General features: G+C 48.1%; 2 protein-coding genes and 3 long non-coding RNA genes across 16 annotated transcripts, besides 11 other annotated features; 3 read left to right on the forward strand and 2 right to left on the reverse strand.

The window, feature by feature from the left end:
* Window positions 1–719: 719 nt before the first annotated feature.
* Window positions 720–125,206, forward strand: SLC6A11 (solute carrier family 6 member 11). 4 transcript variants are annotated; one of them, NM_014229.3, is made up of 14 exons: window positions 720–1,013; window positions 3,957–4,091; window positions 4,204–4,344; window positions 7,794–7,884; window positions 28,706–28,838; window positions 59,453–59,587; window positions 96,582–96,685; window positions 102,821–102,945; window positions 110,496–110,608; window positions 113,694–113,831; window positions 117,643–117,745; window positions 118,558–118,658; window positions 119,521–119,691; window positions 122,742–125,206. In NM_014229.3, exons 1-14 carry the CDS (start codon window positions 758–760, stop codon window positions 122,892–122,894), a joined length of 1,899 nt encoding a protein of 632 aa, NP_055044.1. In that variant the 5' UTR covers window positions 720–757; the 3' UTR covers window positions 122,895–125,206. The 4 variants fall into 4 exon arrangements, with proteins under 4 accessions (NP_055044.1, XP_011532335.1, NP_001304335.1 ...); XM_047448764.1 differs by lacking the exons at window positions 720–1,013; window positions 3,957–4,091; window positions 4,204–4,344 and adding an exon at window positions 25,431–25,485 and having other exon boundaries at window positions 7,804–7,884; XM_011534033.3 differs by lacking the exons at window positions 110,496–110,608; window positions 113,694–113,831; window positions 117,643–117,745; ... (1 more) ...; window positions 119,521–119,691; window positions 122,742–125,206 and adding an exon at window positions 108,411–110,473.
* Window positions 19,465–19,599: a silencer, noted in NCBI's record as "fragment chr3:10876658-10876792 (GRCh37/hg19 assembly coordinates)". NCBI's record gives its function as "represses an EF-1alpha promoter that drives an FKBP-Casp9 reporter gene in an ReSE screen in HepG2 liver carcinoma cells {active_cell/tissue: HepG2}" and the evidence as "EXISTENCE:reporter gene assay evidence [ECO:0000049][PMID:32094911]".
* Window positions 51,983–52,183: a silencer, noted in NCBI's record as "peak4541 fragment used in MPRA reporter construct". NCBI's record gives its function as "represses an SCP1 promoter by STARR-seq MPRAs in K562 erythroleukemia cells {active_cell/tissue: K562}" and the evidence as "EXISTENCE:reporter gene assay evidence [ECO:0000049][PMID:32103011]".
* Window positions 99,558–113,217, reverse strand: LOC105376950 (uncharacterized). The gene is made up of 3 exons (XR_940587.3): window positions 111,349–113,217; window positions 103,244–103,313; window positions 99,558–99,864 (listed from the first exon to the last, which is right to left on the reverse strand). It is a non-coding gene; the product is annotated as an uncharacterized LOC105376950 (long non-coding RNA).
* Window positions 119,276–120,230: an enhancer, noted in NCBI's record as "H3K4me1 hESC enhancer chr3:10976470-10977424 (GRCh37/hg19 assembly coordinates)". NCBI's record gives its function as "activates a minimal SCP1, AML or CMV promoter by ChIP-STARR-seq in naive H9 embryonic stem cells {active_cell/tissue: H9 hESC(naive)}" and the evidence as "EXISTENCE:reporter gene assay evidence [ECO:0000049][PMID:30033119]".
* Window positions 120,470–120,976: an enhancer, noted in NCBI's record as "H3K4me1 hESC enhancer chr3:10977664-10978170 (GRCh37/hg19 assembly coordinates)". NCBI's record gives its function as "activates a minimal SCP1, AML or CMV promoter by ChIP-STARR-seq in naive H9 embryonic stem cells {active_cell/tissue: H9 hESC(naive)}" and the evidence as "EXISTENCE:reporter gene assay evidence [ECO:0000049][PMID:30033119]".
* Window positions 120,977–121,482: an enhancer, noted in NCBI's record as "H3K4me1 hESC enhancer chr3:10978171-10978676 (GRCh37/hg19 assembly coordinates)". NCBI's record gives its function as "activates a minimal SCP1, AML or CMV promoter by ChIP-STARR-seq in naive H9 embryonic stem cells {active_cell/tissue: H9 hESC(naive)}" and the evidence as "EXISTENCE:reporter gene assay evidence [ECO:0000049][PMID:30033119]".
* Window positions 152,558–153,058: an enhancer, noted in NCBI's record as "NANOG-H3K4me1 hESC enhancer chr3:11009752-11010252 (GRCh37/hg19 assembly coordinates)". NCBI's record gives its function as "activates a minimal SCP1, AML or CMV promoter by ChIP-STARR-seq in naive H9 embryonic stem cells {active_cell/tissue: H9 hESC(naive)}" and the evidence as "EXISTENCE:reporter gene assay evidence [ECO:0000049][PMID:30033119]".
* Window positions 153,059–153,559: an enhancer, noted in NCBI's record as "NANOG-H3K4me1 hESC enhancer chr3:11010253-11010753 (GRCh37/hg19 assembly coordinates)". NCBI's record gives its function as "activates a minimal SCP1, AML or CMV promoter by ChIP-STARR-seq in naive H9 embryonic stem cells {active_cell/tissue: H9 hESC(naive)}" and the evidence as "EXISTENCE:reporter gene assay evidence [ECO:0000049][PMID:30033119]".
* Window positions 167,608–168,386: an enhancer, noted in NCBI's record as "OCT4-NANOG hESC enhancer chr3:11024802-11025580 (GRCh37/hg19 assembly coordinates)". NCBI's record gives its function as "activates a minimal SCP1, AML or CMV promoter by ChIP-STARR-seq in naive H9 embryonic stem cells {active_cell/tissue: H9 hESC(naive)}" and the evidence as "EXISTENCE:reporter gene assay evidence [ECO:0000049][PMID:30033119]".
* Window positions 177,240–223,739, forward strand: SLC6A1 (solute carrier family 6 member 1). Of its 9 annotated transcripts, none has more exons than XM_017007071.3 (17): window positions 196,133–197,254; window positions 198,524–199,366; window positions 200,164–200,225; window positions 201,551–201,941; window positions 202,335–202,466; window positions 203,090–203,190; window positions 204,705–204,814; window positions 206,828–206,960; window positions 209,941–210,075; window positions 210,265–210,368; window positions 210,727–210,851; window positions 213,227–213,339; window positions 213,713–213,844; window positions 215,669–215,771; window positions 218,131–218,231; window positions 219,023–219,190; window positions 221,354–223,739. In XM_017007071.3, exons 4-17 carry the CDS (start codon window positions 201,704–201,706, stop codon window positions 221,456–221,458), a joined length of 1,800 nt encoding a protein of 599 aa, XP_016862560.1. In that variant the 5' UTR covers window positions 196,133–197,254; window positions 198,524–199,366; window positions 200,164–200,225; window positions 201,551–201,703; the 3' UTR covers window positions 221,459–223,739. The 9 variants fall into 9 exon arrangements, with proteins under 9 accessions (NP_003033.3, NP_001335179.1, NP_001335180.1 ...); XM_017007072.3 differs by having other exon boundaries at window positions 198,524–198,676; NM_003042.4 differs by lacking the exons at window positions 196,133–197,254; window positions 198,524–199,366 and adding an exon at window positions 177,240–177,421.
* Window positions 177,560–178,084: an enhancer, noted in NCBI's record as "H3K4me1 hESC enhancer chr3:11034754-11035278 (GRCh37/hg19 assembly coordinates)". NCBI's record gives its function as "activates a minimal SCP1, AML or CMV promoter by ChIP-STARR-seq in naive H9 embryonic stem cells {active_cell/tissue: H9 hESC(naive)}" and the evidence as "EXISTENCE:reporter gene assay evidence [ECO:0000049][PMID:30033119]".
* Window positions 181,923–182,092: an enhancer, noted in NCBI's record as "experimental_64297 CRE fragment used in MPRA reporter constructs". NCBI's record gives its function as "activates a minimal promoter by MPRAs in K562 erythroleukemia cells, with activity observed for the non-introgressed 3:11039202 variant allele {active_cell/tissue: K562}" and the evidence as "EXISTENCE:reporter gene assay evidence [ECO:0000049][PMID:34662402]".
* On the reverse strand, window positions 190,590–203,716 carry SLC6A1-AS1 (SLC6A1 antisense RNA 1). Its single transcript, NR_046647.1, has 3 exons — window positions 203,612–203,716; window positions 191,684–191,871; window positions 190,590–190,880 (listed from the first exon to the last, which is right to left on the reverse strand). It is a non-coding gene; the product is annotated as an SLC6A1 antisense RNA 1 (long non-coding RNA).
* Window positions 230,095–230,389: a silencer, noted in NCBI's record as "tiled region #1670; K562 Repressive non-DNase unmatched - State 13:Ctcf". NCBI's record gives its function as "represses a minimal TATA promoter and a strong SV40 promoter by Sharpr-MPRA in K562 cells {active_cell/tissue: K562}" and the evidence as "EXISTENCE:reporter gene assay evidence [ECO:0000049][PMID:27701403]".
* On the forward strand, window positions 246,757–270,719 carry LOC101927467 (uncharacterized). The gene is made up of 3 exons (NR_188517.1): window positions 246,757–247,036; window positions 256,332–256,430; window positions 268,985–270,719. It is a non-coding gene; the product is annotated as an uncharacterized LOC101927467 (long non-coding RNA).
* The last annotated feature ends 14,521 nt before the right edge of the window (window positions 270,720–285,240 follow it).

The following is a 285,240-nucleotide window of genomic DNA, read 5'->3' on the forward strand; positions in this document are numbered from 1 at the left end:
CTGAGGCACAGAGGGATCAGATGACTGGCCAAAATCACACAACTTAGATTCACCTGTTTCCAGACGCAAGCACTTAACTGCCACACGGTCCTGACTATGTTGAGAGCTGCGGACACCAGTATGAACAAGACCTGCAGAGTGTCTAGGGCTGGGAAGAAGCCACGAATTCATTTACTGCCTTTTCCTCAAGGTGTGGTCCCTGGACCAGACATATCAGCGTCCCTGGGGAGGTAGTCAGACACGCAGGCTCTTCAGCCTACTGCGACCTACTAGACCGTGATGTGTAGTTTAAACAAGACCCGCAGGTGTCTGGTGTGTAGTTCAAGTTGGAGAAGTCTGGTCTAGAGCCCATTCCTCTTATTAGAAACAGGAAACCGAGGCCCAAGCATTTGAAGGTTATGGACGGTGGTAGAACTTTGGGGTTTGGTGAGTGGAGCCGGCCTAGGCCGGAATGGGCGCTTCCACTCTTGGCCCAGCAGGCCAGTGGGCAGGGCCGCGGGAAGGACGGGCGCTGCAGGGGCTCCGCGCGCTCAAGGTGCTCGCGGGCTCCCGGGCCCAGCCGGGCTGAGGTGGCGTGGGCGCCCTGCGGGCCGGGCCTCCGCGGCGCGTCCCAGTCCCAGTCTCCGCGCTGGTCTGGCCCGGTCCCTCAGCTCCACCCCCTGCCTCCCCCTCCCGCCCGCTCGCGCCTCCTGAAAAGCCAGCTCGCCCGGGGCGGCGGCGCAGAGCCGGGCCGGCGCACGAGGCAGCCAGCGCGGCCATGACGGCGGAGAAGGCGCTGCCCCTGGGCAATGGGAAGGCTGCTGAGGAGGCGCGGGAGTCCGAGGCGCCGGGTGGCGGCTGCAGCAGCGGGGGCGCGGCGCCCGCGCGCCACCCGCGCGTCAAGCGCGACAAGGCGGTCCACGAGCGCGGCCACTGGAACAACAAGGTGGAGTTCGTGCTGAGCGTGGCCGGGGAGATCATTGGGCTGGGCAACGTGTGGCGCTTCCCCTACCTGTGCTACAAGAACGGAGGAGGTGAGGTGATAGTGAGGAGAAGGGGAGGGGGCGCCAACCGCCCGGTGGGGGCGGGGAGCCAGGGGCGAGCGCGAGACCCCCTCCCGCGCCTGCGTGGAGCGGAACCCGAGCGGAGAACCTCGACTCCAGGCACCTCGCGTGTGAGCTCGCCCCGGAGCGCGGCCCACCTGTGCCAGTGCGCACGCGCACGTGCCAATTCGCACCTGAGGGTTCCACCTGCCAGCGCGGGGACTTGCCCGCGTTCTGTCCCCAGCATGAGATGCAGACCGAGGCCAGGGAGCCCTTGCTTTGGGTAGGCGCCCTGGTGTTTCGGGCACTTGGCCCCTTGGAGCCTCAGCTTTCCTAACTGGGAAAACGGCCTGTGGGGAAGGGACTCCTGATGATCAAAGTGGTCTCAGTTTTTGCGCGCTTACTGAAGTGCCGAGCACCTTTGACCATATCATCTCATCTCATCCTCTCAGTCACTTTCGTAGGCAGGGGTCTACCCATTTTGCAGGTGAGGACACTGAGGGTCAGAGAAGTCTCACTCGACCAAAAATAAAGATGAGATTCTGATGTCAAAGGCCCTATTTTAAACTGGGACTGGACTCACAACAGGGAGAACTTTTAGGCGAGGCATTGCTCTATGGTTTCCTGCCTAGTCTTTCGTCTGCTCTTAAGCCCATTTCTAGGGCCAATATTTGGGGCCCCTCTGGTGGAAGAATTGACAACGAACAGTTTATTTTACGGGTCTGAGAGTCACCCACGACAAACAGCAATACTGGTTTAATGTTGATGCTCTGCATAGAGATGTAGAAGGGGAGAGGGAAAGGACAGTGATGAGAGAGTCCTTTCTGGTGACAGCCTCTCAAAGTCAGTTTGGCAAAAGATGCAGCAGCGAATCCGTAACTCTCCCAGCTCAGGGAAGGGGCTCCAGCCTTCAGGACCCCCTCCTGTCATATCGGCAGGACAGCTGGGCGGGTCCATGGCAAGGGATCTTATAAAACCTCCTTCGGTGGCACAATTTCTCGAAGGAAGAGCCTGTATCTGTATATTCTCTCTTCTCTTTGCTGTGCCCCTGCCCCTCCAGCAAATTCCCAAACCCCAGCGAAGGTGGCTCAGAAGTTGGCTGGCAGGGACCGGGCTATGAGTCTGTGCAGAGCAGGACTTCCTGTGCGAGCAGCTGCCGGGAGAGGGAGAAGGGTACTGCTTGGCCCAGGCCCTTTCTTTGGGGACATTCATCCTGAAGGCACAGGCTGCTCCAAGCCTGCTCTGCACTGGTAATGAAGTGGCCGCTGGTGTTGGCGGCTTGGCAAGGGAGAGAGAGGGAGTGGACTTGGAGACCCCCAACGTGCCCTGTGCTCTCGGCTGTGAATCCTGCCTCTCTGCAGATACAGCGTTTGTAAGCTGCGTCCACTTGGAAACCTGTGCACACCTAGGGTAGTCCCCAGGCACAAATTGTTTTAACATCTTTTTTTTCCATACAGGAAATTGTTGTGCCAAAACAAAAAGCATTCATAAAAGCAGAAAACACGGTAAATTGGGTTAATTACAAATTCTGTCACAGATTTTTTTTTTTTTTTTTAAAAAAAAAGGTTGTAGTGAGTAAAGTTTTTTAAATGAGTCATTTTTTTTTTCTGACTAGCCAAGAGTTTTCTTGAGATTCATAGATCTCCTGGTTTGGTAGAGTTTATTGTCCTAAGGGTTAGTAGCTTTGTGAATACACAGGTCAAAAGGCTTTCTGAAAGTGTCATACGTTAGATTCTAGAGGTTTCACAGGTAAATAACAGCATGTTAGGGGACCTGCTGCAGCTGATTTTAATCACTTAGATTTCGATTCAGTAAACAGATCCTCTTATCTCCTTTTCCACACTTTTTGCTTTCTAATGTAGTTGGGATATCTGCTTCTCAACTGTTTACCTTTTTAAAAACATCCTTACTGCCCTCCTTTGAGATCCCAACAATAAAGTATTTCTTTCCCAATATGAAACTTTAAATTAGCTGCTTGCCCAGAAAAGCTAAGACCCTTTCAAACCCTGATAGATATGATCCTGCTATCAGGATTCATCAAAATTGTTGCTATTAATCCTTACGGTTAAGGAGACTTCATTTGGCAAAAAGCACTTTCAGTTAAAGCCGTCATTTGTGAGATCAGATGGTGGCAAATAGCATGTGTTTTCATGCTTCGTTATTAGACAGGAGGGACAGAATGAGGGATTTGGAAAAATCCCCATTCTGGGTGTAATAGTTCATGCTCACCTCAGTTATTTAATTTTTTTCACAGAAAGGCCCAGGAAATGGGTATTGTGTTTCAAGACAGGAACACTAATGCTTAGTGGTGGTCTTTTCCTGGACCAATTCAAAGCCAGCCTTTGCTAGATAGATTCTTGTTGCAAACTCCTTGCAAGTTGACACCACACCTGGGCCTCATGTGTAGGGGTACTTAATTCTTTGAGGCTTAATATTGTTCATTGTATAATTCCCTGAGAATGCTCTTCTTTATGACAAAGATTGTTTGCAAGTCACTTCCAAAGTAAAAGGAAGGGGTGCCCCTCACCTGGTCTGTTGAGGTCACTTTAAAATGAAAAAGGGTGCAACATTCAGGGAGGGAATGAATTTGACCCACGCTGGAGGATGAAATGTAAAAAATTTTTTTTAAATGAGCCAATGAAACAATTTCTTTTACATTATCATCTTAGCTGCATTACAGTTCTATGAGGGAAGCAGTGCAGATATTAAAAACTAAAGCTCCATTTTACAGATGGAGAAGTTGAGACTTGGAGATGTGAGGTAGACTTACAGAAACCTAGCGCTGTTTTCTGACTCTGGTCTTCATAATGGGAACTTGAACTCAAGTTCAAAGAACATCATGTCTGGCCTGTAGTAGATGTTTATTAAAGAGTTCTTGAGCCAAGTATGAATCGGCAGGGACAGTTTTCATTTCATTCCTTTGCATCCTTACAGGGGCATTCCTGATTCCCTACGTGGTGTTTTTTATTTGCTGTGGAATTCCTGTTTTTTTCCTGGAGACAGCTCTGGGGCAGTTCACAAGTGAAGGTGGCATTACGTGTTGGAGGAAAGTTTGCCCTTTATTTGAAGGTATGTGTTGAGTTAATGAGAAAATAAAATTTTGCCCAGGGAATGTCAACTGCAAAGGCAGATTGTTTTGAAAAGATAGACTCAAATTCCTTCCTTTCTTTTGTCCTTTCAGGCATTGGCTATGCAACACAGGTGATTGAGGCCCATCTGAATGTGTACTACATCATCATCCTGGCATGGGCCATTTTTTACCTGAGCAACTGCTTCACTACTGAGCTACCCTGGGCTACCTGTGGGCATGAGTGGAACACAGGTATGGCCCCACGGAGGTCTCTCTGCTGGTCCTGCTGGGTGACCTGGGATTGGGGTTTGTTCATGCCCTTCAGGCCAGTCCTGGTCCCTGGCCTCTCGTCATGAGTCCAGTTTTCTAGGGTAGTCTTGCTGAAACTGGGGTCAGCTCTGCACCTGTTCTGGTACGTTCTGTGAGTTGCAGCCCTAAAGCCTGAGCTGAGCATTGGCCCAGAGACTGGCATGGTTAGGAGAATGGAGATGTTCTGTCCTCTGTTTGTCAAATGCAGAGACTGAGCCCTTTGGGGGCAGGATGGGGGTGTGAGGAAGAGCACTAGACTTAGACTCAGGGGACTAGAGCTCCAATACTAGTCTTGCTTCTAGTGTCAAGTTTTCCCCTGTAAAACTGAGGTTAGACCAGATCAAGGGCTGCAGACAGAGGACCTACAGGCCAACCAGGCTTTAGATCAGTGAATGGCAGACTTAAAAAATAGATTTGGTTGCCAAAATTAAAAAATTGGAAGACTTCACGTGAAAAATTCAGGTTTCCAGCCTATCTTAAAAACTTAAACGATCTGGTGACACCAGACCCACCTTCCTGCTTGACAGCAGTGGCTGTAGCCAAGAGGTGGCTATTGCCTTCAATGACACATCCGTCCTGGAGTTAGCACAAACCCCACCCAGCTCACTTTCTTCATTTACTCTATCAATCCAACCCAGCTGACATTTGAATTTAGCCCCCAACCCCACTCCTGCTGGAATGGATAATCTTTTAGATTATTTTTGATACTGATATATTGTTTGTTTTTCCATATATCCTCCTATTAGCATTGAGTTTTATAATCCAAGAAAGGCATATCCCTGCCCAATCCCTGTCTAAGCTGGCCATGCTCACAGAAGACATCGCTAATCAATTGTAGCACTCTTTCCTTCTCAGTCTAGTCTTGGCCTTAGAACCCTTCTCCAATAGTGCTCCAGAGAGCTGCTGCCTTTTGACTGGAATTGGCGCACACACTTTGACCTATTCACCATCTGTATGATAACCTGTGTTTAGATTGTGTCTGGAAGTGGCCTGCCATCGTGAGGGCTGAGATCCAGTAAGATCGGGTAGGATGTTGGTGACCAGTAGAAGGAACAGCAGGTGGTAGACCTAGGAGATGCTGCAGTCTGGCTTCTAGCCCTATGTGATGCCTGACTCTGCCCTACTCCCCTACTCTGCCAACCCCTGGCTGTTGCATTTTGTGGAGCTTTTGCTGTTTCTCTCTTTAGGGCCCTAGTTTTTAACCTCCCTTTGGCCAGGGAACTCATAGAAATGTTTATCAAACTAAAATTCAAGGACAATTTCTTGGAGGCCTGTGAGTCCTCTAGGGTAATTTAATTGTGGGTACTTATTTTGAGGATACTCTAAAAATATGCACATGCTCTGGATGGTCTGAGCAAACACCTTATAACTGAGGATAGTCAGGAGATTCCAGTGGCTGACTTTATGCATGTTTATAATTTAAGATGCATTCATGGCAAATAGAATGATGATGGCCAAGGGAAAAAGACCAGAAAGGTTTAATTCATAGATAGAGCATTAGTACTAAGTGAAGTCCAGTTGAGAATGCAACACACCATAGGAATGAAGGTTTTGCAGAAGTGTAACCAGAGGAAAATGGGTAATCAAATCTCAAATAGTCCATGGAGGAATAAACCACCTGAACTCAACAGATTCTGCTTCTTACATGTCAGTTTCATTTTTCTGTTGGGAAAGCAATATAATTTTACCAAATAGCATTATCCTATGCATCCATTTTCTGTTATCACTTTAAATTGTGCTGGTTCTGTAGTATAGTTGGTATTTAATTTATAAATTTAATTTGACGTTTATAATTGTATGAATACTGTAATCACAAAGACTTTATAACTTGTTGTTTATTTGTACATGGTTAAATATTTTAATAAAAATAACTGGTCAACTTGGGTGTCCAGTAATTTTTTTTTTTAACTCTAGGAAGAAAAAATAATTGAGAAATCCTATTTTAGGGAATTCGATAAAAGTCAAGGTCTCCTCTCTCCAGAAAAAGGCACAGGACACATTCAGAAATCTTGCTGACAATTTCAGGTTTCCAGGCTCCTCTCAAGCCTGACTGAGGACCCCCAGACCACCTCCTTTCAGAACATAGTTAGCACTTGCCAAGAGGAGCAAGAAGCAGGCAGACAATCTGGATTTTCCCCAGTGGACTGCAAACCTCTTTCTTCAACTGGTTTGCAATCCCCTTTCTCTAAAGGTGTGTGAACACTTGCAATGTGTGAAACATCACACATAGGAGGTGATTCCTGCCTGCAGAGATTACAGATGTGGTTTGGAGCATTCATACATATGTGAGATGGAAGACATGCAAGAGTGAAGCCAGCCGGGCTCCTGCTCCGTGCTGGCCATGGTGCGGGGTGCAGGGGCCTCTGAGGTGAATGGATACAGGAGGCCTTGCCCTTGGGGAGCTCATGGTCTGGTGCCCCAGGTGTCTCTAAACAGAGGGACATGGGTCCCATGGTAGTGGGCTTTTCTGGGCAATACCCGTGGCAAAGTAGATGGAGCCCTGGCTGGAGTTTATTACAGTTCTATCCACGCTGGCCAGTGACTTTATAGAGGAGGAAGAGGGTATAGGTGGGGGTCCCTTGACTGTTTCTGAACCTTAGATTCTTCTTCCTCAAAATAAAGGGAGTTGGAAAAGTTGGTTGCTTGGAGGGCCTTTGAATTCTTGCTTTCTTAGATTTCAGGGGAGGGAGGTTGGGGAAGGCCTCCTGGAGATGGGGTTAAGGCCCAGGGGCACTGGGCCTTGAAGGATGAACACTAGGTTGCTTTTACTTGAGATTAAATCTCCCTGGGACATCAAATTTCGTGAAATGAGAAGAGGCATTCAGTAAGTCCTTTCTGATTGACTGGATCTAGTGAGGGAATGATGAAGAAACCAGGGATTCTTGGCATATGTTGATTCACACCATTTCCTCCAATCATCACGTCTTGATGAGACAGCTGTGGCATTAGCCCCTTTACACATAAAGTAAAACTGAGTCTCAGCTGCATTACTGCCCCAAGGTCACCATGGACGATCTATTCCTTTAGTCCCCCTATTCCACTACAGCCCTTCAGCCAGACAGATAAATGCTACTGGTGGGACTTAGGCAGGGAAGTGGAAAAAATAAAAGAAGATTTGGGAACAAGGGTAGAGGAGACAGTTTGATAGGGAGTGTTGGTTAGGAATGGGAGAGAGAAGGCCCCCTGCCCCATAAACCTTTCCTCCTGTTCTAATCAGTCCAAGCCTCTTAACTGTTTGTAAAGTATTGATTTTCCCCACTGCCCTTTGACGCATGTTTACCTGGAGTGGGTAGATGAAAATGCCTAGTTGCGCATCAGCTCTGAATGTTTTTCAGGATTCAGCTTTCATGGAGATTAATTTTCTTCTATTTCTTGTCTTGTTTCCACTGTAGAGAATTGTGTGGAGTTCCAGAAACTGAATGTGAGCAACTACAGCCATGTGTCTCTGCAGAATGCCACCTCCCCTGTCATGGAGTTTTGGGAGTAAGTGGAGAAGAACTTGTCTCCCTTGGCCTGTGGGGGCTCTGTCCTGGTTCTGCTCAGTTGGTCTTGCCCCTATTCCTGGAAAAAGCCTGATCCTTCTTGCAGCCTGGCACTTCCTGGCTTCTGTGAGCATTCGACAGCTTCGGAAGCAAGAGTGCAGATCTTCAGAGGTTTCCCAAAGGGGCAGCTGAGAGAAATGTTTTCTTGTTCTTTGATAACATGTCAGCATGCATAGTGGGTTATTAGGGCAGGAAGTACTTGGTGAAAGGATAGACAGTTTAAAAATTCATTTTGAGCAAAAGAGGAGATGCAGCCTGTTTGCAATAAGCTAAGTCAAGAGTGTATTTAGCCTGGAAAGCATAAGTCTCTAGAGGGGATAGGTTAGCTTTCTTTCAGTAGCTGAAGTGTCATATGGAAAAGAAGGAGATCAAATTTAATGGATAGAGATTATAAAGAGGCAGGTTTCAAATGTGCGTAGGGAAGAACTTGGTCTCATAGCATAGCATTATCTGGAAGCACTTCAGAAGGTTGTGAGCACCCATCCCTGGAAGTTGACCAGTATAGGGTTGCCAATCATTGTTGGGGGTGTGTCTGAATCCACTGAAATTATAAGTAGTACTTGTGTGGTTGGGCATTTTCCCAGAAATTGGCATAGTTTTATCAGAGTTCCAAAGGATCTGTGACCCTTACAGGGCTGCTATGTGTGGTTGTGTACATTGCACACTGAACAACCCAAGGGGCCATAATTTACATTATGAAATATACATTCCAGAATTGTGTGGTGCACGACCTGTATAACCATACACAGTGGCCCTGACTTGCAAGTTTGTTTTAAAGGTAGAAGGATCCCTTGCCCCAGGTATTGGAAAGAAGTTTCCTGTATGGGTCAAAGGCTGGACTAAATGCTTTCTGAAGCTTTTCAATCTAAAAAGTCCTGGCTTCATTGAAGAAGCCTCCCTTACTCTGATGGTGATTAATAGTAGTATATGTGTGTGTGGTGGGGCAGTGGTTTATGAGTGATTTTTATTTTTTTCCCAGATACCATTCGTCTCCTGCCTTCTCTAGAGGTCATTATGCTGAATTTAGATTTACCACTCTCATATAAATCTTCATACTTTTCATATATATATGCCCCAAATAGCACCTAGGTCTTTCTTGCATATTTTTCAAATTTGTGATACTGGCATCCATTATTTACATTTTTTATAACAACTTTATTTCTTTGCTCAATATTGGTTCTTAGATGTATCCATATTGGTACATGTAGCTTTGGTTCTTTCATTTTTCTATCAGAGTATTTCATTGTATGAATGGCCTGTGTTGTATTTATCCAGGTCCTCTTGGTCCTCTTGATGGGCATTTAGGCTGTTGCCCATTTCTCACTATTATTAAGCACACTGAGTGAATGTCTAGTCTGTGCTTCCTTGAGTGGAATTGCTGGGTTGTAGCATACATGCGTTGTCAGTTTTATCATATAACGTAAAATTACTTTAGAAAGAAATTAATCTAGGCCAGGCATGGTGGCTCACACCTGTAATTCCAGCACTTTGGGAAGCCGAGGTGGGCGGATCACCTGAGGTCAGGAGTTTGAGACCAGCCTGGCCAACATGGTGAAACCCTGTCTTTACTAAAAATACAAAAATTAGCTGGGTAGTGGTTCATGCCTGCAATCTCATCTACTCAGGAGGTTGAAGCAGGAGAATCACTTGAACCTGGAAGGCGAAAGTTGCAGTGAGCCGAGATCGGCGCCACTGCACTCCAGCCTGGGTGACAGAGCGAGACTGTCTCAAAAAAAAAAAAAAAAATTAATTTACACTCCAAACAAGAGTTTGTGAGAATTTCTGCAGCTTCACATTTTGGACAGCACTTGGTCTGTTCAGTTTTTGTTTTGCCAGTGTAATGGGCATTAAATGATAACTTACTATTTTAAATTCACATTTCTCTAATTACTTGTGAGGTTAAGCACCTTTTCATGTTTTGTTTTGTCTGTTTTTTGCTATTTGATTTCTGTACCTGTGAACTTCAGGTTTACATTCGTTTCTATTTGGATAGTTTGTCTTTTCTTACAGATAGAAATTGTTAATACATTCTAGATATTATCTTTTCCCAATGTGTGGCTTTTCTTTCTTATTTATGGTGTACAGAAGTTTCCATTTTATTGAAGTCGAATTCGTCGATTTTTCTTTTGGGTTTGCACAGTTGGTGTCTTATTTAAGATATATTTCCCTACCCCAAAGTTGAAAAAATTTTCCATATTTTCTTCTAAGAGTTTTACAGTTTTTTTTCATATTTAGGAATATAATCCATCTGGAATTTTATGTTTTTAATGTTGTATTAGGTAGAAATCCAGGTTTTAATATATAAATAACCTATTTTCCCAGTAGGACTTACTGATCATTCATTCTTTTCTGATTTATAATGCCATCTTCTGTACATAATTTCCTTTAAGCACAAGTCTGTGTTTGGGCTCTCTGTTCTGTTCCACTGGTCTCTTTGTCTATCTCTGTGCCCATACCACACCTATAGTTTTACTGTAAGCCTTGAGCCTGTAAGGCAAGTCTCCCACTTTGTTCTTTTCCAAAATTGTTTTAGTCTTCTAAATGAATTTCAGAATCAGTTTGTTGAATTAAACAAGAATAGCAATAAAAAAACAAAATAACTGTGTGGGAATTTTGATTAAAAGTCTATTGAACTCATAGGTTAGTTTGAGAGAATTTGACATCTTTATGATTGAACCTGTCTATGGACATGGTATAGCTAGTTCTCCATTTGTTTATGTCTTTTAAATTGCCTTATAGAGTAGTGCTACTTAAATGTGGTCTACAGAGTAGCAGCATTTTAATCACCTGGTTACCTACCCCAGGCCTACTGAATCATAGTCTCAAACAGAGCATCTGTTAGATATGTGCTTGAAAGGAGACTTCTGGGCTGGGTGGGCCTGTGTGGTCTTTCCCAGTCCCATTGGGTTGAGGTTTCCTGGAAGAATGTCAGAGACTTGTATTGGACCTGCACATTTGGGGGTCTGCAGAACAGTTTCTTTCACCTTTAGAGAATTCACTCTGAAACTCCAGACTGGACAAGGTCTCTGTGTTAGTTACTGTTGTTTTTGCACCACTCATTTCCTTTGTAACATATATGGAAAACCTTAATTAAATCATTATTTGTATAATGTATTTGTTCATTGTCTGTATTCCCCAATAGACAGTCATGAAGCAGAACCTTGTCTGGTTTTACTTATCATTGCCAGGCTATGGAAGGCCCTCAGTTAATATTTATAAACTAGATGGATGGATGAAGAAGGCAGACAGGCAGGCAATATGTCCTAGAAAATATTATATGAGAAGAGTCAAAGTGGGCTCTGGCAAGAACACCTGCTGTCATTAAGCCTCTCACCCAACAGCATTGATTAATTCCAGGATCCCTTTGCAATATCCATATTATCCATTCATTTGAACACCAAGGGCAGGCAAGGGCAGTTTGTGTGCATCCTCATCGGTATAGACCATCCTGCCAGCTACTTGGTTACTCAAGATGAAAGTTCATGGGCAAATGAACCCATGGTTCTAGTTTTCTATTCAGATTGCATCTCTGTCTGTATCATCCATGTGGTGTTGAATCCTGTATCCTAAAAGTACTCAAATACTAGTGGGACACGCACCCCTTCATACAGTTATACTTTTGTCAGACACCTCTAATTCCTCTTTGCCCCTGAGCTGAGATTAGAATATAGAGATTGTGTGAGATGTTCATATCATCCTATGAAAAGCTTTTGAGCCACATAAGTTTGAGAATGGATGAAAGCTATGTCCTTCAGTGAGAATATCCATTTACCTTTGCTGAACCCAAATTTCCAAACTTATTTTCCTATGGAATAAATTAGAATCCCTTCCCTCTCTCTGCCCCTGCCCCAGTGTACTCCACCCCCTGAATGCTAGCATTCCACTAAATGCAGTCTGGGAAACATTTTGCTAGGAATAAGTTCTTCCTTAAATTCAGCCAAAAGTTGATTTCTGGGGCTTTGACAGAGCATACCTAATTCCATTTCTGTGTGACAGTACTCTTCAAGTATTGGATCAAGCTTCCTCAAAAACATTCCTTCACCTCTCTTTGTTGTTTCCTTGTGTGGCTGGTTTGGTGGGCTCCAGTTGTCCTTTTCACACTGCCTCCAACTCCAGGGACTTCAGTCAGGGCCACATTGCTCAGTCAAAGTAGACTGCCTAGGCTGTCTGCTATTATAGTTCAATCATTTGACAAACATCTGAGCTCCTGGTACACATAAGAAAAGCACGGTGTCTTATTTAGGGGAAGTAAAGATGGAAGATGAGGTTCTAGTCTCTAGAAGCAGAGTTGAGACAAGCCCACAGATTACCTTAAAATCATCCACAAGGCACTACTTCTCTGCCTGCATCTGGCCATGGCTTTGCCTTGACCATGGGCACCTGGCCTGCCCACTCCCCATCTTGAAGTGTCAATTCCCTTTTCAGATGTAATTAAAATTGCTGGCTTAGCCCACGAGAGAAGTTCAGGCCCTACATCAGTCCTGGATTCTGACTCTTATGGGGGTCCTACAGGGCCAGGGATGCTTGTCTTCCTAATGTCAGACTTCAAAATTAGGCCATCCTCGTTTCCCTTAGTAACCCATTATGCATCTGGCATCCGTGCATTTATCTAAATGTGTCTGCAGTTCTAAATTTTGAGCCTGTACCCTCTGGTGGGATTGAATGCTATTAAGTGCATAACCAATATTGTGGCATCAGATGGACATTGATTCATCTTCACTTCCCTTTCTCAAGCCCACAAATCCCATTAGTCCAGGGTTTGGGGAGCAACTCCATTCTTGCTGTGTATACAATCAAAACTGTTTTTGCACGGTGTCCATTCAAAAAACACATGTTGAGCACATATTGTGTGCCGGGCCCAAATTAAGCTCTAAGGGTATTCAGTTCTATTTATTCAGAAGGATGAGGCCTTGTTTTTCTGGTTTATCTTCACTGGAGGAGTTTTGTTTTTAGTGTTTATTTTTGAGTCACGTGAATGTTTTAATTGATTTTCTTTGGACATGAGATTTGGGATCAGAGGAACTAGAGTGAAGGTTGGTTCTTTCTGTGGGACTGGGGTGACTCCCTGCCTCTCTCCCAGGCCTATCTTCCCCTCTGCACATTACCCTCCTCCACACTGGCCTTCTTTCTGTTCTTTAGATGTACGGGCCTTGTCCCAGGGTCAGTCTCTTGGCTTTTGCTTTTCCTTTTGCTAGAAGATTTCTCACCAGATCCTGTGTGTCTGGCTCCTTCTTATCATTGAGTCTTAATTCAAATGTCAGTGTCATATGGGGAGCCCTCCTTGACCATGCCCATGGAATCCACACCCCAGTCCCTCTCAACCCCATCACTCTTTCTTAATGCCCCATCACTCTTTCTTAATAGTTCTTATCTGAAATCCTTGTATATTTATTTGATTATTCTCTCTTTCTCCATCAGAATTTAAGTTCCATGCTGGCAAGGACGATGTCTGTTTTGTTCATTATTGTCTTGCCAGCACATTCTAGGTGCTCAATAAATATTTGTTGAAATGAGTGAATGGAAGACTGAATGAATGAATGAATATTTCTTACCCCCTTGGAGCTCAGTGTCCACATCTGTAAATTGGAAATGATAACACCCACCTGAACACCCACCTGCAAGGCTGAGAAGAGAATTGAATAAGACTTCTCCTGTAGGAAGCCCAGCCCATCTTAAGCTCTTTGGAAAGGTTTTAATGTGTAAGAAGATTTTTTGCAATTGGTTCTCCCATATGTGAAATGGGGTTAACCCTGTTCCTTGCCTTACCAACCTCTCCAGGCTGCTGTGAGGATTAAATGAAATAACACATTCTGAGAACTTTGATGGGTCATAAGTGGGGTGCCTGTGTTAGTTCTGGCTACTGGAGGCACAGGGTCCCTTCCAGCCTCATCTCTACAGGTACAGAGTCATGGTTGGGCCCAAGCTGCCAAGGCCTGTGCACAGTTGCTCTGTTTGCCTACAGTAGCCTTCATGCCTCCTGATTCAGCATCAGAAGTGCCCTTGGGACCCTTTCCTAGGTCAGCACTGCATGCTGTGTAGCAACATCCAGTTCTGCTAGTTTGGATTACCTGGCCCCACCATACCCCCAACACATTACCCCGTGGCTAAAGTGTAGATGTTAGCGGCAAGTTCTAGAGCCCAGTTTAAGCAGCTGCCCCTTCCTCCTGTCAAGTGTGTGACCCTGGGCAACCTGAAGAGCCTCTGCCTGCTCCTCTGAATATGGGATGATGTATGGTAAACGTACCCACCCCTTAGGCTTGTCAAGAGCATGGAATGAGATGATGCTTACAAAGCTCCTAGCATGTGGTGAGTGCTAATAAATAGTAGCTGTTTTTACACAGGAGACTTTATCCAGATCTCTGCAAGTCTATGTGGATTCTTTTTAAGATTCTTTAGAGAAGGCTCATCAAGCAAGGCCTTGTTTCCCACTCACAGTAGGCATGGTGAGCTTTCTTAGTGCATTTTTTTCTTCACTTAATTGTTCTTTTGACATTTTTCTTAGTAAATACTGGGTGCTGGGCATCTTATAAGTAGCCAGAAAGATGAGTGGTGGGACACTGGCTCTCCATGAAGAAGCACACAGCCCAGCAGGGGAAGCTGGGAAGTAGGAAAAAAAAAACAAAAAGAGTTTTTGAATTACGAGGTAACAGATATATCTGTAGGATGCTTGCAGAGTGAGGCTGGGGAACCCTGGATACCTGGACTTTGGGGAAGGCTACATGGAGTTGGTGATACTTTAGCTGGGTTTTGAAGGATAAATAGAAGTTCATGCGGTTGGCCATGGAGTGAGTAAATGACATACCAGGTGGAGAGAATAAAAAAAGCAAGAGCACAGAGACCTGAAGTTGTGTGTTGCAGCTTATAGATTTTACCCACAATGCTACTGCATTTAGATCCTAGGGGCTAAGGGGAGACTTTACTGAAGAGCAGGCAGGGGCCAGAGCATCTATGCACTCACAGGTCTTTATTGAGCACCTACTATATGGCAGGTCTCATTGTAGGTTCTGGAATGCAACATGAACAAAACAAAGACTCACCCTTATGGAGCTGAGAGCACCAACAACCAAATAAGCAGAAAATATTGGATTAAGTTGAGATCAGTTTCCTGAAGAAAAAGTCAGCAGGTTTAGGGGGCAGAAAGTGTTCAAGGGTCAGGGAGGGCCTCTCTGAGGAGGTGGCATGTCAGCAAGGGAACTGAGAGAAGTGAGGGAGCAAGCCATGTGGAGGTCCCAGGAGCTACAGGGCCGAGGGAGCAGCAGGGGTGGTGACCCCATAGTGGGAGGCTGTTTGGGGAATGGCAAGGCAGTCAAAGAGCCTGGAGAAGAGCATGAAGGGCCTCTGTACCTTTCTAAAGGGTTTGCAGTGATTCTGTGGGATGCCTGCAAATGTTCTATTCCTAGAGTTGTGTGATCAGGCCTGGGGATAAGGCAGCCTCCCCAGGCTGCAGGTGGAGGCCCTGGATGTGGTCCAGGTGCAGTAACCTAAGGCTCCTTCCTCCGGAGGTGGAAGCTGGGTGGTGGTGCCCTGCACTGTTGGGAAAGACAGGGTGGAAGCACTCTTGCCATGCTTGGCCATAGAATACACTGAAGGGAATAAGAGAATGGTCTCTCTGATGTATTAATTCCTCCACAGCCTCCCACTTGCTGTGAGGTCTTCTAATCTCACATGTCCTCAGTGAACTTGTTCTGATGCAGGCAGATGAGCAGCTCTTAATCTGCCTGAACTCTCAAGTCCCCATTTTTTTTTCTAAACAACAGCAACAGAAGCCAATTTAGCAATAACCCGCGGCACTGGGGCTGCACATAAGTTTTGTCCCCAAATCCTACTTCTGAAAGTTTATTTTGCGATATGACCTCACTAGTTACACAGAACCTGAACATGTCCTCAGCAGCACTGCATGTGATAGTTAGAAAGGACATGTAAAATATTCTTAAATATGATATGTATTAGATAAATTATACAACTGCTAAAAAAGAATGAGGCAGAAAATGTGTTGACACAGAAAAGCTAACAGTAAGTGAAAAAGGTGAGCTGTAGCATGTTGTATATGATATCGTATGTAATATATGTGTTGTATATGCCTTTATAACCATAAACCATGTCTGGCAGAATACACAGAAACTATTAACAGATTACCCAGGAGTGGGACTCGGGGGTAAGTGAGGTTATAGAGAGAGAGGCTTACTTTTTGCTTTGTACTTTTTTGTATTATTTAAATTAGAAACAATTAAAACTAGGAACATGATTATTTCATAATTTAAAAAATAGGAGCCACGGGGTTAGTGAATAAGCTGTTACGTGTCATAATGAACCCTCCTGTTTGTGTAACGAATCCCATTTACAGTAGTCTGTAGGCAGACATTGTGAAGAAACTAGTAGTTCTTTCTTTCTCCTATATGCACCTATAGGCCGGCAGAAATATCTAGCCCTGAAAAGTGAAATGAAGCATGCTTTCTGAATGGTTCATCATTTACTGTTTCCTTCCAGTGAATGGAAGATTTTAACACAAAGGAGAGTTTGCAGGCAGATGTTGAGAAGAAGCTAGTAGAAGCTTCCACCTTGTTAATCTTTATGTATTTATTTAGTTATCAAGTCATTTGTCTTGATATTAGTTCATTTAATTATTTAAATGAATTAATGCCTGTAATGTAGGCAGAAGAAAAAAATTCAATTTTACCATTAACTAAACATAATTTTGGAAACGCTGAGGGATTTCCCAGAACCCAAAGCCAGCCTCTTGGCTCCTAGTGGCCCCGAGCAGCCCTGGTGCCCTGCAAACCCACCCACCAGCTGCCCCACAGAGGATCTCTTCTCTCAAGGAGAGGGCCATTGTTACTCCTCCCCACCAGGGAGGCACTGGGGATCCTTGATTAGGGTTTGGGGGAGCAGGAGGAGGTCCCATTGAGGACACACACCAGACTTGTGCTGAGTAGGGGCTTGGGCCACATGCAGCACTCTCATGAGATTTGCCAATTCACCAAAGCAAACCCAGATCAACACTTTGTTGCTCTAATAGGGTGTTGTGACCTTCTTCTTCTAATTGTTGAATATTTAACTGATGTTAAAAATGGTGATTATTGTTGTAAGCAATGAAAACACAATAGGCATATAAATGGGATATGTTTGTATGTCAGATTAAATATAACCTATAAATATGTCTCCCCAGCCCTGCTCTCTAAGAGAGAACTCTGTTCACAATTGAGTCTCCTCCTGCTAGTATTTCCCCGTACTCTTAGTACCACTCCTATTACTCTCCTTTTTGTCCTGTCTGTCAAAGCATACAAGTTCCCAGGTTCAGAAATTTAATTCTCCTCTTCCGTCAGTTCCCTTTCATAGAAGCAGGTTTTCCAGTGAACACTCGATTTCTTTAGTGCAAAAGTGATCTGTGTCCTTTTTTGTAGAAAATGTAGGAAGTAGGTTTAAGTAAAAGAAGAAAATACAGCACACAACAGGATTTGGGTTTCCAAGCTGCTGAAGTAGGAAGGGGCATGCCAAAGTCTGCAGTTCCACTCCCTTGTCCCCAGCCAGACCCACCCTGGTGGCCATCCCTGAAGCAAGAGCCAGGACCCCCATCTGCCAGGCACCAAGAAGCACTTCTCCATTGCCAATTAATTTTTTTTTCTTTTTGAGACAGAGTTTCGCTCTTGTCGCCCAGGCTGGAGTGCAATGGTACAATCTCAGCTCACTGCAGCCTCCACCTCCTGGGTTCAACCAATTCTCCCACCTCAACCTCCCAAGTAGCTAGGATTACAGGTGCTCGCCACCACACCCAGCTAATTTTTGTATTTTTAGTAGAGATGGGGTTTCACCATGTTGGCCAGGCTGGTCTCAAACTCCTGACGTCAGGTAATCCACCCACCTTGGCCTCCCAAAGTGCTGGGATTACAGGCATGAGCCACCATGCCTGGCCCACTGCCAATTAAGTGTAAGGGGTGGAGGCCCGAGGGAGAACCCAAGGTCTATTTGCCCTAAGCCATCAATGCCAGGGATGGCTCCTTGCCCAGAACACCTTCCCAGATGGACCAGTTAATGCTTCTGGTGATGATGCCATCCGAATGCTATACTGAAAGCCCTTCAGCCGAGGATCAAGGTTCTGCTTGTATGCACGGTTGTTGAAATGCTATTTAAAAGTGCCGTGCCGTGGTGTGGTGTGGGGACCTAGAGACCTGGGCTTTGGGGCCAACAGTAAGAATTTGAATCCTGCTGCTTCCACTTGTTAGTCTTGGGCTTGTTGCTTAAATCTCTCTGCAATTCACTGTCCTTGTCTGCAAAATGGGAATAATTGTTGTTACAGCACTACTAGTAGTAACTGGGCTTAATAAATACTGAATAGCTGTGGTCTCCTGTTATTATGAGTTCTTGATCATTACAGTAAACATATTTGTGTATAAAATTAGCCAGACGGGTATTTGTATTTTTCACATTGGATGTCTTACAGTATAGAACAGGAAGCAGCAACTTACTGAACTGCAAGAGTTTTGTCTGAGGTTCTTTCTACATCCTGATGGGTGCAGTAGAGAAAAGGAAGTCACATTTGGTTACTAAGCACCTACTGTATACCCTGGCCCTGCACAGGGCCCTCTAAGCACATGACCTCATTTAACCCATCCACCCAGGGGATAGATGATGTGGTATCAGTATATGAGTTCTCATCTCACACGGGGGATTCTGAGGGCATGAGAGATTAAGGGACCTGACCAAAGTGCCTCTCATGGTGGGCCAGAGCCTGAGCTGGTCTGAAACCCAGCCATCTGCATCTCTCTGCCGTTCCAGGCTTCTTCCTGTGTGTGAAATGTGGTCAGCTGCCTGCTTTATCCCAGGTGCAGAGTCGGACTGCTGTGTGCTGCCTCTCTGCAGCCCTGTGGACTCAGGCTCTGGAAGTAAGTTTGTTTTTTTTTTTGTTTTTTTTTTCAGCAGATGGGGAATATATTTCATAGGAAAAGGGAGGAAGGGATGAAGGAAGAAACTCATGAGAAATGGCTTCACAGAAGCCTTCAGCATCCAGCAACAACAATGTAAGCCCTGTGGGTTGGGTCCTTCCTGGGTTTCAGAAGGTTTCTTTAGGAAGTGGCTTTAGAGTCAGGACCCGTCAGGAGCAGAATAACTCGACCAGGTTGTTTTTAATAAAACAATGAGGAAGTATATAAAACTCTCCAGGGTCGCACATGCACACCCAAACACACACATCCCTTGCTTGTGCTTTGCGCTCTTCTCACTAAGGGGCAGATGGAAGACATGCAGGATGGGGGAGAAGCGCCAGAGCTGGGGCAACCTGACCTTTTCACTTAGGAATTGGGACCCTGAGCAGGTAATGCCGAAGCTCGAGTTTCCTCCTCTGTAGAATGGGTGTAAATAGACAGCACTTAAAGGTGCAGTTGGCATGAAGTGAGCTGTGGACAGTGTGACATTGCTGGTCAGCAGTAGCTCCTCACAATCCATTCCCCTTCCACAGACCTCCCAACCTCACTTCCATTTTAGAGCTGAGGTGGATGAAATGACATTCCAAAAACAGGTGACCACCTGCAGTCTCCCAGTGGGATGCACCCAGGCTGGGACCAGACCCCGACTCCCCACTCCAAACTCCTTGTGCAGGGCTGCTCCTGATGCTCTCGCGCCTATCCTGGCCACCACCCATCCGCGACACACAGTGGCTTCTTGCAATCCTTAATGCAGACCACCTCGGAGGGGCCAGGGCACAGGTGGGCCAGCTTTGCCTGAGCTTTCGGCTGCTCCTTGATGCAGATTTGCTTCCCCTCGGGCACATGTGGGAAACCTGTAGGGCAGCCGTGACCTGGGCAGCATTTTTAAGCTGCTTGAGTCCTGGGAGGAGGAGTAATGGGCAGGAATCTGAGGGCCTGGACCCCAGCCATGGGGTGGGGGAGGCCCTTCCCACCACGTGGGATCCACGTTCTGCGAGAGAGAATGGCTGCGTTATGAACCCGTGATGGATTCTTCACAGCTGCGGCAGTTCCTCCGTCTCTCACCTTCCCCTTATGCACTTTGCCTCCTGACCTGCAGGACCTCTGTTCACTTCTCCCGGTGAGGCCTAAGTTTTGAGGCATTTCCCTGAGTGCCTGCTCCTCTGGAAAGTCCCCACTTTTAGATTCACTCTCCTCCCCACACTCCCTCCTGCTGCCCTCAGTCTCACCCTCCAGCCACAGAGGGGCAGCGCAGGCATTAAACTTGGGATCAAGAGACAGGTTCAAGACCAGGCTTTGCCACCTACCGGTTTTGTGATCTCGGACAAGGTAGCTATTTCTGTGGAGCCTGAGTTTCCTCTGAACAATGGTGTACAAGATAACTACACAAAAGCGCCTGACACGTCTTCCCAAGTGTGTGTTCTGCAGGATGTTAGGAAGTATTGCCTTGGAAAAGCAGAAACAGGGTTGGGAGGGGGGAGCCCTTCCTTCTTAACTTTTTAGAAAGTTTATTGTAGTTTACATGCCATAAAATGCACTCCTTTTAAGTGTACAGCTTTGAGTAAATTTACCAAGTGTGAAGCCATCACCACAATATAAGTTTAGAACATTTATATCCTCTAAATAAGAGCTCTCTGCCCATTCACCATTAATCTCCATTCCCACCTCCAAGCAACACTCAGCTATTTTTTTTATCTCTGTGAATTTGCCTTGTTTAGACATTGCATATAAATGGAACCATACAACTTATGGTCTTTCGTGATTGGCTTCTTTCATGTAGCATAACACTTTTAAGCTTTATCTATGTTGTAGCATGAATCAGTACTTCATTGCTTTTGTAGCTGTATAAAATACTGTTGCATGGGTAGACCATATTTTGTGAATCCGTTCATCAGTTGATGGACATTTGGGTTGTTTCTACCTTGGGCTATTACGAATAATGCTGCTATGAACATTTGTGCACACATTTTTGTTTGAACATATGTTTATTCTCTTGGGCTTATATTCAGGAGAGAAATTGCTGGGTTTTGTGTTTAACTTTTTAAGAAAGTGCCAAATTGCTTTCCAAAGTGGCTGAACTATTTTGCATTCCCACCAGTAATATACGAGGGTTCCATTTCTCCACATCTTCACCAACATTTGTTATTGTCTGACTTTTTGATTATAGCTATCCTAGTAGGTGTGAAGTGGTATTTCTTGTGGTTTTAATTTCCATTTCAATGCGGAACACTTCTCAATAAATTTGAGAAACATTCAGTTAGATAAAGCTGTACAAATGTATTTGTTTCAGGACTTCTCAGACCCTTTCGTATTCTACTAAGCATTGAACATCTCTAAGGAAGTCTAGGGTTCAGTATTTTCTCAAATGAGAGCCCAGTGTGACCTGGGAACTCAGGACATTGGAGGATTAGTGTTCTTTGGGAAGCATTAGCCTAGGACAAGGGTCAGCAAACTACTGGCCAAATCCCAGCTGCTGCCTGTTTTTGTAAATAAAGTTTTATTGGAAGAAAGCCACACCCATTCATTTACAAATGACCTGTGGTTGCTTTCACCCTGCAGGAATAGAGAATAGTTGGGACAGAGACAGTATGCCTTGCGAGACTGAAGGAATTTACTCCCTTGCCCTTTACAGAAAAAGCTTGCTGAGCTCTGGCCTGGGAGTCCCTGGTACACAGTGAGGTGCTCACTTGCTTAGCCTGGGTGGCAGGAGGGGCTGGCCCTGGGGTTGGGGTGGGGACCAAGGAAGCACTTGTGAGGCTTAGTGTTATTTGAGCTGGTGCTTGAAGGATGGTTAGAATATAGATAACTGGGGAGAATTGGGAAGGATGTTCCCAGCCGAGGGAATCACAGGAGTGAATTCTGCAATGTGAGGAAGTGCAGGATGTTTGGGGACTGATGGAGACTGGTGTGTGGCCAAAGAGTAGGATTTTGCAGGGACAGAGGGAATTGGAGAGGTAGCTCCAGACCCCTTAGGCCTATGTCGGTCCCTGATTGCACTCCCTGGCTCCCCAGGGTACTGGCTCCACTGACACTCATAATCACACAATTCCCCATCTTTCCCAAGACAGGGCAGTGGTTCTGAGCTCTGCCTCTGACATTGAACAGATATGGCTTCAAGATCTGTCCCCACTTTCTGGGCATGTCACCTGCCTGAGCCACAGTTTCCTTATCTGTAGAGTGGAAATAATAGCTGTCCTCACCTGAGAAGATGCAGAGAAGGTCAGATCAGATTTTACATGTGGCGTGGTGAGCAGGTGAGAAATGCAAGCTGTAACGGTCCTTGTTGACACCCTTATACCCCTAGACCGTAAGTTCCCTGAGGGTGGAACAGCCTGCTTATTCATCACTGTAGCGTGGACTGAATGAGTGTGTGATGTAGAGGCCTGAAATTCCTGCAGAGGAGGCCTGGCTGAGTCCCTGGCTTGGTTTAGGGGCCCCTGCCGTGGACTCTGTCGGAGTCCCCCCATAAATGTGGAGAGTGCAGGGGACTGTACTTCTTTCTTCCTGGAGAAGTGAGAGCAGACTCCCCAAGGCAGCGGCCAGCTCCCTTGGCGGGGGCCAGGAAAGCACATTTGTTTTGGTGATGGGCCTTTTTTGGTTTGTGTGCTTGTTGCTTTGGGAGACCAGCAGGGCTATTTATAGCTCAGCCCCTCAGCGCCAGCTTTTAGGGCGGTCTCCAGGGCCCTGGCAGCACTTTCCTCAGTGGCAGGTTAAAGAAAGGTGATCTGTTTGCCGGCTCCGTGCACGACATGAAGATGAGGCCACCCCAGGCTGGGCTGGGACCTATTCCCACATGGCCCTCCTGGGTGCCAGGCTGGAGGGAGTTCTGCTCCAGCTCTGCTCTCTGGGCAAACCAGCCCTTGTGCTGGGAGCCGGAAGCTTCAGGTGGGAGACTGTTTCCTTCTCTCCAGACTCAGCAGCTGTGTGTGAGCTGCCCAGAGGGAACATGTGTGGGATTCCAGCCACTGTCCTTCGACCATCAGGCACAGGAGAAGGCCTGAGTGAGAGACACCCTCCCAACCTTGGGCTCACTTTCTGGTGTAGCAGTGGGGAGTGTCAGCATCAGAAGAACTTGGTTTCAACTCTCAATCTGGGGGCAGGGCATGGTTGGCTCACACTTGTAATCTCAGCACTTTGGGAAGCCAGGATAGGAGGATCACTTGAGGTCAGGAGTTCAAGACCAGCCTGGCCAATATGGTGAAACCCTGTCTTTATTAAAAATACAAAAATTAGCCAGGCTTGGTGGCAGGCACCTGTAGTCCTAGCTACTCAGGAGGCTGAGGCAGGAGAATCACTTGAACCCAGGAGGTGGAGGTTGCAGCGAGCTGAGATTGTACCACTGCACCCCAGCCTGGGCTATAGAGTGAGACTCTGTCTCAAAATATGTATATATATCAATTTGGGCAAGTTGCTTCACCTCCCTGAGCTTCCTCATCCATGAAATGGGTATAATCATGCCCTGGCAGTGGTGTTGCCATGAGGACTGAATGAAGCGAGATGGGGGAGGGTGTCAGGTGGTGCCGAGCACAGTTCTCATCACTGCCATCTCCTCCCAGTTCCGCTCCTTCCTCCAAGTCTCTTAATAAGGAAGGATGTAGTTTCCTTTTGAGCTACCCTCTTGGTTCCCCCACTCCTTCCCTCCTGTCAAGTAGAAAGGACATCTCCATGCCTGGATGGCCTAACACCTCCACCTGTGGATTCTGTCCCTGCCACCATCGTAAGGGCCTTCACTTCTTTTCCTCCTCTCTTATCCCCCATTCCCTCCTGTTTCTGAAATTTCTCCCTCTTTCCATCTCTTTCGGGTGAACTAGCCCAGTTACACCAACCTGAAAACAAAACAAATGTGGATCAAACAACCCTTGTACCCTGTGGCCCCTTTAGTTGCCACCACCTCTCCATAACTCATCAGAGCCAAACTTCCTGAAGGAGCCACGTGACTCATGGTCTCACCTCTCATCTGCCCCTGACCCAGTCTACTCTAAGACCAAACAGTGGCTCCTGACCTCCCCACTCCTGGTCCCAAGTCCTGCAGGCATTGCCCTGTCTCACTAGGCTGGCCTGCAGCGTTTGCAGGTCGGCTACTTGCCTGCTGGAGATGCCCCTCCCTCTGCCTTGAGGATACCCCTCCTTGGGTTGCTCCCCTGACTTTCTGCCCACTCCTTCCCTGCTTCTCCAAGGGCTACTCCCTTCCTTTTGCTGCCTTGAGATGTTGGGGTTGTGGGGGCTTGGTCGCAGGCCCCATCTTTCCCCCTTCTTCAGGTCTCCCAGGATACCCCAAAGGCTGAGGGCTCAAGTATGAATCCTCTGTCTGCACGTCTTTTCTGGGTGGCATTCGGAGACCCAGTAGCCTCTGGGCATTGCAGCAACCTGAGTGTCTTGCCAACACCTCCAAATCATCTTATCTGAAAGAATGATTGGCCATGATCTCTTCCTCTATTCCAAGCACCACTTCACTCTTGCTCAGCGAAAGACCCACCCTACCCATCCAAGGATCCATGCCGTGAGCCTGGTGTCAGCCTAGCCCTGGCTCTTCCTGCTGCTGGCTGCCCCAGGCAGTCCTCTTGTGCCTCTGCTGCTCTCCAGTCACCCATTCCTCTCCAGGACTATTGCCTTCCCTATTGCTTGCTCAAATGGAGGCAGACTCCTCTGCCCCACCCTGACCGTTCATTCCTCCCATGGCAGCTAGAGTGTTCTAAAACACACATCTGATGGGGACTCACCACTGTTGACCACTTCCCTAGGCTTCTGTCATCCACAGAAAGCAGCCACGGCCCCTCAGCAAGGCTCACAGTCTAGCCCCTGCTCCCCATGTGGCCGCCTCCTCACCCTACTTCTCACCCAGCCCTAGCTGCACTCACCTAGCCCACCATGCCCTTCTTTGGCCTCGTGGTGTTCTCCCCAGCCTCCTGGCTTTTGCCCTTGGGGGCCTTTCTCCTGCATATGCCCCCCACTTCTTTGCTAACTTTCCTTCTACCCTTCAGGACCCCCAACCCCACACTCTGATACTGATCTGCACAAGGGTCTCCTGCTATGCCTGGGAGCTTCCCCCACCTTTCTCTGTGCCCACCCTCTCCACATGCTGCTATTTCCTTATCTGTCTTCTCCACTAGACCACGGGCTCTTTAAAGACCCCCAGGCTTAGCTCTGTGTCTGGCACACTGATGACGCTTTCGTAAGTATTGTTTAAATAAATTACTAAATGCGTGAATGCCATGTTCCGTACAATCCTCTCTCCTAGTACACAAAGACATGTAAGGCAGCTTTGGGGTATGCATTTACCGTAGCTTTAATTTGTTAAGAAGGGAAAGTGGCAGGTGACGTTAGGGTTATGGAGGAATCAAGGCTGAAAGTGTGGGCTCTGGAGCCAGGATCCCTGGGCTCAAATCCAAGCTCTGTTTCTTGCTGAGGATGTGAGTTTGGGCAAGTTACTTCGCCTCTGTGCACCTCAGGTTCACTGTCGTTGAAATGGTGATGATAATTGTGCTCATCTCAAGGACTGTGGGGAGGGTTAGATGCATTCATACTTGAAAAGCCATTGAAGGTAGGTATCATTATTCCCATTTTACAGATGAGGAAGCTGAGACTCAGAGAGGTGATGCCGCTTCCCCGAGGTGGAGCAGCTGGTAAGGAGCAGGGCTGGGATTTGAGCAGCTTCTGGGTGGAAAGCTCCAGAAATACTCTACTATGGCCTGAAAAGGGTGCTTCATGAAGAATCTGCTTTAGGGCCTGGCACATAGTAGGTACACACTAAATATTACTTATGTAAATGGATCCCTCTGCAGAGCCCCATCTAGGCTTCAGCATTTCCCGCTCCCTGAACAGTGTCGGGGGAGGTCTGTCTCTGGGTCTTTTTTGGCCAGGGTGTTGGCAGCAAACTCTTCCTTATTCAGACCTTTCTTCTGTCCCAGCATTTCATGGGGGAGGCTCATTAAGAAAGCTTTTTCCCAGGAAGAGCTGTGCCTTCTCCAAGTCTCCGGAGTTGAGTGCCCCAGCCCCCATCCTCTCAAAGGCTGCCCTTGTGGGTTTCAAAACAACCCCACTGCCCTGCAGGCTGAGAATCTGGCCCCTGAGCCCCCTTTCCTTTGGAAACCAAAGGTCTGTTCCTAGTTAAAGTCAGCGTTGGTAAAACCTAAGGAAAATAATTTGAGGATGTTTTCAAATAGTGTCTGGTAGAACAAAAGAGCAATTCATCCTCCGTAGCTTTTAGTAATCTGCTTCCCATTCTGGGAATTAGATTGTTCAATTAAGCGAGAGGGTGCCGGAGCAGGCTGCATGACTCAAAAATTTGCAGCATCCACATTGTAGAAGAGAGGGGATCTGAGCCAGTTTGTACCTGGCGGGCCTGTCCCGCTTTCTCCCTCTGTCCCTAAGTGGGTTCCAGTTTTCAGGTCCCAGGTTCAGAAAACAACTACTTCAACAAGAAGGCACATGTCTGTGTGTGTGTGTGCGTGTGTGTGTGTATGTGCATGTGTGCATGTGCATACGCGTGCATACACCCTGGCTCAGTAGGGACCTCGTGTGTTCCTCCAGTGACAAGCTAAGCATCTGGAGTGGGCTGGTGCAGAGTACACCTGGGCTGTTTCCGTCAGCAGCAGCCCAGATTCCTTCCAGCTCTGGGTTGTCCCTTATAGTTCACCAGCTGATGGGCATTGGGGATGCTTTTGGTGGCCGTGTGTAAGGCAGGGTAAGCCCACAGGGCTCTTAATCTGGGCAAAGGAGAGCCAGTAGGTACCCTAAAATTCCTGCAGCATTTTGGGAGCCGGTGTATTTCTCTGGGGAGAAAGTCCATCCCTTCGGTAACTTCTCAAGGGATCCATGACTTCCTCCCTCAAACCCCTCTCCTCCCTCCCTCCAAAACACAAGTTTAAAAATGATTCAGGTGGCATTTGTAGATCACTCCTTCATTACCAAGAAACTCTACTTCTGTGGTGCTCAAGCCTTACTGTGTATGAGAACTCCTTGGGGAAATCACAAAGTGCAGCTCCTTGGGAGCCACTTTGCAAAGGTTGGGACCCAGTGGGTCTGGTGGGGGTGCAGAAAGTTTTGTGTTTCTGGCAGGTGCCCAGGGATCATGCTCTGGGACATGCTATTCTATTATACTCATAGATTCTCTTAAAGGCCTCATTTAATAAGGCCTGTAGTTTTAAAATGAATTAAAGCCAAAGACTGCTAAGACATAGGAAGCAAATAAAATGACAGTTGTTACTATAATTAAATGGCTGCCTCCTTTCTTTCATAAATAACTTGGACCTTTTTTTGGTCCACCTTATCCTAGTAGAGAGCAAGGGCCATATGATGCTTACCTTTTTTTATCCTAGGCTCTAACATAGTGCCTGGTGCCTAGTAGGTGCTCAGTAAATGTGTATTGTATTTAAGTGGATGTTCCCACTTCTCCTGGCTATGGGTGTGAGAGCTGATTTCCTTTTGAGTAAATCTATGGCTGCACACAGTCTGATTTTGTTTGGGGACCTGCCTGATTTCTCTGGCGGGGCTGGGGCTGGAGGGAGCCTGTAGATGAGTGCTAATTGGTGTCATTGAGTAATTAATGCAGAATCAGGCCCCAAGCGGATTCCCAGGGAGACAGACACTGAGGGTGGCTTTCATGCTTGGTGGGATGGGAGCTCCTTTCTCAAAGGACGTTCACAGAGTGCCGAAGCGACTGGCATGGTCTGATGGGGGTTGGTTTGGCAGCCAGAATGGGGTTCGTGGAACAAGCTTGGAGAGGGGGTTTGTGTTGGTGCCATAGTTCTGCACAATATGGAGCGTGGCGAGTTTGACTTTAAAGGAACACAAACCCCAAGCGTGGGTTCTGAGAGCCAGGCCTGCGTCAACTCTGAAGAATTGGTGGGTTCTGAGGGAAGTGAGCCTAGTGGCATTAGCTTAGCTCACCCGGAGTCCTCCCTGTCCTGTGGCCTGGGCCCTCTGGGAAGCCTCTACACTTTGGCATGATAGTCAAGGCTCCCTGTGTTACTGCCTCTGCTTACCTTTCCTGCTTTTTCCTTCTGATCCCTGCCTCCCAGCTTGCTGTTCCCAAAGCACACCATCCTCTACTTCTGGCCATGCCGTTCCTTCCACCTAAAACCGTCTCCACTTCCTTCTTCTTCTGACCAAATTCCACTTATCTTTCACAATTTGACTCACATATCACTTCTTCCAGGAAGCTCTCCCTGACCCCCTGTAGCAGTCAGGATAGGTTGGGTTATGCTGCAGTAATAAATGTCCCCAAAGAGCTCAGCAGCTTCAAGCAACAAAGTTTATTTCCTGCTCAGACTGTGTCTCTGACACAGTGGCAGGTGGTCACTCAGGAACTCAGGCTTTTCAAGGCTCTGTCTTGACACAGGCTTCCATAATGACAGGAGAGTTAGGGAGAAGAGACGATGGAGAACCATGCCACCAGTTTCTGGAAGCTTCTATCTGAAATGACACCTGTTGGCCAAACAATGTTCAAAGCAAGTCCAATGGCCCCCCTCAAGTTTGGCAGGGCAGGATGTATGGGCTCCCTTCAGGGAGGAACATAGGATGTTTATGACTGGTAATATGATCTCCTGGGAACTCCAAGGTAGGCTGGGTGCATCCTCCATCGGAGCCCTTTCCACGCTGTTCTTGTACTACATCTGCAGACTTGCCTATCTTTTCCCCCAGAGAGTGAATTCATGATCCAAGGTCCAGAGGGCTGGGTCTTGTTCCTCTTGGAGGCCCCAAGTCCTCCCCAGAGGAGACATTTGGCCCACGGTGGACGTGGGTGAATGAGCACATGGGCCCATCCCTGCTCCTCTGCAGTACTAGCTTTGCTGAAAATGGGCCAGCCCCAGCCCCAGTGACTCTCCACCCTCCCTTCTGCAGGCACCGGGTCCTGGCCATCTCTGACGGGATCGAGCACATCGGGAACCTTCGCTGGGAGCTGGCCTTGTGTCTCTTGGCAGCCTGGACCATCTGTTACTTCTGTATCTGGAAGGGGACCAAGTCTACAGGAAAGGTAAGAGGTCGATCTTCAAGCAGCTAACCGTGGCAGGGGAAGGCACGAGCTCACAGATGACCTAGAGAGTAACAGGGAGTTCATGTTGCAGAGGCCAGCACTTAAGTTGGGAGCGGGGAGGAACACTGGACCAGAGTGAGCTCTACCCACCCTCACCACTTATTGGCCGCCCACCTCAGGACAGTTCAGTTTTATCTTCTGAGCCTCAGTGTACGTGACTATGAGATAATAAAGCCTTGCCCTGTCTGTCTTATTGAGTTGAGAGTTATACAAGGTAAGGGGGTTAAAGTGCTTTGAAAACTGGGAAATGCTGAACTACTACAAGGGTTCTTTGGTAATGAAGACAGGGTTCTAGGTGTGTGTGAGGGCAGGTGATGCTGGCTGCCTCCACTGACAGACCCCAAGATCTCAGGGGTGTATTTCTCCCTCACCTGGAGTCTGGAGGGAAGAGCAGCTGCTTCATCTTGCAGCCTTGCTGTGCCACCTGTACCATGCAGCCTCCAGGGTTGCTGCCTCACCAGGGAAGAGAAACTGGAGGAGGCTAGCTTTTAACTGCCATGGCCTGGGAGTTACACATGGCTCTTCCACTCACAGGCTGTTGGCCAGAACCTGAGACACGGTGTCACCTACTGCACAGGGGCTGGGAAGTAGAGGGGACCATGGGGACATCTGGGGAGTGAGCATGCTGTGCACTGCAAGGATCAGTACAGAGGTTAGAAACATGCAGCTTGTGGCCAAGTCCAACTCACTTCTGTGTTTACTTTCAAAAGGCGGAGAGGGGAAGAATTCGTTGACAACATTTAGAAATCAGGAGATTTCATGTGGTAAAAAGAAATCTGATTCTGGCATCCCTTGGAAAGTAAGATTTGGCAACCCTGGACTTGCCTGCCCACACAGTGGCATGTGTTTGAACTGAGCAGCTGCCATCTCCTTCCAGGGGGCTCTGGTTGGCCACAGTCCCCACCATTCCATATCACCCCCAATCCTGTGGCTGAGTATCAATGCCAATGGTTTCCTCATTTTGCTGTTCATCTTTTTCTTACGAAAAAGAGGGAAATGAAGCGTCTCTCATGCCTGGGTTGCACTGACCACATCCCTCCTTGCCAGCCTCCTTCCCATAGGCAGTTGCTCATAAACTCTAAGTTCTTGGCTGGGGCAGCTGCTGGAGATAAAACCTCCAAGGAAACAGGAACTTAACAACTCTGGGCCCTTTTCCAAAAGATGTTCCCCTCAGCTCCCACAATGGTGGGTAGGATGAAGAAGAAACTGCTAGAAAGTTTGAGGTGGGCGGATCTGCAGGAAGGAAGCCAAGGTGCTCCATGCTACGGGCTATCTGGAAGCTGAGGGTGCACTTAAAACAGCCACACAGATGCAGAGGGACCACAGAAAGTAGAGCAGAGACTCTCATGTTCCTTCAGCCAAGGTGATTTTGCTTATATTTGCTTTTTGTAGTTTGTATCATGAAGACAATAGGATTTTTCTTTTTCCAACTATAAAATTGTGTCATTATTGATCTACTTCTTCAGACTCCACTCACAGTCTCCCATCCTCCTCCTTGCTGCCTCTTCCAGGAAAAAAGCTGGAGGTAATAAGAGCAAGGATTCAAACCCCAGGTCTGTCACTCTCTAGTCATGACCTTGGGCATGTTGCTCAACTTCTCTGAGCCTCACTTTCCTCTTCTGTAAGACAGGATTGATAAGTGAGCTTACCACCACATGGGGTGGTTGTGAGGATGAAATGCAAGGAGAGTTGAGTATGGTCCATGCTCAGCAGAGTGAGTAAGTAATAGTGAATGCTGAGTAAGTGGCAATTTTTAAAAATCTCATTATAAAGATAATTCAAGTCATTGTTTCTGAGTATTTACTATATACTTAGCATTATTCAATGGGTTTCTAAAGATGAGTAAAACACAGCCTCTTCCCTACCCAGACAATACATGAAAGTGCTTTGTGAACTGTGAAGAGAAGGGAGGAAGTTTCATGGTTGGTATTATTACTACTTTTGCTGTGGTTACCACCTCATGGGAGTTGACACAGAGGCCTGTGGGGCTTGGCGGGGTGGTGGCTGTGCATGGGTGCAGGAGAGGTTGCCTGCACAAGGTTTGTGTATGGACATGCTTAGGCTATTCCGGGACCTCATATGGCCTTGAGCTGCAGGCTCCAGGCTGTGGGCTACAGCAGTGCGGTTTCACTTTAGCCATAAGGAGAAGACTCAGTCCCTTAGTGAGGCCCTTTGCTGCTGACTGGGCGATTAAGTCTGAGCGTTGGAGAATTCTAATGCAGGAACTGAGTTTGAGGAAGGGCAGACAGCTATGATCTTGGAGATTTCACAAGAGGCTTATGGGGAAGGCAAGGGAGTGAACACTTATCCACTGCCTTCCACTCCCCGGCAACTTGCAAGTGCTGCAGATCCTTACAATCTGGGGAGCCGCTGCCTCTACCTTACCAGTGGAGAACCTGGGGCTAAGGGAGGGCGGGCAGCCTGGCCATAGTTGCATAGTGACCCTGCCTCAACACTGACCCCAGGCTACTCCCTCCTTGCCTCTCCCTGGACTCTCGATTAAGATGTAGAACATTGTGTTGTTTTGAGTGGTGTCCTTTCACACATCTTCCCTGAACCTCCTTTTTCTCGTCTCTGGTAGAAGTGGTAGTGATGGCAGTATGATAATTATCAGTAGTAATGGTTAATATTTATGAGTGGTTCCTTTGTGCTTCACATGCCTGCTCCATTTAGGCTTTGAACAGCCCCATGAGATGGGGGCTATCATTATCTCCATTTTAGAGATGAGGAAACTGAGGCATGGAGGGATACAATAATTTGCTCAAGGACCCTCCGGTGGGAAGCAGAAGATTGGGATTAACTTCCAGCATTGGGGACCATACAGTCTATGTCCTGGATAGGCTACTGTCATACCTGTCATCTGCGATGTGGGGACTATGGCGATTTTCTTATGGACTGGTTATAAAGAGGTATTTAATGAGATAGCACATAGTAGGTGCTCAATGATTATTGGTTGCAGCTCTTTCTAAACAGTACTTTTAAGGGAAATGCTGAAACCAGATGAGCCAATTAAGTATTTTCCTGAAGACTGGGTTTCTCCTCCATGTGTCCTGTGCCTAAGGCCAGCATTAGTGTCTTGGATGGGATGCGGTTTGCTGGAGCTGTAAAAATCCTTAGAAATGGTTTGGTCTGCCTCTGCCCTTATTTTATGGATGAAGAAACTGAGGCTCAGAGAGTGGAAGAGCCTTGCCCGAGGTCACATAATGAATAAATGTCAGGCCAGGAGTGAGAGCCTGGTCCCCAGTTTCCCAGCTCGTTATTAATGATGAGGTTCTGTGGGGGCACATCCGGCAGTTTAGAGAAACCCGAAGTCCGTGGATTGATAGGTAAGCTTTTCAGGGGAGGATCTGGCACTTTTGTTCCTGGTTATGACTTGCTTCACTTTGGAGACGAGCCCAGCATCCAAAGGTTTTTTGGAGTTCTGTACAAAAACAGCAAAAAATAAAACATCAGGTCATTTGAAACTTCCCACGTGGGCAGAGGTCACCCCTGCCCCTGGCCTGTGGGACCCTAGCCAGATCCTTTTTCACAAGGCTGTTCGAGTAGGAAGAAACCCATCTCCCAGCTATTGTCCAGCTGCAACTGGCTTTGTGTTCCCTCTTCATCTCTTCCCTGAAGTTCCAGCTTGCTGCCCATACTCAAGCCTCAGCACAAATTTCCATTTATAATAAATGTTCGTTAATTCAAGAAAAAGTCCCCAGACCCTTCCTATCTCCAAGGAATATTAAAACAATATCCCCAACTTTAAGTCAATTTAGTGAGCATTTCACCTGTTCAGGGAGGCAGACACTGTAGACCTGGCCTTTCATCAGTAGACCTGGCCTGCATCTGCCATGTGGGGACTATGGCGATTTTCTAAGTGAGGATTTGAGATCAGGTCACGAATAAGTTGATCCCAAATGGGGCTATAAGAACACCAGAGGTGAAGTCCAGGAAGCGCTGGCATTAGCATCTCCTTGCTGGGACAACATTCATACATGTTCTTCTCCACAAACCCCCTTGGGCACCTCCCAGTATGCCTCACAACCTTTTGATGCTAGGCATGTGGGATTTTCCCCAACCCCAGGGTCTGATGAGCAATCTGTATGCTCAGAAGCAGCTATTCTGAGCTGGAGGGAGATTCCCTACACCCCAGCTTCAGTAGGTAGCAAGATGCCTGCCACTAACTGTTGCTTAATAGACATTTGTGAAATCAGTGAATTCCCCCTGTGCTTTGGGCTCCTTGGGAGGTGCCGGGGATACACCAGAGAGACACTGGACAGCCTTGTCTCCGCAGAGCATGCGACCTGCTAAGGTGAGGTTCAGACAAGTAAGCAGTTTAACTCTGAGTATTAGCTCCAGCATTAAAAAATACAACTTGGGGATTCTCATGGCTGAGAATATTAGAATGGCTCCAGAATATTAGAATGTAGCCTGTCAGAGTTGGGAGGCATCTTGGTTTTGAGGACCAAATTTATTTTACAAATAAGGCCCAGAGAGGTTGCAAGATTTGTCCAAAGCTACCCACTTGGAAGGAGCCAAGCTGGAATTCAGACCCAGGCTGCCTTCCTTCAGCCCAGTCTTCATCTGTTCTGTATCTCCAGCTTGGAGTTACTGTGCAGATTGAACACAAATGCATTGATCATAGTTCTGAGCTCACAGTAGGTGCTCATTAAGCAGTTTATCTCCCCGTTCCAATAAAATAGCTGCAGTTTTAGTTCTTCATAGATATTTTCCCTCACTCTAGACACTATTGGAAATTTCAGAAATCTCCTATGGAAAAAAAAGCCTTTCTCAATTGTATATTAAGTCCTGAGAAAACACAGGATTCTAAAGTGCTTGCTTTCTTCAGGAGATAACTTCCAGACAGTATCTTCTGGATGATACAAAGTTTCACTTTGGATAATTGGAATGGGGATAATTGAAATTAAGTGACCAGAAAGTAGAGACGTCTTTGTGATTTTCCTATGTCATTGTTTTTTTTCATCAACTGAATCCATCTTGCCCATCCCTGTCACCAGCTCCTTCTCCTGGTCTCCTGGGCCTGAAACCACTCAGCCATGTTGGATACCTCTCATCCAATTATTGACCAAGTCTGTTTTTGTTTAAAAAGAAAAATACCAAAAACATCCTGTCCTCTCCATTTTTGTTTCCCACGCACATATTCAAGAAACATTGAACCTTCATTAGCTCCCTAGCACCTCCAGAATGAAAATTGCCCTTAGAATTTCCCATTTGTACAAACATTGCAGACATGCAGAATGATACAACTGAAATGCTTTATATTCTATGAAACAACAATTTCACATAAATTCAAAATTGTAAATTCTATCTTAGGCCAAAGCATGTACAGCAATATTAGGGTTTTGTGATATTTTTCTAGTATCTCTGTGCATACTTGTTGAAGCCAAAAAAAAAAAAAAAAAAAAAAAAAAAACGAAAAAAAACCCTTTTCGTTACTGTGTGTCCTTCTCTTGTGGTTTTGGTAGGCCTTAATCCAATCCAGGGATTGGCCAACTGTGGTTTTAGGGCCAAATCCAGTCTGCTGCTTGCTTTTGTAAATAAAGTTTTAATGGAACACAGCCACATCCATTCACCCATATATTATCCCTGGATGTTTTTGTGCTTCTACGGAAGCAATGTGGAGTCATTGCAGTAGAGACTATGTGACCCATAAAACCTAATATATCCGTGACCTGGTCCTTTATAGACAAAATTTGTGGACTGATGGTCTAATTTATTAAAATAATTTATGCAAACAAATTCTCACTTGACAAGAAGCTAATATGTAAATTGCTATCACCCAAAGTATGAGCTATTTCAAATATTAAAAAGCAACATGATGGTTTTCAGTAGAGAGCTTTTCTAAAGGATCCTTAAAAATTTCACTCCAGCCTTCCAGTCCCAAATGGGATATTTCCCATGTCCACATGTTCACTTGCTAGAGAGGTTGCTCATTTGCTCGCTCATTCATTCACTCACCCAGCAAGTGTTTACTGTGTACCTGCTATGCCAGGCACCAGGCTGGGGATTCTTTTCAATGGCGAGTGAACCAGACCATGGGGCTTACCATGGGGTAGAAAGATGGAAAATAAACAAGCAACATAAGTATAGTGAGAGGGAGCACAGGGCTGGGAGAGGGAAGCATTGAGGGCAGGTAACCTCCTCAGAGAGGTCAGGGATGGCCTCTGTGATGGGAAGGATGGGATGGGGCCAGCGAGTGGCACATGTGAAGTCTCAAGTGGGAAGGACTTGGTGAACTTGTGCGGCAAAGTAAAGGCAGTGATTGAGAAAGATGGTGGCATGAGATCAGAAGGGAAGCGGCGGGGGTCAGGCGTCATCGAATTTTTTCTAAGAGTGTTGGAGAACCACTACAGGTTTTCCAGCAGGGATAGCACGGTCTATTTTCATCCCTGCAAGCTGGCTGTGGCTGCTTGTTGTGAATGGACTGGTGGGGAGTGGTGGGGCTGTGGCAGGGAGCCCTGTTAGCATAGGACCAGGGAGGAGGTGGCAGGAGAATGGAGAGAGCTGGTCAGATCAGAGACACCTCTCAGGGTTTCATCCTTGTTCTGCAGGGCCTGGTTCCATATAAGATTTTGAGACCTTGCTGTCCTTTGCCTTTTGAACAGGGGTGGTTGACCCGGCCTTTGGCCTGGACACTGCCCTCTGCAGACAGCCACCCCTGCCCAGCGGACAGTCAGAGTGTCCCCCCACGCTGCCCCTACACCCTCCCCAGCTGGCTCCTGTTCCTTGCTCTCCCTACTGCCTGGTTCCTTCTTCTGTCCTTCTCTTGGTGGATGATTTATGGATTTTTCCCCCTCATTTCCTGGTCTCCAGGAGCAGTGACTGGGAGGGGAGGGTGCTGCAGCAACAATTCTGGTCCCTTCCCCGCCTCCTCCTATTGCCACTTTAAAGGAAGCTGCAGGATTAGCTGGGATTTTAAGAAGAATCATGCCTTTTCACTGCTTTGGGGCTCTGTTTTTATTCTTTTCAAAGCTCTAGGACACCGAGGCAAGGAAAAAAAAAAAAACCACACACACAGACAGACAGACACACTCACACAGAAACAGCTGCAAAGAGCCTTGAATTGATTTTTTTCTTTCCCTTCCTTCATTCACCCACAAGTAGAGGAATTGGAGGTGGCACAGGACTCTTAAGCAGATCGTGTTGTCTGGAGGATGGTCATTGCAAGGCCAAGGCCTGAGTGGCACCTTCTTCCCTCCAGGCCCTGCTCCAAGGCCTTAACTCATTCAGTGCTCACAACAACCCTATGCAGAAGGTGCGAATATCGTCCCCATTTCACAGATGAGAAAACAAATGTGCATGGTGCGTAAGCCTTAAGATCATGGGGGGATGCTGTCAGAGCCCATCAGGGTCAGGGAGGAGCTGGGAGGGGCCCTTGGCCACTGGGCAGGGGGCAGTTTTTGCAGGTGAGGGCACCTGCTGCTTACCATGGGGTAAGCCAGCAGGTCTTGGATCTACAGATGGAGGCATTTCTCAGAGGGGCTGCAGGAGGCTCCTCCCCTCCCCCACTGCCACCAAGGTGGGCTGGAGCACCAGCGGGGAGAGCCATCAGGAGCCCCACACAGAAAACTTATTCTACAGGAGCACCCTATAAAGTGTTTAATGGCTCAATGAGGCATAAAGCAGGAGTAGAGGGGGACTGGGGAAATAAAAGGAAGGGATGTGTGAAAGAGCAGAGGACAGGCCCAGGAAAGGAACTGAGAGCGCTGTCTCTGGGCCCTCAAGTGGCCTTTGTTGCAGTCTCAAGCAAGAGGAGAGCTGCCTTGGTGGCAGGACTCTCCCAGCGGCCAGGGCCGATGTCTGCATTCAGAGAGGAAACTAGAACGTTCATGAGATGCATGCAGAATGCCTGGGCGGCCAAACAGGAGAGCCCCTGCCCCGGGGCCCTGAACCCAAGTACACCGAAGCCGCCATGCCGTTGGGAGCACTTCTCACACCACTGTGGTTTGGGGAGAGCAGTAGATTGTGACTTTAAGTCAAAGGAGTTCAGCATCTTGATTCAGCCCTTTCTCTGGCCTTGAATGACAGGGCTTCACCTTTAGCGGGAACCCTGGCAGCAAGGAAGCTTGGAAAGGAGGGAAGTTTTGCGACTTGGTAATACCGTCTTTATTAAAGCACAAAGGCCCCCCAAAGTCCCAGTGATTGCTGGGTGGGAGGGGGTTCTGTGGCTGGTGGCCTGGAGAAGGCCAGGAGTCCCAGTGGCGGGGGCTGGCAGTGGTGCTGCAGTTAACCCTTACCAAGCCCCTCCTGGCACTTGGCGCCTGTGCAGCGCTGTCCCCGTGCACATGGGTCTCCCTGGGAAACGGGAAGCCACCCTCCTGTTTGGCAGGCACCAAATAATCAAAGTGGTTTTGCTCTCAGTGCAGGATGAGGCACAGTGCTTTGGAAAACTAAGCCAGAAACGAGTGGGGAATTTATTTTGTATCTACTGAATATTAGCTCTGTGCTAGGTGCTATGGGGAACGGTAAAAGAATGATTAGCTCTCAGGAACTGGGGAAATAAGATAAGATGAGGCACAGATGGTGGCCAAGGGGAGTGGAATGAGCAGGAGCTGGGAGTCAGGAGCCCTGCCCCGCCACTTGCCAACTGTGTGAGTTAGCGTGGGCCATCCAGGGCTGCTTCACCTCTCTGGGCCGTAGTTTCCCCTTCTGTCAGGGTTAAAGCATGACACGTGCAGTGGCAGTGGAGTGTCGTTACTTGTGAAAGAACGAGCCCAGGCTGGGATGATTGAGTCGGGTGAGCCTGGCAGCCAGGGTGGGCTGCAGTGGAGAAAGGTACCCCGAGGCCAGCAAGTCTGGGCAGCTCCAGGCAGGGGGACCTGTGAGCTGCCTTGGACAGATGTGGCAGGAACAGTGATGAGCAAAAGCTCAAAGGGGCATTTGAGGTAGCAGAGAGAGATGACATGAGCCTGGGACTGGATGGCTAAGCCGCAGCTGGCATGCTGCAGGGGCACCCCCGCTTGCTGTCACCTGCGGGCAATGGCCCACTCACCCCAGTGCAGTCGGGATTGATGTGGAGCTGGGTCCCCTTCCAGAGAACCTGCCAAGGCCACCCCTCCCCTCCATCCCTGTTGCCACCCATGTCAGTTGGCATCCAAGCAGCGGCGCAAAACCAGTAGGAGATATAGAGGAAGAGCTCGAGTGGAGGAATTGGTGACTGTGGGGACAGGCCATCAGAAGGGGCAGGCTGGGACTCTCTACACAGCTGAAGCTGCTATTCACAGGCAGAACTTCTTCGTCACTGGGGAAGTCTCAGCTCTGCTCTATAGGCCTTTCATCTGAGTGACTGAGGCCCACCCCGGTTATCCCACATAATCTCCTGGACATAAAGTCACCTGACCATGGATGTGAATCACATCTATGAAATACCTTCACGGCAACACCTTGATTCATGTTTGATGGATGACTGAGGACCATAGCCTTAGCCACCTTGCACGTGACAGAGCCAGCACAGCACCTTCATGCAGGCATGCCCTGCCTCACACCTGGATGGTAGCACCAGTGGGCCACCCTACTGTGCACCCTGCCAGGGCCCTGGCTTTCTTGTGTACCGTGGCCAGACTCAGCTTCCTTCTGTACGGCTTTCATTGTGTAGCTCTCCCCTCAGAACCCACCAGTAACTCCCCATCACCTGTGGCACTGACACTGATTTTTAAAAATTGTCCAAACAATATTTTTAACAAGCTATTTCTAAGCAAAAGAATAGTCTTGCTCACGTCTGTAATCCCAACACTTTGGGAGGCTGAGGCAGGCGGATCACCTGAGGTTAGGAGTTCAGGACCAGCCTAGCCAACATGGCGAAACCCCGTCTCTACTAAAAATACAAAAAATTAGCCAGGCATGGTGGTGCATGCCTGTAGTCCCAGCTACTTGGGAGGCTGAGGCAGGAGAACCACTTGAACCTAGGAGGCAGAGGTTGCAGTGAGCCGAGATCGCACCACTGCACTCCAGCCTGGGCAACAAGAGTGAAACTCCATCTCAAAAAATAAATAAATAAATAAATAAAAAGACAGAATTGTCTCCTCCAATCCCACCACCATACATTCTCTCATTGTTTATGTGTTGCCCTCTAATCCTTAACATGTGTAATCAGAGCTAACACTGCTGGAGGCTTGGCCACAGGCAGGCGTTGTGCTAAGCACCATGCAGCATCCTTTCTGTTAATTTTCCCAGCAGCCTTCCAGGGTCTCATGCTGTTATCCCCCTCCCGCCTTTTATAAGGCAGAGAGAGACTAAGGAAGCCATTCGAGGTCTCAGAGACAGTAAGTAATAGAGCCAAGACGCGGATGCAGATCTGTCTGGTTCCAGAGTCCTTGCCTTAATATCACTCCTGAGTCCAGCATTCAAGGTCCTTCTCTGTTTCAGTCCAGTCTTCCTACCTCCTCTAGTGTAGACTTAGTATATTTATAACTTTACTGTATGTTTATACACATGTTTGTCCCATTGTAAAATAAGCTCCCGAAGGACAGAGTGCCTGGTGCTGAACCAGGTGCCTAAATAAAAAATGGTGAATAGGTGAATAGATGGATGGGTGCGTGAGTAGATGTATGGATGGGTGAATGGGTGGGTAAGTCGATGGATGGGTGGGTGAGTAGATGGATGGGTGGATGGGTGGGTGAGTAGGTGGGTAGGTAGATAGGTAGGGAATTGGGAGATGGGTAGGGGGGCAGTGAATAGCTATGTGGATGGATAGACAGAGGGCTAATCAGCAAATTCAGTCCTCTAACTTTACTAATGAGGCTGTGATATGCTTCAGAACACACAGGTGACAATTAGCTAAGTAAAATATCTCCTGCTGATACAAGCATCCTGTGGAGTAGATACTAATCACCCCATTTTACAGATGTGAAAAACTGAGGCTCTAAAGGTTTAAGTAATGGGCTTGAGATCAATTTTTAGTGGCAGAACTATGATAATGAATCCAGAGCAACTTTCTGCCTCTAGAATACTGTACAGACCCAGATTCTCCATCCCTTACTTCTTCATCCCTTTTGTTTCTGCCACACCCTGCTGTCTTCTACTCCTGCAGGAAGCCTTCCCTGACTTCTCCCACCCTCATCCTTCTTGGCTGTCTCCTCACTCCTGCCATAGCTCTTATCAGCAGCAGCATCCAGCTGAGCATCCCTGTTTGCCTCTTGTGTCTCTGTCAAGCTTGTGGGTCCAGGGAGATTTCTTACTCCATGAGACAAATATTAAGCCTGTCCTGTGTACCATGTCCTGTGCCAGGCACTGCAGGTATCAACTCTAAACAAGATTACAGGCTGGAGTGTGAGTCAGACTAGTAAACAGACAGTTACAAAATCTCCCTGTGGTAAAGATAAACGTGACCCTGGGGAGCCAGTGGCATTAAGCTGAGGGGTGAAATGTGGATAGTTGTTAATTTCCCGGAAGCAGGAGAAATAGGGGATTCCAGGGAAAAGAAACCATGTGTACAATGACCAGAAAGCTAACCTCCTTCCCTTTTCCCTCTTTCCTCTCTTCGGTTTTCCTTCCTCTTTGCCTATGTTGATTGGGAACCCATTGCATGCCAGGGACTCTTAGAGCATGTATTTTTTTATTCTTAGTGTGAGCCACATGGGATGTGCTATGAGTGGTCACTTGTTGATTGATTCCATCAGCCAGCAAGTCTGTGATGCCTGTCATGTGCTAGGACCCATTTGATTGATTGGGGTGAAAATGCTAGCATTTCGTGGCAGTCACTCAACCAATTGCTCTTCTCCCTCACCCCTGGCGGTGGCTAAGGGAAGAGCAGAGGGAAAACTTCTCTTGGGGAAGAGGAGTGACAATCGAGAAAGGATTGATAGAAATTGTGTGTGATTCTGAGTGTGCAGCTCTAGGTGTGAAACCCTTGTCTGATAACCAGGAGCAAATGGAGGGAGACTGCGGGTTGAGAGGGAAGCAGGGAAATGATGGGAAGAGCAAGTCCCAAAAGCAGTGGAGTCAGACAGACCCAGGTCCTTCCTGCTGAGCTGAGGCACATCGTTTGCAGAGCACCTGCCACATGCTGGACTTTGGCCTGGGCCCTCCACTTTCATGATTTAACTTAACCTTCACAACAGACTGTCAGGCGAGTGTTGGCAAATCCACTTTACAAATGAAGATATTGAGGCCCAGAGAGGTAAGTGATGTGCACAGGGTCACACAGTTGGTGGAGGAGTCAGGATTTAAACCCAGGTCTACCAAGGTAGAACCCAAAACTGGTGCGTTTCCCCCTGGTACCCACAGAGTCCTCAACAAGCATTGGCCCTCCCTCCTTGCCTTGGCAAACATTCACCCACCCACCAGACCAAGTGCTTATGATGTGCCGGGTACCCGTGGTGGGCTGGGTAATTTGAAAATGGATGGGTGGAAGAGAGCAGAGTCCATGGGCTCCACCACCTCTGGAACCAGGCAGGCCCCGGTCTGAATGGTTGCTCTGTTTCCACGGTGACCTTGGGCACAGGCCTTCTTTTCCTCTGAGCTGTTTCCTCAGCTTTACCTGGGGGCACTGAGAAACCCCCACCTCACGGGTTGTTATAAGGCTCAAGTGAGGCGATGTGTGGAAATACTCCCCCATGCTTGCATACAGGGAACACCCCAATGTTAGTCTCATCATTATTGCTTGCAGTTTTTACAAATCCATGCTCCAACTTCAAAGTGCTCTCTATTTAATGGGGAATTAAGATTGGATTCATTCACCTGAAGATAATCAACATGATTCTGGAGTAAGTGTTGTCAAATCCTGGCACAGTCTGTGTTGGTACCGAGTTTGGATAAGGAGGTTATAGTGGCCCGGGGTGGTCTGGAAAGGCCTCTTGGAAGAGGTGTGATTTCAGCATCACTTTGAGCAAGGGGAGGGGCTAGAACTGGACCTCACATTGGAGGAGTGGTGTGGAAAGGGAGAGCCAAGGATGGCTATAGGGGTTGGGAAGCCATAGGCTGGGCCAGACTTCAGAGTAGGGGAAGCATAATTATCAGAGGAAGGTCCCATGGGCAGTGGGGAGCCATTGATGTTCCTGAGTAGGGGGTGTGTTTTGGGAAAGTGGAGGTGGCACCAACAGGCCTCACATTGTGCTCTGTGCTGGGTAGCAGCTGTCTTCTTTCCTGTTTGACAACCCCTGATGTGTAATGAACTAGAACCCCCAGTGAGAACACTGGAGCAGACGATAATTCACTCGGCTGAAGCCAGAGAAGAGCCTTATCCTGAATCACAATTAAGTTGTGTCATAATTGTGATTGGCTCAGTATATTGATAATAATAGTACCAACACCCAGGAAACAAATGCTTACTCTATGCCAGCCTTGGTGCCAGGGCTTTTACAAGCCACTCACAGACCCTGCACCCCTTGTTTGTGACAAGGATTTTGTAACATGGCTTTTGTCACCCTGAAACGCAACTCATAAATAATCTGCCTGCACAGATAAGTTCAAGAAAATTGATATGATGCCCTAGCTATATTATAAAGGAAAAGCAAAAAGAGAGCAAATTATAAATAAAACAGCATGTATTTCAATATGTAAATGCTCGAGCACACAAGAAAACATAATGAAGTAGTCAGGTGCTGGCACCAGCTTGTAAGAAATACATATGGATGTGAGACAGGAGAGCCGATGCACCACTGAATATTGTCTATACTTTTTCTCCATGTTTTACATTTTTAAATAAGAACTAGCCACATATGTTATTATAGAATCACCACGAATGCAATAGCTGGAATAGTGACTAATAAAAGGGTGGTTGTGTCAATCACTCACATTCCACGGACAGTACAGCCATTAGTGACATGATTTTCTGAAATGATGAACAATGCTTGGTAAAGTACTGAATTAAAGAGACAGCCTTTCCTCAATTTACATGGTAATTGCATTTCTGGAAAATTCAGTCTATATTAAAATGAGGTTAAAAAAATCTTCGAGGATATATGTAAAACAGAGTTAGCTTCTCACTCGAATAATTATAAACAGCTCCTCCCCACCCCACAGGAAGTGGAACATGCAGAAATCTTGAGAAGCAGGAGAGTTTTTTTGCTGTGTGAGGATGGTCCCCCACACTGTAGGATTCCCAGCATCTCTAGTTATTTGCCATCAAATGCATCACCTCCATCTTTATGATGACTCGAAATGCCTCTACATGTCTCCAGGTTGCCCCTTAGAGGATGTACTGCTCTTGTTGCAATCACTAACTTATGTTATGTCATTTAATCTTCACAATAATTCTTTGAAGTAGGTATTTTTGTTTCCACTTTATAGGTGGGCACACTGAGGCTTAGCGAGGTACAGTAACCTGCTCAAGGTCACAGAGCTGGGACTGGAAGCCCCTCTGTTTTTCTGTCTCACTATGGCATTTAATACTGAGTTATTGTTTTACGGAGCTATGTGCCTTCAAATTAATTCAACATGCACTTATTAAACACCTACTGGGTTTTAGGTATTCTGGTAAGTCAAGGAGACATAAAGGCAAATATCTAAGACTTGGTCCTGTGCAGCATATGGGATTGTCCAGAGAGAGAGAGAGAACATGGCTCTGGAAAGGAATGGAACAAGTTCTTTATGCCCAGAATGGGCAGCCCTCGAGGGTATATGAAGAGAAACAGGCTGGATTGGTAGGTAGAGATCAGCTTATGAAGGGATTGTAGACAAGCCTAGTAAGAAATTGAGAGCAATGGAGAGGCACCAAAAGGCTTAAAGCCAGGGGATTCTATGACCAAGCTTTATAAAAAGGCCACCATAAAATGTGGCATGTGGAATGAATAGGAGGGGGCTGAGACCAGAACACATGCCATTAAGTAGTTTGGGTAGGAGATAGTGACAACTTTGAGGTGGAGAGAGAGGAAGAATTTGTGAAATAAGCAAGAGTATGAGTCAGCCCTCTGTGACCCAATGTAGAGGGTAAAGGAGACACAGCAGCCCAAGATGAAGCCCAGCTTTCTGGCTTGAGTGCCCAGTGCTCAGTGGTGCTGGTAGGCGAAATGGAGAAATATGGTAGGAGGCAGTGTTTTGGCTGGAGTTGAGGGAGACCATTCTTTGAGGACCCATTAATGTCTGTGACTCTGCAAGTAGACCCATTAATGTCTGTGACTCTGCAATGTCTGTGACTCTGCAAGTAGAGATATTTGGGTAGCAGACAGGTATGTCTGAGCTCAGGTGAGAGATGTGTGCAGTGGAATCGTTAGCATGTATGTTAGGATTTCTTTTCCTGGAGCCTGTGGATGTTTCAAGGTATCCATGAGCTCCTTGGAATTGTATAAAAATTCTGAGATTGTGTGATATGTACTTTTTTCTAGGGTGAGGGTCTGTAGATATCGTCTTATTTTTAAGGGACCTGTGTCTTCCCAAAATGAGAAACCTCTAATATGCCATATTTTGTCTAATCTAAGTTACATCATTATTTTATGTACCAGAAGGTACATAATGCTTTCAATTAAGAACATTTACCAGAAGTATAAACACTTCCAATTAATCTACTATCCACTGCTTTAACATTATTCCTGTGTGACACGTGGAATAGTCACACCAGACTCTACTGTTGCTTTGAAGTTTCTTCCAAAGGAATTGGCAGATTCTTCTGACCTCAGGTGTGTTTTCTGGGGTATTTTTTGGCAACCAGTTTGTGGTAACAGAATGTAACATAGCTTCATTTACTTGGGGTTCTTGGATCCATAAAGTAATTGGCTGTTTCTTTGCAAGAAAATATGGAAGTGTGATCATCTCACCAATGATTTCTATTTTCTTTACAGTATCAAAATTTATCCCTATTTCTGTGCCTTTCTACAGAGACATAGTGTAATCTTTTTAAAAGACATTCTAAATCTCACACAGCAATTGACTAAATTAATTTAAAATATTTTATCTAACAAAACCCTTAGCTCAGCTATAGTGATGAAACAGGAACAGCTATGCCCTTGGTCCCTTCCATTCCGGCAGTGGAAACTACATTGCAGCTGCCATGTGGGAGCCATCCTGATTTCAGAGATAATAAGGTGAACCATTTTTAAAACATGTTTCTTAGAACTGATGGAATTGAAGCTCTGGGAACAAGTGGGACAGCCAGGATGAGAATGCAAGAGAGAAGAGCACAAGAGTGAAGATGGGACTTGGGGGACACCAACATGTAAGGGGCTGAGAGGAAGAGGAAGCTGAAGGGTTCCCTGAGAAGAAGGGAAAATCCAGGCTAATGAGGCTTCAAGGCGGGAGAAGGAGGGCAAGGGTTGTAAGATGTGTGCTGGGCTGGGCATGCCCATTGGAACTGGCCATACTGGGTAACAGCAGCTTCCATGGCGTGCTGGAACTTCCGGGAAGTGGAGCCAGCTTATGCATTCCTCCCTGTCAAAAGGTTTATCCTTGAAGAGGGGGAAGCAGGGAGGCTGAAATCAAAGAAGACACATGGAGGTTGTAGCTTGGATGACACCATTATCTAAAAGGGGGACACAGAAGGAGGAACAGATTTGGAGGAGACAGTAATAATTTTGGTGTTGAGTATGTAGAATTGTAGGTCTTCATAGGAAATCCAGGTAGACATATACATAAGAGGTTGAAAATATGGGTCTTAAATTCAAGAGATACCACTGCATGAGGAGGATTAAAGAGCATCAGTACATTGGTGGCTCCTAAACCCATAGGAATAGGAAAGAAAACCCAGGAGAGTGTTTAGAGAATAGGATCCGGGTGAGGCCCCACTTCTGGGAAGCAGTTTGGAAATCTGTAGAGAGCAGCTTCCTTTGAGAGCTACCTGTGAGGCAGGACTTGTTCCTATGCCTAACACAGTAGCTGGCAGATAACAGATGCTAAGTGAAGGTGATTGATTGATTGGTTATTTGATTAATTGATTGAAAGAATGCATGAAGAGGCCGGGCATGGTGGCTTAAGCCTGTAATCTCAACATTTTGGGAGGCCAAGGTGGGAGGCTTGCTTGAGCCCAAGAGTTCAAGACCAGTCTGAGCAACATAGCAAGACCCCATGTCTACAAATAATTTAAAAAATTAGCTGGGCATGGTGGTGGACACCTGTAGTCCTAGCTACTTTGGAGGCTGAGGTGGGAGGATCACTTGAGCCCAGGAAGTCAAGACTGCAGCAAGCAGTGATTTCACCACTGCACTCTAGCCTGGGCAATAGAGTGAGACCCTGTGTCAAAAACAAAAACAAACAAAAAAAAGCAGGAAGTAATGAATCTGTGAAAGAGACTTAAAAAAATCATGGAGAAAGGAGGCAGAAAACTAGAAAAGTCCAATGAAGGAAAGTTTTAAAGCTGCAAAGATAGGAGATGAGCAAGCATGAAGAAGCCATTAGGTTGGACTATTTTAATAGTCCCTGGGGGACCCTGGTGTCCTGTGGGATGGCTGCCAAGTAGAGAAATGAAAGAAAGAGGATAGACAGCTTTCAAGTGAGGTGAGAACAAGAGGTGAGCATTGATTCTTCTTCCAAGAAATGAAGCAGTTTTGAAAGGAGCATGTTGCAACCATCATGGGTTAGCTGGGAGGGATCCATGTTGCTCAGGATCCCTGAGGAAGAGCCCAGGAGAGCCCAGAGTCCTTGGCCAATTGGATGGATGGGAGGAGAGTCTGCCTTTCAGAACAGGGGATGCTTGCAGGAACAAGGCAGCACCTTGCTCTTTCTGGCTCCAAATGCGGCCCCTGAGTATGGGATCCCTCCTCTCCACAACTCCATCCCAAGTGTGTTTAAGGGAGTAAGAGGACATGGGGTGGTGCTTCTCATCTGGCAGTGTCCCCCCACTGGCACATCCTTGCCTGGGGAACTTGTGGTTTAATGGTGCCCTTGGTCACCATGGTGACACCAGCCTTCTAGTCTAAGAGAGATGGATGGGGTTTAAATCATTATTAGCCAAGGTTCCGAGTATGTTTTCCAGGCAGTAAATAATAACTCCTAATACCAGTGTAAGCTTGGCTGGGCACTGTTGGAATGTTTATGTTGCTTGGGCTTGTTTTCATTTTGGGTTTGTTTTCTTTTCATGGTCTTTATGGTAGAGCTACGTAAAAATCAGTAGCATTGACTCCCTAGCTAACCTTAATTCACCATGAAATAGGCTTAAACACTAGACTCCCTCATCGAGTGAATTTTGGATATCCTGTGGACAGGGATTTAAATTGGGCTCAGCCTTCTTAATGAGCATGGTTGCTATTTAAGTATCTTGTCACCGTTGCACACAGTGCTTGTGTCTTTCCTTGGAGGTGATTTTTCCCAACCTGGAGAACTCTGCCTGCTTTGTGTCCTGGGTTCTTCTTGCTTTAAGGACTTTCTTCATGTAGCACATTCTAGATCAGGACTCTGGAGCAATGGGAACATGCTGTGCCTCCTTCAAAGTTTAGCTCCAGGAGGTGCTCTCTGGCACACCACTGCCAGCCAAGCTGCTCACACCACTGTGCATATGCCTGAGGCCCTCTGCTGCCATCCTGTGAACTGTCAGTCATATACATCTGTTCTAGGGTTAGCTCACACACCCTTGAGGGCAGGGACCCAGGTCATTCATCAGCATGCTCTCAGAATCCAGCATAGGGCCTGGCACACTGTAGGCTCAGTGGATGGATATGAATGGAATTCAACTGCGAGTATTTTACTCTCAGATGGAGAGACTGAAATGAGAACATGGACTGTTCACACCAGGGCCTATTGCAGACATATGGGGTTATGTCCTGTTATGTTCTGTTTGTTCTTACCGTGTTATTGAGGTCTGAATTTATTCATGCACCAACTATTTGCAGTCCATGTAGGTCTTCCCAGGAAGTGTTTCAGAGCCTGTAGAGATGAATAAAGCCCTTGCCTTTGAGTAGATACCAAGTAAAGAGAAAGCCAGGTCTGTGAACAGCTGACTGTATTACAAGGCAGAATGAAATAAGGGCTAAGTAGAAGGAGGAAGGGAAGCTACTGTCTCCTGAGGGCTAATGTGTCAGGTCACTGTACCTGGTGCTGTGTAGACATGGGCTCATTTAATCCTTACATCTACCAAGAGAGGTGGGAACTATGGTCTATGATTCACAGATTAAGAGCCTGAGGCTTAAAGGGATTGAGTTCATCTGCTGCATTGCTATCCCCATTTTATAGAAGAGAATATCAAGACCTAGAAAGATAATAGCTTGCCAAAAGTCAGCCACATGCACACAGAGTGCCAGAGGCTGGATGTGAACTTTGATTTTCTGAAGCCAAGATGGCTCCCCGTATCTGCATGCCACATTGCTCAGTGTGTTGCAGGCTGTGACAGGAGTGTTTTGTTCTGCCTGGATGGCCTCTTACTGAGTCCTAGAAGACATGGTCATTGAACTGGTCTTGAAGGTCAGCAAGATTTTCATAGGTAGAGAAGAGGAAAGGACCTTCCTTTCCTCATCTCCACTGTCCCACTCAGGTGAAGGGTGACATGAAAGCAAAGGTTTGCAGGCAGGGAAGTGAAGGGTTTGTTCAGGGGACACAGGAGGACATGGTGTGAGATGAATGTAGTTGGCTCATAGGGGAACTCAAACTCCCGAGGGGTCCGTTCGGGGCTTCGGAGTTGAATGGCTCTGAGCTTGAATCCTGCCTTTATCTAGCTTTGGAATCATAGGTCAAATGCACAACTTCTGGGTGCTTCAGTGTCCATCTCTGTGAAATGGGAATAATATTTTCTGTCTTCTAGAATTGGATAATGTAAGAATAAGGCACATCAAGGAAATGATAAATGTCAGTCCTATTATTATTAGCTATCTTCTGATCTTCCATTTCTCCCAAGTGAAGCATTTTTCCCTCTTGAGCCCTCTGTGTCCAACTAGGATGTCTCTCATTACCAAATAATAGAGTCTTGGACTCTCAGGACTGGAATGAGCCATGGGTGTAGGTGATCTTTATGTTCTCAGCCATCAGTGAGAAGAAAGAGTGACACTATTCCCTAAGCTCTTAGATGTTAGATTTCTTACCCCAGCCCCGATGATGCCTGACAGGAAAACACCCCTCCCTTGTGACCTCTCAGGGTTGGGAGGGGCGTTTTCCTGTCAGTATCTGAGAAGTCTCAGCAACTTTCCCCCCAGTAACTGCGCGTGAGCCCCTAGCAACCATGTACCCCTCAATGGAGAGCCCCCAAGCTCCTTCCTCACCAGGTTCCTGGCACATCCGAAAGGTTGGAGATATTCGTTGACCTTGGCTACTCTTGAAAGCCTGGCATCCCTCTTTACAGGGCAGGCTTCCTCCCTGTTGGGTGTGTCTGTGATGGTGCACTTGGGTCCCCGGCTTCCCTTCAACTCAGCTTTGATTTCCTTCTATCCTTTTAAATTGGAGTAGATCTTATTTGGTTTCATCCAGATATAATTTTTTCCCTTCCTTCTAGGCACTGTCTGCACCCTGGCCCATCAGCCGCCACAGTTAGGACTTCAGAGAGGATTCTCATCCATAGTGGCCGCTCTGGCTGATTCCCTCTGTCCTTCATTTGAGTCTGGCTGCTGCAGCTCCTCCAAACAGCTGTGTGTGCTTCTTCTCTGTCCAGAGGTCTTTCTTATCTCTGGGTTCTATTCACTCAGATTTTCCCAGCCAATGGATTATCACCTCTTAACACCAGCCTTCCACTGCTGCCCCCATCTATCAGGGAGAAGATCCATAAGGATTGTCAAGAGCCATTTCCCAGTGTCCCTCACAGCTGAGACAGAGCTGATTCCTGCCTCTTTGTCTGTGGTCTTGAACCCTCAGATATGTTGTTCTCTGCCAGCCAAGGCCACTCACTCACTGGGTTGGAGAGGCATTGCTTATTGCACAGTGATGGTGAGTAAAGACAGTCACAATCTTTCTAATTATTGAGCTGTCTTCATGTCAGATGCTTTGCAGAGTGATCTCTAACCAATCCTCACGACATCATTTGAAATAGGCATTATCCTCATTTCACACAGAAGATGGAAGCTTAGGAAGGTCTCATGGACCGCCAAGCCCATGCATGCGCCTTGTGCTTGGTGATGGGGCCCATGCCAAATTTGGCCATCCTGTCAGGCCCATTTTAAACTGGCAGAGAAGGCTAAACCTGTGGTGGCCAGGCACAGTGGCTCACACCTGTAATCCCAGCACTTTGGGAGGCCGAGGTGGGTGGATCACGAGGTCAGGAGATCGAGACCATCCTGGCTAACACGGTGAAACCCCGTCTCTACTAAAAATACAAAAAATTAGCTGGGTGTGGTAGCATGCACCTGTAGTCCCAGCTACTTGGGAGGCTGAGGCAGGAGAATCGCTTGAATCCAGGAGGTGGAGGCTGCAGTGAGCCAAGATCACACCACTGCACTCCAGCCTGGCTACAGAGTGAGATTCTATCTCAAAAACAAAAACAAAAAACCCTGTGGCTTCCCAAGACATGGTGATATCTTTGGTAAAGCTGTTCTAACTGCTCTTTACACAGACAAAACTTTCTGAAGACTTCCTGATTCCTTTTATTGCTGTTCCTGGTTGACTACAGGTGTAGAAGGATGGTCACTCTTAAGGGTCCACCTTCAGCTCCTGGGTTGTCCTCAGAATCTTCTCTTCCTGTCTGAGTAGAAGGAAACAGTGTGGATCATTTGGGCTAGTGCCTCCATTTGGTGAGAAACAACAAAACAGCAACAGGACCCACCCAAGATCACAGAGGCAATTGGTGGTTAGATATTTAGCTTCCATGTTTGACTCCTTATAATGGAGACCTCAGAGAACAGAAGCATAAACAGGATAGTTTATTTCTCTCTCCCATAACAGCATGGGTGTGAGCTGCCCAGTTTCAGGGACCCAGACTCCTTCTGTTCTGTTGCTTTGCTTTCCTTAGGGTGTTGCCCTCATTTACATGGCCTAAGATGGCCCAAGACTGTTTTCATTTCAGCCCATGGGAAGGGCAAGAAAGGAAGGATGGGTTACAGCCCTTCCCTTTAAGGACTTGACCTGGAAGCTGTACCTGGCACCTTCATTTCTATCTTGTTGGCCAGAACATAGATGGCCACGCCCACCTACAGAGGAAGCTGGGAAATGTCTTTATTTGGGGCAGCCATGGGTCCTTTTGAAAATGAGGGGTTTTGTTACTGCAGAAGAGGGAGAATAGAGTCATGGTCTCTGTGCTGTGGTGGGATGGAGACCACCTGCTGGGCTGTTCCCAGCTCCAGTCCTGCCCCTCAACACCTTTCTTCTCTTCCTTCTCAACCCAGCCCAGGGATAGTGCCCTGAAACGTGGATCCCACATGGGTCAGTGTTTAGTTAGATTATTTTAGGCCCCACACACGGGCTAATTTTCACAGCTAATGATACACCACTTGCACTTGTACAAAAATTATAACTTTAGCTCTTCATGGAAATACCACTGCATTGTTAAAATACCATTACCCCCTTGAAGAAATGCCACTGTTTTCTTGTGAAAACATGACTCTACCTATTTAGAATTTGGTTGCTTAAAACAGAAAGTTTTCCCCTACATTTACTATTTCTGTTAGAATGTTCTAGAACAACACCTCCAACAGTGGCAAAAATTGTGAGGAGGCCACATGTGTCCAGGGTGGCCTTTCTTCTTTAGATATGCATTCTCTTGCATTTTATTCCCAAAGATAAATAGTATCTTTGTGGGAGTTATGCCAGACTGTTAGTTGACTGCTTTAGTGTTCTTTCCTGGGAATGCAGGTAGTAGTCTCTAAAAAACCAAAGGGGAGAAAAATCAGTTAATATTTAAAAGAGTGATTGTCTAGGGATTGGATGTTCAGTGCCATGCTTTCTGGCCGTATGGGATGGGCAGATGCACCTGAGAGATAGAAGCGAGACTGGCTGGAAGGGGATGCAGGGGAGAGGCGGGACTGCACAGTGTCCTCTGGCTGGGAGAGTGGGCGATGGATTATGAGTTGCTGCCAAATGTCAGGCAAGCTGAACACTTGAGGTTAAAAACAGCCAGAGGAGAAGACAAGATGGCAGCACCTGGCCACACGTGTGGCAGAGTGCAGCATGTGTGCTGGAGAGAGCAGACTTCCGAGCACTTCCAGCATTGTGACCTAGAATTCCCTAGGCTTGGAGAGATTTTTGTCTGCCTAGGCTCGGAGGAATTTTTGTCTGCAAAGTGGGGAAAGAACCTACTCAAGTGGTGTGAAAATTAGTTAGAGATACTGTATGAGATATTTCTGGCACCCAGTAGGTGTTCAGTTAATAGCAGCATTTTCCAAGGCTCTGGGTATCAGGTTCACAGAAGGTTCAACCCAAATCCGTGTCAGGACCCTGGATAGCTCCAAGGAGTCCTGGTCCTTTGGCTGACTGAGAGAGCAAGGAAGGACCTCAGAAACCATCCATCTGGTCCTTTCCCACAAATCCAGAAAGAGTTCTTTCCACTCGTGGTCCACGGGATGATTTCAGTGATAATCCATGAACCCAGACTGCAGAGCATCCAATTACGAAGTGAGACAGCTCTTCCCTTTTCATGTCCCTTAAGGTGAAAGGTATGCTGAGGTGCTGGTTTATCTTTAGCACCTCTCTAGAACTTGCTTCTCCTGCTTTTGAACAAAGACAGAACACAGCTCAGACTCAGAGTCTTTGGCTAGAATTTAATCACATTTTATTTTCGTCACATTTATTTTTGTAGTTACTTTCCATTTGCAGTAAGAGATCATAGTTTTCTGTTTATGGTGGTAATTCACAGTTTTCTCATTATGTATATTTGTTTAATATAAAAGAGTGTACTAATATATAGATAATATTAAGTAAATAATACAAAGGTGCTATGTGTATATGGCCAAAAAATACTGGGAAGATGCTATGAATGATTGAAGTTTGGATTAGTCTATCCTTGCCTCTTCGTAGATGGTAAATGCCAGCCCAGAGAGGGTATGGAACTGGCCCCAGCTGCCCAGCACATTGGATCTTCTGATTTTGTGGTCCTAGGTTCTTGCCCCACACTGCCCTGCTTTTTTGGATGCCTTTTGAACAAGACTTGGCTTTCCAATTGACTCCATTATCCTGGAAATCTTAGGGTGGGGTGGCCCTTCTACAATGTTTGTGGCATTCCAAATGATCAGACAATCTCCTTGCTCTGAAATAAATGGCCGTGTCCTGGGCGTAGGGGGAAAACCACCCCACAATCCCAGTATTGGGATGTAAATGAGCAATTAGCGTCAATTAAAACAGGATACAGTATAATTACCACCAATTGTGCTAACCTTTATATTCAGAAAGCCTTGACCTGTGAAAAGGGAATTAAACAATAGTGAAAACTCTTAACCAAGGGGTGTGTTTTGGGCAGTGATGCCTCCTTTCATGGACTGAGGGTTCTGACAGATTAGACCCTCCTTTCTCCACGCCCACCCTTCTGGGTCTGGGCCACTACTGGCAGTGGCCAGGAACAGCCAGGCTTGATGGTACCTTGTCAGAGACCTTATTAGGCCCATCACCAAATGCTGCATAGTTCAGCATAATGCCTGAACCCTGCTGTGGCCTCTTGCCTCTTCCAGACAAATTCTAGGGCCTCAGACATCTTGAAAGGGACACTTTGTTAGGAAGCACCTTGCACCTGAACTGTCCTGCCCTCTGTATATGACCTGGTCTGTCTTTTAAAGCCAAATCCTTTGTGATGTCCTTGTTTATAAATATGCCTCTGAAAATCTGATTCAATTTTCTGAATCCCCTTTTATGTGGACCCAGCATCACATATGGATGCAGCACAAAGCAGTGTTCCTAATGACCTGCATTGTAACCTCAGAGTTCCAGATCTCAGCCTGCTTCTTTATTCCTCTGTCCAACAAATATGTATTGAGCACACCTTATGTGCTATATACACTGTCCTGGGTGCTGTGGATGCAGCAGGGAAAATAAAAGACCAAACCCTTATATTGTAAAAATCTTAAACTTACAAGGCAAGAAAATTGCTGATGGAGAGCAGCTTTAGGTGCTGGGAGGATGCGGGAATGACAGGGGTGATGAATGTGGGATGGGGCTCAGGGAGGACGGGGCAATTCATCCTCTCAGCAACATCTGGGCAGACAGTGTGGTTTATGAGGCTAAGAGGGTGGCTTCTGTAGCGAGACAGACATTTTAAATGGACCACTCTGAGCCTCGTCTTCCAGACCTTTAAGATAGAAAGGACAATGAGTTCTCAACTGGAGGGCAGGGCCCTGACTTGGAGGAATCCTCTGCCTGTGGGGACTCAGACACACACAGGACAAACGTCTTGGGTGGCCGAGGAGCTGGGGATGGACTCTGTGGACAAAGAGAGACTGAGAAAAGGCAAGGAGGCCTAAGAGGCCTGGCACGTTCCCCAATAGCAGGGAACCTGGTAGTCTGGGGAAGGGTGGAGACTGGCCAAGTCACACGGCAAGCCCAGGCAGAGCCAGGACTGGACCAGCGTTATCCGACTCTAAGCCCAACCCTTTCATCATATCCCACAACCTTGAATGCGAGGCTGAGGAGGTTAGACTCAGGAACAGGGAAGAGACATGCAGGATTATTATTTTTGTAACTGCAGCTGCAGTATGGACAGTATAGGCTGTCAGTGACCAAGAAGAAAGGTGATGAATGGCACCAGCAATGGCGGTAAAAAGGGGGTGTAACTTCAGAAGGTAGTTGGAGATCTAGTTGGCAAGACTTGATCACTGATTGAATGTGGGGGAAGCTGAGAAGAGAGGTGAACCTAACTCTGAGCATACCTGAGTGACAACCTGGAGGTTCCTGAATATATGAGGGGGCAGACAATACCCTCTGCCTATTTCTGCGTCCTTGGCTAGTTCCACATCTTCCCTGCCTGATCCAACCTCTCCTATTCCTGCTTATCTTTGGGGACCAAGCTCCAGCCCATGTTCACAGACAGGAGAAGGCTGGATCCCTTCCCGGAGACCCTGGAAGCACCTTCCCAACCTGTCTCCATAGCCTCCTTTTCTTGTGTGACCCTCATTGTGTGGTGTCATGATCCCAGGAGTTTCATTCCTAGATGCTCATGTGCATAAATTCCTTCCTCAAGGACTAGACCTAGGTCTTACCATTCTGTTGACCTGCAGGAGAGTCTGAGAAAGCATAAATGAAACATGGACTAGACCAAGGGTAGCAGATAGAGGGGTTTCATCCCAGCTGATTATGGCTGGCTGCCTGGAGTGCTGTGCGGAGGGTTCTGAGGCTGCATCCAAGCTTAGCTGCAAAGAATGCTGTGATCTATTAGTGATGTCTGGCAAGGCACAAGAGGGAAGAGTGGCAGTATGTGTGTCACTTATGTGCAGTCTCTTGATGACAAGAATCTGTATGGTTTTGACAATGCACAGCTGTTCTCAGGAAAAGTGAAAGATGATGTCCAAGTGTCTGGCATGGCCAAGGGTAGAAACAGATTAGAAGTAGCTTTTACAGAGCCACTTTTTAAAGTGGCTTTAAAAGAGCTATAGACACAGGCTATCCTCAGCATTGAATTTCAACCTTCATACCAATCTCCACTTGTGTGCCTTACATAATGATGCCTCTAAGCCACCTTTTGTACCCTGACTCAAGGCTCTCAAACCTCAGCTTACAAATGATTTTTTCTGGGCTAATGCCTGCCAGCCAGTGGTTTCATTTTGGCAGCCTAACTCTTTGTCTGCACTGTGGTCTTTGGGCAATTCATTTGAATATTTTATTTCCCTTGATTTCTTTTCCCTTGGTTTATGGTTTTATAAAAGAAGTATAAAAATGAAGGTGTGAATAGCAGTGGAGGGAATGTAGTTCTCCTAAATATAATGTAGAAGTAGAGCATCGATTCAGAACTCTAAACAATGGAATTGCTTCAAAATTATCATCAGCCACATAATAAACCATGTCACTGTAGTAACTGAGGAGCAGTCTTCTGTACATGGTGCCTGGGAACTGTGAGGCTACATTTGGCCAGGTTTTAAGTGACCCTCTTAATGACACCCCACTGGCTCAGTCTACCCAGTGGAAACTGGACATAGCATAACCAGCAAGCATAATCACATCAAAGTGGCCCCACAGGTGAAGGACAAATTTTTATGATTTTTGAGTTGTTCTTATGTTTTACATGGTAAGGTTCTTTTCCTTAAATTTTGCAAGCATTGGGAATTAAGATAGCTGAGTTCCAAATATTATGTATCTGGAACACTTCAGCTCCTGGACATTCTGGATAATTAATCTTCTGCCACACAACAGAGACAAAAGTGGAAATTACTAAATGAAAGCAATGGGTTATTAGCCTCAACCTGATGTTTTATAGACTTAAGCTGATTGGCTTTGGTTGGGGGGGAGGGGGTGATTTTGAAGGAAATGAATCAAGAATGTATATGAAATGCCGAAGATCTATCATAGATGCTGTGTATAAAGCTAAGTGAAACTGGAGATTTTATAGCACTTTTAGCTCTCTGCAGAAACCATCAAGCCTTATTGATTACTGGCCTCTTATTTTTATTAATATTAATATTGATTTCTGCTCTTTTATATTTGATCTGCACCTTTTCTGGATTACATTGCATATGATAGCAAGAGATTGTGTTGATTACTTGACATGTCGATTGAGCTGATGGTTGATTTGGAAACAGGGATGCAGAAATTGGTGGTGCAGGGGCCATGAGTGGGCTGGGGAGGTTACCATCATTGCAGAACAGAGACATTGTCTGAATAAAATAGTCCAGCCTTTCAGGTTATGTCCACAGGACCCACTATCACCAACCTTTGCTGGTTCTAATTTCCTATTTTTGAGGACTGGGTTTAAAATCTCTGCTTTGTCATTTACAAATGGAATGACTTGACTCTTCTGAAAATCTCATCTCTAAAATGGAAAAATAACACAGAGTCTGCATGGCTGTCGTGAGGGTTGCAGATTGCATACATAGGTAGCCTGGTGGTTGAATGTGTGACCCTGGAGTCAGGCAGGACTTGCTATGACCCCCATGTCTGGTTGTCGTTCATTCACTGGGCAATCCTGGGCAAGTTATGAGTAACTTCTCTGGCCTTTGTCATGTGTAAAAAGAAGATAATCATGCCTACTCATTCTTGTTGAATGTTTCATGTGTGGAAGTGCTAAGTAAATGCAGCCATTGTTATTATCATGTGTAAAGGGCTGGGCATGGAGTGAGGATGTCTTTTTCCCGTCTTCCTTCCATCCCCATTTTCCAAGTAATGAATTCCTTATCATCCTTTATGGGCTGACACTTCTTTGGAGAAGCCCTTCTGGACTGCTCTTGCAGTGAGGGACTCACTCTGTCTGTGCTCTTCCATTCTTTTTGCTCCCCTGATGACATGAGGCATGACCTCCTGTCTATAAGTCTTTCTTTACTACCAACTGGAAGTCGCTTGAAGCAGAAATTTCCCTCCTGTGATTCAGTCTTATTTTTACCTTCCAGGACCTAGCTCAGTTCTTAGTACATGAGAGTGTTTGAGTGAGTGAGTGAGTAGGTGAATGAACTGAGTCAATAAAGGAATACATGAATGAACAAATGGGTGGAGGACTGAAGCACTGGTCAAAGAAACCCTGGGTTGAACAGGAGCGAGAGGCTAACTTAGAAAGCTGGAAGTCTCAGGGCATAGACTCTTTATCTGGGAAATTGGAGTCTCTGAACCAAAGCTTGCATGCGTATCTGCATCTGAGCACATTTGGAGGGAAGGTCCTCAGATTCTCAGAAGTGTCCCTGGACCCCAAATGTTGACAAGTTGCTGATCTGAACAGACGGAGGAGGCAGGCCCCACTGAGAGGACAGAACCAAGTGATTGGAGGAGTGAGTGTGACAAAAGAGAAAAGTCAGAACTTGCAGGACACTGACTCCTGCAGGGACCTCAGTTAAGGGGTGTGGCCGGTGCCACAAGCAGCCCCTGGGACGGGAACTCCTACAGTCCCTGCGGGCCTTGATGCCTCCTTCTAGGCCGCTCTTGTGCGAGGAAGCTCAGAGGAGGTTTGTGTCTTTCACTGTCTTGATTCTTATCCAGAATCTGCTAGCTAAAAGGGTCTCTCGGGTTCATTGGGTCCAATCGCCTGCCTCCAAATGGACCAAGCCCAAATGGTTCCAGGCAGGCACTGAGTTTTTTCTGCCCCCAAAGATTTCTGCCCTTTTCTTCCTTTCCCTCCCCTATGCTCACCTTCATTATTGTATCCTATCCTATGCTATCCTATCCTATCCTATCCTATCCTATCCTATCCTATCCTATCCTATCCTATGGCATGCTATCCTACCCTACCCTACCATACCCTACCCTATGCTATCCTATCCTATCCTATGCCATGCCATCCTATCCTGTCCTATCCTATCCTATCCTACCCTACCCTACCCTACCCTACCCTACCCTACGCTATCCTATCCTATCCTATCCTATGCCATGCTATCCTATCCTATCCTGTCCTGTCCTGTCCTGTCCATCTATCCCGTCCTATCCTATCCTATCCTATCCCGTCCCATCCTATCCTATCCTATCCTATCCTATCCTATCCTATCCTATCCCGTCCCGTCCCATGCTATCCTGTCCTGTCCTGTCCTGTCCTGTCCTGTCCTATCCTATCCTATCCTATCCTATGCTATCCTATCCTATCCTATCCTATAGTATGCTCTGCTCTGCTATGCTATGCTACCCTATCCTATGCTATGTTATCCTATGCTACTCTATGCTATCCTATGCTATGCTATGCTACACTATCCTATGTTATGCTATGCTATCCTATGCTATGCTACGCTATGCTATGCTACGCTACGCTACGCTACGCTATGCTATGCTATGCTATGCTATACCATCCTATCCTATCCTACGTTAGTCTAGCCTATACTATCCTGTGCTATCCTAGTCTCTCTTTAACTATGCATACTTAACTTTCAGTAAGAGCTGTGGCTTTAAAAATGTGGGTATTGACCCAACAGTGAATTCTAAAGTGGATTTAGAAGATCATGGCCAGCTTATTTAAAAAAAGAATACAATAGAAAATATTAGCATGTATCACACATGTGTTATGTTGTGAAACTTCTTTTTCAGCTCTATGTGTGCTGGATTGTGATGTATATTTCTTTCTGTGTTGTGGTCAAAAAAATTCAACAAGCACCACTCTCAAGCACATCACGGGCACTCAGTAGACAGCACTGAGAGACCTAGCCTGTGATGAGGTATGAGGCAGGAGGACAGGCCGTGTTAGGGGTTACTTCTTGTTGCTGCACCAGGAAGCCCTTCTTTCCTTTACCCCCTCTGTGGCCCACTCCTATCACCCCTGCTTCCTTTTCCTTTTTAATTTTATTTATTGTGGTAAGAACACTTAACATGAGATCTGCCCTCTTAACATATTTGTAAGTATCCAATGCATTGTTGTTGACTGTAGGTGCAATACTGTCCAGCAGGTCTCTAGAGCTGATACATCTCACTACTGAAACTGTATACCTCCTGATTAGTGATGCCCCATTTCCCCCCTCCCAGTTCCCCACAACTGCCATCCCACTCTTTGATTCTATGAATTTGACTCTTTTAGGTACCTCACATGAGTGGAGTCATGCAGTATTTGTCCTTCTGTGATTGGCTTGTACAGATGAATGGATCAAGCAAATGTGGTCTATACACGCGGGGGAATGCTGGTCAGCCTTGGGAGAGAGGGTCCTGGTGCAACATGCACCCAAAGGACATTGTGCTGAGTGAAGTAACCCCATTGCTCTCACCCCCTTCTTGATTCTGTCCTCTCCTCTTGTGCACAGGTTGTATACGTGACTGCGACATTCCCCTACATCATGCTGCTGATCCTCCTGATACGAGGGGTCACGTTGCCCGGGGCCTCAGAGGGCATCAAGTTCTACTTGTACCCTGACCTCTCCCGGCTCTCCGACCCCCAGGTAAGAGTCGCTTGCTCAATGTGCAGCATCACCCACCACCACTGGGAAGCCTTCTGCAGAGCCCCTGCCACTGGCCACTGAGATTCAACAGCTGGTTGAACAGTGGAAAGCCTGTGGACTCTTTCCCAGAATAATTTTAAATGCATAAATTTAATACGTAGGAAATCAAATATTTTGAAATACCGTTACCAAAACATTTTAAAAAGGCAAATTTGTGACATGGTAATAGATGCACATTTTAAAACGAGGACATTACATAGCCAGATCCAGCAGCAAGTCTGATGACTACTGTGATTTTAAAGCAGCAATGAGCATAAGTGACATTTCAAGATAGCTACACCATGATATGAAAATATCTTCTATTGCTAACAGGACTGCAGTTCATTGCCTGCATCTAAAATTGAAACAAATACTAAATTTCAGTTAGAAGTTAATTAAAAATTAAAAAAAAATTACTGCCCCAAATCACAGATCTCTGCAGTAGTGCATCTTGGTGAGAGAAACTGGGTCTTTGTTCATGATTGATTTTCTTTGTGGGAGTAGCTCGTAGTAAAAAAAGAGTTGGAGAAACTGGCTAAGCTATCAGTTGTCTTTGGTAAGGCATTGGTTGTTCTGAATGGTGGGCAGTAATTGTGCCTAAGGTTCTCTTAGTGGGTACATGGTGGTGTGCCCTGGAATACGTTAAACAGATAAAAACAGAACATCTCACAAGCCTGGTGGTTCTCAACCTCAGCTACACGTCAGAAACTCTTGGGGAGCTTTTGAAAACCCTAATTCCCAGAGCATAACCCAGACCAATTAAAATGAACTCTCTGGGTGTGGGTTGCAGGTGTCAGTATCTTTTAAAGGACTCTAGGTCATTCTAGTGTGTGAAATAACTTAATCAAAGACATTTGAGCAGGCAAGCAGGCACTCATTTTTCTGTTAAAACACAGAACACATGGAATCAGTACAGTTTCCAAATAGGAAATGAGGCTTGCAAGAAGTTTCAAGTCTGCGATCTGTGGCTTCCAGCCACCTCCTGTTAGGGGAGCTTGTGGGGGAAGCGTTTGTTGGGGGATGGTTAGTGCAGCTCAGAGGCCCCTCATCACGGTGGGCAGAGTGGGAAGTTAGCTCATTTTTGTCTCAGTTTGCCATGCCTTGCAGGGCCTTGAGGCTGAGGATACCACTAGGCACCTGCATGGCATTCTGAATTGCAGGCAGAATCCCTGGGAAGAAGGAAATTAGCTTCAACTGTTGGCTTTGCCAGTTCCTGATCTCTGATGGCAAAGGCTCAGTTGAAGGAGCAGTTTTGGAGAACATATTCTACAAACCACTGATCGGTGTGTTTTTATGAGGTCCATGCATTCTGCCTTGATCCAAGACAGATTTCCCCTTCTCTCCTCTGCTTATGGGCTTCTTTCTTCCTGGTAGTCATTCAAGAGCCACTGAGTGTCACCCAGAGTTTCCAAATCTGGCTGATCATCCGAATACCTTGGAGCTGGTTAAAAATGCTGATTCTAGGCCCTACTCCCGGTGATCCAGTTGCAGTGGGTCTGTGATGGCACCTGGGCATCCATATTATTAAGAACCCCCAGAGGTGATTCTTATAATCAAAAAAGTTTGGGAAAATCCAGGTGGCACCTACACCTTAAACGCCCCGCCCCCCCCCCCCCGCCCCACCTCCCACACAGAGAGAGAGAGAGAGAGAAAAAAAAAAAACAAACGAGAACTAACACAGAGGTGAGGCAGGCCAGGCCATTTTCTACCATCTGCTTCCTTTTAGGCCCTGGCCACCAGCCAGTATTAAGTAGTGGAGAGCACATTGGTCTGAGAGTTGGGACTTGGGTTCTCCTGGTTCTGCCATGGAACCTGAGTACCTGTGGACAAGTTCCTTCTCCCTTCCCTCTTTCTGGTCCTCAGTTTCTTCACTGGTGACATGAAAGGGTTTTCAAAGTGGATTTGGAGAGCCCCCACTTTTCCATGAGCATAGGCTGGCAAACTATGGCCTTCAGGTCACATCCAGCCCTCTGCCCATTTTTATAAATAATGTTTTATTGGAACACAGCCTGTTATTTGTTTACATATTGTTATCCATGGCTGTTCTAGCACTCAAAGGCAGAGTTGAGTAGTTGAGACAGAAACCCTATGGACCCCTGTGTCGGGGGGTGGTCCCAAGATTACCTACATATTTGGTAATTTAGGATTCACAGGACACAGAAGCAGTTATACTCATGGATGTGGTTTGTTTCCATCATCAGCAAGACAAAGACACTCACCAGGCAGAATGTGGAGGAATCCATGCACAGGCTTCTCACTTTCCCTCCCTCCTGCCTGGAGCGGGTATGCAGACTGTGTTCCTTCCTCCAGCAAGGAAATGCAGCAGCATGTGTGCAGGGTTTCTGCCCAGAGAAGCCTTCCTGCGATGCAGAGTCCAGGTTTTTAGTGAGGGTGTTTTATTGACTGCACAGGTACTTCCTGCCTCCATGATCAGCCACAACCCTCTGACTTCCAGACTCTCAGAGGAAACACAGGTGTTCACCAGAAATCACATTGCTATACAAATGGTCTAGGCAGGCAGCCTTTATGGGATTCAGTGTTCCAGGCATACAAAACAACCGTGTCAATTAGTACCACAGGGAGCATCCTAAAAGCCCAATTCCCAGACACCAGGCAAGAGCCAACACTACAAATGGGCCCGACTTTGGAGCAACATTGGGCCTGCTCTGTTGACTCTTTCCTACAGGCCTGCAAAATCTCAAGTGTTTACCACTTGGCTCTTTCTAGAAAAAGTTTGCTGACAGTGCACTGGGGTACCCTCAGGGGCATGTGAGCAGGGGTTGATGGGCCCCACTCCACCTGACCCCCGACTCCGTCCTTGTTGCTCTCCACCCCTGCTGCCACCAGCCTAGTCCAGGCCACCACCATCTCCCACTGGAAAACTGTAGTAGCCCCCTAACTGGTCATCCAGAAATGGCTCCTTGACCATCTAGGCCACTCCCCACCCAGCAACAGAGGGATCTTTTTGAAATGTAAATCCAATGGGCACCTCTTTTGCTTAAATTCTCCTGGGATTCCCTGTGGTCTTTGGAATAAGATCCAAATGGTGGGGTCCCTACTGTCCTCTGTGAGCTGCCTCCTGGCTGCGTCCCCTACTACTCTCCCCCTCTTTCAGCTCATTCCAGGTATTGACCTCCTCTCTGGGCATCCAGTAGACATGGCCTTTCTACCCCAGGGCCTTCACATATGCTGTTTCTCTGCTGGAAACACTCCTTCTTTCTTCCCCAGACTGTCCTTCCCCAACTTGACTGACCAACCATCCACTCATCCTTTTTTTTTTTTTTTTTTGAGATGGGGTCTTGTTCTGTCATCCAGGCTGGAGTGCAGTGGTGTGATCTCGGCTCAATGCAACCTCCGCTTCCCAGGTTCAAGCAATTCTCCTGCCTCAGCCTCCTGAGTAGCTGGGATTACAGGAGTGCTCCACCACACCTGGCTAATGTTTGTATTTTTTTTTTTTTTTAGTAGAGATGGGGTTTTGCCATGTTGGCCAGGCTGGTCTCAAACTCCTGACCTCGTGATCCACCCACCTTGGCCTCCCAAAGTGCTGGGATTACAGGCGTGATCCACCGTGCCTGGCCCACTCATCCTTTAGGACTGAGTTTAAACATCACTTTCTCAGGCAAGTCTTTTCTGATTGCCCACCATGCACCACCCCCAGCACCCCATACTTATTTTCCAAAGCACCTACATATCCTATATATTTACAGTAAGATATTTATGTGTGTATATAATTGTGTGTGATCTTTATTTGTTCAATGTCCATTTACTTGTTGAACAGGTATTTTCTGAGTGCCTACTCTGTGTCAGAGATTATTGTAGGCATTGACAGTTTTCCACAGGGTGGCCACTGGCTGAGAAGGCAGCTTGGGAGCAAGGTCTGTATCTGCCTTTCCTACCATTGTATCCTCAGTCCCTGATGAGCTCAATGCCTGGTACACAGTAGGTGTTCCTTAAATGTTTGTTGAATGATAGGAGTAAGGGCTATTTTCATTTTTCACAAGAAGGTTCTCTTTAACAAAAAGTCTAATAACCTCCAGATCACCAAATCCGTGAGCTGTAATGTTTTTTGATTCTCTGTCAGCGATGGCTAGGAAGTGTGTATGTGTGTTTGTGTGTGTCCCAAAAGCAACTATGTCCCCAAAAAGTAACTGCTGATTTTCTGTGGCATAAATAAGGATCGCGACCCCAAGAGGGAAAGGAAAACAAAACCCCATGTATGTTGGTGTGTTTTGGCAGCTGGGGTATGCTGCAGGAAGAAGCCCAGTGTGGCCTAATTCCAACTGTCCCCATTTGTGAATACCCAGCCCATGAAGAAGCAAGAAGCACTGGTTTCCATTCCTGCTCTCTGCCAGTGGTGATATGACCTTGAGGAAGGCTCCTAGCCTCTAGGGGGCCATGTCCCCTCCTCCCTCAATCACAGGTTGCACCCGCCTGCCCCAGCCAATGGCCTTGAAGGTTAAGTTTGATGGCCCAGTCATGGAGGAATATTTTTTCTTTTGAATTATGTATGTATGTTTATAGGCATTAGGAATAAAACCGGGACATAAACCATATCAAAATCATGGCTTTATTGCTATTATTGCTAGAATGAGACTATATATATGATATGTATGATCTCATACATACACATATATACATACATACATATATATACAGGTTGAGTATCCCTAAGTGCTCCAAAGTTTGAAACCTTCTGTGTACCGACATGGCTCTCAAAGGAAATGCTTCAATGAGCATTGGAGCTCTTTGGAGCATTTCAGATTTTCAGATTAGACATACTCAACCTGTACATACATACATACACATATATGTCATATATGTGATTAAAAGTGAGGCTAATTTAAAGGCAAATGTTCAAAAAATATTTAAAAAAAGCATGGACATGACAAATGTAGTGCAGGTGGAAGGTGGCTGGCCAACATCTGAGGCACAGTGCTGTGGCGGTAGAGAAACATCCTAAGCTAGTCTTAGGACTTCCATAGCCACATGGTCACCCTACAGACAACTGAGGCACAGCTCCCAAAGTTAGGAAGAGTAGATTAGGAAGAGGGGTCGACTGGAAGTATTTTATCAGGAAGTCAGTGAAAGTTTCCATCTTGTATCTCTTTGTAGTGTTGTCCTCTTAGCAAGTCCACATTATTTGTTTGTTTTCTGAAAATGATCCTTAGTTTTCCTGTACTTCTGGAAATGATCCTGCAGTTCAAATTGCACCACGAAGAAAAGTTCCCAGATAGTGTCCCTAGGCCTGGCTGTTGGGCTAGTCTGGGAGCATGGGCACCTTTGTGTCTTTGGGATAATCCAGCAGTTGCAGTATTCAGGCCTCTTGCAGCTATGAGAAATTTAAGTGGGTGACTCTATAGCCAGTAAAATCTCTCCCACAAGTGGAGAAATAGGAAATAGGAAGGAGAGGTGATTAGGGGAGGAAGAGAAGCCTGCGGGGAGTCAGAGGGCTGAGCCTCAGGCTGAGCTCCAGGATACTTTCAGGTCTCCAGCCTCTGAGCCCCGTTGGTCCCCAGGGCTGCTCCATCTAGTCCCTTGGAGGATGAGGGTGAGCTCAGGTGGACTGAGGGCCAGGAGGGGGTGAAATGAGCACTTGGTGGGGAGTCCTTCCTAGTCTATGGACTCCAGGATGGCAGGGATTACAACAAACATGTGTCCCATTCATCTATCACCAGAGCCCAGCAACCCTTCCTTAATTTGTTCTACTGGTAGTTATTGCAGCCCCACCTGTGCCAGCTACTCAGCATGTAGAATGAGTAAGAGCCTCCTTGTCCCCAGGGAGCATGCAGTCTGATGGGAAAGGGTGGAGTCTCACCTCTTCTGGGGTTCCCTCCCTAGAAGAAGAAGGAAGTGTGGTTGGATGAGACCAGAAGTTCTCCTCCATTCTTAGTCTGTTGAGAAGGAGTAGCAAATTGTTGTTGGTAATCATCTGAGTACCAGAGCCTGTGAACGACTTGTGCCTTTTATACATTAGAGTGGGCTTAAAGTGACTGCATTTAGGCTGGACACAGTGGTTCACCCCTGTAATCCCAGCACTTTGGGAGGCTGAGGCAGGCAGATCACTTGAAGTTGGGAGTTTGAGACCAGCCTGGCCAACATGGTGAAACTCCGTCTCTACTAAAAATATAAAAATTAGCCAGATATGGTGGCACACACCTGTAATCCCAGCTACTCTGGAGGCTGAGGCAGGAGGATTGCTTGAACCTGGGAGGTGGAGGTTGCAGGGAGCCAAGATAACGCCACTACACTCCAGCCTGAGGGACAAAGCGAGACTCCGTCTCAAAAATAAATAAGTAAGTAAAGTAGAGTGGCTGCATTTATACCATCACTTTCCCTCTCTTGCCTTTCTAGGAACTTCCTGGAAAGGTCCACTGGGAAAGTCAGGAGGGCTGTTAGCTTGTGTACCTTGCGTTAGAACCCCAAAATTGCCTTGTCTCTTGTGGCTCTGTGAAGGGCCAGCCTGCCATCGTGCTCCAGTAATAACCGTGGGGATGGCATGTTATCAGCAGAGTTCACTTCTCTGCAAACATGTGTGGGGTTCATGAAGCCTGGGCCTGGGCCAGGACAAGTGGGCACGTGCAGGTCAGCAGGTAGAGGAGAGTCCGTTGGCACCTTCCCACCCCAGAGGATACTCTTCTGCCCACATCCCCACCAGAGCGATGAGGAGCCCCAGTTTAGCCCTGTGGCCCGTCCATGATCCAGGATCTCCATTAATTCCAGACTGATTCCCAGCTCCCCTTCCCTCAGGATTACAAGGGGCTCAGACATGCCTATTTGCTGTGTCATTTACATTTCTAAAGGGGACACAGGGCGTCTGACTGGTACAAAGCTCTGGACTCCAGCTTCCAGCCTTATACAAGGACGTTCCCTGGGAGGGTGCTCCTGCCCCTCCACATGTGGGCAGCAGGGATTCTGCATGAAGGCTGATAAAGTGTTGAGCTGGGTGGCTGTGGCTGCCTTCATGGTGGCCCCATTCGTCCTCCCTCCCGGCCAGTAAAGCCAGAAAGGGTGAAAAGAGCTCAGCCAGGAAACCTGAGGGCTGAGACGGCACAGCAAGTCATTTCTACTCCTTCTTTGGAGCCTTGGGAGCCATTTTACTTTCCTGCTCTTTATGCAGAAGTGGGGAGAATAGCTTCTCCACTGATCAAGAGAGAGAAGTGTGAAAATTGTTTGAAAGTCTAACGGGGTGCCCGCCCGACCGGTGCAGTCACAATGAAGGTCCCAACCACCTTATTTAAAATCTTACCACCACCCCACGTGCTCCTGGTGCATCTCATCTGTCTTCCCAGCTTGCACTCATCACCATCGCAGATGCCATTCAGTTTGCATCACCGTTCTCCACCCACTAGGATGTACGCCCCATGCAGGTGGAGAATTTATCTGTTACTTGCCCTGTTCAATCTCCAGACCTGGAACAGTCCCTGCAACACAGGAAGGGCTCAGGAGATATTTTTTGAATGAATCGAAGGAAGGACCAAACAAGTGAACAAAGGAAGGAAGGAAAGACAGAAGGAAGAACAATTTCTAGTACAGCCTGTGTTCTTTTGCGTTACGGTTGCAGTTGTGAGTGTGCTCTTCAGAAAGCGGTATTCTTGGTGTAGTGGGATCTGGTGTGGAGGCGAGGAAATGGGAGTCACTCTGCTGCCACTGGCCAGATGGTGACCAACAGCCTGCCCCTTGACCTCTCTGGGCTCCAGGTTCTCACCTGTGCATTGTGGGTAAGAATATCGGCCGCACAGGGAGGCAGTGGGGCAAGTGTGCACATGAGGCCCAGAGCACCTCCACGTTTCCCTTCTGGCACCCAGCCTAGGGCCTGGGAGCCAGAAGAGCTCTGGAACACCGGTGGCAGTCCTCATTTTTGCCTCCACCTTGCCAGCTCTGGGCAGGACGAGTCAGGGCCCCACAGCCCAAGGGGGCGGGGGGCGGGGAGGTGGGGGGGCGCTTTGAACTTGGAACCGAGGACCTTTATTGTGGATCCAGTAAATTAAGTTTCTCGTCAAGAACTTGAAGCGACACAGCAGCTTGCCGCTTTTGTCCCCCAGCAATTTGCATTCCGTGGTCTGTTATAATTTTCTAAACATTTGTTGGTCTTCACTGTCAGCCCCGTGTTCTCTCTGAAGTGTGAAGTGCTTCCACTCCATTTTTTGCCCTCAAAATTTTACTTTCTGTCTTTTCAGTCTTTGGGGAGCTGAGGGGATCTTGCAAGAAATCACATTGTTCCTGCCCCAGATTCCCGCTCCTCTCACTCATCATTGTGTTTCAAGTGTGTGTTTTCAGGGCAAGAACAGAAAGGCCTGTCACAGATCCAAATGGTGGGGTCTGCTTTCTCCGGGCACTGGTGCACCAGTTCCCCAGATCCACCTCCTCTGTGCAGGGAACTGGAGCCTGAGACTAAGGCGTCCAAACTCTGGAGCTGGGATGAAAGATGCCCACACTGTGAGAGCACCTCAGAACACCAAATCTTCCCTGCCTCCCCAACCCACAAAAAGATGAATCAGGGAAAACAAGACCCCAGTTCAAGACCCTACCTGCTGAACCTCACAGATGTTACCATGGAATTGCTGCCACCTGGTGGCAGTGTACTCTGATTCTAAGCAAGGACCCAAAGAAGATTGGGCCTTCTGGCTGTTGGACTTTCAAACAAAAATGTCCATATCGACATCAACACAGAGACATTATATACGGTTTTGAAAATATTGCAAAGTAGTGGCCCTCACTGAGGTGGGGGCCACTACTTGAGACTGAAAATCCCCCAAGGTTTCCTTTCAATGTATTTGTTCCTGAGTTAGTTTCATTGTTCCTAATACCAAGCACTGGAATGTAAAATCAGATCATCACACATGGCGCTTATCTTCAAGGAAATGACAGTCTCTTGACACAGACACATGATTAAGCCAATGACAACAGTGGTGCCGGGCGGTGCTGAGGTTGGAACTGACCTGACAGGTGTACTCCTTCCAGTCAGAGGGTAAATTCCTCTGTAATTAGAGATGCATCACTGATCTAACATCATGCACGCTTAAAGGTAGTGGATGTTTATTCTTTTCTTGTTTCATTCCTGGCTGTTTCAGCAGTGTCTTATGATCCACAGTCCTGGAGGTTGAAACGCTGCTTGGGTACTCATAAAACTACTGATGCTGGTTATCATTGATTGATTGCTGACTTTATGCCAGGTACTGTGCTTTAGAAACTTGTCTTTTAATTTATCCAATCAGCAAATAGTTGAAAATTATTATATTTTAGACATAGGAGCTAAATGCTATATATAGGTAAAATTCTTATGACCTATAAGATAGGACCTGAGGTCTTTTTACATCATCTTATAAGTCATGAGAATTTTAAAGCCTGTGTCTTAAAGGCTCTACCAATGAGAGGACTGAGGCTCTGAGGGGCTGAAGCTTGCACAGCCAGCAGCTGAACCCAGGTGAGTCTGACTTGGCTGTGTGAGGGATACGGTACTGAAACTGTGTCGTGTCTGATTTTCCTGACCTCTCTCTATCCCTGCCCAGTCCTGGGCTGGCATTCCGGCTCTGGAATCTCTGAGCATCCCAAACCTATGTGACAACTTTGCAAGAATCCTAGAATCTTAGCCTTGGGCAGCTTTAATCTCCATTCAGCGCAGGAATCTTCTCTGTGGTAACCTTGTCAGCCTCCAGTTGGCCCCTCTGAGAGGGAGGCCTGTTACCTCTACTTTGGGACAACGTTCTACTCACCTGGTTCCCAATGTTGAGACATTCATTCATTCTATAATTTGATTATTCTTTCTTCACTTATCTGCTTTAGTTTGTCAGTCCCCCACTTTGAGAGTATCTACCAAGGTTGAGCATACTAAGTTAAGTGCAGCCTGAACAACTGAGGCACAAGTCGGCCTCCTCCGAGTGAATAGAATAGAATCAAATCACCTCCAAGGTGGGCTTCTATCTCCTCTTGATCACCGCTGCTCCCTTTCTCACATGGCAGACCAAGGGAGCTTGTTAAAAGGGATCCTGGATCGTACAACCTTCTGGCATTGTTCTTTGAATGCATTTTCCTTTAATTATTTGAATGCATTTATATTATATATTTATAGTAGCTTCTTTAAAATCTTTTATACTACGTAGTTGAATTACTAGATGACCACCTTAACCTTGTGTAGGCTCAACTTTGTTTTCTTAGTGCAGGTCTGTAGAAATCTGGACTGTTCCCAAGCCCCTCTAACTCAATAGGACTTGATAGGATTCCAAGCTCTGCCTCCCCTATAAATCTCATCAGGGCTTGGCTTTAGACTTAATTAGGATGAGTGTAAAGTCGTTCTGACTCTAGAGCATGGGTCTCAACTGAGGAAGCTTTACCTCCCAGGAGACATTTGGTAATGTCTAGAAACATTTTTTGATGGTTACAATTAGGGGATGTTACCAGCATGTAGTGGGTAGAGCCCGGGGTACTGCTAAACATCTTACAATGCACAGGACAGCCCCCATGATAAAAAAAAAAAAAAAAAATCAGGTCCCAGATGTCTGTAGTGCTGAGGTTGAGATACCCTGCCCTAGGACATGGTTCTTGCTCCTATGGTGAGGTCTTTCTGTGTCTCAGCTGAGTGCCAAGCATGAAAACTTGGGGTTGACCAGATCTCTCCACTGTGGCAGGGTTGGGAGCCCCCATCCCCTTGCCTCCCTCCCCCTGCCATCAGCATCCAGACTCCAGGGTCTCTATTCTACTCATCTCTGTAGCAATGCTCTCTGGTGAGCCTTGAGCGGTCCCACCTAGCCAGCCCAGCCTCACAGAGAGCCTCCACATGGACTTCTGGGTCCCCTCTGTGCACAGCTCCCTTTCCAGCACTCCCACTGTGGATTCCAGCTGTTCCCACTGTCCTCACTCTGGCACTGCCTCCTCTGCCCAGGGAGACTGCATGCTATGCTCAGACTCAGCTCTCTGCATGGTGGTCAGGAAGTAGTGACCAAGCAGCAGGATGGGCAAACCCTCTCAGGGGTTCCCATCTCTCAGGATTGCAGTCTAGCCCTGCACATTGTCTACTACCTGAAAATAGTGGTTTCCGTTATTTTGTCTGCTTTAATAGTTGCTATGGCAGGAGGGCTGGGCTGATCCCTGTTACTCTGGTGTGACCAGAAGCAGAGATCGACTCCCTTGCTCACCACCCCATGGCTGCATCCTCTTGCTTCAGGATTCAAATCAAGACTGCTCCCCGTGGCCATGGTCAAGGAGCCCTCTGTGGCCTGGTCCCTGTCCCATACAGCCTTGGGCATTCCAGGATCAATTCTGTTGCAGGGCTCTGACTTCTGCCTGGATCACTCTCCCCTGAGATATTCCTGTGGCTGGCTCCCTGTCATCCTGCAGATCTCAGCTCCAAAGTCAGGTCACCTCTGACCACATGAGCTCAAACGTCCCTCACTAGGCTGGGTATGGTGGCTCATGCCTGTAATTCCAACACTTTGGGAGGCCAAGACATGTGGATCACTGAGGTCAGGAATTCCGGACCAGCCTGACCAATATGATGAAGCCCCATCTCTACTAAAAATACAAAAATTAGCCAGGCATGATGGCATGTGCCTGTAGTCCTAGCTACTGGGGAGGATGAAACCGGAGAATTGCTTAAACCAGGGAGGTGGAGGTTGCAGTGAGCCAAGATCATGCCACTGCATTCCAGCCTGGGCAACAAGAGCGAGACTCCATCTCAAAAAAAAAAAAAAAAAATCTCTCCCTAGACCCTATGACCTAACAAAGCCCTTGTTTTATTTTATTCACAGGGCTGATGGCTGTCTGAAGTAATCTCATGCTTATTTGTTGATGTGTTCATTGTTAATATCCCCATTAAGAAAGTGATCTCCATGTGAGCAAAGAATTTGTCTGTCTTATCCGCTGTGAACTTCTCAGCACCTGACACAGAGCCTGGTGCATGAGAGGCTCCCAGTCAGCACTGGATGAATGTATGGACAGATGGATGGATGGATGGGCAGACAGACGGATGGATGGATGGATGGATGGATGGAAGGAAGGATGCACAGATAGATGATAGATGGATGCATGAATGGGTAGATGGATGATAGGTGGACAGATGGATAGATGAATGATAAATGGATAATGAATGGGCAGATGGATAGATAGATGCATGGATGGATGATGAATGGATGGATGGTTAATGAATGGATGATGGATGATAAATGGATGATGGATGGATGGATGGATGGATGGATGGATGGATGGATGGTGGATGCCATATAGTGATTCAGATAAAGGAACATAGACAATCAGAGAAGAACAACATTATTTTCAGTCACATGTCCTGGAAAAGACTTTATGAAACACACAGTCTTTTCTTTTTTTTCTTTTTTGAGATGGAGTCTCACTCTGTCACCCAGGCTGGAGTACAATGGCCTGATCTCGGCTCACTGCAACCTCTGTCTCCCGGGTTCAAGTGATTCTCCTGCCTCAGCCTCCTGAGCAACTGGGATTACAGCTGTGCGCCTCCACATCTGGCTAATTTTTGTATTTTTAGTACAGACAGGGTTTCACCATGTTGGCCAGGCTTGTCTCAAACTCCTGACCTCAAGTGATCTGCCCGTCTCAGCCTAAAGTGCTGGGATTACAGGTGTGAGCTACCGTGCCCTGCTGAAACAGACAGTCTTTGATTTGATCTCTGCAGGATTAGGAAGAAAAGTCTTTTCAGAAAGAAGCAAAGATCAGAGGTGGAAAGTCTGCAGATATGCAGGAAATGGTCTGTAGTTCAGTGTAGCTACAGGATAGACTTTGTGATAGGGAATCATAAGAAATAAGATGAAGTCAGTAGACTGAAGCCTCTTCATTAAGAACCTTGACTGCAAAGCCAGAGAGTTCAGATTTCATTCATTGGTCTGGAGAGAGCTATTGAATGTTTTTGAACAAGAGATGACTGGCATGAAAAGAGCTGTAATTTCAGAAGATTACTCAGATAAGAGAGAGGCTCAGCAAAGCTCATCAATGAAGAGTATGAGTTTTCAGAGCAGCATGTGAATGCCTGCTCTTCATTCTCCACTGTGTGACGTTAGGCGGAAGGCTCACCCTCTCTGAGCCTCAGTTTCATCTCTCGTAAGCTTCTAGAGGAGAGAGCCTTATCCTTTACTCATCTCCTTCCTCCTTGCAGATTTGTTAAGGTTAGGTGAAAAAGCACATTATAGCTGTTTAGAAAGGGCAAGCGAATAGAATGAATTTGGAGAATACAGCCAGATTGGGGGAAAATGAGGCTGCTATCAAATGACCTTGAGTTTCGAGGAGTATGGCAAGGAAGAATCTGACTGAGGATGGAGAAGGCTTTGCAATGTCATGGGGGTCTGGCAGCTGTGATGTTACAGCCTATGGGCAGTTGTGGCTGGAGCTAGTGCCATCGTGTGAGTTTGTCTGGCTACCTCCAGAAGTTCAAGAGGATCAACACAGTAAGGAGACAGTGGAGTCACTTCAAAGAGATGTCAGCAAACATTCAAGGTGCACGTACTGTGTGCAAGGCCCAGCCACGCAGTGAGAGTACAGGGATGAAATGGTGGTGTTTTCACCCTTGAGAATTTTGCTGTCTCATAGAGGAGAGATGTTGCCACGGCAGGGGCTGGTGAGAACCTTGGAGAGTCATGAGCTGAGCTGTGCCAGCACAAAAGAGGAACAACCAAGTGCCTGTCTTCAGGTATTCTCAGGCTGTTTTGTTAGAATGCCCACCTTATGTTTATTCATCCACCAAATATTTGTTGAGTACCTACTGTATGCCAGGCATGATGCCAGGCTTTGCTTTTTAAATTAATCAGGAGAAATTTACCAAGTATCCATTCTTGCTAGATATTTCCTGGGCACTGTGGGAGTGGGGTGGAGGTTGGGTGGGGAGGATGAGTAAGACACATTTCCTGTTTTCTCAGACAGGAGTTTTTAAGTGGGGGAGGATCTTTAACCCCCCTCTCCAAAATTGCACATTAAATTTTGCAGATTAAGTATAGTTTTTTTAGATTAATAGATTTTTATTAATTTTAGCTGTTTTAAGTTTACAGAAAAATGGAGCAGAAGGTACAGAAAGCTCCCATATACACCCCACACCTCCTCCCAACACCCATTTCCCATATTAGGAACATCTTGCATTTGGGTGATACATTTGCTATAATCAAGGGGCCAATATTGATTTATTATTATTAATTAAATCCATAGTTGACATTGGAGTTCTCTCTTGGTGTTGTACCTCCTATGGGTTTGGAGGTACCTCCAAATGTGCAATGTTGTAGCTCCAGTGAATGTGTAATGTCACGCACCCACCACTGCAGTATCACACAGAGTAGTTTTCCTGCCCTAGATATCCCCTGTGCTCTGCCTGTTCAGCCCTCCCTTCCCCTGAACTGATCTTTTCCCAACCTCCATAGTGTTGACTTTTCCAGATTGTCACATAGTTGGAATCATACAGTTTGTAGCCTTTTCAGAGGAGCTTCTGTCTCTAAAACCTTATTACTACTGAAAGTGTCTCCAGGCCTAGCACCAGCCTTATTTGGGAGCTTGTCAGACATGCTGACTCCCTCAGGCCCCATCCCAAGCCTGCTCAATCAGATCCTGCATTTTAGCAACACCCCTGGTGGTTTTTATACACATGAAAATTTGAGGAGCACTGGTCTAAGAGAGCACTGAAGGCAGGCTGAGGCCTGTCAGACAAACCAGTGAGGGCTTGTGGTCAGAGGAAGCAGAAGTTCTGGGGCTAAGTAGTCTAGGCAAGAAGGAATTCCTGGGTGTTGGGGCCACCCACCTGCCCTCGCTCCCATGCCAGGGGGGAGAGAGAGAGAGAGGATCACTTCAGAGCTTCCTGCAAAGGGAATGGAATGGATCCCTTCAACAATTTCCACTTTCTAGAACTACATTGTCCCATACAGTAGCCATAAACCACATATGTCTATTTAAATTGAAATTAAATAAAATTTACAACTCAGTTCCTCTGTTTCATTAGTCAGATTTCCCATGCTCGATGCCCATCTGTGGCTAGTGGCCACCATATCAGAGAGCACATACATAGAACATGTCTATCATCATAGAACATTCTATTGGACATTAGTGCTTTATAGGAAAAAAGGCCCAAGAAGCAGGAGGATGTGTAGAAACTGGAGCTTCAATTGTGCCAGGTACTGGAAATGGAGCAGTCACTCCTGGTGCCCTGAAGGCACGCTGACAGCCCTTGTGGGTTTCGTTCCTAAGAATGAAACAGCAGAGTTCTAAGAATGCCCACTGAAGAGTCAAGACCTGAACCATGGCCACAGTTGTCTTTGGAAGAAAAGACTGCAACTAAAGTCCATCTGTGAAGTGCTGTGGGAGGCTGTGATAGCTGTACATGCAGCACCACTGGGTTGGGAGGAAAGGGTCTATCCCTGAGTGCAGTGCAGAGATAGGCGGTGTGGTGCTGACTCAGTCAGTGTGGCTGTTAACTATCTTTGTCCTCTTTCTGAATAAGAAAAAATACTCTAGCACACAAATTCCGCTCTAAATCCCACGCTGTCATCATCCCTGTGATATTTACTTTTTGATTCTGCCTTATTACTTCTTAAGAGTTGACACTTGTATTTCACAACATGCTGTACTGATTTCTTTGCTCCCCATTGTTTTCATTCCTTTCTACAGGATTACATTTTCTTCTTGTTGGAGTTAATCCTTTAGCAGTTCTTTGAGCAAGGGCCTGGAGTAACTAAGCTCTCTTAGTCTGTGTATTTCTGGAAAGACATTTATTTCACTTGAGTGGTAGTTTAGCTGGGTATGGAATTGTAGGATGGTAATTTTTAAGTTACATTTTGAACTTGGATGCCCATATTGCAAGAGCAGTGTGTAATCATACCCATATCTGGCGCTTTCATGGTGAGCTGAGGGGTAGAGTTTCTAACTTCTGGCTCACTATGGGACAATCCTTTCTAGCTCCCAGCTCTTTTCAGTAAGCCTAATTAGCTTTTGGTCATACCCACAGCATGCAATCTTAACTCTACCATTGGGAAGGAATGAAACCTCAGCCTCTCAGACTTCTATTTGCTCAGATGTCCCTATGGGTTGCTAGGTCTATTCCTCCTCCTCCTCAACTTCAGTTTTGACTTCTCATTTCTAGCATCTGGGAGAATTTTCTATCTTCCTTAAAATGGATTTAAAATGTTACAGATTTAAAAGGCTGTGATTTAAAATATTTCATAATTATCTGTTTTCTGTAACTGTCATAAAAATATTAACCCTCAGCATTTACTTTTCTTTATCTGCTAGTCTTGAACATGATATATTGAATATTCAAGTAGCCAATTAATATTAAGGGAGATACCCTTATTCATGCTTAATTCAACAGCTCAATTTTATTCATAAAATCATGTGTCAGTGGTGGTGATTTCATATTTCATAATTTCCATAGTTTTATATTCTGACACTAAATTTGTTTCTTACACATAGAGTAAAATTATACTCATGAAGGTATTTGGCAAAGAACTCCATAAAGCTCATTTATTTGCTATTTTAATAAATTTAAGAGCCAGTATGTAGGTCCAACTTCTTCTTTTGTTGATGAGTACCTGAGTGCCAGAGAGAGGATATGGCTCACCCAAGGCCACAGCTGGTGGAGAACTAGACCAGGACCGAGAACCTCCAGTTGAAACATTTGCCACTTTTCCACCCCTTTGAGTCTATTTGCTCATCTATGAAATGAAGAGGTTAGACCAGACATGGAATCAGGTCCTGTCTCACTAATTTTGTGTCCTTGGGCAGGTCACATAACTTCTCTGGGCTTCCATGTTAATAAACCCTACTCTGTCCACCTCAAATGGCTGTGGAAAGCATCAAATAGGCAGATGTGTGTGAAAGAGCTCTGAGCAACACAAGGGCTACAGAGCAGCTCTTGTTATTAAGTTGCTATGACTGGTTCCTGCAGCTCCTCCATAGTTGGGAAGAAGTGTGCTTTGCAGATGCAGTGTGTTCTGATGATTTCTGATATAGCACAGCTTTGTAAGAGAGCAGGAATTTCTTTTGTGAGCAGCAAGATGACGGGTCTTTGATACCTCTTAGTTGGCTGGGATTGTGACACTTGATGTCCTTCTCTGAAAACTCACTGGTGTGTGAATCTCATGTTCCATTTCTCTCACTTCTCATATGCAAGCCAAGCGCTGGAAAGCCCTACAGGGCGAGTGCTGAGTCCTGCATAATGTTCACACAGAGGCCAAACATAGCTCTGCCTCCTTGCTTAGGGTCTCAGTGACGTTCCAAACAGTAGAGGCAAGTGGGTGCTGCTCAGCCTCCTATGCTGTACCCATCTCGGTCCTTCATGCCCCACTGCTCATCCCAGGAGGCACTGTTGCATGGTACGAAACTCCCAGGCTAAGAATCAGGAAACCCAGCTCCACCACCGACCTTGAACTGTCACTGTACCTCCTTGTGCCAGAGTTCCATCAGCTGTAAAATGAGAGTGTCTAGTAAAATCACTGTCTTCCTTTTTTTTTTTTTTTTGCTATCAGTAATCCCTTTTATTTTCCCCCTTATGATCCACCAGCATGGACCATGTGTTGCTGACAGGAAGTTCCTATTAGCAGTTGTATGTGTCTGATTAATAAAAGCTGGCAAAGCCCAGGAATTAGTCTTTAAAATGTCCTTTGGAGGAGACAAAGCCCAGAGAGAAGAGATGATTTACCTGTGGTCATGAGAAGATTTTTATATCATAAATCACCTGGAAGGGAGAAACTGCACGTCTCCAAGGTTATAGATGACAGTGCATTAGGATTTCCCAAGGCTGTGGAAGTGCGTGGGGGAAACGGGTTGGGTGAATGTCATTCTAAGCAAGCGTATGATTAACATTCCTGGGTGTTAATCCAAGCTACAGTTGACTGACCCTTCCAGAACGTGAACATTTTATCCAACTCTACCTCTCCTATGATGGCTTGCAAACTGCCTAGCACATAGTAGGTGCTCATTAAGTGCATATTGTAGCCTGTGGTTGTCATCTCAGAGTTAAGCTCCTGCCTGGGATGGTGAGTACCATGATAATTGTCCTTCTTCTCCAGCCCTGTCACCTGTTTGGAGCTTTAAAGAAAATATTCCCTAAGAAAGACAGATGAGGAAAATAAATAACAGATACAGACCTCTTTAGTGAATACCTCAGAGACAGAATATAAAATTAATCCATAGGTTTGTGCAAGGTGAGGTTGGAGGAATGCAAACTTCTATCTTATACTTGCTCCCCTTTCTCTCTTGACTCGTGGAAGACTTCTACCTCGCCCAGAAGGGAAACAGCTGAAAATGAGGCTTAACAACTGCTCAGATGAATCTGTGAATCACAGATGGATAATATCAGGAGTTCAGAGGTGTTTTTAATCTTTGAGGGGACGTCAAGGAGGAGACAACTGATCCCAGAAAACTCAGTTTTTCTGATCTGAGACTGAACGTTGGTTTTGGTTTCGGTTTCTGACATCACCTGGCAGGGTAGGAGTTTCCTCAGTTTCCCCCCACTGATGCAAGCATGAGTTACTGGGCACAAAGCATAGTCTTCTCACCAAAGGATTCCTGAGAAGTGTCGTGAACGCGTCTCTTCCAGTGAGGCCTCCAGTTCCCACTGTGGGACGAGAGTATTCCTTCTGCTGTCTTGTGGGTTGGTTCTACCTGCACATGCCCACCCCCTGGACTCTACTATGGGTGTTTCACTATGTCAGCTTCACCACAGACCTTTCTAGCCCCCATCCATGCATTCTATTTTATTTTTTGATACACTTCAAAGTAAGTTGTAGACATCAGTACACTTCAGCCTTAAGTACGTTGGCATTGATGTCTGTAACTTACTTTATTTTTACCTGATCATTCTTAGTTTTACAGCTCAACCCAAAGCCCTGAAAAATCGCTGAGGGAAGCATGAGGAATGAAGACAGCCCCTCCCTCACAGTGGCTTTGCCCCGAAGCCAAGGCCACTGTGTCCCACACATTATCCAGGAGGGCGTGTTGTGGTGGCCTGCCATCTCCCATTAGTCCACCAGGTTAGCCACCCCTCCTGGTTTCCTGCCTGACACAGCCCTGCATGTTTACCCATTCCCCCAGGCCCCTGGGTCCTGCTGCTCCCACTGGCTTATGTGAACCAGGATGCTCCGTTAGTCAGATTCCCAGGGAACTGGCGCCGTTTAAAGCTGTCACCGGTTCCATTCAGATGAGCATAGGAGAGGCAATGTGAGCAGGTGGCAATGTGACCCTGAAGGCTGGCAGGACCTGAGAGGTGGAAGGAGAATGGTATGTAAGCAGGGCAGGCAGGTCAGTGAGTGTCAAGCAGTGAAATCCGTCTGGACATTGGGCCTGCAGAGAGCAGAGAGATAGGTAAGATAAGAGCGTTTGGCTCCAGGCTCATTTACACCACCTCTCCTCTTGGTGAAGATGATGGCAGTCCACTGGGAAGACGAAAGTGAGCAGCAGCCAGGCAATGCACAGAAAGACAAATACCATGTGATCTCACTTATCCTGTATGTAGAATCTAGAAAAGTCAAACTCACAGAAGCAGAGAGTAGAATGGTGGTTCCCAGGGACTGGGTGGGCAGGGTTGGAGAGATTGGGTCAAAGGATATAAGATGTCAGTGCCACAGGTGGAATGAGTTCACGTCTATCGTACAGCATGGTGACATAGGCAATAACATGCAATACAATCAATCATGTGTACTTGAAAATCGCTAAGAGAATAATTTTAAGTGTTCTTGCCACAAAAAAACCAAGGCAATGCATATGTTATTTAGCCTGATTTAGCCATTCCATAGTGTTTATGGATTTCAAAACATCATGTCTAAACCACAAATATATAGAATTTTTGTCAATTAAAAGTTAAAAAATAAAATAATTTGGAGCATATTTTTTAAAAAGTGAGGGCTTTGGGATCATACAGATCTGGGATTGAGTCTTTCAGGTATCAGCTGAGTGATCCCCCAGGGCCTTGTCTTCTTCCTCTGTGAAGTGGAGATGATAATAGTACCAGCCTATGGTGTTGTTGTGAGAACTCAGGGAGATGAACAGCCTGGAAGTGCCCAGTAAAGAGAGGGAGGCCCATGAGGATTCCAAGGGCTGGGTTTCTGCTGCTGAGATAATGCAAGAGAATCCACTCACCTTTTTTAAAACTTAATTTTTTTAATTTGAGAGAGTGCATTTTATTGATTAAAAAAGAGAGTTGGTAATGCTACTTTTTGTAGAAATACGAAGACAACATGAAGTTAGGACTAATGAGTCTTGGGAACTTGGTACTTTTTTTTTCTAATCTTATTTTATTTAAGTTACAGGATATATGTGCAGGACATATGCACCATGGAATACTATGCAACCATAAGAAGGACTGAGATCATGTCCTTTGCAGGGACATGGATGGAGCTGGAAGCCATTATCCTCAGCAAACTAACACAGGGACAGAAAACCAAACACCTCATGTTCTTGCTTATAAGTGGGAACTGAGCAATGAGAACACATGGACACAGGGAGGAAAACAACACACACTGGGGCCTGTTGGGGGGATAGCGGGAGGGAGAGCATCAGGATAAATAGCTAATGCATATGGGGCTTACTACCTAGGTGATGGGTTGGTAGGTGCAGCAAACTGTCATGGCACACATTTATCTATGTAAACTTTTTTAGGAGCAAGGGTCGTCTTTGCATGTGCAGGTAATGCTCACATGGGCAGCTTGCGTGGCTTCTCAAAGGTCGAGAGAGCATCAGGATAAATAGCTAATGCATGTGGGGCTTACTACCTAGGTGATGGGTTAGTAGGTGCAGCAAACCGCCACGGCACACATTTATTTTTTTAGGAGCAAGCGTCGTCTTTGCATGTGCAGGTGATGCTCATGTGGGCAGCTTTTGTGGCTTCTCGAAGGCCCATGATGAGAGGATGTCTCCTCCTTTCTCCTAATGCTGCCCAAGGTAAATGCCTGCAGAGAGACTGAGAGGCCCCAAGGCCCGGTTCCTTAAGGTCTGTCCACTGGGCCTGGCAAAGGAGGCATTGACCCTGCAGTGAAGGCTGGGCAGGGCCAGCTGTTGCAGCATTTCTGGGACAGAATGAGTGGGCCTGGCCTCCTGCCCTTTGTAGAACATCCACACCAGGGTGGGGAGGAGACAGTCAGGGCCTCTGAGGCCAGCTCCTCCCAGGGCTAGAAAAGCTGGCTTTTCTTCTCTTACCCCAAGTGGGACCTGCCTAGTCAGCCCCACACACCCTTCAAAGATGCTTTTTCAGGCCCAAAGGAATGACCCCTCTCTAGCCACTTAGCATTTACTGTGAGCCAGGTGCTCTGTGCACACTCTACAAACCTAGTCTCATTTTGTCTTCAGAACAACTCTGGCAGCTTGGAATGATGATTTTCCCCATTGTACCCATAAAGAAACTGAGGCTCAAAGAGGTGACCTCCTCAAGGTGGCCCAGCAGAGCTGGAACTCAACCAGATCTGTCTGATTTTGTGAGATTTTATACTTGCTCTTCTTTCTCTCTTGACCCGTGGAAAACTTCTACCTTACCCAGAAGGGAAATGGCTGAAAATGAGATTTAAGAACTGCTCAGATGAATCTGTCAGTCACAGATGGATGATATCAGGGGCTTGCTCGACTTTCTTTTTCCTCATATGCTTTCTAGATTGCAAGGCCCTGAGCACAGGATGGGGAGCTTCATTCTTTCTATAGTCTCCATGTGCTCTACAGGGTGCTCAGGAAATGGTGAGGGGGCATAGACCCACTAACATTAAGCTTCTTAGCAGCAGAAAGCCCCAAACACCTTTTGCCCTAACTTCCAATGCAATACATGTATTAGTCCATATTCACGTTGCTGATAAACACATACCCGAGACTGGACAATTTATAAAAGAAAGAGGTTTATTGGTCTTACAGTTCCACGTGGCTGGGGAGGCTTCACAATCATAGCAGAAGGTGAGAGGCACATCTCCCATGGTGGTGGCAAGAGAGAATGAGAGCCAAGTGAAAGGGGTTTCCCCTTATCAAACCATCAGATTTTGTGAGACTTATTCACTACCATGAGAACAGTATGGGGGAACTGCCCCCATGATTCAATTACCTCCCACCAGATCCCTCCTATAACACGTAGGAATTATGGGAATATAATTCAAGATGAGAGTTGAGTGGGACACAGAGAAAAACCATATCATTCTGCCCCTGGCCCCTCCTAAACCTCATGTCTTCACATTTCAAAACCAATCATGCCTTCCCAACAGTCCCCCAAAGTCTTATTTCAGCATTAACTCAAAAGTCCACAGTCCAAAGTCTCATCTGAAACAAGGCAAGTCCCTTCTGCCTATGAGTCTGTAAAATCAAAAGCAAGTTAGTTAGTTCCCAGACACAATGGAGGTACAGGCATTGGGTAAATACAACCCTTCCAAATGAAAGGAATCGGCCAAAACAAAGGGGCTACAGGCCTCATGCAAGTCTGAAATCCAGCAGGGCAGTCAAATCTTAAAGCTCCAAAATGATCTCCTTTGAATCCATGTCTCCTATCCAGGTCATGCTAATCCAAGAGGTGAATTCCCATGGTCGTGGGCAGCTCCACCCCTGTGGCTTTGCAGGGTACAGCCTCCCTCCTGGCTGCTTTCATGGGCTGGTGTTGAGTGTCAGCAACTTTTCCAGGCACATGGTGCAAACTGTCAGTGTATCTACCATTCTGGGATCTGGAGGACAGTGGTCCTCTTCTCACAGCTCCACTAGGTGGTGTCCCAGTAGGGACTCTGTGTAGGGGTTCTGACCCCACATTTCCTGTCTGCACTGCCTTAGCAGAGGTTCTCCATAAGCACCCTGCCCCTGTAGCAAACTTCTGTCTGGACATCCAGGCATTTCCATACATCTTCTGAAATCTAGGCAGAGGTTCCCAAACCCCAATTCTTGATTTATGTGCACTCCCAGGCTCAACACCACGTGGAAGCTGCCAAGGCTTGGGGCTTGCACCCTCTGAAGCCATGGCCGGAGCTCTACATTGGCCCCTTTAGCCATGACTGGAGTGGCTGGGACACAAGGCACCATGTCCCCAAGCTGCAGACAGCATGGAACAGGAACTCTGAGACCAGCCCAGGACACCATTTTCTCCTAGGCCTCTGGGCCTGTGATGGGAGGGGCTGCTGTGAAGACTTCTGACATGCCCTCGAGACATTTTCCCTATTGTTTTGGGGATTAACATTCGGCTCCTGGTTACTTATGCAAATTTCTGCAGTCAGCTTGAATTTCTTCTCAGAAAATGGGTTTTTCTTTTCTATCACATTACTACAAATTTATCACATATCACAGGCTACAGATTTTCCAAACTTTTATGCTCTGCTTCCCTTACAAAACTGAATGCCTTTAACAGCACCCAAGTCACCTCTTGAATGCTTTGCTGCTTAGAAATTTCTTCCACCAGATACCCTAAATCATCTCTCTTAAGTTCAAAGTTCCACAAATATCTAGGACAGTGGCAAAATGCCACCAGTCTCTTTGCTAAAACACAACAAGAGTCACGTTTGCTCCAGTTTCCAGCAAGTTCCTCATCTCCATCTGAGACCACCTCAGCCTGGATTTCATTGTCCATGTCATTATCCGCATTTTTGTCAAAGCCATTCAACAAATCCTGAGGGAGTTCCACACTTTCCCACATTGTTCTATCTTCTTCTGAGCCCTCTGAACTATTCCAGCCTCTGCCTGTTACCTATTTCCAAAGTCACTTCCACATTTTTGGGTATCTTTTCAGCAGCACCCCACTACCAATACCAATTTACTGTATTAGTCCATTTTCACGTTGCTGATAAAGACATACCTGAGACTGGGCAATTTACAAAAGAAAGAGGTTTATTGGACTTAACAGTTCCATGTAGCTGGGGAAGCCTCACAATCATGGCAGAAAATGAAAGGCATGTCTCACATGGTGGCGGCAAGAGAGAGAATGAGAGCCAAGCAAAACAGGTTTCCCCTTATCAAACCATCAGATCTCATGAGATTTATTCACTACCATGAGAACAGTATGAGGGAAACCACCCCCATGATTCAATTATCTCCCACTGGTCCCTCCCACAACATGTGGGAATTGTGGGAGTACAATTCAAGATGAGATTTGGGTGGGGACACAGAGCCAAACCATATCAATGCAGAAATTTCCTCTCTGCATCTCCGACTGTGCTTGGTTCCTTCTAGCCACATGAGCTCATCCCAGGACTGGAGTTCTCAGCCAGGGAGGAGACTCTTCCACTGTTGACTGTGCCTGTTCCCACTCCCCAGCCACCACAGATATCCCCTGGGAGGCTCCTTGGGGCATAAATTTGAATGTGTTCCCATTCACTATCAGAATTCTGTTTCATATGGAATTGAGTAATATCTTCCTGCATCCTTGGTATGACTACCATAAGCATTTTCCTACTTGGGAACTTTGAGTGGTTTCTGCCCAAAGATATAGTGATGAATGAAACACTAGCTCTGAATTCCATGAGATTCTGGAAGATCTATTCCATTTCCCCTCTCAGCCTCTTGCTTAGAAGCATTTCTGCTGGGCAGCTTCTGAAAGATTTCTCCTTTCCTGCCCTCTAGGCCTTTGCTTGTAGCATTTGTTCCACTGGAATAGCCTGCCACTTTCTGCCAGCCTTCCAGGCCAGCATAAGTGCCAGAAATCCACTAAAAACACTTATCTCCATCAGTATGGTGTCATTTTCCTCCTTCCTTTCTGTGTCCCTTGTGTTTGATGTGAAGTTTGTCCTTAGTATGGAGCAGGAGCTTAAACACAGGTGTTCCAGTGTCTTCCTGGGCTTTTAAAACTGCAAGGTTGAAATGCCCCATGGAAAATGGGCTCAGCTGACCCAAAACCATAACCCTGTTATAAAGCCTGGGATGGCTGGGCTGGATGATTCTCTCTTGCAGGTTTCTGCTCGCTCACTATGTCTGACAGGTGGTGGATGTCTTTCCCCATAGCTACACTGAAGGCAGAAGAGTGCTGTGATTGATGAGTAATGTCTGCCCTGGGCAGAAATGGGGGTTGGATGTGCATGTCACATATTTGCCATCTCCATTGCAATGTAGTTCCCTTATTTTACAAGTTGGAAAACTGGGGCTAGGAGAAAATAATGAACTTTAGAGAGAACACACAGGAACTTTAAGGGTAAGCTGCAATCGGAGCCAGGTGTCCTGTCCCTCTCAGTCCAGTAAGTTCTCCACTTGGCCTGGTAGTTAGGACTCGGTGTGAGCTTTGAGCACTCCTTTCCTGTGTGCTGGAGACCCTAAGCAGCTGTGGGCACCCTACAGACATTTCTTGAGTGCTTATCATGTGTCAGCAATGCGCAAAGGGTTGGGGATTCAAAAGTGAGAAAGCAGAGCACCCTGCTCTCAGGAAGCTTCCATTCCAGTTGGGGGAGACAGACAATAAACAATGAATGCCACGATATGATCTCAGATACTTATTTCTCTATCTGCAGCCAGACACAGAAGTGGCTACCTTCACCATTGTGGCTGTTTTCTTTTCCGTTCTCCTCCCAAGGATGTCTTTTCTATTGCTTGAAGTTTAGCTCCCTTTTGGCTTCTCCAGGGCATGGAGCACCCAGGCTTGCCATTTCATTTCCTGGCTTTGAACAAGTTCCATGGTTATTAGCAAAGAAATGTGGTTCTGGGGGGAGATGATGAGGCTTCATCCTAACTGCTTGCTCAGCTGACACAAAAGAACCTGCCTGATCAGGCTGGGATTGGAAGCTGAAGTCTGGCTTGGTCTGGGAGCCCCTAGCCCAGTGCTGCCCATGGGATGTGGGTTCTGCAGCCCCACCATCATTGCCCACTCTGACTCCCCCTGCCTCAGTGGCTCCTAGCCAGGACTAGGTAGGACTGCTGGCCCAGGGTCATTTAGAAACAAGTGGGGGCATAGTTTTGGCTGCTAGAATGAATGGGAAACTTCTAGCATTTAGAGAGTGGGGGCTGGTGGGTAGACATCCTACAGGGAGTAGGACAGTCCTGCACAATGAATTATCCAAAATGTCAAGAGCCTCCCCTTTAAGGAACACTCCTCAGGGGACAGCTTGGCCTAAACTGTCTTTCCCTGAGTCTGCATGGACATCTTGGGAAGAGCTTGGGGCTAGGAATTGCCGTCTTCAGGCCTTGCTCAGGCTTATCCTTCTCTGAGCCTCCCGTATTTAGCGCTTTGGTAAAATGGGGCTCAAGCAACTGACGTGATGGATTAAGGGGAGGCCAACTGCCCATCTGCCCTATGCACTCTCCATGCCTGGACATGGCTGTCCAGCCTCCTGGGCAAAAGCCCAGCCACAGTGACCCTCGTTCCCTGCTCCACACAAAGGGGCCACCGGGGTCGGCCTACACACCCAAACTCCCCCTGCACAGGATTGAACGGCTCCTCACCGCCCGCAGCGCAACCCTTTAGCCCAGTGACACTTTACTGGCAGGGCCCTGGTTGGCCCCAGGGCCGGCTGCCCAGGGAAGGGTTTGGCACCAGAGCGAGAGGCTGCAGAACATATTTCCAGTTGGGCTTACAGGCCAAGAGCCTCAGCCCCTTCCCACCACTGTTCCCACTGGCCCTGCCTGCCTGCCCAGCACATTAGCATTTAAATATCTCCAAAGTCGTCTCCACCAAAGCCCTCTCCCACCATGGAATCCACCAGGGAGGGAGCATTTGAATCCCTCTCCCAGACTCCCCTTTCCTCATAATGGCCATACTGTATTCATCAGCTTCTGTATGTGGCATTAGCCGAAAGAAGGAGCAAGGGCGCCTAGCAACCCAGAGGAGGCTGAGAAAGAGGTGGGAAGGAAGTGATTTTCATGTAATCATTCACTTCTACAAAAGCCGTTGTCAGGTACACACTGGAAACACAGCTGTTTTATTATTCTCCTAACCTACTTTTAATCTTTTGAGAATCCTTACCAATATAAAAGGCAAAAAGAAAGAGCTTAATTCAGCCATTTTCTGCCAGGCCATATAAGTTGTATTTTTGCCTCAAGCCAAGGCTCTGCTTACAAAAGTTGTGTGTGCGTGTGTCTGTGTGTGTGTGGGTCTGTGTGTGTGTGTGTGTGTGGTAGCTGTCTGTTTGAAAGAAAATGTAGAAGAAAGAAAAGGCTGTGGGTTGGAAGCCCCAGGAGGGCCCCAAGCTCTGATCTGGCTTCTTGGATCCAAAAGCCCATACCCCATGTACTGTTGGGTCTGACGGTTTTCACACATCTTCTTGGCCAGGCGCTGGAACAGCAAGGAGCCTAGGAGGGATGAAGTGTTGGTTCTTCCCATCCATCTCTGTTGGACCCAAGCTGGTAGCCCTAAGAGGCATGTGTATCTGCTTTAGTGATGGGCAGTTCAGCATTTGGTGCTTCTCAGAAATCTGATTTAGTTCACCTGATGGGAAGGGAAGCTGGGATGTTGGAAATGACGTGGGTGCTTGTTTGCATAGTATAGTTGAGAATCGTCAGCCACCAAAAGAAACCAGATTAAAGGGATGGTACCAGGTACTCCACTACACACTTTACATTCATTATGTCTTTCTTTCACAGGCAAGGAAGTTGAGGTTCAAAGAGGTGAAGTAATTTGCCCAGGGTTGCATAGCAGTAAGCGAAAGAGCAGAGCTCCAAGCTGGGTCTGCTGACCCCAAAGTTTTTGCCCTTTTCATTAAGCTCCTGCAAGGCTCAAAGCATGGAGCCTGGCTAGAGCTATCTTGTTTAACTTAGGCCCCTTTTGCTTGGTGTTTCAGTGCCTTCTTCCAAGTGGGCCAGATTCCTGGGGCAATTAGGAGATTCATTTGTTCGTAAGCCCAAAGTGACTCCTCACGCTGGCCAGTGTGTACATTTCTCTAAAGTAAATGGACAAGTGACTTCCTCTCCCTGGGTGTTAGTTTATTCATCTATAAAAGGGAGATAATAAATAACAATGGCACCCACCTTAACCGTGTGGACGAGGTGAGTTTAATACCTGTAAAGCACTTTCCATCTGGTATGTCATAGGTACTAATAAAAGTTAGTTGGTGTCATTGTGATCATCAGCATGACTATCATCATACACCCTCTTACTGGTGCTTTCGTGGCAGGATGGGTTAATGCTGCATTTGTCAAAGACCTAAGGCATTACCACAGCAAACACAAGCCAATTCGAGGACATAGAGATGGATTTAATTGGTCGGTCAGCTGATGCTGGCTTTGGTGACAAGCAGAGGCATGCCCTTCTGTTCTGATTGGAGGCTCTCTTTGCAGATTTGAAAGCACATTTCTAGGGTAGCTTTTTTCTGTAAGCTGTGTTGCCATAAATGCTGTATAAAATCCCAGAGCAGCATCTGTACCTTCATGGGTAGGCGGGACCCTGGCCCCTACTGCCACTGAACTCACTGCCACACTGAACTCATCTCCCATACCCCTCCCCACAAGTTGCTCCTCTCTGCCAGATGTTGTATGAGAGCTTATCTGCCTTTGCTTGTTGTCTGTGTCTCCCGCTAAAGTGTAAGCTCCTTAAGGGTAGGAGCTCTGTAACATTTAGTGACAGCTTCAGCCTCCATTCCTGGGACTTGTGCCTGGCACATGGTAGACACTAAATGCATGCTTATGGTGCGGGGAAGAGGGAATAGGCTTTTTTGTTTCCTCCAGGTTTTTGAGTACTGGAATATCCTGGGAGGGAATGAACGTTGACTAAGCACCTGCTGCTCATGAGGGCTTCTGGCTGGGTTTCTGAATACTCTCCAGAGTATTTCTCAATGCTCTCCAAGAGCCAGGACGGTACTGAAGGTTTGTTTCACAAATGTTATTTCAACTTCTGTGTGTGAGAGAGACATGCTGCCCACATATGCACAATGACCATCTCCCCAGTCTCCCCAATTGGATAAGTCACTCCAAGAGGTAGGAAAAAGAAGTAAAGCTTTCTCCCCCAAACATCTAAGAAATTAGACATTCTACTTGCATGATCAAGGTAGGAATGTGGAGAAAAGGTGAGCATGTTTCCAGCAACCTACCTGTGTCTAACCTGGGGATGATGATGCTCACCTCAGGGCAGTGTGTGGAACACACAGGTCATAGGACATACAGTATTGTAAACTGTAAAGTGCTATCCATGTGGACTGGGACAGCGTGTGCTGAGTATCCATCATGATGACTGTAGCTAAAGTGTGGGTGGGGAAAATTTGTCCTTGTCCATCCATCCTTTCTTGCTTCTCCCAGCAAATGTCATCAAGGAGCTACTCTGTGCAGCCCTGTGGTCATAGCTGGGAAGGTGGGCTATGCCATTATTCATTGTTCTCTGTACCTACTGTGCACCAGGGCTCACTGGAACCAGTGGCCTTGAAAGAGGTGAGGTTGCCCCAGAGCTGGAGGTGGGACCACCTCTCTTCTAAAGGGGCCCCACTCCCCTGTTCCCATGCAAATCTGTCCTCCAAACCTCTGAATGTGGACCGCCCACAGCTGCACTGCCAGAACGCCCCCCATTCATTGCTGCAGAACATGGGGAGTGATCCCTTTCTCAGCTACTGACCCAGCTTCCTTAGGGTTTGTTTTGTTGAGACTGTTTTCCCTTCAAATTGTGTCGAGAAATAGGAAGCCCTTTCTCTGCTGAGCTGCTCCCTTTGTAGCGTCCTGGGAGATGCTGGTCAGTAGGGCTCAGTTGCCTGGTCTTCCTTTCATTGAGGTGGGGTTGCCTTTGTTCTGTTTGACTTGACAGCTGCAGAGCTGTTTAAATCCCAGCTGAGACTACAGGCCTACTCAGCAGACCAGGAGGTCCTAGCTTTTCTCTGTAAAGTATAGAGCCAGAACGCTCTAGGTTCAAACCCGACTCTCTCCCGTATAAGCTGTTTGACTTTTCAGGAGCCTATTTCCACTTCTGAAAAAATGGAGACAATAATACTTACCTAGTAAGATCATTAGCAAATTATGAGATTGTGTACATGAGAGCCTGTAGTACGCACTAGGTTTCAGCAAACATTAACTCAAGGTTTTCACTTCTTAAGGCATTACCAAACCCACGGAAGGGCTGGTTCATGAATGTTCTGTTAGCTTATTTTACTAGACTTTCTTTCCCCTTTCGTCAAATCATTCTAATGCCCACCATGATTTTGTTTGTCTGTGCTTGTGGAATTTTTAGTTGAAGAAAGTAGCTGTAGGTGAAATAGACTTGGGATAATGCTTTGGCAGAGATAATGCTGTGTTCATGTCATTTATTTTTTCTCTTCTTGAGTAAATGGGAAGATGACATTCCCCAGAGTTCCTTGTCTTTAGTTTGCAACCAAGTCACTTGGGTGTGGCCAATGATATGTATTTGGGAGTGAAGGCAACCCTCAGGCCTAATCCTTAAAACCTTCCCAAGCAAACCTCCAGTTTCTCTGCCTCAGAGGCTGTGCTGGAAGCTTGTGTTGAGAGGTGGTGGTGTCATAAAGGAAAAACACTTAATATCACAAATCATTGGGTGCAAGAGAGCCCCTTCACAGGGGCTATGCTTTAATCTTTGTGTGGGTGAGAAATAAACTTTTATTGTGCTAAAATACTGAAATTTGTGGGTTTATTGTTTAATACAGAGTAACCTAGCAGTAATTATCTTAACAAATACACCACCTCACTGATGAGTTCATTAGTTCCTTTCTAGACTGAGAGGCAAGGATGACATTTGGAGCCATGTTGCATTTTCACAACCACAGGCATCTGTTTAAGAAACAAACATATATCAGTTATGCTTTCTGTAAAGAGCCTAATGTTGCAGACTCCATGTAAAGACATCCCATGGTTCTTCATGGGATGTTTTCAAGAAATCTAATCCTGTACATTCTCAGGCTCTGCTATGCCCAAATGAGCATGTGTCTCAGCAGAAAAGCTGATCTCAACATTGGTTTTTCAATTGTGAAAAATAGAAGAGGCCAGGGAAGAAAATTTTAGATCTGGAGTCAGGGAGATGTTAAGTTACTGCTAAAATCCTGATGATGATCAAATATATGTCTCTAGCCCAGACATCGATATGTAGCCCTAGACTTTCCATGTATCTCTTGAACATCTCACTTGATGTCTCAAACTTCCCTTCTCCAAATTAATACCCATTTCCCCACTTTATACCTTCAACCACCCTTAGAAAACCTGGATCATCTAGTGTTGCACCCTCACCCACCATATTGCTCAGATCTGGGTATTCGTCTCTCACCTCCAGCCAAGATCAATCTTGTATAACTTGCCCTTTAAAGATTTCTTGAGAATCAAGAAGATAAGGTGGCAACAGAAAAAAAAATTATTTTAACTTCCTGGAATCTTCTCACCCAAACGAGAAACAAGGGTAGTAAAACAAAAACCCTATGGACAGCACCTTCAGCACAATTAGGTATCACCATGAACCACAAAATGTGAATAGATGGGGCCAGATGCCAACAGCAGTGACATCTGCATGATGTCAGTTCTGTAGGATAAGATGAAGATGAACATAAAGGCAAAGGGAATTCTGAAGATCCAGCACCAGGAAACCCATAAAGCTCTAACATGTACTGGGAGAGGACTCTCTTTGGGGGTAGAAGCTTAGTGGACCTATCTGAGAACATCACCTCAAATGAGGAGGGGGTCTATGCAGTCTCTAACCCCTAGGTAAGTGGGGGAGGACTGCAGCAAATTTGGGCAGAGGTCTGGGCCCTGTGAACACTACGCACTAACCAGTTGAGGCTTCATGGATATTAAGGAGAAATTACGGGAAGCAGACTCCAAATTGAGCAGGACAGAGACACTAGAGGAAATGAAAGGAGAAATTTTGGATAAGAGTGGGAGAAAAGAATAGAGAACAATAATTTCAGAAAGTACTATCTGTATGGCCATAGTTTTAAAGAGTTTTTGGCAATAAAAGAATAAGGAAAGTTCAGACTGCAAGTCTAGAAAAATCTATCCTGGACCACTCTCATTCCTCTACGCAAGAAAATCCTCTCCTAAGAGTACAGGAAAATCTATCTCACCTAAACGTGAGCAACAGAAGAGGACTGTGATCAAAACTTATGCAAAGCTGTGATAAGGAAAATAATTATGGGGAGAATATTGTCCCAAGGCATTGCACAAAGACAGAACCACAAAACAGTGCAGCACTGAAAGTTAATATTTCAAAACAAGCTAAAGGAAAATAATAAACCAATAGACACTATGAGGCAAATAGCATACATGAAATTGTCAGACAAAAATACTATTTAAAAAGAGAGCTGACAGGAAGGACAACTTACAAAAGAAAAACTATTTCAGAAAAAGTAACTAAAATGAAGGAATAACAGTGAATACAGACCATGGATGATATGACAAAGCAAACAGAAGATGGAAAGGAGGAAAAATGTAAAAATAAAGTCAGAAAAGAACAAAGACTTTTTAAAGAATGAAAGAAAAAGTGATAGGTATAGAAGGTGAGCAAAGAAGGTCCAACATACATACGAGTCCCCAAAGAAGAGACCCAAAGCAATGGAAGAGAATAAATACAGCAATAATTTTGGGATCTTTTTTCTCCTGAAAGAGAAGAATTGCACTTGCATCCTGAAAAAATATACCATGAGCCTGAGAAAATCAACACAGATTAGTCACTGTTGGACTTTAATAAAGTGTAGAACAAAACCTGTTGGACATCCAAACCAAAAGAATAAGTGCTTTATAAGGGGAAGCAAGTTATATTGGCACCAGACCTTTCTACCACAGCACTTTGTGCCAGAAGGCAACTAAGCAATATATTCCAGATACTCAGGAAAAGAAAAAGAGAGCCAAGGATTTTATATACAGCCAAATTGCCTTTCGAGTATGAAAGTCACGGATCAACTATTCTAAACATGCAAGAACTCAGCTAATATTATTTCCTATGAGACTTTCCAGAGGAATTTACTGGAAAACATTCTACAGATAACAAAATTGACTGGAAAGGTATTAACATAAGGGCTGGGGGTGATTGTTAAATTCATAGTTACCTATCAAATTCACATTAAGTAATGACTATAAGGAGCCTGGCATGCTGGTGCATGCCTGTAGTCACAGCTACTCAGGAGGCTGAGGCAGAAGGATCATGTGAACTCTAGATTTCAAGGCTGCAGTGAGCCATGATCACACCACTGCACTCCAGCCTTGGCAACATAGCAAGATCCCATCTCATTCAGTCAATCAGTAAAGGCTATTATGTGATGGTTGTATGTTCTGATAATCTATACAGTGTACTAAAAATTTGAATATAATAACATATATATGAAAAGTATAAAAAGTTTACAGATTGACTTGTAAGTATTAACTGGAAGCAAATGGATATTTCTTCAAATTGGATGCTAGTGGGTAGGGAGGGAAGACAAATGGAGGCTGTAGCTAATTTCAGTATTCCTCACAGCAGAGAACCAACAGACTGTCAGAAAAGGGGAGGATTAAGCGTATTGTGTAAAGGTGCTGGTTTAATGGTGAACATCAGAATAAAAATGACAGACTTTTCCCCATAGAGGTAGGAGAGCAAGATGGAAAAATCATTTGAGAACATACCCTTAAAGATTCATGTGAATCTTTAAGCCCAACATGCCCTCTTTCATCTCTTCTCCAATCTCAAAAGGTGTGCCTCCTCCAGGCAGCCTTCTCTGATTGCCTTAGCACAAGTTTCTCTTTCCCCCCATCTGTCTCTCCCAGCTACTGGGCACCTTGTTTTGTGAATGTTTTATCTCACCTGAGGACAGAGATGGAGTGCTATGTAAAATTGAGTGGTACTCTTTCAGAGTGTGACACAGGGTTCTGCACAGTATACAGGTGAAGGCACTCAGTGAATGCTGGTCCATCAGTAATTTGGGATTGATTAAAGGATTTGGGCTCATACCCTCTGGGTTTTTCTAAGAGCTAAATGTTGCTATTAGCTTGAGTTTGAAGTGAAAACAATTCAATCCAATGTGACTTAAATAAAAGAGGAATTTATAGGCCTCTGAAATGAAATGTTCTAGGATAGGTCTGATTTCAGGTCTGATCCAGGGAGTCATGTGCTAATATTGGTCTGCCTTTGCTCTAGACTCTGCTTTCCTGTGTGTTGGCCTTAATTCTCAGGTAGACTCTTCCTTCATGGCCAGTGATGCCCCCAGCAGTTACAAGCTTAACATCCCCAGCAAAAAAAAAAAAAAAAAAAGTGTCCCATTGACTTGCCTTGCATCATATGCTCATCCATGAACCAGTCACTGTAGCCAAGAAAAATCCTTGGATTGGCCAGGTCTGGGTCATGTGGCCAGCCCTGAATCTACCTCTGAGCAGAGAAGAGGTAGCTTTCCAAAGTAAAATTGAGGTGCTGTTACCGAAAAAGGAAAGATGGATGCTAAGTAGGCAAAAACAGCAGATGTCCATTTCAGCGTTGATGTGCCCAAAGAGCAAATTGGAAAAAAAAAATACCTGCAAGTGAAAATCATTGGTTTGGGGGACGTATCTGGGGCTTGTGGGTCGAAAGCTTTCTTTGGTGTTTTCTAACTCATAGAGCGTTTATTCACCATGTTAGGGGGAGGGTCCACTCCACTGAGTGACGGGGTTCAGTCAGGATTGGGGAGCCAGCTCTCCCACAACTCTGAGGGCTTTGCTCACTCTGGCCTGCACACTCTGGCCCAGAACAGTGAAAGAGGGACACCTGGTTTGTGGCACCATTAACAAGTGTGACTGGAGGCCCAGTGTCTGGTCAGGCACTGAGTAGCTCTAAGTTGCCACTGGGATTTGGCCTCCCATTTCCTGGGTCAGCAGCTGCACTGCTTTTTGCTTCGCCATGTGGCTCACTGGCCTTACTAAGCAGAACAGGCAATCCACTGAGGTAGCAAATGGGGAAACTGAGACAAAGCGGGAGGAATTAAAAATACAACCACTTCTTCTCAAGTCTTTAACACTTTTTTCTCCACTGGACCTTTCCTACCAACATTTAAGCATCCTTAAGCTTCTACCATTTCCAAAAACCTCCCCCAAATTGTATTTACCCTTTTACTACCAGCCTATCTCATACCCCCCACACATCGAAATGTCTGGAGTTTGTTCTTGTCTTTCCTCTTTCCAGTTTCTCCTACCCCATCTCAGTGCACTCTGGTCTACTGGCATTACCTGCCTCTCCCTGCCCCTGCACTTCATGAAAAAGCTCTCCTTAAGTTCCTCACAGAGCTCCAAGACCCTAAACCCAGTGATACTATTGTTAGAGGAGAAAAAAATACACTTATTTCTCAGGTTCAGAGGCGGCATTATGATCTTCCATTTTAATAGGCAATTTGTTGAATGACTTAACACAGTTGGGCAGACCCACGATAGAATGACTTGTACCATGTAATCCAGTTCTGAAGAGGGAGGAGATACAGATACTTTGCCTGGAAAGGAAAGAGTTCTGGGGTCCAGTGGGCATGAGTATTTTCTTTTAATCTTTAAAATGCTACCACATGGAGGAGAGGGATGTGGCCTGCGTGCCCCCAGAACGAGGAAAACAGGAAGAGAGAGTTCATCTCATCTTTAAAAATGTTCTAATAGTCAGAGCTCTCTGAAGAAGAAAGGGTCTGGGTCAGAAGATAGTGAGCTTCCGGTCACTGGTGGTAAGCAAGCAGAGACTATTCTGTCAGAAGTACTCAGAAGAGAGTCCTGTGTTGAGTGAGAGGTTACACCACAGGCCTTCTGAGGCTGATTCCACATTGGAAATTCTGGGACTGAGTGGGCATACATCTCTAGAGGCAGTCCTCCATGGACTTGCATCTGCCACTTTCCAGCTGTGTGGTTTGGGCACATTACTCAACCTCTCTGTTCCTCAGTCTCCTCAGCTGTAAGAGGGGGCCAATAATAGCACCTACCACATAGGGTTGCTGTGAATTTTTTTTTTTTTTTTTTTTTGAGACAGAGTCTTGCTCCATCACAAAGGCTGGAGTGAAGTGGTGTGATCTGGGCTCACTGTAACCTTCACCTCCCAGTTCAAGCAATTCTCGTGCCTCAGCCTCCCACGTAGCTGGGATTACAGGCCCCCGCCACCACACCTGGCTAATTTTTGTATTTTTAGTACAGACAGGGTTTCGCCATGTTGGCCAGGCTGCTCTCACCCCCTCCTGACCTCAGGTGATCCACCCACCTCAGCTTCCCAAAGTGCTGGGATTACAGGCATGAGCCACCCACCATGCCCGGCCGGGTTGCCGTGAATATTCAGTAATGCATGAAGGGCAGTAATGCGTGCTGCCTGTACATTGAGAGGTCAGTAAGTGTTTCCTGTTTTATATATTTAGTGCCAGCCCTGTTCTCCAGATGGCATTTGATACCTAAGCATGAGTCTCATCAGCTGCATTTTGATTTGAGCTCTGGATTTTCCTTGGCAACTTCTAGGGGCTGGGCTCAAAGGGAGCCCGGGGAAAGTGTTCGAGAAGCCACTGTCATTTCTGTTGTGCATGTCATGCTGTCCACAGCAGTTTTTATCAAAAGGGAGCTTGGGGACTAGGAAAGTAGTTATCTTGTGTACCACATAGGAAGCCTAGAGGGGGGGAGTCTGTTCTGAAAGGGAGAAGGACATGGTGGGCCTCCCTCACTCCTCCCCTCCCTGCCACCTTTTATGCTGAGGTCAGCTATGCAAATGTATCACCCTGGACAGAATCTTATGACACTTTTCTCATGGTGGCCTTAATCACAAGGAAAAGGAAGCATTCATTTTACCTTAAACATGACTTACCTTGCAAGCAGGCACTAGATCCCAGGGGCTCATGGTCCTTGTTGCATGAATCCTTGCAACAGTCCTGGTAGGGAAGTTTCTTCCCTACTTTGCTGATAAGGAAACAGCCTCAGAGAGGTTAAGTAACTTGTCCAGGGTCACACAGCTGAGGCCGGGGTCCTAAGCATTCAAATTCTTGCTATTCACTGAGCTATTATTCATAAACTCTGGCAAATTCTGGAATTAATTGAGGACATTTACACTTGATCATGTGGTCCCCAAGAATAGAACTCTTTTAAAGGGGGTCCTGGGTAGGTTAGGAAGTTTAATTATCCCTTATGGAGTTTTTCTGAAGGGTAGAGTGTGGGTGGGGGATTTCAGAGACCAGGGCTACCCTCTCACCACACATCTGACTTCTGTTTATGCCAACATCTTTGTGCCTTCCTACAGGTCTGGGTAGATGCTGGAACGCAGATCTTTTTCTCCTATGCCATTTGCCTGGGCTGTCTGACCGCTCTGGGAAGTTATAACAATTATAACAACAACTGCTACAGGTGAGCATTTCCCTGGGCCCTGCCAGCTCTCCACCAAACCCTGAGAGCCCTCTAACCTGCCAGGCTAGTTTATGTTTGTCTGCCCACCTTGCAGGGCCCCAGGAGGAGATAGATAGGCTGTTTGTTGGCCTCCCACTACCGAAGGGTCAAAGAGTGGGCCACCAAGAAGCTAGGAGAATAGCAAATGTAGTCAGAGTCTCTCTCAGGCTGCAAAGCCAATCCCCCACCACTACCGGCATCTCATTCAGGTCTCAGTGCCACCTCGTATGGTAAAGACGTATTCCAGGATGGATAAGTGACTTGCCCCAGTCACAGAGCTAGTATATACACCAAGGGCCTTGTTCTCTCGCCTACTATTTAGAAATCTGCTTCCTGCCCTTCGTACTTGACTGTAGGGTCATCTTCTGCCCCACCTGGGGCCAGTGCCCCACTTTGCCCCTCAGCCTAACATGTCTCTCTGGCCTCCTGTAGCTGGCTGCACCAGGGCTGGGAGGGGGTTCAGGTGAGGAGGCGAGCCCCAGTGTCTGACCCTTGGCTGCCTGGCCTCTCACACGTGCAGCTTGAGTTCTACAGCAAGGCTGAGTCGTGGAGGGCAGGGGACCTGCCCAAGGTCACCCAGCTCTGTGTGGTGGAAGTGCTGATCTAGGATGATGGTCAGTCTGTTGAGGTTTCGGTCCACTGGGGTCTCTGCACCCCTGAACTCAGTGCCTGGTACGCAATAGGTTAATATTTCATGGTAGATGGACAGCGCATCTCTTCCTTAGAGTCTGAGAGCTCCTTAAGCAGAGATAAGACCATGGAATCATGACAGTGCAACAATCCCTTACCACAGAGTAGTGGAGAAAGGAAGGAAGGTTGCCTTTTTTTTTTTTTTTTTTAACAAATGGTTCTGAGATAGGATAAGTATTTTGGGGAAATCATCAAATTAGATTCTCATATATCATCCCATCTTTCCACCATAGTTAAGTGTCAGATTGATTAAAGAGTTAAATATTTTTTAAAAGAAAACCACCCTATAAGTAGGAATGAAATACTGATTTCAGAATGGGAAAAGATGTAGAAAACATCAAAAATAATTAAAGAAATCACAAAAGAACTAAGTGGCAGATTGGTCCACATAAATATGGAGAACATCTAAATTTCTGGAAAGAAACACAAAAACTATTCAAAATAACCACCTCCATAAAGTGAGACTGGGAAGTCAGAGGTGGGGAGGTGGGCTTTTCCCACTTCCACCTTCTATACAGCTTAAATGGGTGTGTTTTGTTTAGTTTCTTTTGTTTAACTTTGAGTACGTATTGCTTTTATAATTTTTAAAAAATTGTTAATACAAATATCATCTACATTATTTTATTTACAAATATGAGAATTTTCTATAAGATTAACGAGCATCCCAACAACGTATGATACACAGGGGGTTTATATCCACAATATATAAAGAATACAAACAAGTCTATGGGAAAACACTAAAACACCAGTAAAAAAACAAGCAACACACTCTTTTTTTTCTTTTTCTTTGAGACGGAGTCTCGCTCAGTCACCCAGGCTGGACTGCAGTGGCACGATCTCGGCTCACTACAAGCTCTGCCTCCCAGGTTCACGCCATTCTCCTGCCTCAGCCTCCCGAGTTGCTGGGACTACAGGCGCCCGCCACCACGCCCGGCTAATTTTTTGTATTTTTAGTAGAGACGGGGTTTCACCGTGTTAGCCAGGATGGTCTTGATCTCCTGACCTCGTGATCTGCCTGCCTCAGCCTCCCAAAGTGCTGGGATTACAGGCTTGAGCCACGGTGCCCGGCCAACACACTCTTAAAATATTGAGTGTTTTTCCCAAGTCCTGTTCAGCATAGGTGAGGGTAGGTGAGCAGATCATGCCATACCCCTGCTGGTGGGACAGGAACTTGGAATTAACCACCACATCACTGGGTCATCATGTGGCTCGAGTGGCACCATGCATTTGAAAGAACTTTCACCGGTGATAGCGTCCCTCCCACATTACCCCATCTTTGAGACAGGGAAAGTGAAGCTGGTGGAGGTGGTACCTTGCTAGATGTGGCAGGGCCTTGACTCTGACTGGGGTCTCTCAGTGTCCATTCTGGCCTCCCCACTACATCCTTTCCGAGAGCTAGCTTAGCGGTCACATTATGAACTCACTTGTTAAGTCGGCAGTGTTTACTGTGTGTCTACTAAGTGCGAGGCCCTGGAATCGGTGCCATGGGAGCTGCAGACAGCAGTGGCACAGCCTATAGAGTTTGTAACTTGGGGAAATCAAGACAATGGGGAAGTTAATGTGGGCAGGTCCAACATGCTGAAAAGAGAAGCTATTGTAGAATCCAGTGTGCCATCAGGCCGCCGTGAGTTCTGCTTCTGGGGTTCTTTGGGTGAGAGGTATTTGGGTGACCGGATGACAATGAGATGCTAAAGACAGACAGAGCAGGCTGTCCAGAAGAAGGCATCTAGTTTTGTGGAGGATGTGGGCATGGGGGATGAGAAGTAAAGCTCTTTGTCAGCCATAATGAAAATGTTAACCATGGACAGGAAGAGAGAGAGAGGCACCCAGATAGGAAGAACAGCACATGCAGGCTTCCGGGCTGGGCCAAGTCTGACCCCCTTGGGAGTTCTTTCAAATGTACACTGTCTGTGTACAGTATCACCCCATCGGTGGCTTACGGTCAGCATGGGGACCTCTGTGCTGGGCCCTTCAGAGATCACTTGGTCACTGTCCCCTCCAGCTAGGCTGTCAGCACCATGAGGACGTGGGCTGGATGTTCTTGTTGTCTGCTGCATCTCTTGTACTTAGTTTAGTGCTGGCTTCCATGCAGGGCAGTCAGAAAGAAACCACCCCATTACATAAGCAAGGAGATGGTGGCCCGTGGAGCTCGAGTCCCTTACTCCTGTTCACATTGCCACAGATGGAGCGTGGCTTTTCACCTGAGTCTTCCTGGCTCTTGCACCCCATTCCTCACTACCAGGGGTGGCCAGCTCTTTCCCAGCTACTGGAGTTGAAGAGGGTTTGGCCAAAACTGCCTTGTCTCCAGCCTGTGTCTTGGGGCAGTGGCAGCTTCATTCCCCACTGAGTGCGTGGAGGATGTATGCTGTCAGCCATGGGTCCCTTCTGCTTCCCCCTCCAGCAGGCAGGTTTTATTCCATCTCTCCCATCAGCAGAAGAAAGCAAATCCCCTGGGTGGCAATGCAAAAATTAGAAAATTCATTTTATTTCCTTTTCCAAATTGTTCTGCAAGTGGGTCTTCTCAACTCCAGTGGAGTAAATTAGTACCCTCTCTCCTGACAGCATAATAGCTTCTGGAGGTCTTAAAAGCCCAGCTCAGTGCCTGCCGACTTCAAAGCACTGTTACATAAGCGTTTTACCTAGACGTGGGAGCTGGGGAAGGAATTAGAGGGATGGAAATGGGAGCGAGCCAGGCAGGGAAAATCCTCACTTCCGAAGACACCACTAAGCCCTGTCTGCTTGAAGGGGTGGGTGTTCTGAGGACTGGAGGGGAGGAGGGACTGGTCATGCATGGGGCTGGAAGGGACCTCAGGTCCCTAAAGAGCTTCTCTGTCTCTCCTTCTGTCTCTCCATAATGTGAGGAAGTCACTCAACAGACCTGTGCAGGAAGATGGGAATTTTTTAACAAGGGACAATTTGTTTTTCAACACCTGTGTGGATGCCCAGAGACAATTTTTTAAAGTGAGGATTTGTTCATCTTAATTTTTAGGGTGCATCATTTTTGTTTAGCTCCTAGCAAAAGCATGGGCTTTGATCTATGTGACTCATCTCCCTCAGCCTCAGGATTCAGTGAAACCTAGTCCACGGCTGGCATACTGCAGGTCCTGAAAGCATCACGTGGGAGAATTCCAGAATGGAGAGGCTGTAGACAAAGGCTTTCCTCCCTGGTATCATCCAATGTCCACTATTTGATAAGTCAGGGCCATTTTGCCTCAGACTTCAGGAAACAGGCACAAGGAGCAGATGTATCCCAACCTTAGGAATAACTAACTCTGCCCTTGCCTGGGCATAGCTGAATTTCTTTTTGAGCAGAGGTAAATCAGACTTGCAGATAAAGTCCCCACTTATACCAGCCCAGCCAGCATTCACAGTACCAGAAGAGTTATTTGAAGGGACCTGTATCAGTCATCCATGGCCACAATACTGCTATGTAACAAACAACCCCAGCACACAGGGGTTGACCACAGCAAGTGATTGCTTGTATTGCTCACAAGTCTGCTGGTCAGCTGAGGAGACTCTCCTGCAGGCTGTAGACTGAAAGACCCTGGGTTTGGCTCCAAGGTCCAAGCCAGGCTCAAGTCAGCTCCACGTGTGTACATTCTGGGGTCCAGGCCGAAGGGGTAGCAGCTCCCCTGGGGAAGTTCTCATAGAAAATCACAGAAATGATATAGGACAAATCCAATCATGCAAGCCCATCTCAAGCCTCTGTTTATGTCACATCTGCTAACATCCTGTTGTCCAAAGCAAGTCATGTGGCTAAGCCCAAAGTCAGTGAGGGCAGGGAAATATACTTCACTCCAAGGAAGAAGGTTGTGAGAGTGATTCCTTGCTGAAAAATGATTTGATCTAGCGCAAGGTCAAGAAATTCTGTTATCCAAGCACCTTGTATAGCCAGTGAGATCAGGTTCGAAGAAAAAATATTGCAGGGAGAATTGGAACCCAAGGCTCTCGACCACCAGTTCAATGCTCTCTCTACTTTACCCTTGATTCCTAGGGTCATTGCAAGGCAACAGGGTGTTAACAACCAAGAACAACATTAATGTAACCTTTGGTTGCTTTATAAAAACTATGATGTCAGAAGAAGAGGAGGTGAGAGTCCTGGTGTGTTGTTGAGAATAGTTCTGGATGTGACAATTGAGGAGGGACTGGATAAGCTGGAGTGTATTACAGATTTCAAGCACAATAAGGAATTGGTAAGGGAACTGGAATGTGTAACACAGAACAAAAAACTCAAGGGGCTATAGGGCCATTATCTTCAGATCTCCCAAGCCTGAAGGAACTCCAGGCTGTTTTGGAGGGTAAAGCTAACTTTATCAGAGAGAACAAGCATGGGTGAATACAATATGAGAAAGTTCTTAGCACGCTAAGCAGTAAGAGCTGTCCAACAAGGGGAAAGTACCACTGGAAAAAATGGCTGGCTCCTCATGCCTGGGTGTGCAAGCAGAGGTCAGCCGGCCACCCGCAGGGATGCCATGGAGGCTAGTCATGCCTCTGGCAGGAGGTTGAACAAGGTCACCTGGCAGCTCCTCCCCTATAAAATGGGGTATTAACATGGATTGTATGCCTAAGTCTCAGTCCAGGCACTACAGTGGTTGAAATTCTAACAGGCTAACTTCCTGACTTGGTGATTTTAGGATGCTGGGCCTGAGGCAGGACAGGCCGGGACTCGAGGGTACCGTCTTCATCTTGACAAAGTTCCATTGTTTCTAGTCTGATTTCTCCTGGGCCATGGCTTTATGCTGGTGCTTCTTAGCTGGTGAGTCCCCCCGCTCCCAAGAGCAGGGGACAGTCACTGCTCTGATAAACCTCTCCATGCAAGGGTTCAACCTGGAAGGGGCTGCTCGCTCACAGCAGCAGAGCAGAGCCAGACTGCGGTCTGGCAGATGCTGCTCCAGTAAACAGCTTGGCCAGGAAGAATGTCACCATAAAGCCTCTCCCCCGGAGGCTGCCGGAGCTTCAGGTGCAAGGCCCATGGTTTCTCCCCTGGCTGAGAAGCCCCCATTTCTCCCATGGAGGCTTCTCCTGCCCTCCTTGCTTTGAGCTCCCAGGAATACTTTCCCAGCCTTTCTCTCCTACCAGGGACTTGGAGGAGCGTCGGTGTGTTTCAGAGTATTTTCTCATTAGTTCTGCATTTTCCCATATGCCAGCCTCCCTTCCCATGCTGGCTCTATGCTTCTGATTCGTGACCTACCTTACCTTCTAGAAATTCAGGAGAAGCTGTGTGACCATGGGCCAGCCACCTAACCTCTCTGAACCATGAGTGCTCCATCAGAAAAACAGAGCTCCCTGTGCCTGCACTTCCCTGCCTGCCTCACAGGACAGCCATGGTGCTCGGGTGGAGAACGTTTGAGCCGTGCACCGGTTCTGCCCGCTCTGACCCTAGTGCCTCTCGCTGCTTCCCCACAGGGACTGCATCATGCTCTGTTGCCTGAACAGCGGCACCAGCTTCGTGGCTGGGTTTGCCATCTTCTCAGTCCTGGGTTTTATGGCGTACGAGCAGGGGGTACCCATTGCTGAGGTGGCAGAGTCAGGTAAGTTCGCCAAAGGTGGGGATGGAAAAGGCGGCAAGGGAGGCCAGGAGTGATGGTCATCATGGAAATGCGATCTTCCTCCTCGGCTCACACATCTCCTGGATTCAGGCCTCAGAAAGGGGCCCCACCATTCATCCACAATCCAGGATCCTGGGAATTACCTAGGAGGAAAGTCTCGACACCTCCTCCCTCCCAAATCCAAGGCATCCCCGAGTTTTGTAGATGCTGTTGCCCACTTCATTCATTTCTCCCAAGCTTCACCGTCTCCCCACTAGCCCGGACCACCATCACTGCTCACCTGGATGGCTCAGAAACCTTTCCCTGGACTCTGTGCCTCTGCTGTTGTCACTTCCACTCCATGCTCTACCCTGCAGAGGGATTTTTTTTTTTCAAAATGCAAATTTGAACATGTCTTCTCTGATGAAAAGCCTTTCTTGGCTTCTCATAGTGCTGGACTCAGCGTGGCCACAAAGCCCTGTGTTGCCCGGCTCCTGTGGCCCCACCAGCCTCACCACCTACGATTCCCCCACACTCACTCGGTCCCACCACAGCGGTCTGCTTCACTTCTGCAAGTTAACTCTCTCCTCCTCCCTCAGGGCCTTTGCACATGCTTCCCCTTTGCTTGGAGAGCACCTCTCCCTCCCTCCCTTTCCCTGTTCTAGACATAGAATCACCATGAGTGTGACAGCCTTAAGTATAGATTGACATGTGTTTGTAGCAAACCCACCAAGAGCAGGGTTATCATTGTTTGAGTGATTGTGCAAAATGGTGAAAAACTCTTTCCGTGATTTCCATGGTATTTGAATTTCCAGAAAATTAAGTGCATATGAAAAAGTACATAGTTTGTGTTTACATGACAAATGGAGTCTAACCTCAGATAAGTATAAATAGGTTTTTCACCTACAAGCATGTCCAGTGGGACATATTTTTTAAGACCAGCACAGGGCATCTGGCCTCCCTGGCCTCCGTCTACTCAAGGCCAGTCCTGCCCCAACTCATTGTGACAACTGACCCACCTCCCTCTCAAGCCCCAGTCCAGGGTGTGGCTATTTAGGTTTGGCATGTGCAGTCAGGGAAGCACCCCTCTGACCCACCAAAATAGGCAGGCCAAGGGGTGTGGATGTCAAAGGAGGCAGCTGATCAGCAAGCTCTGCTCCATGACTGTTCAGAGTCCACCTTGCTCTTGGTCATGTTTATCAGAGATGCAAGGGCCCCTGAGGAAATCAGGCGTACAAGCTAGACCAGAGGATACGAGTATGATCAAAGCTCTCAATCGCTGGGCACCTATTCACTGGACAGGAACTGTTACACACATCATCTCACATGATGCTCAGCTCAGCCCTCTGAAGTGGCATTTTTGCTACCCCCATTTTACAGATGGGAAAACTGAGGCTCAGGGACGTGAGGTCACTTAACTAAGGACACACAGGCTGGAAGCAAGAGAGCTGGAACTTAATCCAGGCCATCTGGCTATCAAACTCATGTACTTCCCACTCCATCCCACTGTGGCTGGGGCACCTAGCCCTTCACAAAACACCTCTGCATCTTCCTCATATTCAACCACAGGCAGCCCTGCGAGGAGGGATCATTGCCTTCTCAGTAGTAGCATTGCTTCTGTGAGAATCCATGTCCTCCTCTGTAAAGTGCGCACCCTGAAACTCCCTCGCAGTGTTGCATGAGACAGAGTATCCACAGCACTGCTGTTGCTCATTTTATCATTGCTTCTGTTTTGGAGGGGAGTCCCAGAGAGGAGTAATAGGAAGAAAAAAATCCAACTAAAATTAAATTTTGGACTTTTTCTTATTCAAATTGAAAGAATACTCATTGTGGAAAAACAGAGAAACATTAACAGAAGAAAAAAAAATTCAAATCCAACGCAACACCTTGGGGTTATCCCGCTAGGATTTTTCATACATATGTAGCTATAAGCGTGGTGATCAAAACTGGATCATATTATCCTTGGCATTATGTAGGCTGAGTTCTTCCATTTATAATAAAGCATGAGGAGCTTACCCCTCAGTAAAAATAGATTGCTATCATTGAGTTGTGTGGTATTCCATTGAATTGATACACTGGAATTGACTTTCTCTGTCCCACTTGTCAGGCCGTAAGATAGTTGTTTTTTCATATACTACCTCATGAAATGCTCCTGGCACCTCTGCAACATAGGTTTTACCAGGGCCTCCACTCGTGGCTGTGCAGACTATGCCCTGCACAACTCCAGCAGGCACTATTCACACAGCAGTCCTAGCTTTTACAGTGCCTATCACAGACGAGGACCTTGTAGCTGAGAAAGATGAAGTGGTTCATCCAAGAGCATGTAGTCCATAAGCAGTGCAGCCTGGATCCGGTCTCTTCTGCCTTGCTTTTTTGTGTTGCTGTTGGCATCAAGCAGGAAAACCTGCTCTGTGCCTCTGGTTGGGGGTGTGGATCACACCAAGACCCTCTTTAGGAGTCTGCCAATTGGAGAAAATGCAAGTTACAGCTGAATATGTAGTCACCTCACCTTTCTCAGAAGGACCTGGGCTCACTTTCTGAGGCATGATTTTTGGAAAATACTTAATTAGATGCCAGAACACTCAGTGGGATGTCCCAGAACACTTCGGAGACTGAGCCAGGGAGACAGAATGTACTATTTGCAGGGTTCAGATTTTGTTCTGTTCTAAGCCTAGTGCCTGAGATTTGCTGACCTTCCCTGCATGCCCTGCATCTGTCTCTCTGATGCTGTTACACTCAGGATGCTCTCTTCTAGGGGAATGATTTTACACAGCTTATAGTTGGGTCTTGCTTCTTTATCCAGCCTAATAATCTCTTAACTGGAGTATGTGGTCCACTTGTATTTTGTAATGATTGATGTGGTTAGGTCCTGAGGTCTGTTTTAGGGCAGAAAATGTCAGAATAATAATCAGAAGTGGGAAGTGTCAGATGTGTGGTGGAAGTGCAAAGTGATATGTTATTAACTCGAATAAGTTATGACATATAGTCTTGGTCCAATTGTTTAGAGAAAAATAATAAGAGGTAGAGCTAAAAAGCTAGTAGATGAAACAAAATTGAAAATTAAAAATATTTATTAACCCAAAAGAATGCGGGAAAGTGCCACAGAGTAAAACTAAACAAAATAAGCAAAGAAAAACAGAAAACCAAAAGAAAACAAATGCAAAATAGTAGACTTAAATCCAACCATATTCTTATATTAAATTTAAATGGACCAGATACACTAATTAAAAGGCAGAGATTATCAGACCAGATTTTTTTTAAAAAAAGACCCAACTATAACATGTCTAAAAGAGACACACTTTGAAGACACAGATAAAGTATAAAAGAATGGGAAAAGATATACCATTCAAACAATAAACATAAGAAAACTGGCTTGACTATTAGTGTGGACAAAGTAAACTTCAAGTCAAAAAATATTAGCAGAGATAAAGAGGAACACCTCATATTGATAAAAGGGGCAATTCATTGAGAAGACATAACAATCCTAATGAGTTTGTACCTGAAAGCAGAGATTTGTTATATAGGGAGCTAAAACTGATAGAACTGGAGGGGAAAACAGACAAATCCACAAGCATAGTTGGAGATTTTAACACCCCTCTTTAACTAATGATAGAACAATTATATGAAATGTCAATAAAGACATAGAGATCTGAACAATACTATCAACCACAATGACTTCATTGATATTTATCAAACAGTGCACTCAGTGCCTGCAGAGCACAATTCTTTTCCAGTGGACATGGAACATTCACCAAGATAGACCATATACTATGCCATAAAACAAGCATCAATGTATTTCATGAAATTGAGACCCATTAATATAATGCACCATGTTAATAGATCTAACAAAAAAACATAAGATTAGCTTCATCAATGCTTAAAAAGCCTTTAACAAGATTTGACACCCATTTACAATATAAAATAATCAAGAAAATAGAAATTGAGGAGTACTTTTTGAAATGGTGTGTGTGTGTAAAAGTTTTTAAAAAGCAGATATCTATAGTATCCTACCCATTATGTGAAAAAAGAAGGGGAGAAGAGAAAATATGTCTACTCATTTGTGCAAAAGAAATACAGAAAGGATTAACTAGAAACAAACAAGGATGGTTACCTTCAGGGGTGGTCGGAAAAGGGGTGGAAAGAAGGGAGGAATGGGAATGAGGGAGGAAGAATGAGAAGGAAGCAGTGCTTCCCTGAATATATCATTTTTTTTATTAGCTCTGAGTCTTGGTAATGTTTCACATACCACTCAAACAATGATTTTTTTGTGGTGGAACCCTAAATGGAATACAAACAGTAACAAATGAACCTAACTGTACTACAAATGAAAACTGTCACCATGCTAAAGGGAATGGGGAAGGAAAAACTAACCTATGTAACTTTGAGAAACAGCATCTTGACTGGATATTTTAAGGCTAAAGACAAAAATAACGATACTGTGCTCCAGTTAGTACAGGGGTAGCAATTCCACAACTGTTGTAAGTGTGTATATTAGGATTGAACAAATAGGTAAATATTTTATAGATAATTAGTCAGATTTTTCACTGAGAAAGAAGTTATAAATAAGGAAAGGAGAGATGCTAGAATGTCTTTTATTGGAATTGGAAGTATCAATATATTAAAATTCATGGTTTTCATCTATGTACAGATAGATATAGAAATATTCATGTGTATATGCATGGATAAATATACATATATTTCCTATCTTTGTGTGCTGAGAGGGCCTAAAAGCAATAATACTCCACAGTTATGAGCACACCTAGGGCTCAGATCTTGGTTTCTAAACACTATTCTTCAATTAAAAAAAAAAAAAACACAGGGCTCCTTGGCAAAACAGTTGATTTCCGGGCTAGGGCAAGACAAGGTGAAGCTAGAACATTTTTGTGATGCCAAAAAATAAGGAAGTGCTCAGAAAGAAAGGTTTGAGGCTTGTCAAAAAGCCATGGAAATCAACCTGAAGGAACTCCCAATGGTTAAAACTGAAATAACTTGAACAGCAAAATAAATGATAGTATTGGATTTTAACCCATAGAATAAACTACTCAGGAGTCCACATTCACATATATAAATAATTGAATAAATAAATGGTGTGAAAGGACAGCTATTCCTTGGAGAAGAATTATAATTAATAAATATAGAAGGAATGAGGGAAATATCAAATCACCATTAGGCAAACACCATTGTAATCATGGTTGCAGGCAAGACCCACCAATGGATACTAAAATCAGTAGGTAAAAGTTGGAGTAGAAACAGGATTTTTTCATAATCTCAAAATATTTCCTCCTGCAGGAGCGTTAACAATTACAAAGAGAAAAAGAGTAATGTTATAGTGGAGAAACCTAGCAGACAACAGTTTAACCTTAACCTTAAGTGATCAAGGTAAACATCACCAGTAATAATATTGATTGACATGTACCCCCGATATAATACACCAGAAAGGATATAACATCACTGCTGTGGTTTTCTAGCCAAAAGATGCACAACCTCACCATAAGTCATGAGGAAACATCAGACCAACCCACATCAAGAGACATTCTGCAAAACAACAACCAGAACTCATCAAAAATGTTGAGTTTAGCAAAGACCAAAAAAAGACTAAGGGACTGCCACAGACTGGAGAAGACTAAAGAGATACAACCAATAAACGCAATGTGGAGTTCTGAATTAAATGTTGGAACAGAAAAAAAGGGGGCAAAAGGAGAAAAACTGGCAGAATATGAATAAGCTCTGTGGCGTAATTAATGGTATTATACCAATATTAATTTACCAGTTATTAAATATTGAAAGTGTTCCCCTAAAATCAGAAACAAAGCAAGGATGTATGCTGTCTCTGCCTCTATACCATATGGCAATGAAGTTCCTAGAGAGTGCAATAAGGCAAGAACAAGAAAAATAATTAGAGGGAAGAATAAAAATTTTCTTGATAAACATACTGACCGAGTCAAAAATCCTAAGGAACCTACAAAAAAAGTAATAAGTGAACTTAGAGAGGTCAAAGGACAAAATAGATAAAATATATTATACTTCTTTACATGCTAGCAGGAGACAATTGGAAAGTTTTTAACTTCTGCTCTTCACAAGACGCCATTAAGAAAATGGAAAGGCAAGCCACAGACTGGGAGAAAATATTTGTAATAACTCCTCTGACAAAGGATTTACATCCTAAACATATAAAGAACGCTCACAATCAAATAAAAAGAAAACAACCTAATGAAAAAAAAAGGACCAAAAAATCAAGCCATCACTTCACAAAAGAAGACATATGAATAGACAATAAACATGTGAAGATACTCGATGTCATTAACTATCAGGGAAATGCAAATGAAAACTATGATATAACATCTCACTCCCACTGTAATGACACATCTTAAAAGACTGACAATATCAAGTGTTGACAAGGATGTGGAGCCACTGGAAATTGGAAACATTGCTGGTAGGACTGTAAAATGGCAAAGCTACTTTGAAAATCAGTTTGGAATTTCTTAGAACGTTAAACATATGATTGCCATATGACCCAGCAATTCCACTTCTAGGTAGAATAGGCAAAACTAGTCCGAGGACGAAAAAAAATTGAATTGATGGTTGCCCAACGTGAAGAGGAGGAACGGAGGCGAAGAGACAGCAAGGGGCCTCAAGGGGCCAATGGCAGTGTTCTATAGCTTGATTGCCATGGCTTGATTGTCGTGGTGGTTATCTGGGTGTATACACTTTTTAAAACTTCATCAAACTATGTATGTAAATTATACCTTAATGAAGCTGCTCTTTAAAGTAAAAAATCATCAGATTTCATGTCTATTAAGCATTTACCTGCTTCAGTGCTTTCCATTTATTGTGTCATCTCACTGAATTCTCAAAACCACTTTTTTTAGATAGGACTTTATTATCCCCATATTTCAGCTAAGAAAACAGATTTGAGCCCAGGCCACCTGGCTACAGAGCCTGTGCTGTTGACCACTGTGCCACAGGGCTAGCCTCTCAGGTATCTGTCTGCTGACATTGATAAAGTTCATCCCGAGGACACGTTAACCCAGCCTTCTATGTGCAGCAACTAAAACAAGGGAGTGTAGACCTGGAAATGAGAGTGGAAACCAGAGGAAGAGGCTGCCAGGGTGGAAGAGCATTTCTCCAGCCTGGACCCGACCTACGTACACCACAACCACTGGGTACCTGGTCCTTGCCTCCCCCTGGGCAGACAGAGTCAGAATCGCTGGGTAGGCCTGAGAATCTGCATTTTAACAAGAAACTGCACCTTCCCCCTTGAGAACAGTAGAGACATGTCCAGAGGAAGGTCCATGGATCAGCTGAACCTAGGCTTGAATCCTGACCCTTCCAAGGCCCTTGTTTACCTCTTTCTGCCTCAACTTGCTCATCTGCAAAATGGGCATCAGAATAGCACCAAACGCATGGGGTGGCTGGGAAACAGAAGTGATTTGAGTGAGAGGCAGGCACAGTGCCTGGCGCAGAGGAGGCACTCAGTAAATGCTGGATTAAAATAGCAATGATATGAGGGATGGGACTCCACCCAGTGGCTTTCTCTCTCTCCCTCGCTCCAGGCCCCGGCCTGGCCTTTATTGCGTACCCCAAGGCGGTCACCATGATGCCTCTCTCCCCGCTGTGGGCCACCTTGTTCTTCATGATGCTCATCTTCCTGGGCCTGGACAGCCAGGTAAGGGGCCATGGGGATGGGGAGCCCAGGAGGGAGGGGAGCCTGGGCCAGGAGGCCAGACGCCACCCTTAGGAGTGGCTCCCCAGGCCCAGCCACTCCCACCTGGCCCTGGCATCAGGGCCCTGCCCACCGTCCCCCATTCCACCCTCCACTTCCCTCCCAGCAACTCTTGCACCCCCGCCATCCACCAGGTGGGCTCTACACTTACCCACAAATGTCTGTTCCGGCCCCTCTAAGCCTTCCCAAACACTGTTTTCCTTACCGGAATTCCCAACTCTCAATTCACATTTAGAAAAATTTGCTAAATACTTCCCTTCTGCTCAACCACTCCTGCCAACAGCACTGCCTGGCACAGCAGAAGAGAGTCTCAGAGAGTGAGTTCCACAGCATGCATGTCCCCATCCCAACCCAATCATTGAGGACACGGACACATAGAAAAGCACCTCCTCTTCCTCCATCTCTGTCCTGGATGCCACCACCAGCTCTGCCCCGCCACCGCCTGCCTGTCTCTGTGCTCGGCCCTCCCTAGAGGCCCCTTGCCAACCTCCCCCTGCTTGGCAGCCTCCTTCCCTGGCGAAGGGGGTAGACCTGGAGCTAGTAACTCACCCATGCACTCGGTTTCCCTTTGTTGCCACACAGCACGCAGGCGCTCGCTTCCCGCACTGAGCACACTCCAGACTCCCATCCCAGGTCCCCGGCCTCTTTCCCAGACCATTCCCCCAACAGTCCCTGAAACCCACCCTTTGCCTGCTGGTCCTCACAGCTGTTTTCCCTAGGAGCCCTGGAGAACTTCCCCCAGCCACAGCCTCCCCGCCTCGGAGACTGGGGTCTCTTGGCCAACCAGTGCTGTGCTGTGCAGGGGCCTCTGCAGGCAAAGCAGTCAGACCCCCAGGGAGACACACCCAGCCCAGCCTGTGGGAGTGCCGCCCTCACCCATGACCTTCTGCCAGTTGAGTCACTTGGCACCCAAGCCCCACAGCCAGTATATCTGTCAAGCCAGCCAAGTCCAATTCAATTTCTTCCTCTGATCGGTTTCCCAGAAGCTGCTAAGCCAAATCACCGGGTGTTTCTGCTGATAATCTTCCCTTATTGTTGCTGTTGCGGGCAGAGGTCTCGGAGGGATTGGCAGCTTATGCGTGACAGGCCAGGCCTGCCTGGCAGAGGGAGGCAGGGGCTGGGGCCCCGGCTCGGCGAGTCCCTGGGCTGAGCTAAACCAGCAGTTGGGCCTGGGGGCCCGAGGTCTGGCACAAAAAGTGGCGGCCACTCTGCCTATCCCCATGCGTGCTGCCCTTGCTGTGTGCCTTGGATATATTCTCAGTTCATTGTCACAATAACCACACGGGCTGGGGGCTCCTTTCATTGTCTGCATTTTATAGAAGAAGAAACTGAGGTTCAGAGATACTGAGTGACTTGCTCGGTCGTGTACCCGGGCCCGTCTGCCTCTTGGCCTACACACTGCAGTGTCTCATCAGTTTCAATCCTGGATAAACAACCTCCTTTGCATCCCATCCTCTTCCCTAGGACCTGGAGAAAGGATAGACAGAGCCAGCCCTTGCTGCTGAGGCGGAGCAGCTGCGAGGCCATAGCCTGGGCTTGAGTCCCAGCCCCATGACTTGCCAGCTGTGTGCCTTGGGCTAGTCACCTCGCCTCTCTGTGCCTCATTCCCTTTGTCTGCACAAGGAGTATTGAAACACCTTTTCTGGGGAGGCAGAGGTGAATCAGAAAGGATTTGGAGCCGACAAATAGCTCCAGGGAAGGGGTGCTTCCCAAAAAGGTGGCTGGCAAAATAACCCTTAACTCCTCCTCCCTCCCTCAAGGCAGGGCAGTGGGGTGGGTAAAGCCCAGCTCTGGAGCAAGATCACCTCGTTCAAATCCAGGCTTTGCCACTTATCGCCTGGGTGACCTTGGGTAAATTGCTTACTCCCTCCTCTGTGCTTCTGTGTCTTCATTTACAAAATGGGAATAATAATAGTACAGACCATGTAGAGACTACATAAGTTAATGTATGCCAACTGCCTAAAACAGCCTGGCACATCGCAGGTATGATATGTTTGCTATTATTCGTGTTATTATTATTAATTTAGCAAACATTTCCTGAGCCTCTCCCTCCTCTGTGCCAGGGGCCCTGAGCTAGACACAGGAAATAGACAGATGACAATGATGTGGCCCCTTCCCTCCAGGATCCCACCTGCTTGTAAGGAGACAGATATAAGCAGGAAAGGGCCCCCAGGGTGAGGGGTGTGCTCAGGGCGCAGAGGAGAGGGATGGGCTGTCCTGAGTGGGGGACAAGAGTGATCAGGAAAAGGTTCATGCAGATCTGCCCCCAGTGCCATAAGAACCAGGTGAGGGGGTGGTCGGTATCTTAGGATATTCAGGCTGGCTGTTAATGGGTGGGTAGGAACTGGGCAGATACCTTGTACCTGGCCCTGTGCTTAGCACACGGGATACAGATGCTTAGTGGCTCAGACTCAGCCACTGATGCCTGCATCGTTTGGCTGGGGCCCAAAGACACCCAGCAGAGACAAAGAGCTGGAAGTTGGCTCACCTCTGATTGCCCTCCACCAGCAGAGGGGCCTCATCTGCCAGAAAGAAAGGGCAGGGAAGCGTCCCAACCCCGGAGACCACAGAGACAGACCAGAGCCTGCCATCAGCAGAGCACGTAACTCCCACTACAGGCACAGAAATCCCAGCCTTGCCTCAAGGGCAGGGGCTGGTCTCATTTAAGTTGTCGACCCCAGCACAGAGCCCAGCATGTAGGCATGTGACAGGCAGCATGCGGGAGAAGGAGGAGTACTAGATTTGGAGTCTGGAGACACCAGCTCAAGTCCTGACTGCCACGTCCTTGCTGAATAATCCTGGGCAGGTCACTCCCCACCTCTGAGCCTCAGCGTCGTCATCTGTTAAATGGGCATGACTGGAGCTCCGCTAGTGCTGGGATGACTGTTATCCTCAGGCCCCTCGTCTGCATTAATGGGTGTGGGAATGAAGGAAGCCCAGGGTTCAGGCCTGCTGCGCTTGCCCAGAGCCTGGGCCACCAGGAGCAGCCTTGTCCTTGAGTTTCACACCATCATATCTCCCCATCCAGTTTGTGTGTGTGGAAAGCCTGGTGACCGCCGTGGTGGACATGTACCCCAAGGTTTTCCGGAGGGGTTACCGGCGGGAGCTGCTCATCCTAGCCTTGTCTGTTATCTCCTATTTTCTGGGCCTCGTGATGTTAACAGAGGTGAGTGGCATGGTTCGGGCCGCACGGGGTGAAGTGGGTGTGTGACGTCAACTCCCAGCTCTAAAAGTGACCAGCTGTGTGACCCGGGTCAGGTCTAGTGCCCTCTGCCACTCGGTTTATGCTTCCTCCTAGCGGGTCATGGTGAGGATCTAATGGAAGTTCTCATCAGGCCCTCAGCACAGTGTCTTCATGTGCAAGTGCTCAGCTAAAGGCCGCGGCTGTTATTCACAGAGGGGAGTCACACTCACCAGGGGAACGCTGGGTTGATCTGTCATGGTGAGCACATGGACTCCTGGGCCATCCCTAAGAATAACTTCTGGGTGAAGCAACAACGTCAGCTACTGGCCCCTACAGCATTTACCTATGAGTGGTCTCACGTTCAAAGCAGGCTTTTCTGGGCATCTCTGAGAAGAGGCTCCCATGATGATATTGGCACCTTTGGGCACCATGTGCACCAGCCTGGGACTTCTATGCGTGCCCCTCTTCTCATTGTCCCTGCTGGGCTTGCAGGTTAGGAGAGGTTCTCCATGACCTCCAAATTAAGACCATCTGATAAAACCATATTTTTCTCCCCCACCTCCCATAGCCATCCTGTCAAATAAATACCTTCTTATGTATCTTGGGAAGGTAACATTAGGTATTTTTCTCCCCATATACACAAAATTAATTAATTTAAAAACAAAAAAAAGAACTGTTGCCTAGAAACAAGAATAGGTTTTGTAAGAAACATGGAAAGAAATGAGGGAACTCAGAATCACTAAAAGCAACTGATGTAATATTGAAGTCAGGCTAGAAAGCATTTGGGTTCATGCCACCTTGTTGCATCTACTCATCCCCCCACTTTCCAACTCATATGCTGCCTCCTCCTGGAAGCCTTCTTAGCTTGCCTTCCCTCATTCATGCCCCCAGCTCCTAGCACTTTGTTTGTAGCTCAGTTCAGTCTCTTCTTCCCCATTACCACGATCTATGGTCCACCTGTTCACCTGTCTCCCCCACCAGACCTCAGGGGCCGTGAGAACAGGAGCCAGCCCTTGCTTGGCTTCATGCCCTCAGAGCCAATTCAGCACCTGGCATGGGGTGGGTGCTCGGTGCACAGTGGCTGGCATCATTACCTCGCCCAGTCATTGTCACATTAATGAGAGTGATAATCAGTGTTGGAGCAAATAAATGGTACGGTGCTTCCCAGTTTCCACCTCACTTCTCCCCACTCGGAGAAACCAGGCGCTGCAGTAAGCAGGGCCTCATTAAGCACTGATTAATTAGAGTCTCTCGTCACAGTCTTGTCACATACAAATTTGGGGGTTAGCCTGATGCGTTAAAGAGGCTAACGGACAGAATTCCAAGAGGAGCAGATGTTGGCACGGGCATCAGCTGCTTGGAGAAGGCAGGTGGTGGAGGGTGCTTCTTGAACTGCCTGCCCCAGGTGCCCCCAGCTCACCGAGTCTCTGATACCCAACCTCTGACTGAGGCCTCACATCTGCCCAAGGGGTGTTTCATGGCCCCCAGAGGCCATCAGGGAGCCAGCGCCACAGTCACCCAAGACTGTTAATCAGCAGGCGCTGGGGCTTCACATGCCAACCTTCCGCCTTCTCGGAGGACTATCTGTCATCAGTTGCAGTGGAGAAGTTCAAATTGCCAAATGGGCCGTGCCACCTTGGCCTTCATGGTAATTACTGGAAGGAACTTTCCCTCCTTATACACATTTAAACTCAGCTCTAAGAAAAATAGGCCACAAACTTCTTTTCTTCCACCAAGGCAGTGTGATGAGTGGTTGAGAGCATGGGCTTTGCAGACAGATGACCTGGGTTCAATCCTCAGCCCTTGACTAGCTGGCTAGATGACCTGCAGAAGGTGTTGTCGCTGCTCCGTGCCTCAGTTTCCCCATGTGAACAGTGGAGATAACACTAGTGCCTGCCTTGTAATTGTACCATGAAGGACCAACTGGATTAAGACACAGGAAGCGGTTTAACACAGCCTGCTACTTGCTGAATGCTGCATTAAGGTTTCTTTGTTCCTTTGTAGAGTATGATGTTCATGGGAGGAGAGCAACGGGAGGTGGGGGCGGGTCTTAGGTATTAACTCAGAAATACAAGCCCCGTACTCCACAGAGAGGTGCCTCAGACCTGCTCCTGACCCCCACAGACCTGAATATTCACTGTAGTTGTCACAGATGGGAGAACCCAGGCCAGGCATGGCCCGCTGAGAGATCCATTTTGTTTCACCCTCACTGTGTTTTTTAAAAACACGAAGTTGCCAACAATTATAACAGAAAAATTTCCCATACAAATCTGCGTTTCTGGTGTCTTCCAGAAAATCTGCAGATCTGGCCTCACAGCTGCATTCCCCAGCAACTGCCCTCCAGAGGTGTGTAGCTAGATGGGGCCCATACTCCCCAGTTAGCCATGGTCCCCACCACTCCCTGGTACCACACCCACCTCCCTTTTCTCATTCGTATCATCTGTCTGGCCTTGTGGGCATTGAGATGTTTCTCCCTGTCTAGATGAAGACATGAACGAGTCCCATGGTGTGTGGTCTGTGAGTGACAGGAGGAGGCCCAGGGCACTCTGGGAGCACAGAGGGGAAGCAGAACTCCAAGGAAGTCCCCATGGCAGGCGCACAGGAGGCTCTCCAGGTTTCATTCCAGCCCCCTAATGCACTGTCCTGGTATTCAGGCTACCCCACCCCACCTGATCCTTCCTAGCTCTTTGACACTTTTATTTCCCCTGCGTTTGATTGCATCCTCTAAGGACCCTCATTGTATTGTAAAGATTTTCTTTAGAGACCCCCGCTCTCCCTATATCTGCAGCTGGTGTCCTCTCTCCTCCCCTCCCTCCTAGAAAACCTTCCCAGATTACCTTGGTCAGCTGAGCTCACACATTCTAGGACATCACTAAACTCAATCATCATGGATTTGTATGCTACAGAGCTGGTCTGTGGTCATTTCTTCATCCCATGAAGATGGACCACATACCTCCTGCGTGCCAAGCCCTGGGCCAGAAACTGGGACCCAGCACTGGACAAAGCCAGTTGGACTCCCTACCCTATGGAGATCACACTCCACAGGATTTAACTTACGTTTATCACCACCTACTGTGCACCAGCCCCACTCCCCTCTTTTTTTAATTGTGAGCCCACAAAACATGCTATGAAGGCCCAAAGAAAGAATGAGACCATTAGAAAGGGCTTCCTGAAGGAGGTGGCATTTGATCTGAGCTTTGAAGGAGCTTACCAGGTGAAAGGGAATAGCATGTGTAGAGGCACAGAGGTGAGGCTGTCCCTTGGTCTGTCCAGGAGGGACTGTGGGAAGGGAGATGAGGCCAATGAGGAGGGCAGCAGCCGTGACTAGCAGGCTGAAAGGAGCCAGAGGGTCACTTTAAACTACCACGTGTTTGGTTGGATTTGCACGTTTCAGAGGAAGGTTCCTCTGAAAGCTGGCGTGCAGACGGATTGGAGAGGGTGAGGCTGGAGGCAGGGAGGCCAGTCAGGAGGCTGTTATACCCATCCAGGGAGAGGTGCTGAGTCTCCCCCATCTCGATTTTCTATGTAGTCTCTGGCCCTTGGGGTGCTGGAAAGTGAGGGGCTGAGACAAGACAAACCATCTGCGGTCCCAGCAGCCCCCAAAGGACAGGGAATTAGGGGGCTCCCAGATGGGAGGGTGCAATTTTCAAACTGGGAAGACTAGGGAGAAACAGATTCCTGGCAGTGGTAGCCACAGAGCAGAGAGAGGGACCTTCCTGAGGCCAGATGGCTGACCCTGCTCTCCCGTGTGTCCGTTCACCTCCCATCCGTGTGTCTGTTCCCCGACCTGCAGGGTGGCATGTACATCTTCCAGCTCTTTGACTCCTATGCCGCCAGTGGGATGTGCCTTCTCTTCGTGGCCATCTTTGAGTGCATCTGCATCGGCTGGGTGTATGGTGAGTAGCAGCCAAGCCCGTCCACACCCCAGCTGCCCACCAGGTACCCAGGATCCTGGTGCTTGGACTCTGGTTGGCTCTGGTTCTCTGTGGCTTATCTTGGTCTATACTGGCCTCTTCTTACTCTTCAGGGATTCCTTGGCCTTTTCCCACTGTTGGTAGACCTTCTGCTTTCACACCATGCAGCACAGGAAGGGGTTCAGGGCTCAGGCACTATGATCTTGGGCCAGTTCTGCCCCTGAGGCTCAGTTTTCCCCTTTGTAAAATAACAGTAGTCATCAACATGTCTCCAAGTGGGAGGAAGTGTAATCAAGCAGCAGCCTGCATGGTGCCTGGCCTTCCATAGACAACCACCTCAGGTCCTCCTGCTCCCCAAGCCCAACAGGTGGGTGAGGGTTGCTGGGCTCAGTGATGGTCACTCCTGCCATGAGTGTGGCTTGGGAATGGATGCCTCTGCAGGCCCCTGCTCTGTAGCAGCCCTGCCAGGCCCCTGCCTTCAAAATCCTCATCCCCACCCCTGATTGCCTTGCCTCCAAAGGGATCACCTTCCGCCTTTCTCCCAGAAATTCATCATTTCCTGGGCCTGAGGCCAGGAGAGCTCTCTCCAGTAGTGGGCCAGCATCCCTCCTGCTGCTCTTTATTCTGAAACCTCACACATGTAACATCTCGGTCGTTGTTTAAGCAGTACAAAGATTCCTGCAGCAGTTTTTCTGTCTCAGGCTGGAGAAAGCAAACACTCCTAGCCATTCCTCTGACTCATGTACAAAACTTCTCTGGGGTGTGTATGTTCCCCTCTGATTTATTCCGGACAGGAAGCAACCGGTTCTATGATAACATTGAAGACATGATTGGCTACCGGCCACCGTCGCTCATTAAGTGGTGCTGGATGATCATGACCCCTGGGATCTGCGCGGTAAGGGCCCCACCAGGAGCCACCTCCAGCCATCTACCCACCCATCTACCCTCCAACCCACGTTTCCACTCCGTAGCCCCCACCCTGGCCGAGGCTGGACCTGAGGAGGCTGATGTCCCCTGGTTCAGGCCACCTTACAAAGCTGCACCCATGGGCACAGGCTCTGGGCTTGGCCAAGGAGTGGCCTCATTGGGATCCCAGTGTTGCTGTGTGACTAGGAGCACAGCGCCTCCCTTCTCAGGACGTCAGGTGCTGCATACGCAAATCGGGCGCTGGATCCGCCTCAGAGGGCCGAGGACTATGTGGGGAACAAAGGCCTGTCCCCATCTTGTTGTTAACCATGAAGGCAGCAGAGCCAAGGGTGACACTGGGGTTCATGCTCTGCCTGAGACCGGACCACAGCGGGGCCTTTGTGAGCAGACATTTAATTAAAAAACATCCTATCACTCCTTATCCGTTTCTTGGCACTGGAAGTAACTCAGCATCTTCACAGACTGTTGTAGTTCTGAGAAGCAACTTTGAAACCAGTCCCGAGGAGTAACTAGAAAAAATAAAAATTCCTAACTGGGCAGAGGCCGGGGAAGAGGCTCCTGGGGGTGGGGAGAGGTCCTCACAGCCCAGCGAGGTCCCAGAACCCAGGGCCACGTTCCCTGAGCATCTGTTGCCTGTGGAATGGGGCTCTAGCCTGCTGTGCCTCAAGCTCACTGTGGTCCTGGCAGGGCCTCACTTTTCATGGCTGTGAAACAGGGCCAGCTTCCTCCCCTGCCAGCCTCTGGCTAGTCTGTTCCTGGGCCTCAGACCCCTCATGGCCTAGCAGGGCTGAGGGCCCATCCCCCAGGCACCTGCCCCCATCTCTCTGCAGGGGATCTTCATCTTCTTCTTGATCAAGTACAAGCCACTCAAGTACAACAACATCTACACCTACCCAGCCTGGGGCTATGGCATTGGCTGGCTCATGGCCCTGTCCTCCATGCTCTGCATCCCGCTCTGGATCTGCATCACAGTGTGGAAGACGGAGGGGACACTGCCCGAGGTGAGACCGCCCCAGGAGGGCTGGTGCGTTTGGGCAGGGTTCGCGCCTTGGGTCCCAGTTTCCTCATCTGCATGGTGCGCGATGACGGCCTGCGCCCACCTGCCTCAAGGGGACGCTGTGGCAAACTCCTCTCTGGCCAATGTTCAGTATCATGGTTGTGCCCAAGGTGTCTCTGTGAAGTCTTTTGGCTGAGCCAGTTTCTAGGAGTCCAGCCTCTGTCTTCCTGTCTGTAAAATGGGATAACCACAGTACCTAACTTACAGAGGCTGTGAGAACTCAGTGAGTTCATATAGGAAAAGCCCTGGGACCCAGACCTGGACCAGAGGGTAACAAGTGTTAGCGCTGACTGTTTTGTGAATCCCAATCATTCTGACCTGTCACTGTGCCAGGCCGTCTACCTGCTGTATCTCCTGCCATCCTCAGAGCAAACTGGGCGATAGGCATCATTTTCTGCAGTTAGCAGGCAGAGGAAACAGGTTCAGAGAAATCAGGTCACTTGCCTGAGGTCACACAGCCAACAGTTAGCAGATCACATGGTTAAAGACAATTTCATCAAAGTAGATTTTAGATATCCTAAAATTAACCCATTTCAGCCATACAGTTACACAATTTTTAGTAATGTTCCACATTGTGCAGTCATTGTCATGAATCTGCTTTAGGATACTTTCATTGTCCTAATAAGAGTCCTCATGCCCATTCATTGTTAACCCCTGTTCCACCCCCAGACAACCACAGATCTGCTCTGTCTCTGTGGATTTGCCTACCCTGGATGTTTCCTGTCACTGGAGTCCTACAGTGTGTGGTCCTTTGTCAGCAACTGAATCGTTACTGAGCCCATCTTACTCCAGAGCGGCACTCCCTATTCACTCTCCTTCCCTACCGCTGGCAGCCCGATGGTTTGAGTGGGTTTCTGCTTATTTAGTAAACAGCACAGGGTGTTTGTTGTGTGCCAGAAGCTGTTCTAAGCAGTTTACAAATACTAAGTCATTTAATCCGCATAGCAATCCTAGGGGGGTGGAGATTCTTTTTGTCTCCATGGATGAAGAAACTGAAGTACTGAGAAGTGAAGCAACTTGCCCAAGGGCACACAGCTTCTGAAGGATACAGCAGAGACTCCGGCTTGTGTGGTCCTGTCCCCTGAATTTCGCTGCCTCACCTTCCTCTGCTGAACCAGTTGCACTCCACTGTGTGGCCCTGTTTCTGCCCCAGGGCCACACCCCAGGGACTGCAGGAGTTGAACTTGGCCACCCAGGAGGCGATGGGGAGTGGGGGTATGCAGAGCCAGAATGCAAGCTCCAGCTCAGAGTCAGCTGCACCCAACCCACCTGCCTGCCCACCGAGGGGCCTGGGCTCCAGAAATAGTCATGCATCCAGCCAGAAGGGGCCAGCCACAAAGGAAAGTCTCTTTCTCAAGCCTGCTCATGCCCCAGAGCAAGTCAGGCTCCTTGGAGCCTGCAGGGAATGTAGGTCAAGGGCAGTTGGTTAATTCTGATCTCAGGCCAAACATGTCCAGAGGGAAGCTGACCTGGGGCCTTAAAACCTTGACCACTGGAAGACCCCTGCCCAAACTTCCAGATGGCCTTTTGGTGTTCAGAAATGCCTGGTGTTGCCTGCTAAATCCTCCAGAGATCATCTCCGGCCTGGTGTGGGCGGGAAAGCAGGGGAGGGAGCCTTCTTTCCTAAGCCCCCTCCATCTCCCTGAGCTCACATGTCTGCCGACGTGGACAGCAGGGTTTATTAAAGAGGGACTTCTTTGGAGGTGTCAGACCCAGTTTCCAGGCCCTCCTTACCGAGAGTCCTTGTGCCAGGTAGTCCACAACCCGAGCCTCAGTTCCCACAAAGCTGCTGCTGGGGGACGGGAAGGATCTAGAGGGAAAAATGAGGACAGAGGTGCGTCAGTGATGCGCTCTGAGGATGCATCCTACTGAATGATAGAAGGTAACATGGTGGCCGCTCAACTAATCTGATCCTTATACTAACCCCGGAAGGCAGGTACCGTTATTATCCCCCTTTACAGATGAGGAAACTGAGGCACGGGGGGTTAAGCTTCTTGCCCTTGTTAAATTGTAGAGCCTGGACACAAACCCAGGCACCTGGCTTTGGAACGCGTGCTCTAGCCCCAGATCCATGCCAGAGCCTGGCACGGTGCCTGGCACAGAGGAGGCACCTATTAATCGCACAGGTGAGTCTGCCTGTTAATCCTACCTGGACAGTGTGCCACAGCAGGCACAGCAGGATCTGAAAGAGAACATGGAACCTCGATCCTGAGAAACCAGCCACCCAAAAGACTTTGCAACCTTCCTCGGGAAATGGTTTATGCCCAGAAAGGGCCCCCCAGATCCCAGCCTGGAGTCTTCTCCCAGGAAACTTGGGGAGTGCAGATGAAGCTGAGGGATAGGGGCCTGAGGCAGGGCCACATCTGGCCTGAGGGGCAGGGCTGTGGGGCAGAAGTCTGCATCCATCAGAGCCAGCCAGCTGGTGCGGGCTGCTTTGCAAGGCAGGCTGAGGCTGTGAGCCTTGGGCTTTGTGATAATGCTTCTACCTTTGAGCACAGCTGGAGGAACACCCAACACACACTACACCTTCCCCGACATGATGGCACCCCTTCCAAGGGGAATGCACCCAGGTATCCAGCAATTGTCCTGTAAACAGCCCTGGAGATGCATTACCACCCAGCAATTCACACCCCAGCTTCTCAGTGTCCCTTGAGGGCAGGCACCAGGCAGTGGACCCTGATGACCGCTCTGAGTCCCAGCAACCTTTCCTAGCCAGGTGCGAGGCTAAGCACTTTCCATAGCCTCTCCTTACTCTTGACCTAATGCCAGGAGTAGGGACCTCTACGGTCCCCATTTTTCATAGGAGGAAACTGAGACCCAGGGAGGTTGTTCATCATCCAGGACAGAGCTGTAAGGGGCCAAGCTGGGGCCCGGACCTTGGTCTGAGAATTCTCCAGCACCCAGATGTCCGCCGTGTGCTTGGGAGAGGCCACGGCAGACCCTGGACCCTGGCAGCTAATCACTCAGATCTTCCCCTCCTCTCCAACCATCCAGAAACTCCAGAAGTTGACGACCCCCAGCACAGATCTGAAAATGCGGGGCAAGCTTGGGGTGAGCCCACGGATGGTGACAGTTAATGACTGTGATGCCAAACTCAAGAGTGACGGGACCATCGCAGCCATCACAGAGAAGGAGACGCACTTCTGAGCGGCCACCAGCCATCTGGGGCTCTTCTTCCTTTCTTCCCCCCGTGTATGTAAATGAATTCCTGAACCCCATACTTCACCTAATGGTAGGGGCTTGCTTGTTTTGCACAGGATTAATTAACAAGTTAATTTTAAGGTGGCCACTGTACACTGCTCTAAAGTCATATCCCCTCCCCGCCCCCAGTCATCATGGAAGTAACCACTACAAAGAGATAACACTGTACGGGGACTGCCAGATCTTCTGTCCTAGGGCAGTTTTAATCAATGTTTTCTAGGGATTAGGAAGAAGTGTATAATATTGTAAAACTTTTTTTACTGGGGTTGTGGGCCAGGTGGGGTGGGGAGTGATGGCTGTCCTCCTCTGTCGGCCTTTTAATGACCGTTCTGTGTCCCATGTATGTCTCTGACCATCCACAGCCGCCCCTCCTCCATACCCCAGGGATAATTTTTCCTTCAAACCTTCCCTTTCCAAGGGACACTGGGTTTGCAGACAGCAAGGCTATGTGGCAGAGAAGAAAAAGTCCAGCAGACTCAGGACTCCTGGGCTGCAGGCCCCCCTCTGCCCTGATCCCATGAAGTGACCTTGGGCACTCCCTTTCCCTCCCTGGGCCTCAGTTTCCCCATCTCCCAAATGGGAGGAGGAGCCGGATTGGGTTATTTCTTAGGGATTCTCTTTGTGTGCCTTGCTGGCTTCCAGACCTGCCGTGGACCTTGGCTTCCTCTGAAGACTTGCAGGCAATAATCTCCGCCCTCCCAGTTGTACCTCCTCCCCACCTGCTTATTTAAAATCAAGTTTATTGTAGAAATGGTGTGGTGTTGATGTGTGTTTTCCCTAAAACTCTAATTTCATCTCATCTGTGGGCAGCCCTGCTCTCTGGACACCAGTGGGTCCTCAGCCCCCATGGCAGGGGCTCCTCTGTCTGGCCTGCCTTTTTTTCCTGGTCAGCTGCTCTTAGCGCCGGCTCTGCCTCTCCACCCTTGGCAGGGCTGGCTGGAGTTGCTGTGGGGACTGATTTTCTGGGTGGGGAAGCAGCCATCTATTCTTGCAGCCATCTCAGCCAGGGTCTATGTCTTAGGACCTTCCTCCGGCCTTCCATGAGAAGCAGCCACAGGGGGCCTGGTTTCCTCCTAAGGCCCTTCTCTGTCCCAGGCCACCTCTTCTCCCTCCTCCTGTCCCCTAACCTCCACCTACCACCATCCTCCCTCTCAGTTCTCTCCCATCCTTGCCCCTGGTTCAGGAGCCATTCTACCTGCCTCAGTGGCCAGGCGCAAGGCTACAGGTGCAGTCACCTGTTCCCGGCCACCTTCCCTCCCATCTTTGGCAGACAGAAGTCTCAGCTCTCACTAGAGGGAAGACCTGGGCATCCTGCTGGCTCCTCTCTCCGTGGGGCCTGGAGTCTGGTGCTGTTCCCCAGCCAGCCTGGCTGCAGACCTCTCTGGCTGATACCGCTCTTCTTCTTTAATTGGACTTCATATCAAGCCTCTGCCTTGGTTTCTGAGCTATATGAGGGTGGGGAAGGCACACTCTTTTTTCCTTTTTCCTTAGGTTCCCAATATTATTTGGTGGAAACGTGGGCTTTCTCCAAACCAAGGCCTGAGTTTCCTGTAAGGGTCCTCTGTTTTTGATTCACCCAAAAGTCTGCAAACCCCCAGCATCTCTGCTCTGGCCAGCCCTGATCTGAAGCCTGTGTCTACTAAGAGGGATGCCCAGTGCCCCACTGGGCAGGACGGGAAGCCTAGCCTGGGCCCCCTCTGTGCACACAGTTCAGGCCTGCCCAGCTTCTTATGGGCAAGCCACCATCCCACTCTCGTCTCCCTGAGCTGTCTGGTTCTGCGGACCCAGGAAGGGCCAGGCTGGGGCCCTGCTTGTGTTTATCCTCGGCTGCTGTCTTCCCAGCAGGCCCCAGGCAAGGAGGCTTCCCATTGCTGCTGCTACCGGTTCTCCACAGATCCCTGTGGTCCGCCATCGCCGACACACACACACGTCGTAATGTGGCTAACGCTTGACTCACTTAACACTACTCATGGGGCAGGGCGGAGGGTGGATTGTTGCTTTTTGTTTTTTGTAATTTCCTACTAGTATTTGGGTAACTTTGGGGGTGGGGAGGGCAATGTGGGGGCAGGGGAACATGTCATTGTGATGACTTTTTTGATATTCATTAGAAACAATACATCCTTTCTGAGATATTTACAGTATTATTAAAAAATGAAAAAGGTTGTACTGTTTTGCATAATGAACATTTTTATTGGGCATTCAAAGGGTGCAAGATTGTCTGCTTACTCATTTTTAAAAATTAAAGAAATGAACAATCAGTGTGGCTATTCCTAGCAAGGTGGTATTCGTTGGGTTTTTTGTCCTGGTTTTATTCCCTCCATGATATGCCTGCAAAACCATCTTGGGTCCCTGTGTGGAAGCTGCAGTCTCAACTCAGCACTACAAATTAGAAACAAAAGCAGTGGTGTTTTAGGAGCCCAGACTTCTTTAGGTTCATGTATTTACCATTTGCCTAGTATGTGCTAGATGCTTTACAGAAGTTGTCTTTTTAATCCTTACAACAACTCTGTAAAGTAGGTACTTCTCCACTTTATTTATGTATTGCTTTATTTCTTTATTACTTCCCCTGTTTTACAGATAGCCATCTATTCTTGCAGCCACCCCAGCCAGGATCTATGTTCTAAGACCTTCCTCCAGCCTCCCATGAGAAGGAGCCACAGTGGGGCCTGGTTTTCTTCTAAGGCCCTTCTCTGTCCCCAGCCGCCTCTTCTCCGTCCTCCTTACAGATAGGGGATTTTGCGGCACAGAAAAGTCAAGCAATTTGCCCACGGTAACACAGCTAGTAAACATCAGGACCAGAAAGAGAACTCAGGTGTGTCTGACCCAAAAGCCCTGTCTCCTGACCACAATGCCTTATTGTTTCTCGTGCTATGAGGCCTAAATAAAGCAACAGCCCCCTCACAGTGGTGAAAATAGCTGCCACAAAACTTATGCTTGTGTCCTAGTAGGCAGACACTCATGTTTGAGGCAGGCAAGGCAGAGCACAGAGAGATGAGGATTTGGAGTATGCAGCCCTGAGTTAGGCTCCAGGATCTGCCCTTGCCAGCCTCAGTTTTCTCATCTCCAAAATGGGGATAATAGCTCCTGTTTCAAATACAGGGTCTAACTCTGATGAGGTAATGCAGGCATCACGGGATCATGAAGATCCCGTGAGCTCTGTGTGTGAATGGTAAGGTTCTGAATTCACACTAGTTATTATCCTGAATAAATAATGCCTAAGCTCAAAAAGTGTTTGTAGTATTGCCTAGAACTTAGACTAAAGCCTCTAAATTTGTGTCTGATATTTCTAAATGGCTACTCTAGACCACAGGCATGTTTTGTCCTGCCAGCTCATGACAGTAAGATCATCTTATGCAGTGTCTACTCATTCCTGTCTGGTCAACTTTTTGCTTGAAATCCCTGATCTCAAGTCTACCTGACCCTGTCTTGGCCTTTGATCCTCTCTGAGGTGGTAATATCTGCTCGTAGGAAAGCATCCCACAGACTTCTGGAATTCAGAAAGTCTCTGTGATCCACAGCCAGGGTCCCTGAGTAATTCCTACCCTCACAGAGCCACAGGGATTGCTGCAGTCACCTGTTCCCTGCCATCTTCCCTCCTCATGTCTGAAAGTGTCTTGCATTAAGCAGCTGTCATATGCAAGAGGAGGCTGAGTCACAGAAATATGAGTTTCACTCATTCCCAGGAAACTTCATTTGCAGACTCTTGAGCCTATAGAATTAATAGCATGAGGAATTAATTGACGCACTAGACCCCTCCAGGCTGCAGTGTGTGCTAGTGACCCCTGCTGGCCAAGTGGGACACTGCAGGCTGCCTCTACTAGACACTGCCAATAACCAGAGAAGGGGAAAGGAGCTTTGGCAGTGAAGTCAAGGCTACCTCAGGCCTAACAGCATTTCCCATGGGGGAGGGGATCAGGCACCAAAGAGCAGGCATATTCTGCTGAAAGTGGCCAACTTTGGAAAATTGAGTTCTTTCATGCATTCAGCAGCCCTTTACTGAGCAGCCACCATATTCTTTGTGTGGACTCAGGACTAACAGCCCCTTCCCTGGAGTGTTCCTACTCTTAGGAGGAGAGGTGTCCATACGCTTCTGGACAGGAGTAAGTTCACAGGGAGATGCTGTTCTGATTCTGACCTCCTGTTCCTAGCCGTCTTCCAGCCAGTTAGAGTTCTTCAGTGTGGCAGTGAGCAAGTCTGCCCACTCCTTGGGCCTCGGTTAGCCACTGGTAGAATGGCAAAGAAATGAGACCCAGAGAGGGAATGTGATTTGCCCAAGATTCCCCTAGAACTCTGTATTCCCATCTCATAATCAGTCCCCTGCACCATCTCAAGCCGTTAAAAAGCAAATGAGCTTGGGCCCCTCATTACCCATTAGGGAGAAAAGTCAGCCTTTGTTGCCAACTCTGGCCACTTCTCTCTCATTTTTAAATAATGCCCACTTTGTGAGGGATACTGGAAAGAGTAACACATGCAGCACTCTCTGAGCATCCAGCGTGGCTCAAGTGTCAGAGCCACTTCACAGGAAACCATATGGCAGGATGTGCCATGGACTGAGTGCTGGGGAAGTACTGCAGGCAGGAATAAGAACTGTTTATGGAGCACCTGCTGCGTTCCAGGGTCGTGCCTGCATTACCTCATCAGAGCCTCACAACAAATCTAAGAGGTAATTGTCATTAATCCCATTTTTCATAGGAGAAAACTAGAGTTCAGAACTGTAAATAATGTGCTCTAAGAGATACAAATTACACCTCCTGGCAAGTGGAGGAGCTGGGTTTGGATCCAGGTTTGCTGGATCTAAATAAGGCCCATGTGCCCAGCCACTTAACCAAGGATGTGGGACTTGAGTTGCACCTTGGGGGATGGGAAGACTTAGGCAGAGAAGGACATTTGAGATGAGGGAACATCCCGAGTGATGACAGAGGCTTTGGGAGAGCAGGGAACCAGGGTACTCCCCATTCACTGCAGCCTCCACTTTCTGGGCTCAGGTGATCCTCCCACCTCAGCCTCCTGAGTAGCTGGGACAACAGGTGTGTGCCACCCTGCCCAGTTTTGTTTTTTTTTTTTGTAGAGACAGGGTTTCACCCCAGTCTACTTTCTATAACCCCTCATGTATCTTCACCAATCTCTCTGGCAGAGCAAGATCAGGTAACACCATGCTTATCATGGAATGGCATCTGATGCTGGTCCCCCCACAGGACAGGAGCTTGGATGAACAAGTGCCCAGCTTGCCCCAGAGTGGGGAGCCATGGGAAAAGGAATACATAGGCATTGAAGACCTACTCAGTGCTGGAGACCATACCAGACACTTTCCTATGCATTACCTTGCCCTCAACTGCCTTGTAAGTTGGCATGGTGTTCACATTCTACCAGGAATGAGGAAACAGGCTCAGAGAGGTAGATTCAGCTACCCAAGGTCACAGAGCTGGAAAGTGGTAGAGCCGGGGTAACAGCCCAGGTGTGTCTGGCGCCAAGGCCCATGCACTTTCCACCGACCACCTGTAGTAGTCAGGCTTCTCTAGAGAAACTTCTCTAAACATTGGATAAAAATATATAGAAAGAGACTTATTATAAAGCATTGGCTCATGCAATTATGGAGGCTGAGAAGTCCCATGATTTACTATCAGCAACATGGAGACCCGGGAAAGTCAACAGTGTAGTTCCAGTCCAAACCCAAAGGTTTGAGAGCCAAGAGCACTGACGTGCAATGGCAGGAGAAGATGGATGTCCCAGTTCAAGCAGAGAAAAATTTTCCCTTCACCTTTTTGTTGTACTTGGGTCCTCAAAGGATTGGATGACGCCTGTCTGCCTTGGTGAGGGCAGGTCTTGTTTACTAGGTCTACTGATTCAACTGCTAATTTCTTCCGGAAACACCCTCACAGAGACGCGAGGAACAATGTGTACCAGCTATCTGCACATTCCTTAGCTCAGTCAAGGTGACACATGAAATTGACCATCACAGCACTGTTGGGAGCCACTGAGTGTCACCACAGCCATCAGCATTGAGAGGTTACTCAAGGCCATAGAGAAGCTATGGATGGTGGTGGAGGCCATGTGGGGAAGGTCTGAGGGTCTTCAGGGGCCTTGGAATGCCTTTGGTGACACTAGGGACCTCTGGAAACCTTCACAATTTCCCAGAAAACGATAGAAGGCCATGAGAGTTCACTGATAAAGACAAGGGGATGTTAAAGCCAGTGAGAGGCATTGGAAGTACCTGGGAACCCCCAGAGACCTGAAAGAGATGTTGCAAGGGGAGAGGGCCTGGAGACCCAGTAGAATTATGTGGAGCCATTTGGGAGTTACGAGAGACTGGGAGTGACAGGAGTATATGAGAGTCATAACGGCTACTGAAAAAAAAAAGGAGGCTCATTGGGGAGCATTAAGAGGTGCTGAGAGCCATCAAGAGTTATAAAAAATATCAGGGCTCTTGGTCATGACTGGGGGGTATTTTAGTCATCCAGAGTCCTAGGGAGTACTTGGGGTCACCTTGGGGGGCCCTGCCTGGGGGAGCAATATGCAGGATGTAGCCTTGAGGAAAGGGGAGGAGGGTAGCTCAGAAATGCTCTTACAGCGGGGCGCAGAGATGGGGGAGCTGGAGCCAACACGAATAAAGGGGCCGGATGCCCAGCTGCCATAGATGGAAAAGCCAGGCCAGAACTCCGCAGACCACGATAGGCGGCCGGCAGGTACATGATGGGACAAGGACTTTTTGACCTTGATCTTCCTAGGCTTGTACAGGCCTGAGTTTTCTTGAGATTCCCAACCTGGGTGTGCCAGATCCCCCATCTGGGTCTAGCCAACACTTGGCTTTTCTTATTCTCCTGGGAATTTTCTCTGCCGTTCTTTTCAAAGCCAACCATTCCTGAAGTGAGGAGGCTCTTGTAGCCCAGGCTGAGCCAGGAACTCAGCCCCCCACCAAAGGCAAAGGATTTAGGGGAAACCTAACAGAGGAATCTGGGCCTGAGCTCTGGGAGCCCCTGGTCAGATGATGGAGAGAGGGGCAGAGGACCGTGTAGAGTGAAGGCAAGTGTTATTTATTGAGCACCTACCATGCACCTCGGATGAGGTGGGTGTTTTCCATAATCCTCAAACCAACCACTGGAACTGTGATTTGTTCTCATTTTACAGATGTGCACACAGGCTCGGAGAGCTAAAAGGAGGAACTTGCCCAACATCACACAGGCTGTGCCGGAATTCAAAGCCAGGTGGATCAAACCCAGAATTCTTGGCTTTTTCCCTCTATACCAGGCAACTATTGGCTTGGCCCAGGTCTCTAGCAGGGAAGAATGAGCCCTGAGCCTTCCTGCCCTTATCCACTCTCCCCCACCCCCACCCCTCCATCCCAGTCCTGGGCTCAGAGGGGCCTGTGGCTGGCAGATCCAGGCTCTGTTAGCAGCAAGTCAGCCACCAGGTGGCGCTGCTGCTAAACCCAAGCCCCCTCCCTGTGGTCCTGGCTCAGGCCAGTGAGGTCAGGACTAGAGCTGGGACCCCACAGTTGAGACTAGAGGATCCAGAGGTCTCACTCTGGGTGCCCAGATGGGGGACAGAAAGGCTGCCCTTGTCAAACGCGCACAATTCATCCTTCTCACCCTGCCCCATCCCTAGCTCACGTTTGCAGCACTACCCTAACAGCCAGAAGTGAGGGTTCTTAACTCTCTCACTCCTTTGCTGTGTGACCTTGGGCAAGTGACTTTGCCTCTCTGACTTCAACGTCCTCTTCTGTACAAGTGGACAGAATAAGCCACTCAGGGGTGCCGAGAGGATGAGATGAGATGATGGTGTGTGTCAAGCGTCCGGCACACAGGGAGAACATGGCTCTCCCAGTGAGCCTCCTTCCTCGGGTCCATGGTCAGAAGGGCCCCAGCCGGTGTCAGGAGACCTGCACCCTAGCTCTGAATTCGCTGTGTGCCTTCAAAAAAGACATGCTGCCTCTCCAAGTCTCGGTTTCCTCATCTGTAAAGTGGCACTAATCACAGGAACTTTCTTTTTGGTTATTCTGAGGATGAAATGAGAACATGGCTATATGGCATTTGTTTTATAAAGCCCCACATGATCAGGAAAGGTGATTATTGAAAGCATTTCTGCAGCAGCTTTCAGGGGGTGGGATTGGGTGAATGTGTAAATAGTGGTGAGGTGGGAGAGGTGACCGGGCACATGGGACAGGCTGCGGGTTTTGCTCTGTGTACCTACAATGACACAGGCCCCTTGTGCCACACCCTACTTGGCATCTTCCCGGCCATGCCCCAAGCCCCTATCTTGCTCCATCTATCCTGGAGTCTTGCCCCAACCCGTTTAAACACAAAAATGTCTGAGTGCCTGCACGGAACAAAGACGAGAGGCAGAACACGGAAATGTCGATTGTGATTATCTCTGAATGATAAGGTTTGGGCTGATTTTTATTTTCTCCTTTTTCTTTTATTTTTTCTGTACCATCTAATTTTTTTTTAACAAAGAACATCTATTGCTTTTATATTCCAAAAACCAGAATCAATAAAGCTATTTTTAAAAATCCTTTCCTTGCCATCAAGAGGTTGGTTATAAATGAAGGCTCCAGAGAAAGAAACAATGATTCTCCTGTGGCTGGAAGATGTGGCCAGAGGGAGATGGGAGGGGAGAGGAGGCGTCACCACGTAAGCTGCCTTCAGTCCTGTCTCCAGCCTCCCCTGGGAAGCCAAGGAAGAGGCAGATGCAGCAGGACCCCTCCTCCGGGCCACAGAGCTCCCCGTAACATTTATGGGCCAGCATTCCAGGGGCCTTGAGCTTGCCGCTTGTCTCTGGGAGCTCGTCATGGTTGTTGAAGGAAGAAGGGAGCAAACAAGCCAGGAAGCCATGCTTGGTGAGGGCTGACTATGAACTAAGTGCTGCCACCTCTATTAACTCATCAGACCTCCCTCCCCACACTCCCCTGTTGAGGGAGCTGGGATTATCAGCCCAGGTTACAGATGAGAAAACTGAGATATGAACTTACATATCTGACTGCCTTCTGGATCTCTCCTCTTGAACATCCATTCAGCATCTCAAACCCAATTTTCCCAACTGAATTCACCTCCTCCAATCCTTACCCCCGCCCAGCCTATTCCTTCCTATCTCAGTAAGTGACACCGCTGTCCAACCACTTCCTTTATTCGGCAAATATTGATGGAGCATCATCTATGGCCCTGCCCTCGGGGAGCTCGCACTCTCGCCAGAGGAGACAAGAACACGGACATTTTGGAAAGTAAAATTATGCAGTGTGACAGAAGATGATAAATTATCTGGCTAAAAATAAGGTAGGGAAGAGGTATAGGAAGGGTCAGAATGGGGAGGTTGGAATTTTAAACAGGCTGGTCAGGGAAGGCCTCATGGGGAAGGTGAAGGAGGGCGGCGGTGGCTGTCCCAAGAGGAGCATCCAGGCACAGAGATCGGTGTGTGCAAAGGCCCTTGGGTGGGCGCTTATCTGCAGTGTTCCCAGGCAGCTAGGAGGCCAGGGTTGCTGATGCAAAGTGAGCAAAGGGCACTGGTGGAAGGGGAGGCCAGAGAAGTGGTGGGCAGATCACAGAGAGCCCCGAGGCCAGTGCAGATGTGCAATGAGGATGAGTGAGGGTTCTCAGCAGGAAAGGGACCTGCTCTGATTCCTGTTTTAATAAGGCCCCTCGGGCTGCTGGCAGGGGCTTGGGTGGAAGCATGGAGACCAGGGAGGAGGCTGTTGTCCTCCAGGAAAGAGATGATGGTGGCTGTACCAGAGAGAAGGGGATTCGGGATCTGATTCTGGGTATATTTTGAAGGTAAACCAGCAGGGTTTCCTGGTGGATTGACAGAGAGAGGAGTTGAGGATGACTGAGGTTTGGGGCCAACTTGTCAAGCGAGAAAACCTCCTCATTCCCCGCATTCAATCCACCGGTGAGTCTCATTGGCTCTTCCTCCTTTAAACCTCTCAAGTCCACTCACTCCCTCCACCCCAGCCACTGCTTTGACCTCCCATCATCCCCTGGACTGCTGTTGCCTCCTCCTGGCCAGCTTTCCCTGCCTTCTCCGCCAACGTGCCTTCCCCTCAACCCCTGTGGTGGGGCGGTTCATGCCTGTTAGCACTCATGGCAGACCTGAGCCAGAGCCCACCACTGTCAGGGAACTTCCCTTCTGCCTGAGAGTTACCACCCCAAAAGGAAATCAGGGGGCCAACAGATGGGGGATGATGCTGGCTCACCAAAAACCCACCATGTCCACCACCAGGGCCAGCTGCATGACAACCAGGCATCGTTCAGCAGGGAGAGGAAGGAGGCCCCAGGGTCGGCAAAGGCTGGGCCTTTGAAGAAGTTCATAGCTCAGCGTGGTCTCTGGCATCTCAAAGGTGTGGATCTGAATCATGGCTCTATCTCTTACACCATCTGGGTGACCTTGAGCAAGTCTCTTCACCTCTCTGAGCCTCCCTTTGCTCATCTGCAAATTGGAACCAATAATCTCTGAGCCTCAAGATTTTTGCAAGACCTGGGAGTTCCATTAGGGTGTTGGCTTACGTTAACCTAAAACAGTGCCTCCCAGGGCCTGATGGGCCCCCATGAAAGGAATGGACACAGCTTTGGAGCCAGACAGACTGGATTCCCATCCCAGCTCAGCTGAGTGACCTTGGGCAAACCTCTTCCTCTCTGAGCCTCCATCTCCTCCCCTGCAAAACAGAGCCCCCGTCTCACAAAAGAAGCAGGTGTACATGCACCCAGCACACAGTAGGTACTCAGCCACCATGCTAGAGAGTTTGGACTTCACCCTGGAGGCAGCTGGACCCATTGCTCCCACGCCCCACTTCCTGGGCCAGGGCAGCTGCAGGCCTGATGGGGTGTTTTTATCTCCAAGCCGCAGTGGGCTCCGCAGAGCTCGGCAGAGTCCCTGGGCGCATGGACAAAGAGCTGTTGTTCCCTCGAATCTAAAATTGCCTCCCTCTGATTGCCGCTATACAAACCCAGGCGGCTGCTCGCTTCCCCCATCCAGTTGGGTCTATTTCAAGAACACGCTGATTAGCGCTGATTGCGCCTTGATTGTGGCGGGCGCCTTGCCCAGCCCCCTCCCCGTGTGCGGAGTACATGCTCCTGCTCCCCCACCACGGCTCCTGCTGTCACCCAGGGGCCACCAGACCAGAAGACCGGGCGAGTGGTGCAGCACACATGAGCTAGGGTCCTCATTCTTCCTTTGGGCAGATGACCTTCCCTCTCTCAGATCTCTACTTCGTCCTCTGTAAAATCCTTCTGGGCTCAGAAGGGTATGGAATAAAATAGCATGTGGAGGAATGTGGCTTTCATGGTGGGCATTTAGACACTGTGACGGGTCGGTGGCCAGGGGAAGTGGCTCTTCAAAACACCCCATCACACACACACTTGGACACACATATGCACACACATGCAGACACACACACAAACTCACAGATGCCATTCATGCCTCTGGCTGCACTTGAGGCCACCCTTGGTAGGGGCGGGATGGAGCTTTAATAATTAGACTTCGCTGCACTGGGCATCTGACACTTGCCTTGGGCACGTCATCCACGCAAACCCCACAACCATCTTTTCAGCACATATTTTGTGCCCATTTTGCAGATGAGGACCCTGAGGTTAACGGAGGTAATGTGACTTGCCTCGCGTCTCGCAAAGAGGGAATGGTGATGTCAGGATTTGACCCAAGCTCCGTGTGAGGCAGAAGCCAGTGTTCCCACCACCCCATAGCCTGCTCGGGGTTTGCGCCCGTTTGAATGGAAACTATGAGTGGGAACAGCTTATGAGACATCTTATGCTGGTTATTTTTACTGCATTCATCCTGTGTGATCCTGGAAAAGTCTCTTCTCCTGGTGGGGCCTGTTTCTTCCTCTGTAAAATAGGGTGCCCCTGGTCATGGACTGATTCTTGGACTTTCCTGGAAGCACATTTCAAAAATGCAGATTCTCAACTATGTCCTTAGAGGTCTGGAATCAGTAGGCCTGGGACGGGCCCAGGAATCAGTATTTTAAGACACTCTCCCGGTAACAGTGGGCACCAGAGGGACAGTGGTTTGGGAAAAGTCTCCTCCCTGGCGAGTTAAGCCTCCTCCCTGGCAAGATGGTGAGTTAAGCCATCTTGTCGCCCAAGCCAGAAACCCAAACATCAATCAATCCTGTCCCAGACTCCCTCGTGCAACTGCAATCATTGTAAGATCTACCTGTTTACTCTCAAAGGGGCCTCTCTGCACCCCTGCTGCCTCCTCACTCACCCAGCCCAAGCCCCATCACCCCCACACCTGGACCACTTCCGGGGTCTCCTTCCGGGACTCCCTGTGGCCGCAGTGCACACCCCCACCCTCCACTTTGGTCCATTTTCTACACAGCAGATAGAATGATCTTGAAATGCAAATCTGGGCACCAGCCCTGACCATTCCCAGCTTAAACCATCAATGGCTCCCTATTGCTGCAGGTATTAAGATTAAACCCTACATAGTGGCCTACAAGGCTCTGCAGAGACTGGCCCCTCTCCCTCTCCAGCCTCATTTTACACCACTAACTCCCTGGTCTTCTCTCAGACTTAAGATTTTAATCCACTCTGCGCCTGTCCACCAGAGGGCCTCTGCCTTGCCGTGTTTCCTTCCTGGATAGAGGATCTTGTCTCCCTTCTTCTAGTTAACTCTGGCCCATTCATTAGACTGAGCTCAGCCCTCACTTCCTGGAACTATCCTGAGACGAACTCTGCTGTTCCGGGGGTACTGAGCTCCCCGCATAGGGAAAATGCAATCTAATTCTGCATATCTGCCTGACAGGAGATCATGGAGAAGATGGCTGCTTTGGGTCTGAGCCCTGGATCCTTCTCCCTCCTTAGGAGAGCCTGTGGTTCTCTAGGACTAGGGAGCCGTGCCCTCCTGTGATGGGGGGAGTCAGGGGGGCAGCGGAGACCTGGCCTGGGTCCTTGGAATCCCAGGCAGCCTAAGCCAAGGCCTGTTGGCAACAGCAGGAGCTCCAGAGCTCTGGCTCAGGGACTGGAGTTCTCATTGGATTTTCCACTTGGCCCCCAGGTCCTGGGCAGCGCTAGGAGGTGGCATAATCTGAAGACCTCTGACTCCTGGTTGGTAGGTCCTTGCAGCCTCAGGGGCTTCTGAGGGGCACGCATCAGTTCCCTCCCCTCCGCTGTCTACTCCTGGGAGAGCCCTTCTCTCTCAGGCATCTCCCACCCCTTTCCCACTCCCTTCCTCTGTCTCACTGCCTCTTTTTCTCTTCAACACCTCTGCTCCTCTCCCACCTCTCCCTCTCCCCTCCTCTCCCTCCTCCCCATCCCTACTCCCCCAGGCTCCTTTCCTCTCCACACTCCTGCTGCCTCAACTTCCTCCTCCCCTCTTTAGGCGCCTCTCCCTGTCTGCTACCTCCATGCTGCTTATCTCCCCACCTCAAACTCTCTCTTTCTCTCTCTCTCACACTCCACTCTGTGCACCATACTGAGGAGGCCTGCAAGCGCCCTGCAGCCCTTGGGGATGTGGCTCCGACATTCCATCCTGAGGAAGAAGAGGAGGAGGGAGACGTGGCTTTCAGAAGTCCCTCCTTGCTGTCCTGGAGCAGAGCAGAGCACCTGGGGAGTGGGGAGGAGGCCTGGGCTGTGGTGAAAGGAGGCTCAGAACAAAACAGGGACTTAGGGGGGTCCAGAGCACAGGCTCTGGAGTCACACAGGCCTGGGTTCAAATCCTGGCTCTGCCACTTCCTGGCTGTGTGACTCAGGGCAAGTCACTTGAACTCTCTGGGCCTCAATTTCCCCATCTGTAAAATGAGGATGAAGCTAGTTCCTGCCTCCTGGGGTTGTTGTGAAAATCCAGGGAACTCATGCAAAGTGCTTGACACCAGGCCAAAAATACAGGGGGCGATCAGTATCATGAATAGGGAGTCAGGGACTGGCCTTGGCCCCAGACTTCACATCTGGGAACTGGGCTGGGCATCTGAGCCATGCATTTCTAAATGAACCCTCAGAGGAAGGAGGGGGGTCCAGGGTTAAGACTCCACACCTGCCATCACGGTGAGGACTGGAATGACTTGCTGCCATATTGTTCCAGTGCCGAGAAAGGTGAGGCCACTGGCCCCAAATCTCACAGCACGCTTAGCAAGGCCAGCACTTGGACTCAGTGGCGTGGCTCCTCCAAACCTGTCTCCCTCCATCACCTGGAATTGGGTCCCAACTCTGGGGATCCTCCTGAGGTTGGCACAGATGGGCTCTTCAGGGCCCATGTGTGGGATGTGGGAGACAGACAGGATGTTTGCCCAGACTCCGGGATTCTGCAGACCCCCGCCCCCTACCCCCTGTTGCTAGGCAACAGCTGCTCATTGCTGAGGGTACCTGCAGAGGTGGAGCAGAGGGAGGTGGAAGCAGCTGGCTCTGTCCTTCACAAAGAGTCCTGTGGATGCTGCTCCCAAGTCAGGTGCAGTGAGGATCAGAACCTCCAAGATGAGCAGGGACTTGCCCAAGGTCACTAGAGATGTGGGCTAACACATCCTACTGCCAAATGCCAGAGCTGGCAGGACCTATAGAAAGCTGGCTAACACGGGGCACATGTATTACCCTTAAGTCCTGAGCCCAGGGCAGACGTCACTAAGCACCGACCATTCTCCTTCCCACCCAGCCCAGCCCTGGCCTCAGAATTCTCAGCACAGCAGTCAAGTAGCTGCTGCAGCAATGGATCAGCGCTGGCATGCAAGACAGACCTATTTATCATTTCTTATCTACCCCAACCCTGTTATTTTACAGATGGAGAAACTGAGGCCCAGAGAGACGATGCAGTAGAATGAAGTGCACATGGGGCCTGGGAGTCCGATGACCTCCAGGTCTTAGCTCTCTGCTGTCTTGCTGTGTGACTGCGGGCAAGCCCCTCTACCTCTCTGAACCTCAGACTTTATGTGTATAGAATGGGTCTGAGGAGAGCAAGCCCTTCCTGCTAAAATTAAATTGGGGAGTGGGTGCAAGCCCTCCCTGGGTGCAAGGCACAGAGTGGCACTCGGGCGTCTTTCCACCCTTCACTCCTTTTTTGTCTCTCATCCAGGGCCTGGCAGCAGCAGGCTAACACGCAGGCCTTCTCCGCCCCCAACACACCTCCCTCAGTTCCAACTTCGCTAGCTGCTCCATTCCTGGGCAGATGTTTGCCCCACAAATGGTTTTAACTGTCGGGGGTGAGGGAAGGGGTCAGATTTGGAGCTTATGGGCTCTGAGTGTAGTGGGAGGAAGATGGAAAAGGTGGTCACCCATGGGGCTGAGACAGGTATCTGCTGGAGGGGGGATGGTTGCCTGGAAACCACCACAGTGTATACGAGTGTCTTGCTGGCTGTGGGGAGGTTTGGAGTCAGCAGTCCTCTCTTCCTCTCTTCTCTTTCTCTCCCATTCCCCTGGCTCAGCCCCCACAGCCAGCTCTGCTTCCATCGTGGCTGCTAGGGGAGAACTCAGCAAGACTCCCCCAACACACACTCTTAAGTGAGCTCATTCACCCCCACGACATGGGGACAGTCACTGGCCCCCAAGCCAGGCACTTACCATGGGATCTCACAGGATCTCCTGGTCTCGGCTTCTCTAACCCTGTGCAGGACATGCCAGGCACTGGCCCACGACGAACCCCACTCACCCCAGGCCCTGCAAGCTCCCCTTCCCCAGCTGCTCTCAGCACAGCATGGAAGGTCTGAGCCCCCCACTCAGGGCTCACCCAGTCTCCACATCCAGACAGGGTCTCCGCTTAGGTGTCTCCGTTCAACCTGACACACAGTAGATGCTTTTAGCAAGTGTGGGTAGCTGGTGCTCAGGGAGCATTGCTGTGTGAATGCATCAGTGAATGAATGAAAATGAATGAATGAACACTGCTCTGGGCCATGGATTGTAACCTGTGTTGTTCCCCTGCAGGGAGTGTAGTAGTTCAAGCTTTAAATTGAGAGTCAGGAGACAGGATTCTGCCCCTAGGTCAGCCCCTAACTGACTGTCCAAGCTTGAGCAGTCCCTCCCCTCCCCAGGCCTTGGTTTCCTCATCTGTCAAGTAAGAAGGTTAGCATAAATGCTCGGGTTCTGCCATTAGGAGTATCTGTGGATTTGGTTTTTATTCCCCAGGGTCTTCCCACCCCACCATGGATGCAGCTGGTTTAGGAGCAGTTGACGTGGGTGAGAGGAGAGAGGAAGTCTTCCCTCCCCAGTGAGTCTACACTTGGGACATCCTTTGCTAGGGACAGTCCCTCTACCTGGATCAGGAAGGACATTGTGGTGTTTACTGTCCAGTGGACTGGGAGGTGAGTGTTGAGGGGGCTGTGCAGAGAATGGTGTTGGGGGAGCTTCCTGTAAAGATCCTCTAAACGAGGAGGTGACATTTGAAATGAGACGCTCCAGGGGAAATGTGCACACATGTACAGACACACCATGCACACACTGCATGCATGCACACATGTAAACATGCATGCACACACCACACACAAGAATGTGCATGCATACTTGTGCACATGCTACATGCATGCACATATAAACACACATGCACACTACACACATGCATTGCATGCACATACACATGCTGCATGCATGCAGACATATAGACACACCACACACATGCACACATAAACACACATGCACCCACATGCACGGACCACACTGCATACACACACACTTGCTGATATTCCCTGTAGAGCTGTTTAGTTTTTTCTCCCCCTGAGATGTTTCCATTGTCTTCTTGATCTTTTCATCTCAAATATGATCATTCCAGACCCAGCCAAGGAGCACAGACAGTTTCAATGTTGAGCACTAACCACCAGGGCTCCAGGAGGGGTGGGTGACAGTGGAGGGGCCCTGGCAGCTGAAGGCATGGGAGCAGGCACCAACTGCCCACCAGTGGTCAGCTCCACGTGGCCCAGGTCTTGGCACACTTATCCAAACTGCAAGGAGGGGCCCAAAGGCCTTACTAGGGGAGCAAATGTCCCCTGACTCCAGGCCTCAGGCAGCCTTCTCTGCCCAGCCACTCTGACTGCGCTGGTTTTCATTGCTCCTCTTTGGACGAAGGACTTCATCACAGCCTTTGTGTGTCTGTTTTGATGGGTTTGAGGACTCTCGCCCGAACCATTGTTTGCCAGATCTCTCTAAATTTTGTCAAAGTCATCTTTTCACTCTGATGTGTCTGTTCCTTTTTCTCTTCCGTTTTCAAAGGATCTAGAAGCGGCAGTGAGCCAGGGACAGGAGCAAAGATCCCCAGTTAGCAGCTCAGGTGTGAGACCATTCGCTAATCATTCATTAATTCACTAAGCAAAATCTTATTGAACAGTGTTCTGAGCCAGCCACCATGCTGGACACTTGTTTCTTGCCTCATGGAGCAACAGAGGAAATACACCCAACAGTAAATAAATGATGACAATGATGTGTGCTCAGAAGGGTCCCTGGGCCTGGGAATCCTAAGGCTGGACACAGCTGTTCCTGATGGGATGATGGGCAGAGGCCACCCTGAGAGAGACACTGTGGGAAGAAGGAGCCAGCTGGGCGGCATGCAGAGAGCAGCATCTGGGAGAGAGGAAACTGTGAGTGGAAATTCCTCGGCAGGACACAGCAACAGGGGGCTGAAGTGCAGAAAGGAGACCGGGGTGACAGGAGGGTTTTGAGTCGGGGAGAGGCACGACAGAGCTCAGACAGTTGGGCAGGGCCAGTGATGGGTCAAGGCGCACGGGCATGGAGGAGGACAGAACCACAGGGGAGTCAGTTTCTGCCTTGGGCACTGCAGGCCATTCCTGCACTTTGTTGAGGGCCTACAACGTGCCACAGCCAGACACTTGGCCATGCGTCTCCTGTTCCCAGGGAAGCCATTCCAGGCAACCCATAACCATAGCCCAGCCCAGGACTGAGTCCTCTGGCCAGATGGGGCCTCAGCCAGCGTTCAAAACAGCAGCTGCAAAAACATCTCCTCGCTGCCTTAGCCTGACCCACAGCCTCTCCCAGCATGCAGCCCCCGGCAGACTCTCAACGGAGGTTCAAACCTGCTGAGATTGAACGTGGACAGCTTAAAGGAGGTCTGGCGCCCACAGAACAAATTCCCTCATGTTCCAGGCATTTCTGCCTTTATGTTCCCTAATCCTGGGAATTTAACCCAGGCAAGGACAGGAGGACACCTGGTCCCAGTTACTAGGACCCCACACCCTGAATTTACCTTCTACATTCACATTGGTTCCTCCTTAAAATGAGGCTGCTGCCAGGACTCCTGCCCGGGCCTGGCCACCCCCAAGCCTGGCTTTGTGGCCTCTGTTACACTAGAATAGGCATCACAGCTTATCCCACCAGAAACTTCCAAAAAATCCAGACTCCCACGCCCATCCCTTACTTGCCCGTTCCAAATCTCCCAGAGAATTCTGTATTTTTAACAAGCTTCCTTGTGACCAGGAACCACAGCAAGCCTCAGCAAAGGACAGAAGAAAAACCTGGGGCTCTGGAAGTAGAAGGCCCCAGGCTTAAATCCTAGTAGACTCACTGTGTGATCCTAGGCAACTCGCTTAACCTCTCTGAGCCTCCCTCTCCTCATCTTTCAGGGGAGATTGAATATAACACTGATCCCTCCATCCGTTGCAAGGAATCTTTACAAGGTATGCCAAGTTCCCAGCACATAGTGAGTGCTTAATCAATGGCAGGCATTTTCACAGCTGTCTCTGAGGCACACCCGTCTTGTGGATGTGTAGACAGAAAACACGGGCTCATAATAGCTCCCCAGATAATTTCCAGGGCCAGCAAGCTGCTCCTTGTCCTTGCTCAGATGAGCGTGCTGGAATCTCTCAGGCAGGTCACTTTGGCCGCGACTGAGGGTGTCAGGCACATGCTCTGCCCAGCAGATGCAGAAGCAGGAGGGAAAGATCCTCCCAGTGTCCCTGGCTCCCATGTGGGTGGGGGAGAAGCTGACTCCCCCATTCTGACAGGAAGGGGAGGAGGGACCTGAAAAAGGCTTACGGAGAGGAAACAAGCCCCAAAGTGGGTCAGCACTGCCCTGGACACTAACCCATTTCCAGTCCCTCCTGCCCACAGGCCCGCTGGCCATGGGACTATCATCTTGCATTCTCTCCCATCCTGCTCGGGCCTTTGACCCTGTTTTCTACCTCTTGCCAGTCTAGGGAGAAGGAGGCTTGAACACTCAAGTACAGACCATGGGGGCTGCAGGGGAGGGCCTTCTGGTTTGCGTTGGATGTTCTAGGGGTATTTCCCACCCACCGTCCTGACTTGATTTGCAGTGGGGCTGATGTGGGGATAGGGGAGCAATGTGGTGGTCAAAACAGTACAGGCTTTAGGACCACCAGATGCAGTTCCAAACCCAGCTTCCCCAGTTCCAGGCTTCATGGTCTTGTGCAATTGGCTCCATTTCTTCCAAGCCTCTGTTTCCTGACCCATACAATGGTTCAATGAGATGGTGCCTACACAAATCCTAACTTGGGGCTTGTGGAGAGGAACACCCCGTAATCAGTAGCAGCGATGCCTATTATTCTAGTGCAACAGAGGCCACAAGCTAGGCTTGGGATGCAGCCAGACCTGGGCAGGAATCCTGGCTCTGCCCTCCTGGCTGTGTGATTTGGGACAGGACTCTGCCTTATTTCCAGCACTTTCTTCATCTGTGAAATGGAGGTGCTCACCTCCTAGGCTTATGTGAGGTTACGTGCATCGTGCATCGATGTTTGAAACAGAGCCTCGGCAGAACAAGCTGTCACCAGTGCAAGCCGTTCACGGTGATAATCGAGAACGATGTGTGAACTTACTCACCACATGTCTATTGAGCATCTCGCTGCGTGTGGGGCCCTCAATCCAGCAGGGAGGCAGACGCACGAGCTCCAGGCTCACCAACAAGGGGACTGACGATCCCAGTACAGGTTCTCACCCGCTCCATGATCCAGGACCCTGAGTGGAGGACACCTGGCTTAGTCTAAGCTCTTTGCTCACCAGAGGGGTCTCAGGGAGGGTGCTGGACCCCAAGTCAACCAGCCAGGGAGGGAGGCCAGGGGCCCCAGCACACCACACTGCCTCACCCACAACATCTACCCACTTGATAAGCCTTGGCCACTGCCCAAGTGGGCTGAGGGGAGCTGGCCTTGAGCTCTAGGGAGTGGGGCATTCAGAAGCAATCAGTGGCACTTGTGGCTTGGCGAGCTTCCCAGCTATTTGTGACCCAGCAGCTCTCCTTCCACAGCTGCTGGAAATTGAGCCATGGAGGCCACTTGATCTAGACAGCTATTGCTCAAGAGTTCCTGTGCCCACATCTCCAGGACATGAGCACCTATTCCCATCAGCCACGGATGGGTGGCCAGAGGCAGAGGGAGAAAGCCAGGAGGGGCCTGCAGAGAGTGGCCCCACGGCAGGCCTGAGGGGTTAGAAGGGACACCTACAGGTCCTGAGGGCCAGGGAGCCTATTCTCCCATAAGTGCCAGGGACGTGCTCTTCCCAATAACCCTCCCCAGGAAGTGACCTGAGCCAGCGGCTGGCCATGTCCTACTGAGGTAGAAATGTCCCAGGACTCCTTCTGGGGGTGGGCAACTTAGAATTTGGGATCTCATAAAAGGGGAAGTAGAGCCTCAGGCTCTGGAGCCAGGTTTGTATCCAACCATTGCCACTTACTGGCTGGGTCTCAGTTTTCTCATCTGTAAAATTGAAACAATAATAACAGTACTGACCTCCCAGGGCTGTAGGAAGGTTTAAATGAGTTCATACAAATAAAGTGACTAGAGCAGGGCTTGGCACATATCAGGGACTTACTGAGTATTAGCTGCTATTGTAGTTCCCCCCTTATCTACACTTTCACGTTTTGCAGTTTCCGTCACCTTCAACTGCAGTGTGAAAATATTATATACGATAAGAAATTTTGAGAGGGAGAAAGACATTCTCATAACTTTGACTACAGCATATTGTTATAATTATCCTATTTTATTGTTATTGTTAATCTCTTACTGTACCTAACTGATAAATTAAGCTTCATCATACGTCTGTATGGATAGGAAAAATCATAACACATATAGAGTTTGGTACTATCTTTGGCTTCAGGCATCCACTGGGGGTCTTGGAAAGTATCCCCCACAAATAAGGGGAGACTGCTGTGTTCCTATGAAGAGTGAACAATCCTGCCGGGGCAGGGAGCTCAGGTGAGCTGAATTATCGGGCAGTTACCTAATGAAAGCAGATGGAAATACAGGTGTGTTTTGCTGCTGGAATGCATTTGGCACCTCTGCTCTTGACCGCTCTGATCTCACCACAGCTGTCTATGCAGGCTCTTCCTTTGCACTCACAGATTATGCTCAAGGGCGTGCCAGAGTCTTTGCCTATATGTGGTGGCGGGTCGGTGGGGGGCACCCACAGAGCTCACTGGGGCCCCGTGCACGTGCAACTCAGAAGTCCAGGGAAGTTAGCACCCCGTTCCTTGCACCCCTTGAGAAATGGGGGACTGGAGCTGATGGGCAATTGTGGAAGGGCTTCTGTATGCCCCTCAAAGATCCTGGCAGATTCACGTCCCTGTTGCTACCATGGCAGCCTGGATTGCACGGCCTTGTATTGGCTTCTCTCTCCCTGCCTCACTCTTCTGGCTCCCTCACTCCTATTCTCAGGTGTCACCTCTCACACCTCTCACACGAACTACCTCAAGCCAGTCCTTGTCTGAGATTCTGATGTCAGGGGAACCTGTGTCTGGTGTAGAAGCCTGGGTCCTAGTGCTGGCTCTGCCATGCCCACACAGTGTGGCCCTGCACAGGCCAATGCCGTCCTTTGGGTCTTGGTTCTTTTGTCGGCCCCATGAGTGGGTTGGATCTTTGTGACCGTGACCTGTGGCATGGATGACACAGGTATTAGGGGAAGTCTGGATGCTCCCTAGGTGGCCTCACCCTCCCTGCCAGCCTCAGGGCCTCTTCTTCCCCCAACTTCAGTCCAAATCCCTTCCTCATCCTCCAGGTTCCTCCCACCACTTGCCTTCTGTCTGCCCCAGAGCAGTGTGTGATGATGCAGAGGCCAGGGGCCAGGGTCTATCCACACACAGTTTCACACATGCATGCTCATGCCCCGTGCACGTGCAAGAACATGTGTCTGAATGTGTGGGCCCACGTGTGCATGTGCATGCGTTTTGCTCAACCTCCAGACTATGGCCCCACATGGCCTATGGGCGCTCAGACAATCCAGCCACAACTACGATTAGGCAGAGGGGATCCAAGGTGCCCTCTGCCTGAGTGAGAGGCCTGCAGATCACCTTTTTGCACTGCAGGCCTGGCCAGTCAATCCCAGGGAGAGCAGATGGGGGCATGAGGAAACAGAGATGCTCTCAAGGGGATGGACTAAGTAGGAGAGAGGGAAGAAAGGACCTCAGTTACTGGTACCAAGTGTTCACAGATGTCATCTCCTCTTGTCCCCACAACCAGGAGGTAGGGATTAAGACCCCACTCTATAGATGGGGTAGTGGAGTGTGGCAGGGGAGGGGGCTTTATGTAGACTTGAAGTTCAAATCCTGGATCCATTACTCACAGGCTTTGGGAAAGGGCCTTGATATCTCTAAGTTTCAGTATCCTAGTCTGTAAAATGGGCCATTGATTTCTCCTCCTCAGGATTCTACTGGGTGTCAGGGGGAAAAATGAGCACAAAATACTTTTATAAAGCCCAGCATCTGTCACAGAGGAAGTGGCTCTAAAGGAGGACTATGATTATAGCTAAGATGACATGAAATGGGAGTCAGAGACTATGGACCCAGACTCCCACCTTCCCCCATTACTGTCCCTTTGGTGGTGCTGGTCAGCCCCTTGTCCTTGATGCAAGGTGGAAGGTGAGTTCCTGGGGGCCTCCCCTTCGCCCTGCCACAGGTGCACCCACCGCTCATAAGCAGAACATTGGGGAAGGCAGCTATGGGTGGGTGCCTGAGCCCCTCCCACCCTCAGAGACAAAAATAAAGTGTATAACTGTCAGAAGCATTATGGAACTGTCAAAGGTAAATGAAGTCATTCCCGTGAATTATTAATAAGTCACGAGCCTACCTATTCAATGACAGTATAAAAAAGAAAAAATATTTATCAAAAAAATTTTTTAAAAATTAGGGTGGACAAAGTGGCTCGTACCTGTAATACCAACACTTCGGGAGGCTGAGGTGGGAGAACTGCCTGGAGTTCGAGACCAGCCTGGGCAACATAATCAGGCCCTGTCTCTACAAAAAATAATTTTTGAAAAAATTAATCAGGCATGGTGGTGTGCACCTATAGTCCCAGCTACTCAGGAGGCTGGGGTGGGAGGATCACTCAAGCCCAGGAATTTGAGGTTGCAGTGCAGTGGCTGTGATCACGCCACTACCCTCCAGCCTGGGTGACAGAGTAAGACCTTCTCTCTTAAATAAAAAAGAGATATTTTTTAAAAAATTAAAACCAAAAGGAAAAAAGAAATGCTGTGGGCTGTGGGAATAGTTTGCCATGAGTTTGCAGAACCCAGGAGCCAAGTGTTAGGAGAAACCATGGGCCCTGGGCACAGAATGTTTCAGAGCCATGGAAAGTGATGCCCATGCGGGAAGAGGGGCCCATCAGCTTCACCTAGGCACTTGGTCCACATGGAGCGCTAGATGAGCAGTGAGAATTGCCCCTGACATCGCTTGCTTCCTGTCCCCATGGTTCATTGAATCTGAGAGCAGCAGCCTCAGCTGTCTGGATCTTCACCCATCCTGCTCCAACCTAATTGCCTTTGCCTAGACCACAGTCAGAGCTGGTGACTTTGCCAGCTGTGGCCTCACCTCCCTAGACTCCAGCTCACTGTGGAAACTACAGAGCCCAGTGACCCATCACTTCCACTGCAAGAAAGGCTGGGGATGCACTCTGACAATAATTGCCTTTCTCCAAGCAATTCAAGGTAACTAATCAGCACCATGATGCTGGCAGCTGTGACTGCTAATGGAGCTACAAACTGTCAAACTGAAGGTAATAATTGTCTCCTAAAAAAAAAAAAAGAAAGAAAAAAACTAGTTAATTAGCATAATCAGGGAATAAATGGGCCAATATTCCTAACCCAATGTGGGAGATGAATATGAACTATGGGGCCTTCAGGGTTTCCAGTGGAGAGAACAACACCAGCCAGGAAGTTGGGGGCCACCAGCACAGAAGGGAGAGGAGAAGAGGGTAGGAGATGCCTGTGTATTTGGAGGTATTATTGTATGAGTGCTTCTGGAGACGTTGTTTTATGTAAAATGCATGCCTGTCTTCAAGGCAGTGATGTTCATCTTGGCATTTCTCCAATCCATCCCTTTGATGTGTACTTACTGAGCACCTGCTGGGAAGGCAGCCAGTATTTATTCTTGGCAAAAAAAAAAAAAAAAAAGAAGAAGTTCACAAAGCGTACTCCCATCCTCTAAGCTGCTTATCCACCTTCCCACCCCAAAAAAGGATCTGTTCTCTGGGTTGTCAAGGTAAGACGAGAGCTCATTCGAAGTCATACATGACTGGTAAGGATACCTAGGGGGCCCTGGGAATTGAAAAACAATCTCTCAAAGTCATCTGTCAAATCATGGCAGGCATTGACTGCCTGATATTTGTACCCTTCTGATGGGTGTGTTCAGAGGGCTGGGGAGAGGCATGAACTGATCAGAGTAAAGCAACCCTTCTCTAGACTCACTGTGTGCTGGGAGTTTACCACGACTATACATACATTTGCTTAGTCCTCCTCATGAGACTGTTAGGTGGGTACCATTATTATCCCCATTTTATAGAGGAAGAAACAGAGGCAGAAAAATGGCTAAATGACTTATTCAACATCAACCCGATAGTAAGTCCCAGAGCCGGGATTTGAATACAGGAAGCCTAAATCCAGAGATCATGCTCTTAAGTCTCAGTCTAATACAGGAGAGTTAAGCTTTACAAAGCCAAGCCTCCATAAGAGAGGGCAGGAAGTAGAAGGGAAGCATCACATACTGAGCACCTAGCACATGGAAGGCACTGAGCTGAGGACCCTCAAGAGCTGGAACTTATCGCCAAGGCACTTGCGGCAGAAGCCAGGAGTGGCCGACACATCTACAGTGCAGGGCCCTAGGGCAGTCACTTCATGTGCTCTGGGTTTGAATTCTGGTTCTCCACTTACCAGCTAAGTGCCCTTAGGCAAGGGACTAAATTTGGGTTCCCCTGGAAGCTGCCCCTGAAACAAGGATTCAAGCCTAAATAGTTCATTTGGGAGGTAAACCCAGAACACATTGATAATGAAGTGAGAAAATTTATTAATATTATCTATGGTATAACAAATTATCCCAAAATTTAGCAGCTTAAAACAACCAAGACTTATTATCTAATTGTTTCTGAGGGTCAGGAATCTGCGAGTGGCTTAGCTGGGTGGTTCTGGCTCAGGGACCCTCACGGGGTTTCAGTCAAGGAGTCAGCCAGGGCTCCCATCATCTGAAGGCTTAACCGAGGCTAGAGGATCCACTCCCAAACTCTCTCAGGTCATTATTGGCAGGCCTGAATGCCTCACTGGCTGGGGGCCGGAAGCTTCAGTTCCTCACTACATGGGCCTCTCCATCTGGCTTCCCATAACATGGAAGCAGGATTTTCTCCAGAGTGAGTGACCTGAAGATAGAGAAATCAGAGAGAGAGAAATCAAGACGGAAGCTATAATGTCTTTTATAGCCTAATCTCAGACGCGACATACCATCACTTTTGTCATATTCTACTGGCTTCACAGACCAACACTGATACAGTGTGGGAGGGGCTGCAAGGATGTGGATACCAGGTGGAATTCACAGAAAGTAAGATGGGGGAAGTCACAGAGGTCAATAGTGGATGTGATATCAAGCCAGGTCCCACTGTGGGCACTGAGAGGCTAATCCCACAGGGGAACGCTGGAAGAAAGTGTAGAGCATGCCTCGGAGTTATCTCCAACAAACAGGTGAGGATGCTGGGGGCATTTTCCCATCCAATCCTCTTTCATCATTGGTTGAAGGTTGCCTCTATGGGCCCTAACACCAGCATTTTCAGCTGTGGCTTCCTCTCTCTGGACCCAAGTTTCCTGGCCTGTAAGTGAGGATGGCATCAACAATTTCATGATAGAGTACTTGTGCAGTGGTTATGCCTGGCACACAGTAAGTGTTCAGTAAAGCTGCTAGTGGTGTGGTGATGTGGCTACGATGGTCATTCTGATGGCTGGTTGGGATGAAATGAGATGATGTCAACACCGCTCTTGGTAAATCCCTACTTCCTGATTCTCATTCCTGTGTTCTTTCCAGCTCAGCACATCACTTCTCAAGCTCCAGATAATAACACTGCAGGACTCATTGCTCTGATGTTCATATGAGCCCAGAAACAGACTGGGAATGGGAGCAGGTTATGTCCAAAGTTCCCGCCAACTTCCGCATCCATGAGATGTGTAGGGCCCTGGGAGCAATGTAGTATCAGCACCTTGGACAGCTTCCAAAGGCGTGGTCCTGGCCCTGGTTGCTCCCCTCCTTCTTAGCAAGGACTCCACACTACTTAGATGTCTTAAGGCCCTCCTGCGTGTTAGTAAAGTGATTTGTCTGAGGCTCCACAGCTAGAAAGGGGCAGAGCCAGGACTCATACTGTCTTTGAGAAGTGCCTTACCTCTCTATTCCTCAGTTTCCTCATCTGTAACATGGAAACAAGGCAGGCTCCATGAGTATGTGACTTAGTTTATGCACACTATGCTCTTCAAGCACTGTCTTGAAATTCTTAGTAATTTTTAAACAAGGGGGCCAGCATTTTCATTTTGCATTGGGCCCCTCAAATCACATAACCAGTCCTGCAAGAGAAGAATAATACGCCTCCCTCTCCCGGAGATGCTGTTTCCCCTATTCAGCCTGCTCTCCACTCTTCTCCACACACTGTATGGTGCATGAAGGAGGCTTATAAAGGCTACACCGACAGGCTCCTTTGTCTTCTGATGTGTATAGTTGGGTTCAGCTGATGGGAGGCCCTGGCAGGGGACCGGAGAGCAGGAGGAGTGGGTGCTTGGATCCAAGGACATGCTACCCACTCCCCAGGGGAATGTCTTTCCCCCGCTCCTTCCCTGCTGGGTGACAGAAGCTTGGCCACATCTCTGTCCCTGCATGGAAGCAATAGCTCCATCCCTGCATGGAAGTCTGTGTGGAAGCCACAGCTGTGTCAGGCAGCCCTCTCCTAGAGCTACGACCACTTTTGCAATGCTCCAAACGTCTCCTTCCCTTGGTCCACTTAAATCCATGCTTGCTGACCTCAGACACCTCATCATCCTCTTGTTAAATGCTCCTCAATTTCCTCCTGTGTGTGCATCTTCTATTTCCCACCAGGACCCTGCCTAATATACTCTCTTGTGGAGCTGATGGGAAGATTAAATAAAATCCCACATGTAGCACACTCAACACAGTCCCTGGTACATGGTCAGTACTGGGCAGAGGTTCACTGTTACTATTGGCTACCTAGCTGCAAAGGCCCAAAGCTCTGAACCATTATCCTACACTGCCACACCCCTCCCAACACACACATGTGCATGCACACATGCACACACATGCGCCCCACTGTAAGACAAACACGTGGTTTGGTGGAGTGCAAAGAACAAAAGACCTGTAGGGAGTGAAGTTTGGAACCTAAATTGTCCCTAAAGACCTCTTGTTTCCAGCCCATGGGCTCTGGGCCACTCTCTGACTCTCACTGGAAATTTATCTCTCAGGCTTGGTTCTCCGTATCCTTGATTCTCTTCTGGGAACACAGGCTCTGTTACATAACAAGACAGAAGTCGGGACTTGGTTTCTGTCCCCACTTGGATGAGCAAATCACTTCACAGCTCTATTGCCCTTTCAAGTAGGTAATTAGGGAACCTTGCAAGACCAGGAGGTATAAAAGGACCTCCGTGATGTGGCCAAGATGGTAGCAACACCACCAACCAAGGGTGCAAACAGTGATTGATGCTGCCATGGCCCAGAGGAGTGCTAGGGACCCTAGGAGGGTGGGCTCAGTTCCCTTCTCCAGGGTCCCAGTCCAATAGACTCCTAGACTCCTGAGGCATGGAGCTACCACAGCCCTTGGGGTGGCCGTGTTGTCCCAGGGCCATGTCTGTGCTGCTCCCCCATGCAACCTTGGACCCACCCTGGCAGGTGGGGTGGAGGCTCATAAAAGTATGATGAATAAATGAATGAATGAACACTTGAGTCCATAAGCTAGTTCAGGAGCCAGTGGAGCTCTTCCTGTATTTCAGGCCCAATGTATTTCAAAGTCCCTCCCCGCACCACATATGGCCTGAGGATTCTCTGGAAGAATCCCCCTGCTATCCCCACACACAAGACACTTTCCTCTTAGTAGTCTTTTGATTCAGCCAAATAAACACTCGCCAGGCCTATGACAGTTCTAGTTGGAAGGAAGAAAATGCTCCACTATTTTCATTAATTCCTCCTCTCCCATGTTGTCCAGGTAGAATTTCGCAGGAAAACCGCAAGGGCACTTTTAAGAAAACCACAGAGAGAGCTGTTGGCTGGAGAAGCTTGGCCAAGCTGGTGGGGAAGGGATGGTGCGTGCTCCCCATGAAGTGCTCACCCAAGAGTCCACCTGTCTTGAGGGTTGGATCCTCCCAGAAACAGACCTTGAGACAAGCAAGCAGTTAATTTAGGAGGAAGCACTAGTGGGGCAGGGAGGAGGAGAAGGAAAGGAAGTAAATAGCCTATTTCAGAGCAGGCTACCACCAGTGGCAATGGGGTCTCAATCCCTCCTACACAGACCCCACCTTGGGGCCATCCCACAGAAGGGCATCAAGCTGGGTACTCATCCTCCCACTTCTGTCCCTCTCGCTCACTGTTCAAGAGCTGCCACCAGGGCTGAGAAGCTCCCGCATGTCCAGCCTCCCCTGCACAGCCAAGAGAAAGCCCTTGGGTGGAGGGGTGAAGGGCATTGCAGGGGGAGCTACCCACACCACCATCACCTGATATGCACCATTAATCAATTAATCACCCATCAGCAGGCTGGAGCCTCCCGTGATGCATGTGTGCTTAGGCTGTGTCTGCAGGTCTGCCCTTTATAGCCCCGGCAACAGAGCTGTGAGACTGTGAGAACTGCCGTCTGCATTTCACAGATGAGGAAACGGAGCCATAGAGGTGACTTAGCTTTCCCAAGATCTCATCACTAATAGGCAAGAAATAAAAGTTCCTGCACTAATATAGCTTAAATTCTAGGGGAAGAAGACACACAATAAATAAAATGGATAAATAAAATGTGTGGGATTTTAAAATGCAATAAATGCTATGGAGAAGGGGTCAGGGGACAGGGAATACTGGGGTGGGGAGAGGTAGAGAATTCAATAGAATTCAATAGAGGTAGAGAATTCAAAAAAGGGTTCCCAGAGATGACAGCATTGAAGCCAAGACTCGAAGGAGGTGAGAAGAGAAGGGACCCATGTGGCTAAGTGAGGCACCGAGTCCCAGGTAGAGGGAACAGCAAGTACAAAATGCTGAAGCAAGAGTCTGCCCAGGGCTGGGCATGGTGGCCCACGCCTGTAATCCTAGCACTTTGGGAGGCCAAGGCTGGCAGATTGCTTGAGACCAGCCTGCCCAACATCGTGAAATCGCATCCCTACTAAAAATAGCAAAATTAGCCGGGAGTGGTAGTGCACGCCTGTGATCCCAGCTACGGAGGAGGCTGAGGCACAAGAATTGCTTGAACCCAGGAGATGGAGGTTGCAGTGAGCTGAGATTGTGCCACTGCACTCCATCCTGGGCAGCAGAGCGAGACTCTGTCTCAAAAAAAAAAAAAAGAGTCTGCCCCCAGGGTGTCCAGAACAGGAATAGCCAGGAGGACTGTGTGGCTGAGATTAGGAGCTGGTCATCTCAGGGGATGGGGGCCAGGTCATACAGGTCACTACAGGGACTCTGATTTCTACTCTGAGTGAGGTGGATTCGGAGCAGAGGAGCAACGTGGTCTGACTTGCATTGAACAGAGTCACTCTGGCTACCAGGTTGAGAGGAAAATAAAGTAATGCGTGAATTAATGAATGAGCGAGTGAATGAAAGAATCAGTGAGTGTCCTTGTACCTTCTTACGGATGAGTCTGAGCCACTTACTTTAATGGAGAGACAAGGGGCAAGAGTTTAAAGGGAAGCTAGTGAAGCCCACACTGCAAAGGGTGGAATTCAAGCCCAGCAGACAGCAGCTGGGCCTGGCGGGAGATGCTGGTCTTGGCTGTGTCTGCAGCTGCCCCTCCACCCCTGTGTTTCCGCCCTGCCAGCACAGCCCCAGGGAGCAGCTGTGATCACAGACATGAAAGCAAGCCCCGTGCAGAAGATGATCAGAAGCCTTGTGACAACAGTTGTCCCTCAGAGTGCTGCTTTCAAGAGGCCTCGGGCCATCCCAGGGAGTCCTTCTCATCCTCCTCCAGCCCCTGGGCTGCAGAGCCCAGGCCATGACACTCTTACTCAAAAACAGCACACAGTTTCTGAAATAATAACACAGAGATGAAGGCTCCCCTGCTCTGAAGTGGGGGAGACTCACAGCCGCCTATGAAGACACCTTAGGGGTACTGGTCAAAAATGTGGCTGACAGATGATGAAACGTACCCCCGATCAGAGCATTTTGAATCAAGCATTTTTTTCTCTCTCCTCCTCTGTCTCTCTGCCTTTGTGTTGCAAATTGTGAAGTTAGAAAGGAAGGAAGATAGGAGGTGAAGGGAGAGAAAAATGAAGGAAGGGAAGGGAAAAGAATAAAAGAAATGGAAGACCCTTGTATGAGCATCAACTATGGGCAGGACACATTACCGAATACTTTCTATTCTATTCATTAGTTCATTTAATCCATTCAACAGCCCTATGAAGTAATTCCTATCAATAGGCCTATTTTGCAGATGTGGAAAATGAGGCTCAGAGAGGTTAAGTCACCTGCCCAAAGACACAGAGTGGAGAAGTGATGGAGCTGGCACTGTGTGTTCTAATGCTGATTCTGCCTACATGCAACAGTCTGATGGGGGGCATGTTCTGTGCCCCATTTCTTGGCAGAGTCAAGATTGGACACCCTGAGATAGCTGCATCCCAGGCTCTGTGCCTGGGGGAGTGATGGAGCCTGGAGAAGGAAAGATACCAGGTGAAGGAGCCAGGGCTCTTCCTCTTTTTAGCCCCCTGAGCTCCCCTCTTGTTCAGCCACCTGGCATCACTCAGTTCCATGTGCCCTGGTTTCTCCACTCACTCACCATCCATGAGCTGAGCCATGCTGTGGAACCCAAGAGGACTCAAACCTCAGCCCTGCCCATATGGGGCTACTAGGCCAGGAGGCACATGCAACTGAAATCCAGGGTGAACATTTTCAACTATTCCCAAAGGACGTCCCTTCGATCTTCCACAGGGATTTGACTAATTCCATTTATTCCCCACCATTCCCTGCATAACCCTCCATGACATGCTATGTGCCTGACCCTGGGGCCACAATGGTGCACAAGACAAGGTACCTGCCCTCTGGAGCTCTCAGCCAGGCTACCAGGGGAGGCAGATGTGTACACCAACAGATCCAGAACAAGATTATAAGTGCCTCAGAGGCAATCTTTTCAGAGTTGAGTGGAAACTCAGAAAGAGCTCACTGTAGAAGGTAGAGTAGACATTGGAGCTGGGTTTTTGAAGCATAATTAGGAGTTTTCTCAAACCAAAAAGACAGGCCTGGGCATTCCAGGTGGAGGGAAGAGCTTGGGCAAAGGCCCAGGGGTCTGAAAGGACATGGTGCAGCCCTGGAATTTCCAGGAGGCCACAGCAGAAGGAGGCATAGTGTGCCCATGTCTCTTCTTTTTTCTTACTATGCAGTCTCTAAAAATCCCCTCTACTGCTGGAGCAATTCCACTCTGCCCTCAATGTGCATCCCTCAAGTGTTAATTAGTCCAGCACTCCCACTGGAGATCTTACCCCTAGTCTCTCCCAAAAAGTATATAGGCATTCATCCAAATAAAACAGGTCTCTCCCTTGGGGGAGGTCTGCTGCTGAGAGCATATGATTTTCCTCACATTGTTACTCAAAAGATTGGAGAGGTTATTTCCTTCCACTGGAAGGCAGGAGTAAGGAGAGAGGCTGCCATTCCAGCGAGGAGGCCAAGTGACTTGGCAGTGCTATGGGAGTGGATTGGGGAGCAAGGAAAAGTGATGGGTGGGATGGAGAGAGAGGCTGGATCCGATGGAGGATGCCAAGGGCCCAGGCTGGGCTGGTAGACATGCTGATGGGGTAGGGGGTGCTGTGGGCAGCTTGGTCAACCTAGGCCCCGGATGGCACAGCCAATGGCACCCCAGCCTTGCTTGGGGTAAGCACAGAGTTGGCATTTGGAGCTGTCAGAAGTGATTAATTCATCAAAAACACAGCACACTGGAAAACTGGCTGTGACTCAATGGCTCATTAATACTCAGACTCTGATCAGCCCGCAGATGCTAATTAAAGCCACTCCGAATAAAGGGCAGCCTCCTGAGAGCTCCAGCATGAACCTTTCCCTCACTCCCCTTGGCAGGGCACCCTCAGAGCCTGGGGGAGGTGAGCATAGTGGGTGGGCTCTAGGCCTCCATTGAGGACAGACTCATTCTTGGTAGCTCTTGAGTGACAGGGCCCAGTGGCATTTGGAGAGGATCTGTTCCAATGCCTGCCATTTTGCAGATGGAGAAACTGAGGCTCAGGGAGGAGCAGGGGCTTTCTCAAGGCCACTTAGCAAGAATGTAACCAAGCCTGGCTCAACTGAGGCCTGAGCCCTTCCTATTCTGTTCCTCTTGACACTGTGCAGGCTGAAGGAAGGACAGGAAGGTGAACACAGTGTAGCCACAGCCCTCAGGATGATTACAGGTCAACGGGAGGTCATTTCTGGGAGGGTTTCAATCTCGCCTTGTTCAACTCCACATCCCAGCCCCCAGCCTAGAGCCTGGTACAGAGAAGATGCCTAACAAAATGCTGAACAAATTTATGCACGAGTGGACTATAATTTATGCCAGACTGTGAACAGGTGCTTTAATCAGATACAAAGTGCTCTGTGAGTATGGAAGAAGAAGAGATCAAGGAACGCTTCCTGGAAGAAGAAGCATCAAAGTGAGCCTTCAGGTAAAGAGGCACAGACTGGCCCTGCCTGAGCCTGCTCTGAGTATCTTCTCATTTCATCCTCACGACAACCCAACCATGATTATAGCAATGATTATATCAATTCTACAGATGAGGAAACTGAGGTCCAGTCAAGTTAAGTCCTTTCCCCAAGGTCCCACAGCCAGAAAGTAAAGGAGTTGGGACTTGGATCCAGGTCTTCCTGGCATCAAAGCCCATCCCTCACCAGTGTTTGGAAGCTCAGCTAAAGAAGCCCTGACAGAGATGAGTCTTCCCAAACTTCCCAGGACGTGGCAGGATGCCTATGTCCCTCCATCCCAACATCATGCCTGCCCCCTCCTGTCATAGGGTCTAGTCAGGTGTGTCTATGGAGGGGATCAGGATGGGATCACCACGTCCACATCCAGCATGGGTTTTGCAGCCTGGGAGCCACCCACCAACATCTGTTGAGGGGACTTTAACCCAAACACCTCCGCAGAGGGCTGCTGGGAGGATTCCATGAGCCAGACTCACAAACTGAGCACTGGGCATGCAGTGAGTGCCCTCCAGGAGGAGCAAAGGTTGCATTTGGGCTGTTCATTGTTATTCGCATTTGACCAGCCTCCCTTCCTGGATTCAAAGTCATTCTTGTCTCCAGAGAGGAGCAGACCGAGGACAGTCATGGGTCACACAGCCACGGGAGGCTCAAAGCCAAGTTTTCCAACTCCTGACTCCCCAGGAAAGGTTCCTTGTTCTCAGAAAACTGCCCATTCAGCCAAGGTTGAGGTCTGTGTCCTTTGACAACATAAAAGCCCCTTCTGATGAAATGATTCAACTGCATTTCCACCAGGGAGCCAACAGCTGCTTCCCACGTCATGCTGTTCCCACCCCTGCCTGGTCCCGATCAGAGTCTGGAGGCACTGCACCTCAGACTCACCTGGAGTGTGCTAGGGAAAGTGCATGAGCCCAGGGGAATGTGTGTGTGTGTGTGCCCAGTGTGTGTATGAGAGTGTGAGAGTGTGTATAAGCTCAGGGGAATGTGGTTTTTTGTACCTAGTGTGAGCCTGTGTGTGTGTGAGCCCAGGGGAAGCATGTGTGCATGTGCACATGCCCAGTGTGAGTGTACATGAGTGTGTGGGTGTGTGTAAAGGGTGTGAGACCGATGTGAGTCTGTGGGTGGTGCGTGTGAACCCAGCAGGAGTCGGAGGGAGGGGGTGTTGTTTCAGTCGGCTAAGGCTGGTGACGCTGCAGTTACAAATGGCCCCCAGTCTCAATGGCTCACAGCAGCACAGATTTACTTCTCAGCATCTACCAGTTAATTTGCAGGTCACCTATGGCTCTGCTCTCTGTCAGCTGCATCCCAGGACCTAGAGTAAACGGGCAGCCTCTAGCTGGAACACTGCGGGTCACTGTGGCAGAGGGAAAAGAGCATGAAGGAGCCATGAACTGGTTTTCAAGGCTCCTGCGCAGAAGTGACTCCTCGCTCTTCCACCCTATTCTATGGCCAGAGTGGACACACAGCCGAGCCTGACTGCAACAGGATGGGAAGTGAAATCCCCTCTTGGGGAAGGCCAGGAAATACCTGTGAACAAGGACACAGGCTGCACGCCTGTGATTCCATGAGGAAAAGCACACGGCTTCCTTGACTTCTCCCTTGCATGTGGGTCCAAGTGAAAAAGAGCCAGTGTGCAAATCTGCCCTTTGGGGTGTCTTGCTTCTGGGTGCAAACACATATAGGCTGGTGTTTCTGGATTACAAAAATGTGTGATCACTGTGTGCAAAAGCCCGTGGACCAATGGACAGGTGCCAGAGCACGTGTGATGGGAAGAATGCGGGAAGGGAGTGCGTGTGTGTATCCTCACCCTCATCGCAGCACTGTCTGAACCCGTCTGTATATACACCGAACGCCCCCTACATTCACACCCGAGCATACGCTCCCTTCCACAAGGAAGAGGCTCTCGCAGATGGGACGTGAGATGCTCAATTTCCCAACTGATGATTTAGCAGGTTCATTCACCCCTCATTTGTGGCCATCTGTCACCTTCCACAAGGTGGCTGTCTCCACCTGGCCTGCACACTGTGGTTGCAAAGGAATGGCAGCAGGACCAAAATGCACAGCTTCTGTCCTCAGCTGCCAACTCTGAAGATGGGATCCCCCTCCCAGTTTCAGGACTGTCCTTCTAAGAGCTGCCCTGAGGGTTAGGAGCCCCGTAGGAGACAGGTCAGCCTTAAGCCTCCCCAAAAGATATGTCTCTTAATGCCTTAGACTCCCCCAAATCTCCAGCAACTTTTCTCTCCTCCTAGTCTGTCCCCACCTTCCTTAAATGGGCCTCTGGTGGGAAAAAGCCAGCCCCTAATAATCACTGAATCGCCACTCCTTGGGTGCTGGTCCTTGTGCCAGCACTTGACACGTCTCATTGACCTGTCACGAAACCCAGCAGACAGGGACTTCTGTTGTTCCCATTTGACAGATGAAGAAACTGAGACTCAGAGAGGTGCCCAACCTCACACAGCCCACTTACAGCTAAACGGGGGCTTCTACCAAGGCCTCCCTGTTCAGCCTTTTTCAATGGGTCCAGGCTGCTCAGGTCACCTCCTCCAGGAAGCCGACCAGACCAACGGCCTGGAGGGGCTGTAGCAGGACAGGAGTCCTAGATGTGGATGCTGAGGGAGGGAGAGCAGGCAGTCCAGGTCACTGTGTCTTCTTCTCTGGCAACACTCACTCCTCAGGTAGACTCAGAGATCCTCCCTCAGATAGACCTCCCTTTGGCCCTGACTCCAGCCTCTAACACATCCTAAAAACCAGCCTTCTGAGCTGTGGGTGATTTTATCAAGTCCCATCTCAACCACCGCCTGCCCTGGTGCCCCATCCCCCTTGGGATGGGACTCAGCCTCACACGTGCTCTATGAGGCCTGCGCACCTCTCCAGCTTTGGCACTCCATGCTCCCTCCTCTCTTCCTTCCTCACACCTCACACCCGCTGCGCTCCTTATTCCCTGGTCCCCTACCAGGAGCCCCTTTCCTTCTCCTTCCTGCTTTCCCTGTCCAACTCCTGACCAACTCAGCAAAGTCTTTCCACAACAGGGACCCCGTAGTTCCCTACCCCACCCAACAGTGGAATAGCACCCCTCACTCCACAAGGCAACCGCATCTCCACTGCTGAATTCCAAGTTCCCTGTTAACTGCCGCATCCTTGGCTAATCACTTAACAGAGACCCTTGATCTCCCCCGCCCCAGGCCAGGTATTACTATTCTAGAGACCAGCGTTATAAGAAAACGAAAATGGAAGGCAGAATGGAGAGTGACTCAGACTGGGCAGCAGCTGTCAGAAAGGTGTTCAGGGAAGGCTGGCAGTGACAAGCGCGCAGAGACCCGAACGATGAAGGGAGCCATCCCATCCGTGCAAAGCTCTGAGAGGAGGGCATGGCTGGCAGATGGAGGAATGGGCTTGGCATATTCAGGGCACACTCGTGTGGCTGCATTTTAGGCAGCTGGGGGAGGACAGGGTTTCAGCAAGGGAGCAAAGGGTTTCAAGAACGTTTTTATTCCATCTTTGAATACTCCAGGCCACCTCCTCCAGGGAGCCTTCTCTGATTGCCCATCCTTCATGTCTCTGAGCTCTCCCAGCCCAGACCCCTGAGGTAGGTTCCCAAACACCTCTTGGCCCCCTTAAGACGGAGGAGTGTCAGAGGATGGAAAAAGCATTTTACAACAGGGCCTTCCTCTGGTCCCAGGCTCCATGGCCAGGAGAGCATCTGTGGGGTTTGGATAGGGTCCCAAATGGGACAGTTGTCCTCTGTGTCAGCTCCAGCTCCAGTTAGCAGGTCCTTTGGGGAGGCAGGCTGGACTGGCTGGAATGAGGCTTGGTTATTTATGGATTTCAATTTCCCCACTCCTGCATCTCCTGGGTGTATCACAAGGAGGCTGCAGAAAAGAATTTTGCCTCAGACTAGCAGAGGGATCCAACTGCCACGTGAATCAAACACCTCTAGGGGACCCATGGACATTTAGGGGTAGTGTCTGAGAGATAAAAAGAGACTGCACAAAGGGCTCTAGGCTGGGAGTCAGAAAACCAGGTTTCTAGTTCTGGCTCTGCCCCAACTTTAGGGAAGCCCTTCTCTGGGCCCCAATTTCCACCTTAATAAAGACAGACATTAATCTAGGTCAGGGATCAATGAGTTTTTTTGGTAAGATATTTAGGTAAGATATTTGGTAAGGTAAGCCATACAGTAAATATTTAGGCTTTGGGGGCCTTATGGTCTCTGTCACAACTACTTAATTCTGCTCTACAGCCATAGACAGTATGTGAGCAAATGGGCATGGCCATGTTCCAGTAAAACCTTACTACAAACAGGTAGTAGGCAGAATTTGGCCTGTGGTCTATAGATTGGTTTCCTGTGACCTAGGTGACCCTTCTGATAGGTTGCAAGCAACAAAATCCCAATGCTAAGTGCTGTAAGCTAAACATTACCTAGGTCAGAAGGACTTACTGGGTCACATAAAAGTCCCAGGGAGACATCAGGCATGGCTGGATCCAGGGACTCAAATGATATCATTAGGACTCACTAAACACTCTTTCATGGGGGAAACATGGCTGTCAGCATCAAGAGTTCCAGGATTTATTTTGATTGGACCAGCTTGGGTCATGTGCTCCTCCCTGAACCAATCACTGTGGTGGAAGAGATGAAGTTCTCCTGATTGGCCAGGCTTGGGTCATGTGCCCATCTCTAGTGCTGGAGGTGAGTCGAGCCCTACCTAAACTACATGATCTGGACAGAGTAAAGGGGTGGTACTCCTGAGGAAATTTGGGGTGCTCTTGCTGAAAGAAAGGGCAATGTACAGGGCTGCACTTGCATATAGTGAACCTTCATGTAAATTAGAACAGCACCCCTCTGGGTGGACGTAGCCCCACACTTTGGCTTGGCCAGTGGAGCACAGACTGGATTTCAGCCCACATTCCTCCCACCCCCGGGTCAGACACCTGTGTGGGGAATGACATGCGCTCATGGTGCATGGGACGGCCCTGGGAGTAGACTCCACCAGATGTCCATGTGGCCCTTCCAGGTGGACAGTCAGGGGTTCATTGCATGGAGTTTGTTCTCAAAGTTTTTTGTCACGATGTCATTGTTTCTCTCTGGATAATAGTAGCCACCTCCTGGATGCCTCTTAGTCCCCAGTCACTCTTCCCATCCAACCTATACACACACCATCACCAGATTAATTTTCCCAAAGCTTCCAAGTCAATCCCCTGCTCAAAAAACCTACTTAGCTTCCCCTGGGCACCAGAGCAAGGTCCTCATACCTCAGTCTCATGCTCAAGGTATCCAGTGGTCCCTCCTTAGTTTCTCTTCTCAGGCTTCTCTCTTCCACTTTTTATGCTGGACTAAGAGTTCAAGCCTTGAGTTGGCCCCATCATTCATTAACCATGTGACCTTGAACAAATCCCTGTCCCTCTTTAGGCCCTCAACCTCCTCATCTGTGAATTTGGGGATTACCATTGATGTATCTTGAGAAACATGAGTCATTTTTACACTATAAAATATTACACAAACACCAAGTGTTACTATTATGTCTCCTCCCCTCGTAACAGAAGCCCTCATAACAGTCATAATTCACATTTCACTAGAGTGTAGGCCCTACATTGACCTGAAAATTTCACCCAAATATGTCTGGGAAGCCCCAAGAGATATCTCCTAGGTTCTCACCAACCAGCCTGGCAGCACTAGTTGCCTATAACAGCTGCCACCCTCTATCTCTCCAGCATCCACATTTGCTGTCCCTGCTGATGCCTGGGCTCAAGGTGCTGTCCTCAGCTGTCTCTCAAGATGCTGGACTGATGCTGTAGCCAAGCATATCTGGGGACAAGAAAGGGATCCTCTCTTTCACACCTGTGGGGCTGGGCAGAGCCCCCTGGGCCCAGAGCCTCATGCAGACCCCTATGGAAGAGACCTCTTCAGCTTCCACCATAGCCTCTTCCTCTAACAGCCCAGCCCAGGAGTTTCTGGCCTTCCACGGTGCAAAGAGAACTCAGGAGGTCCGTGAACTTGCATGGGGAAAACATTACAGCTTTATTCTCATCCATTTCTTTACAGTAGGAATAAAGATAGCAAGCCACAGTGGTGTCAGCTGTACCTATGACTCTGCAGCCAGTAGCAATCACGTGTTTTCCTATCACCTTGCAGTTGTTACAGCAATCTTTTCAATATTGTTTACATTCATCACGACTTTGAAATCACAGTAGTGACTAGATCCAATGTTAGATCTTGTTTAACGCGTTGATGGAATCGTACATATTTGTATGTGTAACAATTTTGATTTTTAAAGTATTTTGATAACTATGTTCCTTTGTTATCCAGTATATTGTATTTTACGCATTTAAAAGAATTTTTCTCAGAAAGAGCTACATACCAGCATGCTAAAATGGCCCATGGCACAAACAACATCGTTAGATGTCAGGATTCTTACCATCCCAGGCTCTCCTTTGCCTTCTCCTCTTTTCTTCTTCCTCCTCCTCTTCCAAATGCATGCAAATAAGGGATGCACACTTCATCAAACAGCCCTAAACCTGTCAGAGCAGCTGCTAGCAGAAGCCAAGTTCATGCCTGGCTTTCTCCCGTCTCCTGTGCCAGCCCCCACCGCACGCCCTCCCGATCCTGGTGATTTTTAAAGTGAAAAGCAGGTAGCTACTGTGCCAGTGAGAAACAGCCCCTCCCCCACCTCCCCTCAGCCTGCGCCCTCTTCCTCTCTCTGCTCACCAGGGCTGCGGCATCACACGCATCACATTCCCATGCCTGGAGACAGAGCATGGTTCTGTAAACAGGGCTGTGGGCTCTACCACACTCCCTCCCTCAAAGCACTGACCTTCTCCCCACTGCTGAAGAAAGGGACTTGTGCATGTGGCCCCCTGGGAACTGAGTCTGACCCAGAAATCATGATGACTGGCAGGCTCACCCCAAAAGAATGAGAGGCATTTATTTCTCTTCTGTTCTCTGAAGAGGAAGAGCTCAGTTATGTGTTCTGAAGATTGCGGGCTTCCCCACTGTGTCTAAGATGGAAGGAATCTACCGCAAGGAAAGCAGGCCCCAAAACTGCCAGAGAAACAGGGCAGCCGTGTCCAGGCAGACCTGGTTGCAAGCACGACTACCTCTCTGTGAGATGGAGTATGCAATCTCATGGAGACACGTCACCCATCTCGGTCCACATGAGCAGCTGAGATTGTATTAAAAGAGGTGTATCGGCCGGGCATGGTGTCTCATGCCTGTAATCCCAGCACTCTGGGAGGCCAAGGTAGATGGATCACCTGAAGTCAGGAGTTCGAGACCAGCCTGGTCACCATGTCTCTACTTAAAATATACAAAAAACTAGCTGGGCCTGGTGGTGCATGCCTGTAATCCCAGCTACTCGGGAGGCTGAGGCAGAATAATCTCTTGAACCCGGGAGGCAGAGGTTGCAGTGAGCCGAGATCGCGCCATTGAACTCCAGCCTGGGCAACAAGAGCAAAATTCCGTCTCAAAAAAAAAAAAAAAAAAGAGATGTATCTCCAAGGGATCTTGTTTTGTAAAAAGAACACAGTGAAAACTGGTGGGGCCTAGCGAAGAAAGGATAGAAGGAAAGGGAAGGAGAGAAGTTCTGTAAACAAGCGTCCCCTGCAACCCAGTCTGCAATGGCAAAGAATTGAAAATGCCTGAATAACCATCAATGGGGAAGTGCATACAGCCCCTCTAGGCTGCACTTTGGAATACTTCACAGCAGTTCAAAGAAAAAAAATGAAGAAGATCTGTTTATTGCATGGCAAAGTGCAAAGATCACCGAAACTATTGAGCGAGAAAAACAAGTGGCCCAATGATAGCATAGTAGGATGCCACTTTTATAATGTCAACACACACAAACACAAAAAACCCACCAGCATATGTTTTCTAGGTACGTATAGATGAAATCGAGTGGAAAGAACCAAGCCTGGAAGGACATGCCGTAAACAATTCACGGTGGTTCTATCGGGCGAGGGAGGAGGAGTGAGCGATGATTACGTGTGACGATCAAAAACAACTGTCTTAAATGTTGTAATAGTTTACAAGGAGTAAACGCCTGAAATGCTTGCATAATTTATTATTATTATTATTATTTTTTGAGACAGAGTCTCACTCTGTCACCCAGGCTAGAGTGCAGTGGTGTGATCTTGGCTCACTGCAACTTCCACCTCCTGGATTCAAGCGATTCTCATGCCTCAACCACCTGAGTAGCTGAAATTACAGGCATGCACCACCATGCCTGGCTAATTAGTAGAGACAGGGTTTTGCCATGTTGACCAGGCTGGTCTCAAACTCCTGGCCTCAAGGGATCCACCTGCCTCAGTCTCCCAAAGTACAAGGATTACAGGCATGAGCCACTACACCCAGTCTAACTTTGTTTTGTTTGTTTGTTTGTTTTAGAGACAGAGTCTCGCTCTGTTGCCCAGGCTGGAGTGCAGTGGCGTAATCCCAGCTCACCACAGCCTCAAACTCCCAGACTCAAATGATCCTCTCCCCACAGCCTCCTGAGTAGCTAGGACTACGTGTGTGCGCCACCACACCCAGCTAATTCTTATAAAACATTTTGCAGAGATGGGGTGGGGTCTTGCTACTTTGCCCAGGCTGGTCTCAAACTCCTAAACTCAACCAATGCCCCCACCTTGCTTGGATTACAGGCATGAGCCACCATGTCTGGCCTGTAATTAATATTTTTAAAGAGGGAAAATGAAAGAGAACAAAATAAGAAAATAAAGGAGAGAGAGTTGGGGGAAGAGCGAATGAAAGTTAAAACTGGAAGTAGAGAGAGGAGGGGAGGGGAAGGCACGAAAGGGGTGGGAAGGGAACAGGTGCAGAAACACCTTGTGGTCCTCTCTTCTCCCAACTGCCAATCTCTCCCCAGTCCCCATCAGCCTGGGGCAGACAAGCAGAAATCCAAGGGCTCTGCAGGTTTCTCTCCCATTAAGATTTCAATTCCTGTCCTGGTGCCTGCCTGCCCCCAGCCATGGCCTCCTTTGGAGCGCTTCATTCCCTTTATCAGAGAGGACCAGAAAGGACCTCAGCGCTGGCCCTGTGCCTGGCCCACTGATTGCCAATTGTTTCTGAAGGAGCATTTAACGGTGGGCTTTCCCTCTCCCAGAACTATTCTAGGAACGTCAATAGCTTCCGTTTGGGATAAAAATGCTGAATCCATTTTTTTCTCCTAAATAATGATATTGTGATTAGCTGCCACTCTCATGGCAAGTAATGAGAGCACAGCGAGCGTTTGCTGCTTCTGGATTTCCTAAGATAGAGATGTGTGGATGCCATGAGCCTTAATGGGACAGCCACTCCATGCTAGGTCTTGAGTGCACAAACTCCTTCCGCCTCTCAACACCTCTCTTGAGTATTCACGGCTGTGCCCATGCAAGAAAGGAAGAGACTGAGGCCCAGCTAGGAAGTCCTACAGGAACTGGGGCCTTCTGACTCCAAGGCCAGGATTCTTGCCTCTGGATTCCACTACCCACTACTCTTGGAAGGTGAAAATCCCAGAAAATGAATAAGGTCTCAGGGTAAGGCTCACTGGCAAAGCCCCATCAGGCATAAGCTACCTTTGCAGTGCCCACTCCTTTCCCACTGAAGGAGACGCAGTGTGCCACTCGTATCTCTAGACTTTACCTTTCCCAGCTGGTCTGGCCGACCTTCCACCACCATTGCCTGCACCTCTGTGCCTGGGGGCTTTTCTATAACCCCAGAAGGCTGTTGTGCCCAAGTGCTCGCTAGTCCAGAGACTGAGAAACTAACACCCTGAGAAGCAGCCCTCAACTGATGGCTGGCAGGATCTGGTGTACAAATACCCCAGCTCCCTCTCTCCTTGAGTAGGATAATTCTGAGGTGCATGTGCTACGCTATTTCCTAGAGTTTCCTCCAGGCAATTAAACTCTGGTTGCCCACCCCTGGTAGCTGGCTCAATCATACACCCTATATTGGCTGCCTTCCCTTCCCAATCTCACTTCCCTACCCAGGTTCTCTGCATCTCCCAAATAAACTGCCTGCACTCAAGTCCTCATCTCAGGGTATGCTTCTGGGAAAGACCAAACAATAACCTCCTTCAGAAGCTGAGATCCAGACACACTCTAACAGAAGCTTTGGTCACCAACAATATGTCTTCTAGAAGGAACTTTCTAAGACTCAGATCCAATCACATCCTTCTCCAGGACTCCTACACTAAGTTCAAACTCTTTCAAGTGGTATCTGGACATATATAAAGGTTTTGCCTGTTCAGCAACCATTTTCCCTGACCTAGTTACAACCCTCAATTGGGCACGAGGGTAGGAAATTACTTCTCCAAATTCAGTCCTAACAAGACACAGGATAGTATCATGGTCGAGACTAGTGGATCTGAATCCTGCCTAGGGGACCTAGGGCAAGTACGTCACTTCACTGAGCCTCCAGTCTTTATATGATGGGCAACAAGGATGGGACCACCCACACGGGGTCTCATGTGGATTAAATGAGTTCATACACACAAAGGGTTGAGTATAATAGCTGGCAGTACCTGGCATGTGGTTCAGGTGGGTTAATTCCACCCCAGGTTCCGTAGAAATGGGGTGGATGTGAATCAGGCTTAGCCAGAAAAAGACAAATACCTCTGACCACAACGACTGGCTCAGGAATGAGTCTGTGGGCCAAGTTAGCCCCATGAGAACCAGCCCTAGGAATTTGCCGGAAAGGCTGGGAATGAAAGAGTCTTTCCTCTTGAGAGGATAAGGGTGTTTGTCTAGAACTGCTGACAGCCATGCTGTCAACACGTGGGGAGAATGAAGCCAACTCTCAGGGAAGCAGAGCTGAGAAATGGAGGCTGGGGGCGGGGATGGATCCAGCCATGCTGACAAGATATACTCCTGGCATTTTAGCTGTGCAAGTCGATAAATTTCATTTGATGTTTCAGGTGGTTTCAGCTCAGATTCCATCTCCTGCAAGCAAAAGAATTTAGGATGGAGTCACACTCTAGATCTGAATTGAATGAGTCAGATGGCCCTTTGACATCCTAAGGCCAGTGACTTCTAGGTTTTATCTTTAGCCAAATAAAAATTGTATCAAAATAATCAGTAGCCCTTTGACATTCTAAGGCCAATGACTTCTAGGTTTTATCTTTAGCCACGCAAAAATTGTATCAAAATAATCAGTAGCCCTTTAACATCCTAAGGCCAGTGACTTCCAGGTTTTATCTTTAGCCACACAAAAATTATATCAAAATAATCAGTAGAAGTCCAGCTTATAAAAGTGCAACTGTACTAGTTGAATTCAAGATAGATACCCTTGAGCCCCTCAAAGTAGGGTGCATGATTGAGCCAGCTACCAGGGTGGGCAATAGGAGTTCAATTGCATGGGGGAAACTCTATCACACAAGGAAATATCACTCACATGTAACTGCCTCCCAGAGGCACCTCCACAGGAAGATCCAGGGATCAGTGGGGTCCCAGGACTGGGACCATTGTCCTGTACCACCCCTGTAACAATCCAGCTGAACAAACAGAAAGTCCAAGAGGGAAAGTGACTTGCCCAGAATCACATGTTTGAGTGACAGCTGGAATCCAGGTGAGCCACTCTCTGCACCTCCCCGACCGTATTTTTTAAGTTTCTGTGACTCACACGCCACATCAAAAAGGTTTTTTTTGAAACATTCATGCCACTGTTTAGGAATTTTGCCAGGACTGCACGTACTCAGATTGTCATTGACTTAATATCTTTCTTTAAATAAATCCCTACTTTTAAACTACAATAAACTTATTTAAAAGGAAACATTCCACCACTGCCACTACAAATAGAAAGCTAATATCCCTTGCCAAAATAGAAATTGTTAAAATAAATACAACAAAAATAACAAACAAAGAGCAATGTTATTAAATTCCAGCCAGACTCCGTTTCAGGAAGGAAGCTGAGGCCAGCTCTGTATTGAAAAAGGAGATTAGCAAGGATTGGAGAGGTGTTAAATTCATGGCAGCACCACTGTGAGACTTTCTTTTTCATGTGAACAGAAGGATTAGGTGTGAATTGAAGAGGAGGTCACTTTCCACGTTTGCGAGTCTGTGTCATCTAGTGCCAGGTCCAGGTCTCACCCGGAATCCTCTCCTGGCCCTCTAGTGGTAGAATCTGACACTAGGGAAAATTCTGCCATAGGCCAGTGCTTCTGCAACTTTAATGTGCAGGTGAGTTTCCTGGGGTTTTGTTAAATGCAGATTCTAATTAAACAGATTGGAGATGAAGGGCCGAGATTCTGCATAATAGTAAGTTCCCAGGTGAGACCAATGCAGCTGATGGTCCATGGATTACACTTTGAGGACAGTCTAGACCAGGGGTCAGCAAACTATGAATTATCAGCCAAGTCTGCAGCCCCACAACCTGTTTTTGTGACTAAAGTCTTCTTAGAACACTGCCATGCTCGCTTGCTTATATATTATCTTGTGGATTACACAGCAGAGTTGAATAGTTGCAACAGAGATCTTACGGCCTGCAAACCCTAAAATATTTACTACCTGGTCTTCTTCCAAGGAAGTTTGCTGACCCCCTGGTCTAGACAGCAGACCCTTAGGCCTTCACAGGTCCCTGACTGCCAAGGCCATAGGGAAAGGGGCCCGGCAACATGTCCAACTGTCATCTTGGCCACCCACTCCTCAGCAAAGGCAGGCACTAAAAAACTTTTTTTTTTTTAATGTAAGTAAAGGTGCCCGTATAGAATGCAGTATCAACAAGAGTAGCAATGGGTAAATATTTTAATAGGTTAAGGATCAGGGTTGTCAGATGAGGAATTAAATTGCCTTTGAACCCTCTGAGTGAAAGGGTTGCAGAGCATCCCTTAGCACCATGGATGTGGAACCAGAGCCCTGTGCCCGTCGCCTTCGGCCTCAGAGCCCTGTGCCCGTCGCCTTTGGCCTCAGAGCCCTGTGCATGTCGCCTTCGGCCTCAGAGCTCCTTCTTGTTGAAAGAGGCAGGTTTGGCTTCTTAGTAATGGAGACTCAGAGCTCTTAAATGGGCTGCTGGCAAATCTACCAAAGTTCAACACACACCTCCCCAGGACCTGCAATCCCACTCCTAGGTATTAGAAAGACAATTCTGCAAGTGAGTCTTGGCCTAAAAATGCATGGCTTTTTATCATGAAATCAGTAAGTGTGGAAGAAGAACCACTGAACAGAAGTGCATTCACATGTGCACCTGAGGGCATGTATAAAAATGTTCTCAGCAGCACTATTTAGAGTACCCTGGAGCAGAAAACAATCCAGTGTCCATCAACTGGAGAATGGAAAAATACATTGCAACATATCTGTACAAGGGAATACTATACAGACCTGAAAATAACAAATGATTGCTACATCCAACGGCAAGGATAAATCTCACCAACATGATGTGGAATGAAAGAAGCCAGGCACATGAGAGTATGACACTATTTGTGTGAAGTTCAAGGACAGGCAAAACTAACTTATGGTAATGGAAGTCATTATAGTGGCTACCTTTTGGGGTGATATATTGACTGGGAATCTCTGGGAAGGTAAAAATGTTCTACAGCTTGCTCCAGCAGTAGGTACATGGATGGGTGTACCTGTAAAATGTCACTGAGCTATACACTCAGAATTAGAGCTCTTTCTGCACTTTATTGCATGTTATACCCCAATTTGAAAAACTTTTTCATAGGCTGCTAGCCAGCCCAGCAGATAAGGTGTGTTGGCTACTGTGGGTCACTCCAGCCCCATGGAGAGGCAAGAAAGCAAGTTGATGAGATCTAGTGGCTGGTGGCTTTTGTCACCACCAATTATGGGTGCAGTGGGGTCAGGGAGGCACCCAAGGGCCTGGCAGCAGGGAAGTTATTCTCCCATCTTCTTCTTAGAAGCACATTCTTCACAGATGCTTATCTCAAGAGCTGCTTCCAAGGTGATATCATTTTTAAAAGCCACCAAAAGCCCTCTCCTAGGACTGCCTTTGTATAAACTGCCACATTTGGCTGGGCACAAGGCACTTGGTATGCATTGCTCTGTTGAACCCAGGCAACCAGCCCTAGAAGCAGAGACACAAGCAGGGATGTTGAGGAACTTGCCATAGGCCACACGGCTGTGAGGACATGCTGTGATTTTTAACTCTTTCCTTCCTTTCTTCCTTCTTTCTTTCCTTCCTTCCTTCCTTCCTTCCTCCCTCTTTTCTTTTCTTTTCCTATTCTTTCTTTCTTTCTTTATCTTGGTAGATATGGGCCCTCACTATGTTGGCCAGGCTAGTCTCGAACTCCTTGCCTCAAGTGATCCTCCTACCTCGGCCTCCCAAAGTGGTAAGATTACAGGTGTAAACCATTGTGCCCAGCCACCCTTTCTTAATTACTCTAACAGCCATACTTGCATCTGCACCACACATCAGTGCTCTATAGATAAGACCAAGAAAAAATCCTTACATAGGTGTGACACTTTATACATATGAAGGCACTTTCTACATAGTAAGAAAATGGTTAGAAGCCCAAGCTAAACTATTTGATTTCAAATCTCATCTCTAGCAGTTCTAGGTGTGCTTTTGGGCAAGTGATTTAACCTCTCTGTGCCTGTTTCCTCACCTGTAAAATGAGGCTATTGATAGCACCTATCTCACAGGCTTGTCTAAGGATTGCTGTACAGCTGCTTGAATATTCTCTGGCACAGTAGGCTCTCAGTAATGTTAGCTATTCACATGTTAGTCAATACAAGTCAGCATTTACCGAGCCCTCTCCACTACTGCAGGTGACCTCATTCAGATTTCAGGGCCATACTGGGAGTCTCTATCTCATTCCCATTTCACAGACCATGAAAAAGAAGTTTGAAGAAATCAGTGCCTTTCCCGAACAGAGGCCCCAAGAGAGTAAGCAGCTCACCAGGGTTTAAACCAGGTCTTACTGGCTGTGTGACCTTGGACAAGTTGTTTCATCCTTTGAGTCTTTTATTTTTTATACTTTAAGTTCTAGGGTACATGTACACAATGTGCAGGTTTGTTACATGTGTATACGTGTGCCATGTTGGTTTGCTGCACCCATTAGCCTGTGGTGGAGTCTTAATCTATAAAAAGGGAACAACACCACCCATTTTATGGGGTCTTTTGGTGGAGGATTGCAGTGGTTAATGTGAATGGCTCCAGCACTAAGAGAACCTCCATAAATACTTACATAGTTACTTGGTATTTTAAAGACATGACTTGCCCATGGTCGCATAGCTCCTGGATAACTCTCTGGGATGTGAATCCAGTCTTCCCTCCCCAGTGTCCACATTCTTTCCACAGCATGGACTGCCTCTTTGTGCCTTCCTTCCAGGCCTGTCTTTCCTCCAGCCCAACCACCTCGCTGCCCTCCAGATAAGCCTTGGGTTTCCAGATAGACATGCATCAGTGTCCTCGGTGTGCAGCACACAGGATCCAGTCTGTGTTAGCTGTCAGACACCACAGGTGACCGGTGACATTCCAATCCTTGCCAACTGGGCAGGGCTCTTATTCCCAGGAGGCTGGCACTGCCCGGGGAAGAAAAAATAAGGGGTTTTGAACTCTGAGCCCTGCTCCTCACATCCTGTCCATTGAGGGGTGGACGCCCAGGCCCTCAAAAATTTATACTTGAGTGAGACACAAATGCATGGTTTTCCTTAGTGCCTTCATCTATTCAATACATATTTATTGCATGTTTCCAGCTGGAGGTGGTGGCTCATGCCTATAATCCCAGCACTTTGAGAGGCCAAGGCAGTCGGATCACCTGAGGTCAGGAGTTCAAGACCAGCCTGGCCAACATGGCAAAACCCCATCTCTACTAAAAATACAAAAATTAGCTGGGCATGGTGGTGCGAGCCTGAAATCCCAGCTACTCAGGAGGCTGAGACAGGAGAATTGCTTGAACCTAGGAGGCAGAGGTTGCCGTGAGCCAAGATTATGCCACTGTACTCCAGCCTGGGCGACAGTTTGAGACTCTGTCTCAAAAAAAAAAAAGGATATTTATTGCACGGGTCAGAGGTGTCCTGGTGGCACCCAAGCTGAAACCTGCAGAGTAAGAAAGAGTTTACCAGGAGAAGAGGGAGGATGAGGGAACAGTGTTTCCAGCAGAGGGAACAGCATATATGAAGGCCCAGAGGTAGAAGCCTTTTGAGGGGCACTGAAAGTAGCCTCATTTGGCTGGATGCAGGCAATGAGCGTGGAAGGGAACTCAAGAGTCCCAGGCACCCCGCGAGAGAATGTAAGGGTCACAGTCAACAAGTATTGAGCCCTGCTGTGTGTAGCAGTCCAAGGGAAAACAGTCCCTGCCCCCACCAAAGGGAGAGTGGTAAGAAGCTGAAGGAAGGCAGTAGTAAGGTCTGTGTGGGAGTTTCAGTGGAGAAGAAATCATATGTAGTTGGGAAAAAATCAGTCAAGATTCTTGGAGGTGGTAGCATTTGAGATTGACCTTGAACCTCAACTAGAATCTTGTCAGCTGGGGAGGTAGGGCATGGATATTCCTTGCAATTCACAGCAGAACAATGAACATATACTGAGCATTTACCACATACCAGGGCGTTAGCTGGCTTTCTCCAAGCAACCTTCTGAGGTAGAGACTACTATCATTCGCACTTTATAGAGAGAAAACTGAGGCCTAGAAAGGGGAGGTCACATGTCCAAGGTCTGTCTAGCTCAAAGACAGCATAATACCTATAGTACAATGTGCCGTGGAGAAATGTTTATGAAGCCATCTCCTGGGGGCAGGCTCATCTCCATGGCTGCTCTTGGCCTGTCTTTTCATGCGCTGCCCATTTGGAGGCATGTGCCTGTTGAGTGTTTAAGTATTGATCTCAGCATGGTATGACAGGCACAAATATTTAAACATTCAGCAGTGAGGCCTCGTTGCCCAAGATCTGTCCCAGCGTGACTCGGGGACAGAATAACAAAATGAACTTAGGTCTTATTATCTCCTGCGAGGCTTATTGTGGTTTCTCAAGTGATTACGCACATTAATGCAGGGACTCCTTTTGCTAATGGGGGAATTTCTGGCATGGAGGGGGGTGTGGTTAAGGTAATAACATTTCTTCTGAAAACAAAAAAAATGAAGGCCTGCTTCCCTACAGGGGATATTTTCTTAGGTTGAAGGGGGACTTCTCAGTGTTACTACAATTTTGGAAAGCCTGGAATATGGGATTCTTTGTTGTCATGGAGACAGAGTCTGCTATGAGCAGCAGATGGGGTCCTGGACAGAGGGCCTGGACAACGGGCAGGAGAGCAAAGCAGGTTGGTGACAAGTCTGGGGGTCCTGACTCCCAGATTGGGTTTCTTCCCAGATCGTCACCTATAGCCTAATGAGAGGCTCTCTGGGGCGGCAGAAAAACTCCCTGGCAGGATTCATGAGCTTACAGGCCCAGAGCCCTGGCTTTGGAGGAGCCCAGGCCTAAGCTGAGATCCAGTCTCTGCTCCTCTCCTACTGTGTGTCTCTGGGCCAGTGGTTCGTCCTCTCTACACCTCTGTTTCCCCATGTGTCAATCATTACCATGCAGCAAGTGCTCAAAAATGTAGCTAGTAGGCATGGTTTTCGTGGCTTTGCCAGCAGATAGCCAAGTACCCTCAGGCAAGTCAGTGCCTCTCTCTGGGCCTCAGTTTACCTGCAAAAGCATTCAACTAGCTAATATCTAAGGACCATTTCTAGCCTAATGGCCTGTGAGTCTATGACTCAATGAACTCTCCCAACTCGAGAAAGAGAGAGGACTATGATAATGACATTCACAATCGACATTTCCACCATCTATTGGGTGCCTACTATGCGCTGGGAACCCTGCTGGGCACCAGGTCCTCCTCGTCTCACACCTACAGTGCAGCCTCCTGACAATCTTCTCACTTCTGATCTTCTCCCTTTTAATCCATCCTGCATACCTGGCCAGTTTCAGCTTTCTTAAACCCTGCCTGCTCCTTTGCTCCAGAACACTCAGTGGCTCCCCAGTGCCCCTCAAGGTCAAGACCCAACTCCTTAATGTGGCAAGCGAACCTTCCATGCTCAAGCCCTTCCCTTTGTCATGGACTCTCTGACAGACTGTGTTGTCTCTTTGTCTAGTCCTCCCCATTCCTCGTACTCAGTAGGTGCTCAATAAATATTTGTCGAGTGAATGAACACATGGATAAAATGTTTCTCTAAATTAGGCTACTCAAACTTTAGTCCTTTGCAAAGCAGCCACAAGAGTTTTGCAAAAATCTGCACACCATGTCTATTTTTATTTACTTAAATATTTTCCTTTTTTAGATTAAATAAATGTATCTCAAAAGGAAACTTTACATCATGCTATAACTAGAAGGCCAATATTACTTGCCAGAAATAGGTCTCCATTAAAATAAATACAAGGACAAATGAGCAAAGCATTCAATTCTAACTAGATACTGTTGTCTACCAAAGCTGGCAGCCTCTCAGTTAAAATGGGATTAGTCAGTGCTTTGGAGAGGTGTTAAAGACTAAACCAGCACCAACCTGAGACTTGCCCATTGACAGAAATCACAAGGATGTAACAAAGGGATGAATAGGGGAGAACTGTTTCACTCCAAGTTATTTCACTCCACTGAAAATTATCCTACCTACCATCAGAGGTTGGCAGCCTACATTTTGGAAACCTTGTTCTACAGAGCCCACAGCTCCAGCTCAGGAGGTATGCATATGAGTTCTCTGAAAGACTTCAACTCAGGCTTTTTGAAAGAGTATTGGAAGCCCTGCATGCAACTACCTCGCCTTCACAATATAGTGTCCCTATCTGAAGTCTCACTGCACCAGAGACAGCTCTCAGAGCTCGACTGTGATAAGAGTTTGTTGGAAACCATCTTCCTGGTGGAATAATGAGCTCTCCCCATCCTTGCAGAGATGCAGACATACGCTGGACAGTCATGGGTGTAGGGCAGGGGCAGAGAATGCCAGCGGGGGCAGGGAATGTCATGGAGATAATTCAAGCATCAGATGGTCAGCCTATGAAATTGACCTGATAGCTAGAGTTTGCTTTCATATGTAAGCAAAACAAATCCAGAGGGATGAAAAGAGAGAGGAATTCATTTCTGGTCAGCAACGTAGAAAAAACAGAGAGACAATTGTGAATGAGGTTACCCAGAAAACACGAAGGACAAAAGGGGGATGGGAATGGCTATTATTATTCCTTTTTATAATGCTTCATAATTCTCAATCCAACACTGGATTCATGAAGACTATTTTGGTTTTAAGCAACATAAACTGAATTCAAACTTGTGTAGCATAGGAAAAACAATTTAATGATATAAATAGCTGACACTGCCTTCAGGTATGGCTGGATCCAGGGACCTGATATACATCAAGACTCACTCCACTCTCTGTCTCTCAGTTCTGCTCTCCTCTATGTTGGCTTCATTTTAGGTCGGGTCTGCTCAAGTTCTGCAAAGATGGCTGCCAACACCTCTATGCTTAGGAGCTTTGGTGGAGATTGAGTTTCTGTTTGACAATAGTTTTAGCAAAAGTCCCAGACAGAGTTCTCATTGGCCCAGCATATGTCACACGTCCCCTCATTGAGGTCAGAGTGATGTGCTCTGATTATCTGTGCCCTGGGTCACATGTCTGTCTCCAGGAGGAGGGAGCCCCACCCAACCATATTGAATATGAGTGAAGGAGGGGAAGTTTCCCAAATGAAAATTGAGGTTCTGTCACCCAAAGAAGTTGAAATGAATGTCAGGCAAGCAAAAGTAGCCTTCATTTTTGCTACCCTTGTATCTCCACTCAAAGCTATGCCCCACATCTCCATCCAGACAGCTCCTACTCATCCTTCAGACCTCAGTTCAAATGGCGCTTCCTTGAGGAAACCTTCCCAAACCATCCCACACTAGACTGGAATCCCCTGCTGGACTAGAATCCCCTGCATGTGTGCTCCTGGCAGAGCTTGTCATTCTGGGTTTGTGCGGTTATTTGATGAAAGCCTGTCTCCCATACTGGACTGGCATCACCTTGAAAGCTGTGGCCTGTCTTGTCCATCGCTCTGTCCCTGGAGCCTAGGACAGTGCCTGGCACACAGGTGGAACTCGGGAAATATTTATTTGAAATACCAACGGAAGTCCACAGCACATATGACCTGGTGATCAGTGGTGGGAGGTGAATGGGTCAAGAAAGACACCAAGATTCCCTGCTCATGAGTGAGAGTGTGGGGAAACAGAAGAAGTCAGGGTGACCTTGGTGAGCACTGCCCTGGGGGACTCGAGGATGGATGAAAGCAGGGAGGAGGCCAGATTAGGTGGGGTAGAGGACCTGAGGTCCATCAGCAAAGGCCATCCCTGGGGACAAAGAGAGGAGGGGAAGAGTAGGTCTGGGCTGGAGAGAAGGAATCTTTTCTCTGAGTTCCTGGGGACCCCAGAGGGAAGGGCAGATGTGGCCCCATTCCCAGAAGCCTTTATAAAAGAGGGTGGGGAGGTCAGGCCTTGGCAAGGACAAGGGAAGGAGTCCCTACGTGCTGGATTGGGATTGGCTGGAAAGGGGACTTCTCTGGGAGAATCCCTCAAACCTCAAGAACTGAGAGAAGGGTGTCTGGGGCTCCTGCCACCATCCCTGTTTCCCTTTTAAGTAATCTGTTTCCCCATCTGTCCATCCATACACACAGCCACTTGTGTCTCCATGACCAACCGCTGGCAGTGGAAGGGTGTCCTTCCCACCCCCACTCTTACACACACTCCCAGCTGGTACCCAGAGCCTGGTCACCCCAGGCCAGGCCTGTGTTTCCAGGTGTAACGGGCAGCAGACGCTGCCCTAGGACTAGAGCAGGGAGGGGGCACGGGCCCACCCCAACCCACAGCGACCCACAGAGGGCGAAAAGAGGACGACCGCAGAGAGAAACGGAAAGGACAGGCCAACGGAAGCAGTACTGCAAGGCTGGAAGGAGAAAAGCCAGGAGGGGAGTGCTTGCTGTGAAAGACAGGGAGACAGAGACCAAGACGGACAGGCAGACAGGCTGGTGACCCAGGATGAGGCCGGAAAGAGCCATCAAAGGAAGGAGAAGGAAGGAGAGAGATTGGAGCGGGACGGCGGGGCAGGCGAGGGAAGGAGGGGGTGGGGAGAGGGAGGGAGGAAGAGAGGGGAGAAAGAGGGAGGAAGAGAGGGGAGAAGGAGGGAGAAGAGAGCGGGAGAATGCGAGAGGAAAGAAGGGAGAGGGGAGGCGTAGAAGGGGAGAGGAGGTGAAGGGAAAAGGAGAGAGCCTGCTGGCGGCGAAGCTGCAAGAGGCAGCTGCGGAGGGAGCGCGCGGCGGGCCTGGGGGAGCGCTGGGCGGGGGCGGGCGGTGCGGGCAGGGCTATACCCGAGCTGGGCGGGCTCCGGGCGCCGCGGGCCCTGCCCTCCCCCTCCATCCCTCCGGACTCGCTCCCCCCTCCTCTCCCTTCCCCGCGACCCTCCGCCCGCCCTCGGAAGACCGAGACAGCGGAGAGGTTGCGGGTGAGCTGCGCTGAGCCCAGGAGCCGAGGAGTCGGGAGCGCAGTAGCGCTGAGCCCGAGCCCGAGCGGCCCCGCGTCCCGAGCGCATCGGAGCGGCCGAGCCGCCCGGATGCAGCGCCTGTCCCGGGCAGCGCAGCCCCGGCCGCAGGTAGGAAAGGGCGGCCGGCGTCGGGGCGCGGGGCGCAGAGCCTGGGATAACGGCGCAGGAACGGCCAGAGCCCCGAGCCGCTGCCGCGAGCCGGGCCGGGTGGGGGGCGGACACCTCGAGATTCAAGCCCCCGCGCCGCACCTTCCCTGAGCCACATGAAGGAGCAGAGGCGCCGCTCGGACCCCGACGTGCGCCCAGGCCATCCGTCCCCTGGGACACTCGGGAGGCAGGAGGGCTGGAACAGAGGCGAGAGTTGCATGCCCCTTCCCTCCCGCGGTGCCCCACTGGCCCCGCAAGTTGGCACTGGATTCTGCTGGAGCCGTCGAAGCTCCCTATTCATTCCCCAGGGCATGGAGGGGACGCGGAGTGAATGACACGAGCAGCGTTGGGGGGCCGTGCGCCACTTTCCCAATCCTGGGGTCAGCTGAGCCGAGTTAGAGCTATGCCCCTCATTTGTTCTCTGCGGGCTACGGCGGGGTCGGGTGCGACTTGAGGATGGGACGTCTCTGGGACAGCCCGAGCTCTCAGAAACGTTGGCTTAAAAGCACACCGGGGCTTGGGCTGAGTGCACCGGAGCTAAGCCTAGTGCACCAGAGCTCGCGCCGCGCTCTCCCAGCCCCGACTTTCTCCAAGAGATGTGGGGTGCGGGCGGTCCCTTAGAGGGCTGGAGGACGGTGCCTCCTTGCTGCTTCGGGAACTGCGCTCCCCTTCTTGCTTTTGGTCTCTGCGTGTACTCCCCGGCGCGACACCGCTCACCACGGTAGCCTCGGGCAGTGCCCATTGGGTTCTGAGCACACGTCCCCACGGGTGGCACCCACAGATGTCCTGTTCTAGGCTTGGCTCGGTCTTCAGACAAGAAACTCAGACCGGGCAGTCCCCTATTGAGGCTCTGAGCTAATATCCTCCCAAAATAGACATGAACCACAAGGAGAATTTTTTAAAAGCCAAATGATAACACCACGTTCTTTCCGGATGTGGGGCTGGAGCGCTCATTCCCTTTCCCAGGAAGCTCAGCCTTATCCCCATGAAGAGCTGGGGGGGCGGGGAGGGCGGGAATAAAATGGCTCCTGAGATTTGTGACACCCCAAAAATCAGAGACGGTATCAGACTGAGTGGCATTGGGGGTCTACCTTTGTTTTTCTATGACACACAAGGTGGGTGTTTGGCAAGAGAGTAGGGATGTTGGGTGCTGGATAGTGCCTAGATTCTGTGTCTTTGGGAACTTTGGGGGAAGTGTCCTCCTAAGGGAGCCAAAAAGGCTGCTACCCCAGTCCCCCAAATTCCAAAACAAAAGAGGTCAGTGAAAGCTACTCGCATTTTGCATGTTATCTCTTTATCTTTGGAGCACATTGGGAAGGACTGACCCAGCTCCAGATCAGGGTCTGATTGGGGCAGGACAGACCCTCTCCAAGGCAGAGAAGGGGAAAAAGAACTTGCCCTTAGAAGTGGGAGTCCCTGGGGGAGTGGGACAGACCTTTTCCCAGAGCAGCCCTGGCAAAATGGCTGAGCCTCCCTTGAGCCTCAGAAATAAATCGTCAGGCAGGCAGCAAACAAAGAAAGAGCTCTGTCTCCAGCCAAGCACTGGCTCAGTGGCCAGTCCTTGGAGGACAAACAGTGAGTCCCAAGCAGAGAGACGCAGCCCGGCCTGTCTGGCAGAGCATCTGGAAAGTGGGGTTCCCCTAGGAACACACAGGAGAGAGGCAGCCACTCTGGAGGTAAAATCAGGGACCCTCTGTCCTGATGTGGGACACTTTATTTCAGGTCTGGAGGCTTGATGAGAAGTGGGTCTCCAGGAACTTAGATGGGGCTGGGAAGGATGTCTGGAGACCAAGGAGTAGGTAGCTTAGAGGGTAAAGATGAGGCAAAATCAAGTCCATCGAAGCCAAAAGATGCACAGTGGCCACGTCTCTCCTGCCTGCCACGGATTTTACATGCCTGGTGACCCCGGAGCAGCAGAGGCTATAAATTTTTTTACACGTGGCCCAGCACACAGCAGGACCTCAATAAACCTCTTAGAATAAAGCCTGCATGGATGGAAGGTGATGCTATCACTGGCATGGACCTACCTGCAATCTGTACCTGTCTCACTGAGCCAGGAAGGCTATAAAATGTGGCCCCTTAGTCCATAGCCGGGAATGAACGAGCCCCAGATGAGGGTTTGCTTTGAGCTGGGGCATTGCCATTTCTGGCCAGGTGACCTTGGGTACGTTCTTGTTCCTGTTGGAAGGAAGGAATGGAGTACCCAAAGCTTCCAATGTGCCAGGGATTATTCCTACAAGAACCGTGTGGAGCAGGCACTATTCTAATCCCCACTTCAGAGGCGATGAAACTGGATGCAGAGAGGGGAAGTGACTTGTCAAAGGTCACATAGCCAGGAGGAGGAAGGGCAGGGATCTTAACCCTACTGTTCTAATTTCCAGGCCAACTCTGTCCTATTGTGGGTCTCTGGGCCTCGGTTTTTCCATCTGTAAAGTGAAGTGATGGGGTGGTAGTTCCCGTGGGCCTGCCATGGGAGCAGTGGCTGGTCCTCTACCTTGGTGGCATATGACATGTGGAGAGCACCATGAAATAAATAAAGCACCAATATCAGGCCACTTCTTGCCATCACACAAAGACTCCATTCCTTGGCTTGGCTGTGAGCTCAGCAGCTGAGATAGAGTTCCATGCTACTTGGAATTTGGAGATGTCTTTTCCACCCTCTTGCTTGTCTATGGGTCTCAGGCAGAGTGTTAATGACCGTTGATTCAGCCTTGCCACCACCTTTAGCCACCTGCATCCTGAAGTCCATCTCCTTTGTCCTTAGAAGCCCATCCCTGTTGCCTAGCCCAAAATGTGCCCACCTTCCCCTTGACTACCACCCCCGCCCCAGCAGCCCCTCTCCTCAGCCACAGCCCCAATGCCAAACCCAGTTAGAGCCACTTCATCCCCTCTCTGCCCAAATGAAAACTAAAATGCAAGCGTCAGCAGGCCTGTCTATGCCTGTGTCGGGACTACCCCTTCAATTCACCCATGCAACGTCGCCTGAGCTTCTCTGTGCCTGGAGAATGGTGGGCAGGGTATAGCCCCGCTGAATGACAGCAACCTCGAATTGACTTCAGTTGCCAAGAGCATTGGGCACTTCCCCCACAAGGTGAAAAGATCATCCTGTGTCCACTGCTCTGTGGCTTGGCATGCCTCGATGCTGGCTTCTCAGACAGGCCCTGCACGGGTGGCTCTTCTTGCCAACTTTACCCCATTCTCTGAAGGGCACTGGGAGATGGAGGGGAAGAGGTTGGTGCTTGAAAAAGAAAAGATTGGGAGGCCAGATGTGCACCCCAAAATAGGACTTCCCAGGAAATGGGTCTCAGTGAGCATATTAACATCCAGCATCTTCATCTACTCCATGCTCACCTAAGACCTCTGGGGTCAGGGGAAGGGGCTATGGAGTCAGTGGGAAGTGGGCCAGTAGCAGACAGGAGAGTTGCCTGGCATAGGCAGTAGGTGTGAATGCAAGCTGTGATATTTCAGCAGAGACCTGGAATTCAGTCATAAACAGAAAAGAAAGAAAACACTAAATATTGTTCCAATGCAATTGTATCAAAAACAGTAATAACTGTCAGTTACTGCATGTTGGCAATATGCCAGGGACTGTGCTGTGTGCTTTATATCGTTGCAGTTAATTTTCACAAAACCCTGTGAGATACGTAGCATAATGATCCCTGTCAGGGTGAGGAAACTGAGGAGGAGAGGGGCTAAAGCACTTGCTGCAGGATCACTGGGCTGGTAAATAGCCTTAAAGCCCAAACTCAGTCACAGCATGCTTAAATCTCTGCCACTAAAAGCCCCTGACACTGCTTACTTGGCAATGACCATGAGCGCCCCCCGCTGCCTCCACCCCAGTTAAGGAGCTGCACAGTTTACAAAGCACTTCTTCATCCATTCCATCTGTGGAGCTTTGCCACAGCTCTGGGAGGCTGGGTGGCATGATAGCTTCTGCGTGATAACTGGGGAAGCTGACTTGCAGAGAGATGAATTTGTGCCCAAGGTCCCTCAGCTGCTAGGTTGCAGAACTGGGGTTCAAATTGAGATGTCCAGCCTGTTACAACATATTTGGGACCTAGATTTTAAATTCATTTGCAGCTAGTGCTGATGTCATGCACTCAGCCACCTTTCCCTAACTCTCGGGTATCCCCCAATTTTGTCCCCACCATCTTACTGCTCAGGAAGCTATTGAGAGTGCCCTGACAAAGCCATCAGCTGCATTTACCGTGATCTGACATGACACAGAAGTGGCATCCGATTCTATGCAAGCTGCCTGCAGCGAATGGTCTTCTATTTTTACATTTCTCACAAATTGGAAATTACAAGGAGGCCAGGTCTTGCAGCGAGATTGGCTGTGGTGCTCTGAAAGCAGGGGATGTACAACTAGGTGGAACAGGCCACTTTAGGATGCCAGGGGCACTGTTGGCTGTGAAAGGGGCCCCCTGGCTGCTGGGGCTGGATGGGATCCTGGCACACAGGCCAGGCTTGGGGATGCAGGAGTTAGTGACTGCCTTGGACGGTGACCTGCAGCTCTGCCCACCTGTCAGCTGCCTGGTGTCTGCAAGTTCTGTGTCTCACGCCAGCTCCTGAGATAACTGAGCCCTGGCCAGAGGGACATTCAAGGTCAAAGATGCCCTGAAACATCGACAGCAGGTTGCTTTCATGGCTGTGTAGTTTGATAAGGAGATTCTGTGCAGGGAGAGGGCAGCAGCCACAGGGAGGTGAGCAAAGACATTTGGTATCAGTGTTGCGGTTTGCTGCAACTTAGCGCTGATCACGATACTCCCGGTCATCAGAACCGCACTTTATACTTTGCTAAAAATGCTCTTGCAGCTGCTTTTTCTTTTGATCATGTATGAAGTATTCCAGGGGAAGAAAATATGGTCCTTGAGATCCTGGAGAAGAATCCTCTCTCCAATAAAGAGTGATTTTTTTAAAGCTAGTTTTCTTATAAAGCCCAAATCAGAATGACCTTGACCCAAATGAGGCTCCTTTGCACACATGTGCGTACATGCACACGTTAACACTTATGTAGAATTTCAGTTTTCAAAGTGTTTTCTCAGTCGAAGCTTGTGACAGCCCTGGGAACTTCAAGTGAAGGTAATTTTATTGTTATTATTGGTACCATTATTATCCCCATCCAAAAGATGAACCTGAGGCTCAGTGAGCCCTGACTCCTCATCTCTGTCCCCTAGTTTCCCAGCTGATGAAAATCACCTTTGCTAGGCTGAAATCCAAGTTCACCAGGTAGCCCCTTGAGAAGGAGCCCAGATGAGGCCAGATCTGGTAGGAGGCAGAGCACAGAGCACTCAAAGATCGAGACTTACAAGAGAGCGTGGGAAGGCACGGCTGTGAGGCTGGGGAGAAAAGGGCCGTAGCATCTTGTAACCTTACCTGAGCTCTGGCCAGAGATTAACATCTCCTTGGTTATGCGCAGAGTTTGGGGTCCAAAGTGTGATCATTTGGCCGGGGGGTCCCAGCAGTAACCAGGCCTGGAGGGAGAGGAAGGGATGGTTGCTCTCACACACCTATGTGCACACAAGAATGCTTTTCTCGGTGAATTGGGGGAGAAATGAACACCAGGGACCCCATGAGATTTCATAGAAGGATCTAAAGGTCTTGGTAGCCAGGAAGGTTGTGGGGAGTGTTTGTATGTGAGCCTCAGCTCAGACCCACTGGAGGAGCAGGCTGTGTGCTTCTGAGCCATGCCCAGGCAAGAGGGCAGGGATCACTCACCTCTGCCTTTGGACTGTTGCCATGCTGGAGATTGTGAAATATCATGAGTTCTAGGAGCTTCCCTCTGGGGTGCAGGGGGAGGCAAGAGACCTGAGGGTTTGACAGTTCCCTGGCTGGATGGTGGGGAGAGAACTTGTCCAGCTGGGCCCTGACAGTGAGTTCAGAGGGCCTGCTGGGCACTGGTCCCTGAGCCAAGGCTGATACTGGATGATAGGTGCTACTCTCTCCTTCTGCCAGAGAGGACCCTGAGCCCAAGGGTGGTGGAGTCACTTGCCACAGGGTGCACAGACCAAGTTTGGTCCCAGGTCTTGGTGATGCCAACCTCATGCTGCTTCTGAAAAGCACCTGAGACAAGATAACTGTTGGGGAGCCAGGGGCTTTTTCTCTGTATTCGCCATTTCTGGCTGTGCCATGCAAGGGCTGAGAAAAAGTGAAAGCAATACAAAATAAAAGTGGCCAAAAGCAAAAGCTACCAGCTTCCTGGGCACCGTCTGAGCTGCCAGCCTGCAATCCAGGCTTCACTGCCGCCTGAGCTGACCAAGCCCCTTTCCGCCCAAGTCAGATGTTTCCAGAGCTTAAGATCCAGGACCCACCTATGATTAAAAAAATAATAATAAAAAGTAGGCCTGGGGAGAGAGAAGAAGTCATCTTACTGAAGAGTATTTTTGAAAGATGGAATTTAAATGCACGCATGTATTACATATGCATTTTTAGCAGGTTGGTTCAGCATAATGACACAGAATGATCTGATATGTACATCTCTCAGTCTTGGGCTCTGCCTGTGACCTAGGCACTGAGCCAGTACTTCACAAGCATTGTCCCAGGATCCTCAATAAGGAAACTGAGGCTCAGGGAGCTCAAGAAGTTGCCCAAGGTCATACCACTGACACAGGGCAGAGCTGGGAATCAGATCCAAAGCTGCAGGGCTCCGAGGCTTGGGCTTGCAGACCTGAGAAAGAAGTGGGAGAGCCGCCTTCTGCTGGGCCTCAAGCCTGTGGGGGACCGTGGGCAGGTTCTTTCCCCTCTTGGCTTTGCATGCTCAGTTCATACAGCCAAGAGGTTTGGACCATTGGATAGGATGATCGGCTGCTCCCCGCACCAGGCGCCAGTTCTCCAGGCAAGGGGAGGGAAGTTGCACGCCCCACTTCCTCCTCTCCTCCTCCATTTCCCCCATAATAGCCTCCCCGAGACTAATGACTGAGGAAGATAAGAGCCCTTTCTCCAAATGGCAGTGAATGCCACTAATGACAGAGCAGATGCAGCACTGTTAATTATTCCACGGGTATTAAATGAAAACGCCAGCCCTGGAGGAGTTAAATAGCACCACTGATCTGGCAACGTCTGTGCTTAAAAGTGATGCCATCAAACCGGGCCGGGGCAGAGCAGCCCCCTCCCCAAACTTGGAGCTAGACAGGAGTCACAAAGTAAGGGTCCCCTCATTGGTCACAGACCCCTCTTCAGCTCAGGGTCCGAAGCAGCTCCTTGGAGACATGGATCGGTGGCTGCTTTGGGAGATTTTCTTAAAGGCCCCTGGGGGGCCTAGACTAGTTATCCTTAGGGGCAGATGTGGACAAACAATTGGACCGAATAAAACTCTGAGCACCTACTGTGTGCCAGGTCCTATTTTGGATTGTAGAAAGAAACTGGATGCTGTTCCTGCCCTTTGAAGATCCACTTGCATTGAAAACCGTAGATTCCTTAAGAGCAGGAATGCTGTGTTGTTTGGAGTCTCTGGTCCCATAGTCAAGAACACAGAGTGGGTACCTCTGTATTACTTTGATTATCTGCTGGTTCCTTGAATGAGAGCCAGAGGCCACACAGATTGTGGCCAGAGTGAGATCGGTGGGCAGAGGGACTGGGCCAGGGTCAGGCTGTCTTCTTCAGGTACAAGCAACATGACCTTCCTGGACAGCTTAGCCCCAGGTTCTGAAACAAGCCATGACCTGGATGAAGAGCCGGGTTTTCCACTTGCTGAGGCACCACAGGCGACTCCTTTGCCCTCTCTGAGCCTCAGTTTGCACATCTGCAAAATGGGGAGGATAAGGGCCATGATGGCTGCAGGCAAAACAACTGTCTCCTAACCAATCCTGGCCCTGAATCTGGAGGATCACAGAGACCTCATGAATGTTTGAAGAGTGACATTCTGGAGGAAATTCAGCAGAGAGAGAGAGTGTAGTCACCAAAGGCAGCATCTGGTTCTTCCTGTGGGTCTCACTCAAATCTCACTCCAACCCCCAATTCATCTCCAGCAGCTCAGGTCACTTGTTCCCAGCTTCCTGGACCTGGAAAGCTGTTTCTCAGGTCTTTGTAGGCTAGAGAACATCACAAAACCCACCCATTTCAGACACACCTGTGTTATAGATGGGTAAACTGAGGCCTAGAGAGGAAGAGTCCTAGGTCTTGCAGAGGCTAGGACCCAGAGCTTCTAACCCCTAACCCAGTGCTCTTTCCCTTCCACCAAGCCAGCCCAGCTCCTCCGTTAAGAAATTATTAAATAGAGTTGGTGGAAGGACTCTGGTTGCCGTGACAACGGAGCCTGTGTCCTCGGGAGATAATGGCGTTGCACAAGGCAGAGCGATGTGTGTTGAATGCTGATTCAGGACCTGCTAGAGTGAGAGTGAGTACAAGAGGAGAGTGGAGGGGACCGTGTCTAGAACTCGAGCTTCCCCAAGAAGGAGGTGCGGGACTGGTAGGGGTGGGGCAAATTGCCTTCTCTACTTCCATCCTTCCTACAGCCTTGTCAGAATGGGATACTTCCCTGCACTTCGTGGAGGTGCAGAGTCAGGTGAGGAGAGGTGAAGTGACTCATCCCAGGTCACACAACCAGGAAAGAGCCAGAGCTGGGATTATACCTCCAACCAACACGGGGGCCTAGGCTATAGGGAGGGCCTGGAAGGAGGCTCACCTGCAGGGGCAGGGGATGGTTGATGGAGACCTCTCTAAAGTCTTAAGTGCTTGTGGAGGTCCTGATGGTCCAGGAATGACAATTCCAGCCCAAGAGGAAGAGAAAACAGAATGTCAGCATAGCTAAAAGCATCAGCTTTGGAGCCAAAGTCACATCTCTCCCTGCCACTTACTAAACTGTGTAATCCTGGATGAGTCACTTTCTCTCTGAGCCTCAGTGTCCTCATCTGCAAAATGGGGATAATGCCGGCACCTACCTCATAGGATTGTGGTGAGACTGCATATCATGAGGAAGATAAAGCATCGAGCCCCAATCCTGGCCATAGCTCAATCACCAGCAGCTGTTGTTATGAACCAAAGGGGAGAGGCTGGGAAAAGGATCCACTCCCAACCATGTATCAGCTTGTAATTTGTGGTGTTGGAAGAGCGAAACTGGCTAACACAGTACAAGCATGATACATAACAGGGCTCTTCATTCCAGGCTAGTAAATATCACTAGAACAAATGAACAGCTCCATCACCAAAAATATACATAAATATTTTGCATTTGAAGAGTGTGAATGTTGTACCTCACTGCAAATGTACTGTCCTTAAAAACCTCCATGCACACCTCACTGAGGGAATGTGTGTTTTCTCTGTGCCAGCTATCTAAATGACCCCATGCTGCAAACGCTTTTGGAAAATAAACACTCTCACCCACCCACCTAGTTTCTCTTCTAGAAGCACAGCTGGTTCAGTGTACTTACCTCCCTAATCAGGGATTGGAGAACATGGGGTTAATACCCTGTGAAACCCCAAAGTGCATCATTTGCATGCTGGCAAAGATGCAGGCTGGCAGACAACCCCATTCCATTTTGGAAGCGGAAAGAGGGTGCTGGACTCAGGCATTTGGCTGTTTGAAAAGCGCTGGTAAGAGCTGGGATCCTGATGATTGAGATGCAAGCAACCATTTTGTTTGTTTCCGCAAACCTGTTTGAGCAAATCCACCCCCAGAGATAGCAACCTGTTTCTGGGTCCCCTGAGAGAGAGGGTCATTTGTTTGCTGCTGTTTCTGGGGCTGGATGCCAAGCTATGAGGCAATGAGCTGACGACCTTGGATCCTGACACCCCTATTCTATGCAGGCAGGAGAAGGGTCAGGGAGACTGATTCAGTGAACAAATAAAGACGGTTGACATTTAACCAGGATTTTAATGGGTGTGCCAAATTGCAAGATACATACACATGTCCACTTTGGGAATCATGTTTAATAAACAATTTGCCCTAAGAATTTGATTCAATCAGCATCTCCCAGTGACTCCCACCATTCCTTTATATTGATTGCCTATAGGTTAAGATAACACTGGGCCTGGCGCAGTGGCTCACGCTTGTAATCCTAGCATTTTGGGAGGCTGAGGCAGGCGGATCATGAGGTCAGGAGATCGAGACCATCCTGGCTAACACGGTGAAACCCCGTCTCTACTAAAAATACAAAAAAATTAGCCAGGTATGGTGGCAGGCACCTGTAGTCCCAGCTACTCGGGAGGCTGAGGGAGGAGAATGGCATGAACCCGGGAGGCAGAGCTTGCAGTGAGCTGAGATTGCGCCACTGCACTCCAGCCTGGGCGACAGAGCAAGACTCCGCCTCAACAACAACAACAAAAAAAGATAACACTGGCCTGCCTTCCACCCAGGACTTTTTCCCATCACTAACTAAAAATATAAATGAAAGCCCTGATCAGGTGGTTTATTATAATATCTGCCAGGTATCAAGCATTTACTATGTCCTAGATGCTGTACTAACTACATATTTCCCCATTTAATCCTCATAGCAGCCCTAGAAGTAGGTGTTATCACTTCTGTTTTAGACAGAGAGAGTAGATGACTAACCTACAGTCACACAGCATTGAACCAGAGCTGAAACTCAAAACTGGGTGTCCTTGCCCCTAGGGAAGGACAAATTTTCTTTAAGTCCCACGAACAATGGGCATACTTATGAAGAGCTGCTGCTTGGGATATCATAGAGTGATCAGAAGTTTGTTTGTCAGGAGCCATGATAGGGGCAGGCAGAAGAGGGCATTGCTCATTGTTCATGGGACTTAAAGAAAATTTGTTCAATAAAAATCTGATTTTTAGCCAGACATGGTGGCACATGCCTGTAGTCCCAGCTACGTAGGGGGCTGAGGTGGGAGGATTGCTTGAGCCTGAGAGACAGAGGTTACAATGAGCCGAGATCATGCCACTGCACTGCAGCCTAGGTGACAGAGTGAGACCCTGTCTCAGAAAAAAAAAAAGAATCTGATGTTACCAAATGGGTAGACTGTTCTTGCTACATAGGAGTTTCCACTTTACAAAAACAAGGGGCTCTATACCATAAAATTCCTTTCCACAGCTAAGTGAGTGAGTCAAGAACAGATGCACTGGTGAACGTGAGCATTCAAGTCTTTTAAAAATAAAATTAGCCTTTATATTGTGGGAAAATATTTTAGACCCTGGAATCTGACCCTTAATTGACTCTGAAAATACACGCCTCCCTCATTCTTGCAGACTATTCTAAAGCAGAGTCTCTCTGCGGTTTTTTAAATCCAACTGAGCTTTTATTAAGAGACCAATAGGATTTGTTGTTTCCCAAATATAAAACTATAACACCAAACATGCTTTTTCAAACTTCACCACCCCCAAGAGTTTGACATATCCCCCAGGAAAGGGGCAATATTAACCCTCATCCATCTTCCACTGCTTAGAGAAAGAGTTCTACTGAGTGACTAAGATTGTACCGTGTATACAAGGATTGCAAATTCAGGGGCCATTGAGGGCCAGACAGGTCACAGAAATGAGTAAAGAGGTCAGCGATAGGATGACAGTAATGGTGGGACTTGTAGTAAACTAGAAAACACATCACCACTTCCCTTCTCCAAAGCATGCAAGTTCAATTTCTAAAATTCAAATCTGATACCACTCAATCAAGCATAGCTGTGGGACCCATTCGGCTCAAAACCACCACGTTGAGATCCCTGGTGGTTCTTATTGTGACCTTGTGTGATCTTGATCCAGACAGTTTCTCTTTGGGGCTCAGTCTGATTGTCTCTAGAAGGGGCTGATAGAGCCTGCAGAGCTGCTGAGAGAGAAATGCAGTCCCAGGTGTGGACACTTAATAAGGAGCCATGGCGCTGTCTGCAGCCACTGTCACGGATATGCCTTCTGCGACCCTAAGCCAGCTCTCTGTTTGGGCTGTGCTCCTGCACGTCACTTATTTAGTTCATCGTTTAGTTCAGCCAGCCCTTGCAGTGTTATTTTTTCTTTTCCCCAAATCTGAATGCTTAAAGGGCCTTTATCTTAATGCCCGTCGGAGCCTTCCAAGCACATCTTGAACAGGAATGAACAGCTATTTTAACCCCACGGGCTTCTTACAAGTGTGTTTTAAAAGGCAAAGAGCGATGTAAAAGAATGGCAAAAGGTCATCGTGCCGCTCTTATTTCCTGGTCTAAGTCAGTCCTTTCTGGCCGGTTGAGCACAGGGCTTTTACAGAGGCGTCCCCTGGAACTGAAGTCCTCCAGAAAGCCCCACACCCCTCAGAGGCAGGAGGAAGAAAGGAGCCTGGAACAGGTGGTGAGGGTGCAGAGGGTGGGCACCCGGACCTGTTCCACAGGGGCTCGCCCTCGTGCCCAGCACAGGGTTGGGTGCTCAAGCTGGCAATGGGAGACAGCTGCCCTGAGTGGAAGGTTGAGACTAATGGGCTGGCCCCCAGCAAATACAGTCAGAACCAACTGAAGGAAGTCAGTGGAACAGGCCCTGCAGCCTGGGTTCAAAAATCCCGGCTCCTCAGCCGCTTTTGACCTTGGCCTCCGCCAACCTCAGGCTTCTCTTGGCTGAAAGGTAGGCTCCTTCCCTCCCTCCTTGGGTTCAGTGAGCGACACAGTGGAGCCTTGCCCAGCTCACAAGCAGTGAATGGCGCATCTGTTTTCTCTTCTGTCCTTCCTTCCTTCTGCCCTTATTTTTCCTCTTTCCCCTTTCTGATCCCTTCCTGCGCTCCTCCTTTCTTCCTCCTGTTTTCCTCCTCATCACTCTGCTCCTTTACCCCAGCCTCCTCCTTGTCTGTTTCTCTCCTCCTCTCCTTCCATACCCTTTTCTCTCCTTTCCCCTCCTTCCCACCCTCCTCTCTCTCCATCCCTCTCCACTCTTTCAAATCCACCCAGGGAGATGCCTCTGAGTTCCTGTGTCTGATCCCAGGGTTCGATGTTCCTCATCCTGCAGCAGACGTCTCTGCGGGCACCCACCAGCCCCAGCATGCGCTCCAGGGCCAGCCCAGGGGTTGACATCCAGGGCTTTCCTTACAGGAAGCAATCAAGAGAGTTTCCAGCATTAAACCACTCAGGAAGCAAGGCCAGTTTCTGCCCGAGAGCATGCCTCACTGGCCCCACAAGAAGAAACAGGCCTAAGGCTCAGTGGTGTGCTGGAGCCTGCTCACAGATGGCACATACCCAATCCTATGACCTCATATTAGTACCTTGCACAGGCCACAGTGGGAGTGTTTACACCACAGAAATCAGCAGATGCTGCAAATTGAGTCTTCTGTTTTGTTTCCTGAGAGCCCATTGTTAAAGCTTACCAGCACACCATTGCTCTGTAGACCTGCCACCTTCTCCCAAGCAAACGTTTCTGTGCTGAGGCCTTGTAAGAACAATGTCCTCTGCCATAGAGGGCAGAACCCAGAAGAGCGCATGCATATCTAGCACTGTTCAAGCTGCCTGCTGTCGGGGAAGCAGAGCGGGTGGAAGACCTGGGCCCCGTTCTTGCATAGGTGACAGTGCAGCTGGGAAGCTAAGAGAGAAGAATCCGTAATTAGTCACGAGAGAAGCCATGTTGTATAGGGCGACCAGGCCTTCCTCCTCGCCCCCACCATGGTCCTGGTTCAGGCGCTGTCCCTTATCCTTGCACCATCCCTGTTACAGCAACCTCCACCCATGCTCCCTCTCCTCTCCTCCTCCCCACACAGCTGCTGGGCGGTCTTGCCAAGTCACCATCACATCAAATCTCCCCATCTTCCACGGTTCAGGTGGCAGCCCTGGTGACCACCCCATGCCCACAGTGGAGAGGGATAGTTAAGAACATGGGCTTTGGAATCAAACTGCAGTGTCTGGGAGCTGGGAAGTTGTTTTACTGTCTGAACTTCGCCTTCCTCATCTGTACAGTGTGCAGTACAGAAATGCAGTAAATATATTAAGCACTTCCTCAGCCTTCGGTGTGATCATCATTCTTATTACAGGGTAAGATGCGCCCTCTTTTCCTGCATCAGAGCTCTTTACTACTACTGGCGGCTTCCTGGCCACGTTCCCCTAAATCACCCCAGATTCTAGCCCCCAACAAGCCTCCTCACTGTCTCCAAATGTGTTCTGTATTTTGGCTTTGTTCTATCTGCCTGGAATGGACCAGGAGTGGTTAGGGTTGCAGTTAAAAGCAAGGAGTCCGGTCCTGCTCCTCTAGCTGTGATTATTTGAAAAATATCCCCACTTCTGCTCCCTTTTCCACCAACCGCAATGCTACCCCTCCCAGTTGCCTGCCTGAACCCAGACCCCGGGGCAGGGTGCCACCTCTCCTTCTCTGCGTGCTGTGGAAGAACTTACCCCGTGGATGTGGATTGTCCATGGCCCATCTCCCAGCTGTCCCGAGAGCTCAGTGGCAGCAGGACTCAGACTCCAACTTGCATCTTTGTCCCTCAGCACCCAGCATGAGGCCCGGCTCCCCGGAGGTGCACAGTCGATGCGGATCAGATTGAAAATTGCCTTGACAAAATGAAGTTCTCAGTTGGGCACTACAGATAATTAGGGGCCAGAACAGACGTTAGTAAACCACTGATCGTGTGAGCGAGACAAGCAGGACTGGATCAGAGTGAAGTGGAGCTGGAAATTGGAGTCTGACTGTCCTGCTTGCACACAGAAGAAAGCTGAGGCACAGAGAGGGGAAGGGACTGGCATAAGGTCACACAGCTAGTAAGTTTAGAGAGAGATTTCAAACCTGTGTCTACTGGACTTCAGGGCGTCAAGCTAACTGCCCTTCCTCCTCAGGTCAGCTCCTCGCAGCAGCTGCAAGGCACGAGCCATGTCTGCAGTTGGAGGAGAGCTGGGGTCTCCAAGAGGGGAGTGCTGCCCCTAGAGGCTGGCTGCCTCCTGGGGACTCTGATTAGAGCCTGCAGCCCCACAGCTCAGCCAGAATCCCACGTGACCTCCCGGGGTCTCCCTGGATACCTGTAGGCTTTGTCCAGCGCAACCGTAGAAGCCATTTTGGAGCCAGAACTCAGAGGCTCTCATGCTAGCAGCCTCTCTTGGGTTTCTTAAAAAGAACAGCAGGCCTTGTCCTTGTGGAGGTTTGTCCTGGAGGGAGGTGGCTGCTGGGGACGGGCCATACTTGTACACCCCAAATGGAGGGTTTGGGGGGTTCCACAGGTACCCCATTAGAGACAGCAGAGTGGTTAAGAGTTTGGACACAGGAGCCCAGCTGCCTGGGTCAAGGCTTGGCATCCTTAGCTCCTAACTGGGAGACCTTTGGCACGTCACTTTAACCTCTCTGTGCCTCAGTTTACCCATCAATAAAATGGGGGCTAAAAGCAATTGAATAGACAGAAAGCATTTAGAGTGGCCCCGGCACATTAGTAAGTGTGTCCAGCTCACTTCCTCCCTGTACTGAGCTCTTCTTTTTCTTTCACCCCTTGTTAATGAAAAGTTGGGGAATTTTTCTTTTCTGTAGGCGGCTGCAGAAGGAGAACCATCCTCCTGGAATCTGTTTCACCATTGGATGGGTCTGTCATATTCCAGTAGTCGCAAAGTTGAATTTGTTCTCGCCTGGGTTGTCGGGGTGGGGATGCCCTCTGGCCTTCTTCCACATTGTGGTTTCAGAGGTGTCCTAGAAAACCTGACTTCTAGGCTCTCAGAGGCTGAGAGCAGAGGGGAAGGGCTAGAGCTTCCATTTATTCATCTGTCCTAGGACAGTGAGGCTAGGCAAACTCATCTCCATGCAGTCACATTTCTCTCCCTCTGGCATCCAGCAGCCATGCTTGGGCAGATCAGATCATGAGGCCTGATAGGTCTAATGGTTTCAGGGAATTTCACACAGGCCAGCGCCTGGGAGGCACTTTCTGGACAAGCAAATAGCACCAGACTATAACTCAGAGGGCCTGGGTCAAGTCCTGTGTGACCTTGGGTAGGCCATTTGACGTCTCTGGGCCTTAGTGCCATCATCTGCAAAATGGGACCAATGATCAGTTTAGCGTCAATGTATTTAGCTCTTGCTGAACTGGGCACGGTGCTAGAAAATTCAAATCCAGTCATCACAGAGTGGGAAGTGCTTACTATTGACCTCCTTTATTGATGAAGAAACAAAAACTTTTTTTTTTTTGAGACGAAGTCTCGCTCTGTCATCCAGGCTGGAGTGCAGTGGCGCGATCTCAGCTCACTGCAAGCTCTGCCTCCCGGGTTCATGCCATTCTCCTGCCTCAGCCTCCCGAGTGGCTGGGACTACAGACACCCACCACCATGCCCAGCTAATTTTTCGTATTTTTTAGTAGAGACGGGTTTTCACCGTGTTAGCCAGGATGGTCTCGATCTCCTGACCTAGTGATCCGCCCGCCTCGGCCTCCCAAAGTGCTGGGATTACAGGCGTGAGCCACCGCGCCCGGCCAAAACAAAAACTTTGAGAAAATAAGTAGCTTACTTGAAAATCACAGTGGGATGTTGTGAACAGTAGGCACGCGATAAATACTACTGACAAAGACACCTGCTTCTGCAAATTCCCTCTCAGGTACGTTGAGGCAGCTGAGGGGTTTATACCAAGGCATGAAACTGCTTTCCTCCATCTCTTGAGTAAGAGTATGCGGCTGGCTGGGAGTTGGGAGTCCATAAGGTTCAGGCCACTCTCAGGCTGTGTGACCTTGGGCCAGCCACCAGTCCTTGCTGGGTTTTTTTCTTCATCTATAGAATGCCATGGTAGACCAGGTGCACCAGTTTGGCATGCAGCAAGTCTGGACCAGGAAGGAGACCAGCTGGGTCGTGGCCCTAAGCACCACTGTGCATGGGGCTGAGGTCCAAGAAGGGAGGCCTCCCATTTAGACCCCAAGCTGTCCCAACCAGCTCATTTCTCCTGTAGCCTGCATCCCACCACAGGCCTGGCTGGCCTCTGAGGTCTTGTTAAAATGCTGGGCCTTGGAGACCCTCTCTGGCGGCTCCCTTTCCATTAGAGCACCTTCTCCAGGGAGCTTTCCCTGACCTCCAGGACAGCGCGTGGCAAGCACTGCCCACAGCACCGGCTGTCCCACACAATTCCAACCTCCCTCTAACCTTCTGTACCTGATCATCCACTATTAATTGGTCTTCACATTTGTATAACATTTTTCAATTACAAAGCACTTTTGCGGCCATTCATCTCTTTGAGTGGCAGCCTAAGCTGCTATTTATTGACACTTCCTGTGTGCCAGGCCCTTGGCTGGCCTCTTTCCATGCATTATCATGCAATTCTCAGAGCAATTCTGTGAAATCCACATTTACAGATGAGAAAATTGGGACTCAAGCAAGCCAGATATGTAGCCCTATTACACAGAGATTTGAACGAAGTCCCATGAAATAATCTGGGTCATTCCTAACAACAGCTTCTGAAGCTTTCCTATGTGCCTAAATCACGGGACCTGTTTAAAAATCAGCTTCTCGTTCCACAGGTCTTGAGTGGGGCCCAAGATTCTGCATTTCTGACAGGCTCCCAGGTGATGCTGATGCTGTCTCTTGAAGAACCGCACTTTGAGAAGCAAGGCCCTGAATCACTGGGCAATTTGAGACCCCAGGCTGGCAAGGCTGTTTCCTTATCTGTCAGATGGGTGAGGTAGCCCTGGCTTACATAGATGGAATGACTCCCGGATGATATAGTGCCTGTGAAATGCCTGGCACACAATAGGCGCTCAATAAATGCTAGCTCTTCTCCTTCGATAGGAGCTGGCATGAGTCTGGGTACACAACGGATGCTCAATAAAGCCTTGTCCAATGGATTGAGCCTAGCATTTTTCCCGAAGGCAGAGAATAAACTGTATTATGTTTCCCCTTGGAATGAAGCCAAACTCAATATTAATTTCTTTCTTAAACCACAGAGTTTCAAAAAGAAATAAAGGCAAACTAGAGTGATTGCAGTCTGAAGCGAGCCTCTGTAATTTCTGTAATTACAGAACGAGAGCAAAGCAAAGCAGGCATGAGCACAGTCTCATGGAGGGAGTGGGGTGGGGATAGGGGGAGGGGAAGAGCAGGCCCTACTCCCAGACCCACTACTCCCCGTCCTCGATTCCCTGGCTTTTCAGGGCTCCCCACTCACTCCATGGCGGGGCCATGGCCTGGGACAATGGCAGCCCTGAGACTCCAGCCCTGGCCTCTCGGTCTCTGCCTAGGTCCCCACCCCACGCAGCCGCCTGTCCCTCTGATGCAGTGGGACAGAGGGAGATTGTCCAAGGCGGTTTCCACACACTTCCCTCCCCCTTGCCTGCCATCTGGTCCAGGGCTGGGCTGCTCACAGCCAATCATCCAGCAAGGCCCATGGCCCACGGGCCCCACCCCCAGAATAGATCCTGGGTGTCGGTGACACTTCCCCCAACTTCTGCCCATCCAGCCACCCCCATGCAAGCCACCATCATCTCTCTGGACTGGCAGCCTCTGATCATGTATCCCTGCTTCCCCCTTGCCCCTATGCAGCCTTTTCTGGGCAGCCAGAGGGAGACTCTTAAACTAACCGTAAGTCAGATCTCCCACCACTTCAACCCCCACTTCCTCCCATCCCACTTAGAATGAAACCTGAATCCTTGCTGTGACCTCTGAGACCTGTGTGACCTGGCCCCTGCCCACCACCTCTGCCTGAATCCATTTCCTCTCACACTGGACTCCAACCACCTTGGGCACCTTGGTGTCTTTCAAAAGTGCCAGGCTCCTTCCTGCCTCAGGGCCTTTGCACTTGCTGCTCCCTCTGTTTGAAATACTGTATCCCAGAGAGTCCCATTTCTGGCTCCTAATTCAGACTGAATTTTTTTTTTTTTTTTTTTTTTTTTTTTGCTCAGGCCAAATAAAACAAGCCCAAGGGCCAGTTTTGACCCATTTTGCCACTTCTGATGTAGAGCTTCCAAACTGTACATGTTTTCTTTCCCTACAAAGCATCTTGTCATTCAGAGATTGGCAGAGGAATTCTTTGTGCTTGGTTTGGCCCCATTTTTATCAATGGCTTTAACACTTGGTCATAGAGCATCCACTGAGGAAGGATGGGATATCCTGGGAATGTTTTACCATCTTCCTGCCTGGAGTGTCTTTCACTAACTCCGTCCTTCCCAGAGGCCCCATGAGCGAGTCATCTTCTGGTTTACGAATCTGATCCCATTATCAGCCCTGCCCCATCCCTGCAGCTAGTCCCCAGGTTCCTTAGTCCGGTGTCCAAGACCCTTCATATACTGACCTTCCTAGCTTCACACTGTATACTTTAGTACATGTGTTTCCCTCCACTTGGAACGCCTTTTCTCTCTTTTTAAACCTGATGAACACCTATTCAACCTTCAAAGCCTTGCTCAAAGGACGCCTCGCCTAGGATACTTTCTCTGGCTGTATTAATGCGTTTCTTCTAGGCCTCCCGTGTCTTGTTCTTACACCTCTTGCAGCACTTATCACAGGGTATTATGATCAGCTATAGGCAGAAATATTTCTCCTTCTAGGCCATGACCTTGACAAGGGCAAGGGTCTTGTCTTATGAAATTCTCACACCCTGAGTGTCCACCCCAGCTCCACCCACATAGGAGGCCTCAGTAAGGATTTACAGAAATGAATCTTTCTGCTGGAACCTGTTAGTTCACTGATTCGGATTCTGGTGACCAGGGTGTAGTTCAGAATACAAAATGCTTGAAGAGACGGCTCCATTGTCGTTTCAGCACATAGCATGTGCTCAGTAAATACTTGCAGAATGAATGTGTTAGTGAGTGAGTACAGAGGACCTGACATGTCATCACTGGTGGTCTCACGTTAATAGTGCCCTTTGAACGTGGCTTTGGTGGAATTAAGTTAATCGTGGTATAGTATGCACCTGAAGGAATGTGGAGCCGCATGCTGGGTCTGCAGAATGTTGTCACCTGATGAAGAAGAACTGGAAGACGCTGGAAGAAGGCTTTGGAAAAATGCCCAGATCATGAGAAGGTGAGAGGTGTTTCTTCCGCCTGCTCCACCAGCAGGTAAAGGAGGCTGATCACAGGCTGGCACTCAGGGCGAGGTGGAAGAAATGCGTGGTCTTGCCACTACAGACCCGCAGAGCTGTCCTCCAACATGATCCAAGAGAGCCACAAAACACAGGGGTGTGTCTTGGGAAAGGAAAAGTAACAACTTGCAAAAAGGTTGGTTCTGCTTCAGAGAAATGTTCTAGAAAGACAGCCAAGTTACCCTGCCGTGAACTCACACACACCTGTGCTTTCTGCATGTTATGTTTCATAGGAGAGGGAAGTGCCGGGAATTAAAATTGCGGATGCACTGTTCCCCAGGTGTGTGGGTGAGGCACGCTTCCTGGGACCACTCCATTTAAGCATTGGGTCCCAGGCATGTTCACTACTAGCAGGAGGCTCTTTATCAATTTCCTCCCGTGGACCAGATGATTGGGATTTTTTTTTCTACCAGACTTTATTACAGAATAACTATTTTTGTATTAACTAAGCAAACAAATGTACCGCTCCCAGCTTCTGACTGGCCCAAGGTGCTGAGCTAGACCTCTTTGCTTTGGTACAAAGAGAGCCCAAAGCCAAGAGACTTGGCATTTCTGTTAGCTGGTATTCCCCAGGGTGACTAAAAGGATGATTTCCATTGGATTTTTTAAAATGCTGAAGACACTGAAAGACCTGAATAGTAAGCCCGTAATAAACGTTATTCGGTATTATTATTGTTGTTGTTGTAGCCTTCTGGGAAGTTGCGAATGCCAAATTAAGAACAATGGACCCATACCCAGATGGTGGCGATTGCAGTGATAACAATGGCTGAGATTTCCTAAGCCCTAACTATATGCCAGGCATAGTTGTACATGCTTTACACACATGATCTCATTTAATCATCACCATAACCCTCGGAAGGAGTTATTATTATCTTCCCATTTTATAGATGAGGGTCAGAGAGGTGAAGTAACTCACCCAGCATTAGTAGGTGTTGGAGGGAGCCGAGGTCTGTCTGACTCAGCACCAGGGTGGCTTTGCTGCTGTGTAAGTCAAAGAGCCTTCTCCGTTCTAAATCCTCAAAGAAGTATGAGTTATATCAATTCATGGCTTTACTTTGTTTATCTTCATATGTGCCACATCTTCTAAAAGGAAAACTCCAAATATAGTCATGTGGCTCCTCCTAGGGAATTATAGGCATTTGGCTGAATCTGAATACATATCCCCGTATTCCAGAAATTGGAAATCACATGTATGTCTGCTTTATGGTGAGGTCTTCAGAGCAGCCACCGTCTCTGATCGTTCAGGGCTTGGCATGAGGAGGTGCTCAATATAGTCATGGAGAAGAACTCATGGACTGAACTTCCTGGTGAACCAGAGGGATGGTGCAGAGATTTAAGATTGCAACAGGAACCCCCAAGCCAATGTAAGCAAAACATCTATTTCATGACTATGGGAATGTTTTGTAAAATCCAAGCACCAGCCTGAAGAAAGCCTGGAACTGCAAACTAGGAGCTTTGAGACACTCTATCTTTTGATGTCTAGTTTTCTCCTTCCTCAGCAGACCAAATCTCACTCTGAGTACAAGATGGGCAGAGGATGGCTGCCCCAGAGTCCCCAAGTCACTAGCAAAACTGCCCTTCTTCCTGGGTCCCATGCCAAATTCCAGAGAAGGAATTTGATTGGCTAGCCTGGGTCAGGTGGTCAGTCCTGATTCAAGGTGATTGGATCATTTTGAACAAATATGGCAGCTGGAGCCCACAAGGGTAGATCATGGGACCGTTAAGGGCATCATTGTTACCAGAGTTAATGGCTGAGGCTGCTCTCTCCTGCGTATCCCAAGAGTCCCTGGTAGACCACAGAATCGGCCGCCTCCTACTATCCTGCCATTCTCCAGAAGGGGAGGCAGGCACCCTACTGAGTCCAGAGCTCTCTCTAACATTGCCATGCCCAGGCCAGGATCTAGATGGGCATCCAAGACCAGCCTGTGTGCCGTGAAGGAGTTCAAAGTGAGCAGGCCATCCCTGAGAACGAGGAGCAGGGGTGTTAGGAAAGTTTGGATTATCTGAAGATGGCCTGGTTCTCCGTGAACTCTGGGAGGAGATGATGGTGTTTGGTAATGGGGACTGCATGCGAGGGGCTGGAGGGCGAGTGCACAGCAGACTGGGCCCCCGCCGGGCAAAGCTGCGGGGAGGAGGCCGCGTGGGGAGGGCCAGGGCCACGCCGCACCTTGCTTTGGCGCAGCTCCCAGCTCTGAGGGAATGCAGACCGCTTCACATGTTCTGGTTTGTTCTGAGGGTTCCATAAGTTTATTTTTTGTTATATTATTAATTTAAATCAGTTTTGTAGAGCATTATAGAAATTAAAAAAGCACAAAGAAGAAAACGAAAGTCACTCAAAAACTAAGCATTGTAACCATCTTTGGGTATATCCTTTTTTAAAATAGATGTGGGGGGTGGGGGCAAAATGGGATAATTCGAAATAAACTGTCTAGAAACCTGCCTTTCTCACCCCAAAACAAGGTGCTCTTTCTCGTGTTCTTACGTGGTCTTTTTGTTACATTTCCACAAGTTTGGATGGAGGACAGAGAAAAGTCTCAGCAGCCCCTCTGTTGGTTTCTCTTTTCTTCTGATAAAATTATGGAATGTCTTCTCCACGCTGCCCTCATCCCACGCCCACAGCTGTCCCGAGGGCAGCGGGCCCCACTCCTGCATGTTCCCAGCACCCCAAGGGCCAGTGCCATGCTGCATGGTCTCGCTGCGGCCACCCTGGCTGGGGACGCTCTGCGGGACACGCGCACAGCCCAGACGCCCTGGCAGGCTTCCTGCACCCCTGCTGCCCTCTGTAGGAGCTGCCTGCCTGCCCCATCGCTGCTTCACCATCCCTCCTCTCCTCCCCTTCTCTGCTTTGCAGGATCTCACCCAGGGTGGCAGAAGGAGGCCTTCTGGAGCTGACCCACCCCCGACGACCATCAGGTAACGTCAACAGCCCCGGTAACAACATCCATGAGTGGAGTTCTCTCTCTTAACCAGGTTGGCGAAAAGCACTCTTGCAGCGATTACAGCTGAGTTTTGATGCAACTCTACAAGCCAGAGGGGATTGCCCCCATTTTATACATGGGGAAACTAAGCACACACAACAGCAGTACTTGGTAGTAGTATTGAGTAGTAGTACTGAGCAGTAGTACTCAGCTGGTAGAAGGCAGACCGGAGATTTGAACTCAGGACTAGTCTCAGCCCAATTTCCTCCACTGTACTGTACCCCACGCTGCCCCTGGAAATAAAAAGGTAAGAAGGCTGCAGAGTGTCAGTAGAATATCTTAGGGTGATTGAAGGCTGAAAGAGGTCATCTAAACCAGTGGCCCTTAGCTGAGGGCCAGGGCTGGGCTACCAGTATAAGAATCTCCTTTGGCAGAGCTTGTTAAAAGTATAGACTCAGGACTTCCTGCAACCCAGTGAGAGATGTACCAGTGTCATCCTCATTTTAAAAGATAGGGGCACACAGAGGTTGAGTGTACTTAAGGTCACACAGCTCAAAAGTGGTAAAGTCGGGGCAGGGTGCAGTGGCTGGCTCACGCCTGTAATCCCAGCACTTTGGGAGGCGGAGGCGGAGGCGGGTGGATCACGAGGTCAGGAGATCGAGACCATGGTGAAACCCCGTCTCTACTAAAAATACAAAAAAAAAATTAGCTGGGCGTGGTGGTGGGCACCTGTAGTCCCAGCTACTCGGGAGGCTGAGGCAGGAGAATGGCATGAACCCGGGAGGCAGAGCTTGCAGTGAGCTGAGATGGCACCACTGCACTCCAGCCTGGGCAACAGAGCAAGACTCCATCTCAAAAAAAAAAAAATGTGGTAAAGTGGACTGTGATCAGAGGTCGTAACTCCTAGGCTCTGTCGTCTTCACCCAGACACCTCCGTAGTGGGGACACCTTTCTCCCCATTCAGCCACAGGTGGAGCTTCTTTCTTGCTCACCCTGGCGATGGCTAGTATGGCCGCAGAGTGTGACAAGGCTCCCAATTGCATCCTTGGAGGCAAAGTTAAAGATTTTATGATTAAGTACTTAACATTTCCTGTTGGAAGTTTGGTGGCCTCAGATTTCTCCTCTGAGCAGGACATACAACAGAGGGTTGGACACAGATGGCCAGAGTTGAAGCTAGGCCAGGAAACATCGCTGTGTCTTTGGAAACAAAAGTCACCTTCCTTCCTCCAGGAGCAAGGGCGGGTGAGAGGAAGAGGGCTTATAGAGAGCCTTTTCAAGCCCCTAGCTTGTTTATGGGTTATTTTGTTTTTGTCATTTTAGGGTGAGGCAACTCCAAGGTCCTACTCTCTTTCTGTGCCTGTTACCCACCCCGTCCTCCTAGGGTGCCCTTGAGCCGCAAAACTGCTGTCCACGTGGACCGGGGGTGACATCGCACGTCCATCTGCCAGGACCCCTGCGTCCAAATTCCGAGACATGGCGACCAACGGCAGCAAGGTGGCCGACGGGCAGATCTCCACCGAGGTCAGCGAGGCCCCTGTGGCCAATGACAAGCCCAAAACCTTGGTGGTCAAGGTGCAGAAGAAGGCGGCAGACCTCCCCGACCGGGACACGTGGAAGGGCCGCTTCGACTTCCTCATGTCCTGTGTGGGCTATGCCATCGGCCTGGGCAACGTCTGGAGGTTCCCCTATCTCTGCGGGAAAAATGGTGGGGGTAGGTGCTGGCCCGGGGACCTCCTGGCTGGGTCTGGACCCTGCAAAAAGGATCCTGCTTAGGCATTTTTCTGGGGCAACTGTAGGAGAAAAGCCCCCCTAAAGACTCCAGAGGGAGCACCAGGCCCCATTTCTTGTTTCTTGTCCCTTTATCAAAAGATTCCTGAAGGACAATTGTCCTCTGTTAATGATACCAAGAAATTCATCTATTCACCTGCAAAAAATGGGATGTATTTCACATATGGCTTTCCTTGGGCCTGTGGTTGGCTGTGGGTCCTGCTTTTGAGGCAGGTATAAAGAAATACTGGATGGGGACCCAGACCCACGACACTCCCTCTACCAGGGCGGGTCTTGAAAGTCTTGGGGCCACGAGCTCTGTCTTCTTTACCTGCAGGAGCCTTCCTGATCCCCTATTTCCTGACACTCATCTTTGCGGGGGTCCCACTCTTCCTGCTGGAGTGCTCCCTGGGCCAGTACACCTCCATCGGGGGGCTAGGGGTATGGAAGCTGGCTCCTATGTTCAAGGGTAAGTCTGCAGATCAGGGACCTGGGTGGTGGTGCCCCTGCCCACACACACCTCTTGCCCTCTGGAGAGAGCGAGCTGTCTACCCAGACCAGGGCTGACATCACATATCCATCCACCAGGTGCATATCTGAGCAGAGTGAGGGCTGTTGCAAGGGGCCAGGTGGCAGATGACAGTGCTGGTCAGAAGCTAGGGAGGTGGAGGTGGAGAGGCCCAATCCAGAGTCCCCCGCACATCAGCCTGCTCTGTCCTGTTAGCCCATCTATTTCCTCTGCAAGGGCTGGGTGTGACTTTCTTTGCCTCGTGCTCAGTGCCTGACAGGCACCCAGGTAGATACATGGTGAGTCATGCTCACTGACCGAGGGCCTGGGCCTCACCTCGTCCGGCAAGCTGAGACCCCAGCCCTGCCTGCCACCAGTCTGCACTGGGCCCCAGACATGAGTCCTGGCCCCCTGGCTTGTCAGATGTACATGACCTTCAGCAAGTCACTGCCTCTCTCTTAGCCTCAGTGTCCTCAGTAATGCCTGTCTCCGAGATCAATAAGATTGTAGAGGTCATGGAACATGCCACGACAGTTCATGTTAATTCCGTATTAAATGGACGCGTGTCTGTGTTCCGCTCCCAGGCGTGGGCCTTGCGGCTGCTGTGCTATCATTCTGGCTGAACATCTACTACATCGTCATCATCTCCTGGGCCATTTACTACCTGTACAACTCCTTCACCACGGTGAGTGGTCCCTTTGACCACCCCATCCAGCAGAAGCCACACCCAGAGCCCACCCTTGGCCCACCACGGCCACCACTCTGCTGACAAGGCCATTCCTCCAGGAGTGGGGAACTTGGTTTGTCTTTTGTGGGCCTTGGTCTCCCCACAACAGCCATAGCCTCACAAATTTAGCATCTCCTGTGAGACAGGCACTCCTTGCAGGCTCACATCCAATCCTCATGACACCCCTCTAAAGTGCGTATTGTTAGCACATTTTATATGGACACAGACAGCCTGGGTTCAAATCCTGACTCTACTATATACCAGCTGTGCAACTTCAGAAAAGAGACTTAACCTCTCTGAGTCTCAGTGCCCTCATTTATAAAATGGAAATAAAATTAGAACCTGCCCCAGTTCCTCAAAAAATTAAACATAGAATTACCATATGATCCAGCAATTCTGCTTCTGAGTAGATACCTGAAGAATTACAAGCAGCTCTCAAAGAGATATTTGTACACTCCTGTTCACAGCAGCACTATTCACAGTAGGCAAAAGGTGGAAGCAAGCCAAGCGTTCACTGATAAATGAATTGGTAAGCAAAATGTGGTCTATACATACAATGGAATGTAATTCAGCCTTAAAAGGAAGGAAATTCTGACGCATGCATCAACATGGATGGACCTTGAGGATATTATGTCAAGTGAAATAAGCCGGTCACAAAAATACAAATAGTGTTTGATCTTGCTTATATGAGTTCCCTAGAGTAATCAAATTTATAGAGACAGAAAGTAGAATGATGGTTGCCAGGGGTTGTGGGTAGGGGGATGAGGAGTTGTTGTTTAGTGGGTGGAGTTGCAGTTTTGCAAAATGAAAAAAGTTCTGGAGCTGGATGCTGACAATGTTAGGCAATACATTTCTCACAATGTACTCCCATTGTTAAGTGACACATGACTGTATTTGCAGAGGTGTGGCAGGGTTCAGGGAGCTACATTATGGGTATACTTAATGCTTCTAAATTGTACAGGCACCAATAGTTAAGATGGTAAATGTTGTGTGTATTTTATCAAAATTAAAAAATGAAAGAAAACAAAAAGTGAAACCCACCTCATAGGGTTCTTGTGAGGATTAAGGAGCAGATATGTGTAAGGAACTTAGAACTGCGCCTGGCAGAGAACAAGCCCTGTAAGTGTTTGCTGGTGTCGTTGCAGTGAGAGTTAGATGGGCAAGGTCTCTTGCCCAAGGTCACATGGTGGGGAAGTAGCCCCGGCTGCAGCTTGGAAGGCTGTTCTCACAGTGAACAGGTTGAGGTTCAAATCTCAGCTCTGGCACTTAGTAGCTGTGCATTCTCAAGCAAGTCACTGTCCCTCTCTGATCTGTCAAATGGGGATCATAATGCTACTTGCCTCCCAGAGCTGCTGCGAAGGGGAGGTGTGAGGAGGCTTGGGGACCATGAGGGTGGGCAGGGTGCACTGGGACCACTCATGCCAGCCCCTGGGAGCCCAGCAGGATGCGTCCTCATGACTGTGTCCTTGCAGACACTGCCGTGGAAACAGTGCGACAACCCCTGGAACACAGACCGCTGCTTCTCCAACTACAGCATGGTCAACACTACCAACATGACCAGCGCTGTGGTGGAGTTCTGGGAGTGAGTATGGGGCCATCAGGGGATGGCAGGGACGGGGCATGTCAGCCAGAGCCCGGCAGGAGACAGAGGCCCCTCGGAGGGGTAACAGAAGAGGTGGATAAAGGGGCTACAGTCATGTGTCACATCATGACATTTTGGTCATCAGTGGACCACATATGCAACGATGGTCCCATAAGATTATAATACCATATTTTTACTTTACCTTTTCTACGTCTAGACATGTCTAGTACCGAAATGCATTGTGTTACAGTTGCGTACAATATTCAGTACAGTCATGTGCTGTACAGGTTTGTAGTCTAGGAGCAATAGGCCACACCGTATGGCATAGGAGTGTAGCAGGCTAGACCATCTAGGTTTGTGCAAGTACACGCTATGATATGCACACAACAACAAAATTGCTTAAGAACGCATTTCTCAGAACATATCCCTGTTGTTAAGTGACACATGACTATACTTGCAGAGTTGTGGCAGGGCTAAGGCAGCCACAAGGGATGCTGAAGACCTTTTCTCCCCAAAAAGAGTTGGACCACAGATAGAGCCATGAGACACACAAACTCTGACCTTTGATAGCAAAACCCAGCTACTCACAAAGCCAAGGTCCAGCAGGAAGAATACATTCCCCAACATCTCTGCCTCTAATCTCCTGCCAGCTCCTCCCAATGGTCAAACCCAGCTAGAAGCCAGAGGGCAGGGGACCAGATAATGTGGCCATAGTCGTCAGCATCCTGGGGCCTGGCACAGAGTGGTCAAGGGGAAGAGTGGATCAGAGAGGCAAACGGAGGGGAATAACCAGCATAGCCAATTAGAATCACCTGGAGAGGTTGACCACATCCTGATTCATCCTGAAAACCAGCCTGATCTACTTACGAACCTAGAGTCACTCGGAATAAACATGCACACACACTCTGGCCATAGTGAAGGCCGTGCTGATTGTATCTTCAGGGGAGTACCTTGTAGAGATGTGTGTCGGGGGTCACTGATGTGACACAATGAGGTGCTGGGGCCCAAATCTCTCTGGCATGAAGGAAGCATCCATGCTGGACAGCTCAGAAGGATCCGGGAGCAGTCTAGAAGGTCTCAGAGCACCTTGGATAAGCTCCCAGGAGGAGCTGTTCTCAGGCACTGTCAGAATCAGAGTTGCCTGATCTCTTCATGGCCAATGTCCATGGTTACACTGTTTCTTTACAAATAAAAATCAAATTCTGCTCTGGTGGGTTCTGCTTTCTGGCATCTCCCGCATGCTGCTCTCAGGCACGTTCGGACTTTTCATTCAACCATTTATTCAGTAAACACTTCTTGATCTCCTACTATGTGCCAACTGATGACAGGCACGGACATGCAGACAGGCAATGGCACCACCAGGCGGCCAATGCGGAGAGGAGGGAAGCCCAGGCAGCTGGGCTGCGGGGACCTCAGGGAGTCCCCTGGACCACCCCAGGTCGGGAGTGGCATCTAGAAGAGAAAACTGCAGGGCAGGCAGGTGCTGGAGAGAAACAGTGTGAAGGCTGGGAGGCAGATGAGGTCAGGCCAGGCACCGGCAAACAGCTGCAGTGAGTGCTGAGAGGAGAGAGAGATGCAAGGGCCTTGAAAGGCTGGCCAGGGAGTTTGGGCTTCATTCTGAGAACAAGCGGGTGCTATTCATCGCAGTAAGCAGAGGAGTGACATGATCAGACTTGCAATTTAGAAGGCTCTCTGGGGCTGGAGAGGGGATAGAGCAAAACTGAAGGCAGGGTCCCACTAGGAGGCCACTGGGCCATCCAGATGAGCAGTAGTGGTGGCTGACTAAGGCCCTGGCAGGTCCTGTTCTCTTTGATCTCTTGACCAAACAGCACTTTCTACTGATTAGTATAATGGGCCTCACAGTCCCCAGCTACCTCTTGAATCACGGTGATGACGGTGTCAGCACAGTTCTAGGGCGGGGATATCATCTGTGGCCATGCCCTGGGCACCCCTGGGTCACTCCGGCTCCCACCAGCTCTGTGTAACTTTCTCCTCCCTCCACTGTTTGACCAGGCGCAACATGCATCAGATGACGGACGGGCTGGATAAGCCAGGTCAGATCCGCTGGCCACTGGCCATCACGCTGGCCATCGCCTGGATCCTTGTGTATTTCTGTATCTGGAAGGGTGTTGGCTGGACTGGAAAGGTAAGGGATATATGTGCACAGTGGGGACAGGAGGGCACTGGATAGAGGAACAGGTCTACAAAGGAAGCTCTGCCCACAACTCCCAAGAGTCCCATCCAACCTTGAATTAAGCAGGTCCCTTCAACACTCGGTGTGTCCGTTTCTTTTACTGTGAAATGGGAATAATAACATTACCTTACCTTCTGGGGCAGTTGTGAGGATAAAAGGAAATAGTGCAAGTCAAGTACGCAGCACAGTGCGAAGCTCACAGTGAGTCCCATGGGATTCCACTGGGCCTAACAGAGTCATCTCAAAACAGAGGGCAAATGTTGCTCCTGGACTGTTGAACAAACTTTTCCAGAGCATCTGCTCTGCACCAAACCTTGTTCTAGGTGCAGAAACTCCAGAGATGACAGCTTCACATCCTGACCCTTGAGGAACAACAGAGATGAATAGGTTAATGGTTAGATTCAGGCTCTGTATTAAGCAGTCCATGAGTTAAGATCCCAACCTCACCATTTACTAGCTGTGAGCTCAGGCAAGTCACTTTGCCTCCCTGGAACTCAGTTTCCTTCTCTGTAAAACGGGGCTAATAATTATACTTATCTGTTGGTTTATTATGATAATCAGATGAGATGGTGCTTTTGTCAAGCGCTCAGCACCCAGCAAGGAGAGTTGTTATTACTCTTGTTTTTATTCTCAGCAAGTGCAGAGCAAATGCCAAGCTGGGATGTCTAGCCCAGGGACACCCGGGAGGTGGAAAACTGGCCTTACTCCACCTTTTCTCCCTTTCAAGCCCTACCCCAGGAGCCTGGGGGCAGAAGATGGCAGTCTCTCACTGGCCCTGACCTGAAGGGAACCCGGAGGACAAGTGTGTTGTCTCAGATCTTATGGCAAGTCAAGGGCAGAGAAGGGATTTGTACTGAATAAGATGGGAGGCAGGAAGGTCAGAACTACCCAAGAAGTGAATGCAAGGTTCTAGAAGCAGTAGTAGAAATGAACCAAGCAGAACCTTAACAAATTCCACACTTGGGCAGGGCAGAGCTGATGAAAAGCTACCCTAGTTTCATCTAGTGGGAACTTCTGGACCCACTGGGTTCTCAAATCCAAGGCTGGTGTAAAAGTATCTCTGATCCATTCCTAGGACTAGGGACGCCGGAGGAGGGCACAAGTATCTCCCAGTCTAAATTTCAGGAGCAGAAAAGTATAGGGCTTATGGGCTTTGGAAGGGTTTGAGTCTCAGTCCCTGAGCTTCTAGCTGTGTGCACTTGAGCAAGCCATTTCATCTCTCTGAGCCTCAGTCCCCTCATCTGTTCAATGGTCACAATAACAGTACCTTACAGGGTTGTCCCAAAGACTGAGGGAGATGAGTAGAATGCTTAGCATATGCCTTACACATAGTAAGCACTCAATACATAGTATCAATTATAATCATTTTGGAGTGGTAATTAGAGTTCGTGCTACATTAGGAGACTGGCCACTTCTTGGGGACAGAGAGTAGGGCCCCCTCACTGCATATATTGAGGATGTCAACCAATCCATCCACAAGCATTTATTGAATACCTACTATGTGCCTGGCTTCATGCTGAACACGGAAGGCACAGGGAAGTACGAGACCAAGGTGACATATAATAAGCCTGCGGCATGTCCTGATGTGACTGACCTTTCTGAGCAGTAGGTGTGACTGTGCCTGATTCCAGACAAGAGAAAGTGAAGCTAAGAGAAAATACAACATTGACCCTAAGTTACGCAGCTTGTGGGTGACACAGATGAGTTTGAATTCCCTTTTCCTAGCTCCAAGTACAATGGGTTTTCTCTTGGATTGTGGCTGCCTTCCTTAATCCTGCAGAATCTCGGGGTCAAGTCAGGGAGGTGAAGCTAAGCCAGTGAACTGTCCATGCTGACCGGGAAACAGGCTCACATTAGACTCTGAGATACAAAGGTCATCAAACTTGAACATTGCTCTTCCATACTAGTGAGCAAAGAAATGCAATTTTAGACAATGATCATCAGTTTGGCAAAAAATAATTGTTTAAATGATGATACCTAGTGCTGGCCTTGTGACAGAAAGGCACTCTCTGTAATGCCAGGTGAAGTTCCATTTCTCGAAAGCAACAAGGTAATATGGATCAAAAGCCTGTGATGAATTTATTCCTTTTAATTCAGTAGTTCCACCTCTAAAAATTTTTCCCAAGAGTGGTATAATAATTTTGTAGCTGAAGATTTATATACAGGGGTGTTTAATTTGGTGTTATTTAGAGTCACATAAAATTGGAGGTAACCTGAATGCATAGCAGTGGGGAAGCTTAAAAGAGAATGGTAGGACCTTCTGAGGGACTGTTTTGTGCAATTAAAACGTCAAATTGTTCATGAGGCAATAAAACAACGTTTAGTGAACAAAATGGGAAACAAACCTGTATGTACTGCGTTTTTTTTAACTCTAAACATGTTACATGGAAAGGCAAGTACCTAATTTGAACCTCATTTTGTAAGAAAATGTGATTGCATCTGCAAAGGAGAGTTTCAGAGGAGCATTAAAGTAGGAACATCCCTGCATTTATGTGTTCGTCAGACAATTCTTGAGTGTCTACTATATACGGTGGACTGTTCTAGACATGGGGATGTGAACAACACAAGCCCTGCCCCCCACATAACTTACATTCTAGGTGCTGGTTAAAGGAACTTTCATTTTATGTGTGTGTGTGCATATGTAATTTAAAAGTTTTCCTGTCACCACATGCAATACTTGGATAATTTAGAAGTCAAAAAATAGGAGGGGACAGGGGAAGGGAAAAACCAAATGTGAGCTGGTTGGCTCAGACTCCAAGGAGGAGCTTCAGATAAGTGGCCAAGGAGAGCAAGGATCTGGGAAGGCTTCCTGGAGGCGGAAGAACTGGAATCAAGCCCAGAGCCACAACAGATACGGATGTAGGGGAAATGGGGGAGGAGGAAGCAAGGGTGTACAGGAGGAGGGGTCACCAGTCACCCACTTTCCTCCCAGGTGGTCTACTTTTCAGCCACATACCCCTACATCATGCTGATCATCCTGTTCTTCCGTGGAGTGACGCTGCCCGGGGCCAAGGAGGGCATCCTCTTCTACATCACACCCAACTTCCGCAAGCTGTCTGACTCCGAGGTGAGTGCCCCTCCCAGCCCGGATTCTGAGCCACCACTTAGCAGCTTTGAGATAAGCTTTTGCATCTTTCTGACCCTCACTGTAGACCAGGTTTGTTGCCAGGGAGAGCTGGTGGGCACATGGAAAAGTTCCTGGATAGCTGCGGCTATGGTGATTACTTTTGACAGTCTTTGATAATTCTGCCTATAGGTGTGGCTGGATGCGGCAACCCAGATCTTCTTCTCATACGGGCTGGGCCTGGGGTCCCTGATCGCTCTCGGGAGCTACAACTCTTTCCACAACAATGTCTACAGGTTTGAGAGGACAGCTGCGGGAGCCCCTTCCTTCCTGGCCGAGCCCTTTGAGTCCACATCCCACACTCATGTGTTAGGGCCCTCTTTGGCCACTTTGCACTCTCAGCTTAACCTCTCCCTGAGCCAGTCGTTTGTTTAACTCCTTCTGGAGACACAGACATTCCTGTTGTCCCCCTTTCCTGACCCTGATCTTCTGGCTCTGCCCTCCTCTAGCTTGCTCTTAGGGCCTGTGCATCTGGGACCTACCGTGTAGCCCCATTCCCAGCCCCCTCCTCCGGGCCACCCCTCCATAACCACAGCCAGCAGCTACACCTTCTGCCAGCTGCACCCTCCTCACCCCACCCCTCCCTCTCTTCAGGGACTCCATCATCGTCTGCTGCATCAATTCGTGCACCAGCATGTTCGCAGGATTCGTCATCTTCTCCATCGTGGGCTTCATGGCCCATGTCACCAAGAGGTCCATTGCTGATGTGGCGGCCTCAGGTCAGTGCAACACTGTGTGGGGCCGGGCTCCTGGCATGGGGGCACTAACCATGCTGGCCTTTGCCATCATCACCATTACCACCACCACTGTGGCTCACTGGCCTTGAGCACTCCCTATGTGCCAGGCAATGCACTGAGCATTTTACATGGACTGTACCCATGATTCTTCTCAACACTTTGCAATACACGCTATTGTTAGCCCATTTCATAGATGAGAAAACTGAGACTCACCTCCTAAGGGTATGGAGCTAGAAAGATGGCAGATCTGGAGTTGGAGCCCAGGTCTGGCTGACTCCCAAGCCTGGGCTCTTAGTCTCTTGGCTATACTAGCATGTCCAGCACAATCCTGGACAATTTGGGGAGAAGATCCACTCTTGCCTTGGGAGTATAAACTTTGGTATTGGGGGAAATTCACCCCCGATATTTCACGTAGGTTCTTTTCTATTTTACCTAAGTGTCAGCTGGTCTGAGAAATAAAGGGAAAGAGTACAAAAGAGAGAAATTTTAAAGCTGGATGTCTGGGGGAGACATCACATGATGCCCCCGAAGCTGTAAAACCAGCAAGTTTTTATTCATGATTTTCAAAAGGGGAGGGAGTGTATGAATAGGGTGTGGGTCACAGAGATCACATGCTCACAAGGTAATAAAATATCACAAGGCAAATGGAGGCAGGGCGAGATCACAGGACCAGGGCAGAATTAAAATTGCTAATGAAGTTTCGGGCACACATTGTCATTGAAAACATCTTATCAGGAGACAGGGTTTGAGAGCAGACAACCGGTCTGACTAAAATTTATTAGGCAGGAATTTCCTCATCCTAATAAGCCTGGGAGCGCTACGGGAGACCGGGGCTTATTTCATCCCTTATCTACAACTGTAAAAGACAGACGTCCCCAAAGCGGCCATTTCAGAGGCCTCCCCTTAGGGACGCATTCTCTTTCTCAGGGAAGTTCCTTGCTGAGAAAAAGAATTCAGCGATATTTCTCCTATTTGCTTTTGAAAGAAGAGAAATATGGCTCTGTTCCACCTGGCCCACAGGCAGCCAGACGTTAAGGTTATCTCCCTTGTTCCCTGGACATCACTGTTATCCTGTTTTTTTTCCAAGGTGCCCAGATTTCATATTGTTTAAACAATTTGTGCAGTTAATGCAATCATCACAAGGTCCTGTGGCAACATTCATCCTCAGCTTACAAAGATGATGGGATTAAGATATTAAAGTAAAGACGGGCATAGGAAATCACAAGAGTATTGATTGGGGAAGTGATAAGTGTCCATGAAATCTTCACAATTTATGTTCAGAGATTGCAGTAAAGGCAGGTGTAAGAAATTATAAAAGTATTAATTTGGGGAACTAGTGTCAATGAAATCTTCACAATCTATGTTCTTCTGCCATGGCTTCAGCCGGTCCCTCTGTTTGGGGTCCCTGACCTCCCGCAACACTTTGGCTCAATTCAGACATGTTCATCACCATACTACAAAGACCACTAAATCCATGCTTTTGTCTCAGCTCCAAAAATGTTCTCGCCAAGTGGGCCATGCCCACTCTGCTCACCACACAGTCATCAATGCCACAGAACCCAAGGAAAACCCCAGACAGCCCTTCGCTGCACAGCCAGGCAAGCAGCCAACAGGTGGAACCCACTGTATGCAGGGCAGAGGCCCCTGAGGCTCATGGAGGCCACACGGCTGGTCCCTTGAAGAAGTGGGCTGGTTCCGTGAAAGGAGCATTCTCTGCTCCGGTTCTAATCTCCCCTTCAAGGGCAGCCACCATCTCGTTTCTCTGCAATTCCCCAACCATTCCCCCACCCCCATCCGGAGCCAGACCCAGGGAGGTTACAATCTCTTTCCTTCTCATTCCGAGATTTCCTGATCTCTTAGACACCCCCACCAACTACTCAAACACAATACATGCCAAACAAGGCTCCAAAGCCTTCTCCTCCACCATGCTCCCCATCACAGAAGGGTCCCATGGTCCAGTGCCCAGGGTGGAGACCTCAGCATTGTCCTGGACTCTTCCCTCACCCTCATCCTGCAAACCAGCCAATACCAGCACCTGCCCCTCCATCCCCTACATATCTCTCTATCTGGTTGCCTCTCTGCACCTGCACTATCCTCACTACTGGCCAAGCCATGCCATCCCCCATCGAGATGATGGCCACAGCTCCTCACTGGTCCTCTTGCCTCTGGGCACAATTACTATGGCCCCACATCCCCCACCCTCTTTCTGCACCTGGAAAAAGGGGCTGAAAACACTCACTCAAAAGGTTACTCTGAAGATGAAATGAAATAAGGCTTAGAAAATGGGCAGTGTGCTGGAAAGGCTGTAGGTGATGAGTACCTTTTATTTTTCTTCTTTTTTGCACTTCTCTGTTCAGGCCCCGGGCTGGCGTTCCTGGCATACCCAGAGGCGGTGACCCAGCTGCCTATCTCCCCACTCTGGGCCATCCTCTTCTTCTCCATGCTGTTGATGCTGGGCATTGACAGCCAGGTGAGGGCGCCCCCCCCGCACCCCAGGAGCTCTCCATCCCCAGACTCCTCAGTCCCCGAGTAAACAGGGAGAGGAGGCAACTCTTAGGCTGCCAAGAAGATGACCAAAAATTCCAGGTCCCTAGAATGTTCCACTGCATGAAATTTCAGGAAACAGCTCAGCCACCTTCTCCATTTTCCAGAAGGGGAAACTGATGCCCAGAGGGGAGGGACTCTCCTGAGGTCACAAAGTGAGTCACAGGCAGAATCAGGCTGGACCCTGGGCTCTCCTGGCTCGGTGCTGCTGGGCCTCCCGTCCTTCCTTAGAGGGCCAGGCTTTGGGTGGGTTGGGGCTGGGGCTGCTGCAGGTGGCTGACCTCTGTTCCCACCTGAAGTTCTGCACTGTGGAGGGCTTCATCACAGCCCTGGTGGATGAGTACCCCAGGCTCCTCCGCAACCGCAGAGAGCTCTTCATTGCTGCTGTCTGCATCATCTCCTACCTGATCGGTCTCTCTAACATCACTCAGGTAAGCTCAGTAAGCACCTGGCACTCCCCCAGCACTGCCCAGGGCCATGCCCAGGGCCTCCTCTCCCCTCCTCTGTTGTATCCCACCTTTCCTGCCTTCATTGAGCATCATCTCTGTGCCAAGCTCTGGGCACATAACAGTGAGTCAGATGGGGTCCCTGCCCTCCAGAGGCTCCCAGGCTGGTGGAGACACAAACATTGAGCTAAGACATATAGGACAGAGCTAGAGAATGCAGCACCTAACTGGACTCGGAGCACCAGGGACTGCTTCTTGGAGGAGGGGATGTAGAAATTGAGCTTTGAAAGGCCCACAGAAGGCCTGGCATGGTGGCTCATGTCTATAATCCCAGCACTTTGGGAGGCAGAGGCCGGCGGATCACCTGAAGTCAGGAGTTTGAGACCAGCTTGGCCAATGTGGTGAAAACCCGTCTCTACTTAAAAAAATAAAATAAAGTAAATAAATAATACAAAAATTAGTCAGGCATTGGGGCAGGTGCCTGTAATCCCAGCTACTTGGGAGGCTGAGGTAGGAGAATTGCTTGAACCCGGGAGGCAGAGGTTGCAGTGAGCTGAGATCGCGCCATTGCACTCCAGCCTGGGCAACAAGAGCGAAAAACTCTGTCTCAAAAAAAAAAAAAAAAAAGAAAGAAAGAAAGAAAGACAGAAAAAGAAAAGAAAGGCCCACAGAAATTAGCCAGAAAGTCAAATTGGAGTTGAGCCTTTGAAGTTGACACTGCCCAAAGCTTTCTTTCATTCCCATTTTTCTTTTGTATTGACATGAATGAGAAATGCTCACATAGCTGGTGAATTGTGCAATAAATATAAACGACTCTAGCAACATGAGTTCAGCACTGCGGGTCTGATTTTTATAATCCACAAATCACCCCCACCCCCCCCCCACCAGATCCAAATGTAGTTCTGCTCCAGAGTTAGTATTCATTCATCCCTTCATTCATAGTTGTCAAATACCTACTATGGGCCTGGCATGACCCCAGAAATTTGGCAATTAATGTGGCAGATACTACCATGTCTGCTGTCTTGGAGCTTACATTTTGGTGGACAAGACTGACAGACAAATTAGATGATTTTGGAGAGTGTCAAGTGCCCTGGAGAAAAGAGGACAGCAGCACAGAGAATGGCCAGTAGCACAGGAGGGGCGCTCCCTCAGACAAGGTAGTCAAGGGAGGTCTCTCTCTCCAAGAAAGCGACAGTTGAGCTGAGACTTAAATGATGAGAAAGAGCCAGCCAGAGAAAGATCTGGGGAAAGAGAGCAGAGTAGGTGCAAAAGCCCTGAGGCATTTGAGGGACGAGGGAAGCCAGAGTGGTGGAGGCAGAGGGAGTGAGGCAGTGGGTGGGAGACGAAGAACCAGCCCATGCGGACCTTGCAGGCCAAGACATTTGGGTGGGATGGGATGGGATGGGATGGGATGGGATGGGATTGGATGGCATGGGATTGGATTAGATCTCTCTCTGCTTATTTATGTGTTATATTATTGTCTCATTTAAGTCCTGAAAGGTTTTAAGCAGGGGAGAGACCTGACTGATTTACACTGTAAAAAGATGGCCCTGGTGACCAACTCCGCTTTCTGCCCTCCAACCTTACCAGAAATTGGCATTTTCCTCTACCACCTGGACATTTCCTTCCCAATGCCCGGACTGTCAATGTCCACATCCTCTCGTGGTCACAAAGCCCTCAGTGCTTCATCTAATCTACCCTGAAGCCTAATCCCAGCCCCATCAGCCTCCAGAGTCCATGTGGTCTGTGAACTGGATGCAGTGGGCGCCGGGGACAATGCACCTGTTCTCACCTCTTTTCATCTTGCAGGGGGGTATTTATGTCTTCAAACTCTTTGACTACTACTCTGCCAGTGGCATGAGCCTGCTGTTCCTCGTGTTCTTTGAATGTGTCTCTATTTCCTGGTTTTACGGTGAGTATCAGCCCCTCATCCCTTATTCATTCACTCATTCATCCATTCATTCCTTTCTTGAGTCATCATTCAACAAGTGCAATTTGAACCCCAGGTCTTCTCCTTACATTTATTTATTTATTTATTCTTCACATTACAATTCAATGAGGTTAGTCCAGGAGTCCCCCATGTTTAGAAGATATAAGAGCAGTTAAATGAATTCATTTAAAATAAGTGGAGATTTTATCCAGAAAAGGGAAACCAAAACTACTTTTTAAAGTTTTAAAGTTATATATTTAACACAGTCTAGGCTGTAATTAAAAGTGTGCACTATCTTAAAACAAATAACAAAAGAAACATTGATTTTGTTTATTTTGTGGCCTAAGTTTCTTGAGCCAACTGCATGATAGTAAAAAATGACAACATCCTTTCCTGCACCTTTGATTGTCCCATCAGAGCAAATGTTTTTAAAGAAGCATGATATTTTGTGTCCCCCTTTGCAATATCTGCCACCTCATCCTCCTTGTCATTGTCCCTTCTTTTTTGTTTGTTTTATATGTATAAATTTAAGGGACATGAGTGCAATTTTGTTACCTGGATATCTTGTGTAGTGGTGAAGTCTGGGCTTTTAGTGTACCCATCACCACATAATGTACATTCTTTTTTTATTTTTATTTTTATTTATTTTATTTTATTCATTTTTTTGATGGAGTCTTGCTCTGTCACCAGGCTGGAGTGCAGCGGTGCAAACTCAGCTCACTGCAACCTCTGCCTGCCTGGTTCAAGCAATTCCCCTACCTCAGCCTCCCAAGTAGCTGGGATTACAGGCATGTGCCACCACGCCCAGCTAATTTTTTGTATTTTAGTAGAGGCAGGGTTTCACCATGTTGGCCAAGATGGTCTCGACCTCCTGACCTCATGATCCGCCCACCTCGGCCTCCCAAAGTGCTGGGATTACAGGCATAAGCCACCAAGCCCAGCAGTACATTCTACCCACTAAGTAATTTCTCATCATCCACCCCAGCTCCCATTCCCCCACCCTTCTGAGTCTCCAGTGTCTATTATTCCACCTGTGCCCAGTGTTTAGCTCCTACCTTTAAGTGAGAACATGCAGTATTTGACTTCCTGTTTCTGAGTTGTTTTGCTTAAGATGATGGCCTCCAGTTCCATCCACGTTGCTGCAATAGGCATGACTTCATTCTATTTTATGGCTGAATAGTATTCCATCGTGTATGTATACCATATTTCCTTTATCCAGCCATCCACGGATGGACACTTAGGTTGATTCCCTATCTTTGCTATTGTGAATAAACACGAGTGCAAATATCTTTTTGATATAATAATTTCTTTTCCTTTGGATAGATAGCCAGTAGTGGGATTGCTGGATCAAATGGTGGTTCTATTTCTGATTCTTTGAGAAATCTCTGTACTGGTTTCCATAGAGGTTGCACTAATTTACACTCCCAATAACACCTTCTCTCTCTAACTGTTCCAACACGGTCAGATCCTCACTGGTCAGTGACTCTGCTTATAATTTGAGCAGTGCCCGAAGCCGCTCTGGTGAACTTCAAGACACCAGTTTGGGGTTTGGGGTTTTTCTTTTTCATGAGATTTGCAGTTCTTTGCAATTGATTGTCAATTTCTTTTTCTTTCATTCATTCATTTATTTATTTATTTATTTATTTATTTATTTATTTTTGAGACGAAGTCTCGCTCTTGTTCCCCAGGCTGGAGTACAATGGCACGATCTCGGCTCACTGCAACCTCCACCTCCCAGGTTCAAGCAGTTCTCCTGCCTCAGCCTCCCAAGTAGCTGGGATTACAGGCGCCCGCCACCACACCTGGCTAATGTTTATATTTTTAGTAGAGACGGAGTTTCACCGTGTTGGCCAGGCTGGTCTCGAACTCCTGACCTCAGGTGATCCTCCCACCTCGGCCTCCCAAAGTGCTGGGATTACAGGCATGGGCCACCGTGTCCGGCAGATTGCCAGTTTCTTATAGCATCTGACCATCAGGGAGAAACAGCCCCTGCCCAGGAAAGCCTTTGAAGGAATGGCTGGGATAGATGTCGAGTGGGAGGGACATTGAGAGTGGCAGGGGTGGAGGGGATCATCATGTCAGTCTCCTTTTGTTGGTAGATATCTTCACATTAAAGTGACTTGCTCACCTACACAACCCACTTGCTGTGAGAATTGGGCTATTGAAAAATACTTGGTAACGAGGACCCCCAGAGCATAACCCCCATGGTACAGACAAGGAAACTGAGACTCAGAGAGGTTAGGTGACTTGCCCATGGTCACACTGTGAGAAAGTGGTAGAACCAGGCTTTGACCCTGAAGCACCCACAGCTCATCCATCCCTCCTGCTCCCAATGTCACAGGTGTCAACCGATTCTATGACAATATCCAAGAGATGGTTGGATCCAGGCCCTGCATCTGGTGGAAACTCTGCTGGTCTTTCTTCACACCAATCATTGTGGCGGTAAGAACAAGGCCTGACTAGCCCTGTTAGGATGAGGCTAGACCAAGCCCTGGGGGGACTCAGGTCCAGGGAGAAACTTCTAGAGGCAGAGGCAGGTGGGAGAGGCCCCCAGAAACCCTGTTCCTTAATAATACTTCTCTCTACCATTTGTTGGGCATCTATTCTGCACCCTGCATGGTACAAGACACATTATATCATCCTCCACAAACCTCAGAAAGGAGGCATTATTGTCCCACTTTACCGCTGCAGGATCTGGGGCTCACCTAGCCAGCATCACCCAGCTAGTCAGCACTGGGATTCGAACCAAGCCCAGTCTCTTGGCACTTGGAGACTCTCCTTCTCAGGGTCCCTCATCCCCACAAGCAGGAGCTGAAGCAGGGGCGGGCCTGGGAGGGGCCACCCAAGGTTCTTGAGGTGGGGGCAGAGCCACTGCATATGTTGTGTCCACATAAGGGGACCCTGCCAATGGCACATTGGGAGCTGATATCTCACCCTTGCTCTGCTTTTGAAGCTGGGGAACTTGGAGGAAGGGGTTCCCTTTTCTAATTAGTCTCCCTAGAGGAGTTGCCTTTTCCTACTGATCTTCCCTGAGAGGGTGTCTTTTTCTATTATGCACAAAGGCACCTTATGTGCTAGCAGCGGTGCTGAGTGCAGGACTCCCAAGACCTTGGGCCTCTGTAAGGGTCAGCCTCGGGGTGAGGGTGGAGGGCAGTCAGCCTGCTGGCTTCAGGGTGGTTCATCCTGGGTGACTGACTCCTCCCCCTCCCTCCCCTCCCCTCCACCCTCTCCAGGGCGTGTTCATTTTCAGTGCTGTGCAGATGACGCCACTCACCATGGGAAACTATGTTTTCCCCAAGTGGGGCCAGGGTGTGGGCTGGCTGATGGCTCTGTCTTCCATGGTCCTCATCCCCGGGTACATGGCCTACATGTTCCTCACCTTAAAGGGCTCCCTGAAGCAGGTAAGCCCTTCCCCACCCTTCAAATTGCCAGTGCCCTTCTCCCACTGTGTCAGGCACAGCCCCACCCCTTGTGAAGCTCACAGTCTAGCTGGGGAAACAGACAAGTCAATAGCCAATGACAGTAGAGTATTAGAGACACTGAGATTAGGGAAAGCCAAGGGGGTGGGAGCAAACAGCCTGCCTTAGCCCTACTTGGGTTAAGGAGGATTAAAGAAGCTTCCCAGAAGAGGGGATAACAAAGGAGAGGCCTGGGGATAAACCAAACTTAAAAGTAGAAGCAGAAAGTATGTTTCTAGAAGAGGGAGGGGAGGAGAGGTTGGAAAGCATGTGCAAAGGTCCAGGGGTATAAACTGCATTGGGTCAACTGAACGGAGATCAGTGTGGCTGGAAGGTAAAGTGGAAAGGGGTGCGAGGAGGGGACATGACAAGAGATGAGGTTGGGATGTAAGAAGGTCCAGCCAGATCATGAAGGGCTTTGAAAACCAGGACAAGAACTTTGAACTTTATCCTGGCAGCAATGGGGTGTCATGAAGGGCTTGGAACAGACGGAGGGTGGGATCACATTTGCCCAGGGCTCACTCTAGATCTCATTTGTAGGGTTGATATAGAGAAAATGTGGTCTTACCCACAAAGAAAGACAAAGCACAAAAGACCTGCTGCCTGCAGCAGGGGCCTCACCATCACATAGGGTTCTCTGTCCATGCCCACACTTTGTTAAATTGCACTAAATTCTTGAGGGAAGCAAAGAAGTGCTGGAGGTGCCAGGCAGGTGCCTCATTGATGAGGTGTGTGCAGGCTGAAAAGATGCCACGGGGAGAAGTGGAGAGTCGGAGTGTGAGGGCTGCCCCGGAAGGCCCTGGATGAGTTGCTGTCCACTATAGTGCCCTGGGAAATGCACCTGCCAGACCCAGGGGAAGCGCTCTCAGGTCTGAGATACAGGGAAGCCTGGCTGCAGGTTATGTGCTGCCGTGGAGTTACTGGCCCATCTTCCTCCAACCTCAGATGAAGAAACTGGGGAACCACAGGGGTTGAGTAAGCAGGTTCCCAGCTCAGGAAGCTGTGAGCAGAGCTAGGGCTTGCAGCCCTTTCTTCCCAATGCAAGTCCAAAGCTTTCATTTTCCATGATCCACTGGAGAGCCTCAAACAGCAGCTGGGTCTTAGCGTGGCAAGAGGTTAGGGGGGTGCCCTTGCAGAAAACAGCACAGCTTGTGCAAAGGCCCAGCGGTAGGAAGGGCCAAGACATACCTGAGGCCAGGGTGTGAGCTGACGGGGCAGGATGGCGAAGGCAGTAGGGGGTCCATCCATTCAGCACACATGGACGGAACCCTGATGATGTGCCAGACACTACTGTCAGTGCTGGGGACACAGCCATGAACAAGATAAGCAGAAATTGCACCCTCCTGGAGCTCCCATTCAGGGAGAGGAAGATAAGCAACTAACAAAATAAAAGCACGTGAGGTGGCGAGGAGCACTATAGAGAAAAATCAAGTAGACAGGGTGTTTAGGGAGTGCCGGATGAGGCCTCACTGAGAAGGCGAAACATTTGAGCCAAGACCTGGGGAAGTGGAAAGCGAGCTGTCGCTATCTGAGAGGAAGGCTCTGCCAGACAGAGGGCACAGCCTGTGCAAACGCCCTGGAGCGGAAGCGTGCCTGCTGTGTTTGCGGGGCGTCGAGGAGTCCTATGCAGATGAGGTGGATGTGCGAGGAAGAGGGGAGGACACTGAGGACTGGGAGGTGGCAGGGGCCAGGTCGTGTAGGGCCTTGAAGAACTTTGGCTCTGCCTCTTGGTGAAATGGGAGCCTTCATTGGGTCCTGAAGAGTACAGGGGCATGATCTGAGTCTGGTTTTCATACAACTCTCCTGCTGCTGTGTTGACGACAGAATGAAGGGGTGAGAGGACAGCATGAAAGTGGGAGTGGAAGCTGAGGGCTGATTGGGAGTTGTTGCAATAACCCAAGTGAGAGGGGCTGTGGCGTGGCCCATGTGGGGCAGTGGCAGGGGTGCAGGAGGTGGGGATGTGGCTGGAGTCTGGGTGTAGTTTGGAGGCAGAGCAGACAGGATGCACTTGAATAGAGAGCAGGAGAGGGAAGCGGCCAGTTCCTCACCATCCCAGGCTGGGATTTTCCCCAGAGAGCCTCACACCTTCCTCCCCGGTACCCACAGCGCATCCAAGTCATGGTCCAGCCCAGCGAAGACATCGTTCGCCCAGAGAATGGTCCTGAGCAGCCCCAGGCGGGCAGCTCCACCAGCAAGGAGGCCTACATCTAGGGTGGGGGCCACTCACCGACCCGACACTCTCACCCCCCGACCTGGCTGAGTGCGACCACCACTTGATGTCTGAGGATACCTTCCATCTCAACCTACCTCGAGTGGCGAGTCCAGACACCATCACCACGCAGAGAGGGGAGGTGGGAGGACAGTTAGACCCCTGGGTGGGCCCTGCCGTGGGCAAGGATACCCGGTGGCTTCTGGCACCTGGCGGGCTGGTGACCTTTTTAATCCAGGCCCCATCAGCATCCCACGATCGGCCTTGGTAACCGCCGCGGTAGATCATTTTTATCCCGCCAGGGAGTGTGATGCAGGAAGACCACATGCGCTCCTGGCTTTTAAACCTGTTCCTGACTGTTCTCTTACTGCCGAAACCCTTGACTGTTATCTCGGACTTTGCAGGAGTTCCTTTCCCTCCGAACGCTGCTCCATGCACAGGAAAAGGGCATTTTGTACAATGGGGACTTCCCGGGAACGCTTGCTCTTAAGTACCAGAAGCCGGCGGAGCTCTGGCTTTCGTGTTTTTGGTTTTCTCCTTCCCAAGGCAGCTGGATTGAAAAAACAAAACAAAACAAAAAAACCCAGGGGCGTCAGTCGATATTCCCAGGGCCGCTTCTCCTGCAGTCTGTGGAGCGTCCTTGTCCCCGCCGCCGGAATGAATGAGCATTCTGCAGCCCGATGTCCCTGTCCCCTCCTCGCCGGGCCATTCTGATTGGACCTGGCCCAGTGCAATCTGTCCAGACAAGCCCTGCTTGCTGGAAAACTGCCACAAGCACAATTGATCTCTTTTTATCGCCATTCCAGGGGCCTCAGGTCCTACTGGGGAAACTTCCTATACCGGAGCTCCAGTTTCTCTTAAGCTGCCCAATTTCACAGAGTACAAAATAGTTGTAGGGGAAATCAAGGTGAAGGATCTGTCCGACAGTCAAGACGGATCCACAGTAATCTTTCGGTCTCCTTAAACTACCACCCTCGCTGCCACCCACCCCAAGCTGCTGCCGCCTCACCTTCCTTGAAATTTCTCAGCGGGAGTCTCCTCACTGCCACTAAAATCCACCCAGCCCACTAACTGAGGAGCTAGTGTTAATCCAGAGAACCCCCCGCAATGTGCTTCCGAGATTCAGACTGCTTCATTGGGAAGTATGATTTGTTCCTTTCTGGAATTGGGCTCCGTGGTGGCGGCGGCACTTCAAGCAAAGACAGTTTCTTGCAAGCTCCAGTAGCTCCGCGTGTCTCATTTGCCAGGAAGATGGGTTCCCACGTAGCAAATCGTACATTGTGCCCTGTAGCTCCTTAGCTAGTTAGCTCACAAGCCGTGTTTTATGACTAATCCTTAATAACTATGGTAAATAACTGTGACTGTGGGGTTTTTAATCTCTTGTCATTCTCATCCAAAAGTGACCAGCATACCAGTTCTTGCAATAAGATATTACCCTCAGAATATTAAGCACATTATTGTAGAGAAAAAAAAATATGTGTACACATATGAACGCACAACATGCACATTCATCCTCACATGTGGCACGTAAGGTCTCATTTGATATTGTGTAGGAAATCTGAAGCCTTTTCCTGAGGTCATCTGTAAAATAGTCTCATTGCCAAGGCATCCCCAGTGCCAGCTGGTGAATCCATGATCAAAATGCATACGTATTGTTAAATGATAAGGTTTAGAATGACAGGAACCCATCACTGTGTCTCATGGTCCCACTTCCCCATCTGTGTGTGAATTCCTTTAGACTAAGGGCAGGAAGACTTCCAGCTTTCTCTTTGTTCTTCAATGTGAAACTGAGACCAAGTCTCTCTAAGACAAATGCAGTGTATTTAATGTTTGTAAGCAATTCTAAGTGAGATGTTTGGCAAGAAATCCCCTAACTGATTTCCATCCAAACCTACCTTATAGAGCACAATATTAAGTGTTGTACAATTACTGTGAGAACTGTGAATATGTGTAACTTTTTTTTAGTATTTGCCCGGGGGGAAAAAGATATTGTATTATCATATATGCTTTTTTGCAATAAGGATTTATTCTCAGAACACCAAGTAAATCTATCTCTATATAAAAAATATATGTAATATATACATATTCAAAGTATATACAGAGCCTGTTTTAAAAAATACAGTATTATTTAGTAAAATTATCTGTTCTATGGACCAAATGTAAAATATTTATAAATGAAGATGCATTTTAAATGTCTATAAATGGTGTCATAACTAGAGCACGGGCGTTATGTAAGTTTCTAAGAATTTAGAGGATAAATAATAAAGGTTCTATGATATACAACATCAGACCTTCAATTCTTTGGGGTGGGGGCACAATATCCTCTTTCATCACAACAACAACACATACACACAGAACTATTTTTCCCCAGCAGACAGAGATTGGGGCTCAAAACCCAACAAAACGGAGCTGGACTTCCCCAGAGTCTTAAAGTCATAGAAAATGATTGTGTGCTGCACGAGGGAGGTGCTTTCACTGTGCATGGGGTCAACTAAATAAAGATCTAAAACCACAGGAGACCAGGAGCACATTTAGTGAACAACAGCACTCGTTCATTCACTCACTGATTCTTTCCTCAACATTTTTATCTTTTTAAATCGTATTTAGAAAAATGCGAATTCTACAGAGAAGTTGTAAGAATAGTTCCGTGGACACATCTGCACTTCACCCAGATTTGCCAGTTGTTAACACGTCGCCACTTTTATCTTCACTAACTCTCTGTCAGTCAAGGTTCAGCCTGGCAAGTGGAGCCACTGGATATGATGGAATCAGGGCTTTATTACAGGAACGGACCTTAGACCACTGCAGGGCAGTTGGAAAGTAAGAGTCTGCGGTTTCTCTACCTGGTCTGCTCTTCCCCGGCTGTCCTCACCACTGGTTCCTTCCTTTCATTCAGGTCTCTGCTCCATTGTCACCTCCTTACAGAGGCTTTTCCTGACCACCTTGGCTAAAATAACATGCTCCTTCATCTCTCTCTGCTCCCTCACTCTGTTTTATTTTTCTTATTCTCAGCATTCACAAGCTTACTAATTTAATCTCTATCTCTCCCCACTATAAAGGAAGCTCTGGGGGCGGGCACAGTGGCTCACGCCTGTAATCCCAACACTTTGGGAGGCCGAGGTGGGTAGATCACTTGAGGTCAGGAGTTCGAGACCAGCCTGGCCAACATGGCGAAACCCCATCTCTACAAAATATACAAAAATTAGCTGGGCGTGGTGGTGGGTGACTGTAATCCCAGCTACTCGGGGGCTGAGGTAGGAGAATCGAGTAAACCCAGAAGGTGGAGGTTGCAGTGAGCCGAGATCGTGCCACTGCACTCCAGCCTGGGCGACAGAGAGAGACTCTGTCTCAAAAAAATAAATAAATAAAATAAAAATAAAGGAAGCTCTGGGAATATGGGGACTTTTGCTAATTCACTGCTCTGTCCTAGATGCCCAGAACAGTGCCCGTGCCCGACACACAGTAGAAGCTCAACAAATACATGAATGAGTGAGTGAAGGAAAGAATGAATGAATAGATGGACGGACGGATGGCAGGATGGATGGATGGGCAAGGAATGGCAATGGAACAGCCATCGCAGGCACTGGCTTTGGGGTCAGACAGCTCTCCGTGTGAGTTCCGGCTCTGCCGCTCACTCTCTCAGCAACTCTGAACACGTTGCTTAAATCTCTTTGTGCCCCAGTTTCCTCACAAAATTGTTGTTACAGTGAAATGAGTTAAAACAAGGAAAGCACATAGCACGGTGCCTAGCCCAAACTGAGCACTTAAAAAAAATAGTGGTTTTATTACAGCAATGGTTCCTGAAATGTTCCCTTAGAAGAACCTCTTTAATCGGGGTCCATCCCCCACCCAGAGCCCCATGTTTTGAAGGATTTTGTCTACCAAACTGTCGCTTAATAATTAAGCTGTTTCCCCTCTTTTTATTAATCAGATGTGGCTGCTAATTAGAGCTCCCGATTAGCATGAGGTAACCAGGGTGACAGCACTAATCTGATATCATTCCAGGCAGAAGCAAAGAAATGTAGCATTTGGGGTCCTCAGCTTACCCAGATGGTTTGTAATTATGTGATTACCTCTGGGCTTTATAATATGGAAAAATAAAGTTCTGGATGTCCCATTGACTTTTCCAGGGACCCTCACAGGTTCAGGACCTCAGGTGGGGTCTATGTCTCACAAAATGTTTGGCTGCAGACTTTGTATTTCTCTTTCTTTAAAACCAAAGGTTGCTTTGAGGAGTAAACATTTTCCAGGCTAGGTGACCACGAGCTTTGATCCAGCTAATACATATCATGCAAATGGCTCCCAGTTTTGAAGCTCAGGTTTTGTGCACACCTCTATTTCTTTCTAATAAACTCCCAGCAGTGAAATTGCTGAGTCAAGCGGTCTGTGCATTTTTAAGGCTGTTCATGCCTCGTGCCAAACTGTCCGCAGGGAAAGTGGCGACCATTTTTATTCCCCCCAGAAGTATATGGTAGTGACAATCTCCCCACACTTTTTCCAAAATTAGATCTTATTATTTTTTAGAATCTTTTTCAATTTCACAGATGAAGTTATCTTAATAGTTGAGCTTATATTTCTTTGAATTTTACTGATGCAGGACTTTTTTTCATGTCCTTTCTGGCCTGTTGTATTTATTTTGTGAATTTATAGCTCATGAGCATCTTGCTGTTCTTTAGAGATGGGCTCTCGCTCTGTCGCCCAGGCCGGAGTGCAGTGATACAATCACTACTCACTACAGCCTCGAACTCCTGGGCTCAAGCCATCGTCCTGTCTTGGCCTTCCCAGTAGCTGGGACTACAGGCATGAGACACCACGTTCAGCTAATTTTTTAATTTTTCTTTTGTAGAGACAGAGTCTCGCTGTGTTAACCAGGCTGGTTTCAAACTCCTGGCCTCAAGCAATCCTCCTGCCTTCACCTCCCAAAGTGCTGGGATTATAAGCATGGGCAACTGTGTCCAGCCAGCATCCTGTTTTTGTATTTGTCTTATTTGTTTGGAAGAGTTATTTTTAATATATTGAGGATATTAACACTATCTTATGTATGTTGAAAATAAATCACAGGATGTATATGGATAGGTATATGTGTATGTGTATGTACATGTATATGTATATGCGTATGTACATGTGTATGTATATCTATATGTATAGATATATGCATATGCACATGTATGTGTGTAGATAGATATAGATAGATGATAGATAGATGATAGATAATCTAGATAGATAGATAGATAGATAGATAGATAGATAGATAGATAGATAGATAATCTCTTCTCCCAAGGAAGTCTTTCTGTTTTCTAGTTCCTGGCTTCTTACTTCCAAACCTTTTACAGTTTGAGCCAAAGGCTAGGAAAACATTTTCAGCCATCCCCTTTTCCAACCCTGTGCTAGTGTAGCCCCTCTCTTGGGTGGAAATGTGAGAGCAATTGCATCTTCCACTCAGGGCTGAGGATTCATGGCTTAGTAAGTGTCAAGTGTTTAGAACAGGGCCTGGTACATAGGAAACTCTCATATTGAGCCATTCTGTGACTTTCTGTGACCGCACAATAGCACCAGCTGCTTACTCTTCTCTCTGTCCTCACAAACCAGCCCTTTTATGATCCTCGTGGAATCTTCCCTGGCACACCCTTCAGGCTCACTGAGCCACGGTCAGGGCTGCTCAGAGAAGGCAGGTGTTGAAGTAGTGGCAGTTCATGACAACAGTGATAATGATAACAACTATTCATTCAGGCCCTACTAAGTTTGAGGCTCTGTACCAACCACCCCACAAGATTTTTCTCACTTCTCCCTTGGGACCACCCCATGGGGTATGGCTGACCCTTCATGTCAGTGCTCCAGCCATAACACTGAAGTCCCTTTTCCATCTTCATTTTTGTGCACACTGGCTCCCGCCGTGCCTGCACTCTGACATCCAGCACTTCTGTCTGTGTCAGATACAAGCATTATTTTTATAATAGGAAATACATAATAAACTATATTTTTAAATACACAAAGTCATGGCTAGGCACATTGGCACATGCCTGTAATCGCAGCACTTTGGGAGGCCAAAGCAGGAGGGTTGTTAAGACCAGGAGTTCAAGCAAGACCCACCTAAGCAACATAGCAAGGACCCATCTGCACAGAAAAAATTTAAAAAGTTAGCCAGGCATGATGGTACATGCCTGTAGTACTAGCTATTCAGGAAGCTGAGGCAGGAGGATGGCTTGAACCCAGGAGTTCAAGGTTGCAGTGACCTGTGATTGCACCATTGCGTGCCAGCCTGGGCAACAGAAGGAGACCCTATCTCTAAAAAAAAACAAAACAAAACAAAACAAAAAGGTATACAAAGTCACGTGGGCTTGTCAATGTGGAGAAGGACAATTTACTGACAAGGCATCTCATTATAATGCACATAAAATTAAGGACTTTGTATATTTTGCTTTTGGAGGAAAATCTTCTTTCACCAAAAAATGCTAATGGGACATGGGTGAGGAGACCAACCATGACAGACAACTCTAATAATATCCTAACATGAGCGAAGGAGAAATCAAGGGTTCCAGTGATGTGTTTACTGATGTTTCACCTGATACTGTCAAAGAGAATGTCTTGGTGTTTTACTTGAGGTTGGTGTCAGTTCAGGTCCGCCAAGAAGCAGATGCCAAGACAAATGTAGCAGCAAAATGGACCTGTGGGTAAACACCTTGAAATTTTGTATTGATGTATAATAATTGCACATATTTATAGGGTACATGTGATATTCTGATACATGCATACAATGTATAACGATCAAATCAGGGCATTTAAGATGTCCATAGCCTCAAATGTTTATCATTTCTTTGTGTTGGGAACATTTCAGATTTTTTCTTCTAGCTATTGGGGTAAACACCCTTAAATGACACAGGGGAGAAAGGGCAGGGCCAGGCAGGAAGACACCCAGCCACATTGATGGCTGGACAACAGGAGAAGGAAGGAGTCATGTGTGGGAAGAACCATAGACTGCAGTGCAGCGCTGGGACAGTCTCAGCCAGCCCGCCAGGAATCCCCACTGCAAAGGCTGTGCTTTGAAGAGTTCCACATTGAAGAAATGTCCAGGCCCTATTAACTCCACTATGCACTCAGTGCTGCCAGGGACAGTGTAAACTTGGCTCAACACTGTGGGACATCCCAAAGGCACTGCAACTGGGGGCCACTAGCCTACTGTACTCCCCACAGCAGTTCTCCAAATTACAGGAATGTGGAGGCAAGGAAAAGATATCCTTATTTCCTGAATGCCTTCTGTGTGCCCGGCACTTTCTCGTGGAATACTGTTTACTCCTCACCACAAACCTACAGAACATTGCAGGTAATTACTGGCATTTTGATATGGTGTGCATGTTCATCTCCTCCAAATCTCATGTTGAAATGTGATCCCAAATGTTGGAGGTGGGCCTAGTGGGAGGTGTTTGGGTCATGGGGGCAGATGTCTCATGAATGGCTTGGTGCCCTCCCCATGGTAATGAGTTTGCACAAGAGCTGGTTGTTTAAAAGAACCTGGCATCTCTCTCTCTCCCTCTCTCATATGACACACTGACTCCCCTTCCCTTCCACCATGAGTAAAAGCTTCCTGAGGCCTCATCAGAAACCGAGAAGATGCTGGCACTATGCTTCTTGTACAGCCTGCAGAACTGTGAGCCAAATAAACCTCTTTTCTTTATAAATTACCCAGTCTCAAATATTCCTTGATAGCAGCACAAAAAGGACTAATGCACGTTTATAGATGAATTTCCTCAGGCTCAGAGAGGGAAAACAACTTTCTCACAAAGCCACAGAGCTGAAAGTCACAGGACTGGACCCTGAGCCCAGATCCTTCCACTATAGCACAGTGGCCTCCATGGTCACAAACATGGCACAGGGTATAAGGCAAAGATCTAAGACCAGGCAGAGTTAAGGCAAGAGGGGGATCAGGAAAAGCCCATGGCATCAATATGAGGGGCTTCTGCCCCTTTCCTGCTGGAGTCTTGTTACAGCCCAAAGGGGTTCTTCTTGCCCACTGCAAGATGAAGCCAGAACATTGAGACAGCAGTGTTGCTGTAGAGAAAGGGTTTAATTATCACAAGGTAACTAAACAAAAGGATGGGAGATGTTTTTCAAATCTGCCTCCCCAAGAATTCAGAAGCTAGGGTTTTTAAGTGTACTTGAAAACAGCAGGCAGAGGGCTGGGAAACTGAAACAATTGATTGGCTGGGGACAAAATCACAGGGGTCTCTAAACTGTCTTTGAACAGCTGAGTCAGTTCCTGGGAGGGGATTTCAGGATCATGTGGCATCTCTTGATCTCCTGAAATGCTAAATCTGAAAAACATCTCAAAGACCAGTCTTTTAGGTTTCACAATAGTGAAGTTATCCATAGGAGCAGTTGGGGAAGTTACAAATATCACGACCTCCAGTTATGTGACTCTGGGGCAGTAAGCAACATATAGAAAAGCAAACTAAACAAGCAATGGATGGTTATAGTTCAACCTATTCTTTAGCGAAGTTGTAGGCCTCTAGCATCATTCTAACCTTGTTACCTTTTGTTAGTCTTTACAGATACGATTGCAATTTCCAAACAAAGAAGGGAACAGCTCCAGGAAGGGGCTGCTATGGCCTCCGCACAAGAATGAGCAAAAGCAAACTAGCCTGGTAGAAGCAAGATGAAGTCAGGTATGTTCGATTTCCCTTACTACTACAATTTTTGCAAAGGTGTTTTTAGCTTCAGAAATTAGCCCCACATCTTCTGCCAACCCCTCTGGAGGCAAGGGCCTGCACTGACCTCGTAGGCCTGCAGGGGCTTCAGGGTAAAATGCACAGACTGAATTTACAAGGACCATGCCAGGAAACACCGGCCCAGAAGCCCCATGCACAAATCCTTAGCGGCATCTTCAGAAAAAGAAAGCTTTAACCCAGCAGTGCACATAAGAATCAGAGAGTGTGCTGGGCAGAAAGCTGATCCCTAGACCCCATCCCAGACACTCTGATGCAGGAAGTCTAGGCTGGTGCCCAGAAATTACATTCTAATAAGCACCTCAAGCCCTTCTAGTGGAGAAAGTCATCCACACATCACATCAAGAAATACTGTTAAAAGCAATCCTGGAACCAAAATTGAGGAATAGTATACAAAGCAACTGGCCTATGCTCTTGAAAAATGTCAAGGTCATAAGAGACAAAGACCAAGGAATTGTTCAGATTAAAGACATGACAACAGAATGCAATTTTATCCGGAAATGGAACCTGGCCCAGAAATTTTTTTCTCTTGCCGTAAAGGACATTAGTGAAACAATAGATGAAATTTGAATAAGATATGTAGATGAGATAATAATATTGTATGGATGATAATTACATGATTTTGATCAATACACTGTGGTTATGTAAAAGAATGTCATTTATTTAGGAAATGTATGCTGAAGTATTCAGGCTAAAGGGGAAACTTGTCTACAACTTATTCTTAAATGACTCAGAAAAAAAAATACAATATAGGCTGGGCACAGTGGCTCACACCTGTAATCCCAGCACTTTAGGAGGCCCAGGTGGGTGGATCACCTGAGGTCAGGAGTTCAAGACTAGCCTGGCCAATATGGTGAAACTCCGTCTCTACTAAAAATACAAAAATTAGCCGGGTATGGTGGTGGGTGCCTGTAATCCCAGCTTCTCAGGAGGCTGAGGCAGGAGAATCGCTTAAACCTGGGAGGCAGAGGTTGCAGTGAGCTGAGATTGTGCCACTGCACTCCAGCCTGGGCAACAGAGTGAGACTCTGTCTGAAAAAAAATAATAACAATACAGTATATACATATATAATATGTGTGTGGAGAGAGAGCATAAGAGAGAATGATAAAGCCAGCAAATGTGGAAAATAACATTTGGGGAATCTGGGTGAAGAGTATACAGAAACTCTTTATATGAGTTTTGTAACTTCTATTTATTTATTTATTTATTTATTTAGAGATGGGGTCTTGTTCTTTTGCCCAGGCTGGAGTGCAGTAGCACAATCTGGGCTCATTGCAACCTCCATCTCCCAGGTTCAAGCAATTCTCCTGCCTCAGCCTCCCGAGTAGCTGGAACTACAGATGTGCACCATCCCACTTGGCTAATTTTTGTATTTTTAGTAGAGATGGGGTTTCGCCATGTTGTCCAGGCTGGTCTCAAACTCCTGACCTCAAGTGATCCACCGACTTCAGCCTCCCAAAGTGCTGTGATTACAGGCATGAGCCACTGTGCCCAGCTGAGTTTTACAACTTCTAAGTCTGGAATTATTTTAAACACACAAACAATCTAGGAAGAAGCTGGGTATCACCTTTATTTGATGAGAAAGGTACAGGTTTGGAACAGGTTCCTACGGTGGGGAGGGGGATGGTGGAGCAGGCTCTAGCTTTCACCAGGACCCGTCCCCACTCACACACTCCCATCCCTGTCATTGCCCCTCTTCTCCTGGTAAACTTCTCCTCAGGTCCCAGCTGAGAAGTCACCTCCCGGGAGCCTACCCAGGATGTGCTGGGCACCCTCCTGTGCTCCAAGGCTCCTTGGCACTGTGGTCCTCCCACCCTGGCCTATGAGCTTCTTGGGAGCTGAAGGTTGTTGGGGGAGACTGTCTCAATCTTCTTTGTGTCCCCAGGCCTGGCACAAAATTTGCCACATGCCAATGATTAAAAGAGATCTGCTTTTATTAATAGCTTCCTATTCCTGAAAGCCAGCATTTTGCAATACACACCAGCTAAGTGCTGCCTAACCTCTGTGTCATTAATATCTATGAAAACCCATAGAGCAGGTCTAATTACTCCCACTTAATGGTGCTTAGAGAAATGAAGTGACTCGCTTTAAAAAAACACTGAATGAATGCATGCATGCGTGCATGAAGGAAAAAGATACAGAGTACTCTGTGACCCTAGAGGAGCCAAAGGTGTGTGTATTGGGGGTAAGAGGGGAACCTCAGGAGACAAGCTCCAGTACCTAAGGAACTGGACATTCTCATGGTCAGGACTGTCCAACAATAGAACCAGCTGTCTTTGTAGTGAGTGAGCACCCTGTCCTTGGAGGTGTGCAAGCAGAGGGCCCCACCTTAACAGGGGTAAGAGGATGGTGGCTTGATGCCTGGGAGGGGCTGACTTTATGATTCTCCTGGCAGCAGGTGGTTTCTGAGTTGGTCCAATGGGAGAAGGGACCTGGGACATGGGATAAGACCCACATTGGCTCTCTTTTCACCCCCACCTCATGTATCCAAGTCCTGGCCCATTGAAACATTCACTTTAAATTGGCCCTTGCACTTAAAGAATTTTTAAGCTGAAGCTTTGCAACAAAACAATGGCCTCATTAGACTTTAAAGAGGGAGGTGACCCCCAAACAGACTAATAGTGGTCATGTGGGCCTGCAGTTGGCCCCATCTGGGGCTTGAGAGCCAACTGGGACATTCAGAATCTCACCTCCTCAGCCGCAACCAGACCCCGGCTCCCCAGCCCCAGACCCCCACAGCCTGTGATGTGGGGCCCTGACCTGGGCTTCTCCCCTGCCCCACCCCATATATCTCAAAGCAGGCCTCTTCTTTCCAGCTCCCCATGCCAGATCACTGCTAGGGTTCACCTGGCAGCCACAAGGCCAGCTTCCACTCAGTGCTCCAACCCATGGCCAGAGAGCTCTTTCTAAGGCAGAGCCAGGAGGGTTTTCGCCTGCTGAAAACCCTCCAACTGCCTCCTACCATGCTGATAATCAAGTTCAACTTTCTCTCCATACCCTGCAAGGCCCTGTCTGATCTGGTCTTCCACCTTCAGCCCCATCTAGCTGCCCATGCACACTCATCTGGCTGCTCTCCTCTCTGAAAATTCCATATGAATTTTAAAAAACAGCTTACCAATTTACGCAAAAAAAAGAAAACCGCTGGAATTTTGATAGGGTTGCATGAATCTTTCAATTGATTTGGGGTGTATTGCCATCTTATCAATATTACCTCTTCCAATCCATGAATATAGGATGTAGAGGACTTTGCCCTCTGCCAGATGTGCCCTTTTCAACTCTCTGGTCTCCCTGATGAACTCCTGCTTCTACTCCTGGATCCCTGGAGGAATGAAGGATGCACTAACCCAAAATATGCCAGATTGGTATATTGATTACTTTGAGTTAAAAACACTGGAGTAATTGTAATTTCCAAAAGGGCTAGCTGACCCGTCTCTTCCTGCATGTAGCAAGTGATAAAGATTCCTCTGGGAGGGGGTCCCTTCGCCATACCAGGGTGAGAAAATAGCCGTTGTAACCACAGACTGAGACTTAGGGGCTGTGATGGATAAATATGACTGAATATACATAACATAGTAACCCTCAACATCCACTAGTTCCACGTGCCAGTACCCCACATATCTCCTAGTGGCTCCCCTAGAAAACCTGCTGCTCCTATCAAGATTTTCTTTGTCCTGTCATTTCTTCTCAAATTTACAGTTGTCTAAAAAGTATAAAAGCATCTTGCTTTGGCCACTTCTGACTTCACTTTCTTGTGAAGATCCCTGGGTACATGTAAAACTAATACAATGTGTACACTTTCCTCTTGTTAATCTGCCTGGTGTCAATTTGGTTTCTATCCTGCATAAGAGCTAAAGGAGTTTGGAGGTGATCTCTGCCCTGCTGCAACCCCCTGGAGCATCCTCTCCCCCAGAACCTTTCCCTGCACCAGGCCCTCCTCACTGTGTTCTGGGGGCCTCTGGACTTGCCCATCTGGGCACAAGAGTACCCCATTAATCTCTTCCCATTTTCATTCCCCAGCTAGAGGACAGGGACTGTTTTTCATGACATTGCTTCCCCAGCACTGAGCACATGCCTGTTGCTTTGTGAAGATTCAACGACTATGTGGATTGCAATGGCTGGCTGGAAGAACCAGTGAGAATACCTAAAGGCACATTAAACATGCTTCCCCAAAGAAACAAACAAACAAGTGTACACACAAAAGAATGAATGAACTGATGTATACACAAATGTAGGTAGATAATTAAATGACAGAGCATTCTCCCAAGCTTTGAAAGCAATGGTTCTCAACACTGGCTTCAGGTTGGAACCACCTAGGCCTCCATCTCAGATCAATCAACTCGGAATCTTTAGCGGTGGGGCTGAGCTTCACCTTTTTTTAAGTTCCTGGTGATTCTAGCATACAGTCAGGGTTGAGTGGTTCCCAAAGTGTAGTCCCAGAGCAGCAGTGTGAGCGTCACCTGGGGACCTCAGAGTTTCTCAAGCTTCATAGAAATCACTGGAATTGGGAGGCCTGGGGTGAGGGGGGAGCCTGACTATGTGTGTGTCTAACAAATTCTCAGATGCTGCTGAGGCTGCTGGTTGGGGGGTCGCACTTTGAGACCCACAGGTCCAGAGGTCTTCTTTCTCTCTAGTCCTTTAGTGAAAGAAGGGTTGGAGGAGGTGACAGATACTGCTTCCTGGTCCAGGGATGAGAAGCCCTAAAAGGGTGGGACAGAGATTGCTCTAACAATTGTTCTTTTTCTTTACTTTCCCGTTTTTGTGGATTAGGAACCTGAGACCTTGGGAGGAGCAGAAACTTGCCCAAAGCCCAGGATCAATCTTGGAAACACTGACTTAGCAGGATATTTCCTGAGCACTTGTGACGTGCCAGGGGCATATATGCTACATGCTAAGCGTTCAAGGGCCAGCCTCTTAGCTCCGCCCCGCCTCTTCCAACTTGACACCAGCACCCCAAGGTCAGAACCCTAAGGACAGGTCAGGGCTCAGCTCCAACTCACCTGGCCTGCCAAGGAAAGCAGGGCTGGGTACCAGGCATCCTGCTTCCCTCATGCCCTGATGGGAGAAGCTGATCTTCCCCCTGCTCCCTGAGCTCCCTGAAACTGTCAAAGCCCAAGGGGAACGTCAGGAGGAGCAAATGAGGCAAGGAAGCCAACTGTCGGCTCCCACTCGCAGCCATGCAGGAGACGCCTCCTCTCCCCAGGGGATGCTCAGGTCCCACACAGCCTATTTTCTTGCCTGTCGAGGTGGTCTCTGGAGATGGTGTGAAAAACTCAGTTGAATGGTGAAGCAACAGCCATTTCCCTCCTCCTCCTCAATACCAGACTCTGATCTTGCTCAGGTATCAGGTGGCCTTGCGCTACAGAGGGGTGGGGGGCAGAGCTCTGCCCTTGTTCCGGGGCATGACTGATCCACGTCAATCATGCCACTCCATTTTCCTGGAAGTGATTGGTGGAGTCACGGGCATGGGAGCAATTATGGCCAATGAGGTGTGAGGACGAGACACGGGGAAGTGAAACTGGAAAGGTTTTTGCTCTTACAAGTAGATACTGGACCAAAAAAGAAAGAGAGAGAGATGGATGAATAGATGGATAGATGGATGGACAAACTATGAAGATAAGATAAAGCAATTATAGTAAAATGCAGAGTGCTAATGGTATAATCTAGATGGTTAAGTACATAGGTGCTCACTCTATTTTTCACTCAAATTTTCTGTGTGTTTAAAACTGTTCATAATGATGTGTTTTAAAAGCATGATGCCTGAGTGTCTACTAAAGCTGAATATATGCAATTCCACTCCTAGGTGTATGCCTAACAGAATAACAGAAACACATACTTTTTTTCTTTTTTCTTTTCTTTTTTTTTTTTTTTTTTTTTTTTTTGAGACAGCGTCTTGCTCTGTCACCCAGGCTGGAGTGCAGTGGCACAATCACAGCTCACTGCAGCTTCCATCTCCTGGGCTCAGGTGATCCTCCCACTTTAGCCTTCCGAGTAGCTGGGACTTCAGGCATGCCACCATGCTCAGCTAATTATTTTATTTTTTGTAGAGATAGGGTCTTGCTATGTTGCTCAGGCTGGTCTCAAAGTCCTGGGCTCAAGCAGTCCTCCTGCCTCAGCCTTCCAAAGTGCTAGGATTACAGGCGTGAGCCACCGTGTCCAGCCAGAAATGCATTCTTAACGTTCACCAAAAGATATGTGCAAGAATGTTCATAGCAGCACTATCTATAATAGCAAAAACCTGAAAACAGTCGAGTTTGTCAACAGAAGAATGAATAAATTGTGATATATTCGTGCAATAGAATATTACATAGCATTGAGAATTAACAAATGGCAGCGACACACAACAACAGGGTAAATCACACTAATGTAATGCAGGGCAAAGACACTATAAGTACAGAATGCATGATTACATTTCTATAGAGCCCATAGCAGGCTGACTTGAACTGTGCTGTTAGATTTCAGAGATTGGTGGCCCTTATTGGAAGGTAGCAACTGGAAGGCAGGGCAATGGGAGCTCCTGCAGGGCTGGTGATATTCTGCTGGCTGAGCTGGTGCTAGTTACAGGGAAGCAACTGAGCTGCATGCTTTTTTTTTTTTTTGAACCTTTCTTTGTGTATGTTATACTTCGATTAAGAGTTCAAGATGCATATGCTTGAAGGGAAGCATCCCCCTTCTCTGATTCTCCATATAGCTAGGTGTAGTGAAGATGCTGGAGTTTCTGCTGGCATCTATGATGCCAAGGAAATGAGCCAGCCCCCAGATGGCAAAACAGATAGATGGAGGCTGAGCCTAGGTGACATTGTTGTCAACCTTGACACTGGCACAACTGTAAGAGGTGGGGACTATCATTGTCCCCGTCTAATCCCCCAGGACACCGAGGCTTAGAGAAAAACTTAGAAAGTCCCCACCCCACCTCGGAGTGGCATTCTAGTTGTTCCTGAGTTAGAGGTGAGCATTCAGAATAACAATACAAGGAATGTCCCACCAAAAGAGGAGCTGGACAGTTCAGTGGCGATGGAGACCACTGTGGGCTGCGGTGTCTGGGGAGCTTTCCAGCTAAGATCTTGTTTTCCGGTTCCTGCTGCTTCTCTCATTATTCACCACTCCCTTCTCCCAGCCACCCACGACCCAGTCTCTGCTCAGCCGCATGGAGTTCCCCCAAACTCTACTGCTCTTCCCCTGTTGGCCTTTGCACAGCCTGTTTGCTCTGCCTGGAGCACTCGCCTCCTTCCCTCCAGCAGCCTAACTCCAACTTCTCTCTCAGTCTTGGCGTTGGTGCTCTTCCTCCAGGAAGACATCTTGGACTCTCTCTTAGGAACCTAAAGCCCATGAAGCCAGAAGAGAGACAGTAAACCCCCACACTTGCCCACCTCTGGAGAGGCAAGTCCTTGTTCAGTCCTTCCAACAACCTTCCAAGGCAGGCAACACTGGTGTTCTCGGCCACAACTGGCAGGTTAAGAAACTGAGGACCAGAGAAGACAAGAGGCTTCCATGAAATCACACAGCACTCTTTCCATCAGGAGACAGGCCCTGAATTATGCCTGTAGAATTTGGCAAACACAGCAACAACGATAATGATATCCACTAAGGTTTATTTGGCATTTGCCAGGAAGGGCTCTAAATATTTCATCTGTATTAACTCATTTAATCTTCACAACATCCCCATGAAATAAATATTATTATTGTCCCAAATTTACAAGGAAGAAACCAGAGGTGCAAACAGATGAGAAACTTGCTCTCTCAACTACCAAATATTCAACATCAAATACCAAAATACTTACTAGTCACCAAATACTGAAAGCAACCAGAAAGATCTTCCTCATCCATCAAGTCTATAGATCTTTCAAAAATCATAATTGGCAGCATCAGAATGCAGAGAAATAAACACATCAGAGACATAGTACAGATGCATAGATTGATTTTTTTAAACTTTCTGATCATAATTTGGTAACAGTATTTAGTAAGAATTCCTCTTTTTTTTTCTTTTTTTTTTTTTGAGACAGAGTCTTGCTCTGTCACCCAGGCTGGAGTGCAGTGGCACGATCTCAGCTCACTGCAACCTCCACCTCCCGGGTTCTAAGTGATTCTCCTGCCTTAGCCTCTGGAGTATCTGGGATTATGGTGCCCACCACCATGCCTGGCTAATTTTCTATTTTTAGTAGAGATGGGGTTTCACCATGTTGGCCAGGCTGGTCTCGAACTCCTGACCTCAGGTGATCCACCCGCCTCGGCCTCCCAAAGTGCTGGGATTAGAGGCATGAGGCATCCTGCCTGGCCTGCGTATTCCTTTTGACTCACCAATTCTACGTCTAGGAATCTATTTCTTGGAGAAATACTCAGAGATCTTGTCTCAAGTTTGTACTCGAAAATATGCTTAGTAGTATCACGTTGAACAACAGCAACAAAAGAAAGGAATCCACCCAGAAGTTCAGCAATAGGGTTGGTAGGATAAATGATGACACTCCCATCCCATGAAACATGACTCAGTCATTAAAAGTAATATTGCAAGAGAAAAGTAAATATCATTTTTCTAAAGTGTCTAAAATTCAAGGATGAGTAAAAACAGAATACAAAACTATATGCACACAGTATTATTTGCACTGTATTGCATGATATCATTATACACCCGAAGAATCTGTTGAGCAAGGCTAGGAGGACATGCGATGATGCCTTCCTGCTCATAACAACCCCATGAGACAGCCGCTACAGTATCATTCCCATTCTGCAGATGGGACCACCGAGGCATAGGAAAGTAAGGTCCTCACCAAGGCCAGGATTGTCTGACTCCAGAGTACACATTCAGGCCCACACCAGCCTCTGGGTATGACATTATGGGTGGATGGTTAAAAGTTTTTGTATACTTTTAAGAAGCTATTTTCCAAGCTATTTCCAATGAACATCTATCAATTTTATAATCAAGGACAGGAGGCAATAAAAATCATTTGTTTGTGCAAAGTGTCCAAAAAGTTCCAGAAGGCTATACATGCCCAGGTGTTAGGGACAATTATCTCCAGCTGGCAGGAGGCCTGGAGCACTGTGGGCTCTTCATTTTGCTCTATTTTGTCACTTTTCTGAAGAAACTGAGCACATGAGTTATTTAGAATTCGGGTGTTTGGTGCCTGGGACTTCTGTCAGGGTCTGCGGTGTCTGGAGTGGGGCCGGCTCTGATCCGGTGAAGGTACCTCTAGACCCCTGCCCACCTTCTCCCCACAAGCCTAGGCCATGGCCGCCCCCGTCCCCACCAGAAAAGCATGGCACCAACACCAGCTTGTGCCTCTCCTCGTCCCCTCCCAAGAGGGCCATGTCCTTGTTCATCTGTAACTTTCAATTAACCAGGCACCAGGCTCCGGCTCAGAGGCTGAGCAAATGTTCCAAGGAGGAAAAGAAAATCCAGCCCAACAGCTCCAGGAGGACGCTTCCTTTTAATTAAAGTGAGGATCATGGAGGCTCTAAAACCCTTTTCCGATGAAACGTGAAGGTGGTCAGGGAGGGGTCCTTGAGAGCAGGGCTGGGTAAGGCAGGGCAGCAAAGGTGTGGTGAGGGAGTCAGCCTCCCACCCCTGCATCCCTCATTAGGCTCCTGCAGGGCCAGGGCCTTCTAGCCGCGCCGAGGAAGGGCAGCTGATGTCAGAGGGCCCTGATAATTAGAATCCAAGACCCCCGAGAGGGCTGCCACAGGATGGTTGCTAACACTATCCATTAGGGGTGTTTGGGAGGGGAGAGCGTGTGCAGATCAAATCTGGAAACGAGGCTCTGGGCTTGGCCCCAGCAGAACTCCAGGCTTCTTGCTCCTCCTGCTCCCAGGGTCAGCCTGGCTTCTCTGGTTTTCTGTTTGAACAGAAGGGAGGGAAGGAAGGACCGTGCTCAATTCTCTTGAGCCCATTTCTCAGAGGCCCTCAGAGGAAGGATGTACCCAGCCCCAGCTCAGAGGAAAGAAGGCCCTTGCCTTTGTGTCTCACTCACATCACGCCCTGCTGCAGGGCTGGAGGTTCCCGCAAGATGGTGAATGGTGGTCATGGTGGTGGCTGCAGTCATACAGCCAAGGTCTGTGGAATGTAACTACTGCTCCAGCGGGGCATCAATAAGACGGCGGATTTGGCAGCTTGGCCTTCGTGGGTTTGAATCCCGACTCTGCTACTCCGTAGCTATATCACTGAGGGCAACTTAATTCCCCTCTCTGGGCCTCATCTTCCTCATCTGTAAAACGGAGCTGACAGTGATGCCTGCCTCACAGAGCTGTGTTGTGAGGATTAAATTAGTGAACATGTGTAAAGTGTAAGAACAGTGTCTGGTTCGCCTGCCCTCGATTAATGTCAGCTGTTACTAAGACATTTTACATTTATTCAGATTAACTCATTAATTCTTCCCAATACCCCACGTGGTAGTCACTTTCATTACCCCTCTTAGTACATGCAAAAATAGGCACAGAGAGGCTAAGAAATTTGCCCAAAGTCACACACCTTTTACTAAGGAGAAAAGCCAGTATTCCAACCCAGGCCCTGTGGCTCCATAGCCCACGTGCTTGGCTATCATTTTATTTAATATTCTGCTCCTCGTTGTGGACGTATAGATGTAGGCATGGATGGTATTCTGTAGCAAATTTTTACAAGATGGCGAATATTAAGGGAGTGGTTGGCAGAGTTGAATGGGCAGGGGCTCTGGGATCAGGCCAGCTTGAGCTCAAGCCTTGGTTCTGCTGCTTTCTGGGTGTGTGCCTTGGAGCAAGACACTTTTCCCTCCTTCCTCGTCTGTGAAATGAGACTCATAGTCAAGTCCCTTCTGAGGGAAGTAATGGAGTAAGAGGAGGTGAGCAATGGTCTGCAGGAGGGGTTGTGGGAGGGGAGAGGGAGGAGGAGCACAGGGGAAGGGCCTGTCCCCTGTGGGTTCCAGACCCCTGCCCCTGAACAGGCTGCCTTTCCTCCTCTGCTCCCTTCCCTTGCAGCAGCCCAGAGCCCAGGGCGCAGCCAGAGGCAGAGCCCCAAAGCCCCAACCAGCATGTAACTCAAAGTGATGAACTCTGGCTTCGGATCCCAGCAAGGGCGTCGCTGGCAGCTGGAAGGGGTGCTGCTCAGGGTCGCTGGAATGGGAAGGGTCCAGTGAGGACACCTGTCACTGGACCATCTGGGTCCTGAGGATACTCCCAGTAACACACTTGTACCCAATGCCTCTTCTTCTTCACCTGGCTCCTCCCTATCTTCCACCTTCCGGCCCGCCCCCTCCAGTCCAGCCTCTACACTGCAGCAGAGGGATTAGTCTAAAATGCAGATCTTATCAGGTTGTTTTCTGGCCTAAAACCTTCCCATGGCTCCCCACCACCCAAGCTCTTTGCCTTGACCCGTGAAGCCCCATCCACCTGTTCTGAGGTTGCCTGTGAGTCCCTCTTCCATCCTTTGGCCACTGCACTCTCCCCTCTCAAATGCTAAACTCCTACCACACTGGACATTTCTTTGTGCCATGTTCTTGCACCGCACTGGGGCATTTGATCTTATAGATCCCTCTGCAAGAAGCACCTTTCTCCCCTTCTGGCCACCACCACCCCCAATCAAAACACATCTTCTGGGTTTTCTCCTGTTTATTCTTCAAGGCTGCACTTAACACATTGCTTCCCTGAGGAAGCCCTTTCCATACTCCCCTGACCCAGCTGGGTCAGCTGCCCTGCTTCGTGTTCCCACAATCTCCCAAGCTTCTCTCAGGGAGCATTTACCATAGTCCATTGTAATTATTTAAGAGTGTGTCTCTTCCACTGGACACAGGGAACCCCTTGAGGATAAGGACTGATTTTGAGTTGCTTATTATTGAAATTATGATGCTTGAGACAGAGAAGGGGCTAAAGGGTCTGCTGGGTGGATGGATGGATGGATGAGACCATGGCAGGTAGGTGGGTGGGTTGGTGGATGGATGGATGAATGGATGGGTAGGTGGATGAATGGGTGAGTGGATGGTGAATGGGATGGATGGATGGAGGCATGGTAGGTAGGTGGGTGAGTTGGTGAATCGATGGGTGGGTGGGTAGATGGATGGAAGGATGGAAGCATGGCAAGTAGGTGGGTGAGTGTTTGGTGAAGGGATGGGTGGGTGGGTAGATGGATGGAAGGATGGAAGCATGGCAAGTAGGTGGGTGAGTGTTTGGTGAATGGATGGGTGGGTGGGTGGATGAACGGATGGATGGAAAGATGGAAGCATGGCAGGTAGGTGGGTGGGTTGGTGAATGGATGGGTGGATGGATGAATGGATGGGTGGATGGATAGGTGGATGGATGGATGGGTAGATGGATAAATGGATGGATGAACGGGAGCATGGCAGGTAGGTGAGTGGGTGGGTGGGTGGATGGATGGATGGGTGGTTGGACGAATGGGAGTATAGGCAGGTAGGTGGGTGCGTGCATGGACAGATGGGTAAGCGAGGAAACAGAGGGAATGATACATTGGTGGATGAATAATAAGAAAACAGATAATAAAATAAATGGCGGAAGAATGGATGGGTGAGTAGGTGAATGGATGGATAGATGAATGATGAGAAGGCCGGATGGATGCACAGACAGACAGACAGATGGATGGATACAGTCCTTCCTCAATCGTTAGAGAGAGAAAAGCTCCAGTCTTTGGATTTCAAGGTTTGGAAGGTCCTTATACCTCTCCCAGCCCTTAACTTTAATGGTCACAATAGCAGTAACATATTTTTAAATCACCTTTTTAAAAATTAAGGTCAAATTTACATAACGTAGCCAGGCGCAGTGGTTCACGCCTGTAATCCCAGCACTTTGGGAGGCCAAGGTGGGCAGATCACTTGAAGTCGGGAGTTCAAGACCAGCTTGGCCAACATGGTGAAACCCTGTCTCTACTAAAAATACAAAAATTAGGTGGGTGTGGCAGCATGCACCTGTAATCCTAGGGGAGACTGAGGCAGGAGAATCGCGTGAACCCAGAAGCTGGAGGTTGCAGTGAGCTGAGATCCGGCCACTGCACTCCAGCCTGGGCGACAGAGTGAGAATCTGTCTCCCAAAAAAAAAAAGCTAACATTTTAAAGTGAACAATCCAGTACATTCACAATGTTGTACAATCACCACCTCTATCTAGTTCCAAAACATTTTCATCATTCACAGAAGATAACCCCATTAAGCAGTTTCTTCCCATCGTCCCCTCCCTCAGCCCCTGGAAACCACTAATCTACCGTCTGTCTCTGAATTTGTCTTTTCCGGACATTTCAAAGAACGCAGTCATGCAATTTGTGACCTTTTGTGTCTAGTTTCTTAAATAAGGCTTTTTGTGGGCAATAAAAACTAGTTTCTGAGGGCGGAGAGGAATCTGTAAAGTGGGCATATGACACCCCCTGCCTGGCCACTCCTGCTTAGGAGACCAAAGCGCTCCTGGAAGCAGCAGGGGCTGACAAGCAGGTGGGGGAGGACCCCAGCGACGCAGGCTCTCCTGTGCCACTCACTAGCAGGCTGGACAGGGACTGGAGGCATGCTAAGGTCCCTGGTTGCCTACCACCTGGCTTAGGGTCTGGCACTCAGTGGAAACTTAGTAAGTAGGAGATGGAGTGGCCTTCACTGAGTGGCGTGAGGAGGGATAAAGATTCCCCCACCTCCTGGCTGTGTCGTGGTCCCAGAAGGAGCCTCTCTTTGCCATGCATCAGTCCCCACAGAGCCTTGCCGTGTGCCAGGAGCCTCAGCAAACCTCTTCACTTAATGTCCCAAACAACTCTACAGAGCGGCTATCAGAAGACGCATTAGCAGAAAGGTGGCCAAGCTGGGTTGAGTGTGTTCCCCAAGTATACAGCAACAGCCCCTGTGCTCTTTCCGCTGCAACATCCTGTCCCTTCTCTCCTCTTCCTCCTCTCTGCAGGATCCCTGCTATCGACATATGATTCAAACCCTAGGGGATTTAGGCCCCTGTGTCTCATCCACAGCACCCTTTTTCTTAATCATTTCCTGCTGCCTCCGAGCCCCAGACAGGCTCCCTCTTTCCCGGCATCTCTCTATGCTCCCCTCTGCAGGCAGCAGCCAAAGACATCTCCGTGGTACAAGTCGGCCATCTGGTGTCTACATAGAGTATAGCAGCCACAGAGGGAAATCAAGGGTGAGAATTCCCTGCCAGGGCAAAAGCACGACCTCACCTCACAGCTCAGGGAGGAAGGTGCAGGGGATGGGGCCCTAATTTAATCTGGGCTCTCCATCTGTGACTTGCCCTGTGCTAGGTGCTTTACCTGCATTGATCTCAGTTAATCCTCACCTTGGTGCTACAAGAACTACTCCTTACTGTATGTAGTAGGGGCTCCAAAATACTTGTGATAAAAGGACAAATACTCTATGATTCTACTTACATGAGATCCCTAGAGCAGTCTAATTCATAGAGACAGAAAGTAGAATGCTGGTTTCCAGGGGCTGGGTGAGGGGAACAAGGAGTGAGGGTTTCATGGGTGCAGTTTCAGCTGGGAAAGATGGGAAGAGTTCTGGAGATGGATGGTGGTGACTCTGCACAGCAATGTGAGCGGACTCAGTGCCAGCAAGCTGCGCACCTAAAAATAGTTAAATGGTAAATCCTATGTTACATATCTTTTACCTCCATTTTTTAAATAACTATATGTGAGTGAATCAGCTAAGAAGAAATGAATAAATGCATAAGTGAATTGATGAATGCATAATGAAGATAATAATACCATTTATGGAATACTTAGTATGTGCTAGTCATTGTGCAAAGTGTGTTTCAACTGAGAAGTGTTTTTATGAAGCCCCAACCCTGGCAGGCCCTGCTTGCGGCTTTTGGGATACAGCAGTGAGCTAAGTTGCTACCACGCTACAGCTGACATTTTGTGGGCGAGATAGTAAACAAGGGATATTAAAATATCAGACGGTGGTACGTGCTATAAAAGAAAAAAAAGGCAAAGCGAAAGGATGGAGAATGGCTTGGAGGAAGGTGGGAGAGCTCCTTCTGATGGGCGTCATTTCAGTTTCACAGATGAGGCATGGGAGGCTCGAGTGCTCCCCAAGGGTCACACATCTAGGAAGTGGTCCAGGCAGGAACTGAAGCCAGGTCTGTCAGAGCCCAGCCCTGGAGCTCCTAACCACGCCGTGACCACACCAGGGAACGGTGTTGTCTCTTGGCTCACACCCTGAGGCACGCACTTCAACCCTCTGAGGGCCTCAAAGCTGAGTCCCAGGGTAGGAGCGGGGTCTTCCTTTCCCACAGGCCGCCGGCTTCTGGAGGCGCAGATGGATCGTGTGTCCAGCAGGTGGCGCCGCGGCCCGACTCGGGCGCCCCAGCAGAACCAGCCTGCCAGTTGAGTCTGTGCCAGGCTGGAGAGCGGGGCGCGGGCAGTAGGTACCTGAAGCGAGGCTCGGCCGGAGGCTTCGGGCAGAGATGTGCTGCTGTCAGTCGGGCAGGCCAGCTTTAGCGGCTCAGCCCTGCAGGTCACTTCCAGTTATGGGACTTCCGCCCACTGTGAGCTTCCCCCTCTGAATGCAACCGGGTTGTCCACCCCTTCCTCCAGGCTGCGGGAAAACGGCATGAGCCCACACCTTCATCCCTTTGAGAGGTGACAGCGTGCTGGCAGCCCTTGCTTGCTCTCGGAGCCTCCTCGGCCTCGTTGCCCACTCTGGCTGTGCTTGAGGAGCCCTTCAGCCCGCCGCTGCACTGTGAGAGCCCCTTTCTGGGCTGGCCGAGGCCGGAGCCGGCTCCCTCAGCTTGCAGGGAGGTGTGGAGAGAGCAGCGCGGGCGGGAACCGGGGCTGAGCGCGGCACTTGTGGGCCAGCGTGAGTTCCAGGTGGGCGTGGGCTCCGCGGGCCCCACACTCAGAGCGGCCGGCCGGCCTCGGGCAGTGAGGGGCTTAGCACCCGGGCCAGCAGCTGCGGAGGGTGCGCCGGGTCCCCCAGCAGTGCCCGCCCACTGGCGCTGTACTCGATTTCTCGCTGGGCCTTAGGTGCCTCCCCACGGGGCAGGGCTCGGGACCTGCAGCCCACCATGCCTGAGCCTCCCCCAACGCCATCGGCTTCTGTGCAGCCCGAGCCTCTCTGACGAGCGCCGCCCCCTGCTCCACGGCACCCAGTCCCATCCACCGCCCAAGGGCTGAGGAGTGCGGGCGCAAGGCTCGGGACTGGCAGGCAGCTCCACCTGCAGCCCCTGTGCGGGATCTACTGGATGAAGCCAGCTGGGCTCTTAAGTCTAGTGGGGACTTGGAGAACCTTTATGTCTAGCTAAGGTATTGTAAATACACCAATCAGCACTCTGTATCTAGCTCAGGGGTTGTAAATGCACCAATCAGCACCCTGTGTCTAGCTCAAGGTTTGTAAATGCACCAATCAGTGCTCTGTCTAGCTGATCTGGTGGGGACTTGGAGAACCTTTATGTCTAGCTAAGGGATTGTGAATACACCAATAGGCACTCTGTATCTAGCTAATCTAGTGGGGACTTGGAGAACTTTTGTGTCTAGCTCAGGGATTGTAAACGCACCAATCAGCACCCTGTCAAAACAGACCAATCAGCTCTCTGTAAAACAGACCAATCGGCTCTCTGTAAAATGGACCAATCAGCAGGATGTGGGTGGGGCCAGATAAGAGAATAAAAGCAGGCTGCCCAAGCCACCAGTGGTAACCTGCTCGGGTCCCCTTCCAGTCTGTGGGGTATTTCCTCTTTTGCTGTTTGCAGTAAATCTTGCTGCTGTTCATTGTTTGGGTCCACACTGCCTTTATGAGCTGTAACATTCACTGTGAAGGTCTGCAGCTTAGCTCCTGAAGCCACTGAGACCACGAACCCACCAGAAGGAAGAAACTCTGAACACATCCGAACATCAGAAAGAACAAACTCTGGACACACCGCCTTTAGGAACTGTAACACTGACTGAGAGAGTCCCAGACTTCATTCTTGAAGTAAGTGAGAGCAAGAACCCACCAATTCCGGATGCACCTTCAGCAGTGCTTCCTTGAGAACTTCCTGGGTGCCAGGCCGGGGGACTCAGCAGGAAATAAAGCCTACAAACCCCGCTGCCCTCCCCTCAGGGAGGCTCCGTTCTTGGGGAGGGGAGACAAACAATAACCTAGAGGAACCAAGTGTGCGTTATGCTAGGGAATGGGATGTGGAGCAAATAATGAGATGGAGAAGGCAGAGGGGAAGTGTGTGGTCACAGGTTAGACGTGTAGACGGTCAGGCGCCAAGGAAGACCTGCTGAAGAGCGACCCTGGAGCAAGGGAGGTGAAGGGATGCACGGATGCACAGGGAAAGGCACCCAGGCAGAAGGGAGCCAAGGGGGTCAGTGGGCCTGGAGCGCCCTGAGCCAGATGAGTGTGGAGGGAGGGAGGTCACAGCAGGGGTGGGTGGTGCAGGGCTGTGGAGGTCATGGTGGGAGGAATTGGACTTGGACTCTGAAGGGGATGGGAAGCCAGTGGCATAATAACCCCACATCTCAGTGGTTTAAGCAACACAAGTTGATTTCGTGCTCACATTATCTATCAAGAGGGATTGGCCTGGGTGGGCGGGGCCCTTCACTTAGAGACCCAAATGATTTTATTAGGCTGTTTTCTTAGAAGGCATCAGCGTCCCAGCTAGGGAATGAGAGTGGTGAAAAGTGGAGCAGCAGCAAGTAAATGCTTCTGAATGAAAGTGACATTCGTCACTGCCTCTCATTTTTCATGGGCCAGAGTTTGAGGCAGGCCATGCCCCATGTCAAGGGAGAGGGGACATCAGATTAGTGACGGACAGCACCCTGCTAGTGCTATGATTTCCACGATAAGCCTCCATTCCCGGATCAATTTTACTTTTTTATTTTTTTATTTTTTTTAGCTAGAGTCTCGGTCTGTCACCCAGGCTAGAGTGCAGTGGCGTGACCTCTGCTCACTGCAAACTCCACCTCTTCACACCATTCTCCTGCCTCAGCCTCCTGAGTTGCTGGGACTACAGGCGGCTGCCACCACACCTGGCTAATTTTTTGTATTTTTGTAGTAGAGACAGCATTTCACTGTGTTAGCCAGGATGGTCTCGATCTCCTAACCTGGTGATCCACCCGTCTCGGCCTCCCAAAGTGCTGGGATTACAGGCATGAGCCACCACACCCGGCTAATTTATTTTTTTCTTAGAGAGGAGGTCTCACTTTATCACCCAGGCTGGAGTGCAGTGGTGTAATCATAGCTCATATTGTGTCGGGAGTTGGTTGAAGCTGCAGACCTTCACAGTGAGTGTTACAGCCCTTAAAGATGGCAGAGACCCAAAGAGTGAGCAGTAGCAAGGTTTATTATGAAGAGCAAAAGAACAAAGCTTCCACAGTGTGGAAAAGGACCCCAGCAGGTTGCCACTGCTGGCTGGGTGGCCAGCTTTTACTCCCTCATTTGTCCCCTCCCATGTTCCATTTTTGTCCTATCAGAGTGCCCTTTTTTCAATCCTCCCTGCGATTGGCTACTTTTAGGATCCTGCTGATTGGTGTGTTTTACAGAGTGCTCATTGGTGCATTTTACAATCCTCTTGCTAGCTACAGAGTGCTGATTGGCGCGTTTTTACAGAGCGCTGATTGGTGCATTTTACAATCCCTCTTGTAAGACAAAAAAGTTCTCCAAGTCCCCACTGGACCCAGCAAGTCCAGCTGGCTTCAGCTCTCAATATCTGCCTCAGATTCCTGGGCTCAGGGGATCCTCCCACCTCAGCCTCCCCAGTGGCTGGGACTACAGATGTGTGCCATCATGCCCAGCTAGTTTAAAAAAAAAATATATATATATATATATATATATATATATATAGTCATAAAACCTTCTCCTCCTTATATGGAGAGCTGGGGAACTACCTCTGCTTCCCAAGGAGAGAGGCTGAGCTGAAATCAGGTGAGGACCCTGAGGAAGAACTGAATCTGAAACTGGCCCAATAGTCCCATAGACTGTTCTTTTTGGTAAACTTAGAAATTGACCCTTCTGGGCTTAAAGCTTGAAACTTGTATTTGTTTTATCTGAAATCCTTCTTCAGGAAAGGACCTTCAGGCCTCTCAAAAAGCATCCAAGAACTGAAACTCACCAGATCACTGCACCAGATAGCAGACCCCTCATTTGTCATGATGGCTTATTTGGCCTTCCCTAGTTCTATTTTCTTACACATTGTTACATTTCCTCCCTGCTATGTAAAGCCCCAGTTTTAGTCAGGCGGATGGATTTGAGGCTGAGCTCCCATCTCCTGGGCTGCAGCACCCAACTAAAGCCTTCTTCCTTGGCAGTATTCACCATCTCAGTGATTGGCTTTCTGTGTGGTGAGCTCATGGCTTGGCTGCAGCGGGCTGGGAGTCTCACAACCCCTCCTAAGCAGCTGCCCACACCAATTTTGGCTGGAGGTGAGTTTCAGTCTCTCTCCAGCTTTGCCACAGCCAGTCCCAATCATGTTCCTGATTGCCTTGGAAGAACTGTTTTTCTAATTTGACATCTGCATCTACGTAGGTGAGTGTCATTTGTGGGCCCAGAGAGCAGGATCTGCTCCTCTCAGTTTGGAAATTTTTTTTTTAATTTTTTTTGAGACAGCATCTCACTCTGTCACCCTAGAATGCAGTGGCATGATCTCGGCTCACTGCAACCTCCGCCTCCCTGGTTCAAGCGATTTTCCTGCCTCAGTCTCCTGAGTAGCTGGGAATACGGGCGTGTGCCACCATGCCTGGCTAATTTTTGTATTTTTAGTAGAGACGGGGTTTTACCATATTGGCCAGGCTGGTCTAGAACTCCTAACCTCATGATCTGCCCCCTTTGGCCTCCCAAAGTGCTGGGATTACAAGCATGATCCACTGTGCCTGGCCGGGAAATTTTTTAAAGAATTTCCATTTGCAGTTTGAAGGAGCCCAACTGGGAAAGGGAAACACCCTGACTGTTTTGGTGTGGACACTTTGGGGGCTTGTTTGTTGCTGTAGTAGTTGGATTGTGTTCTGGTGATTGTGTGTGTGTGTGTGTGTGTGTGTGTGTGTCATGGGAAATTAGACTTCAGTAAACTTGATATTCTTTTGAAATACTTTCGGCCCCAATATTGTTTGAAATGTGGAGTTTGCTGTTGAATGGGAGAGTGAGATGGAGTCCATGTATCCAGGCTTTTGTGCTGCTGTTCTAAGTAGGGTTGGTCTTGGTTAGTATGTGATGCTCTCCCTTGGTGCTGTTTGACCCGAGTGTTCTTTGGAGTCTGGGGAGGTTTGGCCTTTGAAAAGCAAACTGCCATGGAAACTGCTTTACCCAAAACTTGGTTCACAGCCTTCACTGGATTACCTACTGGGGCGAAAAAAAGTATAACCATGTAAAACCGGTGAGTTTGTATTGCTATCTCATGGCTAGAGTTCCAAGGTATTATAAAAGCTGTTGAATCATTGTGTGTGTGTATTCATGTCTAGATGTGTTTATGTGTATTTAAGTCACATGTTGTATCTACCAAATTGGCTTATAAATAAAACAGCACTAAAAAATTAAGAAAATAAATCCACTCAAGTTCACATGACTTAAGTAAATGTTTGCTAAACAAGCTGGCTTTAAAATTATTGTTAAAATGAGGCCTGGCGTGATGGCCCATGCCTGTAATCCTAGCACTTTGTGAGGCCAAGGTGGGCGGATCACCTGAGGTCAGGAGTTCCAGACCAGCCTGGCCAACATGGTGAAAACCTGTCTCTACTAAAAATACAAAAATTAGGCGGGAGTGGTGGCGCATGCCTGTAGTCCCATCTACTTGGGAGGTTGAGGCAGGAGAATTGCTTGAACCTGGGAGGCGGAGGTTGCAGTGAGCCAAGATGGTGCCACTGCACTCCAGCCTGGGCAACAGAGCGAGACTCTGTCCAAAAAAAGTTATTGGTAAAGTTGAATTGTTAGCATACATTTTTGTCTGGATTTTATGTTTGTCTCTGATAGATATTTTGAGGTGTCAGGGTTTGGCATAGAAGCTTATAAAACTGTAAACCCAGCCAAAACAAAATGATCTTTGTGCAAATTTTTGATAATTAAAACTAATTATGTTATTGGTTTAATGAAAACAGCTGAATCTTCTGAATTACTGGTGAAAATGCCCATGTAGTTAACTTTAAGATTCTTATTTTGATGAACACCTGATATTCACAGATTATAAAATGGTTAACAAGGAAATAACTAACCTTAAATGATGGTGCCTAATATCTCAGTTTTCAGAAGTAATCTAAATAAACTGTTAAAAACGAAAGAATTGAGTATATGTAAATGGAATAAAGGTTTTAGATAAATTTTTTGTGTAATTAAAAATCTTAAAATTATTTTTGATGCTCATTGGATACCTGGGTCATCTTCAATTAAGAAAGGGTTATGATATGGGGAAATATGTTTCCAAAGATTATGTAATTTTTATCTATAAAATGTTAATATCTGATTGTTCAGGATTTCTTCCTTCCTAGGGTTTCACTACAATTTTAGTGTAAGAATTCTAGTTGACATATAATTCTATATAAAATGTGCCCAAAAAGATATTAGTGAGAAAAAGCATAATTTTGTCCAATTCAGAAGTTATCTAAAATTACTTCAAATTATGGACTTGAAAATGGTTATTTATGAAACAAGGTAGTAAGAAACCAGTAAGTAAGAGAGAGAGATGTGAAGAAAGTTGAATATGAAGATGTACTTTTGGTAAAAATGATTATAAAGAAAAGATAATAATTTTGTATGACAGAGGATCTTATATAGTTAATTTTCCTCCTGGAGTAAAATGACTCTTTTTTAAGAAAGAAGAAAAAGAAAGTCTAGGACTGAACAGAAAGCCCAGTCATGTCATGGATGGTCTGTATAAGTCAGACGTAGTTTTTCCTGTTTCTCTGTGTGTTTATCTTCATGCACATACAGAGAAAATAGAAAGTTGAAAAAGTTTAGATAATAAAATATTCTTTAAAACCTGATAGAAAATTGGAGAAATTCGGCTAATTAACATTTTCATAGTTAAAGCTCTTAGTCTTGATGATAGGGGCAGAAGGCAGGGAAATATTAGGTAAAAAAGGGCAGGGTCCCTGGCAAGGGCTTCACCCTCAAGCCTGGACCCAGGCACAAAGTGAGAACATCCATTCTTGTTTTCCCACCCAAATGTTGCCTTTTCCAAAACCACTGTGGCCCACTTCTCCCCACATCCTATACCCATAAAAACCCCAGTCTCCACTGGCAGAGTGGTGCAGCAGAGGAGAGAAGAGAAGAAGCAGCGTGACATCAATGAGAAGCAGCTTGACTTCAGAGGGATGGCTTGACAGTGGTGCCTCAGAGTCCCTGGCCAAACTCCAGGGGAAGACCACCTTCCCATTCCATCCCCTTTCCAGCTTCCCATCCCACTGAGAGCCACTTTCATCAGCAATAAAATCCTCAGCATTTACCATTTTCAATTCATTCGTGCAACCTGATTCCTCCTGGACGCTGGACAAGGACCCTGGTGCGTGTGCAAGACGTTGTCAAACTGACCCTCCACTGAGCTGTCTAACACTTAAGCTGTCCATGAATGGCAAAACTAAAAGAGTGCACTGTAACACATGGGGCTCTGGGGGTCATGGGCAACCCCTAGATGCTGCTGCAGGCCTGCACAGAGTTCTGCTCCTGCCAGTTGCCCAGAAGCACTCCTCCTTACCTCTGCACCCACTCACCTGTGTGCTCCCCCTCCCATGAGGGGTTGAGAGCTATAGGCTGAGTAAGCAAGCCACCCCTTCATGAATCCCACAAAGGGGTCAAGGGAACTATCTCATTTCATTGATGAAGGTAAAATAAGAAATATTGTAAAGAAATGCATAGGCAATATGACAATTCTTTTGCATTAGAATATTTAATAATTACTAGTCGTGTGTCTAGAGTGAATTTCTGGATTGCACAGGATGTATAGTAATGTTGGTGGACTTAAGGATACTGAATTGTGTATCAGGAATAAAATATTCATTACGTGGGGTTTTGGGGCTCTAGGTAACACTGTAGCCTCTGGGGTAGACCGAGTGGGGGAAAGGTTGGAGGTTTGGAGGTAGGTTTCTTGTTTATTTGTTTTTGCTTTTTTTTTTTTTTTTTTTTTTTTTTTAGGAGTCTTACTCTGTCCCCCAGGTTGGAAGTGCAGTGGTGCAATCTCAGCTCACTGTAACCTCCGCCTCCCAGGTTCAAGCGATTCTCCTGCCTCAGCCTCCCGAGCTGAGATTACAGGCACGTGCCACCACACCCGGCTAATTTTTGTGTTTTTAGTAGAGATGGGGTTTCACTATGTTGGCCAGGCTGGTCTTGAATTCCTGACCTCAAGTGATCCATCCACCTCCGCCTCCCAAAGTGCTGGGATTACAGGCATGAGTCATGGCACCTGGGCTGTTTTTGCCTCTTTTTATTTGTTGTTCATTCTTCTTTGGATTTTGTTTGTGCATGCATATATACTATAGATTTTTTTTAGCATCTAGTGGAAGGCTTTTATTTGGTTCTGTGAATAGTTATTTTGTTTCATATGAATTTCTAACAAGTTATCACTTATTCTATTTATCTGGAATGCCTAGGCTGCCTTTGTTGGGCCCGCAGGAATTGATGGAGCACACCAGCCATTTGGAATTTGGTTTGTTTTGCTTACCTCTGATGATGTTGAAATCTATGAGCCCTTTAAGGATCCTGGCAAAAATAAAAGACTTGTTTTTACAAGTTCTGAGCAGAAATAGTACATTACATATTTCGTTATTTGGAAAAGTAGGTATGTTTAAATGTAATAAAGTAGGCATGTTTTAAAGTAGTAGAAATGTTTAAGTGATGTTTTTTCCAAGGTAATTCAATTAAATCAATGATTTGAGTTGGTTTCAGATCTTTTCCTTTAATGAGGAAAAACTGTGATATGGGTACAATTTTAATGTTCGAGAAAGACTGGCTTTGTCCTTAGGGAAATTATATTGGTTAGGATTTCTCTCAAACTAATTGAGTTGTGTTGATCATTATTAAAATTAAGGAATATTCATTTGGATTAAGTACTAATAAAAAATTCTGAGACTTTCTAGTGATCTCTGATCCCAGGCCATTTATCACTGATGGACCTTCATGTGTATACTTGAAAACAAAATATGTGCAGGCGTTGCACTGGTTTGAAGATTTTGGTGGTGAAAGTTACCTAATCAGCTGTCACTACTGTCTCTAGAAACCAGTCTTGGAAATGTGGGATGATGCTCTTTTAAATAACTGAAAAGAAATTATTGTGTACTTGTCCTTACTTTGTCCTTGTGTTGTTGTGTGATATTTAAGTGAAAGGAGATTATTTATCCTCTTACGGAATTGACAAAACTGACATTTGCATTTATCATTTTTTTAATGATGGAGAGAAAAGCTGGCTGTCTTATTTTGCCATAGGACCTATCACTTTTTGATGCTTTTGGTCACAGTTTTGTCACTAGAATACTAGCAATTAGATATATGCAGTGAGTAACCTAACTACTTAATACAGTGGTTTGAAGTGCTGCAGGCAGTAACTCCTAAAGGCCAAATTTCAGTGTTTTAATTTGTAACATGTTAGTGTGTCTGGAACTGGTGGGTTCTTGGTCTCACTTCAAGAATGAAGCCGCGGACCCTCGCGGTGAGTGTTATAATTCTTAAAGATGGTGTGTCCGGAGTTTGTTCCTTCTGATGTTTGGACGTGTTCGGAGTTTCTTCCTTCTGGTGGGTTTGTGGTCTCGCTGGCTTCAGGAGTGAAGCTGCAGACCTTTGCAGTGAGTGTTACAGTTCTTAAGCCAGCGCGTCTGGAGTTGTTCATTCCTCCCGGTGGGTTTGTGGTCTCGCTGGCCTCAGAAGTGAAGCTGCAGACCTTTGCGGTGAGTGTTACAGCTCATTAAGGCAGTGTGGACCCAAAGAGTGAGCAGCAACAAGATTTATTGCAAAGAGCAAAAGAGCAAAGCTTCCACAGTGTGGAAGGGGACCCGAGCAGGTTGCCACTGCTGGCTCAGGCAGACTGCTTTTATTCCCTTATCTGACCCCACCCACATCCTGCTGATTGGTCCATTTTACAGAGAGCTGATTGGTCCATTTTGACAGGGTGCTGATTGGTGCATTTACAAATCTTGAGCTAGATACAGAGTGCTGATTGGTGCATTTACAATCCTCCAGCTAGACATAAAAGTTCTCCACCAGATTAGCTAGACACAGAGCACTGATTAGTGCATTTACAAACCTTTAGCTAGACACAGAGTGCTGATTGGTGCGTTTACAAACTTGGAGCTAGACACAGAGTGCTGATTGGTGCATTTACAATCCTCCAGCTAGACATAAAAATTCTCCAAGTCCCCACCAGATTAGCTAGACACAGAGCACTGACTGGTGCATTTACAAACCTTTAGCTAGACACAGAGTGCTGATTGGTGCATTTACAATCATCTAGCTAGACATAAAAGTTCTCCAAGTCCCCACCAGATTACCTAGATACAGAGTGTTGATTGGTGCATCCACAAACCCCAAGCTAGACACAGAGTGCTGATTGGTGCATTTACAATCCTCTAGCTAGACATAAAAGTTCTCCAAGTCCCCACCTGACTTAAGGAGCCCAGCTGGCTTTGCCTAGTGGATCCCACGTAAGGGCCGTGGGCGGAGCTGCCCACCAGTCCCGCACCACGCGCCCACACTCCTTAGCCCTTGGGCGGTCGATGGGACCGGGTGCCACAGAGCAGGGGGCAGCACCTGTCAGGGAGGCTCGGGCTGCACAGGAGCCCACAGTGGGGAGGGGGGCAGGCTCGGGCATGGCAGGCTGCAGGTCCTGAGCCCTGCCCCACCAGGAGGCGGCTGAGGTCTGGCAAGAATTTGAGCGTGGTGCAGGCAGGCCGGCAGTGCTGGGGGACCTAGTGCACCCTCCATGGCTGCTGGCCTGGGTGCTAATCCCTTCACTGCCTAGGGCCGGTGGTGCCGGCTGCCTGCTCCGAGTGCGGGGCCTGCCAAGCTCATGCCCACCCGGAACTAGTGCTGGCCTGCAAGCGCCATGCGCAGCCCCAGTTCCTGCCCACGCCTCTCCCTCCACACCTCCCCGCAAGGAGAAGGAGCCGGCTCCAGCCTCAGCCAGCCCAGAGAGGGGCTCCCACAGTGCAGCAGTGGGCTGAAGGGCTCCTCAAGCACGGCCAGAGTGGGTGCTGAGGCTGAGGAGGCGCTGAGAGCAAGCAAGGGCTGCCAGCATGCTGTCACCTCTCATTAGAATGATAGAACTTTCTGTAATATAAACATTGTATTAATGAATGCTTGTGCTGTTAAGTTACAGGGCTTTGACTCTTGGGTCTGAAGAAGGCACCAGCCCCTGCTAAATTCTGAGCATTGACACCAGTGGAAGCCTCATCCTCAGACTTGGAAGAAGGTAACAATACAAATGAACTGTTTTTGTGAGACACAGGCCAGAAATTAAAACTATTCAATCCCTCTAGGCCCAGAGACTATTGCAGAAGTGGTAGGTGTGTGAAGTTATAAGGGCTGATTTTGAGGCATAAGATTAATTCAGAGTTTTTCTATAAATTAAACATTAATATCAAAAGCTCCCTGATGCAAGGCCAGCATCTGGGCCCATGTGTTGGAATAACAGGGTTTTCTTGGAACATTTATCTGTTCTTTAATAGAAAATTGGAAACAATTATTAAAAGTTTATGGAAACCTTACCTTATGGTCAAACTGATTGCAATTAGATTTTTATAAGGTTTTATTAAAATTAGCTTTGACATTAGTAATATACCATACAAAGGTAAAATATCGTTTTCTTTTGAATAAAATGTTTGTGTAATACTGAGAGATAAAAGATGATGTTGACCTTCTGAGTACACTGCAGGGAGATAATGGAGTGGAGAGAGAGATTTAGTTAGCCTCATGCTGTCTTTATTAGGTCTTACTGTTTGGGAAACTAAATCTATCAAAAAGTAAACGTCTTTATTTTATCACCTCCGCTAAATGAATGACTATTTTTACAGTGACTTGTGATATTATTTTGTGCCTAAAACTTCGCTATTTGGCAAACTTTTTTTTTTCTTTTGAGACGGAGTCTTGCTCTTTCACCCAGGCTGAAGTGCAGTGGCGCCATCTCAGCTCACTGCAAGCTCCACCTCCCGGGTTCACACCATTCTTCTGGATATTCGGCAGACTTCTAAGAGCAAACTTTCAAGTTCTAAATTCAGTCTCTTGACCTTAAACTAACTTTCTTGGATATTAGGTTCCCTGAAGTCTGAGAGAGACATATTAGGCTGATTTGTTACGTTAGGATTATGCAAGAAGCATTGCCAAATCTGAGATGATGTTTAACTTCCCTTGGGTTATATTTATATAGATGTATTGTTAGTATGTGTTCCAGGATTGTATGAGAGTCCTAAAATTCTGATACGTCTTAATATATGTTGTCAGTAGTAATTATTATTATATTAAGTTGTTTTATGCCACAGAAATGATTAAGTTTCCTTGTCAACTGTGTCTTTAACTATGGCTGTCTGAAGACTTTTGTCATCCACAATTGATGTTTTGCTGTGATCCTTCTCAAAAGAAAAAAAGTGACTTACAATCAGCTATAGTCCAAAGCTTCCTTCTTTGGAGGAGTTCATGAAAAAGACTCTTGAATGCAGGTTTCTGATAACTTTGGAGATTGTGCCACTAGATTAGAGAGAAAATTTCCAGGGCACTAATTGAAAGGCTGATGTGCTCATAAAGATTCCCAACCCAATACGAAGCAGAGCAGGAGGTGATTGCATGGACTGAACTAATGCAGGACAGAAAGAACTTTTTATGGCTTTTGTTGTTTGAAATATTGCTGATTCTTTTGGTTTTGTTTTTCAGAGTCTGGAGAATCTTTTTCTTTTGAGCTATTTATTTATAGCCTTTAAGTGTATTTATAGTCTTAAAGTATATATACTTCAAGGGTATTGAATGGAGTATGCTTTTATAAACAGAATTTGAGAGATATTTCTCTGCTTAATTTATCCAGAATATGGAAACTCTTTGTGAATATTCTTAATTCATGGTGTTTGTTTGCACACAATTAATAACATGTTTTCTTTTGTAATGGGACACAGTTGGAGTAACTGGTTATCTTCTCAAGGCTTTGACTGAAATGGCCTTGTGAGATTCCAGCAAAGCCAATTTGGGAGTCTATATGGACAATGATTCTTGTTGCACTTTGTGGGTTATCAGGCCAAGTATATGGAACTGAAGCTTATTTTGCAGGTAGAGTGGTCCTGCTGTGATTGTCTTTGGTGGAAGTGGGGAACTGGAGAGAGAAAGATTGAGTGTCAGAAGAAAACTCTATATTAGATTAACCTTTGATTCCTGGGTGGCCACTGCCTAGGACACCCATCCTCAGAATGAAACAGCCAGAAATACTCAGACCAGATTCCTCATGATTGAGGGATTGATAAGTAGAAAGGGGAGACTGAAACCAGCCCAATTGCCCCACAGACCATTATTTTTGATAACTATAGAAATTGATCCTTCTGGGCTTAAAGCTTGAAATTTACATCTGTTTTATGTGAGTTCCTTCCTCAGGAAAGGAACTTCAGGCCTCTCAAAAAAGTATCAAAGAACTAAAACTCACCAGATCACTACACCAGATAGTACCCCTCATTCTCATGATTGCTTCCTTGCCCCCCCCACCCCGAGTTCCTGTTTTCTTACACATAGTTACATTTCTTCCCCGCTATATAAAGCCCCAGTTTTAGTAGGTCAGGGAGATGGATTTGAGGCTGAGCTCCCATCTCCTGGACTGCAGCACCCAGTTAAAGACTTCTTCCTTGGCAGTACTCATCTCAGTCATTGGCTTTCTGTGTGGCAAACAACAGGACCTACACCAAACCCTTGGTGTTTTGGTAACCAATTGAGGGACCTGATATCAGTGAGCAGCTTCCCCTCCAACTCAGCTTCCCACCTTAGGGACCCAGGCACCAGGTTGGATGCTTCCACATCCTCCCACCCTATATCCAGTCATTGGCTCCTGTTTATTTTACCTCTTAAAGTACTTCCCAAGTGTATCCGTATCTCATAACCCCAACCACAAACCACTACCCAACTCCCATGACTGCCATCCCTTGCTGTAAAGCAGCTGAGCCTTCCACTGGCCTCTCCACCCACATTGCTGCTGTGGTCTTGTATCTGGAATTGGTTCCTTTCAGTGGGTTCTTGGTCTCACTGACTTCAAGAATGAAGCCACAGACACTTGCAGTGAGTGTTACAGTTCTTAAAGACGGTGTGTCCAGAGTTTGTTCCTTCAGGTGTTCAGATGTGTCCGGAGTTTCTTCCTTGCAGTGGGTTCTTGGTCTCGCTTGACTTTAGGAGTCAAGACACAGACCTTCGCAGTGAGTGTTACAGCTCTTAAAGCTGGCGCATTGGGAGTTGTTTGTTCCTCCCGGTGGGTTCATGGTCTCGCTGACTTCAAGAGTGAAGCTGCAGACCTTCACAGTGAGTGTTACAGCTCATAAAGGTAGTGCAGACCCAAAGAGTGAGCAGCAGCAAGATTTATTGTGAAGAGCAAAAGAACAAAGCTTCCGCAGAGCGGAAGGGGATCCCAACGGGTTGTCACTGCTGGCTTGGATGGTCAGCTTTTATTCCCTTATTTGGCCCTGCCCACATCCTGCTGATTGGTCCATTTTACAGAGCACTGATTGGTCCATTTTACCTAGTGCTGATTGGTCTGTTTTTACAGAGTACTGATTGGTGCATTTACAAACCTTTAGCTAGACACAGAGTGCTGATTCGTGCATTTTTACAGAGTGCTGACTGGTGCGTTTACAAATCTTTAGCTAGACACAGTGCTGATTGGTGCATTTTTACAGAGTGCTGATTGGTGCATTTACAAACCTTTAGCTAGACACAGAGCACTTATTGGAGCATTTTTACAGAGTGCTGATTGGTGCATTTACAAACCTTTAGCTAAGCACAGAGCACTAATTGGTGTGTTTTTACAGAGTGCTGATTGGTGCATTTACAAACGTTTAGCTAGACACAGAGCGCTGATTGGTGTGTTTACAATCCTTTAGCTAGACAGAAAAGTTCTCCAGGTTCCCACCCGACCCGGAAGCGCAGTCAGCTTCACCTCTCAGTCCTTTTAAAATGCCACTCTGGCCATGTCATGCCACTACTTTCTCTGGCACCCAAGGCCCTTTAGGATGCAGCCTCTCACCCTCCAGCCTCCCCGCCCATGCTCCAGACCCACCAGTCACCTAGCTCCTCTCTGTTTTCCCACCTCTGTGCCTTTGCACATGCTCTTCCTTCTGCCTGTGGTCCCTTTCCACTGTCTTTAGTGGGAAAATTCCTGCACATTTTCAAGCCCCCAGTTCAAATGCACTTTCTCTGTGAACCTCCCCATTGGTGTCGCCTGGCAGAGGGACTGAGCTCCACCAACACCCCCAGCACATCTTCACTGTAGCACCCGGCATGCAGTATCAGCATCTGCTTCTGTGCCCGCTGCCTCCAGCGCTCTGCCCAGAGATACATTGCACGTTGAGATCCTTTTCCCACACTCACATGCACAGTGGATACAAAGGTTTCCCAAACATCATTTTCCCCTGCTGCTTGCTATGACCACTAATATCTTCTATTATAGTCTATTCTGTTTCTTTTTTAAAAAACATGTTAGTCCATCCATTAAATTCATTTTGCTACAGTTTGAAAAACATTGCCCTGGAACCTCCTGTAGGGCGGCAGGGACTGTATCTGTAATTATCTCTCCATCTCCCAGAGCTTAGGACAGTAATAAATATTTGTTCTAATAAATGAGTAAATAAATGAGAGAGTGATTATTTAAATGTGAATGTATTATTTAAACAATTATTTAAATGTGGTTTGATGTAAGGGAATACAATGACAAGTGAGTAGGTGAATGAATGAGTGAGTGAATGAATAAATGAAGAGACTGGTTATGTTGTGGGGACTGGCAGCATAAGTCAGTGGGTTGCCTCAGGCCCTGTACCCCTAGTGCACGGTTTCTCCAAGTGTGGTTCCTGGACTTCCCCCATCAGAATGTCCTGGAGAGTATAGTGAAAACACTGGTTGCCTGCTACCCACCTCAGGCCTACTGAATCAGACTTTCTGAGTGGGGCACAGAAGTCTTCATTTTTTGAAGCTGCTCAGGTGATTTGGGGGTGTGTTAATGTCTGAATGGCTGCCCCAGGACCTCCCTAAGCTGCTGTTGGTGGGGGAATGGTAAGAGGAGCAGAGCAGCAACAACAAAGACAGGTAACAGCCCCCCACATCCTCCCTTCCTCCCTGATCTGCTTCAGAAGGAAATGGACTTCGGGTGAGCCTGCTCCTCCTCCACCTCGCCCTGCGCCCAGCAGTGAGAGGACACCAGAGCCCCGTCCAGCACTGCTGACAGAAGAGCAGAAGGCAGTGATTGCCATGGCAACGCATTAAGAGATGCGGAGCCACCTCCAGTTTTAGCATCTGGAAAGGGGTCAAGTCTTTGGGGCATAGAGTGGGAAGGGAAATTCACTCCCCCAGAGTCTTCATAGCTAACAAAGCCATGGCACAGTGCATGTTACAAAGCCCTTTCACACAAGAAAACTAGGAAGTGGTATCCCCATTTTACAGATCAGAAAACTAGGGTGGGAATCTCCTGCCAAGCCAGTCAGTGGCAGAGCTAGTGTTTGAATCCAGCCTTCCTGATTTCAAAGTCGATACTCTTGCTTCTCTAATAGTTGCCTGTCTTGGGTAAATGACAGACAAGGACCCAGAGACCCCAGAGTCCTGCTGGTGTGAGGGTTTGGGAGCACATGTGTTGGCCCACTCTACTTGACACAATCCATGGCCCACTACACTTGGCACCTATCTGGCAAGGCTCACACCTGCACAGATACACAAGCAGAAAAGCTTCCAAAATTGTTCATGCATGCATGCATGTTGGACATGTAGACACATCCAAAGGAAGTGTACACACAAACAGCCTCACATGCACACACGGATGCCTGAACACACATATTCACCAATATAGACACATATGTCTGCAAACACATACGCAGGCACACACTGGTATATACATGGAAGCAGATGTAAAATTAATTGTCTTCCTGGTCCTGAGTCATCACCCCTCCACATACCCACTTCTTTTGACATATGACTTTGCAATTCCTCTCTTCTGAGAGGGAAGATCTATTTCCCCATCCACTGAATCCAGGCTTGGCAGTGTAACTTGCTCTAACCAATGCAGTATTAGCAAATATGATGCAAGCAGAACCTTGAAAAAGTGCTTGTGTGGTTCTGCTTCTGTCTCTTGGTCCTTGCCATCACTGTGAGAACATACTTGGGATGTAAAGGAGGAGACACCTGGTGCAGAGGCAAGGCACCTCATTTGCCCCAGCTGAGGCCATCCTAGATCAGACAGCCCATGGCCAACCACCAGAAGTGGGAAATGAGGCTGGGCGCAGTGGCTCATGCCTGTAATCCCAGCATTTTGGGAGCCCGAGGTGGGCGGATCACAAGGTCAAGAGATCAAGACCATCCTGGCCAACATGGTGAAACCCCGTCTCTACTAAAAATACAAAAATTAGCTGGGTGTGGTGGCGTGTGCCTGTAGTCCCAGCTACTCAGGAGGCTGAGGCAGGAGAATCGCTTGAACCCGGGAAGTGGAGGTTGTAGTGAGCCAAGATCGTGCCACTGCACTCCAGCCTGGGTGACAGAGCGAGACTCTGTCTCAAAAAAAAAAAAAAAAAGCGGGAGACTAGCTAGCTAAAACCAGAAGAACAGCCCAGCAGAGCCTAGCTGATTTGTGAGCCAAATAAATATTTATTGTAGTGTGCCACTGAGGTTTTGTGCCACTAAAGTTCTGTGGTTGGTTGTTACACAGTATCTGCTCTACTGATAGATAACTGATACACATCCCCAAACTGATACATTCCCAAAGGGTAATTTATCATGGGAGAAGGCCCTAGCTATGTGTTTACCTGGTCACATGGTTTTGTAAAACTCACAAAAGTAAAAATCTTTAAAATAATAGCTTGATTGAAATATAATTCACTTACTATAAGATTCACCCTTTCGACGTGTACAATGCAGTGATTTTTAGTATATTCACAAAGTTGTACAACCATCACCATTATCTAAGTCTAGAACACTTTATTCATTCCTAAAAATCAACCATTAGCAGTAACTCCCCATTTCCTTCCTCCCTGGCAAACACTAGTCTTACTTTCTGACTCAATACATTTGCCGGTTCTGGGCATTTCGTATGAATGGAATCATACAGTTTGTGGCCTTTTGTGTCTGTCTCCTTTCATTTCACATATGTTTTCAAGATTCATATGTGTAGTAGCAGGTATCAGTGCTTCATTCCTTTTTTGTAGCCAAAGAATAATCCATAGTTTGGATATGCCACATTTTGTTTGTCCATGCATCAAATGATGAACATTTAGGACAAGCAACACATTCTATCCGCAACTGGTTAAGACTCCTAGCTCATTCTACTCACACTTCCCCTCATGACAGGTGGCATTTGGGGAGAGTTGACTTGGTGATACATTTAGTTTGAGATCAGAGCATATATGGATGTGGTTCACCACCTCTTCCATATATAGGTTATTATTATTCTGGCTCCTATGGTTTGAATATTTGTCCCCTCCAAAACTTGTAGTAAAACTTAATCCCTAATGTGGCAATATTAAAAAGTAGAACCTGTAAGAGGTGATTGGGTCATGAGGGCTCTGCGATGGGTTATTATGGGGGTGGGACCGGTGGTTTTCTAAGAAGAGGAAGCAAGACTTGAACTGGCACACTCAGCCCTTTTGTCATGTAATTAAAAAGCGGAACCTGTAAGAGGTGATTGGGTCATGAGGGCTCTGCCCTCATGAATGGATTAATCCATTCAGGGATTAGTGGATTAATGGGTTATCCTGGGAGTGGGGCCGGTGGTTTTCTAAGAAGAGGAAGAAAAACTTGAACTGGCACACTCAGCCCTTTTGCCATGTAATGCCCTGAGCCACTTTGGGACTCTGCAGAGAGTCCCCAGCAGCAAGAAGCCCCTCACCAAAGGCAGGCCCTCAACCTTGAACTTCTCAGCCTCCATAAATGTAAGAAATAAATGATTTTTCTTTCAGGTATTGTGTGATAAACAACACAAAATAGACTAAGACACTGACATAGCAATGACCTCCAGAATAGCCCTATTGCCCCCATGCCAACTTGCCCTGCATCATGACATGAAGGAGTGAGGCCTATGGCTGTACCAAAATATCTCAGTGTGTGGTCTGGTGCCCAGTACCAGAAAGGTGTGGGCCAAAGAAGAGAAACAGTGTTGGAAATGGACAGAGCCAGAAATGGAAATGGAAAATTATTCAGATCATCACAGACAGTATTATAACTGGATTCAGTTCTCACTGACACCTAATCGAAAAAATTTTTTTTTCCATTTGGGCATATGCTTGATAATGCAGCATATCCCTAATAAGGTAACATATAGCATTATAAATATACCATACATTTTTCTTTTTGTGATGGAAAACATACAAAATTGAATTTATCAGAATTCTTGAGTCTGTAGGAGCCAAACCCAAGGCTGTGCTGCAAGAAGCAAGTATGTATATGAAGTTACATCTTGTGCATCCTAACTCGTGGTGAAAAAACGAATTTCAGTCGACCGTGTCAGAGGAAAGGCTGACTTATCATTCTTTTCTCTATTAGAAAAGATTATTAAAAATCATAAACATATGAAAAGTATATAGCAAAACTACCATGAAATGCATTTCAGAGGGTATCAGGAAGTTAATTAACACATATGTCATTTTTCTAGATTTTGCAGTGTTTCTGACCCTTGTCAATTTTTTAAAATTTTGTAACATTATGATTTCTTTTTAAATTCTAAATATGCATATGCATACCTAAATTAGGATTGATAATTTTGAAATCTTTTCCTTAAAGAGGGTCCCCCAAATTATATCAACTGAACCCCCTTCACTGCAAAATGTGGCTCCCTCCTGATACACACACCAGTGCATGCACACACATACCTATGCACCCCCAAGAGCCGACGCTGCCCAATGTCAGGGATGGAAGAGGAATCACAACTCTGCCCTTAGGCGGTGAGTGACTTCTTTGGTCATAAATAGAATCCCACCCTTGAGAAACTGCAGAGCAGCTCAGAGACACACCCTACCACTGGCTCATCTTGGACAAACAACACAATTGTTTTTGCAGGCTGTGGTGCTCTGCCCTACCCAGACACCTCCCATCCATAAGGCCCAGCCCTTCCCTCTCCCTCCGTCCTGGCTTTTGGAAATCTTCAGCAGCCCTGTCTGCCTCCAGAATGATCTCTTCAGCTACTCCATACTCAGGGTATAAATCGAGGAAGAAGAACTCTTTTCAGGGGAATATTTGTGAAAGCAATGCTTATCCCTAAGGAATAAGCCACTGATGGTGGAGTTTTGTCATGGTGAAGGATGACAAATGGAAATATTTGTGGGAACTGCAGCCTTCCCACCTCACATATTTTGGGGGGCTCCTTCTCTCTCTCTCATTTTCTGTGTGCGTTTTGACTTCACTCTTCTTTCTGCTTCTGGCTGCTTGTATCTGCTTGGCCTCTACACCACAGGTCAGCACACTTTTTCTAGAAAGGGCCAGACTGTAAGTATTTTAGGTTTTATAGGTGACACAGTCCCTGTTGCAACTACTCATCTCTGCCACAGAGTGAAATCAACCCTAGACAACACTCAAACAAATGAGTTAAATCAACCCTGGACAACACTCAGACAAATGAGTGAAATCAACCCTAGACAACACTCAGACAAATGAGTGAAATCAACCCTAGACAACACTCAAATGAGTGAAATCAACCCTAGACAACACTCAGACAAATGAGTGAAATCAACCCTAGACAACACTCAGACAAATGAGTGAAATCAACCCTAGACAACACTCAGACAAATGAGTGAAATCAACGCTAGACAACACTCAAATGAGTGAAATCAACCCTAGACAACACTCAAATGAGTGAAATCAACCCTAGACAACATTCAGACAAATGAGTGAAATCAACCCTAGACAACACTCAGACAAATGAGTGAAATCAACCCTAGACAACACTCAAACAAATGAGCACAGCTGTGTTCCAAGCAGGCCAGAATCAGCCCACAGGCTGGACTTTGCCAACCCCTGTTCTAGACTTTAAGCTCCCTGAGGGCAGGGCCTGAGTCTGTCTGTTACACCACTGAATTCCTAGGGCCTAACAGCATGCCTGGCATGGATTGAGTGCTCAGCACATATCAGCTGGCTGTGGCTCTCTGTGTCTGTCAGTCTGTCTTGTTTCCTTCTCTGTCCCCTCCATCCATGAAAACTCACTAAGCCTCAGCTTTTCAGAAATGAACCACCTGCTCCCAAGCGAGTCAGACAATGAAAACAGCCTCACACTCTAGCAATCTGCTGCTTGGCGCAGCTCTCACAGGGCATTTAGGCAGTGAAGGGAGCCTAGCACTTAATTCAGCCTCTCTCAAAGGGCTCAACACCAACCTGGGAGAAGCATGAAGATGGAGAGGCTGAGGGAACCTTTGGAGGGCAGGGCTGGTGTCTCTGCAAGATGGACAGCCGCCTTGCAGGCACACCATGCTGCTGCTTCCCTTGCACACAGCCCCCAGTCCCTTTCTCCCTTCCTGTCATCCTTCATGCACTCATTCAATATTTACTGAGCTCCAACACTGTGCTAGAAAATTAGCCCTAGCACAGACATGGAAATCCCTCCCCAAAATAACTTGTTAACAAATAAATTAATGATCAGTTGGACAAAAGAGTGTTTAGAGGTAAGAACTGGTTCTGCTGGCAGCAAACAGGCATGTTTTTCTTTCTTTTTTTTTTTTCCAAGATAGAGTCTTGCTCTGTCACCCAGACTGCAGTGCAGTGGTGCGATCTCGGCTCACTGCAACCTCCGCCTCCTGGGTTCAAGCAATTCTCCTGCCTCAGCCTCCTGAGTAGCTGGGATTACAGGCACACACCACCACGCCCGGCTAACTTTTGTATTTTTAGTAGAGACAGGGTTTCCCCATGTTGGCCAGGCTGGCCTCAAGCTCCTGACCTCATGATCCTCCTGCCTCAGGCTCCCAAAGTGCTGGGATTATAGGCGTGAGCCACCGCAACCGAACAGGCACATTTTTTCTGAGGATAATCACCCTGAGATCTCTCAACAAAGGGAGGCATTAGAAAATGACCAGAGTCATCCCCAGTGTCATCCATAGGGAGCCCAGAACAACCTCACCCCAGATTCTGCCCCAGAGCAGGAGGCTGTTCCAAGGGCATGGGGTAGTAGGCACATTAGAGATGGGGACATGAGGGCCAGTGGCAGAGTTGACTGTCAGAATCTCACCACCACGATGTCCAAAGTGAAGCTGAGAATGCTTCAGAGAAGATGATGTGATATAGACATGTGTTCTTGATTTTTTGCTATGACTCCAGCGTAGTCAGTTGCCTCTCCTAGAATTCACAGTCCAGGTGCGGCCAGCTGCCATTTTCACTGCAGTATCAGCTTCACTGGCTCCAGAAGCCACGAGGACAAGGGTTTCATTTGTCTTTAGTGCTGATCAACACCAGTGGCTCGGTTGATTAGCATAATGACTGTTAAAAATAAATGAGTTTTCAGAGGTGAAATCAGTGGCTTGTTAGCCAGCTTAATGGATGCTGGAAACAGGCACTTGTTGATAAAATTAGTGGGATTCAGAATACACAGCTCGGTTAAAATATTTTAGAGGCACTTCCTCCCCTGGCACAAATTAGGTGTAAGAATCCAGCAAGCCCCAGGGATGGCACTTCAGGCTGCTCCCTGGTAGGTCCTGGGTCCAGCCACTGGTTAAGGGTGATTCTGGCGGGCACAGTGGCTCACGCCTGTAATCCCAACACTTTGGAAGGCCGAGGCAGTCAAATCACTTGAGGTCAGGAGTTTGAGACCAGCCTAACCAACATGGTGAAACTCCATCTCTACTAAAAAATACAAAAAATTAGCTGGGCGTGGTGGCAGCCGCCTGTAGTCCCAGCTACTTGGGAGGCTGAGGCAGGAGAATGGCGTGAACCCAGGAGGCGGAGCTTGCAGTGAGCCGAGATCGTGCCACTGCACTCCAGCCTGGGCAACAGAGCGAGACTCCGTCTGAAAAAAAAAAAAAAACTTAGCAGGGCATGGTAGCATGCACCTGTAATCCCAGCTACTCAGGAGGCTGAAGCAGGAGAATCTCTTGAACCCGAGAGGTGGAGGTTGCAATGAACCAAGATTATGCCACTGCACTCCAGCCTGGGCAACGGAGCAAGACTCCATCTCAAAAAAGTGATTCTGGTTGCCTGATGTGGCCTGTAACAGTCACAGAATGTGACTCTGGAATATTCTTACGTCTGCCTTGAATCTGCTGAGTTTAATAAATACATGTTGCATGAACTGTCTGGGACCTGCTTGCTCATAACAGTTGCCTACTAAATGTCTTTGTGGGGGCAGAATTCTGTCCACAACTTGCTTTCATGTGAACCTGGTAGCAAGACTAGGGGAAGCGGCAGGTCCTCATTCACTGCTAATTGTTGGCTAACACCGCTGGCCACCAAGGAGAGCCTGGAGTTGTGCATTTCAGATTGGCTTAGGTCTTTTTGCAATAATGGCTCAAGGAGTCACTGGGCCTTTAACCAGATCTCCTCACTCCCGGCCACTGCTCTGTCTATGTCATTTGGGAGGGAACAAAATGCAGCTTACCACCTCCCTGCAGGCATCTTCCCTCCAGCCCCTGGACTTGGCCCCTGGCCAGAAGCTGTCAGCCTGGTGCACAGGATAGTTCAGGGAGAGTAGACAAGGGTGGGGAATGCCTCGGGCTTCCTAAATTTCATTAGAGTTATGCCATGCATTCCTTTTTTGGGGGTTTCTGTGGGCACCAAAAGGCTTTCTAGAGCTGGCTCACATGACCCAAACCCCAGGCCCAGGCAGCCTTCTGTCTTCCATAGGTGGTCTAGAGATTTCCTGCCTTCTGAAGCTTGTCTGGGAGGCAGGAAGACCACGGCGGAGGAGAAAGGAGCACTTCTACACACCTCCTCACTGACACCCCTGCCTGCCTTTGTCAGACCTTCGGAGGAGGCACTCCATGGAGAAAGGGCTCCAGCTGACACTCTGAGTTGTGCAGCGTGGGGTGGGGTCCGGAAGATGTACTATTCCAGGAAACGATTCTACTCCAAGATGGGGGGGCCAGCAGAATCGCCCAGGCCAGGCTGTGGCAGATGAGCCGTCCCTCTTACAGGCAGGTGAATCGGGAGCTGTCCCTCTGCCTGGAATACTCCCCTAAGGCCCTCCACAGTTGCATTGAAAATGTCACTTGATGCAGCTGACTCATCTGGGCCTGAACTCTGGATGGGCTGGACGACTGCCATTAGGTTCCTTTGACTGGAAGCACACTGGGAGAGGTGCATGGGCCTCCCTTGGTGATGTCCCTTGTCCCTTTGCATGGACACTACCAGAAGGCCGTCTGTCCCTTCGTCAGGTGGTCGCAGGCATAGCCAGTCCAGCTGCCCACAGGAACGACCGTGATTGCAACCTTTATGCTGGCTTTCCTCATGCCTGGTGTCACCTCCCCACTCCTCCCCTGCTGCTCCCCGCGTTCGCTCCCAAATAAACTCCCGCACCTAGGTCTCTGCTCCAGGCTCTGCTCTCAGGGGAGCTCAAGATGAGCCTCCACAGGGAGGTCTTCCCTGACCACTTAGAGGAGGCTGGGTCACCCTGTTGGACACTCTAGCCACTCCCTGCACTTCCCGTTCTCAGCACTTAATGGCCTTGTGATTAAGAAACTTTTGGTATAGTTATTTATTCCTATCTCACTCCTGACTAGGCTATAAACTCCCCAGGCAGAGAAGAGTCTGTCCTCTGAACCACTTTTGCTCAGAGTGCATAGTAGGTGCTGAGAACTAAAAATCAAATCCTAAGCCCCACAACGGACTGAACAGACCCACTCTTGGCCAAGGGGACCCAGGAGAAACCTTAAAAACCAAGTTCCTGGCCATGATGGGACAGGAGGCCAAACACATCTCAGTATGCCCCTTACTTACTGACTTTTAACCAGAATTCCTTCGTAAGGAGTAAGCAGATTTGGAAAACAAGAAACAGACGACTCATTCCTTTATTACCTTCAGCCAATCGTGACCATGCCAATGAGGCCATGACCAGACTCCCTCTTCCCCTTTGCAGTTTTGACATGAAAGCTCACCAGCTTCATAATGGTATCCCTTCCTAAAAACTGACCACCCTCCAGCTTTAAAAAAAAAAAAAAGAAAGAAAAAAAAAAAGAAAAGAAACGGCCAGTGACCATCTCTGGGCCAGTTTTGGCCACCCTCTGGAGGATGTGCGTGAGGGTTTTCACGTCCTTTGCTTCACCTTTTGATGTCTGAGGACCAAAAATTCCACCCTTGAGGATCATACTAACCCTGGTATTGTTTGGACATGCAACCCAAGAAGAGGCATGAAGCTGGACCACGCATGTGCATGTTTCTCCTTTCATCAGTATTCATGGCTCCTCCGGTCGCTGGTTACGTGTGTATATTCAGCCGTCTCACTCAGCATAAGTTCCTGTTCCCTTTACCCTTCCCTCAAACTGCTTGCTCTCTGCAGAGCCAGAGGCCATGCTGCCCAGCCTATGGGATGGCTGGCCTGCAGGCTGCCTCTGTTTATGATAAATAAAGATCTCCTTTCCACATGTGTGAACCTCATCATTCTTCAGTTGACAGTGCTTAAGAATATTCCTTGGATGAATGAATGATGGATGGGAAACAGAGTGGACACAGTTGTTATCGCTTTCCACCTCTGCCACATTGGCGAAGCCGCTGAAAGTCTCCCTGGTAAGTTTCCTTCCGTCCCAGGCCACAATGAAGTTTGAAGGAGACCATGAGCCCTTAAATTTCCTAAAGGACTGAGCAGAAGAAAATGATGACTGCCATGCCCAAAGAAGTTCTGAGGTCTTCTCAGACCTGCCTGTGTGAGGTTGGGGGAGCAAGAATTAGCATTTATTGAGCACCTACTACTTGCTAAGCACTTGATTGATATCATGAGATGTCAATGTGTTAACTCACGTCCTACTCCACTCCTTAAAGCCTGGTGAAGAACTATGAGAGGGAAGTCTTGGCTCTGCTCACTCTGCTGGGGCATTCATTATTCGGTCAATAAACCATGTCAGGCCCATCTTTATCTCTAACAGCAATAATAGAAGACAACACTTACTGGGCACAAACACAGTGCCCTAGTAATGCTTAGAGGTAAACACTGTTGTTACTTTGTTATTGAGGATCAAAGGGATTGCCCAATGGCACGCATATTTAAAAGAACAAGACTGAGATCAAGCCCAGGTCTGTCTGACACCAAAGCCCAGACGCCTTGCCTTTCCCTGGAGCAGGCCTCCTTTGCCAGGTTTCCTGATGGCTGGAGGAGCCAGGAATCCTGATGGTTTCCTGAAACCCAGCCCCGCTCCCAGTCCTCATCCTTAGGTCCACGTGCAGACAGCCTGCAGAATAAGCACACACCAACTTTGCATTAATGGCAGTGAGTTGTCAAAATGCCCTGGAGCCAGAATTTTCCTGCCATGGCAACTATAGAGCACAATGGCAAGCCAGGAAACCATAGGGTGTGGGAAGCAGATCCTGGGCCAGAGGGTGGGCTGGGAATTGGGCCCCCAGGGTCCCATATCACCGTCAGAGAAACCCCGCAAGGTTGGCATAATTATCCTCATCTTACAGAGGAGGAAAGTGAGGTCCACAGAGAGGAAGTGACTTGCTCAGGTTCACATGGCCGGTCTATGACTGCATTGGACGCAACAGATTAAATCTTTTCAGTGGCCGGGCGCAGTGGCTCACGCCTGTAATCCCAGCACTTTGGGAGGCCGAGGTGGGTGGATCATGAGGTCAGGAGATCAAGACCATCCTGGCCAACATGGTGAAACCCTGTCTCTACTAAAAATACAAAAATTAGCCGGTTGTGGTGGCACACGCCTGTAGTCCCAGCTACTTGGGAGGCTGAGGCAGGAGAATTGCTTGAACTCGGGAGGAGGAGGCTGCAGTGAGCCGAGATCATTCCACTGCACTCCAGCCTGGCGACAGAGCGAGACTCTGTCTCCAAAAAAAAAGAAAAAACACTTTTTCATGTTCCAGAAACAGAATAATTTTAAAAAGAAAAAAAAGGCTGCTAGAGTATTACTGAAATTCAGTTCTATTGCTGTAACTGATTAAAGCTCAATGATATTGCTGTGATTGGTAGACAGCAAAATTGAAGAATAGAGAATTCTTAACCATTGTCACCCACCCAGATGATGTCTGCATCCTACTACTTAAGAATTTTTGTTAGCCTCCAGTCATTTTATTTTTTCACATCTGTTATCTCAGTGCTATCCAACCACTCCATAAAATGGATTCCAGTCATATCTGTAGTTTACAGATAAGGAAATGGAGGCCCAAAACTTAAGCAGTTTCCCAAGTTAACACAGCCAGGAAATGGTAGAGGTGGGATTTGAACCCAGCCTGAATCCTGGGCCCATTCTCTTAACTACTGCACTTAACCAGGCTCTGTTCAGTGCTTTGCAATCATTACTCCATTTAATCCTCACAATAATCTTCTAATACTTGTGCTTTGATTATCCCATTTAAAGTTAAAGCGACAGAAACTCAGAGAGGGGAAGGCATGGTTCAGGGCTCTCAGCAAACAATATCTGGCCACGAGGAAAGTCCCAGAGACAAAGGCCACCAGGAAATTCCAAAGTCATTTCGCATGGGAGAACAACAGCCATGTTCTTCCATCACATGTGCTGAGCTTGTCACCTTGCTCTGGGGCTGGACAGGAGGTGAATTATGGGGATGCCTATGGAAACTGCCCGGCTTGCCCAGGATCTGGGATTGGGGGAGCTTCAGTAACTTAGCAGGTCAATGAGTTGTGGCTGGTGACTTCTCAGCCATCAGCCAGACCAGGGAAATGACTTTTCGCCATCCTCCCATTGTTGTCCCGTTGGATCCTTGAAATCTCCCAATAGAAATGACTCTGCATTTTGCAGAGGAAGAAACTGAGGCTCAGTGGGTGAAAACGACTCACTCAAGGCCACACAGGTAGTTGATGAGGAAGCAGGGATCTCAACCCATGCTTGCCCAGTGAGCCCACTCCATCCTCTGCTCCAGACACCCCAAATCTTGAGGCCCCATTCTAGCGGGTCTCCCGAGGTCTTGAAAAGTCCATGAAAACATGGCAGTTACCTACTTAGGGCCTTTCTCTTGTTCTTGTCGCTCAGCCTTCCGCAGGCTCAGCACCAGGCTGGGGCTCCACTCCAAGGCCGTGTGACCACCAAGGCCCAGCTCCATGACCTCTGCACCACATAAGCCTTGCCCTTTTCCTGGCCTCTGTTTCTGAGATAGGAGCCCAGGGAAATCTATGCAGACAGACAAGGCCAGATGCCAGAGACCTGAAAGGCATGAGGCTCTTGCCAAGGAAAATTTCAAACTTCATAGGAAGAAAATGGCCTCCCACACACCCCAACCCCGACTCTCACTTCCCTACCTTTGCTTCTGCCAGAGCTGCCCCCGTCTTCAAGCCACTCTAGGCTGTAAATCCAAATTTATAACCAAGAATGATGTATTAAGTATCCACTGCATGCCAGGAAATGTGTTCCCCAACACCATTGTAAGACAGACGCTATTATCATCTTCAGTTTACAGAGGGGGAAACTGAGGCTCAGAGACGTGGTCACTTGTCCAAGGTGACACAGCTACAAAAGGTCTGAGCCAAGATTTGAACCCAGATCCGTTTGAATTTCTGCAGCTTTTCTATTGCAGTAAAAAGATAGAAATAAAGGAAATCACTCCTGGAATGATATCTTGGGGCTGGTAGACTTCTAGCATCTTTGCAAGGCTACCTGAGAAATACTTAACCCTATATTGTGTTTTCTGGCATGTCAGACCTTGGTACAAACAGATTGTTTCTTGTGAATTATGTTTTTCTCTTTTATGAACATTCGTAAATCCATCTCACTTCATAATAGACAAGTCTTTGACACCTTGGAAGTAAATTGTATTATATACTCTTGGGGGATTGTATACATAGAAAAACTGTAAGTTTGGGCAACATGGCAAAACCCCATCTCTACTAAAAGTACAGAAAATTAGCCGGGCTTGGTGGTGCTTGCCTGTGGTCCCAGCTACTCAGTAGGCTAAGAGTGGGAGGATCACGTGAGCCCAGGAAGTCAAGGCTGCAGTGAGCCGTGATTGCACCACTGCACTCCAGCCTGGGTAACAGGAGTGAGACCCCATCTGAAAAAAAGAAAAGAAAAGAAAAACTGTAGAAATCCTTTTAGGAAGTAAAGGATTAACTTGTTCACATCTGATTAAGAGATACGGTGAGATATGGAGAGGGGGAGATAAACAGCCCCAACTGGCCAGAGAAGTAGAAGACTTGATTTGGCCTTAGTTCTGACCTGACAAACCTGTGTGACTTTGGACTAGTCAGTTTCCTTCTCTGGGCCTCATGTGCAAAATAAGAAAGTTTAGACAGATGATCTCTAAGTTTCCCTCCATTCATCCCTGACATCGTGTTTACTGAAATTCAATATTCCCTACATCTTATGCTTAAACTAAATTGGCTCTTGTCCATCAGTGGGAAACTGTATAAACAAATTGTGGTATAGTCATATAATCCAATACTATTCAGCAATTAAAAAAAATGGTTACTGAAAAATGCAACACCGTGGATGAATTTCAAGTAACGTTATCGATGAGTGAAAGAAACTAGACACAGGCTGCGCATGGTGGCTCACGCCTGTAGTCCCAGCACTTTGGGAGGCTGAGGCAGGCAAATCACTTGAGCCCAGGAGTTTGAAACCGGCTTGGACAATGTGGTGAAACCTTGCCTCTACAAAAAAACAAAAAGCAAAAATTAGCCAGGTGTGGTGGCACATGCCTATGGTCCTAGCTACTCGGGAGGCTGAGGTAGGAGGATCGCCTGAGCCTGGGAGGTCAAGGCTGCAGTGAACTATGATCAGGGCACTGCATCCAGCCTGGGCAACAGAGTGAGACCCTGTCTCTAAATAAGTACATACATACATACATACATACATACATACATACATACATACATACATACATAAACAAATTAGACACAAAAGACTTTAGACTATGATCCCATTACACAAAGTTCAAAAACAGGCAAAACTGAATTGGAGTGATAAAAGCCAGATGGCAGTTGCTTTGTAGTAGGTGGTGGGTAATGGCTATTTACTACGAAGTTGCACAGGGAACTTTCTGGGGAGATGGAAATGTTCTACTCCTTGATCTTGGCAGGGGTTACAGCAGTATAAACAGAGGTAAAAATTCATCAAGCCATACACCTAAGATTTACTCATTTCATTGTACTGTAATCATAATTCAACAGGATACTATGAATATACAATTATATATAAATCCTTATAGATATGTAAATGTTTATATGTTTGTACGTGTATGTGTGTGTGTTGCTTCCAGAACTACGCACAAAAAAAACCATTAGGAAGTATCCAAATGCCAAGTTTTCACAAAACAATTAACGAAGTCTATCCCCTGGGTGTGATCATGCTCTAAAAGGAAGAAAAATGATCTGATCCCTCCTGATAAGAACTGGTTTTGATGTGACCAAGCTTTGGAAAATGCCACCTTGTCCAAGAGACAGGAGAAAAGCACGCTTCCGGTGGGAGGACGTCTGTTTACAGCTCGGGGAAGCTATGACAGCACAATGTGGTGTGGACACATGCGGGAACGTGGCTGGCTGCCCCCACGGGCTGCCAGAGCTATTTTCCAGATATGGCAGCATCCCCACCAAGCCCTGCCCATCTCAGCACAGCCAAAAGCCCAGACGGGGAGCCTGCATGTCTGGCCTCGAGCCCTGACCAGCCTCCGGCCTCCAAGCGCCTCCTGAGGCATCTGCCCTTCACCCCCAGGCCACGCCCCACCCTGTGTCCACTACATTCTTGTCCCACCAGCCCCTTTGAAGTCTGCATCTCTGACAGCAGGTTCCAAGTAAAGCTCCTCACCAACCCTTCAGGATTCCAAAGAAAGGACAGAGCTTACTGGCAAAGGCCCACCCCCAATGGCCAGGTCATCTTTCTAAGAAAGGAGCAGCTGAATGGGGCACAAAGAGGGCGCTCATCTAATAGTGATGACCGTGGCGGGCCGTACGGAGCAGCCACTGCTATCACGCTGGCTGCAGGAGCAGCTGCTAGAGCAGCGGTGGTGTGCCCTGTGTCCCCAAAGCAGCCGACTGTGCCACCTGCACCCTCACACAGCTGGACAGGACCTGCTCCCAGGCCTGGAGCCTCCACCACGGCCTCAACCTCACTCTCTGCCGCGTCTCGGGAGCCTGTGAGCACCCAGTGGAAGGCGCAGCCGGGACTCGTGAAGCCGGCCCCAAATGCATTGGGTTCATTTGTGCAGGGTTGGCCAGGGCCACCGTACCACCTGCACCTCGCCCACCACCACCCATGGGAAAATGCGGAGAGGAGGCAGGCAGTCCCCAGAGCCTGCCTCCAGGAGCCTCCCGGAGCCCGCCACCCTGGGAGCTGCCACAATGGAGCTAGTCTGAGTGACCTACTGGCAGGGAAGCAGTGTGGTTGGGCACTGAGGGGTGGACAGAGAGGGCAGAGCTGGGCCTGGGGCAGTGCTGCTACTCCACGGAGCCATAGGGAGCCGAGAGCAGGCAGGAGCACTGCCCTCCTGGGCGCAGCTGCACACTCCCAGCAACGCCTGCAAGCCCAGGCATCTCTGCACTCTCTGTCACCCCTGTCCCTGCAGGCTCAGAGATGTCTGCTCCCACTGTCTACTCCCAGTGCCCCACTCTGATCTCAGAATAAGTATGGGGCTGAGCTAGGGCACTGTTGCAGCCCATCCGGGCTTGTTCACCTTGGAACAAACAGCCTGGGCACTATGAATGGCAGCAGGAGGCGGACAGGCTCCAGTGTCAAGGGGGTGGGTCCCTGGTGAAGCCCCACCCTCAAGCTGGTAGGGCCTGATGCCTGGAGGCCAGACTTCCAGTCCTGTGGACTGGAGTGGGAACTTGTGGTGCCTTTTCTGGACCCACCTGTGGCCTCCCATGTACCAACCTGCACGCACATCCTCCCCTCTGAGGCCCATAGAAAGCCTTGGACTCAGCCAGACCCAGGAGACAACAGTACAGCCAGCTGCAGAGAGGAGCTACTCACCCCAGGATCCCCTCTGCTGACAGTTGAACACTTGTTGGGATGAGCTGCCTGCAAAGAACAGCTACCCTCTCTGCTGAGAGCTGAACACTCGTCTGGACAACCTACCTGCAGAGAGCAGCTACTCTCTCTGCTAGGAGCTGAACACTCTTCAGGACACCCTGGCTATAGGGAGGAGCTACCCACTGCAGGTCTCCTCTGAGTGGGTCTCCTCTGAGCTGTTCCATCACTCAATAAAACTCCTTTTCATCTTGCTCCTCCACTTGTCTGCGTACCTCATTCTTCTTGGACACAAGACAAGAACTTGGGACCTGCCAAATGGCAGGGCAAGAAGAGCTGTAACACAAACAGGGCTGAAACATGCCTCTTGCTCATCACATTGTGGGTGACCAGAAGGAGAGAAGAGCTGTGACCCTTTGGGGAGCCTAGACCTAGGAGCTCCCTGAGCCAGGGCTGTGACCCCCTTTTTAGGGCTCTGAGGTTCCTGGTGTCTCCAAGCTTCCAGCCACCACCACTGCATTCCCCAGTGTCAGCCATGGAAGCTGCTTATGGTATGCCTGGTCCAGCTGCAGCCTCACAGGGACCCTGCACCTATGCCAGCATCTGGAGTTGCCTGCCCCACCACAGTGGCTATGCCTGGCTGTGCACAGTGGCCAGACCCCACACTCGCTCACACACCCCTCACCGTTCCACACCTGGCTCACCCTTGAGATGCAGGCCAGTAGTGCGAGCCAAGTGCAGCCCTCCAGGCTCAGGGGGCAAAGCAAGCCAAATGGGCCAGAGCAAAATGCAGGCAAAGGCGCCACACTGGCCACAGAGGTTTCCAGCCGGCGAAGCGACACCCTAAGAATCCCGTAACAATAGCTATGTCTATTTCTTAGGAAGCAATTAAGCCTCTGTGGTACAGTTCCTGGAACTGGGGCCTGAAACTGACAGGATAAGGGATTCCTCCCCAGAGACTAAAAGGGTCCATTAGGATCTAGAAGCAGGAGAAGCCTGCCCCTCTAGTGTGAATGGTGAACCTATGAAAGTGGAATCACTTCAGAAAAGAAAAAGGGGGGGAAGCTAACATTTATCAAGGGCCCACTATCTGCTGCTAAACACAATATATGACAGGCTTTCAGTCCTCCTGAGAGGTGACAGCGTGCTTGCAGCCCTCGTAGCCCTCGCTCGCTCTTGGTGCCTCCTCAGCCTCGGCACCCATTCTGGCAGCGCTTGAGGAGCCCTTCAGCCTGCCGCTGCACTGTGGGAGCCCCTTCCTGGCATGGCTGAGGCCGGAGCCGACTCCCTCAACCTGCGGGGAGGTGCAGCGGGACAGGAGAGAGAGGCACGGGCGGGAACCGGGGCTGCGCGCTGCGCTTGTGGGTCAGCTAGAGTTCCGGGTGGGCGTGGGCTTGGCGGGCCCTGCACTCGGACAGGCCCGCCGGCCCCAGGCAGTGAGGGGCTTAGCACCCGGGCCAGCAGCTGCGGAGGGTGCGCTGGGTCCCCCAGCAGTGCAGACCCACCGCTGCTGCGCTCGATTTCTCACCGACCCTTAGCTGCCTCCCCGCGGGGCAGGGCTCGGGACCTGCAGCCTTTCATGCCTGAACCTCCCCTACGAGCGCCGCCCCCTGCTCCAGGGCACCAGGTCCCATCACCACCCAAGGGCTGAGGAGTGCAGACGCCCCAGGGCAGGACTGGCAGGCAGCTCCACCTGCGGCCCCTGTGTGGGATCCACTGGATGAAGCCAGCTGGGCTCCTGAGTCTGGTGGGGGCTTGGAGAACCTTTGTGTCAAGCTAGGGTATTGTAAATACACAAATCACCACCCTGTACCTAGCTCAAGGTTTGTAAACACACCAATCAGCACCCTGTGTCTAGCTCAGGGTTTGTGGATGCACCAATCGGCACTCTGTATCTAGCTAATCTGGTGGGGACTTGGAGAATCTTTGTGTCTAGCTCAGGGTTTGTAAATACACCAATTCACATTGTGTATCTGGCTAATCTAGTAGGGAAGTGGAGAACTTTTGTGTCTAGCTGAGGGATTGTAAATGCACCAATCAGCACCCTGTCAAAACGGACCAATCAGCTCTCTGTAAAACAGACCAATCGGCTCTCTGTAAAATGGACCAATCAGCAGGATGTGGGTGGGGCCAGATAAGAGAAAAAAGCAGGCAGCCTGAGCCGGCAGTCGCAACCTGCTTGGGTCTTCTTTCACGCTGTAGAAGCTTTGTTGTTATACTCTCTACAGTAAATCTTGCAAGTGCTAAGTCTTTGGGTCCGCACTGCGTTTATGAGCTGTAACATTCACTGTGAAAGTCTGCAGCTTCACTCCTGCAGCCAGGGAGACCACGAACCTGCAAGGAAGAAGGAACAACTCCAGATGCGCCGCCTTAAAAGCTGTAATACTCGCTGTGAAGGTCTGCAGCTTCATTCCTGAGCCAGCGAAACCACTGAACCCACCAGAAGGAAGAAACTCCAAACACATCTGAATATCTGAAGGAACAAACTCCGGACACGCTGCCTTTAAGAACTGTAACAGTCACCGTGAGCGTCCGTGATTTCATTCTGGAAGTCAGTGAGACCAAGAACCCACCAATTCTGGACACACTTCTAGTAACCATTCTGAGCAGGCATCATAGTTTATCCATGTTCTCAGCAGGAAGCTGAGGCTCAGAAAGGAAGAGCAACTGGAGCGAGATCACACAGCCCACAAATGGCAGAGCTGGATTCAAACACAGGTCTGTCTGACTCCAAAGTCAGCATTCTTTCCTTCCATGAAGTACAGTCGGCTTTTAGCAGGAGATAGTGACATCCCAGGGACATTTCTAACTCAGTTTCTGGAAAGCCCCATCCAAAACCGACTAATGTGTTGGATAGACCAGGTAATGCCCAGTGGCCAATTCTCAAGTTGCACGTAGTAGACAGGGAAAGGGTGTAGGCCGGTGACCAAATCTCCCTTGAGATACATGGTCTGGCTCAGGATAGGTGTGCACAAACATTTCCAGGTGCATGGAAGTAAGGCAGAATGATAGGCAAGCTGGTGACACCAGATGGTAGGCAGCCATTGTCCCAAGTCCCTGAGGGCCTCCCACCACTACCCCAACCACCTTCCTTGGTCACCCCAAACTTCCTTATGATCCAGGAACTAAAGGGAGCTTCCAGGCCTCAGCTGCTCTGCCAGCCTCTGGCTCTTAAGTATGTTTGCTATTGCTCCTGCTGAGACACATAGACTAGATTCTCAGCCTGCTCTGGGTCCAACCCTGTTCGATCTACAGTAGGCAGGACACATGCATTTATGTTCCTAAGTCGTCTTTCTCATGCAGCTGAAATAGAGTTACTATTTCTTCACTGCGTATTTTGTGAACTCAACGTAAGTTCTGGGCAGTGGGTATTTTACCTCCTGTAGGAGTCGCCGTTGGGGCTGCAGAACTAAGCCAGTGTGCCTAGCCTCCAGCTGTGTAATAGCTCGCAGCTGTCCCCATTCTCCTGTCTCTGTTAACAGGAGCATACACGGTTGGGAGCCTCCAAGAGCATCCCATATTAATGACTGACATGGGGGTGCAAAAGGTTGCCCGTATCTCAGCTGGGGCAGGAACAATTTAATGGGGTATGACCAATTCTATAGCCCCCAGTGGGTCAGACCAAAGCCAAACTTACTTGAGGCTGCTTCAGTGCTCAGCCAACTACCCTTCCATATCCTGCTTTCCCACCCACACGTTCCCGTAAAGAGCAGCCTTCCAATAACTGACGTGTACCCAAAGCCTTAAGGTGCCTCCGCTCCATTTTACAGATGTGGAATCTGAGGCTTGCATAGGATGTCCTCCAGCTTGGTCTGTCCCTAAAATTCAAGCCCTTTCTGTTCCTTCATCCTGCCTGGATGGAATAGAAAGCAGACAGTTTGGGAGCGGAAACCCCACATCGCCGCAGGGATGGGCAGCTTTTCTTCCCACAGCTGCAGCCGACCTCCCTGGGCAGAGCAGGCGCCTCTCGCCTCCTCCCCCGCAGTGAGTCATCACCCACGCTGAGCGAGGAGAAAGTCTGAGCGGGCGCTGGGCTGGCGGTAACACTCCAAATGAGATTTAACAGAAGCCTCCGTCGCGCTCTGCTTAGGAAAGCAGGGGCTGTGGCTGTGGGGGAGGCTCTTCACTCCTGGTCCCCCGGGGGCTGGGGACGGTTGGGGGAAGAGGGGTGCCAAGGGTGCCCTGCCTCCAGCTGAGCCTCTCCTCAGAGACAAGCTTTCCAAGGTGTTGCAGGAAGGAGGAGGCAGATGAGAAAGCCCAGACACTGGGGGCTAAGCTGACTCAGCCACCAAAGCAGCAGAGCTGAGCTGAGGGAGCCACAGTGTGCCCGGAACACATGGCAATACTGAGCCAGGTCCTCCTGCAACCTGTTTCAACACCTCCCATGGCTCCCCAGGGCCCTAAAACACTAGAGTCAAACGCTTTAGCCCTGAAATCCTGGCTCTTCTCATTGGGCTCCAGACACTGTCCCTTAAGTCATCACATCTGCCCCTCACTTTTTACATTTTTTTTAATTGAAGTGAAATTTACATATATTGAGATGCATGGATTTTGGGTCACAGATAAATGTATTTTGGTAAGTGTATACACCTGTGTACTCAACACAGTTCTCAGGATATAGGACATTGCTGCCACTCCAGAGGGTTTTCTCATGTTTCTTTCCAGTTAACCCTCTTAGGCAATTGCTGTCCTGATTTCTATCACCATGAATTGGATGTACCTGTTGTGGAACATCAAATAAATGGAACTACACAATAAGTACTTTCAGGGGCTAGCTGCTTTCACTCAACATCATGTGTATGAAACTCATCCATGTAGGGCTTGTCGCAGTAGCTTCTTCCTTTTTTATATTTATTTATTTATTTAGAGACGGAGTCTTGCTCTTTCGCCAGGCTGGAGTGCAGTGGCGCGATCTCGGCTCACTGCAACCTCCGCCCCTGTGTTCAAGCGATTCTCATGCCTCAGCCTCCCAAGTAGCTGGGATTACAGGCATGTGCCACCACACCCAGCTAATTTTTGTATTTTTAGTAGAGATGGGGTTTCACTATGTTGGCCAGGCTGGTCTTGATCTGCTGACCTCGTGATCCGCCGGCCTCGGCCTCCCAAAGTGTTGGGATTACAGGCATGAGCCACTGTGCCCAGCCAGCTGCTTCCTTTTTATTACTGAGCGATATTCCATAGTATGAATATGTCACAATTTGTTTATCCATCCTCCTGAGGTAGACGTTGGGTTGTTTCTACTTTTGGCTGTTATGAATAAGGCTGCTATGAACATTCTTGAGCAAGTCTTTCTGTGGGCATATTTTCATTTCTCACAGATTAATAGCTAGGAGGGGAATGGTGGATCATAAGGCAGGTGTTGTTTAACTTCATAAGAGACTAACAAACTGTCCTCCAAAATGAATCTATCATTTTCTACTCCTACCAGCAATATTTGATTATTTGAGCTGCTTTATATCCTCAAAACATTAGGCTTTTCAATGCTTTTGCTTTCGGGAATGCTATTTCCCTGATGACTTACGAAGTTGAGCACTTCACATGCTCAGGGGCCATTGGTGCATATTATTCGATGAAGCATCTGTTCAAGTCTTTTGCCCATTTAAAAACAGTCTTATGGTTTATTTGTACTTTCTGTTAACTTTTTTTTAAAACTAATGAATAGGAGTAAAATATTCTATAAGTCAACTTTTCTTAACTCATTTGTGCTGCTGAGCTACACATAATGCAATTCCAAGATGGGATTCTCCTCGTTCTGAGCTAACATGTTTGCTAGATGTCCAGTGACTGGAGAAGGGAACTTCCCTGGAGAATCTCTGGCAGGCAGGATGGCGGTCATGGTGCATCTTTGGTTGGTACTATTTCATCTTAAATCTCCCTGGAGAACACTGGATTTAACATTGTCCATGTACTTCCTTCTAGCTCATTGAATACGTTGATATGAGGTCAAATATATAAAAATTGAATTTATCATATGCTATTGAGATAACTTAATAAAGGTATTGCCTTCCTATCCAGCATCTATTTCTCCCCATCCTTCCTACTTCTTACTTTGTTCAGTTTCCATCTCCTTCTTCACCCAGCCAGTCATTGCAGTAACAGTGGACATCACCCCAAGATCTAGGCTAGGCCTCAACGGTCTGAAATTAATCCCATTCCTGTTTGCAGTGATTATCTTAGGATGGGCACATGAACCAGTTCTGGCCATGAGATGTAAGTCCCAATCTGTTGAGGGCTTTGGGGAAATTTTTCCTCCTTCTAAAGAGAACAGCTTAGGAAAATAACTCTTTTCTTCCTAAGGACTTTGTTTTGTCCAGATGTGATGTCTGGAATCATTCGATGTATCTCACTATCAGTCCAAAGATGAAACTGACCCTGATGACTACACAGCAGAGAGATTTTTTTAAATCAGGGTTTTGACACCAACATTCAGCTACTAAATCAACTAATCCTGAAGGTTCCTTCTACCTCTGGACTCCAAGTTTCAGTAAGTCAATAAATTTTCTTATTGATTAAACTAGTGAAGGTTGTATTTCTAATATCTGCAGCTAATAACCTAATACAAATGCTGTGCATGCATGTTATTCTTTTAATCCTTTTATTGAACTATTTTAACATTTTTAATGAAGTATATTGCATATTATAGCATTCACCCTTTTAAAGTGTACAGTTCAATTTTTCAGTATTAATATATTCACAAGGTTGTGCAACCTCCACCACTACCTAATTCCAGAACATTTTCTTCACCCAAAAGGAAACCTCATAATCAGTAGCAGTCACTTCTAAATCTCCTCTCCCACAGCTCCTGGCAATCCACTTTCTGACTCTACAGATTTGCCTACTCTGGACATTCCATATAAATGGAATTATACAACATGCATCATTTTGCACCTGGCTTCCTTCACTTAGAATAATGTTTTCAAGGTTAATTCATGTTGAGCATGTATCAGTATTTCATTCCTTTTTATTGCTGCTTTTTTTTTTTTTTTTGAGACGGAGTCACACTCTGTTGCCCAGGCTGGAGTGCAGTGTTGCAATATCGGCTAACTGCAACCTCTGCCTCCTGGGTTCAAACGATTCTCCTGCCTCAGCCTCCCAAGCAGCTGAGATTACAGGTGCCTGCCACCACGCCTGGCTAATTTTTGTATTTTTAGTAGAGATGGGGTTTCACCTTGTTGGCCAGGCTGGTCTGGAATTCCTGACCTTAGGTGATCCACCCGCCTAAGCCTCCCAAAGTGCTGGGATCACAGGTGTGAGCCACCACACCCAGCCTATTGCTACATTTTGTGTATCCATTCATCAGTTGGTGGACATCTGAGTTATTTCTGCTCTTTAGCTCTTATAAATAATGCCATTATGAACATTCGTGTACAAGTGTTTTTGTGAACATATGCTTTCAATTCTCTTGGGTATATACCTAGGAGCAGAATTGTTGGGTCATACGATAATTCTATGTGTAACTTTTGGAGAACTCTTCTACAGCAGCTGCACCATCTTACATTCCCAGGAGCAATGTATAACAGTTCCACATTCTCCACATCCTTGCCAGCATGCATTGTTGATGTTTTGTTTCTTTGATTGTAGCCATCATAGTATATCATAGTATTGTAGTACATCATAGTAGGTGTGACATGGTATCTCATGTTTTTGATTTGTATTTCCCCAATGATTAATAATGTTAAGCATATTTTCATGTGTTTATTGGCTGTTTGTTTATCTTCTTTGGAGAAATGGCTATTCAAAGCCTTGTCTATTTTTAAAATGGGTTACGTGTTTTTATGATTGAGTTGTAAAAGTTCTTTATGTTCTAGATACTAGAATATATGATTTGCAAATATTTCTCCCATTCTGCATGTTTTATTTTCACGTCTTTGATAGTGTCCTTTGAAGCACAAAAGTTTTTAATTTTTTTTTTAATTGAGATAGAGTCTTGCTCTATCACTTAGGCTGGAGCGCAGTGGCATGATCTCAGCTCACTACAACCTCCGCCTCCTGGGTTCAAGCGATTCTCCTGCCTCAGCCTCCTGA

Source organism: Homo sapiens, chromosome 3 (assembly GCF_000001405.40).
Source record: "Homo sapiens chromosome 3, GRCh38.p14 Primary Assembly".
Lineage (NCBI taxonomy): Eukaryota > Metazoa > Chordata > Mammalia > Primates > Hominidae > Homo > Homo sapiens.

Bases quoted from the DNA above. Each gene is read 5' to 3' on its own strand.
- SLC6A11 (NM_014229.3), top strand. From the start codon at position 758: ATGACGGCGGAGAAGGCGCTGCCCCTGGGCAATGGGAAGGCTGCTGAG. The intron at 4,345-7,793 runs GTATGGCCCCAC...TTTCCACTGTAG, and splicing joins TGGGCATGAGTGGAACACAG to AGAATTGTGTGGAGTTCCAG. The intron at 113,832-117,642 runs GTGAGTGGCATG...CCCGACCTGCAG, and splicing joins GCCTCGTGATGTTAACAGAG to GGTGGCATGTACATCTTCCA.
- SLC6A1 (NM_003042.4), top strand. From the start codon at position 201,704: ATGGCGACCAACGGCAGCAAGGTGGCCGACGGGCAGATCTCCACCGAG. The intron at 213,340-213,712 runs GTGAGGGCGCCC...TCCCACCTGAAG, and splicing joins TGCTGGGCATTGACAGCCAG to TTCTGCACTGTGGAGGGCTT. The intron at 213,845-215,668 runs GTAAGCTCAGTA...TTCATCTTGCAG, and splicing joins GTCTCTCTAACATCACTCAG to GGGGGTATTTATGTCTTCAA.